At 48.2% G+C, this 270,000-nt stretch overlaps 15 protein-coding genes, 21 non-coding genes and 1 pseudogene across 50 annotated transcripts in view; 15 read left to right on the plus strand and 22 right to left on the minus strand.

Annotated features, from left to right (window-relative positions):
• The first annotated feature begins 27,918 nt into the window (after positions 1-27,918).
• On the plus strand, positions 27,919-36,192 carry Alox15b (arachidonate 15-lipoxygenase type B). Its single transcript, XM_051181510.1, has 14 exons — positions 27,919-28,103; positions 28,190-28,412; positions 28,671-28,752; positions 31,648-31,770; positions 31,984-32,087; positions 33,162-33,334; positions 33,540-33,686; positions 33,797-34,000; positions 34,427-34,513; positions 34,652-34,821; positions 35,001-35,122; positions 35,221-35,321; positions 35,400-35,570; positions 35,974-36,192. The coding sequence occupies exons 1-14, from the start codon at positions 27,957-27,959 to the stop codon at positions 36,151-36,153; spliced, it is 2,034 nt and encodes a 677-aa protein (XP_051037467.1). The 5' UTR covers positions 27,919-27,956; the 3' UTR covers positions 36,154-36,192.
• An 8,602-nt stretch (positions 36,193-44,794) lies between these two features.
• Alox12b (arachidonate 12-lipoxygenase, 12R type) lies at positions 44,795-56,794 on the minus strand. Its single transcript, XM_051180297.1, has 15 exons — positions 56,409-56,794; positions 55,329-55,533; positions 51,870-51,951; positions 51,652-51,744; positions 51,424-51,546; positions 51,055-51,158; positions 50,594-50,766; positions 49,879-50,022; positions 48,361-48,564; positions 48,022-48,108; positions 47,614-47,783; positions 47,105-47,226; positions 45,618-45,718; positions 45,165-45,335; positions 44,795-45,041 (listed from the first exon to the last, which is right to left on the minus strand). Exons 1-15 carry the CDS (start codon positions 56,553-56,555, stop codon positions 44,862-44,864), a joined length of 2,106 nt encoding a protein of 701 aa, XP_051036254.1. The 5' UTR covers positions 56,556-56,794; the 3' UTR covers positions 44,795-44,861.
• A 7,880-nt stretch (positions 56,795-64,674) lies between these two features.
• Aloxe3 (arachidonate lipoxygenase 3) lies at positions 64,675-87,798 on the minus strand. The gene is made up of 15 exons (XM_051180300.1): positions 87,593-87,798; positions 86,582-86,786; positions 84,897-84,978; positions 83,814-83,933; positions 83,361-83,486; positions 80,493-80,596; positions 79,837-80,009; positions 79,001-79,144; positions 78,720-78,923; positions 78,550-78,636; positions 77,891-78,060; positions 77,156-77,277; positions 71,547-71,647; positions 70,814-70,984; positions 64,675-64,854 (listed from the first exon to the last, which is right to left on the minus strand). Exons 1-15 carry the CDS (start codon positions 87,737-87,739, stop codon positions 64,675-64,677), a joined length of 2,136 nt encoding a protein of 711 aa, XP_051036257.1. The 5' UTR covers positions 87,740-87,798.
• Positions 87,799-88,842: 1,044 nt separating this feature from the next.
• On the plus strand, positions 88,843-88,915 carry Trnak-uuu (transfer RNA lysine (anticodon UUU)). Its single transcript has one exon. It is a non-coding gene; the product is annotated as a tRNA-Lys (tRNA).
• Positions 88,916-89,348: 433 nt separating this feature from the next.
• On the plus strand, positions 89,349-89,420 carry Trnaq-cug (transfer RNA glutamine (anticodon CUG)). Its single transcript has one exon. It is a non-coding gene; the product is annotated as a tRNA-Gln (tRNA).
• Positions 89,421-89,800: 380 nt separating this feature from the next.
• Trnal-uag (transfer RNA leucine (anticodon UAG)) lies at positions 89,801-89,882 on the minus strand. Its single transcript has one exon. It is a non-coding gene; the product is annotated as a tRNA-Leu (tRNA).
• A 518-nt stretch (positions 89,883-90,400) lies between these two features.
• On the plus strand, positions 90,401-90,487 carry Trnar-ucu (transfer RNA arginine (anticodon UCU)). Its single transcript is given in 2 exon segments — positions 90,401-90,437; positions 90,452-90,487. It is a non-coding gene; the product is annotated as a tRNA-Arg (tRNA).
• Positions 90,488-90,700: 213 nt separating this feature from the next.
• Hes7 (hes family bHLH transcription factor 7) lies at positions 90,701-94,394 on the minus strand. Of its 2 annotated transcripts, none has more exons than XM_051180299.1 (4): positions 94,331-94,394; positions 92,259-92,354; positions 91,708-91,795; positions 90,701-91,416 (listed from the first exon to the last, which is right to left on the minus strand). In XM_051180299.1, the coding sequence occupies exons 2-4, from the start codon at positions 92,352-92,354 to the stop codon at positions 90,983-90,985; spliced, it is 618 nt and encodes a 205-aa protein (XP_051036256.1). In that variant the 5' UTR covers positions 94,331-94,394; the 3' UTR covers positions 90,701-90,982. The 2 variants fall into 2 exon arrangements, with proteins under 2 accessions (XP_051036256.1, XP_051036255.1); XM_051180298.1 differs by lacking the exon at positions 94,331-94,394 and adding an exon at positions 93,336-93,453.
• Positions 94,395-94,978: 584 nt separating this feature from the next.
• Positions 94,979-95,049, plus strand: Trnag-gcc (transfer RNA glycine (anticodon GCC)). The gene has a single exon. It is a non-coding gene; the product is annotated as a tRNA-Gly (tRNA).
• A 7,435-nt stretch (positions 95,050-102,484) lies between these two features.
• Positions 102,485-102,566, minus strand: Trnas-cga (transfer RNA serine (anticodon CGA)). Its single transcript has one exon. It is a non-coding gene; the product is annotated as a tRNA-Ser (tRNA).
• A 364-nt stretch (positions 102,567-102,930) lies between these two features.
• Trnat-agu (transfer RNA threonine (anticodon AGU)) lies at positions 102,931-103,004 on the minus strand. The gene has a single exon. It is a non-coding gene; the product is annotated as a tRNA-Thr (tRNA).
• Positions 103,005-103,541: 537 nt separating this feature from the next.
• Per1 (period circadian regulator 1) lies at positions 103,542-118,271 on the minus strand. 3 transcript variants are annotated; one of them, XM_051180302.1, is made up of 23 exons: positions 118,002-118,271; positions 112,505-112,909; positions 112,297-112,395; positions 112,049-112,203; positions 111,844-111,965; positions 111,551-111,752; positions 111,351-111,402; positions 111,072-111,214; positions 110,624-110,702; positions 110,443-110,549; positions 110,118-110,271; positions 109,920-110,028; positions 109,705-109,836; positions 109,445-109,550; positions 109,174-109,345; positions 108,956-109,086; positions 108,541-108,720; positions 107,762-108,004; positions 106,327-106,934; positions 105,684-105,909; positions 105,352-105,541; positions 104,913-105,063; positions 103,542-104,376 (listed from the first exon to the last, which is right to left on the minus strand). In XM_051180302.1, the coding sequence occupies exons 2-23, from the start codon at positions 112,774-112,776 to the stop codon at positions 104,104-104,106; spliced, it is 3,906 nt and encodes a 1,301-aa protein (XP_051036259.1). In that variant the 5' UTR covers positions 112,777-112,909; positions 118,002-118,271; the 3' UTR covers positions 103,542-104,103. The 3 variants fall into 3 exon arrangements, with proteins under 3 accessions (XP_051036259.1, XP_051036258.1, XP_051036261.1); XM_051180301.1 differs by lacking the exon at positions 118,002-118,271 and adding an exon at positions 114,403-115,033; XM_051180304.1 differs by lacking the exon at positions 118,002-118,271 and adding an exon at positions 114,403-115,023 and having other exon boundaries at positions 105,723-105,909.
• A 2,008-nt stretch (positions 118,272-120,279) lies between these two features.
• Positions 120,280-124,126, minus strand: Vamp2 (vesicle associated membrane protein 2). Its single transcript, XM_051180305.1, has 5 exons — positions 123,965-124,126; positions 123,363-123,483; positions 122,735-122,893; positions 122,592-122,643; positions 120,280-121,986 (listed from the first exon to the last, which is right to left on the minus strand). Coding segments are annotated over exons 1-5 (351 nt in total). The 5' UTR covers positions 123,967-124,126; the 3' UTR covers positions 120,280-121,969.
• An 11,265-nt stretch (positions 124,127-135,391) lies between these two features.
• On the minus strand, positions 135,392-135,498 carry LOC127219907 (U6 spliceosomal RNA). Its single transcript, XR_007834333.1, has one exon. It is a non-coding gene; the product is annotated as a U6 spliceosomal RNA (small nuclear RNA).
• A 1,375-nt stretch (positions 135,499-136,873) lies between these two features.
• LOC127219931 (U8 small nucleolar RNA) lies at positions 136,874-137,008 on the minus strand. Its single transcript, XR_007834346.1, has one exon. It is a non-coding gene; the product is annotated as a U8 small nucleolar RNA (small nucleolar RNA).
• Positions 137,009-137,330: 322 nt separating this feature from the next.
• On the minus strand, positions 137,331-139,368 carry Tmem107 (transmembrane protein 107). Of its 4 annotated transcripts, none has more exons than XM_051181514.1 (5): positions 139,201-139,368; positions 138,982-139,049; positions 138,790-138,890; positions 137,879-137,954; positions 137,331-137,647 (listed from the first exon to the last, which is right to left on the minus strand). In XM_051181514.1, the coding sequence occupies exons 1-5, from the start codon at positions 139,285-139,287 to the stop codon at positions 137,578-137,580; spliced, it is 402 nt and encodes a 133-aa protein (XP_051037471.1). In that variant the 5' UTR covers positions 139,288-139,368; the 3' UTR covers positions 137,331-137,577. The 4 variants fall into 4 exon arrangements, with proteins under 4 accessions (XP_051037471.1, XP_051037470.1, XP_051037472.1 ...); XM_051181513.1 differs by having other exon boundaries at positions 137,858-137,954; XM_051181515.1 differs by lacking the exon at positions 137,879-137,954 and having other exon boundaries at positions 137,560-137,647; positions 138,695-138,890.
• A 5,748-nt stretch (positions 139,369-145,116) lies between these two features.
• Trnaw-cca (transfer RNA tryptophan (anticodon CCA)) lies at positions 145,117-145,188 on the plus strand. Its single transcript has one exon. It is a non-coding gene; the product is annotated as a tRNA-Trp (tRNA).
• Positions 145,189-145,734: 546 nt separating this feature from the next.
• On the plus strand, positions 145,735-145,816 carry Trnas-gcu (transfer RNA serine (anticodon GCU)). Its single transcript has one exon. It is a non-coding gene; the product is annotated as a tRNA-Ser (tRNA).
• Positions 145,817-146,014: 198 nt separating this feature from the next.
• Positions 146,015-146,088, plus strand: Trnat-agu (transfer RNA threonine (anticodon AGU)). The gene has a single exon. It is a non-coding gene; the product is annotated as a tRNA-Thr (tRNA).
• Positions 146,089-146,442: 354 nt separating this feature from the next.
• On the plus strand, positions 146,443-146,516 carry Trnai-aau (transfer RNA isoleucine (anticodon AAU)). The gene has a single exon. It is a non-coding gene; the product is annotated as a tRNA-Ile (tRNA).
• A 655-nt stretch (positions 146,517-147,171) lies between these two features.
• Positions 147,172-148,931, minus strand: Borcs6 (BLOC-1 related complex subunit 6). Its single transcript, XM_051180306.1, has one exon. It carries the CDS (start codon positions 148,903-148,905, stop codon positions 147,847-147,849), a length of 1,059 nt encoding a protein of 352 aa, XP_051036263.1. The 5' UTR covers positions 148,906-148,931; the 3' UTR covers positions 147,172-147,846.
• Positions 148,932-156,142: 7,211 nt separating this feature from the next.
• On the minus strand, positions 156,143-161,995 carry Aurkb (aurora kinase B). Its single transcript, XM_051180307.1, has 8 exons — positions 161,923-161,995; positions 160,471-160,573; positions 160,312-160,363; positions 159,975-160,166; positions 159,614-159,752; positions 159,381-159,529; positions 157,217-157,391; positions 156,143-156,832 (listed from the first exon to the last, which is right to left on the minus strand). Exons 1-8 carry the CDS (start codon positions 161,968-161,970, stop codon positions 156,671-156,673), a joined length of 1,020 nt encoding a protein of 339 aa, XP_051036264.1. The 5' UTR covers positions 161,971-161,995; the 3' UTR covers positions 156,143-156,670.
• A 1,156-nt stretch (positions 161,996-163,151) lies between these two features.
• On the minus strand, positions 163,152-163,223 carry Trnaw-cca (transfer RNA tryptophan (anticodon CCA)). The gene has a single exon. It is a non-coding gene; the product is annotated as a tRNA-Trp (tRNA).
• Positions 163,224-163,666: 443 nt separating this feature from the next.
• Positions 163,667-163,738, plus strand: Trnag-ucc (transfer RNA glycine (anticodon UCC)). The gene has a single exon. It is a non-coding gene; the product is annotated as a tRNA-Gly (tRNA).
• Positions 163,739-164,087: 349 nt separating this feature from the next.
• Positions 164,088-164,159, minus strand: Trnad-guc (transfer RNA aspartic acid (anticodon GUC)). The gene has a single exon. It is a non-coding gene; the product is annotated as a tRNA-Asp (tRNA).
• Positions 164,160-164,541: 382 nt separating this feature from the next.
• On the minus strand, positions 164,542-164,613 carry Trnap-cgg (transfer RNA proline (anticodon CGG)). Its single transcript has one exon. It is a non-coding gene; the product is annotated as a tRNA-Pro (tRNA).
• Positions 164,614-166,828: 2,215 nt separating this feature from the next.
• On the minus strand, positions 166,829-166,902 carry Trnat-agu (transfer RNA threonine (anticodon AGU)). Its single transcript has one exon. It is a non-coding gene; the product is annotated as a tRNA-Thr (tRNA).
• A 272-nt stretch (positions 166,903-167,174) lies between these two features.
• On the minus strand, positions 167,175-167,256 carry Trnas-aga (transfer RNA serine (anticodon AGA)). Its single transcript has one exon. It is a non-coding gene; the product is annotated as a tRNA-Ser (tRNA).
• Positions 167,257-167,669: 413 nt separating this feature from the next.
• Positions 167,670-167,743, minus strand: Trnai-aau (transfer RNA isoleucine (anticodon AAU)). Its single transcript has one exon. It is a non-coding gene; the product is annotated as a tRNA-Ile (tRNA).
• Positions 167,744-168,356: 613 nt separating this feature from the next.
• Positions 168,357-190,488, minus strand: Ctc1 (CST telomere replication complex component 1). Of its 2 annotated transcripts, none has more exons than XM_051180308.1 (23): positions 190,390-190,488; positions 186,365-186,528; positions 184,955-185,192; positions 184,659-184,870; positions 183,364-183,520; positions 178,234-178,512; positions 178,025-178,153; positions 176,793-177,025; positions 176,485-176,662; positions 176,190-176,390; positions 175,351-175,477; positions 174,534-174,648; positions 174,097-174,412; positions 173,921-174,010; positions 173,519-173,694; positions 171,274-171,362; positions 171,008-171,182; positions 170,549-170,626; positions 169,542-169,686; positions 169,382-169,446; positions 169,032-169,197; positions 168,815-168,941; positions 168,357-168,708 (listed from the first exon to the last, which is right to left on the minus strand). In XM_051180308.1, exons 1-23 carry the CDS (start codon positions 190,420-190,422, stop codon positions 168,569-168,571), a joined length of 3,633 nt encoding a protein of 1,210 aa, XP_051036265.1. In that variant the 5' UTR covers positions 190,423-190,488; the 3' UTR covers positions 168,357-168,568. The 2 variants fall into 2 exon arrangements, with proteins under 2 accessions (XP_051036265.1, XP_051036266.1); XM_051180309.1 differs by having other exon boundaries at positions 168,358-168,708; positions 173,519-173,691.
• A 9,565-nt stretch (positions 190,489-200,053) lies between these two features.
• Pfas (phosphoribosylformylglycinamidine synthase) lies at positions 200,054-219,016 on the plus strand. 3 transcript variants are annotated; one of them, XM_051180310.1, is made up of 27 exons: positions 200,054-200,213; positions 201,178-201,313; positions 202,526-202,631; positions 203,070-203,259; positions 203,379-203,484; positions 203,998-204,138; positions 204,261-204,385; positions 204,625-204,753; positions 206,529-206,660; positions 206,782-206,910; positions 212,086-212,159; positions 212,264-212,420; positions 212,723-212,784; positions 212,898-213,059; positions 213,328-213,453; positions 213,562-213,693; positions 213,878-214,108; positions 214,237-214,417; positions 214,504-214,587; positions 214,773-214,928; positions 215,122-215,241; positions 215,496-215,641; positions 215,730-215,937; positions 216,041-216,132; positions 216,221-216,335; positions 217,248-217,571; positions 217,657-219,016. In XM_051180310.1, the coding sequence occupies exons 1-27, from the start codon at positions 200,072-200,074 to the stop codon at positions 217,965-217,967; spliced, it is 4,017 nt and encodes a 1,338-aa protein (XP_051036267.1). In that variant the 5' UTR covers positions 200,054-200,071; the 3' UTR covers positions 217,968-219,016. The 3 variants fall into 3 exon arrangements, with proteins under 3 accessions (XP_051036267.1, XP_051036268.1, XP_051036269.1); XM_051180311.1 differs by lacking the exon at positions 200,054-200,213 and having other exon boundaries at positions 201,180-201,313; positions 202,575-202,636; XM_051180312.1 differs by lacking the exon at positions 200,054-200,213 and having other exon boundaries at positions 201,221-201,313; positions 202,575-202,631.
• On the minus strand, positions 209,608-209,713 carry LOC127219911 (U6 spliceosomal RNA). Its single transcript, XR_007834337.1, has one exon. It is a non-coding gene; the product is annotated as a U6 spliceosomal RNA (small nuclear RNA).
• Positions 219,017-230,614: 11,598 nt separating the features above from the next.
• On the plus strand, positions 230,615-232,012 carry Rangrf (RAN guanine nucleotide release factor). Of its 3 annotated transcripts, none has more exons than XM_051180316.1 (5): positions 230,617-230,847; positions 230,932-231,048; positions 231,231-231,387; positions 231,479-231,575; positions 231,763-232,012. In XM_051180316.1, exons 1-4 carry the CDS (start codon positions 230,771-230,773, stop codon positions 231,566-231,568), a joined length of 441 nt encoding a protein of 146 aa, XP_051036273.1. In that variant the 5' UTR covers positions 230,617-230,770; the 3' UTR covers positions 231,569-231,575; positions 231,763-232,012. The 3 variants fall into 3 exon arrangements, with proteins under 3 accessions (XP_051036274.1, XP_051036273.1, XP_051036271.1); XM_051180314.1 differs by having other exon boundaries at positions 231,479-231,564; XM_051180317.1 differs by lacking the exon at positions 231,479-231,575 and having other exon boundaries at positions 230,615-230,847.
• On the minus strand, positions 231,986-235,856 carry Slc25a35 (solute carrier family 25 member 35). Its single transcript, XM_051180313.1, has 5 exons — positions 235,195-235,856; positions 233,668-233,733; positions 233,131-233,283; positions 232,700-232,834; positions 231,986-232,551 (listed from the first exon to the last, which is right to left on the minus strand). Exons 1-5 carry the CDS (start codon positions 235,567-235,569, stop codon positions 232,378-232,380), a joined length of 903 nt encoding a protein of 300 aa, XP_051036270.1. The 5' UTR covers positions 235,570-235,856; the 3' UTR covers positions 231,986-232,377.
• Positions 235,857-245,174: 9,318 nt separating this feature from the next.
• On the plus strand, positions 245,175-259,093 carry Arhgef15 (Rho guanine nucleotide exchange factor 15). Of its 4 annotated transcripts, none has more exons than XM_051180323.1 (16): positions 245,175-245,293; positions 247,059-247,714; positions 247,962-248,294; positions 248,540-248,594; positions 249,937-249,995; positions 250,074-250,285; positions 250,408-250,568; positions 250,735-250,887; positions 251,514-251,643; positions 254,405-254,479; positions 254,583-254,675; positions 254,751-254,911; positions 255,012-255,164; positions 255,503-255,585; positions 255,695-255,799; positions 257,537-259,093. In XM_051180323.1, exons 2-16 carry the CDS (start codon positions 247,108-247,110, stop codon positions 257,686-257,688), a joined length of 2,532 nt encoding a protein of 843 aa, XP_051036280.1. In that variant the 5' UTR covers positions 245,175-245,293; positions 247,059-247,107; the 3' UTR covers positions 257,689-259,093. The 4 variants fall into 4 exon arrangements, 3 of the variants coding, with proteins under 3 accessions (XP_051036280.1, XP_051036281.1, XP_051036282.1); XM_051180324.1 differs by lacking the exon at positions 245,175-245,293 and adding an exon at positions 245,653-245,767; XM_051180325.1 differs by lacking the exon at positions 245,175-245,293 and adding an exon at positions 246,763-246,915.
• Positions 259,094-262,288: 3,195 nt separating this feature from the next.
• LOC127219099 (60S ribosomal protein L21-like) lies at positions 262,289-262,845 on the plus strand (annotated as a pseudogene).
• Positions 262,846-267,420: 4,575 nt separating this feature from the next.
• Positions 267,421-270,000, plus strand: part of Odf4 (outer dense fiber of sperm tails 4) — a 4,433-nt gene continuing 1,853 nt past the window's right edge. The window contains exons 1-2 of the mRNA XM_051180334.1: positions 267,421-267,611; positions 267,774-268,066. Of these exons, the coding sequence (XP_051036291.1) occupies positions 267,457-267,611; positions 267,774-268,066 (448 nt within the window). The 5' untranslated portion in view covers positions 267,421-267,456. The remainder of the gene's footprint in view (positions 267,612-267,773; positions 268,067-270,000) is intronic.

Consider the following 270,000-nt stretch of genomic DNA (forward strand, 5'->3'; position numbering starts at 1 on the left):
TGCAAAGCAGGTTTACAGAAGCAAAGCAATGAGATGTTAAGGAAGTACAGAAAAAAAAAAAAAAAAACAACACAAAAAACAGTCATGGAAAACAGCCATCATGTGGTCACTTCTTTGAGAGGGTCTGGTGTTCTAAAAAACAAGTCATTGTGGCTGTCTTAGGGTCTCCACTGCTGTGGAGAGACACCATGACCACAGCCAACTCTCACAGAGGAAGACGTTTCATTGGGGCTGGCTTACAGTTCCGAGTTTAGTCCATTATCATGGAGAGAAGAGGTGGCTGAGAGTTCCACATCTGGATTGGAGGTAACAGGAAGTGACAGAGCCACCCTGGACCTGGCTTGAGCATCTGAAACCTCAAAGCCCACCCCCAGTGGCACACTTCCTCCAACAAGGCCACACCTCCACGGGGGCCAATTTCATTGAGCAAGTCGGGTTTTCTTATAAACAAATCAGTCAGGTTCCAGGAAGCAGAAACTTAAAAACAGAAACTCATCTCTTACAATAAACGGAAACATTATTAAATGGTTTCTGTCCCCAAAATGGAGTCAGGCAGGTTCCTCATCCCCTCCTTAATTTTTATGTCCCTGTCAAATCCTTGATAGGGAACTGTTTTTAACAATATCATGATGGCAGTGATTCTAGCATTGGTTATCTGATGGGTAATCAAGTTGGCAACACTTGAAGAGCCCAGGGCTCAATTTGGTTATTTATAGTATGATAGAAATCAGAGACAGCCCATGCCAATAAAGTGCTGGCAATCAAGATTATGTTTAAGCAACAGGTAGAACCATTGTTCTCAGTCTTCACATTTCTTGACTGATTGCAGCTAATATATTGTTGCAATGTTAGTAGTATTGGCAATTAATCAGGCAAGTTTAGCGATTTCTTCTTGTAACCCGACAATGGGCCCTGGGATGGGTACTAGAAAAGCTGCAGTGTCAGCAACCGTGGTGGATCTAACAGGTGTGAGAATCGTCACAATTCGTGGGGAGAGCTCTTATGGCTCGCTTGATTATAAAGATTTGCTGAGTAAAATGGGGATAACATGCACTTTCTCACATAGAACTTTTATCCCTCAGAGGGAGCATAATAAGTAGGATTTCCACAGGGAAAGGTCCATCCTAAGGGCAATCGTTTAGCAAGGGGGAGGTTGGAGAAGTAGAATCGAAATGGGAGTGGAGGGGAGCATTAGCTCAATCAAAATGATGGCAGTGCAGGGAAAAGTCATCATTAGTAGCAATATCAGCTACAGCTCTAGAAATATTGGTGGGGGCATGTTCTATTTTTGTCCCCGATTATTCCTCTGTATTTTTCATCTTACCCCTATTCTATATAAATTTCCTTTCAAGAGTCTGGGAATAAAGGGATTGGCTCTGACACAAAGGAGTTTCCTTGTTGGCTGGGTAGGGTTAGCTGGAGCCATAGGTTATAACCTATACTTTTAGTAAGTTATGTTAAACAGTCAGACCTTGGAAAGTGTGATTTTTAATGGCCCTTTTTCAGTCACTGTTTACCTCTGGGGGTTGGGCTCATCTTCTGTGGGTTCTGAGGATGCCTTCTTGAGGTGTGGGTGAAGAATTCAGGCAGGAATACCAGCAACCTAACAGCGGTAGCCATCCAGAGACGCACTGTCTAGGGTCCTTTCCACCTAGGTTTTGAAGCAGTGGATGAATGCAGCATCTCTAGGCTTTAAAGGGCAGTCAAGTGGTCAGCACCCAACAGGTTGTGCAATGTGGACCTGAGGAATGATCTTATTCAAGGTTAATTGACATCCTTTGGAGTGGGGCAATCTGATCGCGGTCCATTATGTAACCAAAGAATCATGGGAGGTCCATAGACTATTTCACCTGGAGTGAACTTTTCTCAGTAGGGGGTAAAACAGACCTTGAGAAGGGATAAGGCAAGAGGTCAACACAGTTACCATCAGTCTCAAGAGTATATTTAGTTAAAATCTCCTTTAAAGTTTCATTCATCCTCTCTATCTTTCCTGAGGGATGATACATACAATGAAGATTCCAATTTATGTTACGAGCCTTGGAGAGCATTTGAGATAACTTTGCCATGAAGGCTGAGCCATTGTTAGACCCCAGAGATATGGGAAGGCCAAATCTAGGAATAATTTCTGTTTTTACTTAGCTACCACCTTGGCCATTTCTGTTCAGGATGGAAAGGCCTCTAGCCAGCCTGTGACAATATCAACAAAGACCAGCAGATATTTGTAGCCATATAGTCTTGGCTTGACCTCAGAAAAGTCCGACTGACAAAATTTACTGGGTGCAGTACCTTGACTCTGTTGTCCTGGGAGGCCTGTCATTCTTTGAATTTACTGGAGCATAAGTCTGCAATGCTCGCAAGTGTTTCTCAGTGTCAGGTAGCCAGATGTGAAGGGAAATGAGTTCCAAGATCTTAGGTGACAAGGGCATGGAGCAAAGCGGAGCAGGTAGGCAGTTCTGGCATGCCAATTCTTCCATCTGGCAAGATCCACCATCTGCTGCCACTTTCCTGATCCAAGTCAGAATATAATCTGATCTCTTCTGGATCGTACTCAAAATGGGGGCTTGGGGACAGTCTATAGTTCCAGGATGGTTTGGGGTTTGGGTTCCAACAAAGCAGCCTCTCTGGCAACTTTATCTGCATGATTGTTCCCTTGAATTTGTAGGCTTTTGCCTTTTTGGTGTCCTGGCCAATGTCTTCATGGCCAGTTCAGTTATCAGCTAAATGGCCTCCAGCAACTGGGCAATTCCATGTTTATTTTCAGTAGTGAGTAAGCCCCTCTGTTTATATATCTGTTCATGAATATGAGCCGTGACAAAAGTATATATAAATAATGGCATTGATTTTTCCTTCAGCCCATCTGAAAACCTGTATCAGAACAATAATTTCTGATGTCTGGGCAGATGAGCCCTTGAGCAAGGCTTGTGGCCAAATGGCCTCCTTCTGGCCCATGACTGCTGCCACTCCCCTGCCCCAACCCCCCACATACTTAGTCCCTTCTTGGATGAGATTCTCAGGGTTGTCATCTGGCAACAGGGTGACAATATTGATCTATCAAAGATCAATCTTCCCTATCCAAAAGAAGAGCTTGTTAATGAGTCAGATGGGCATTCAATGTCCACCAGTGGGTGGCACCCCCCAGCAGAGTCTCCACAAGGTGTGCAGCTGTCACAGTTAGAGTCTGTCCCAGCGTGAGCTTGTCACCATCTTTAAAAGAATGACAGTAGCTATGCTGGCCCTTAGACAAAGGGACCATCCAGAGACTACAGAATCCAGTCTCCTTGAGATGTAAGCTATCAATCTTTTCCAGGGACCCAGGGTCTGGGTCAGGACTCCCTTGGCAATGCCTTTTCTTTCATGGACATAAAGATGAAAAGCCTGTACAAGGGCCACTTTTAAGTTCTTAAAGGTCTGTTCATGTTCCTCAGTCTATTCCTCAGCCATAGCAGAGAACAAGGGTTTGGCGATTTCAGCAAACCTGGGTATCCAAAGATGGCAATACCCAAACGCTCCCAAGAACTCTGATTTGTTTCTTGGTGGTTGTCGCTGGGATTTGAATTATGGCTGCTATGCCGGTCTGGGACAACTGTCCTTTCCCTTTTAGTTCATATCCCAAGTCAGTAGCCTGGAGCAAGCAAATCTGGGTTTTCTTTTTAGAAATTTGGTAGCTCAGTTGGGCCAGGGTTTCTAAAAGGCCTTGGGTGGCTCTCAAATAGTCATTATTTTTAGTTGCTGATAGCAAATCATCCATATATTGGAGCAAGGTTACTTCAGGGTACTTACTGAAGAAAATACTTCAGTCTCGGTTCATTGCTTCATTGAAGATGGTGGGGGAGTTTTTGGACCTTGAGGCAGTCTGAACTAGGTTGGTTGTCCTGGTATTCCTAGTACAGGATCGGCCCATTCAAAAGCAAAGATAAAGTGACACAATTTTGACAGAGGGATGGAGAAGAATGAGTCTCTTCAGTCCAATACAAGGTAAACTTTATGTTCTAGGGGAAGTAGACTAAGGGAGCAAGGTGTAGGATTTGTAACAATCAGGCAAATGGTTTCTAATTTGTTCCCTTCTCTCAAGTCTTATACTGGTCAATAGTCTTGAGTTCGGGGCTTTGGACAGGCAGGCAACAAGTGGGTGTTCTAGACTGACCGACAAGGAGTCAGTGTGTCTGCTTCAAGGAGGTACCCGAAGTGAACCTTTATCTCTTCCCTGGCTTCCAAGCACATGGTATTGCTTGACTCAAATAGGCATAGCCCCTGATGCTAGCTAGTTCCACTATGACAGATGGCACATGTTTGACCAGGCCAAGAGGGTTACCCACTGCCTAAACTGTAGGAACTTCCTGCAACAATAACTTCTGGTTTGGATTTTGGAGGAAAAGATATTTCTCTCTTATTGGGCGGGTTATAGTTAAAGCCTTATCAGAACCTCCCAATGGCACCCCAGGAATGTCTCCTGAGAGTGATATTGTTGCCTGGAGCTTGTTTAAGAGGTCATGTCTCAGGGGCATGGGAAGATGGGAGGGACAGGGACCTGGGATCGGTATGTAAAATAAGAAAAATATATTAAATTAAAAAAAAAGAGGTCCTGTCCCGGTAAAGGGTAGGGACATTCAGAAATAACTATAAAAGAATGAGTCACCATTTGTCTTAGGTTAACAGTTCGGTAAGTGGTCTATTTATATTCTTTAATGTCCCCTATTGTCCCTTGTATTTCCATTGTTGGTAAGGGGCCTTAGGGACTTGTCTACCAGAAAATTTATAGTTTTGCCCTGGATGGTGAAGGTTATCTGAGTGTCCCGCCTGCTTGTATCCCTGCAGGCCAGAAAAGGACATCAGATCTCAGGATGGTTGTGAGCCACCGTGTGGGTGCTGGGAATTGGACTCAGGACCTCTGGATGAACAGCCAGTTTTCCTAACCGCTGCGCCTCAATGAGCCATTCTTTTGTAGTAGGTGTATTGATGTACTGGTCTTTAAAGCTATTCCCAGGAGTGCTTCAGCTGTTTCCATGGGAATTGTCCCTTTCTTTGGTAATGAAGAGAGTATGGAGACTCTGCTGACAGTTGTCCCACGTGGGGAAGTGATTGAAAAAGAGAATCAATTAGAGAAATTAAGGAATTAGGGTTGGTAATGAAAGGGAGGTTCTTCTAGGTGTAGAGATCTGTAATAGAGAAAGGGACATACAGGTGTCAGGAAGCTGCCACAGGGAGACAAAGATGGGAGGAGATGCTGTCCCAGAATCACCATCAGAGAAGGAGTCAGAAGGGCCACTGGGGAGCCCCTGGCATGTGCGGGGAGGGGAAAGACAGGGGAATGTAGGGAAAAGCTAGGGCGAGAGAAGACAGAGGGAAGAAGGAAAGGACTGGGAGAGAAGGCAAGAGGGGATAGGGAAGAACTAAGTGGCAGGGTAGGGGTTGAAGCAGATGGGGCAAAGTGAGGCCATGGTGTTGGAGACTGAGGTGGAGGCAGGGTGGAGGCAAGGTGAGGAGGGGAGCAGGAGTAAAGATGGATATATGGAGGGAGGTGCATTCTTCCTCCTGTGAGTCTGAGGAATGGGTTTCAGAGGATGCTCCTGGGTCTCTGCTGCAGGACTTCGAAGGATCCACTTAACGACAATCAAGATCTATCCACCTTGCCCATGGCAGACCATACAGACTTGCATCCAGAGGGGACAGGGTGGAGGCTGCTTCTTCCAAGGATAACATGTATCTGATCTGGGTGATGGGGCTTGTCAACTGAGACTGTGAGCCAGTAAACTGAGAATGTAGGCCATTCAGTTTCACAGAGTGTTTAGAGGTGACACTTGGTGATAAGACGATCATAATCCTCCTTGACTATGTGTGTTTGGGGGTGGTAAAGATTGTCAAAATTCTTTAGAACACAGGCTATAGGACTCTTAGGCTTGCTAAGCTTGTTATCCAAACTTTCCATCTGTTTGGTTGCCCCAAGTCCAAGATAAACCAATTAACACAGAATACAGAAAGTTCAAGAGATGATAAAGTAAAAATGAAATCAAAGACAAGACGTACAAAGACAAGACAAACAAGACTAAAAACTTCAGATGGGCGATGTGACATCTTGTTCTTGCTTTGACGGGAGAGTACTATATTTCATTAACCCCCTCCTTGTCCAAGACCTGGATCCAAACAGCACTAGATGTCACAAAAAATTGCTATGACTTACCAGGGGAAGCCTCTGTAGACCCTTGCTGCTTTTCTCAGGATTGCAGTTCATCCTGATAGTTTGTGAAACCAAAGGCATGCCTTGGAGCCTTGGGACATCTCATGGTGTAGTGAGATAGTCCTTCTGTAGCACTGACCACGCCCATTGGGGGGTGGAGCGATGGGCAGAGATGACCTGAGGAAGGAGGTCGGAGGGGGCCAGGAAGGTGCTCTCTTTTTCTGGCGTGACTCGGACAGGAGAGGATCGGGTTGAATTTCCTGGTGTTCATCTGTCTAGGTTGTAAGTTATTTCTCCCTGAATAAACATCTATTCGGCCTATTTGTTTATCCTGATCCTTATTTACCGCAATATCTGGTGTCAGGAGTGGGATACGAACCCACGCCTCCACCTTCCTGGCCCCCTCCGACCTCCTTCCTCAGGTCACCTCCGCTAATCGCTCCACCCCCCAATGGGCGTGGTCAGTGCTACAGAAGGACTATCTCACTACATCATGGTATGCATCTCATGAAATGGTCCTTCAGCCCCAGAGTCCTGCAGTAAAGGTTCAGCTTTAGAATTTGGGTGGGTGGTCTGATCTCACTGGGGTTTCCAAAAATGCTAATCCTACCAGTTGAGACTAAGACCACTACAATTTCATACCAAATTGAAGCAATATTTATTCTATTCGTGTGTATCAGAGAGCTGTCCAGTGACTGTTCTCTCTAGCCAAGGCAGTCAGGCAGGGTTTCAGATAAGAATGAACTCTAGAGGTGTCCTGGGAGCAGTAAGGTTTGGTTGTCTCCAGGAACACTTAGCCCAGGCACTCTGGTCTGAGGGAACCTGACAGAGAAGCATCACACTTCTCAGGCTTCTGGGCTCTGGATATGGGAGTCATGACTTCTTTTGATCATGGGCAAGAGCCAATGAAGAGAAAGGCAGAAAGGCCAAGACCCAAGAGTCGGAGACTGAAGGCACAGAGACCCAAGATAGAGAATGTGAAGTCTCAGGAACAGACCACACCAATCACCAAACTCTGTCTCCCACACTCAAGAACCAGCTCCTGGGCTTACAGCAGGGAAGACTATCCCAAAGCCACCAAGGGTCCATAAATGTCCCCAGCTCAGACCCAACATTCCCGACACAGCAACTGACTTGTCTTTCATCCACAGCATCCATCCTATCTACCATGAGCACCATTAGTACCCCATTCTCAACCACCATGTATATTAGTTACTTTTCTCATGGCTGAGACAAAATGCCTGGTGGAAACAGCTCATGGGAAGATGTCTTTTGGCTCATGATTTCACGGGAATTTCAGTTGACCAAGCCAGGCAAGTGGAATTCATGACAGCAGGAACATGTGAAGTCGACTCGCCATCATAGAAGACAGGATGCAGAGAACTCAGGTGGGAACTGGAAGAGTTCTAGAACCTTCTAGGCTCCTAATGACCCATTTCTGCCAGCCAGGTTCCAAAATACCTCCAAATATGTGCTGGTGGGGATAGTTCTGTTTAATCATGGGACTGAATAGAATTGATTCCAGTTCAGGCCTCAGGAAGCAGCTGTTTCTTTTCTCTGGGATTACTAAAAGAACAAGATAGTCAGTGGTCTGATACCATAAAGGTAAAGAGCAGACTGGGCACAGGGAGAAAAAGTCCTCACAGCCATTATTTGAGCTTCCACACTTTGTTGGACCTGAGGTGAGATGTAGCTGTATAAGTGTCATGGGCTGGAAAATTGTTGGTTTTATTTTGTTTTAGGGGATGGGGTTCCTACTCAGGTTGAATTGGGAGTCCTGTTCTTTGTAGTCCAAAGTATCTTAATACTCCCCCAGAAGATTATGGAAGGCAGTACAGGTTGTACAAACTTAACAACAAAGAAAGAAAAAAGAGGGCTGGAGAGATGGCTCAGTGGCTGAGTTTGATACCCAGCACTAATGTAGGGCAGTTCACAACCACCCGTAACTAACTATAGCTCCAGGGAATCTGATATCTCCGGCCTCCACAGGTGCTTGTACTTGTGAACAGACACACATGCAGAGATATACACATAGTTAAAAGTAAAAAATAAAAAATTAAAAAAAAGATGGGTGATGGTGGTGCATGCCTTTGATCTCAGCACTTGGGAGGCAGAAGAGGTGGATCTCTGTGAGTTCAAGGCCAGCCTGGCCTACAGAGTGATGGTGATGAGGAATGTCCTTCTGTATGATGTGAATATATGTTCCTCTTATTGGTTGATGAATAAAGCTGTTTTAGCCATGGACAGGCAGGACTTAGCCAGGCAGGAAATCCAAACAGGGATATATAAAGGTAGTAGGTGGAGTTAGGGCAATGGTATGTAGATTCCAAGGAAGCAAGAGACCCAGGCATTACCAGTAAACCAAGACCACATAGGGATTCATAGATTAATAGAAATCGGTTGATAATTAAGAGAGAACTAGACAATAAGAAGATTGAACCATCAACCAAATGGTTTATAATTAATATAAGCCTCTGTGTGTTTATTTGGGACTAAACAACTGTGGACCAGGCGGGGCAAAAACTTCCAACCGCATGTGGTACCCAATATGGGGCACAAACTCACAACCCTGAGATTATGAGTCTCATGCTCTATTGACTGAGCTAACTGGGCTTCTTACTGACTAGCTCTCTCTTGATCATTAACAAGTAGCTATTAATCTGTGTATTTCCACGTGGTTGCCATTGGACAAACAGTTTATAATTAATATAAGCCTCTGTGTGTTTATTTGGGACTAAACGGCTGCAGGACCGGGAGGACAGAAACTTCTGTCTGCAACAGAACGAGTTCCAAGACAGCCAGGGCTACACAGAGAAACCCTGCCTCAGAAAACCAACAAGCAAATAATAAAATAAATCCTTTTGTTAAAAAAGAAAGACACCAAGAAAACTGTGCCTTGTGAGGGAGGTGTAAGAGTGCGTAAGCAAGAGATGGCCACCGCATACTGACTCCACAGAGGGCTAGCTGGTCCCACCTCTGTGGCCAAACTGATTTGGTTGTTAGTGATCTAACAAGGAAATGTCAGGACCTGGAATGGGAAAATGCCTCATCATTTCTAAGCAAATAGGAGTGCAATGCAGTCTGCTAGATTTGTGGCAGCATTATGTTGACATCTTTGGGAGTTAAATGACTAATCTTTGACAAGGAAGTTGGGATAGGGACAGATTTCTCCTTTTGCTCGCAGGAAGGGAGTAGAAGACAATCATGATATTTGGGAATCCAGCATCCTGTGAGGTATGCTCATGTCTCACATCCCAGAGACACGCCCATTCCAGCTAAAGCCGTTTTGTCACCCCCAGGAATGTCCCACATCACCACCCACCCTCCAGCCTGGCAGTCTTGCCCTGTTGAAGGTTACATGCCTGGTGACTGCAAAAATCTAGGAACAAGTCTGAGCATTTAGACTCGGCCTTGGTGTGGCTGTGAAGGATGCTGGAGCTGTGTCATTTGCTGTCTTTCCTGCTTTGGGATCTCTTGGCTGTCCCTTGTCAAGAAGACAATCAAAACTGCAAGTCACTTGAGGAAGGTTGGAGTGGTGAGATGTGAGTGTGGACACACTTTGTATTTCTCAAGTTGCTGCCTTTAAACCATCCGCCTCCCTGTTCCTGGAAATGCCTGCTCTTAGCCATGCTAATCAGATATCTGAGGGAGGAATTTGTATCTGATAACTTCATTCCCCCCCCCCACTGTGGATACTTGGGCAGAATAGGAGACTCACAGAGTGGCCTTATTAGATCCTTGCTCTTCACCATAGCAAGGACCACAGTAGATGTTTAGACTGGCTACCAGCTGGGCACATTTTCTAGTCTGGTTTTGCTGATGTCTCTAAGAGTCTGACCTCACCCAGATGGGACATATACGTGACGTGAGTGCCCTGGGAAGCTAAAAAGTTGAAGTTTCATGGTCTCTTATCTGCTCAATTCTCTTCCTAGTCCCCCTACATGATTAGGCTGGGATTCCCAAGTGGTCCATCACACCCATCTTGACACGGGCCAGGTGTGCTGGTACCCGCCTTTAATCTTAACACTCAGGCAGAGGCAGGTGGATCTCTGTGAGTTCAAGACCAGGCTGGTCTACATATCAAGTTCCAGGCCAGCCAGAAATATAGAGTGAAATCCTGTCTCAAAATTAATAAGCAAACAAACAAATAAGCAACTAAAACATCTGGAAGACTGGACAGGCATCCAACATTCACACCTGAACTGTAATACTTTGTGTGGTTCCTTGGGGTTCATCACAGAGGGCCTGCCGACCATGGCATCTCCTTGCATGCATGGCTGTCTGGGAAGCCTGGACAGAGGTGCAGTCTCAAGTCATCTCTCATCTGTCCTTTATCATGAGCTGCTTCAGGAACTGTCCCTCTCCCCAACTTGTTAACTGACAGCCAGCCTACTGGGCTAGGATACCTTCTGTCCTCTTCTCAGCCCTCAACTACCCTGAAACTCCATGGAGCCAGAAATGACTTGCCCACATCCAGTGATTGAAGACTCCTCCACCCTAGATATCTCAGAGTTACCATTGCTGTGATGAAACACCATGACCAAAAGCAAGTTGTGGAGGAAAGGGTTTATTCAGCTTACACTTCCACATTGTAGTCCATCACTGAAGAAGGCAGGCCAGGAATTTAAACAGGGCAGGAACCTGGAGGCTGGAGCTGATTCAGAGGCCACAGAGAAGCGATGATTACAGATTTGCCCATCTTGACTTGCTCAGCCTGGCTATTAGCAAACAGGACCACCAGGCCAGGGACACGACCACTCTCAATGGGTTGGCCCTCCATCAATCCCTAATTAAGAAAATGCCTTACAGCTGGATATGCTCCTTTCAGATCACCCTAGCTTGTGTTGACATAAAACTAGTCATCACACTAGATAAGTGAGTTTTCCAAAGCAGCCACTTCCGGGATGTGGGGCATGCTGCCTCTCACCTACTCCCCTTTTCCTTCTCCTCTCCACCCATCCCTACTATGAAGACTGGAAAGCAGCATCGTGAATTATGACAGGGCCAGTTCCTAAAACTCCCAGAAGCCCTTGGGATGGCTGTAAGGAGTAAGGTTTTTCCTCCCGCCGCTGGTCTGGTCCCGCCCGCTGCGCCAGCCCCAATTAACAAACTGAGACCCTGTATTTGATAGTATGCTGTTGGCCAGTTACTTGTTTCTTATCAGCTAGCTCTGTCTTAAGTATTAACCCATTTCTATGTATTTCCACGTGGTCTTACCGAGAGCGGAGGAATGGCGGTTCTGTTCTCTCCAGACTCTCCTTCTTAACTCCTCCTTACTCCTTCCTCTTTCCCTCCATTCTTCCTTTCCTATTGGCCAACAGTGCTTTATTCATCAACCAGTATGAGAAACATATACAGAATGACATCTCCCATCAGATGGCAGCATGGGAGGGGCAGGTAGGTTGTCTCTAGAATGTGGGGTTCTCAGTACTTCATTGCTTTAGGTGTGGGTACTTTTTAATTCTGTCACCACAGGAAAAATTTAACTCAACACCTTATTATAGCTGAATTAATATATAGTCAGCCTTCTGTGCCTGTGGAATCAGCACCCTAAAACTTCAATCAAATACAGATTGAAATTTGGGGGATGATATATTGTTTTTTAAATTGTCGTGTGTGTGTGTGTGTGTGTGTGTGTGTGTGTGTGTGTGTGTGTGATGTATGAGGGTTTCATCATCATATATGTACTGGTGCCTGGAGGTACCCAATCCCTTGGAATTAGTACAGACAGTTGAGAGCTGGGGATCAAACTCAGGTCCTCTGCAAGAACACTGCTCTTAGTTGCTAAGCATCTCCCCAGCCCTGAAAGCGTTATATTCTTGCTGATCTGCTCTCTACTATGTAGTTAAGCCTGTGGAGGTTGTGTCTATACTAATAAATGTGAACAGACTTTTTGGTGTGTGATTGTTCCTTAACAATGCAATGCAACTACTATTTACACAGCCTTGACATTGAAGTAGGTATTGTGTATGAGTAATTAAGTGATGGCTTAAAAATATATGGGGAGAGGAGTATAAAATTCTATTCATAAAGTTTCTATGCAAATCCAACGCCTCTGCACACATTTGAGGTGAGCATCCTAGTGTTTAGGGGCAGTCTTGGAACACCTGCAGCTGCTGAGGAGGTGTGAACGGCTACCTTCTCATCGTGAGTTAACAAACACCATTTTTTAAAAAAAAAGTTAGGTGTGGGGCCTCCCAGTACTCAGGAGGCAGAGGCAGGCTGATCTCTGTGAATTCAAGGCCAGCCTGATCTAGTGATTTCCAGGCCAGGCCACGCCAGACAAAGCTACACAGTGGGATCCTGTTTCAAAAAAAAAAAAAAAAAAAAAAAAAAAAAAAAAAAAAAAACAATTTAGTGTGTTTATAGATTGACCGTGTGTGTGTGTGTGTGTGTGTGTGTGTGTGTGTGTGTGTGCATGCCACAGCAACTGTATGGAAGTCTGAGGAAAACTTATAGAATTTAGTCCCCCACTTCCATCTTGTGAGTCCTAGGGATGAAATTCAGGTGTCAGACTTGGTGGCTAACGCCTTTATCCTCTGAGCCAGCCCATTTTAAAATGTCCAATAAAATTAGCTTTGCACACTACAAAGGCCTCGTGATCCTTTCATCCTAACTGAGCATGGGTCTGTTGGATTAGAAAGTGCAGGCTCAGCAGGAGGCTCTCCCACACATCCTCCCTTAAACCACCAAGTGAAGCAAATAAATGTCCACCCACCTTCTGGCTCTACCTCTCGCCACTAATCCCTTCATAGGTGACCAGTGCTCTGTCTCTAGGTCTCTCCTTGGGTCCTGAACACCAGCTCCCAAGCCGTTTGTCTCCGTCAAACATCCCTGTCACTACCAACATCTAGTCGGAATCTCATGCCCATGGCTTGCAGGTCTCTCACTGTGGCCCCCAAGGTTACCTCCCTCTCAGGTTAGCCTTCCTTCCAGGTCAGGCTGACAGACAGAGGTTCCTTCACTCTCTGCCTGATTTTGGGATTGGGAAGGAGACAGTGACCCCAGCAGTCATAAGACCTGAGGACAGTGAGGCTCACAGAGAAGGGCTGCAGATAGGCTTCCCCCGCAAAGCTACTGCTGAGTACCTTATCCTCATACAGCTGCTAATAGATCCTGGCCCTCGGAGGACAGGTCTAGACCAGATCTCCACCTTGGGGCAGTCCCTATGCCCTGGTGGTATTAGAATATGGGATAACACCCATGTGCATTAAAGTGGTTGGACTGGATGGTCTTAGATTTGCCCCCAAAATGGAAGCTGGGCCCAGAAACTGGTCCTTCCAGAAAGAAGTCAGTGATGCCTAAGAAGGCCCAAGACACACCCTGGGATGGCACAGCTGTGCGATTGCTTTGCAAGTCAGATATTGGGGGAGGGTTTTCAGGTATATATTTGTGGGGGTTTGTTTGTTTTGTTAATGTTGTTGTTTTAAGATTAAAGAGATCTGAGCCCATCCATAGGATGTAGGTATGGAAGAAGTCAATGTTGAAGGGGAGATGCTGGATGGCTTTCTGGAGAAAGATGTTTTTTGTGTATCCAATAGGACAGACTGGGGTATAAGAAAGATTATGCCAGGTGGGAGGAGGGACAGACATCGTAAAATAATTATGGTAGAGTTTCTGGAGCCGAGGCTATGGCTTTGTCAGCTACTTCACTGCAGACTCTGTAACTTCACACGATGAAGCTTCCTATTTTGTGTGTGGTGAGCTTGTCCTTTGTGTGCATGTGTGTAGCGTGTTGGGGGTTGGGGGAGATGATACTCTGTTTTATTGAGTATTTGCTATATGCTAGTATCCATGCTAAGCATTTTTCCTGAGAAAACTCACTCTAAAGCCTCCAGAACCAATGAGTCAGGGACTGTTGTGACCCCATTTCACAGCTGAGAACACAGAGGCTCACAGAGAACACAGACCCACCTCCAGTTACAGGTTAGCTACTCAATGAGTTTCAGGACTATAATTTTTGTAGACTCTGTTAACAAAGGAGTAGAAATGGGCAGGATCAAGTCCCTGAGGAAACCCAAGTTGCTTGGGACCACAGTAGGCAAACTCTTCCTGGAGGCTGTGACAGGAAGAAAAGCTGTGTCTGCAAGTTGTCAGTGGGAAGTTTCCAAGAGCTTCTTCCGTGCTTCCGAGTCAGTGGGCTTGAGCAGGCCAGCTGTTGATCTGCAGGGAAGTCGGAGGAGAACATGTGAGGGCTGGGGTTGGGGAAGGGCACACAGAACAAAGCTAAGGGTTACAAAATACCATACCTCTAGGTCGCCAACTTCCTGGGCCCCCACACTCCTGAGTGTGGAAACCTTCTGGAAACAGCCAGTCCAGTGTTGGTGTTCACAGCAAAAAGTGTGTGTCATAAGAAATCACCAGCTTGCAGTCTCCAGGGGGTATGCAGGGGTGGGGCAGTGGGCACTCAGAGACAGCCATAATGGGGGAAAGGGTTGAGAAAAACAAGTGGGCTGGAATCTACTCGGTCACTGCTGGAGTCAAGAGCCGCTTCCTCCCCCACATTCCAAGGCAGACAGAGGTGTCTGGAAAACCGGCCTAGTTAGGGTTCACTATTTCTGTGATGAAACACCATGACCAAAGCAACTTGGGGAGGAAAGGGGTTGTTTGGCTTACACTTCCACATCACTAAAGGACGCAAGGACAGGAACTCAAGCAGTGCAGGAACCCTAGGCAGGAACTGATGCAGAGAACTTAGAGGAATGCTGCTTACTGGCTTGCTCCCCATGGTTTCCTCAACCTGCCTTCTTACAGAACCCAGGACCACTAGCCCAGGGGCGATCCCACCTACAAGGGCTGGGCCTTTCCCCATCAATTGCTAATTAAGAAATTGCCCTTATGGAGGCATTTTCTCAATCAAGGCTCCCTTCTCTTTGCTGACTCTGGCGTGTGTCAGCTAGCCAGTAAAAACATGCATAAGGAAATCATGAGACTTGGTGGGACAATTGCATGTCCAGAACTAGGCGTGCTTTCTTTTGCAGAGGCCCCTAGACATTTTGGTTCTTATTTTCTCTCACATAGCTGAACAACAATAGGGGTCAGGAAGTAGGTAGGGACTCAGCCAGAGGCATCTGGAAAAACGCAAGGGTGAGAAGATGCAGGGCAGGGCTCTCATCCTACAGATCACAACCCCTTTGGCGGTGAATGTCCTCTTCACAGGGGTCGCCTAAGACCACCAGAAAACACAGATGTAAGGAGTTAGTTTTTTCCTCCCTCTGCCGCTAGTCTGGTCCCGCCGCCATGCCTACCCCAATTAACACACAGAGACTCTGTATTTGATATAATGCTGTTGGCCAGTTACTTGTTTCTTATCGGCTAGGTCTGTCTTAAGTATTAACCCATTCTATGTATTTCCACGTGGTCTTATTTTACCGAGAGCTGGCGTCCTGCTCTCTCCAGACTCTCCATCTTGACTCCTCCTTACTACTTCCTCTTTCCTCCTTGTCTCCTAGTCCCTCCTATCTTCCTTTCCTATTGGCCAACAGTGTTTTATTCATTAACCAATATGAGAAACATATACAGAATGACATCTCCCATCACACAGATGTTTACATTACTATTCATAACAGTAGCAAAATTACAGTTATAAAGTAGCAAGGAAAATAATTTCAGGGCTGAGGGTCACTACAGCATGAAGAATTGTATTAAAGGGTCACAGCATTAGGAAGATTGAGACTCACTAGTGTACAGTGTTGGCGGTTAAGTGTGCACTAGTTTAGGAGCCACTCCTACCCACTTGTGGAAGCAAGGGCTCTACTGCTCAGATACACCCCACATCCATTCCTGCAAGAACCCGAATTGAACTGTGTAGAGGATTTTATGTTGTAGAGTTTCTACTGTCCGGAAACAGTCTCCCCACCCCTTCTGAGAGACCCACACTGACAGACCAAAATCAGGGCCATTTTAGAAAAGAGGGCCGGAAACAGAATATGGGAACCTCACCCCATGACCAGTGCAGCTGGCTCCAGGAAAAGCAGGCCCATCAGGAAACATAACCACAAACAGCCCTGACCCCAGGTTAACCACTTAACAGAGTTACAAAAACAACTTTTATGGGTCTTGTGGACTGGGCATAACCCACACCACCCCCACAACTCATGGCATCTCTAGCTTGGCTAAGGTAAGAAAAGTCTGTGGAGTGATTTCTGTGATCTCCTCCCACTCACCCAAAGGTAGTCTCCCACTTCACACAGGCTCAGGGAGAACCCTTTGCAAGGGAGCTTTGAATTGGGGTGAAGACGCTCCAAAACCTGTCTGTCTACCCTCTCAAACCTAGATCCCACACACAAAATGTAAAAACACAGGACATGTTGGCAGCCATTTTCTGCCAATGGAAAGAGCCGGAAGAGAAGCAGTGTGGGTAGAAGGGACCAACACAGAGGAGGCACACAGAGGACAGAACCCTCCAGACTGTCCCCCAGGCCATTACGCTGCCCTGTCCGACAGACCTTCCATTTCACTCAGGTTCTCTGCAGCGGACACCTGTTACTTAGAAAGGGAGAGTCCTAATTAACCCAATTGCCCTGGGTCCTGTCTCCCTTCACTGTGGGTCTGCCGTTGCCCTCCCTCCATCCATTCCCCCCTTTCCTTTTGTTCCTCTCTTTATTTCTGTCTTTGTTACAAAAGCAAAGGTCTTGTGTGTCTTCAGGTCTTTCCAATTTCACAGCTTGTAATCAGGCATATACTTCTAAATGACAGAGAGCGCACACACAGAAGAGATCTGTTTTTGCAGTACGATGGAGAGGTTTTTCCTTTTGCTGTCTTGTTTTAAAACCTTGACATTTGCTTTACAGTGTTCAAGTTCCAATGAGCCAGGCATGGTAGACACATCTATAATCCCATCCCTAGAGAGCGAACAGGAGAACCAGGAGTTCGTGTCCACTCGACCACAAGGCAAGCTCAAGGCCGACCTGGGCTACATGAGACCCTGGGGTTTTTCTGAGACAGGTTTCTCTGTGTAGGCCTGGCTGTCCTGGAACTCACTCTGTAGACCAGGTTGTCCTGGAACTTAGAGATCTGCCTGCCTCAGCTTCATGAGTGCTGGGATTAAAGGTGTGTGCCACCATGCTCAGGTGACCAATAGAATAGAGCATTTCCTGGGCTTAAGTGTCCATTGGTTAGGGTCCATGATGATGGAGCAAGGGCATGACAGCAGGAACAGCCGAGCGCTCACATCTTGGTCTATAAAAAGGCCCTAGTCTTTTGGAACCTCAAAGCTCAGCCTCAGTGCTACACCTCTTCATCCTTCCCAAACAGTTCCACCAACTGGAGACCAACTATTCAAACCTACAGAGGCCATCCTCATTCAAACTGCAGAGACACTGTCAGGAGGCCTTGTGAGTGAGAGTACTAAAGCCCTAATTATAGTCTGAGGCTTCCTTTCATGGGGCTCAAGAGGAGAAGCTGGCTATGAACGCATACGGTTTAGTAGGTTCTCTATTTTCTGTTTTAGTTTGTTTGTTTGGTTTTGGTCAATTTCTTTCTTTCTTTCTTTCTTTCTTTTTTTTTTTTTTTTTTTTTTTTTTTTTTTTGGACACAAGGTTTCTCTGTGTAGCCCTGACTGTCCTGGAACTTTCTTTGTAGACCAGGCTGGCCTTGGATTCACAGATACCTGCCTGCCTCTGCTTCCTGAGCTCTGGGATCAAAGGCATGCATGACCACACTCAGCTGTTTTCTCTATTTTCATTGGTAGTTAGGTCCTATATTTATTTTTCCTGCTGCTCAAGTTCTTTCCCATAATGCATCTGATTTTAATCACATGCATGTCCAATTAAGCATAGGCATAAAATGGTAAGTGGGGGAATTCTCCCTAAAAGTTTACTAGAAGACAGTTTTACTGGAACACCCAGTATCAGTTCAAGTCGGATCAGCCCTCCTAATCCAGGTACTTTAGGAATACATTTGAATAAGAACTTGTTTAAATTTAACTATTCCAGAGGTGGAGAAACTTATTGTTCAGAGATGGAAGTGGTTGCAACCTCAAGCAGGTAGGAGATTGAGAGGGCTCTGGAGTAGCTAGATGCAGATGTTGTTTGGAGAGGGGAACATGTACCTGCCCACGAAGAAACTACGCTGCCAAGCACCTTATTGGAAAAACAGGGCTATGAATTAGCCCGGAACCCAATGGGAATTCCGGGGCAATGAACTGTCTCGTATGCTTGCCTGCTATAAACACAAGTATTCAGTGTGGGGGGCCTGGGTTTTCTGCATCAGTTCATGAGACCCTGTCGAGTAAAGGCTATGTCCTCTTTGAGATTCTGTTGTTTGGTCCTCAGTGTAAAAAATTTGCTCAGGGTCAGGCGGTGGTGGAAAACACCTTTACTCCCAACTCGGGAGGCAGAGGCAGGTGGACCTCTGTGAGTTCGAGACCAGCCTGGTCTAAAAAACAAAAAAACAAAACAAAACAAAAAAACAAACAAACAAAAAAGATTTGCTCAGTTTGGATGTGATAACACAAGTCTGTCATCTCAGCTACTAGAGAAGATGAGGCAGAAGGATCACAAGTTCAAAGCCAACCTGAGCAATTTAGTGAGACCTTCCTCAAAGTAAAGGAAAAATGAAAAGGGATGGGGATGTGACCTTAGTGCCGACATGCATGCGATCTTTGGTTCAATATCCAGTACCTCAGGAAACGACAGAACCAAGAAGTCCTTGTTCATCTCAAAAGAAACTCCTTTGAACCTGCATCCCTCATCATGCTCTATCTCTCTGCTCCCCTGCACAGCAAAATCAACCACAAGAATATTTCACACTCAGGATGTGTGTGTGTGTGTGTGTGTGTGTGTGTGTGTGTGTGTGTACATGAGTGAGGGCTTCTGTGTGTGTGTGCATGTGTGTGTGTGCTTCTGTGTGTATGTGTGTGTACATATGTGAGTGCTTCTGTGTGAGTGTGTGTGTGCATGCGTGTGTGTGTACCCATGCATGCACACATGTTGGAGGACAATCTCTGGGAATCATTTTTCCTTCCACTTTTTTTGAGGCAGGGTCTCCCTTATTTCTGCTGCTGCATGTCCAGAGCATATCTCACCTGTGAGTTTCCAGCCCACTTGATCCTACCCCTCCAGGTGGGGCCTGGGATTACAGGTACACTCCACCACATCTGGCTTTCTTTTTAAATGTGTTTTTTTCCTGCATGTATGTATATCCATTGCATGCAGGTCTGGTTCCTGTGGAACAACGAAAGAGCTTTGGATCCCCTGGAACTGGAGTTACAGATGGTTGTGGGCCACCATGTTGATGCTGAGAACTGGACCCAGGTCCTCTGCAAGGGATGTTCTTAACTGCTAAGCCATCTTTCCAGGTCCCACATGGGTCCTGGGGATCAAACTCAGGTATTCAGTCTTGGATGCCAAATGTTTTTACCTGGTGATCCATCTCCCCCATCCTGTTCACTGACTTTTAATAGTTTTATAAGCTTAGAAAGAGTAAGATTGGCGCAAAAACCAAAACCAATAGAAAATATTTTACTGTGTTCTTTTTTTTTTTTTCTTTTTTTTTTTTTTGTTCAGTCCTAACCTCCTTATGAATTTAGCTAGGAGAACTTAATGTTCTTCTTCAGGGTACTCCCTGGATCAGCACCAGGACATTTGTCTCTTGATATTCATGAGGGGTTGGTTCTCTGAGAATATCCAATTCTGCAGATGCTCGATGCCCTTATGTAATCACAGCATTTGTGTAGCACCTACACATGGTGCCCATACACTTTAAATCAACTCCAGATGACTTGTAATGTCCTGGACAATGCAAATGCTATGCAAATAGTAGCTATGACATATAGTTTATGAAATAATGGCATGAAAATTAATCTGTACATGTTCAGTACTGATATAACCACTGCAGACCTAACAATGTGGTTCACATTTCTAGGTTAGTTGAATTCAGGAATGTACAACCCAACTTACAGGTCTGAAGCTGTATATAGAAAATAATAAAAGGTGATAGAGTATGGTTATTGGTAGAACTAGTCAGGAATTACAGACCAAGAAATGCAACAAGACAAAAACTAGAAGATGTCACATAAGTATGGACTTTTGGCCCATCCCTAAGACCCATTAAAACGGCAGTAAAAGGATACTTCCCTTTTCTTTGCATCAAGAGGGTAAGTCCAGTTCTCTCCTATTTGGACACTAGGCTGGACTGTAACTGACTTAACCAATAAAATGCTTAGGAAGCAATTCTGCCAGAAGAGAAAGGCCCTACCAGCCCCCAGAGCCATTGTAGGCACAGGAGTAAAGTCACTTCAGATATCCCTGTGACTGCCTATCCCTGGGTGGGAATCCAGCTGACACTTCACAGAGCCCTACCCAAATTGCAAAATCATGAGCAAATTAGTAAGTTCTTTTCTGTTTTAACCTATTATGTCTTGGGGCAATTTACATAGGTAACCAAAACAAGCATATACCACAAATCCCAGAAATAAGCCAAAAATGTTAAATGTCTAATAAAAAAATAAGAGAAAATATGACAAATTGAAACATGAGCAGGATATCATTTAAAATATACACAGAACAAAATATAGCTCCTGGAATTTAAAATGTGATAGAAAAAAATTAAGGTCAATGGAGGATTGGAAGAGATGATTAAGAGAACATACTAGAAAATAGCAATCATCGACATGATGGAAATGGGAGAGAAAATAAGATGGGAAATGAAAGCCAGCTCAGAAGAAGAAACACCCAGACCATTGGTTCACAAAGATGACAATATACAAAAGGAAGTGAGGGAAATGATGAATGAAATCACTGATGACTTCTTCAAACACTGGGGAAACAAGGGTTTCCAGACAGAAGACCCCAGCGAGAGCACTGTCCTGAGTAACATAGCCATGGCATGTCACACGGAAGCCTTGGGTAAAGACAGAACCCCCCAAGCTCGAGAAAGGGTGTCAGGCCAACTAATAAGAATAAGGAACCCAGATGGCCCAAAACTCATTTGAAGCAACCCTTCTGAAGCAGTCTGCTGTTTTCCAAATCCTGAGCAAAGATATTTCCAAACTATTGTCAAGCATATAGGTGGGCATAGGCATGTCCATGCACACAGCACCTTACCTTCTCTCGCCTCCCTTCGCTCTTGAAAGGCATGTTTACAGACAAGAAGAGCAAGGCAAGGGCCTTAGCACAGCAGAGAAGAAAAGGGGACATGAAAGGTGGGTGGTACAGCAAGGACCCGGCTAAGCAGCAAGTGAAGTTATAGGTGGTGGTCGTGCACTGCCCGGTGTGGGGCTGAGAACTAACCCTGGTCCTTTCAAAGAGCAGCCAGCACTCTTAACTGCTAAGCCACCTCTCCAGCCCCCGGAGAATGCTTTAAATCTGATGCTTTAGTGTTACAAGAGGGTAGAGGCAAAGGTGTGTGTGTGTGTGTGTGTGTGTGTGTGTGTGTGTGTGTGTCAACTTCTTCCAAGTTAAAATTTGGAGCTTCCTAGGAGGAAGCTCATTAAAACTCAGGAAATTTTTCTGGTTGTGGTTTAGGCACACACCCTTTATTCCCAGCACTAGGGAGGCAGAGGCAAATCTTTGTGACTTCAAGGACAGCCTGGTCTTCATAGTGAGTTCAATCCAGGATAGCCAGTACTATGCAGAGAGATCCTGCCTCATAAAACCAAAACAAACAAGCAAACAAATCTCAGGAAATTCTGAGGAATGCTTGAAAAAACTCAGGAGTAAACAGTTCGCCAGTCTCAGGAAATCCCTGAAGTTTACAGATGTACACAGCCACTCCTCTCCTAGGTTATATAAGCAGCGGTAACAGATGAGGAGAGGAGACTCTCCAACCTGTAACTTGTACAGAGAGTTCCAGGATCCCAGCTTTTATGAATCATTATCCATGCTAGGGTGGGCTTTGGGGAAGATTTTGAGTCATCCATAATCCTACGAGTAGCTCTTTTCCCATAGGCCTATAAGCATATATAGTCACACTCACCAAGCTGGAATTTGCTGATATCATTACTTCAGTCTGTAATCAGTTCCCTATCTGAGGTGAGCAGATATTTGTGTCGCATCTTCCCAGGAAAAGACTTACACAACACAGCTGGCATCCAAATGGTGACACAGCCGAACCAAAGATGAGTTTGGGAAGAGTGTTGCACAGTCCTAGTTTGAGGGACAAGGCACACAACTGAGGCTGAAGAGTCTGAGGGTGCAGCATCCACAGAGGGAGCTGGTTCAGTTGTCTTCCCCATGTGAGGTGTGTAGTGAGCCCTTCTGCTATGGTAGTTGCATGGGCCTTGCAAGAGAAATACAGCTGAGACGCAGCTACCTAAAGGAGTTTGTGGTGGGGGAATCCCTGGGTGGCGTCTTCTATGTAGTGTGTGTCAGGTCCCAAAAAACCCTGGACAAGTCTCAGTACCTGCGGCTCCTCTCAGCACTTCTTACGGTGCCCCCCTACCCTACACCTCCCCAGCCCAGGGACTGGGCTTCCCTCCCCCAGCTTCTGATTTCTAGATCCTCCAGCCATTTAACCTCACACTCTCTTTACTCTCTTGCCCTCTTGGCCCTCTGCTCCTTTCCTGATCTGCTTGTCCTCTCTCTCTCTTTCTCTCTCTCTCTCTCTCTCTCTCTCTCTCTCTCTCTCTCTCACACACACACACACACATACACTTAAAATTTAAAAATAAATTATTTTTAAGAAAAATGTCCAGAACAGAGAAGGAGAGCAAGGAGATACCTTAATAGAGGGAGCCGTTATGGGGTTAATGAGACTCCTGGCGCTAGGGAAATGTCCAGGGATCCACAAGGATGACCCCAACTAAGAATCCAAGCAATAGTGGAGAGGCTACCTTAAACACCCTTCCCCAGTAAAGAGACTGATGACTACCTTAAATGCCATCCTAGAGCCTTCATCTAGTAGCTGATGGAAGCAGAAGCAGACACCCACAGCTAAACACTGAGCAGAACTCCTGGAGTCCAGTTGTAGAGAGGGAGGAGTGATGAGCAAAGGGGTCAAGACCAGGCTGGGGAAACCCACAGAGTCAGCTGACCTGAGCAAGTGGGAGCTCACGGACCCCAGTCTGACAGCTGGGGAACCAGCATAGGACTGAACCAGGCCCCCTGAACATTGGTGTCAGTTGGAAGCCTTGGGCAGGCTATGGGGCCTCTAGCAATGGAACCAGTATTTATCCCTAGTACACAAATGGACTTTGGGAGCCCATTCCCTATGCAGGGATACTCTCTCAGCCAAGATACATGAGGAAGGGCCTAGGTCCTGCCCTGAAAGATCCCTCATGGGAGGCCTCACCCTCCCTGAGGAGAAGATGGGGGAGGGGAGGGGAGGGGTGGAATAGGAGGACGGGAGGGAGAGAAACTGGGATTGGTATGTAAAATAAGATTGTTCTTAATTTAAATAAAAAATAATTATAAAAAAAGAAAAACGTCCATTCAGTGGTGGCTTGTTGCGCCTTTTGTGTCACATGATCTTTATAAAGTAGGAGAGCCATTGGTGGATCCGAGTGACTTAGACCAGTATGTAAATCAGATCTCTATAAGGAGTGATACAATTAGAGGGGATGAAAGAAAAATAAAACAGAGAAATGGGTCAATCCGGGTTACTCAGAGGCAATACAGCAAGCTGAAATTTTTAAGGAATCCAAATGCTATGCGAGTAAACTTCTGGAAGGCTTTAAAGCCTGAGAATAGTGCATAGAAGGTAATGAATATGAAAAAGACCATGCTTGCCCAGGGGGTGGGCAGCCAAGTTCCCAGGGGGTGGGCAGCCATGTCCCCAGGGGGTGGCAGCCATGCTTGCCCAGGGAGTGGGCAGTCATGTCCCCAGGGGGTGGCAGCCATGTCCCCAGGGGGTGGGCAGCCATGTCCCCAGGGGGTGGGCAGCCATGCTCCCTGAGTAAATTTGTGTTTATTTCCCTCCAGCAGGAAATTTGCTGGAAGTGGATAGTGTTCACCTAGCCTGGGGCTATCACAGCAGACCAGTGTAGCTGAGAAAGGGACAATGGGAGTGGCCGAAGCTACCAAGTCTGCCGCCCACAGAGCTTGCTACTTAGGCAAGGACAGCAGCAGGCAGCAGCCTATAGTCTGGGGGGGGGGGGCACAAGCATGGCCCTGCTCCCCCTTGAACACAGGCCTGGCGAGCGCTTCAAACCATCCCCCTCAAACTGTCAAGAGTGGAGAGATGCAGAGTAGCCGCCCCCACATGCTAGGGTGAGGACTCAGGCTGGTTCAGGAAGAATGGCTGTTGAGTAGGGAGCGCTAATCAAAGCCAAGTCTCCCACCCATACCGCTCTACCCAGCATTGCTCTGCTAAAGAATTAATTGATTAATTGATACGAGCAATAGAATCCTTCAGTCTTACTGGGATTTACTCACCTTTAGCATCCCTTTAGCTGCTGACTTCTGAGATCACTGACACTCGGCTTGGAATGGACAAACGATCAGCCTGCAGAAATCTGTGTTAAGGTTTCGATAACGAATGTTTTAACGCTAATCTCTGGTGTCTTAGGGGGGGAGAAAGCAGTTTAATTTTTTTTTTTTTAATTTAAGGTATCCTGGATGGATGGCAACAGACCCACCTCAAAGCTATAAGATTTATCTCAATAACTGGGATAGGCTACTCTATAACTTGTTGGCCAGTAAGACCCCCGAGGCCCCACAACATATTGATTTAAATAAAAGTTGTTTTACCACTGTTGTTGGCTACATGCTGGAACTAGGGAGTAAGACCCCATTGCTGAAGACGTTAGTTCAGGACTGATGGAAATAAAAGGAAGGGTAGAGCAGCTTCTACAGGGACAGATTGTCCTCTGACAGAGCACCTGAAGGAGTCAGGTCTCCCCTGGGGATGGAGACTGTGTGCAGGGGCTTGGGCAGAAGAGAGAACTCTGGCAGGAAGGTTTGTCAGTGGATGTGTTCTTTATAGTTTCATAAATGATGCAGCGGATGTTCTCGTTACTGTGCTGGCTTTCCTGTCAGGCAGGCATGATCATTAGGCAGAATCAGGGGGTTCTCAACGCTCTGAGGTCCCTTGTTCTAGGACGTTACCCCTTCAAAAGACATTGTATGCTTTGGTTGCAGGAAGTAGAGAAATAAGGCTGGGATTCGGCTGGAATCTCCTACTACTGGCTACTGGCTGGCAGGTACTAGGTAGGCACCAACAGTCCTGACCAGCTATGGACCTTAGATGCTATCGTACCAAAATGCCAGGCAGGGTGGCCTGCTAGTACAATAATGAGTGGCATGACTACCGTGGATATAACCAACAGCTTTTTGATGGGAATTAAAGCCTGCTAAACAGGAGAGGATTCACACATGCTACACGTAGCTGGGAATAATGAGGAGACATCTGCTTTTGTTTGGTTAAATGGGTGTGATGAACCTGTCAATCTGCCATCCAAATATTCTTGCACCTGTAGATCACTGTCAGCCCCAATCTGTCAGGGGAATAAACTGCCTTTTGAGATGATGGGTTTTTCCCCTTCCTCCCTTTCTCCCTCCCTCTCTTTGTCCCTCCTTCCCTCCCTTCCTCCCTTTGGTTTTTTGTCTTTTGGGGTTTTTGTTTGTTTGTTTGTTGTTTTGTTTTGTTTTTGAGATAGGGTTTCTCTGTGTAGCTCTGGTTGTCCTGAAACTCACCATGTACACCAGACTGTCCTGGAATTCATAGAGATCTGCCTGCCTCTGCCTCCCAGTTTCTGGAATCAGAGTTGTGTGCTACCACTGCCTGGCCACAGTGCTGGTTTCTGAGAACTAGTGACTGTTGCTGTGGCACAGTGGTCTGATGCTCAACTATAGAAGGATGACTACATCAGTTCCCTCCACAGCTTCTGGAACATTGTGGAGGAGGGAGCAGAAAGAACGGAAGAGTCCCCAGGCCCCTCCCTAGGATATAAAAACAGAAAAGGATTGCTGAGGAAGGAGACTCTAGCATGTTGAGTTGCCTGCAAGTCATGCAGAGAGCTCCAGTCTTTGATGAGTTGTCACTCCAGCTGGGGTGGGCTTTGGCACTGCGGCTGCCTTTAGATCTGAGCTCCTGTGAATGACCCCTCACCCATACTCCTTCAAGTTATGACAGATTGGATATGATGGTACCATTGCTTTGATCTGTTGTTAGTTCCCTATCTAGGGTGATTAGGTATGTGTTTACATTTCCCCAGAACTCATGTCACACAACAACATGAGTGTGTGTGTGTGTGAGAGAGAGGGGGGGGGGAGAGAGATCTTCTAGCTGACAAATCCAGTGATCATTTCTCCACCTTCCTCCACCTTCCTCTTGCCCAATCTCCTAGCAACAAGCAGCATGACCTTCTTGGGTCTCACAAAACACCCTCATGTAGCTCCTCCTCTCCTGCCTCATTGTAATAGTTTGGATCTTAAACCCCCCAGATGCCCAAGAGTTGCAGATTTGGGTACTATTGGAAGGTGACTAAGCCCTTGAAAGGTGGATCCTAGTTGGGGGTCTGTAATTTGTTAAGGGTCTAGCCTTGAAGGGACTTATCGAATTCTAGAACCCTCCTTTTCATGACCAGAGTAATTTTATTTTCTAGCAGGTACACCTACCATAATGGCCCCAAAGCAGTAAGGACTCGGACCCCCAAAACCACGAGCCAACATAAACTGTTTCACTTGTTAAAATTATGAAAAAGTTGATGCAACACACACTGAACAATCCCTGTTGCTCCCACCTCTTTTGCAAAACTTTTGAATCTTAGGGCATCTTGGAGCCTACACCCCTGCCCTCTTCTAGCTCTCTCCTCTATTAGCCTGTCCATGTGCCAGTGGCTTCCAGATACATACCCTTCGATGATCACTAACTACCCTTGGATGTCTAATGGGCACCTCAACAGCATTTCCAGACCAGAACCCCCAAATCTGTGGTTTCTCTCAAAACAAAACTCTGTCTACATCTTCCTTTTGACACCTCTTACTCACCAAACCTCTGCCTTTCCCTTCTCTAGCAATCTCAAGGCCTGTGCACAGACGATCCCCCCAACAGGAAACCGTCCTCCCTAGACATACCCTTATAAAAATAAATATGATATTTTATTATTTGAGATTTTTGCATATGCATACAATGTAAACTCCTGTTTCCCCTCTCCAACTCTTCCTGAATTTCCCCTATGTCCCCATCCCAATTTCATGCTCTTTCTTTTTTAATAACCCACAGAGTCCAGTTAGTGCTGCCATGTACACATACCCTCAGCTCACCTGTCAGCTCCTTTGGATCTCTGAGGCCCCTTCTCTCCACTCCATGTCACAGGCTGTCACATCAGAAATGTCTGATGTCTTTCCCGGGGTTCATTATCATCTAAATTTCTATTACATGCTGCATTTGAATATCTTTGTCTCCTTTGTGCTTGGTTTTAAAAACCATGCAGGCAAAGGCAGAGTCTTGCCTGAATCTGTGTTGCCAGCATCTAACAGTTCTGGCACAATTATTTATTAAAAGAAATGAACGGATGCATGTAACCCGAAAAAAGTTGTAGGAAACGGGGAAGCAGACCTTGTACACACATTTAAAGCTAAGACAGCACATAAAATAAACTCAATAATTGTATCCCAAATCCCAATTCGGTCTCAAACTCTCCCTGGTGGAAACCCGAGTCACCTCCCTGTGCCAAGTGCCACTCATTGTCGCTCTAGGTTTCAGCCTCTCAACCCAGCCCCTCCCTGCCCTAATTTTGGCGCGCTGTTTCTGGTGGCAACGAAGCCAAGCGGGAATTTGGTTGGTAGCAAACACGTTTTTCCCCTAACCTGGCATGGTGGGCGGAGCGTCATCCCTGAGGTAGAGTCACCCAGCCTAGTAGTCCAGCTTGCAGTAGAGAGCCAGACTAGTTAGGAGTATGGCTAAATTCAGGGTGAGAGTAGCCACCGGGGAGGCCTGTGGGGCTGGCACCTGGGACAAAGTGTCTGTCAGCATCGTGGGGACCCAGGGAGAGAGCCCCTTAGTGCCTTTGGACCGTCTAGGCAAGGAGTTCACTGCCGGTGCTGTGAGTGTTTGGGGAGCGGGCAGTGGAGACGGTGGAGGAGGGGGTCGGGGGGGTCTACCCTCGGCATACTAAACAGCCCCTCCTAGGAAGAGGACTTCGAGGTCACGCTCCCCCAGGATGTTGGCGCTGTGCTGATGCTGCGCATACACAAGGCACCCCCGGAGCTGCCGGTCCCGCTCGGGTCCCTCCCGCCCGACGCCTGGTTCTGCCGCTGGTTCCAGCTGGAGTGGCTGCCCGGGGCTGCACTCCGCTTCCCATGCTATCAGTGGCTGGAAGGGGCAGGGGAGTTGGTGCTGCGACAGGGAGCAGGTGAGGGGGTCAAGGAAATGGTTGGGACTGCCAGAGGGGCACAGCAATGTGGAGAGGCTAGGGTGGGGGAGTGGCGAGGCGAACCAGGTGCGGCTATCAGGAAGGGTCAGAGCAAGGAGCTGACCTGTGATGCTACAGAAGCAGGTGGCAGCCAGCCTGCTGTGGAAGCAATGTACCGGAGGTGAGGGGACTAATGGGAGGATGTTTGGAGCCAGAGGTCAAGGAGAGTATCCTTTCCATCCACATCCCCACCCACAGCCAAGGTCTCCTGGGAAGACCACCACCCCAAGCTCCAGCACCAGCGTCAGGAAGAGCTGAAGGCCAGGAAGGACATGTACAGGTGAGGAGGGAGCTAGTCCTGCTTACAGGACTCACCTGTGAGATGGGAAGCCGCCAAAGCAAGGACTAACTTCCACCCTGGACCCCAGGCCCAGCAGCATGAGCCACAGTGGGTGCCCGGCGACTGGCAGGCCCTCTGGCTCTGACCTTGTGGTTAAGCTGGGAGACTCTACCCTAACAAGCCTTTCCGGTGACTTTGGCATCCACTGGAGTTAGAAAACCACTGCTGTAATAGCGGTGCCTCTGGCTTACTCCTTGTCCATCTTTCTTTGTGGTGGTTGGTTTTGTTTGTTTGTTTGTTTGTTTGTCTTTGTTTTGTTCTCTTTTCTTCTCATCTGTCGGCTTGTTGAAGCTTCTCACAAACAAGGTGGGACTGCCAGGCATCCGCTGCGGACCTTGGAACCCACCCCTGGAAATGAGATGCGCTCAGACAGGGGTGCTTTCTCTATTGTGTGCTCAGTGTGGAGAGTTAGAGGGGAGAGCTACCTAAGTGCTCGGCTCAGAGAAGGTGGGAATTACAAGGGAATGAGGGGCTCCGGAGAATTGAAGTCAGCAACTGTACCCAGGTGGACACTTTCAAAAGAGCTTGGTGCTCTTAATCTTGGTTGCTTTCCAAATCCTGGCCCTATGTCTCTGGAGACCCAGCAACCACCAGCTCATTTGTTTCCCGATGGTTTTACATTTGTCATGAAAGCCATGATACTAAATCTCACAATAGATATTGAAATCTACTCCATCCTTGAAGATGCAGGGTCAGTCTAGATCCTGACAAAAGGAGCTGGGGGCAGGGTGTCTTAGGGAAATCATTTAATTTATTTGATCTTTATTTTCTTCATATTTGGGTTAGGGAAAACCCATGAGAAGTGGTTACGAATGTAAACAGTAAGACCTGAGTGTGTAACTCTGTATTCAAGGCTCTGGGTTTTCTTTCTGCCCTGCACTATTATAAAGAGAAAAGGGGGGCACCAAGGGTATAGCTCAGTTAGACTGCCTGCCTAACAAGAAGCCTCGAATTTGATTACCAACACCACATAAACCAGACATGGTGGCATATACCTATAATCCCAGGATTTATGAGTTCAAGTCCTAGGTCACCTATAGCTACATAGTGAATGTGAGGTTTAGTATATATGAGACTCTGCCACCCTTTTGGGAAAAAACAAAAAACAAAAACCACTCCACAACAAAAACGCTAAACCCTGCATAAATGTGTGTGTTAGCACTATTCCTATGTCTGGTCTGTCTGTCTGGGTCCTTACTATTAATATTTCCTGGGAACCAGTTGGAGAAGGCAGGCTCTCAAGCTCACCTTGTTGCTGAGAATCTGTGTTTTAACAAGATTCCCCAGAGGAAGCAAGTACTGGGTTGTTTGACACAGAGTTTGGCCACCACCTAGTGGCAGTATCCTTTAATTGCAAACTGTCCTTTGCTGTCAAAAGTTCAACTCTTTTTGTTTTTGGAGACAGGGTTTCCCTGTGTAGCTTTGGAGCTTGCCCTGGAACTAGCTCTTAGAGACCAGGCTGGCCTCAAACTCACAGAGATCCACCTGCTTCTGCCTCCCAAGTGCTGGGATTAAAGCTGTGCGCCATCTCCCAGCAAAAGCTGAACTCATAAAAACTTTTACATTATTAAATTGTTTGTTTTTGATACTGGTGGGTTGAACCCACGTCCTTTGTATTCTAAGTAAACAAACATCCCCGATTTATATTCTTGGCCCTTTAATTTTTTTATTTTTATTTGTTTATTTTATTTTTTTAAATTTGTACCTCAAGGTGGTGGTGCACACCTTTAATCCCAGCTCTTAGGAGGTAGAGGCAGACAGATCTCTGAGCTCTAGGCCATCCTGGTCTATAGAGTGAGTTCCAGGACAGCTAGGGCTACACAGAGATACCCTAACTCGAACCCTGTCCCAAAAATTGTAATTACATTTTTCTTACATGTGGATGTCTGTATGTGCACAATATATGATATTCACATGGGTGTTAAAAGGTGACTTTCAGGGATTGGCTTTCTCCAGCCATGTGGGACCCAGAGACTGACCCCAAGCTGCTTAGACTTGACAGTAAGAAGCAATTTTTTATATCTTTATTTCATTTTTCATACCAGGGACTGAATGTAAGGCTTTGTGCATGCTGGTCAGTGCTCTACTGCGGAGCTGTATTCCCAGCCTTTTTTGAATGACCCCCAAAACTGAATATTTAGCTTGTTATGGGGGGAAAAGTATTATTTTGCTGAAAGATCTCTGGCTGTGGCTTGCATGGCTGTGGGACTTGCAGACAGCTAGCTGCCTTAGGCCAGGGCAGAGTAAACTGATAAGCTACCCGAGCTGTGGAAGGTGTGTGCCTCTGTATGGGACATCTGCCAAAAACAACTGACTCCCTGGGAATAACCGAGCTCTGAACCACATCCCTTCCCAAGATGCATCTGTGTTAGGCATCGGGTACTTCAAACAGATTACAAAGCAGGTGTGTCAGCAAAAAAGTTACTTACAGACCTGCAGGGAAAATAGCCACATAACAGGCCACAAACAAAGGTGATCCCCTCCCAGCTCTCCTCTCCCTCTTTCCCCCTGCTTTGCTGGTTTCCTACTCTTCCAACATTCACATTCTATAATCCAGACACTTAAGAGACCCCACCTGTTTGGCTCAGCTCCAACCTCAAATTCCTGGGCGGGAGTGGGGAGGGGGGGCTCCAACTGACTCAGATGTCTCCTAGGGACATACAGCTTCCTTAAAACCCAGTGAGCATAGGAAAAGGGTGGGTCTCAGGAAAGGTCCCTGTTGGCAGAAGGGGGCTGGCTGTGGCCAGGGCCCCCTGGGGCCAGGATCCTTCTGTCTCAATGGGAGGGCTCCTCCCTAAAGCCTTTTGCTGAGCATTTGCTTGTCACCTGTTCTAGCTGGAAGACTTACATTGAAGGTTGGCCTCGCTGTCTCGACCACGCATCTGTGAAAGACTTGGACCTCAATATCAAGTACTCTGCAGTCAAGAACGCCAGATTCTACTTTAAAGTCCAGTCTGCGTGAGGATGCCACACTGTCCCTTACCCCCACCTCTGTGCCCTCTCTTCTTCTCAATCCCCTATCTCAGTATATACCTCACTCAGCCCCGCTCAAGACATAGTTGCTGTCCTATAGGACAATGGCTACCCTGGGGGCACTGACTTTATCAGGCAGACAGGGGAGGGTCTCCTGGAGCCTTATGCCTTCTTCCCACACTTCACATGCTTCATCAGGGTTACAGAGCTGAAACTCAAAGGACTCCTGAACCGCACAGGACTCTGGAGGAGTCTGAGGGAGATGAGAAGGATGTTTAACTTCCACAAGACTCCTGCAGCAGGTGAGGCACTGCAGTCCTAACCTCTCCGGGATACCAATTCACCTTGTGGCTTTAGGCGGGCTCCTTGCCCTTCCTATTAGACCTTAAAGTTCCCACAGAGTCAAAAGAGCTGGTAGGCAGATGGGAGTCCTGACCTAATCCAACGGTTATCCGATAACTGGTTGGGGCTATGGACATGGGACTCACAGTGAAGTTAGGCTGTGCTTATTAATAGCTCAACATCACATCATTACCATTCCTTGGAAGATGTACCTATTGACTTCAGAAATGGGTAAAAGGGGGACCCATCCTAGCTTTCAGGGCTCCTTAGAAAGCTCTCATGGGGAGGGGTTAAGTGGGTATTAACACTGTGGATGAGGCATAGGGCAGAAGGTGCTCTGGGGCAGGGGACAGAAAGTCCTGAAGACGAAGCGTAGGATACCTACCTGCAAGAGAAAGAAGTTGTGGCCTGAATGGACTGAATAAGGGAAAGAAAGTCAGGGAGCAGAAGTCACATCCATGCTTGTGTGGACTGTGGCAGATTGGAGGCTTCCTTAAGCACAATGCAAGGCTAGCGACTGGTGGCTGTGGGGACCAATATGACTAGATGTGCAGCACAGGATGGGTTGGAAGCCCAGGGACAAGCAGGAAGATGAGCCGTGGGGTTCCAGCTGAGGTCAGCAGGGGGTGGGGGCTTCATCAAGGCTGTGGCTGTGTAGGAATGAAGAAATACCAAAGATGGAGAGTCTACCGTGGGAGGAAGAAAGCTGCTTCCTACAGGGTTATCTGGGCTCTGCCGTGGACAGCCAAAGAGACAAACTTGCCATTCCTTGGGATGCCAGGAAGCGTGTGGAGGCTGAGCTGGAAGAAAAGCCCACACTTGTGTTGCATTGAGGCTAGTGTGTCACCCAGGATGGTATCATGATGATGAGCAGAGACTAAGGTTTGGCAATAACCAAAGCCAAGGGGTCAGGAGGCCGCTGTAAGAAATGAAAAGGTGCTCAGAATGGACAAAAGAGAACTCCATCATGCAAGCAAGGAGGAAACCTGTAGGAACTGTGGTGACTGGTCCCCATGTCCCCCACCCTCCTACAGAGTATGTGTTCGAGCATTGGCAGGAAGATGCCTTCTTTGCCTCCCAGTTCCTCAATGGCCTCAACCCGGTCCTGATCCGTCGCTGTCACAGCCTCCCAAAGAACTTTCCAGTCACTGATGAGATGGTGGCCCCCGTGCTGGGCCCTGGGACGAGTCTGCAGGCTGAATTGGAGGTGGGGCACAGACTGCAAGCTCTGCAAACCCTATCCTAGTTTCTTCCGGCTCATCCCCCTACTGGAGACAGGGGACCAACTATGTGTTATATACCAAGAACAGCCTCTCAAAATATACTCCCCTAGTAATCCCGGGTCCTGTTCCTGCTATCTGTCCTCTGCCTTAGAAAGCAGAGTGCAGGCCCAGCTCCCTTTTCTCCTACAGAGGGGCTCCCTGTTCTTGGTGGACCATGGCATCCTCTCTGGAGTCCAAACCAATGACATCAATGGAAAGCCTCAGTTTTCTGCAGCCCCAATGACCCTGTTATACCAGAGCTCAGGGTCTGGGCCCCTGCTCCCCCTCGCCATCCAGGTCTGTAAAAGAAGACAGGAGGGGGTGGGGGTGGCAGAGGTACAGAGGGTCCCACTGAGAGCTTGACAGATGCTGACACTGCCTCCCTCCTCACTGGCCTTACCCACCAGCTCAAACAGACTCCGGGGCCCGACAACCCCATCTTCTTGCCCAGTGATGACAAGTGGGACTGGCTGCTAGCCAAGACCTGGGTGCGCAATGCAGAGTTTTCCGTCCACGAGGCCCTCACACATCTCCTGCACTCACATCTGCTGCCGGAAGTCTTCGCCCTGGCCACGCTGCGTCATCTGCCCCTCTGTCATCCTCTCTTCAAGGTCAGTGGCTCAACAACTTGGCCCATGCCAGGTGTGATGGTGCACCCCTTTAGTCCTAGCACTTAGAGATCTGAGGCAGGAGGATCTCTGTGAGTTTGGACCTGCCTGGTTGGCATAGCAGAGTCTCAGGACAGCCAGGACCACTACATGGAGAGATCCTATCTCAAAACAAGGCGCTCTGTCTGTATCCCAGCCTGTAACCAAGTCTGTAGACTCCTGAGCTTTATCCTGTACCCTGCACCACCCCTTCCTAGTGGCCTTTCCTCAGGTGGCCTTACCCTTCCAGGTTTGGATGCAGGGCTGCCGTTCTGACTGAAGAACACAGACTAGGGCCTACATCCCGGGTATCTAAGCAGAAATCAGAAAGTGTAGGCAGCAGGGACAGGTCTGGGCTTCCCTAACTTTGCCATCTCCTACCCCTTGCAGCTGTTGATTCCCCACATTCGGTACACACTGCACATCAACACGCTTGCCCGAGAGCTGCTCATCGCCCCTGGGCAGGTGGTGGACAGGGTAAGCACCACCTTTGGCGGGAGGACATTCTTCAGTCGGAAGACTATAGAGTTCTGAGTGGGAGTGGCTCTTTTCCCTAATACCGGTATTGGCCCCTGCTTTTGAAGCAAGAGTCTTGTACCCAGTTCTTTCCTTCAGTCCACAGGCCTGGGCATTGGAGGGTTCTCTGAGCTGATAAAGAGAAACATGGAGCAGCTGAGCTATTCTGTCCTATGTCTCCCTGAAGATATCCGAGCCCGAGAGGTTGAGAACATCCCAGGCTACTATTACCGGGATGATGGGATGCAGATCTGGGGGGCAATAAAGAGGTGAGGGAACAATTCCCAGGAATCCACAGTGGGCAGGGGAGGCAGGAGGACTGGGCAAGAGATGGGATATACTGGATAGATTTACAGTGGAGAGGGCTGTTGCACGACACTGGGCAAAGGATGTTTCTCAGAGAGGGTCCAGTTCGGAGTCAGGGCCTGAATCCAGATGCACCTTGCAGCTTCGTCTCTGAGATAGTCAGCATCTACTACCCAAGTGATGTGTCTGTTCAAGAGGACCAAGAGCTGCAGGCCTGGGTGAGGGAGATCTTCTCTGAAGGTTTCCTCAGCCGAGAAAGCTCAGGTACGGGAACCTCTGGCCCAGCCCCCCCCCCACCCTCTGGCCTCTCTGTGAGGTCCTCAGATCCCCAGCAGCCCCCACTCAGCTCAGCTTTCCTACAGGTATGCCCTCCTCGTTGGATACCCAAGAAGCCCTGGTCAAGTATGTCACCATGGTGATATTCACCTGCTCAGCTAAGCATGCATCTGTCAGTGCAGGCCAGGTAAGGAAAGGTCAGGGCTGCAGGGATTGTGATGGAAAGGCCAGTGTCTTGTTCTCATTTTATCCTCTCTGCCTTCAGTTTGACTCTTGTGTTTGGATGCCCAACCTGCCACCTACCATGCAGCTACCACCACCTACTTCCAAAGGCCAGGTTCGGCCTGAGGGTTTCATAGCCACTCTCCCACCAGTCAACGCCACATGTGATGTCATCATTGCCCTCTGGATGCTAAGCAGGGAGCCAGGGGACCGAGTAAGTATGGAACTAGGGGTCAGGCCAGGCTAGACTGGATAGGAAAATATGAGTTGTTTAGTCTCCCTGGACCAAACTCAACCCTGACATCAAGACCCCCACATCAACTCACTAACAGGTGAGACACATGACCCTTGGCCATCTCACAGTAAGGATCAAGTTTCCAAATAAGATGATGAGAACTCACTCTCAGCAGTGATGGCAACATGGGACTAAATATGCCTTTAAATCTTTAGATTAAATGGTCCAAGAATTTACAAATCACTGTCATTTGGGGAAATGTTTAGGATAGGGATAGGGTGAGGCTCCAGTGACTGGGTCGGGGGACAAACTGTGGATTGCAGCTGCTCAGAAGATGGGGACACTCTTAAACAAGCAAGTCAATCCTGTGATTGGTCCTCAGAGGCCTCTCGGCCACTATCCAGATGAACACTTCACAGAGGACGCCCCGAGGAGAAGTATGGCTGCCTTCCAGAGACAGCTGGTCCAGATCTCTAGCGACATCAGGGAGCGGAACCGAAGTCTGGCACTGCCCTACATCTACCTAGACCCTCCCCTCATAGAGAACAGTGTCTCCATCTAAAATCTCGGAGAAGAGGGCCCCATGTGACATACAGACCCCTTAACCGGACCATGCCAAGCTGAATATCTCCCAGAGAAAAAGGACCTTTCAAAATTTACTGGTCCTCATGTGCTTCTCCTAGACAGCCAAGACCCATCTAACTCACCTGTGAAACACACATACACAACTAATAAAATCAAAACAGACAAACCTAAACTCCCGTAGAAGACAGGACCTCATAGGACAGGGACACCAAAATATATGGAGACGCCAAGGGTTTCAGCCCATTACCTTGGTTTTGAGCCACATTAACTGCACAGAGAATCCTGTTTCACAGCTGATGAGACCTCACAGTCACCGACTTGGATGAGCTTCTCAGCGAAACAGAAAGTAGTCCAACCAAAACCTACAGGCTTACCTTGAAAATGACACTGCGGAGGGGTTATTGGGGGTCATGCACAAAGAGAAGGGCTGGCTGAGCACATACATGGCTCTGTGGCTAAGAGCGCTGGATGGTCCTGCAGAGGGCCAGGGTGGCTCACAGACCTGTGTAATGCCAGCTCCAGGGGACTGCATGCCCTTTTCCAGCCTCTGATGGCACCAGGCGTAAGGACAAGATATCCTTGTACATGAAAATTAGGCTTGGGGTTTTTGCTTGTTTTTGTTTTTAAGAGAGTGAGGCATTTCTAGCCCACTTCTTCTCAAAGCCTCCCCTTTCTAGAGAATTAGGAAACATTAACATACCTCACCCTCTAAATTTCATCTTCATTCTGGAATCCCAGTATTCCATGTACACTCTCTAGTTCTGATTTGTTTGTTTGCTTTTTTTTTTTTTTTCTGGTTCAGACTCTGAACACTCATTAAAGTAATAAATGGGGCCTTTTGAAGTCACCTAATGACTTTCATCTCTTGTATTAAGCATCAAAGTTTCAGGTCTTTGGTTTCATACTTTTTTTTTAATGAAACAATACTCAAAATGTAACACTTGGGCTGAATGGCCAATGGTTAATAGCACTTGCTGCTCTTCCAGAAGACCCAGGTTCAGTTGGTTCAATTCCCAGCACCCATGTCAGGAGGAACCACCTGTAACTCCTGCTCCAGAGGATCTGAGGCCCTCTTCTGGCCTTGACCGGCATGGTGCTCCTGTACACACACGCACTTACACATACGCACTTACGCACACAATTGTATATGTATGTATTATATATGATTGGGACAGACAGACAACCGCATGGCAGGAGCTATGAGGGGGGTTCAAGCCCCCCATACCATTGGCAGCATGGTGGGGACTTTGATGAGGGAACAGGCCTGTGAAGAGAGTGAGGGCCCCTTCTTATAGGCCTCGGGAGGAAATGAGAGGTTTTATGCAGCCAGGTTGTCTGTGATTCCTGGGGCCGTGGGGTGGGAGGAAGGCCAGACAGGAATGTGCGACACTGAGAGAGCACAGGAAGTGGGGAGGATGGACATATCCAGCTGGGGTGTACTCATTGATTGAGATGGGGGAGGGGGATGTGTCACCACTGCCACCAATTGCCCTCAGGTATCCCGGGGAGTCTGGCAAACCAAGTTCTGCAAGTTTCCTTGGGGAAGTGAGAAGGAATGGTAGTCGTCGTTCTCTGGAATCTGGACACCTGACTCCTTCCTGACTCACGGACTGGCTCTTAGTAGGGAATTACCTTTCCTCTGTGACAGCTGTCAGGAAAAGGCAGCAGGTGGGTGTGGCCACATCAGCCCAGACCCTCACACCTAACCTGGGCACATGGATGAGCTTGTGGACTGGAGTGCTATTGTGCTCCAATAATAAATAGTTTGTTTTGATGTATATCATATACATACATACATACACACACACACACACATATATGTATATGTTTTACAAGACATAGTTTCTCTGTGTTGCACTGGCTGTCCTGGAACTTTCTGTGTGGTCCACGCTGGCCTTAAACTCACAGAGATCCACCTGTGTCTGCGTCCTGAGTGCTGGGATTAAAGACATGTGCCACCACTCTCTTTAATTTATAATAAAATTATATATTTTAATATTGTGTAGATGGGTACCTAGTTTGTACACCTAAGCGCAGTGCCTAAAGAAACCAGAAGAGGGCATTGGGCCCTGGGAGCTGGAGTTACCACTGCTGGCTTATAGCCAGCACACCTGAGTGTGGGGCTGTACCTAGGTCCTATAGGAGAGCAGCAAGTGCCACCAATCCAGCCCAGAGCATATCATATGTCTTTTGAAATGGTCAATTGCCTTTGAGAGAAGGGAAGGTCCCGTGCATCTCAGCTGAAGGGGTTCACGAAGCCGGTCTCCATCAAGCTTGGAGAGGCTACAGCTGCCTTCAGTACAGGCCCTGTGTGACTGTGCACCCTGTGATTACAGGAGCGGTGGGATCCCAAAGAAACCCCCTGGCTTTGTCCCAGCCGGCTTTAAAAACCCACTAATTTTGGAAGTCACATAGCTTGTCTCCCACTAGTTTGTTGTAGAGAAGACCTTTGCCATGTGTGATAGGTAGACACAAGCCAGGGTCATCAGAGAAGAGGGGATCGTAACTGAGAAAATGCTTTCATCAAACTGGCCTATGGGCAAGTCTGTGCATTTTGTTGATTAGTGATTGATAGGGGATGGCCCAGCCCACTGTGAGGCATCATCCCTGGACAGGTGTCCTGGGTGGTGCAAATGCAGCTGAGGAGTTAGAGTTGGCTGAGTGGTTAAAGGCACTTACTGCTCTTGATTCCTAGCACCCACCTGGTGGCTCACAGCTGCGAGTGTGCTTGCTTACCAGACCAGAAGAGGGTGCCAGGTCCTCTGCAGTTGTGAACCACCTACCTGTGTGCTGGGAACTGAACTCAGGTCCTCTGGAAGAGTACTAGGTATTCTTAACCACTGAGCCATCTCTCTAGAATCTGTTTTAAAGAGAAAGTTTCCATTTCTACATTCTCTGGTCATTCCAAATGTCTTTCTTTTCTCATTTCTCTCTTAGACATTGATTTTTTTTTTCATGGTATGAATTTTTGGACCTGGGTTCAGTAACAGTAAATCTCTTACACACACACACACACACACACACACACACACTACACAGCTAGTTGTTGGGATCTTGATCGAGGGAAATGAGAAGGTTGATACAGGTAACATTTGCCCCAGGAAATGTTGAGTTACTTTTCAAATTAGTGGGCTCACAGGAATAAAGATATTCTAAAGAGACTTGTGCACTCTCTATGGCTGTCAGACTATTGAAATAATGATATGAAAGGAATTTCAGATTCCTCAGGGATCTCATGCTGTGAGAAGGGAAGGGCTGGAAGCTTGGAACAGCCAGAAGAGAAACTTGTCTCCCAGGAAGAGGTTTCACACAGTTCTGACAACTTGTTACAGCATCTTGTAAGGAAGATTGGAGCCAGACAACGAAGACTAGAAGGACCACAGCTGGGCCAGGTCTGCATAGTTAAACATGCTCCTTGCCCTCTATTTAAACCCAAACCTCTGCCAAGACACCAAAGATGGACTTGGACCGTGCTGGACACAGGAAACATACCCACCTCCTCCAGGGCTATTTAGTTCATTGTGCAAGACAAGCTCTCTCTATGTAGCCCTGGCTAAATGGCCCTTGCTATGCAGACCAGCATCTACCTCTAGACTGCTGGAACTACAGGCATGTGCTACCACACCCAGCTCAGTCTGGGGCTTTTAGACAGGACTAGGGAACAAACCAGGGCATACTAAGTGTAGGAAATGGATCTGTAATCTCTCTCTCTCTCTCTCTCTCTCTCTCTCTCTCTCTCTTACACACACACACACACACACACACACACACACACACACACACAATCTAAAGTATTTCCTCAATGTAAAAAGTTTTACCTCTGAAGAAAGGTACAATTGAGAAAACACTGACCTCTTATTTCTAAAGCCAAAGGGATTTCTGTGTCTGCTTAATATTAATTATGAGCTGTTTGGCCTGATAGCTCAGGCCTATTGTTAACTAGCTCTTACACCTAAATTAACCCATTTCTTTTTGTTTGTTTGTTTGTTTGTGTGTTTGGTTTGGTTTGGTTTTGATTTTTCGGGACAGGGTTTTCTCTGTGTAACTGTCCTGGCTGTAACTGTCCTGGAACTCCCCTTGTAGACCAGGCTGGCCTCAAACTCACTGAGATCTGCCTGCCTCTGCCTCCCAAGTGCCGGGATTAAAGGCATGGGCCACCATGCCTGGCAAATTAACCCATTTCTATTAGTTTATATTTTACCACGAGGCTCGTGGCTTGTTACCTCACATCTTATTTCCCCCGTGGCTGCTGGCATCTCCCTGACTCTCTGCTTGGATTTCCCACCTGGCTCCACTCTGCCTGGCTATTGACCAAATCGGCTTATTAACCAACGGTAACAAAACATATTCACAACATACAGAAAGACATCCCACATCACACATGCACATAAAATAAAATGAAAAAAAGGAGGTAGAGTCATTGGGAGGAGACTTACTTAGAGATGGGGCTGTGGAGGAGGAATTGCTAGTTCTAATTAGAGGTCAGGTGTGTGTTGGGAGGAACCACGCGTGCCTTAAAAGGATGAGTGAGTCAGGGTGAGGGTGGGTGGCTATGACTAAGGTCCTTTCCCTTCCCGCCCACTTTGCTTCTTCCCTGCTCCCCTCTACTCCCAGCTATGATTTGGAGTCAATGATTGACTTAAGCTTAAACTGCTTCGATAGAAGAGTGAACAGGGGCTTGCCAGTCCGCGGGGGAGGGGGAAGGGGGGGTAACAAAGCAGGAAGCCAGAGACCAGTGGAAATTCGGGGGAGGGGGGAGTCTGGGAAGGTAAGGAGTGGATACACGTCCTCTCACTCCCGTCTCCCCTGCGCCATCTGGCGGGGCAGCGCGCGACCCTGTGCCTAGCACGGCACAGGAGCTAACGCAGCCAGAATGGGCAAGGTGGCGAGAGTGCTGGTGAGCTGTTTGGGAGGTTTCTGGTCCCCAGAGCCCTCAGCCGGTTCTCCAGCCTCCCCAGCTTTCCAGAAACAAACCAACTCTCTTCTGGTTTTCCTGAGATCTGGCTAAGAACAGCACCCCAGACGTCGTGGCATACACCAGTTCAAGGACCAGGTCCTGAAGCCCTCCCTACCCGGCCAGGCACAGACTCTTCTCCATCTCTGCTCCTTACAGGTAGACTAAGTTCCTCCCTGCCCCCAAGCTGCTCCATGTCTGCATGTAGAAACCCTCAAGTAGAGAGACCCTGACCTGCACTATTCCAACACCTAAACTAAAGCTTGGCTTTAGTTTAGGTTTGTTCCCAACTAACTCTTATAACTTAAATTAACCCGTTTATATTAATCTATATTCTGGCTTGTTACTGTATGTCTGACCTCCTCTGTGTCTCGCTGACAACTCCTGGGCACCTCTGCTTCCTCCCAAAGTTCCTATCTCTCTCTGGAAGTCCCACCTATCTTCTCCTGCCCAGCTATTGGCCATTTGGCTCTTAATTAAACCAATTAGAAGGTGCCTTGGGCAGGTGAGGTAAAACAGAGAAATCTTCACATTGTACAAAAAGATTATTCCACAATGCAGCAGGAAGGTTAATTAACTTTCCTAAGGTTACAGAGCTAGTTGGGGAATAGATCATGTGGTTAGCTGAGTTGTACTTCAGTTTCTGTCTGATGCTTCCCTGTTCCATAATTCCAGCTCACTCTGATACCTAGCTTAGACAGCCCCATCTTCCCCCCGTCCAGGGACCCAGAAGACCTGGGTGCATCATTCAGAATTGCTGGTGCCTAAGATGGTCACTTACGTGTTGAACACAGTACTTGCAGAAGCTACCCACGTGCTACCCCACCTCCACAGGAAGGAGCCCTGTCTCATTGCCCAGAGCTGCAGAAGACTTGGGCTGCCTCCCTGACATCTGGCTCTGGCTCCTGGTGGCTTCTTCCTCCTTATTCTACTACACCTTCTACATCAGCATACAGGAAAGCTCTGAGACAAGCTGAGGGCTCTTTGGTCTTTACAGTCCATATCACTGGGATGGAAGGACTCCTTGAGGACAGTCACCATAAGGCTGGCGGTCTCTGCTGGTCCTACCAGCTGTCCGATCCAGAGGTCCACGATTTCTCCCACTACTACCACCAAAACTGTTTGCTGCATATCAGAGCCATCGCAGAAGGGTGAAGCTCCCCTGTGGCCTAAGGACTCTGAGTGGCTCACGCTGTGCCACACCAATTTGAATTATTTATCGCTTCCCCATGAACTCGCCTCTAGATTCTCACCTTTTATTTCCCAGCTGTGGGACCTTGGGAAAGTTTCTCTGTGTCTATTTCCTCCTGGGACAATGTAGGAAATCTCAGTGCCTGTCTCATAAATTGCTGTCAAGACTAACTACAGAGCTAATCAGGCACAGGTGAGGCCGACATGTTTGCTGAGCCATCTCTCTTGCCCCTCCAGTTTTTTGTTTATTTACGTTTTTGTTTTTATCACATGGACGAATGAGCCCTAAAATCTTCTTCACAGTCTTCCTCTGCTTCAATGTTGATAAGTCATTTGACAAAAAAAGTAAAATAAAATAAACCCTGCCGGCCGATCAAGCAGGTCATCAGGGCCCTGAGTGTGCACAGCCTCCAGATCTCACTCCACGGAAGTGGCTGCTTCCCCTCCTTGGCTTCCCTTCCTCCTTTTGGAGCAGCTACTTCCAGCCCTCTTCTCTGGGCAGCAGCAATGCCTTTTAACTGTCAGCATGTTCTCCTAAGCCCCAGGCTTTGTGGGAGAATAGTACTGTCTATGTCAGCAACAGCACAGTGGGGAGGGACTCAGAGCTCCAGCCCTGGCCAGGGTTTTTTTTTTGTTTGTTTGTTTGTTTGTTTTTTAGATTTATTGTATTTTATATGTATGTTTTGCTTATATATGTCTGTGCACCTCATGTGTGCCTAGTGCCTGTGGAGGTCAGAAAGTGGCATCAAATCTCCTGGTATTGGAGTTCGGGATAATTATGAATCACTGTGGGTGCTTAACTGTTGAGTCATCTCTCCATCCGGAGGAGGCTCTTCTATGAGGCCTTTCTGAGTCATGAACTTAAGTGAGGCATCCATGTCTGGCCAGCCCCCCTGTTGTGTGACAAATTTTCCTGGAGAGATGCAACACACAGACACAGACATCACACACACACACACACACACACACACACACACACACACACACACACAAAGCACACAGAAAGGAAGCCCACGACAGACCAAAGAACAGATACCATCGAAGTCCAAGTCCAACTTGGTAAACCAATGGATTTTATTGGGTTACTTACTGGAGTGTGGGTGAAGAATTACTGACAGGAGCAGAAATGACTCAAAGACCACTTCATCACTAAAGCCCACCCCAGCGCAGTGACAGGTCATAAAAGCTGGGAGCCTGGAACACACTGCACAGCCCTCAGGTAGCTCAAATGGTTGGAGAGTGCCTTTTCCACTAAGCTTTGTTGGTCTCTGCTTCTTCCACATGGCTGGGGCCAGGAAGACTTCCCAGGCTTGGCTTCTTGGAGAATGACTAGCAGGCGACTTTACTTTTTATGTGCTCTTGGGGCTGGGGGGAGAAGGGTCCAGATGATCTCTGGTCAGTTCCAGGAACTTCCTGAGGCATTTTGAGTTGTTGCTTTCTGTCCTAATGAGTTTCTCTGATGTGGAATGTTTCAGCAGTCTTGGAGGGCACTGCTATAACCCCATGGATTCTATTTCCCCAGGACAGCAGCCTCTCCTTAGGCCTCAGCTGGGTTCTCTCCCCCCCCCCCTACTGCTTTCTATGAACTCAGCTGTGCCGGCCACATCTGATCCTACTTGGTCATATTTACTTGTTCAGTGGCCACATGAATCAGTATCACACCTAGCGTGGCAAACAGCATCACAGGAGGAGGGGACTGAGCACAAGGACCAGTGGATCCGTGCTGACTACCGTTGGGGGGTCAGTTTGACTTCAGTTCCTGGATGCCCAATATCCCTACCCGTGCAGCTACGCCGACCCACCACCAAAAATCAGGCAGACTTGGAAGCTTTACTTCCTGAGGTCGATGCCGTGCACCATGAACTTGTACTCTAATGAGGCATCATCAGTGAAGGGGACGCGTAGCCCAAGGTGGAGATGGGAGGGAGTCTTGGGACAACAGAGAAGACACCATGGGGACTGTAGTTTATTGAAGAATGCCCATGGCAGGGTGGGACCTTTGGAGTGACTGAAGGGAGCTTGTGGGCGTGACTTAGGGTAATATGGATTCCTAGTAGGTGGAACTGAGTCTCGGATCTGAGTTTTGATAGGCGTGGCTTGAGGCAGTTCAGGTTTCTGGTTGGCTGGTGGTCTGTTGTCCATATTGGCTTATGTTTCAAGCTGAAGTTATCTTGGGGCCTGGCTCCCCTGGGCAGGGATTGGATAACTAAGTCTCTGTAACAGGCCGCTTCGGAGGGACCCGACTGTGAGCTAAAAGGTGGGGTTCAGGTCCCAGCGCTTTCCCTCCTCTCCACCTTGAGCAGTGCCCGGACCCCTACCCAGATAAGCACTTCACTGAGGACCCTCCATGGCAGAAGCGCCCTGGCTTGCATCTCTAGGGCTGCTTGGATGGCAAAGAACAATATGGCTGTGCATGTGTTCACCCCAGACCACAGCCAGCTGCCCAGGAAACCACCAGACACTTACACCAGGACAGTGTTTGAAGTGATTTTATTGGAAAACAGGAGGCGGTGTGTGGAAAGGTAGGGCAGAAGCGTGAACTAGATGGATATGCTGTTCTCAATCAGCACCGGGTCCAGGTAGTAGTACGGGATGGTGAGGCACTTATTGCGCTGGCGGATGTTGTGAGAGATCTGGGCGAGGTTCTGACGGAAAGCCTCAATACTCCTCCTTGGAGCCTCCTCCACAAAATGGATGTCTGGGAAGTGGCCAAGTGGCCGCTGCAGGACAAAGCCAAGCCATCCTACCCAATCCTTTCTGCAGCCTCCCACTTCCTACCCCCTGTCCCTGATAACCTCCAGCCGTCCTCACCAACCCCTGCCCAAGCTCCAGAGCCCCCGCACCCTGTCATCAGGCTCCCGGCAGAGAGTCCAGAGCACTAGGAGCACAATGCATGTGGTCTTCACGTCCGGCAAAGTGTCCATGTAGGTCTGCAGAGTAGTCAACCCCTTGGCCTGCATCGGTGGGTTCCGCATGGATGATGGGAAGTTGGGCATCCAAGAGGTGAACTCTAGCTGGAGTGGAGTAGAGGAGGTGTTCTGGGTGAGAAAACACCCAGTTCCCACCAACCAGGCCTGGGCACCCGATTGACTTCACCCCTGCCCCAGAAGACCCTGGTTTGAATCTGTGGAGCCAGTATCACTATTGGGCCTGCAAGTGGGTGGGGCAAAGAAATCAAGCAAGAGTTACGGTTGACACTGAGATGAAGAGGGACTCAGTTAAGACAAGCTGGGGCTGGGCCAGATTGGAACACACTGTTTAGGAGGACTGGGGCTGAGGCTGGTGAGCACAGGTACCTGGCCTGTGTTGACAGCAGCATGCCTGGCAGAGCAGGTGTACATGACCATGGTGACATATTCGATCAGCTCAGGTACAGTTCGCAAGCAGGTGGGAAAGCCTGAAACAGACCGTGCCATGTTAGTCCCCGACTAGGCCTGGCACCAGCAGAGGGCGCCTCTGCTCCCATCTCACCCTTTCTTGTCAGTGGCCAAGCGGCTGCCCAGGTTCCCCTCATTCAACCTGCTCTGCCCTCATGTGGCCAAAAACCTTCTTCCCCAATCCAGCCCTTATCCTAATTAACTCCGTCACCACCCTCCTGGATACCAAAGCATCACCCTAAACTGTGGGGCCCCTCTGCGAGGGCTGATGTTCTGACTCGTAAGTCTGATCTTTTTGCAGACCTCTGAGTGAGCCCTGACACTCAGGGTAGTCCCAAACTCCTCAACCAGGGTGTGTGGCTTGGTGTCTGCCGCCAGGAGTCTGCTGGCCTCTACCCTCAGCCCCAGCAGCAGGACACATTCTCTAGGCCACCTCTGGCATTTGGGCTCACACTCAGCGGCCCAGTCCCCACGTGCCCCTCCGTAGGCAAAGGACACATGCTGACCTCATCGCACAGAGCTCTTATTAAATGTCACCCAAGACTCCCAGTCTTAGCCAGACCATGACTTGCAGCCTCTCTGCCTGCACCATGAACCTGCTACTCCAAACTGGATGAACTGCCTCCTCGGGCAACTCCAGGTGCTTCATTTCTGCCTCAGGCTCCCCCAAACTTCTCTGGTTCTTCCATAGCCGAAATGCCTGTTCACCACTGTGTCCCCTCCAGCCAGTCCATGAACAACATGAAGGTGACGCTGGTGCCTATCTTGTTCCCCTTTGCACCACAATAGCCAGCAGCTGTGCATCATAGCTGAGTGTACCTTAGTGTTATGACCTCATGATGCTTTCCACCCATCTCCTGGAACCTGCCCCCCCCCACACACACACATCCTAGCCCTCAACTACCATACACTGTCCTTTCTCAGTGAATGTCACCACCCATCTCCAGGTCCACAAACACTTGTTTCTAGGAAGAAACTTGGACCCTTCCAGCTCTCAGCAGAGACAAGGTGCCCCCCAAACCCCAGCTGCTGCCCCATGGCCCAGGACAAGGACCTGTGAAGATCCTAAGACAGACAATGTTCAGGCCTTCTTCAGCCTATGGGGAGATGGGTACAAACCAGGAAGGTCCTGAGGGAAATGCCTGGAGATGTGCCCAGAGCCCCAGGGCCCTCTGGGGGACATGCCTGGAGATGTCCCCAGAGCCCCAGGGCCCTCTGGGGGATATGCCTGGAGATGTCCCCAGAGCCCCAGGGCCCTCTGGGGGACATGCCTGGAGATGTGCCCTGAGCCCCAGGGCCCTCTGGGGGACATGCCTGGAGATGACCCCAGAGCTCCAGGACCCTCTGAGGAACATACCTGGAGATGTGTCCTGAGCCCAGGCCCCTCTGGGCTCCCACATCCATACCTGAGCTCTCTCTCTCCAAGAGGCACTCCTTGAATATCTCCTGCACCCAGCACTGCAATTCCGGGTCACCCTCCACGGCTGCGTCATTCGGGTAATAGTAAGTGATGATCTCTGTCACATACCTACACAGGAGATGCAGCCTCAGTTTAGCGTTTCTCCCACATCCCCAGGTCGCGCTGGCTTTGGATGGCCTCAGAGCCACCCCAGGCCTGTAGTAGGCAAGGCCTGTGGGGATCATGGACAAGACCAGAAACTACTTAGACTTTTTGTAATGTGTAGACAAAGTTACTCTTTCTTTCCCAGAAAGAGCCAAGGGAGGACCTCAAGCAGCTCAGAGCCCAGAGCTAGGCTGGAGGCTGGAGCAAGGATGATCTGGTCCATCAAACAGGCATCAGATATATTATCAACCTCAAACCCCAAGTAACACCAAGCCCCAGTTCTTCCAACATCCCTCCAACACCCTCCAACATCCCAGGTGTCGGTGTCTGTCCACCTGAGTACCACCTCACCTCTCCATCGCATACCACACCGCCAAGCTGTCATCACGGAAATAATATCCAGGCAGGTCCTGGACCCCACGCTCCACAAAGTCATTGGGGATGCAGAGGCTTTTGTAGGTGAGCTCAGACAGAGCCCGAACCATTACCTGTGCAAAACCCTCTAGGCCCAGGGACATGGCCTTGAGGAGAAAAACAGCATGAGCCTCCCTCAGCCTGCTCACCCTGGGCCAAGCCTGCCCAAGTTCCAGGGACCTTTACATTCCAAGCCCTGTCTCCATATCCCACATAGCATCCTTTTAAACACCACCCCTTACCCCACCCCCAGAATCTTAAATAAGTGGAAGCTCTATTTTAAGACTAATTGCAAAGGTCAGAGGAAAGCAAGTGTCTTGTTGGAGTTAGGGGCAAGAGTCTTACCCTGGCAGAGAGGCCCCCCTTGTTGAGAAGGAGGGCCCGCCCAATGCTATTGATCTGGACGTTGTATCGGGTATGAGGAATGAGGAGCTGGGCAGGAAGACAAGGAGGACAATGAGGAGAGCTAAAGTTTCTCCCAGGAACCTCAACACCCCTACTGCTGCACCATCACACACACACACAAACACACACACACACACACACACACACACTTACACTTTGGGAAGTCCCCACTACCAGCCCTCTCTGGGGATCCCCAGATGCCTCCCAGGGCTCACTACTCCCTACTCACAAAGCAGACCCAGAAGTTTTTCAAAGCCCCCTTTATCCCAAAGCCTGTACCTTGTACAGGGGGTGGCACATGGGCAGGTTCCTCAGCAGGGCCAGGCAGAAAGCTTCCCCAATGAGGTGGCTCTCCAGCAAGTGTGCAATGGCCTCATGGCTGTAGAACTCAGCATAGCGTACCCATGTCTTAGCCAATAGCCAGTCCCATTCGGAATCATTGGGCAGGAAGATGGGACAGTCAGGCCCAGGAGTCTGGCTGAGCTAGAGTGGAGAAGGAGAAGGGTTAGTTAGGGCAGAAACCTCCGCTGGAAGAGGCAGAAGAGTTCTGTACTCTGGCCCCTCTGCCTTTTGACTGTCCCATTGCCTCTCTTTCCCCACGTTTGCTCTTGTGTACCCTGTGCCTGATACATCTTCCTGGACCTGTCTCTGACCAGCAACTCCCACTTTCTCTAAGAAAGCAGACAGATCTCTGAGTTAGAGTTGAGCACGGTCTACAGAGCAAGTGCCAGGACAGCCAGAGCTACACAGACAACCCCTGTCTCAAAAACCAAAAGAAGGAGCAGCAGCAGCAGCAGTTCCGGCCATCGAACCCTGATAGCACACACCCTGAGTTCCAGTACTCTGGAGGCAGAGGCAGATGCATCTCGGTGAGATCCAAGCCAGCCTAATGTGCACACTGAATTCGAGGCCAGACAGGACTAGACAGTAAACTCCTGGCTGGAGGAGGAGGGGAGGGAAAGAAGGGCAGGTGGGGGGGGAGAGGAGGAGGAAAGGAGAAAAGGAGGGGGTAGGGAGGCAGCAACAGCAGCAGGGGTGGAGTGGGACCTGGCTCAGAAACTCCCTCTTCTGATAATCCTACCACAATCTTCATAGCATGCATGTCAGGTACTGTAAGAGATCAAGGGTACCCACTCCCTGGGCTTGGGAGGCAGGGAGAGCTCTCGTTGAACTCTAGCCTGCATTGTTCCAGTTATGAGCCAGATCCAGGGCTTGGCTGATACCTCCAAGAAGAACCTTTCTTCTAATGTTTAATGACCCTTGTGAGGATCTATGAGGAAGGAACTCCTCAGCTTCTTCTCCTGCCAGACCAGAGGACTGGGAAGCTGCTGAGTGCAACTCTCCCAGTATTTCAGCAGAGGTTGTTCAAGTAAGTGACACCAACCACCTGGCCCACGGACATCTGTCATCCAAGGGCACATACTCACAGCATGCCCGTTTTGCACCCAGGACTCACAAGTGAGAGCACCACAGGGGCCCAGATTCATATACAGGCACAACATATAATGGCAACACCCATGTGTGCACATGTAAGGAGATGGCTTCTTCTCATCCCAGGCTCCACATGACCACATGTGGGTAGGCTGTGCTCACACATGGGAATATTCTCAGATGCATACACAGGGCTGTATGCAGGACTTTACACATGCATACACACTGATATGGACATATCCTTCCCCACACATGCACTAGTGCACAGACTTACACAATTGTCAACACAGAGAGGGACATTTATGCACATGCCATCAGCCCTGGCCACACACGCACAGTAGCCCCACTCTCACCTCCCCTTAGTACCTGAATGGCAATGGGCATCATGTTGCCATCAGGACCAAAGTGCAGCAAGCAGATAGGGGCACAGTGGTGCTGCTTATGACCATTCAGCTCCACAGTCGGGATGCCCTCCAGGATGCGGTAGTCTGCCAGGTAAATGTTCCCCTTCTGGATAGGAATCACAATGGGAAAGCAGTTACTTACCAAGATAGGGTACCTACAACCGAGGCCTTAGGTGCAGAATGTACTGACCCCAAGGCTCAGTGGATGGGGATAGGGAAGTGGAGGGTGTTAGTATTCAGACATTTGTCCTGGCCTGCCCTGGGGTTCTGACAGGATATGTCCTCAGCTGCAGCCACTAAGAGCACCACCTGTGCACGATCACTACTTTCCCTTTTAAAAGGGCCTGCCCACCTCCCATCTTTCTTTCTCTCTCTGCTTCTCTGCCTGTCTCTCTCTCCTTTTCCCCCTCCCTCTGCCCCCTCTTCTTTTCTCCCACCCCTGCCCCAAGGTCAGTCTCCTCTCTTCCCACCCCTCTTTTCCCACTCACTTTCCCCAATTAAAAAAACCCTCCACCCAAGCTCTGCCACATGGCATCTTTCTCTCGAATGCTGCTTTTTAAAATTACAGGGTGGGGGACGGGAGGGTGTACTGGCATGGGTGAGACTCAATGGAGAGGCATAGAGCTGCCACGAAGAAGCCAGGGACAACGCCCAGGGTAAGCCAGAGAGGGCCTCACCTCCAGCTCTGCTTGTAGGCATGTTCCCTCACCCAGGAATGGGGCCACCATTTCATCTGTAACTGGGAATTTTTCTGGGATCTGTGTACATCTTCGGATCAGGCCTGGGTTGAGGCCGTTGAGGTATTGGTATCCAAAGAAGCTGTCTTCCATCCAGTGCTCAGCCACGTACTCTGGGGGATAGCACAGGGATGTCACAGTGAAATCCAGTGCCCTCGTAGGGACAGAGACATAAGAAAGGTAACAGTGGACATCAAGATGGTCCTGGCTTTGCACTGAATGCCCAGAGGAACACGAGGTGCCGTCTTTAAAGAAACCTCCCAAAGGGCACGCCCACCTGATTCTCAAATGACCCTTCAGTTGCTCCCACTTGAACCCACTGACCCCATGAGATGAGGCTGCCTCTTGCCCCAGAGACCACCTGGCTGCCTCATATTCTATCAGGATGTTCCGTCCCATACCAGAGACAACAGTCTTGGTAGCAGGGAAGATATTCCTAATGTCCTTTAGTCTCCTCCAGGAACGTTTTCGATCCACCAGGCCACGCAGTTTGAAGGCCAGTGCCCTGGAGAGTGAAATGCAGGGAGTAGCATGTCAAAGGGGTGCTAGGCACATAAGAAAAATGATAGGACCACCTACTCACTGGAATCCCTGGTCCCAGAGTCTCTAGCTCCCATGTCTTGGGGCCTTTTTTCTCTAGGTCCGTGAGTGTCCGCTTTTCCACTGTTTTCCCGAATTCCCCAGTCTTTCTGACCTGAGGCCACTCTGAAGGTGGGTAGATGGGGAGGGCGGGGCGGTCTCTGCAGATGCCCTCACTCTTGCACACTCACATGGGGCCTAGGCGATAGAAGAAGGATGCTGTCTTCACGAAGGAGAAACGAAGATTTGAGTTTAAGAACCTGGTGGCCTTAATGTTGATAAGAATTGGGAATCCTGGAATGTAACCATTCCATCTGTGGAAAAAGAGCAGGGCTTGAGTATGGAACTGGCTGTCCAAGGGAAAGGGAGGGACAGAATGGTCTTGTGGAAGGCAGGCTAGGCCAGCTTCTGGTCCTTACTCGGGCCGGTTGGGGTTGCGGCACCGTCGGGCAGGAGGGTGATAACTGGGAATGTCCACATAGTTGGGAAGGCCAGGAACGAAGACCCTCCAGCTGCAAAGAGAAACCAAGCTCATAGGCCCTGACACCCAGGCATTACTCCAGACAGGGCACAGCTGTCCAGACCTACCACCAAGCACTGGACCTCCCATGGCACCCCTCCCCCCAACCCTGCTCACTGGTAGAAGTCCTTCTTGGCTCTGATCTCTTCTTGCCTGTGTTCCAAAAGGATGGGGAGTGTATCATCTCCTGTTGTCTTTCCTGTAGTGAGACCAGGGAGGAGGATCGAGGCAGTCCCTCTCCCCTGACCACCCCTGCTGGCTTTTAAGAGAAGGCATCCATCCCCAGATCAGCTCTCAGGAGGGGAGCTAAGGATAGGGAAGGCCCCCTTTTGGAGAAAGGCTTTGTCTCCCTGCTAAAATCTCCCCCAAACTCCTGCTCTACCCTTCAAGTTCTCTATGAAGTCCCTCTTTTAGACCCACAGAAGTCATGGTAACCAATAGTTCTGAAGAGTTCCATAGCAAGGCACTTTCTAGCACACTGTGTTTATATTAATAATTTAAGATACACAAGAACAGTCTAATGAAATAACCCCGTTCCACAAGTCCAAATTACAAAAAGTCTGTAGAAATCAAGTTTGTTTCACAAAAAGCTCATTGGTTGGGACCTAAATTTACCTGAAGCTACACATAGGATTTGTTTGTGACAGGATTTCCATATGTATTTTAGGCTGGTCTTGAACCCAAGATCCCCTTGCCTCAGCCTTTCAAGTGCTGGAGTTGGCGGCATGCACCACTATACTTGGCTATATATAGTCTTTATTTAACTCCCCTGGCATATTGCTTTGATTAGAAATATTAGTATGTGTGATTAGTGATAGACATTTCACATGCCATACATGTGTATGTATGTGTGTGCATGTGTTTGACACATTTCTAGTCTAAAAATGTTTCCAAATCTAAAGCTTCTTGTATGCCAATAGAATGCCACAAGTGGAAAATTCCATACCCTAGCCTCACGTCATAGTAAAAAATGCAGGTACACTAAAATATTGTATAAATACCTTCAGCCTGAGTGTAAAAGGTATAAGTAAAACACAAAGAAATTTGATGTTTAAACTTGTCTCATCCCTGAGATAGCTCATGTATATGCAAGTGTGTGTGTGTGTATGTGTGTGTGTGTGTGTGTGTGTGTGTGTGTGTGTGTGTATGCACCTGAGACTGAAGAGATAGCTCAGTAGTTAAGAGCACTTGCTATTCCTGTAGAGGACCCAGGTTTGGTTGCCAGCACCCATAGGATACTGGCCCTCTTAGGCACCAAGTATGCATGTGGTGCACACACTTTACATGCAAGAAAGGCATTCATGTACATAAAACAAAAATAAATATTTTAAAGAAAAATATGTATCTGTATACTGTATATATGTACATATACACACATATATGCATGTAACTTCTAAAGAAAATCTAAATTTCAAAATACTTCTGGTTCTAAAAATTTCAACTAGAAACTGTCTTGTCATGCCTATTTTCAGGGGGGAAACAGTATTACTGGGGAAAAGCAGCTAGCTGTGATTCGGTCCAAGGCCTCCTTTACCCCCCACCTAGTAACAACCTTGTAGGTTAAGCCTTTTTGTAGTTCCTTTTAGGTGTGATGTCACCAGATTCTCATGTCACTGCTATGAATTAGGTTCTGTTGTTCATTCATTTTACAGACGAAGGCACCAAAATTTAAGTCTATAGAAATGTACCTAGATGTCCAAAAAATACATGACTGAGATGGGGATGGCAATCCAGACACAACTCTCCCCAGCTTCCTGACTGGCTGCCCCAGGCTGGCATGGGCCTATCACTACAACCCCATCGTTTCTCTCAGGGCCCTCATCTTGCTATACTCTCTTCTTTCCATAAGCCTCAGCTCCTCCTGTGCACTCTGGGAATGGTCCCCTGCAGTTATGCAACCCAGATCCCCAACTTGGCTCCATCTCTGCAGGGCGGAAGCCTAACTCCTTCGAGGGCCCAGCAGATGACTCAAGTCTCCCTGCCCTGGTGTTGCATGGCAGCCACCCCACCCAACCCCATTCTTGCCCAGCCAGCTAGTGTGGCCTGCCTGTCCCCTGCCCATCCCCTTCCATGCCACAAAGACCTATCACCATGGGAAGGTACTCTGCGTCCCCAGTCTCTCATGACGACATCCTCACCATCCCCTAGAACCACCTCCCCAGCCTCAGCCTCTCCTTTCCCCTTGGCTTAGGTCCCATTGCCTCCTCCAACGAGAACATTCTAGCACAGGAAAATGAATGGGTAATCTTCTGCAGAAAGGATGGGGCTCTAGATACTATCATCCTCAGTTATGCCCCTTCCCAATTTGAGAGAAGCCTGCAGAAGCTCAAGGGGTACAGCCACAGGTATAAGAGAAAATGTATTTCATGTTGCCATGCTACAACCACACTTAGGAAGCTCACTCCAGTGACTAGATGAAGGCTCATGGCAAAGGTAGATGTGTGCCGCTAAGGCATCCAGGGCATTGGGGATAGCAACAAATCCTGTTAAAAAACTAAGGTGTGCCACTGGGGTAGCAGAGTCCCCTGGAGCAGCATAATGGCCTGTATGTATGTATGTATTATGTATGTGTATATATATATATATATGTGTGTGTGTGTGTGTGTATATATATATATATATATATATATATATATATATATATATACACACACACACACACACATATAGAGAGAGAGGGGGGTAAGAAATTAATAGCACTTTTAATCCAGCTAGAGCAATGGAGCATCATATATACATGCTAGGAAACCACTAAGATTATAGTATAGCAGGCCTGCCATACATAAGGCCCCAAGTTCAAATCTCTAGCACCACAAAAGGAAAGGAAATCAGGTCACTGAGATTGGTTGCATGGGTACGGGCCCTTTCTGCCAAGTCAGATAACTGAGTTTGATCATCAGGATTCACATGGTAGAGAAAGACAACCAGCTCACACAAACTGTCCTTTGACCTCCACTGTCACACACAAAATAAGAAGAAAAAAATCAAGACTATACACAAGGCTGGGCGCGGTGGGGCATGCCTTTAATCCCAGCACTCCGTAGGCAGAGGCAGAGGCAGGAGGGTCCCTGAGATCTTTGGTCCACATAGTGAACTCCAGGCAGGGCAGCCAAGACTACAGAGACCCTTTCTCAAACAATTAAACAATCAGACCATATACAACACCTCGGTGACCTGGAGAGCTAAGAAACTAGTAAGACTTTTTAAGTAGAGAGCACAGATCTGGCTGCCACGACGGAGCATCATCCCATTGTAAAAGCAGAACCCTGTTACAGAGGCCTTTGTAGCATGCCAGAGATCCACTAGGAGTCCAGGAGAGTGGAGCATGAAGGGGAAGAGTGATCTAGGGATGTTCTCTGCTGCATGATGCTAGAGTGGTCCCTGGACCCCTTGCGCTTGGTCCCTCCAGGGTGCAGCCCCAAGCTGGGCCCAGAGCAGTGACTGGGGATGACTATGACAGAGATCCCTGGAGTTCCCAGTGCCTGACTGGCTTGATAGGATCCTAGACAAGCTAGCATAGCTGGGCTAGAGTGAGGAAACACATTGCATAGGGTACCGGGGTTGGTGCTGGCTCACCTGTGGCCTCCCGGAGAGCCAGGGTCTCATAGCCATCCATCCACTGGTAAGCTGGGAAGTGGTAGACACGGCAGTTGGGAGCACAGATCTGCACATAGTTGCAGTACCAGGGGTCCTTGGGTAAGAAGGAATGGGGCTCCTTGTGCAGACGGATGATGATAAGTTCCCCCAGATCCTCCTGGCACTGCACTGTGTACTCATCCACCTGCACAAAACGTGGGGGTTGAGTGAGGCTTACCCTTTACCCTGGCCCTGCTCAAGTTAGTGACACTCACCTCCTAGACTGAAGAGTGCACAGAGCTAAGATGAAGAGAGGGCATAGCGGTGAACCCTCTAACTTGACTGCCCTCTGCTGGGCCTATCTACCCAAGGCAAGGAAGGAGCCCAACCTTATCCCTCCTTCCCAGTTCCTGAGGTCCTGACTTCTACCCCATCCCCAGCCACTTGAGATTGCAGGAGCCATTTAGCATCTCAGGAGCTGATAGACAAAGGAGTCAAAGGCCAGGCCTTCCTAGCATCCTTCAGTTTTGGAGTGGAAAAAAGGTTTCCCCCAGGCCCTTCTCCCACTTATCGAGGAAGAATTGGGAATTCAGAAGTGGCTACACAGATGGAGGAGACTTTTCAGGTCACATAGGAGCAGGTGCCTATCAAAATCAATAAAAGTGGCTTCCATCAGGGCAAAGCAGGTCCCCACTGGCCAGGCTGGTTGGATGCCACTTGAAGTCACTGAGAATCCAATGCAAATGCAAGCCAGTTGTGATGCAACTTGGCTGAGAAAGAGTAAGGATGAGAGAGAGGTGATCAAAAGGGGTGAGGATGAAAGGGTCCTCAGGAGTGGAAGAAAGCTGAGATGGCTATGCTCAGAGATCAGAGAGAGGAGGGAGAGCAAGAGCAAGGGAAAGGAGAGAGACAGGGAAGTCAAGGAAACAGGAGGGAAGGATAAGAGAAGAGGGAGCAGAGGAGAGCATGGATGTGTAGGGGGAAAGGTAGGGAGCCACTTGGGAGTCCACAGCCACTCTCCACTACCCTGGCCCTCCCTCCCGGATTCCTCCATCCATCCTGAGTGACACACACACTTACCGCCCCAGTGGCAAAGTCTCTCCCAAAGTGGTTCAACAGCTGCTTATGGCTCTCTCCTTGGGTTCCCACGATGGTCAGTGAGATGGAATCCAGTGTCCCCGAAAAGAAGTCAGTGCCCGTGGCCACCTTGACTTTGTAGGTGGCCATAGCCGCTCTTCAGGAGGCAAGAGAGGGCTCAATCCAGGACACTATGGCTAGGGACACACAGTTGGAAACAACGAAGTCAAGGGAAGCCAGGCAGAGAAGAGTTGACTGGGTCAAACCCCGCGATGGAACAGTCAGCGGGAACCACTGCCCGGAGGATGCCTCAGGAGCTGCGAGCAGCTGCTGCCCTTGGCGGGCGGGATGTGAGCCGAACAGGTGGGGCGGGGCCGGGCCAGTGGCTGGTGAGCAGGCGTCTGAGCTGGAACCCTATAGGAGCTGATGGGGAGGAACCGTAGGCAGGGCGCTGGGTCTGATCTGCCTCTGAGAGGGCGGATGGGAGATGCAGCCCCAGAAGCAGCCTTCAGGGTGTGGGAGCTGTCCAGGTTGAGCCAGGGCCCCAGGGAAGTTGGGGGAGGGGGCGGGGCAGGGACTTCAGATCTTTATCAAACTAATAAGCTCCTTTGTCCTGTTCGCCCCCATCGGCTGCAGCGCCAGGCACCCCTGCTGAGCCTGGCCAAAGTCAGAAGTGACCTGCTTTGGAAGGCATGAGGAGTGATACAGAGGTGCTGTCCAGTGTCCTCCCCGCGATGGGCTAGGGCTTGCGTTAGAATCCAGAACACATCAGGAAAACTGTTAAAGCCAGGGATTAAAGACCACAAGGGATTAGAGAGGCCCTGGAAAGGCTACAGGGTGAAAATTTTTGCAGCTGAAAGTGGGGTCTTTTTCTTCTTTCCCAGCAAGTGTTTACTTAGGAGAAACTGATATTGAATATATTGCATACACAATTAGAAGACAGGGTGAATAGTTGAAGCAGGAGAATTAAAGTGCTGGGGATGCAATTCAGTGGTAGAGAGCTTGAAGAGAATGCCAGAGACCCTGAGTTCAAGCCCTAAACCCCAAAGGAAAACTCAGACTAGAGTCATGACAAGGAGACCATCTCATCAGAAGGGGGGGGGGGCGAAGGCAAGAAGGAAAAGAAAAAATAGAGTTATGATTTTTAAAAATGTTTTTGTTTTAGATATACTGGTGTCTGTGCACCACTTGGGTGCCTGGTGCCTGCAGAGGCCAAAAGATGGCATTGGATGCCCTGGAGCTAAAGTCCTAGAAGGTTATAAGCCACCATGGGGGTGCTTGGAATTAAACCCCAGTCCTCTGGAAGAACAGCTGTGCTCTTAATTGCTGAACCATGCCAGCCAACAAATTAAGATATTTTGTAGGAGAGTGCCCTGGAGATTATATGGAATAAAAGATGCCATACATTTAGATATGGAATGCTTTCTTACTCCATTGATCCAAAGTTCCAGAACAGTCAAAACTCAGTGCCTCTTACACAATCCAGACCAGGGAGTACTTCTGGAATGGGGAAGGCATGTAGGCAGCCAGAATGTTCTCTCTGCTGATCTGGGCTGATATTCAGGACACTTGACATATTTTACTATGTCTATGCTGTTCTTCAGTTTTGTGAAGAATATACCCTTACCAAGGGAATCTTTAAAAAAAAAAAAAAAGAAAGAAAGAAAGAAAGAAAGAAAGAAAAGAAAAGAAAAGAAAAGAAAGAATATGTTGGTCATGATGGCTCATGCTTTTAATTCCAGTATTCTGGAGGCACAGTCAAGTGGATCTCTGTGAGTTCAAAGCCGTATAACAAATTCCAGGCCCATCAGGACTAGGTAGTGAGATACTATCTAAAAACAAGCAAAGAAACAAAGCCAGAAACAACAAAAACCAAATACCAGAATGGAAGGGAAAAGGGGCCGAGTTTAATGACCTGATCTGAGTTTGAGTCCCTGGACCCACATGGTCAAAGGAAAACAATGGCTTCTGAAAGTTGGCCTCAGACCCCAGATGTGTCCTGTGGCACACACGCTCCCATATGTGCATCCAAATAACTATCTTAAAGGAAAGAATGATGCTAGAAAGAGTTGGGTGAGGGTTAGGATCCTATGGGATCCAGTTGGTCAGGAACCTAGCCCTTCCTCACCTCCTTCTTTCTCTCACATCCTTCCCTCCACAGAGCAGGGCACACCCCTCCAATCACCAGAGACACAGACCTGGAACTTACTGAGTAACGAGAAGAGGGTAAGAACCTGCAAGCTTATGTATTCGCTTTAACTTTGGATAGTAAGTGGTCTGAAGGTAATAAATGTGAGATAGGAGGATATTGGGACCATGGGACTAACTTCAGCAGCTGGAGTGGGGAAGAGCTGGGGTAGGCAGGGCCTTGAGATCAAGAACCTAGGTCTGAGCTGAGAGGAGCAGCGAGTGACGGAGAAGATCCACGGACTTCTGCTCCCACCTGAGAGTGTGTGGGGCCCAGAGAGAGTGAGGAGAGAGTCACATCCCGTCTTCTGGGACTGCCCACTTCCCTTCCACCTGCCAGGGCAGCTCCTGCCAACCAGGAAGTACCGGCTCTGGTTTCCTCCCTCCTGTCACCATCAAGGGAAGGTTACACAGTGACCATGGCAAGTTAGGGCCAAGGGAACTGGGACTCTGAGACAGAGAGAAGGGTACCAGTAGTTCCAGGTTAGAAGTGACTGCAATTCAGGGTTAGTTTAGAAATAGGAATGTGGTTGGGGCTAGGAACTGAAATGACTTTTTCATGACTCAAATCTGCTTATGTCACCCGGTGCTCCCCACCATGCCTCATCGAGCCTGGCAGCATCTCTTGCTTGCCTTTGGGATGATACCTTGTGCATTTTCTTCATACATCAGCCCCTGCTGCGTGCCCAGCTCTGATTCCAGCTTGGAGAACATGGTGTAACCAAAACAAACTGTGCACTCATGGAACTAACATTCTAATGAGGGAAATAGGTAGCATTACATAACAGCCAAAGGAACTGAATAACATTAAGTGGTGATAAGTGTTGAAGTTAGGGAGAACAGGTCAGGGGAAAGAAGGCATGGTGAGGTACAGGGGTAGGAGGATGGAGTGGTACAGTGCTTGTCTACTAGGGTTCAAGCCCTGGATTTCATCCCAGCATATACACACACACGCACGCGCACACACACACACAAAGCAAGGCTTTTGTAAAGAAAGCTGCATTTAACTATAGATGGTTCTCATCTCTATAGTCAACATCTTTGCTTTGTGTCCATTTACCCTACTTGATTATGTAGTCTGTAATTTATTTGGTTTAGGCTTTTCCCCATTCCTGCCATGGTGCCTGAAATCAAGGAGACTCTTGAAACATGAGTCTTTGTATTTGTTTGGTTCAAGACAGGGTTTCTCTGTGTAGTCTGGGCTGTCCTGGCACTCTCTCTGTAGACCAGGATGGCCTCAAACTCACAGATAAGACCTGCCTCTGTCTCTGAAGGTTTGCGCCAACACCACCTGACTAACTCTTTGATTTTTTTTTTAAGATTTATTTCATTTTTTGATGGGTGTGGTGGTCCACACCTTTAATCCCAGCACTTGGGAGGTAGACGCAGGCAGATTTCTGAGAGTTGGAGGCCAACCTGGTCTACAAAGCAAGTTCCAGGACAGCCAAGGCTGTTTGTTACACAGAGAAACCATGCATGTCTCAATAAAACAAAACAAAACATTTTTTAAAATTTTTAATCATGAGGGGTGCCTGTGGAGCCTCGAGGGTTAGATGCACCAGGAACAGGTGGGTATGAGCCATCTGACATGATGCTGGGACTCAACCTCAGGTTGTCTGGGAAAACAGCCTGTGTTCTTAACCACTGAGCTATCTTTCCAGCCCTGAGACATAACGATTGGGTGGATTAGTAATAAGAAGAAGATGGCCAGGGTGGGGGTACGTGAAGCTTTAGAGAGGAAGCTGAGGTTAAACTAAATTCAGGAAGAGTGGTGGAGGCAAGGAAATGGGTTAAGACAAGGATGAAGATGATAGAATACAGAGAATGAAGGTCATGGGCCAATCTCTGGGTGACTGGCAGGCTGCCTCGTCCCCCTAGGCACAATGCCATCCTCGGCTAAGGACAGGAGCTGTCAGGCCGGTCAGGCCCGCCCTCCTGGGCCCTGCTCTGCCACCCTCATGACTCTGCGGATGCTGAGAACCTGAACATGCAAATTTGCATCTCAAGAGCAATCCTTGCAAACTTTCCTAGCCTACTACTTCCTAGCCACTCCCCTACCCTGGAGACTATGCCTCCAGGGGGCTGCTAAAGAAGATGCTGGAAGGAATAAATTGAAACTCAGGGACTTGGAAAACATCATCGCAGGCCCCTTGAGGATGCCAGATCCTAGAGGATTGTGGTAAGAGGCCCAACTGTAACTGTCTAATCCAGTAATAAATAAGATGCATGGGAATGAGGAGATAGGGGCTCATAGGCATCCTTGAGGCCTAGACAGGACAGGGCCTGGGCAACAGACAGAGCATGACTGAGATAAAGAAGAGGATGGGACGACCATGAATAAAGAGAATTAGTCCCCTGAAAAGCTGTCTCCCCAACAATGACTCAGTTCAACAAGTGTCCTCATAATATATCTACATATACACACACACACATACATACATACATACATACATACATACATACATCCTCTCTAATCCACGATCCCTTTGCCCTAAAAACTAGAGTGATCGCTCTGGGTTTCATCCATCTTCAAGCCTAGGGTGGGATTTATGTTCCTGGGGGGGGGCAGATAGAGACAGGTGCAATGAGGACATGAGTGGGACCAGGGCTGGAACTGGGGACTTGGATGGGATTAGGCCTACGGATATGATGGGCACTCCCCGGTTGTGACCCAAACTTGGATACATAACTCTGGGTAGGTGCTCACTGAAAAACTGGTTCTCCTGGACCAGGGGTGGGACCAGCAAACATGAGAGGCCCTGGAATAGATGCACATTTGCAGGGGAGGCTCCTGACACCCACCTACACTAGGACCTAGGTCCTCACTGTTGGGGCACCCCCCGACCTTGCCCCATCCCAAGCCTGAAAGGCTGGTTAACAATCCCTGGGGCCCCACTCCTCTGGGACAGAGAACAAAATTAAATCAAACTCATCTCTTTAAAAGCACAGCATCACCCTTCTCATCAAATCCAAAGACTAAACATGGATGGGGACATGTATGACCCAATATCTTGTTCTGGCCACCTTGGCTTCCTTCCGTCCCTGACAGATGTGCCATTGACTTGTAACTCTTCCCCCAAAACTGTTTGAAGAGTGTTTTGTGTTTGTTTTTGTTTTGTTTTGCTGTCTAGGTCTCATCTCCAGGTCATCACCTCCTTGGGAGACCTTCACTGACCACCACACCTGATGCCTCTGTTCCAGTCACACCAGTATGTGCCATTTGATTGTCACACATTTGCCACCATCTGAGGGAAGTCCACTACTGATGTGTTTTTGTCAGTCTCCATCGCCTGAAAGCAGGAGTCAGCCTGGGGAATTCACAGCTTCTTCCCTGAAGCTGAGAGAGCACAGGAGGGAGACAGAGGGATGAGTCAAGCAGATCCTAAAAAGGCAATTCAGGAAGGGACTTTCCAGGGCTTCTTCCGACACTCATTTCTCTGCCAGTTGGTGTCTGGGGTGGGGAAACTTGTCCAAGTCCATCAGGGAAGAGGCTGGCATGTGTCTTACTGTGACAATTAGCTTTCTGGACTGACGGGAAAGCATGGAGAAGTCCAGCCTGCATGCTGGAAGAACCCCATTAGACAGAGCTGCAAAATGAGGCTAACCCTCTTCTCAGCTTCTCAAATTCAGACGTGTCCAGCGTCAGGGCCCAAGTCCTCTATGACATCAGGTGTGTCTCCCCAATGAATCTCCTCCAAAGCTGACTTTCTGAGAAACCAGATTCCAGCTGATCCACCCTAGTCCTCCCTCTCCTGCTCGGGAGCATTTTTCAGGGTGGGTATGCCTTCTAATAGAGACTTCACACTGCACAAGGAATGCTCTTTGGGGAGATAGCTACTTGTGCAGTGACCTGATCAAGGCCACGGTTAAAGCTGTCTCCATTGTCCTCCCATCATAGCCCAGCTGGCCACAGGAGAGCACCCCCAGAATTTCTTAGTGCTAAAGCAAACCAAAACCTGCTGATTTCAGCTAAATCACTGGGCTCTTCAGACAGACTGTCCCCCAAGCACCTCTGCATGTGCAGTGGCCTGGGGGTTCCACTTTTCCAGAATCAGGAAGAGACAATCCAGTCTTTGGCACAGTTCACGTACATCAGTGCATTCACATACCAGAGCATGTGCACGCATACACACACACACACACACACACACACACACACACACACACACACACATTCCAGTGGGTCAAGGGGTTTGTTTGAATAAGGAGACTGTTCTGGGGTTGGAAGAGAATGGGGAAAGGAAACAGGAAGTACATTCCCCTGACTCAGTGAGACCGTCCTTATTTAAAAACCTCAGTGCAGCTGAAGAATCTTCACTGACTGAAGTTGATAATGGTCTGGGGTGGACCCTATACCATCTACCAAGCCCTTGGCCACAGCAGGCACTGGCAGAGGAGATGGAGTTGTCACAAATTATTCTAACTCTAAAGTTGATTCCACTGTCACCTGCAACACAGGAATAGAGACACAGTCCCTTCTGTCACTGCTCAAAGATGGTTGTCACATTGCAACTCCAGCCAGAGAGAAACCATGACCAGGGTTTGGTCAGACATGGAATCTGACTCAGGTGGCAGAGGAGAGTCAGATGTGATGGATGGGGCATACCTGTGAACCCACATTACAGGGGCACGGATCCCCCTAAGGTACTAGAAGCAAAGAGGACCACACACCAGAGCTTGGGAAGCAGATGCATCATGGTTGAAGGTTTGAGGCCAGCACTGGCTACACAGAAAGACTCTATTGGGGTGGGGAATGCAAATGGCAAGGTAGGCTGGATCTGGGAAGACAGGAAACAGAAGATTGCAGCGGCTGGGAGAGATGCGAACAGCTGATCAAGGGTCACACATCTTTCTATTTTTGTTTATTTATTCTGTTTTTCAAGTCAGGGTTTCTCTGTATAGCCCTGGCTGTGCTGACACTCACTCTATAGACCAGATGGGCCTAGAACCCACAAAGGTGTTGTCTCTCCTATAATGCAGAGGCAGAGAAGCTGGATCATCTCCATGAAGCCTGGAGATGAAAGCACCGCTTCTGCACGTAACTCAGCCCAAAGTTCAGCATGCAACTCCACCCACGAACAAGAGGGCCAGTGATGAGTTTTCCAGAACTGGATTTCAGTAGCACCCCTACTACTACCACACCCAGAACCTGGATTCTGGGGCTTTGCAAAATGCCTCATTCCTCCCTGTTAGTCCTCTGTCCAGCTATTCCTTCCGTTCCTGATGACTCACTCTAGGAGGTAAAGGTAGAAATATGGCCTGGCTGGCCAGCGAGTGAACTGGAAAGGTGCCTGTCTCCAGCCAAGGTGGCCCACAGATTCACTCTTGCTCTTTGCCTCAACACTTCTACACCCCCATCTCTCTCCACCCTATATCATCATCATCATCATCAAAACAAAAGAAATGGGAGCTGAATATGTTAGCTTTTATTGGAGTCTCTGGGCACAAAGACAGAGATGAACAATAGGACTCGAGTGGGCAGGAGGAGAGCTGGAAAAGAGAGCGGCATACACACCCAGGCTAGAGTTCCTGTCTGCAGAAACTCAATTAGACATCCAGGCGAGCTGAGCTGATTCTTTCCCTCCCCTTAAAAGTACTAGGAGCAAAGGGGAGTCCGTGGCAGACCCAGGCACACACCCCTTCCATTCCAGTTTCAGGGCTTGTTCAGAAAAGGAAGCTGGATTTAGGGGTCCTGAGCTTGGAGGAAGGGGAATGATGGATAGATGTAGCACAAGTGAAAGACTGTGGGCTTGAGGGAGATGTGGGAGGAGAACTCAGAAACTGAAGTGAGCATCCTAGTGTGGAAGGAAGATTCTCACATAAGAAGGGCAAGGAAGGGATTCCTTTCCAAGGGGTACATTGTGCATTGACTTTAGCCAGCGGCTCTCACCCTGAACACTGCTGTACGGCTCTCTCACAGCTCAGGGCCCATTTATATAATGTTAGGGTAATCTTGGACCCATAAGCAAAGGAGAAGGTTCAAGATAAGAATAGGGAGGGTGGAAGGGACTGGAAGGCCCTAGAAAGTCGGCCTTTCCCTCCATTGGAACTTCCTTTCTTCTAGAATGGCACGAAGTGGGGCTTAGATAGAGACACTGTTCTCGATGAGGGGAGGGTCCAAGTAGGCGTAGGGTAGTGCCAGGCTCTCGTTGCGTTCCCTGATGTCCCTTGAGATCTGTGCCAGGCAGTTCTGAAAGGCTGCGATGCTTTTCTGTGGGGCCTCCTCTGTGAAGTGTTCATCTGGGTAGGTGCCCAGAGGCCTCTGGGAGAAAATAGGTCATGAGGTTAGGAAGATGTTCACAATGAGATTAGACATTAATGAACATTCTCATGTCAACAAATAAAGTCAACATGTCATCTAAAGACCCAAGTCAGCTACCACCATGGAGAACAGGAGCACTTCAAATCACAGCCCTGACCACCTTCACTGCAGTGTCCCTCAGAATAGCCCCCTCAGGTACCTGAGGGGAAAAGGCTCCCATAGGCTCATATATCTGAGTGTTTGGCCCCAGCTGATGGACTGTTTGGGAAGGATTTGGAGGTGTGTCACTGGGGTGGGTCTTAAGGTTTCAAAAGCTCACAACATTCCCAATTTAAAACACCTTGAACTGCCAGGTGTGGTGGCACACACCTGCACTAGGGCAGAGGCAGACACATCTCTGTGAGTTTGAGGCCAGCCTGATCTACAGAGTGAGTTCAGGACAGCCAGAGCTACAGAATGAGACCCCGTCTCAAACAAACAAACAAACAAACAAACAAACAAACATCTTGTGTGTCAGATGGAAGACCTCAGCTACTTACAGCTCCAGAACCATGCCTGCCTGCCTCCCGGCATGACAATCATGAACTCTAACCCCCTGGACCATACCATCCCAATTCAATGTTTTCTTTTATAATTTGACATGGTCATGGTATTTTGTCACAGCAATATAAAAGTAAATAAGTTACCCACCCAGCCCCGGAAACCTGGAAAGTTCTGAGTGTAGACTGTGACTTGGACCCTGGCCTACCTAGTTGGAGTGCTCCCCCTGCTGGCAACCCTCTTCCTGTAACTTTGACTCTGAAAGTGGATTCCCCGGACTCAAAGGGGAAGATTGAAGAAGTTTGAAGCCCAGCCCCTCCCCACCTCCAGTGCCCGATCCACTCTTTAAACCCAAAGAACACAATCACATTCACCATTCAAGAGAAGTTAGCAAACATATTCCAGGTATAAGAATATATCTGTCACCACATAAGTTCACTGAATCCAACCCCTGGGGACAACCAGCATCCTGGTTCTGAGGTCTTTACAATTGCCTGACATTATGAAACCTTTGCCACATATGTGGTCACTATCACCATAATATGGTCACACTTTGCAATGTGACCCACCTCAATCAAGGAATCTCACAGAGAACTTCAATCATTGCCAACCTGTGTATAGGATTGTTCTCCCTCGACCAATGTGGTACCACAGGCCACAGTCAAAATGCACGGGTCCAGTTCCCTACCCTTCATACCACACCAGTGCTACTGATACCTCAACCTTTCTTGTTCTCATTTGATTGCATTGTTGAAGGCCTTCAGGCTACTGCTAAATAGCAGCAGTAATAGTGGGCATTATTTTCTTGTCCCTGATTTTCTTTTCTTCCCGCCCCCACCAGATAGGGTAGCCCTGGTTGTCCTGGAACTCAGTCTGTAGACCAGGCTGGCCTTGAACTCAGAGATGCACTTGCTTCTGGCCTCTGAGTACTGAGATTAGAGACATGCACCACCATTGCCCAGTTCTTGTCCCTGTTTTTAAAAAGACATCTATTTTTTTTTCATCATAAATACTGTGGGTTTTGTTTTGTTTTGTTTAGATAAGCTTCAGTGCTGGGCAGTGGTGGCTCACAACTTTAATCCCAGCACTTGGGAGGCAGAGACAGGCAGATCTCTGTGACTTTGAGGCCAGCCTGGTCTACAAAGCAAGTTCCAGGAGATCCAGGGCTGTTACATAGAAAAACTTTGCCTAGAAAAACAAAACAAAACAAACAATATGCTTCCTTCATAGGGGCTACATTTGAAACAGCTTTTATTAGTAATGGCTGTTTGCACTAATCAAACCCTTGTTCAACCTATGCCGAGCTAATTATATGCTATGCTTCGGTATTGATGGAACAAACGATATCATGAAATTTCATAAGGTGAGCCAACCTTTCATTCTTAGAATAAACTGGACCTTGCCATGGCACATTATTGTTTACTGCACAGTACTTGCCTTTATTGGCTGATATAGTTTTAAGATTGTTGGAGCTAAGTGGAGGAGTTTATAATTTCATTTTCTTAATTACAGCTGACATGTAAGTATTTTATGTGAGCCATCACAACCACACAACAACCCTTAAGACAGCCTCTTTTATCAGGCCTGCTTTATAGATAAGGAAATTGAGACTTAGTGTGGCCAAATTAGAGAGGTCACAGAGATGTTAAGTGTGAACTCGGGACTGGAGCCCTCTTTAATGAGATCCACTCCCCCACCCCCCACTCTTAAGGTCACTTGGCCTCTGTTAATTGGAGAATCAGACTCCCATAACTGAGGAAGAGTTTGCCTTTTCCTGCACTTTCCAGAAGTTTGAAAGACAAAGAAACTGGGCTTGGTTTTGTTTTGCTTGCTTTTGATCCCAGATTTGAGTGACTCTTCTGAGAGTACCAGCCTGAGCCGCCACATCTACCCCTTAAGTATGTTTTGCGCCTCCTCTAATATGTCAGTTGTTTGTGTTCTCTTAGAAAATCATTCCTTTCATCCAGGTTTCCAATTTTGTGTCCATGAAACTGTAAGCAGTATAGTCTTACAGTGTTAAAACTTTCTCTGTATGATTTCCCTTTCCTATTCCCAGTATCTGTATTCTTTCCTTTTTTCTATTTTCCCCCCTTTATTAGAATTCTTGGGCTGGAAAGATGGTGCAGCTGCTGAAAGCTAGGCTGGCAACCAAAATGTTAAGAATTGTTTATAATTTCTTTATAGTATTAGTCCTTTTTTTTCAGGGACACATCCTGTAGCTCAGGTTGGCCTAGGAGTCACTGTCTAGCCTAGGCTAGCTTTAAACTTGCAGCAATCCTCCTGCTTTAGCCTCTGGACTTACAGGTATGAGCCACCACACCTGATTTATTATTGGCTTTAAAACCAAACCAAACCAAACAAACAAACAAATAAGACAGGAATGGGCTCAAGGGTTAAGACTATAACTGCCGTTGCAAAGGACCTGGGTTTGGTTTCCACCACCCATATTCGGCAGCTTACAATCACCTGTCACTCCAATCCAGAGGATCTGGCACCTTCTTCTGGATTCTTTGGGCACCTACACTCACATGTACATGTACCCACACCCTTACACACATACTACAATGAAATACATTATATTTTTAAAAGTACAGCATGGTGGTGCGCTCCTTCAATCCTAGCACTGTGGAGGCAGAGGCAGAAGGATCTTTGTGAGTTCAAGGTCAGTCTGGTCTACAAAGTGAGTGACAGGACAGCCATAACTACATAGAGACCTGACTCAAGAAAAAGAAATACAACTTTATGTTTTATTTATTACACTGATTCCTAATTTCTAAAACTATATAGTATAATCAGGAAGAGAGCAGAACACAGCAAAATGACAGACTAAATTCAAAGCCATCCAGTACTTGCTTTGTGAGCTAAGCAAATTGCTTCATTTCTGAACCTCAATTTTCTCCCCTAACAATGTTCACCAGCACTATGCTAGTATCTTAAATATAGCAACTTAATTGCTTTATATTATTTTATTCATATATTTAGAGACAGGGTTTCTCTACATATCCCTGGCTGTCTGGAACTAGCTCTGTAGACCAGGCTGGCCTGAAACTCAGAGATCTGCCTGCTGGGATTAAAGGTGTGCACCCTCATGCCTTTTGTATTTTAAGATACTATACTTTATATCTGGTTCAGTGATTGAGATCTGGACCTAGGTGATTGACAGCTACTATTATTGTGTTATCAATTTCTCTGGCTTATGAGGATGGGGCCTCCTAATGGCAATCCTCTGGTTCACTCTTTCCTTGGGAACAGAAGGAGGTAGGGTCTAAGGATAAGTTCTTGTGGTCCTCAGAGTAGAAGATGTAAGTTAAAACTGACAAGGGAAGTGTCAAAGTAGATGGGCCAGTAGATAGAGGGGCTTGATGCTAAGCAGGATGACTTGACTTTGCTTTCCTGGACCCATGTGGTAGGAAATCTCTGACTCCCCAAAGTTGTCCTCTGACCTCTACACATGTGCACCCCATTTCACAATAAATAAATACATAAATGTAATTTTAAAAAACTTGCTAGGGTTTCTCTGTGTAGCCCCAGCTGTCCTGGAATTAGCTCTTGTAGACCAGACTGGCCTTGAACTCAGACATCTGCCTGCCTCTGCCTCCTAAGTGCTGGGATTAAAGGTGTGTGCCACCACTGTTCAGATGAAAATAACCATTTTGAAAAGATTAATTTGTGCTTATTTTATATGTATGAGTCTTTTACCTACATGTGTGTATGTATAGACCACAAGAATGTTTGGTGCCAGCCAGGCAGTGGTGACAGGCAGATCTCTGTGAGTTCAAGACCAGCCTGGTCTACAAGAGCTGGTTCCAGGACAGCCTCCAATGCCACAGAGAAACCCTGTCTCAAAAAAAAAAAATGTTTGGTGCCCACAGAGGTCAAGAAGGGCACTGGAGTCCCTGGAACTGGAGTTAGAGGCGGTTGTCAGCTTCTTCGTGGGTGCTGGAGACCAAACCTGAGTCCTCTGGGAGCAGAAAAGATTCTAACTACTGAGATATTTCTCCCACTCCTCAAAAAAGTAAATTAAAAAGACAGGAATTGTGGTATACAGCTTTAATCCCAGCACTTGGGATGCAGAGGCAGGAGGATCTCTGTAAATTAGAGGCCAGCCTGGATTACTTAGTGAGCTCCAGGACAGCCAGGACTATATAAAGAGACTCTGTCTCAAAAAGAAAGAGAGAGAGAGAGAGAGAGAGAGAGAGAGAGAGAGAGAGAGAGAGAGAGAAAGAAACAAACAAACAACAACAACAACAAAACCTGCCACATTTCTAATACCAAACAAAGCAAACAAAGCCAACCATGAGAAATGAGGGAATTCACAGGTGATGTGTGACCCTGGCTTGGAGGCAAGATCAAGAAGGCAGAGTGTCATGATGGGACAAGGTAACGTGTGAATAGTCATGATGGTAACCGATGATTCAATGGCTGCTCACTGTAGCCTAAAGTCCTTAGCTGCCTCATCTCTCTCCAGACCTGTCCCACTCAGCCACTGACACAGCCACAGGAACACCCTTGCTGAAACGAATTAAGTCTTGTCACTTCTAGTTTAAAAGGCTAGAGTGGCCTCATTGTCCTCTGAATAAATACTATGCAAAGTCCTACCTAACTCCTCACCCTGCCCTGTCATGTCACTTCCCTGAACCTCAGTGATCATAAGAACACATTAGACTCTCCCTTCCACTCCTGGGTGTCCCTCCCTTTGCCTAGAAACCAATGTTGGCCCTCCTCTGTCTGCTAAATTCCTACTTGCTCCACAGGTTTCAGCTTGTATGTCACCTACTCCATGAAGTCTGCTTGGGTTCTCCCATGTAGGTTTCACAAGGCTCTACCCTTGCCTCCATGCCAGTACTATACCAATATGCATTGTGTCCCACCAGTGCCTGGCAGACCTGGAGTGCTCAGAAGTGATTGAATGGAGGATTAATATACGAGCACTTCCAACAATACTCTGATGTCCCTCTTCATTCGCCTGTAGGCTACATGAAGACATAAAGAAGGTGGTTGTGGGGGGTGGAGTCTCATTCAACTTTATATACCTAGTATCAAGTACTATGCGGACTTGTGGGAGGAACCCCATGTTTAATGCTTGGGTGAATTAACCAGTGGTTGGTGGATGAATGTATGACTGAATAGATGGGTGGATGGATAGATGGATGGGTGGGTGGGTGGATGGATGGATGGATGGGTGGATAGATGACTTATAAATTACATAGAAGTCCTAACCCACATACTAAAGTGGCATTTGCTTCTATGTGTGTTTTTGGAAATTAAGTATCATTTCCTGTGAAGACAAAAAGACTCTCAAGGTATCTGAGCAGCAGACATAAATCCCAGTGGTCAGCCTTCAACCTTCCTCCTCCAGAGCATGGCACACCTAAGCCCTGCAATTCCCAACGTCCGCCCCACATCTCCATGCATGCACCTGGTCCTTGGGCTCCTGGCTGACCAACCAGAAGAGGAGAAGGTTGCTACAGGTGGTGTTCACTTCTGGGAGGGTGTCTAGGTAGCTCTTCATCGTTGTGTTCCCCTTGGTCTGAGGTGGGGGCTGCCTCATAGATGATGGGGCATTGGGCATCCAGGCCCCAAAGTCATGCTGTGGAGAGACCCCCGACATTCCAGTTAGATGAGTGTAAGCATCCTATCATTCCTGCTCCTAACTCCACCATCCCAGATCTCAAAGTTTAGAAGTGAGGAGACTATGGAAGGTTCCAGAAGTGGGCCCCAAGCTCAGCTCACCCCTTGTTGTTCTCCACCCAGTGTTCCAAGACTGAGTAGAATGAGTCACCATGAAGGGAGGAGAAGCCAGAGAGGAGGTAATCCTAGACAAAGGCCTTGGGCTGGCATGCCTGGAAGCAACTTGATGTTCTGTGTAGCCAGTTCTTGCCAAGGCCAAGTTCTGTTCCCGATGTAGGCTCTCCAGAGTGGCCATTGTAACTCTGGCTGCAGCTCCACCCAGCCACCACTCAGGATTAGCCCTTCACTCCACCCAGTCACCACTCCAACCCCAATGGCAACCATAATCCCACCCCAACCCTGACCCACCCATTAGCTCAACCGGAACTCTGACCTCAAGTCCATTGCCAAGCCTAATCCTCCTTTGGAACCTAACACCTTGGGTGGCCCAGGGCCCCTAGGCTTGCTCTCCCTAGCCTTACCTGCCCACTATTCACTGCAGCGTGCTGGGCGGAGCAGTTAAAGATGATTGCAGTGAGATACTTCACGAGCTCTCCTGGAGTGCACAGCCGGCTTGGGAAGCCTGGGTGTGGGGAGGGAAGCAGAGGGTGTGGATATGTAGGGGAGGAGCTGAATTCCTGAGGGTTCTCAAGGCAGGGGCTCTCCACTAGGGGAGAGTGAAGGACTACAACTGTCTTTAGACTAAAATTAGCAGAGGGATTTACCACCAAGGGCTTTGGTCTCTGAAGGGGATCAGGATAGGAGCTGGTTGATGGAGTAGAAAATGATGGAAAACTGAGCTCCGGACAGAGCCTAGCACCAAGCTGCCTCTCTCTGACCTGGAAGGCACTTCCTTCCATCTCTAGCCCGTACTAGACCTTAATGATTTAGTTCTACTCCTGTTACCAATATCCGCCCAAGACACCACCAGCGAACCATCCTCGGCCTGGCTTAGTGGAGACAATTGACCAAAGTGTGCTACTGAAAAGTACATGGTGAGAAGGGCACAAAGGAAGATTGAAGGAAAATCTGGATCCTAGGGAAGGTGCACAGAATAGAAATGGCAGCTGAGCAGCTGGAGCCGTATCATCCCAGGAAAAGAAGCAGCCCAGGAAAAAAAGGAAGTTGACAGAGGCTGAGTGCAGAGGTCTGTACCTGTAGTCCCAGATTTTTGGGAAGTTGAGGCAGGACTGCTTGAACCTCACATATATGCCATAGTGCTCATGCCTTTACTCACACGTATGTATCATACACATGTACATACAAAATAAATAAATGTAATAAAAATAAAACATAAATAGAACGATTTTTAAAAACCATTTAAAAAGATAAACAGAAGGGCTGGGGCCATGGCTTTATGGGGAAAATGTTTTTTTTTTTTTTTCTTTTAATGTCTGAGCCCCAGCACAGCATAAACCCAGTATTGGTAGCACAAGGCTGCAATCCCAGCATTCAAGAGTGGATGCAGGAAGACCAGTTCAAGCTTATCCTTGGCTACTTATCCAGCTTCAGGTCAACTTGAGAGATATGAGACCATGTCTCAAAATAAATAGGTCAATAAATAAGTGAATGACAGAGGAGAACATGGCCAGGCTGTGCTCAGTCCTCTGACAGACCTCATCCAAGACCATGGTTTCACTCGCTCACTCTGATGGATGACATCAAAGACAAGGTTGACAAAACAAGATAGGAGAGTTGAACCAGGAACCCAACTTGAGTCTTAAGTAGAAAACAAACACTCCAGATGGAAGAGCATGGATTTTGACAGTATCTCTGTGTCTGTTGTGTGTGTGTGTGTGTGTGTGTGTGTGTGTGTGCGCGCGCGCGTGTGTGAGTGAGTGAGTTTGTGTGTAACTGATCCCTCTCAGAGGCTTGACAACTGCACTTTTTGTTTTGTTTTGTTTTTGTTTTTATTTTTCAAGACAGAGTTTCCCTATGTAACAGCCCAGGCGTAACAGCCCAGGCTGGCCTGGAACTCCTGTAGGCCAGGCAGACCTTGAACTAGATCTGCCTGCCTCTGGAGTGCTGGGATTAAAGGCTCAAGCTACCACTACCCAGCTTTTGTTTTGTTTTGTTTTTAATACAAGGTCTCTATGTAGCCCTAGATGTCCTGGAACTCACTCTGTAGACCAGACTGGCCTCAAACTCAGAGATCCACCTGCCTCTGCCTCCCGAGTGCTGGGATATGTGATGTACACCAGCATGCCTAGCAATATTTTTTCAAATAATTCTTTATTTTGTGCACATTGGTGTGAAGATGTCAGACTCCCCTGGAAATGGAGTTACAGCCAGCCAGCTAGCCATGTGGGTGCTGGGAATTGAACCCAGGTCCTCTGGAAGAGCTGCCAGTGCTCTTTACCACTGAGCCACCTCTCCAGCCCCACATAGTCATTATCCAGTTGCTCAGATCAAAATCTGTGCTCTCACACCTCTTCCTATCTCACATTGCAGGCATCAGCAAAGACTCCCAGGAGCCCATCTGTCCTGACCACCATGCTTTCCAGTCGCCACCATCTCTCCTATCACTTCCAGCTTTTTCCTTTGTGGGGCTAAATCAGGCCCTAAATGAGATCCCCACCACAGACCCCCACACACACACACACACATCAGATGATGCCACCTATCACTAGAACTTTCTAAAGAGTTCCCCTGTCACTCACTTTACCTGTTCCTTCTTTCTTCCCTTTAGCTATTTTATTCTGGCTACATAGTCTTTGTGATATCCCTCAAACACTGCTATACCCAGACCCCAGGGCCTTTGCACTTACCATACTATTACCTGAGTGTTCTCATCCCAGTAATCTACACAACCAGTATCTCCACTCAAGGGTTGTGTATCCCCTTCAGATCTCCACTCAAGCTCTAGCTCCACAGACAGCCTTTCTTTGGCTGTCTATATGAAATGTTCTCCTTGATGAATTTCTGGTTCCTTCCTAACATTCATAGCCATCTGACATCTTTGTTGACCATCTCTATCTTCTCCCAAAGCATGGGAAGCTCCATTAAGAACATTTTGCCAGGCAGTGGTGGTGCACGCCTTTAACCCCAGCACTCAGACAGCAGAAGCAGGAGTATTTCTGTGAATTTGAGGCCAGCCTGCTCTACAAAGTGAGTTCCAAGGCAACCAGGGCTACACTGAGAAACCTTGTCTTGGGGACAAAAAAAAGAGTTTTGTCTGTTCACAGATAAACCCCAGCATCTAGAACGATACTTAATAAATATTAAGAGCCCTGTAATTATTGGTTGAGTAAAGTAAGTAGATGAGATAGTCAGAAATAGGAGTGGCAAGGCATGGGATAAGGTGGGTGAGGGGACTTGGAGGGAACCTGATTGAAATTAAGGTTGTGGTAGGGCAGGGGGCATGGATTTTTTCAGTGTTTTTGAGTACTGCCAGGGAAGTGACCCTGCAGGCTTAACAAGGGGAGACTGGTGGGGAAGCAGCTGGCACAATGCAGAATCATTGATATGCAACTAGGGTGCTGATGATGGGAAACCATGCAGGCAATAAGAGATTAACCATCAGGCTGGGTCCAGGAAGACAGAAGAATGGAACATGAGCCAAAGAGTGCTCAGAGGTCTAGAACCAGGCTTAGGGACAGAAGACCAGGACTGGTCTGGCATCAGCCCAGAGTGGGTAGGGATTCCCTGAACTTTCCATCATAGTTGATCATCTAAGCCTGGAAGTTGTGAGTAAAGAAGTAAGGTGTGAGTCAAACTGCCATAGTGTTTATTCCCCTGACCCTGGAATATGGAAGCCAAAGTCCCTGGCAGTTTTACTAATATGGTAACCTTTATATTAAAATACAGAGTAAGTTTGTACTGATTGGAAGAACTGTTGTCAATCAAAGGATGCTGTAGTATAGATAGACTCATAGACAAGTTTAATGCAGTGGGGAACTGACCCAACAATAATTAAATCTCAATTTGAGTCTTACATGGGAAACAAATATGCCAGGGACATGAAGCAGCCAGGATTCTGATTAACAGTGAATTTTCAAAACACAGGGAAAGGTCACCCTTTAAAATGCCCGAGAGAGATCTGGCTGTCATCACCTTAACCTAGAAATCATTCCGGCTTTGTTAATGTCGAGACAAGCTGATATCGGGTGTCTCTTGTATGTTGCAAAGCACGGGACACAGCATCACCTGAGAGACATTCTTGCCAAAAAATGTGCAACCTATACACATTCCTTCCCGTTTATAGAAACCACAAGACAGGAACAAGGTGGGTCACCTATGAGAGAGCAATTAGATAAATTCAAAGGTGACACATGGTTCAGCATGAGCCTGGCCTTTTCCATAACTCCATATTATGTAACTATAAAAAGCAGGAAACCATGTGTGGTGGTGCATGCCTTTAGTCCTAACACTAGGGTGGAAAGGCAGGCAGATCTCTGAGAGTTTGAGGCCAACCTGGTCTGCATACAGAGATCCAGGCCAGTATGGACTAGTGGGACCTTGTCATAAAAAAAAAAAAAAAAAAAAAAAAAAAAAAAAAATTGAAGCAAACCACAAAATGCTGCTTTAAATTAAAATAATCTTTAAAGTTTAAATAAAAGATGGTCCCTGGTTAGTTCCTATCTCAATTAGATCAATGTAGGAAAACAGGGCAAAGTAGGGAAATGAGGACATGCGGTAAATGTGAGGGTGACACTGATGAGCACCGACAATTTTCTTACGTGTAGGGCTAAGCATATATAACCCGGTGGCACAACACTTGTCTGCCATGTTGGAATCCCTGGGTTTGAACCCTAGAACTACAAAAAGTTATCAAAATGGGACTATTGGCCAGGTGTGGTGGCACACGCCTTTAATCTCAGTACTCATAGAGCACAGAGGCAGGCAGATCTTTGTAAATTGAAAGCCTGGGCTAGCCTGATCTATGTATGGAGTTCCAGGATGGTTAGAGCTACTCAGTGAGATGCTGTCTAAATCAAAGAAACTCCAGAAATAGAAGCAACAGATTAATGAAATATGGCAAAATATTGTAGAATCTGGTAGTCAGGTAAAGGAGTGTTCACCAAGGTGTACTCTACTGTCCTATGTTTGGAAAATGTCTAAAAAAACCAAAAAGTATAAAGTCCCTTCTGGATAGGACTACAATATCTGTTCTATTTGGAGGTGACTTGAAACTACCGTCTTCCTTGGATCTCCCCAGATAGAACAGAAGCCATCAGTTGGCTGAAAGCTACATCCTTACTAAGACAACTCAGGCCAGGGTAAAGGCAGTTGGTGCATGGACATTTGAGCCAATTTAATACAATACAGACAAAAGGCTCAGTGGGTAAAAGCATTCAGTGCCTAACCTGATGCCCTGAGTTCAATCCCTGGGACCCATGCAGTGGAAAGAGAAAATTAATTAAGTTATCCATACATGAACTGTTGTGTACCCTACACACAAAACAAACAAACAAAATGTAGTCAAAAGATAAAAAGTTTAAAAAAAACCCAGCTGGTCATGGTGGCACAGGCCTTTAATCCTAGCACTCAAGAGGTAGAGGCAGACCCGAGCTCTGTGAGTTTGAAGTCAGCCTAGTTCGATGCCAGTAAGAACTTATAGTGAGACCCTGTCTCAAAACAGAGAGAGAGAGAGAGAGAGAGAGAGAGAGAGAGAGAGAGAGAGAGAGAGAGAGAGAAAGAAGAGAGAGAGAGATCAAGCTTTGGAAAAGGTGAGGTTAGATTTCTGAACCTGGAAATCTACCATGGAGGAGCACCAAAGAAAGTTTCCTTCCATTGGGATGTGTAGAAAAGCATCTCAGCCAGGATGGATGTCCAAGAGTTAGGACCATGGGGGAGCAAGAGGTCTCATCTTCCCTGGGACTGAGAATACTCAGGGAGAAAGGGTGGTGTGGGACATGTGCTTTGCACTGCGTCTAAGGAAGGAAGCTGAGAGGAAGATGCCAGAAGATGGAGAAGTTCTGTGGCTTAGCATGAGTGAGGCCTCGGGGTTCAAATCCCAGCGCCGCATTAAATGCACTTTAATAGTATGGATTTCGGTATAAGAAAAGATTGATGGAGGAGAGGTAGGGGAGGATGAGAATTGGATCAGCGAGAGCTTGTGAGTGGTGTGGCTGAAGACAAAGAGGGATACCTGAATTCTCCCGGCTGAGGAACGCCTGAGCAAAAATCTCACCCACCCAGGCCTGCAGCTCAGAGTCCTGCTGCACCGATGCATCGTTGGGATAGTAGTAGCTCACGATCTCTGAGACAAACCTGCAAGAAAAAAAATAATATATATGCATATATAATGCATATATATATATATATATATATATATATATATATATTAATGCTGGTGCCCCTGGAGTGAGCATGGTCCTAGGCCAGACACTGAGGCCGCTGACGTTCAGGGAGGGCAGAAGCAGGTGGCCAGAGTCTACGGCTAGGAGTCTCCAAAGAGAGCTGAGTTCAGTGGGATCCCCAGATCCAGCTGGAACCACTGCCTAGGCTCTTCTTCAGTGTCCCCCTAAATCAAGGAAGTTTCGGGGTCTCCTCTCTGGGAGGTAATGAAGAGGAGAGTCTACATTGTTCGGTTCCCTCTGGGTTCAGCACCCACGAGGAAGCAGCCGTGCCTGCCTCGACAGGCCCTGATCCTCCGATGCCCACGGACAAGGTGCCCCTTCCCTTCCCCCAGTGTTGCTCACAGTCGCCTGCTATCGCACAGGGAACCTGTTTGCCAGTTCCTACTCTTGAGTTTCTTCTGCTGGGTGGGAGAACACCTAAAGACTCAGGCCTCAAGAGCTCCAGCTGACATGGGTACAGGAGCCCACGCTGACCCCTGGACCCGGAGACCTTGATGGCTGGAAGGACCTGAGGGTCCCCACACCTCTCAATAGCCGCCCAAATCCTCAGGCCATCGTCCCGGTAGTGATAGTTGGGGATGTTCAGGACACCGCGAGCCCGAAGGCTATCCGGAAGGCAAAAGTCCGTGTAGGTGAAGTGGGCCAGCCCCGTGCTCATGAGGTAGATGAGGCCGCGCCTACCGATGGATGTGACCTGGGGACACAGCACACAGCTGGACTTCCCAAGCTGGCTCGCACCCCACCCACAGTGCCTGGAGACCAGCTGGGACTAAAGGCTCAGCGCAGGGAGGGGCGTACGCGATTTATCAAGCAGTTAAGGACCATGGGCCTGCCTAAGGTAGGCTTCGCGGACTGAGTACTGAAGACCTTGAGGAATTGATAACTGCAAGAATGACAACACAGGAGAGATGAGATCTCAAGGATCAGCTGGGAGCCGTGCTGACCTAAGGTCGACTTGCCCATTGAACCTACTTTTGAGGGTGTGTAGCCCACGGATGGGATTGGCCAGCTGGGTCAAGGCCTAGGGGAGGGGCAAACAGAAGACTTGCAAAGAGGCGTAGTTTTTGGGAAGAGGCAGGAGAGGATTGATTACACAAGAGTCTTGGGAGCAAGAGCAAAACTTGTGGGCAGGGCAAAGCATACTTAGGGGCGGGGCCTTATGGTCGTGGCGGGGAGGCTGCACCTTGTCCACGAGGCCTTCTGGGTTGAGCAGCGTGGCCCTTGCGATGGTGTTCACCTGCAGCGTGTAGCGAGTGTGGGGAAGCAGGAGCTGCGAGAGGAACGAGGTCTAGTGAACCCAAGGTCAGGGAAGGCCTTCAGGCTCCACCCTCATAGTCCCTGGGTCCTGCCGACCTTGTAGACTGGATGACAGAGAGGCAGCTGTCGCAGTGTGGCCATGGAAAAGGCCTCGCACAGCAAATGCGTGCACAGAAAGTGCGTGTTGTTCTCGTGCACCAAGAACTCAGAGTTGCGCACCCACGTCTTGGCCAACAGCCAGTCCAGCTCGCAGTCAGTGGGCAGGAAGATGGGGCTCTCTGGCCCTGGTGTCTGGCTGAGCTGTGTGCAAGAGTAGTAAGAGGCTCAAGCCTAGTAGCCTGAGGCTCCACTCCCTAAAGTCTCGCCCCCAGGCTCACCTGGATGGCCAATGGCAGTAGCACCCCCTGTGGGTTGAGCCACAACAGGCAGAGTGGAGCTGCTACGTACTGTTGGCGACCGTTTAGGCAATGGACAGGGGCCTCCGCCAGGATCCAGTAGTCCGCTAGAAAAATATGCCCCCTCTACAGAAGGTACACAAAGATTTAACAAGCCCTCTGCCCTCCCGCCCCCACCCACGTGTCCCTCTTTTCTCTCTGTTCTCTGCAACAAGGAGGAGCGGAGGTCCCCAGCTCGAGATTCAGCAATTCTTGCTGCCTGCTCTAATGGGCAAAGCTCGGCACCGCACCCTTCCCTGAATGTCCGGAATGAGGTCTAGGTGAGTCTGTCATTGTGTCATCCCTCACCCGGCCTCTGGGCTTGGACAAGCCAGCTTCCTCTGCTCCTCCCCCAATTACTTGTCCATCCTACTCCCTCAGCTCAGAAGGCATCGCCTCCTGAAATCTGACCTCAGTGTATCTAACAACAGGAAAATCAATACACAATGAGTTTGTCAACCACGGCCCCAACTTCGGAGAATGTCTGAGGGCTTGGCTGTCACAGAGACTAGGTTGTCATCTATTCCAATCCTCAGAGTTCCTCGTTCTTTGTAATCGTTCCTGCTACACCTGCCAATCTTGTGGCTGACCAGTCCTAAAGCAGCCGTCTTTAGCTCCAACCCTTGGAATCTCTGAGACCCTAAAAGAGGCCTCAAACGATCCCAAGACCCGCCTGGCTCTCCTCCATTCTGCCTCTACCCACCACATACAACCCTGGTCCATAATGGCAACCCATCTGCCTCCCTCCTATCAGGTCCACTGCCAAGGCCCTCACCCACCTCTAGCTCTGTTTGTAGGCAGGTGTCTGGTCCCAGCAAAGATGCCACCATGTCATTGGTGACAGGCAGCTTGCTGGGCAAGCTGGAGAGGCAATGGAGCATGACAGGATTGACACCATTCAAGTACTGGTACCCAAAGAAGCTGTCCTCACACCAGTGCTCTGTGACGTACTCTGGGGGGGGGGGGGCAAGAGAGGGAACCAGTAGGTCTGGAAACTACTTTCCAAACTTTGGTCCTGCCCAGCCCTTGCTCCTCATTATGGCTTCAGTTTTCCTCCCAGCAACAGTACAAGGTGGAAATAACTACATTTTCAGTTGAATGCTGGACACTGAGAGCCAGTAAGGCAGTGTGGCTTGCCTGCTCAAGTGGAAGTTCTGGGATTAGACTCCAGTTCTCTCTGACCCCGAATCCCAGAACATCTGGTGATAGGAGTATGGAAAGGAGTCACATGGCCCTGATTAAAATCAGGACCTCTTAAATGACCATGAGTAGCTTCTGGGTAAGTAGAGTTTTTCTACATCCTCTGAGGAGGTTCCTGGGCTCCTGAGGGAAATCTGAAAGATGCTACTGGTGAAGCCAGGAGCCCATCCCATTGGAATCCAGCAGCTGGCATGAACACCTAAAAGGCAGGCACCCATTGCCTGGCCCTGCTCACCTGAAGTGAAGGTCTTGTGGCACCAGAAGATGTTCCGGATGTCATCCAGCTTCTTCCAGGAACCCTTGCGGTCTAGCAGACCTCGAATCTTCATGCCCAAGGATCTGAGGGACAGAAGAAGGTGAGAGGTGGGGGTAGAGACCAGCAGGAGTCACTGTGCCCCAGCCTGGAGAGAATCAGTAGGGCCATTTACCAATTATAAGTGCCTAACAACCCACACAAGAGACAAGCCTAGCATTCAAGTGAAGCCCTACACTGTACTCCAGGGTCTTGTTTCAAGCACATCCACCCGTCAGAGGAAGGAGTGCATGTGTGAACAAAAGCGGTACCACCCTCACTGGTGTTTTGACACGCTTCCTTTAAACTTCTAAAATTTTGTAGACCTTCCATGACTCCTTTCTCCTATAAGATGAAGTCCCACTTCCAAGCCTGGGTGGGTCACGATGTTTCCCTCCAGCAACTCCCTATAGCCTTAGCAGTGTTTTCTCCCAACCCTTCCATGCACTAGGTAAAAACCAAGCAAAGCCTGTTTTCCAAACATAATCAATATCGTGATTTGTTCACTCCTGGACTGGTGAAAGTGGAGTTGACAAGCTGGAGAGTGTGTGTCTTCATCTTGTAGATGTCTGTACCATCTGGTTTTTATGTTTCACCCATGAGCATCAGGGAGAGAAAATATCGAAACAAGGTTGACTTTTCATCCTTCTAGGGCTTCACTCAAGCTGGGTCTCTGCTGGAAAGCTATCTCCTAATACTATAGATCAGTCTGGTCTTCTAGGTGCGATGCAGCAGCCAGTTCCTGTATGAAGCCTTGCCTGACTTCCCCTAAAACCCATGCCTTGGAACATTCACAATTCCTTCCCATTCTACTGCACGCTCCTTAGGAAAAGGACTTGGCTCTATGTATCTCACCATGCCCATCTCCTCATAAGCACACACCAAATGGGCTCAACTAAAGGGAAGGGGATGGAGCTCAGAACAGGAGGTCTGTAGCAAGAGGTCACTAGGACAGTCAGCTGTGCAATGATGCTAAGGAAGGCAGGGTGTAAGGGTGGATTAATGACCTACAGACCCAAGGTCAAGGGCATCCGCATTTCCTTAAGTGCTTGCTCTCTTACTGCACAAACATTTGCTGAGAACTTTCCAGAAGACCAAACAAACGAGGCAGAATTGATACTACTGGCAAAGCCTATAGAGTCCCGGCTACTCATCTGGCTAAGGCAGGAGGATTACATGTTCAAGGCCTGCCTGAGCTACAGAGAAAAACTGGAAGAACACAGCCATGAAGGCAGAGGAGGCAAATAAACAAAACGACACTTTCCCTTTTCAAGGGCCTGCCACAAATGCCCTTCACAATATACCTTGAAACCACCCTTCGTGTAACTACCCCTAAATTTATTCCAGGCTGCTAAAAACAGCCCCCCCTTCCCTCTGACCTTACTCAGAACCCCCATCTGGTGACCCATTCCAGCTTAGACCTTCACATCTTTCTCAGACTCAACTTGGGGCTTCTCTCTCTTCCCAGATGCCCCATGCTTCTGCCTGGTAATGTATCTTCGTCCTGAAATCTGAGCTCCCCGAACCGTCCATCACAGGCAATCCTTTGCCTACCTACACCTTCTTTCACTTGTCTTTTTTTTTTTTTTTTTTTTTTTTTTTTTAATCATTCTAGACACACATGCACAGGAAATGAAGACCCAGTTCTTTCTTGTCCTCTTTTGGGTCCCCACATGCAACTCTAGATGGTTTCCTCATAGAACCCTTGGCTCACTGTCCCCACCCTGGACTCATCTGTCCCTTGCTGTTCTTCCCTCATCTCTTCCCTCCCAGGCTTGTTTCAACCGAGCCCTTCTAAGAGCCACATCTTAAAGCCAGCTGGCCTCTGCCTTCTTCATGTACCCAATGGGCTAGTGGGCTCCTCCCTCTAATCATACCACACTTAAAATCCTAGCTGTTGACTTAAACAGATAGTGATTGCCCCAACAACTCATTAACTCTACACATGCCTCCTTAGAGATCCCATGGATTCCTTCTACCAAGAGGCATCTCCTTGCAGGGAGTGTCTATCCAGAGATGTTGTGCTTCGCATTAGCTCACTTGCCTTTCCTTAAAACTTATGGTGGGGGTTGGAGAGATGGCTCAGTGATTACAATCCAGGCTCTGGGTTTGATACCAGTACACATATTGAGCAGCTCACAACCACCTATAACTGATCTGATGCCATCTTCTGGCCTCTGTGGGCACCTGCAAACTTATGGCATGCACTCACATAGATACACATAAATCTTTAAAAATAATCAAAATTTAGACTTATGATGTCAGAATGAGTGGGTCTTTTTACCCTTCAAGCAATTATCTAGAGACTATGTAAAAATTAATATTGCATTAGTCAGGACATGGTGGTAGAGGCCTTTACTCCCAGCACTTCTCTATGAATTCGAGGCCAGCCTGGTCTACAGAGTGAGTTCCAGGATAGCCAGGGCTATGTAGAGAGACCCTGCCTCAAAAACAAAACAAAACAGAACAAAATTAAAGTTACACATTCAGAAAGTATGGGCTTCAGAGTTGGACCTGAGATGACCTGGCTTTACCTCCTCAAAACTTAAGGACAGAGCTTCTCTATCCTACTTCATATGGTCCCTGAGACCCATGCTCTGCCCAGGGTAAGAGCCCTGAAGAACAGGCATAGAGGAGGAGACTGAAGGACAAGGCAAAGGGAACGCAGGAGAAAGGAAAAGAGGAGTGTGAAGATCTGTGGGAGGGGAATGTGGGGGCAGAGAGAAGGGCTGGGGACTCTTGAGAGATGCCCATGGCATGAGGAGAAAAGAAGGAACAGTGAGTAGAAGGCAGGAGAGACGACGTGCTCACGCAGGAATAGCATTGAAGATCAGAGAGGCCGTCTTGGTGGCTGAGTATCGAATATTGGGCTCCATGTGCAGCAGAGATGGGATGTCAACTTTCATGGGAAAGCCAGGCAGGTACCGGTTCCCCGAGCTGCGGAGAGGCAGGGACAGCGGATAGGAACCAGTCAGTGGACCTGTAGCCTGTCTTCCCCCTTAATTCCTTTTCTCAATCTTGTCCCCAGATTTTCTAGTTCTCCACTCATATTATTTCAACCCAGCTTTTCTGCTCCAAATCAGAAGTCACGTCTTATCTTTTCCACTAAACACTTTGGGACTATATCACTGCTCCCTCTCTGCTTCTGAGAGGTGAACAGAACTATACAACTTATGGACTCTAATACCTCCCTCCATTCTGCCGGCCCCATCTTAACAAACAATCTACATCCCATCCACCACCTTTCCAAGCGTTGGTTCTCACTTGTCAGCTGGGTCTGCACAAGGTACTGTCTTGGTCAAGGCAAATTTCTTATCTGACTCCATCTCCTCAAAGCTGCTGACATCCACCATTCGAGGGAAACCAGGGGCATAGATCTTCCAGCTGCCCGAGGAGGAGGCAGAAGAGCTAGGTTAATCTTGGGATGAAAAGAATCCTTGGCTGCCAAAAATATGACTTCAGGTGACCCCTGATGCTTTCTGCTTCTGGATATGGATCAAAGAACTGGATTTTCTCTGAAAAGGCACTGAACTTCAGATAGGGAGTGAAACTCAGGATCTGTGCACGCTAAGCACATTCTGTACTGCCTAACAGCAGCCCGAAGCCGAGAGTAGCACTTGAGGATGACATAAATTCCCACACCGATTTAGACATGGGCTTACACTATGATTAAGATAAACCGAGTGTGATGACACACAACTGAACCCCAACAATTTAAAGGCTGAGATAGGCCAGCCTGGGCTACATAGTAAGACATTCCCAACCCCAATCTCAAAACTTGAAAAAAAAATATGTTTGAGGGTACACTAAGATTAATAAATATTAGAGCAGTTTCTAATATGGGGATCCAGCTTACATGAATGGCAGTCCAAGGATGAGAATGGCTTGGGTAAATGCTGAATTTTGAGGTTGTTTGTTGTTGTTGTGCCTTGGGGATTTTTTTGCTTGTTTTTTTTTTTTTTTTTTTTTTTGTGGGGTGGGTTTTGGGTTTTTGTTTTTGTTTTTGTTTTTCAAGACAGGGTCATGCTGTGCCTTGTCTATCCTGAAACTCTGTAAACCATGGTGGCCTTGAACTTGTCTCTGCCTCCCGACTGAAGGCATGCGCCACCATCACCTGGCAGATATTTGTGAGGAATCAAACTACATTTCCAGCCCAAGATAACTGTTGATATAGGTAGTCTGGGTCTAGACTCAAAGATCACTGTTACAGTGGAATTAAGTCTCAGAGACTATCCTGATCAGAATTGAGTTCCCACAATTTTAACTGAAGTCAGAATTGGGAACAATCTGAGTAAAGCTGAAGTCAGAATAAAGATGGGTCAAAAAGTCAAATTAGGCCACCCTCACCGATAGCATTCTTGGCGGGCCTGGAGTTCCCGTTTCCTGTGATCCAGAAGGAGAGGGAGAGAATCCTGACAGATGGTTCTTGCTGTAAGGAATGAAAGGCACTCTTCATATAAATCTCTTTTCAAACAGTGCTTCCTCCTGCAAACATTGTCTGAGCCTCTAAGTCTCTAAGTCTTGGTCTACACTCTCTCCGTGTGTACTATTTTGGGACTGTCCACATGCTTTTTGATTTGAAGCCATTGCCACATTCCTCACTGCTCATGTTTGTCCCCTTTCTAGATAATGTTCTCCTTGAGACTAGAAGTCATGTCACATTCATTGTCCTTCCCGGTGTCTGGCTTGGTGCCTAGCATCATTTGATAACTGCTGAATAAACATATTTTAATAAAGCCATCGTGTTCTCTGATGGTGAGTGGGGATTGATAATAAAGTCTATGAAAGTGCACTGTAGGCTGTGGAATAATGTTCATTTGCTTCACTTTAGTGTAGAATACCCATCTCTCATCTCTGAGACATATCACAACACACACACATACACACACACAGCAACTCTATTGTCTCTGTGGAACAGATGGTTCTGGAAGCAGAACAGTATCCTTGAAATTCAAAATTCAACAAGAAAGCCTAACTTGCTTCCAAGACACCTCAGCCCCAGAGCTAGCAGGAATAGGGCACAGGGTCTTTGCAGCTAAATTTTCTAAAGACTCATGGCTTCCCACCTGCTGAAGTCTGGATGGTAAATTAATTATTTACCAGCTCTAGAAGAACATATTCTGGAGAAATGCAGTGAGATGCCATGGGATGTCAGCTGCCTGGTGTGAGAACATCTGCCTGCATCTGGAGTATCTGTCTGTGTGTGCCTGTCTGTGTGTGTCTGTCTGTGTGTGCCTGTTGTGTGTGTCTGTGTCTGTCTGTGTGTGCCTGTGTGTGCTTGTCTGTGTGTGCCTGTCTGTGTGTGTCTGTGTCTGTCTGTGTGTGCCTGTCTGTGTGTGCCTGTCTGTGTGTGCCTGTCTGTCTGTGTATGCCTGTCTGTCTGTGTGTGTGTGTCTGTCTGTCTGTCTGTGTGTGCCTATATGTGCTTGTCTGTGTGTATCTGTCTGTGTGTGCCTTTCTGTGTGTGCCTGTCTGTCTGTGAATGCCTGTCTGTGTGTGTGTGTGTCTGTCTGTCTGTGTGTGCCTATGTGTGCTTGTCTGTGTGTGCCTGTCTGTGTGTGCCTGTGTGTGCCTATGTGTGCCTGTCTGTGTGTGCCTGTTTGTGTGTGTGTGTCTGTGTGCCTGTCTGTCTGTGTGTGTGTGTGTGTGTCTGTCTGTCTGTGTGTGTCTGTCTGTGTGTGTCTGTGTGTGCTTGTCTGTGTGTGCCTGTCTGTCTGTGTATGCCTGTCTGTCTGTGTGTGTGTCTGTCTGTGTGTGTCTGTGTGTGCCTGTCTGTGTGTGCTTGTCTGTGTGTGCCTGTCTGTCTGTGTGTGCCTGTCTGTCTGTGTATGCCTGTCTGTGTGTGCCTCCAGAAGATGAAAGACTACTCAGAGAGTCCTTGCATGTCAGGACTTTATCAATGCTCTTTTTCAAAAGCTATCTACTTGAGACCCTAGCATTCCTAACCCAATCCTACTCCATACACCCTGAGTTCTCTGACACTCCTTTCCTAATCCCAAAAGAAGCTGCTGCAGTCCTTGTCCCTGGCCCACCTGTTCCTGGCCGCAGCTCCACGGTGCAGTAGCCCTCAATCCATTGATAGCTGGGAAAGTGAGTCACGGTGCCATCTGGGGCTGTGACACTTATGCGACTGCAGTACCAGGGATCCTTGCAGAAGAAAGCAAAGCGCTCCTTGTGTAAGCGCAACAGCAAGATCTCACCCAGCTCTGCTGCACAGCGCACCTTGTACTTCTGAACCTGGAGTGATGGAGGCAGCAAGCACGCTGGTGAGCGGCAAAGAACTGCTGAGGCATTTTTGCACTTGGAAGGTACATCAGCACCTCTGCTTACTCTGGCATACAAGCCCGAGCAGTAGCTGATCCACATGCTTCCTCTGTATGAATGAGAAGAGCCTGTCTTCATCAAGTAGAAGCAGGCACCTTACTTAGTGTCTGTGCAGAGTTTTGCTGACGATCCTAAAACCACTAGCAAACTGTCCTAAGGGCTGACAAAGGAAAGCAGACCCCTTCCAGAGAACAGAAAATACATGGTCAGAGTGAGGAAGCTACTTGGCTTGTGTCAGTAATGGGAGGAGCCAGACCAAGGGGTGGTGGTGCACGACTTTAATCACAGTACTCAAGGCAGAGGCAGGCGGTTCTCTGAGCCTGGTCTACAGAGGGAGTTTCAGGACAGCCAGGGTTGCACAGAGAAATACTGTCTGGAAAAACCACCACCAGCACCAATAATAATAATAACAACAACAACAACAACAACAATAATAGGAGAAGGAGGAGCCAGAAAGCCAGGGAAAGTCCCAGAGTTCCTTCCAAGTGCCCCTTCTTCTCCACAGCCCTGTCTCCGAACAGTTAGTTGGTATGACTTATCGTCACTCAAAGGCAGGGACCACAAAGGAAATGATGACAAGATTATAGTGAGCACCCCAAGCTCAACAGAACTTGAGGAATCCAACAAGAATCACTCCCTCCCACACACCGCTGGCGATCAAGCTCCCGGTGAAGTCCGTTCCCTAGAGCCCCCCTCCCCCTTCTCTCCTGTGTACTCACGGATCCAGAGGCGAAGTCCCTGCCCACACGATCCAGCCTCTGCTTAGGGCTCTCGCCGCAGGTGCCCACCAAAGTAGCGTAGATGTTGTCCAGCGTCCCAGCCTTCAGGTAGGAACCAGTGGTTACACAGAGACGGTAAACTGCCATAGTGGGATCCGATAACTCAAAAGCAGGAGCTGGGCCAGAGAAGGTGAGCTACAGGTAGAGCACGGTCGCCTGCTGGGCAGAAGGCTGGGGGCTGGGGAAGGGCGAGCCTGAGGAGGGCCCGGTTCTGGGATGCTCCCGGGCTCGCTCGCTCTCTCTCTCACCGGAGCTCCTCTGGTAGCTCAGGAGTCCTCTCCCCGCCCACAGTCTTGCACCCTAATACTTGTTTGCTTGCCTCTGACACAGCCGGTCCCTCTGGCTGGCTCATCCAGATGGATATCTGGAGACTGGGTCCATTCGGGAGGGAGGGAGGGAAGAAAGGAGGAGGAACCAAATGCCGAGAGGGAGCCGGGGAGGAGGTGACGCGTGTGTGACTAGGACACTACCCTCTTGCCTGATCAGAGGCTTGACTAACGTCCTGAGGCCCATGTTCACCCACTCCAGACCCTTTCCCTCCTATTTCCAAACCAGAAATGGGCACCAGAGCACTAGAATTCCTACGTGTGAATCAACCGCGTGAATCACGCCGTCGTACATGGATCGGAAGGCTGCACTGATCCATACATACATGGCACGTGACTTCAGCAACAATCTGGGGAATGGCACACTCATCTGGGCGCGCGGCAGGTGGTCACGCTCCCCATCCCGCCGCGGACACACCCATTTCTTCCTCAAGCCTGGTCCCCCCTCCGTCCCCAGTTTTCGGCATCCCCTTTGGAACAGGGCCTGCCAAGTGGATGGAGGGCTGCCCGACCGCATCTGCAGGCCCCCGTGCGACATTCCTTGCGCTCCGAGTCCTCCCGGAGCCTGCCTGCTGGCCCGTAGGAGGCAGCCCACGTGCCCGAGCTGTCCCAGATCTAGGTCACAAGATCTAGGCTGAACCGCAGAAACCTGCAGCTCGCAGCGGCCCCGCGTGGCCGGCCTGAGCGCCGCGCCCGCCCCGCCACCTCCACAGACAGACCTCTAAGGAAAGGACAGGCACGGGCACCGAGGCGTCATCATGTCAGAGTCTTGAACACATTCCTAGTCATTTAGAAGAACATGGAGGTGTGAGTGGACGTGTCGGAAAATACTCTTCTAGGTGCAAGTGAACGATTGCTGCAAGAGCCCGGATAGCTCAGTCGGTAGAGCATCAGACTTTTAATCTGAGGGTCCAGGGTTCAAGTCCCTGTTCGGGCGCTCAGCTTTTGTATAGTTCTCCCTACGCTGATTGCTGTTGTCTCTCTGTAACGTTTGATGATAGCAACAATGATTACCTTATTTTAAAAGGAGATGGAGAGAAAGAAGTGAATTGGGAAAAGAAGTTCCGACCAGTAATAATAAGAGGGAACGACAGTGTGCAGTATCTGTGTATACCAGGAATTCGTGGTTAATTTTTTTCTAAAACCCAAACAGTAAAATGAAGTTGGCGAAATTACTTTTAATAATATAATTCACTGAATACAATATTTGAAAAATCTTATTTTAACTTTAAATTGGTATGTTGAAATCAGCATTTAAATCAGTTGGTGTTCTTGCGATTGCTTTGTATATTTCGGTAAATGATAAAATCGGTATGTAAAATAGGATGCAAAATAATGTATAGAATTTCAGAACAGCTGACGGGACAGCAGGTTCCATGGTGTAATGGTTAGCACTCTGGACTCTGAATCCAGCGATCCGAGTTCAAATCTCGGTGGAACCTTAATTTTTCGCACATGTTTAGTACTATACTATCAAAATCGAATGATAACACACTTGCTCGAAGCTTTTTTATGTTACTTTCAGTCAGATAAAGCCTAGAAAATGTAATTTACACACACTGGGATCTTCGCTGAGTTTGAATATATAACAGTTTATTACAATATAATACATATTTCTAGACATGTTTACAATGGAAATAGGTTATAAACATGTCACTCTAGAGGCAGCTTAGAAAATCTTGTCTCTGAATATGGAATGAGTCGCGTTATGTCGGCAAGAACGAGGACACTAGCCAAGAAACGGATGTCATAAAACTGAACTGAATAAAGTGGCCTTTAGGCTTGAATTGAAGCACGATGCTGCCAGAGGAAAAAGTTGGCCTGGCAGCGGTGGGATTCGAACCCACGCCTCCGGAGAGACTGGAGCCTAAATCCAGCGCCTTAGACCGCTCGGCCACGCTACCCGGGTGCAGGGCGACATTTCTCGTGGTCTTCCTAAGAGAGTTGAAGGAAGTCCGTGCAAGGACCACAGGCTCTAGCTGACCTGGATCTCTTTTGCTATACATTCCAAACCTGGAATGAGGAGCCATAGACTCTGAACGACATAGCAAAGAAGCAAAGCAAATGAGCCAGAAGACACAGAGATTTACGACAAAACAACTTTATTTAGTGGGATCAGATCTGGGACCCCAGCAAGTGTGAGCTTGGTAGCCCAAGGAGCGGCCCGAGCTTTCCACCGAGCTTTGCACCGCTGGCTAGTTCAAATTCCGTGCCTGTCCCTCCCTGCTTCCATAGCCCGCCTGCACCCTCATCCCCACCCAGCTCACAAGTGCACTACAGCTCTTCTCTTCCCGCTAGCCTCTCGGATCTTCGCCTCCAGCCCCATGACATAGCTCCGCCCAGTTTTCGAGCGCACGCACGCCCTCTGCCCTTTCTCCTATGCTAGTCTCCGTAAGCTGGAAGAAGGCGCCGCCCTCCATGTGGCTCTGTGGCGCAATGGATAGCGCATTGGACTTCTAGGGACGAAAAAGCCATTCAAAGGTTGTGGGTTCGAATCCCACCAGAGTCGGTTTTGTTTTACTTATTTATTTTCCTTTTGGCTTTCGCTTAACCCGATTTGTTTTCAATCCAGTTTCAACCTCAGTCTGTTGCTCGGCTCTTTACTTACCTGTCTGCCCCAGGGCTTGGGCCGTGGAGAGCAGGCCTAAAGGTAGGAGAAGGGTATGGGCAAGTGGGCGTGACGCCGATATAGAGGCAGGCCCCTGGCTAGGGGACACACCGGGATTTAATAACCATTTTATTCCATGCACTAGGGACTCGGGAAGGGAGCGGGACTGGGCTGGGGTAGACAGGGTACAATCCTACTCACAGGGTAGTGGGGCAGGGAAAAGGAAGGGATAGGAAAATATATATTTATATAGATACTCTAATATAAACCACATCTCACCCGCGCGCTGAGCCCGCGCGCCCCGCTGCCCTCCTCGCCCCGACGCCCGGATCCCTCTCCTGCCCTCTGGCTGGAGTCTCTACCCCACCCCCAACCCCCGCCCCAGCCCCCCAAAGCTCAGGGCCAAGGTCTCCAAAACGCGGGCGGTGGGAGTGGCGGGGCCTTGGGCGCCCCGTCTCGTCTGTAAGGCGGCGGCGGCGGTGGCAGCAGTCCGGTGAGGGGCGCCGGCGCGCCGGGGTCCCCGGCGCGGGGGGAGCAGCGGGATGGGGACCAAGCGCAGCGGGGGCTGGGGGGGCGCTGGTGCAGCGCGGGGCCGAGGACGGGTGAAGCAGGGTCCAGCGGTGGGCGCGGCGCTGGGAGCCCTGGATCTACGGCCTCTGGCCGGGGCGGTTTGGGGCGCCGGTAGCCGTGCAGCGCGGAGAAAAGCTGGGAGCGGGCGGCGGGGCTGGCGTCGTGCGCGAAGGCCGCCAAGCGAAGCAGGCACTCGCGGAAGCCGGACAAGTAGCAGCTGGCGAGCGCCTCGGCGTCCTGGCCTGGGGACCGGGCCGCCCCTGGTGCAGCCGGCGGGAGGACAGGCGGGCAGGGCAGGGGCCCAACGGGGTGAGGGAAGGGAAGGGGCGCAGAGGCACCGAGGTCAGACGGGCGCACGGACGGAGACGGAGACCAGATGGACGAGTAGAGGAGGGGAGCGGGGGAGACACAGAGACACACACGCGCAGGCGTCATTAACCTCGCCTCGGAGCACAGCCGGCCGCCCCCAGCCCCCCACCCCCCGCAGAGCCCGCCCGGCCCCCGCCCGCCGCCCGCCGCCCGCCGCCGCTGCCCCAACCCCCGCGCTGTACCCGGGGGCTCCACCCGGCTTCGCTCCCGCAGGTAGCCCACGGCGAACTCCAGGATCTCTGCTTTCTCCAGCTTCGGGTTCCGGAGGTTCTACAGACGGAGGGAGGGAGGGGGCGCAGAGACAGAAGGGGTGGGGAGAGACGGGGAAAGTGGCTGGGGGAAGAAGGGAGGGGCGGATACGGGAGCTGCGGGTGCCCCCATGACTCGCGACCGCAAGTGGAGATAGATGACCAAGGAAGGTCCCCGTCCCACCCTGAGACCAGTCCCCGGCATGTGAGCAGTGCGTAGGAGACCACAACCCGGACTGATCCGGGGAAACTAAGGCACGCTGGAAGCTCAGTTTACAGAGCCAGACAGGAAACTTACAGCCCCGCAAGGTGGCGAAGACCGAATTCTGAGGTCGAGAGCGGGTCAGGGATGGGCTCTCAAAGGCTAGGCTCGGGTCAGGGCGCCGTGGGGCCAGGCCCCACTCCAGACTAGGTCCCCACCCCAGTGGAAAGCCCTGGGACACACGTGCACGATGCAAGAGCCTGGGGCCGGCGGCGGAACTGACCTGGTCCCTGGTCCTCTCCAGCAGTAGCAGCCGCAGCTCTTCCAGGCTGCGGTTGATGCGGTCCCGGCGCCGCTTCTCCACCAACGGCTTCAGCATCTGTGACCAGCGGGAAAGGGAGGGCGGGCCGACCGGACCGGGACTCAGCGCCGCCACGCGAGCGTCCGATCCTGCCGCTGGCGAAGCCCGGGGCGCCCCTCCCCGCAGCCCCCGGTTGCCCAGGGCCGGTCCGTTCGTTCCTTCGCGCTCCCTCCCTCCTTCCCAGCGCCCTGGGGTGGGTTTCAATGGCTCGCCCCCACGTCTCCCCGCTCCCTGCCCTCCCTCCCGCTTTTTCTGTGTTCTGCTTCCTCCTCTTGTCTCTCGTCTGTGACTCTCCTCTCTTCTCTCTACATCTCTGTCTTGTGTGGTCTCCCTCTCTGTGTATCAGTGAAGAACTCTGGGGACACTCTTTGCTCCCAACCCGCACGGCACGGGTGCAAGGGAGACACCTGGCACGACCACACCTCCTCTTCTCGATCAAGCCCTTCTAGGCAGCAGCCAGAAGTCGCCTCTGGTTCTAAAAGCTCTCGCCCGGCCGCGCACCTCTGGCTGGACCCAAGGACTCAAAAGTCTTCTTTTTGAGTCAGATGTGGTTCACAGCCGCTACTGACAGCTTCCCGTCCTCCTCCACCAGCTCTGTCCTCTAGCTTATTTTTATGTTGTTTTGGATCGTTTGCTTGCTTTGTGTTTGTAGGACGCACTCACTCCATGGCCTCGAACTTGTCGTAATCCACCTGCCTCAGCCTGCTGAGCTCTAGGATAGGCCAAGGTACCCAAATTCTGGCACTCTCCGGAGCTCTCCGGGCCAGAAGCCAGCCGCAGCCCGCAACAATTTAAACCCTTAGACCTCGGCTTCCGCCACCCACACAAGTTCGTCTCTGACCCTGCCCTCTTCACACTTTTCAGGTTCTTTGGGTAGCACGAGCACCTCTGTCCTTTCAGTCCTGCGTCTCCATCCTCACCCCTAACCCACAGAGTTAGGACCTTTAAGTCCTCTGGCCAGGACAGGGACTCCTTGCTTCCTCCCTTCCCGCATCTCACCTTGGGGCCGTCCCTATTCTCAGCCCGATCCCGGGTGACCATTGCGTCTCCGGACCCTGCGGTGGACACGCAGCGTCCACTAGGTTTATATATCCCGCCCGAGCAGGGTAGGAGGGATAGGACCCAGCCCCGCCCCCTCCAGCTCCTGGGTGCCCAGGGCCAAGACCCCCGGCACGCGGCTCCCGGAAAGGCGGGGACTGAGGGGGAGGGGAGGAGAGGAACTGGCCCCAAGTGTGGGCAGCGTGGGAAGGCAGGGGCCACAGGCTGGCTTAAGGACCATAAGGCTGTATAAGAAGGCGGGACCCAATTGAAGGGAGGGGAATATTAGGGGAAGGGAGTTTAAGTGAATTGGGAAACAGCTCGCTTAGACATGAAATTCGGGGATCTCCTAGAGGAGTAGATTTCTTGGAGGTTCGCTGTGGCCTCACCAACACCGAAATAAACGTTAGCGCGCTTCAGCCTCCAGACTGAAAGCTATGTATCTCCCCCAAAGTCCCCCCACCTCCCGGGTAGAGAGAAGGAACAGCCCCTCAAGTCAGGTCTGCGTGCGGGTTCCATTGGCTGGCTGTGGGGAAGCTCGCCGTGGTACTCGTCCCTTCTACTCAATCGCCACAATACCTCCTCTGCTTATGCCTGCAGACCTAGTGATGAGCAAAGTCTGCCATCAAGCGGCTATTACAGAAGCAAAGGAAGCGAGTGCCCAGAACAGATTTCCTTGAGGGTGGCGGGACGTGTGGGGGAGGGGGAGCAAAGGACACTTCTAGGGAAAAAAGGAGGGGTGAGTTCTTAAAGTATAACCGGAGTGAGGAAATCTTTCCATTTACAAGCATTTGGTTTAAAACTAAATCCAGGAGTATGGCTAACGGGAAAAGCTCACGCAAGTGCACCGGAGTTACTTGCCTCTGGAAGCGTCCAGTGGCTATAGGAAAGCAGGGAAAATGTGAGACGTGCTGGAGCGACAAAAAAGGGTTCCTACAAAAGGGACCCGCACCCACCTCAAACCAAGAGCATGGCACTCTACGGAAGGATGTGTCAACACTTGGAGACTTCAGGACGAAGTGCCTGGGAAGGAAAAGCCGATGTTTAACATGACTAGAAGACTCGGGGAAAGCACGTAATAAAGATAGGGCTACAAACCGGGTCAGAAGGAAGGTAGCTGTGGAGTCTGAGACAAGGAGGAGCCGTCTCCCAGAGGGCCCACTTCCTGAGCGGCTTTTCTGGCAGAGGTTGCCTTGCCAAAGGCAGGGCGGGAGGGGCCCAGATTTGAGAAGGGGCCCCCATTTGGGATTAGAGCCCTCAGTACATCCCACCTTCCCTACTTCAGCCAAATGGGAGCACAGATGTGTGGCCACAGCAGCCCCCGCCGCCCCCCTCCTTGGGAACCAGCATTGGGGTTGAGTTTTTCTCACCTGCACGTGAGGCTCGAGGGCCTGGGCAGTTTGCACCCGGGTGTGGGGCCGCCCCTGGCCATATGGAATGACTTTATGGCCCGGTGGCCGGATCCAAGGGAGAGAAAGAATGGCCTGGCGCTCCACCCACCTTAACCAGTCTTTACAAACCCTTTCCACATTTAAGAGTTTGAGCATGAATGACTCCGCCTTTGACAAGGTCAGATGCATTCATTACGATCGCTCTTCTTGTCTGCATTGGTGGTTCAGTGGTAGAATTCTCGCCTGCCACGCGGGAGGCCCGGGTTCGATTCCCGGCCAATGCATGAATGACTTTTTTCTTCACTCTGGAACAAGGAGGAAATAAAATTGATCAGGTTTCAACCAAACATCTTTTTACTTAAACATTTCAACCAAAAATGAAATGTAGTGTTTTGATTCTGTAGCCGCCTTGGAAGCTCCGGAACTAGTCCCTGACTCCGCAGACCTTCATACCTTCCCCCTTTTCCAGCCTGGAAGGTTCTGGCTGCCTCTACACACCTCCTGAGAAAGGACGTGGAACTGGGATCCCTGCCCAGGGGTCCTCTCCTCCCCCCCTCCGAGGGGGAAAGCCTGCTCTCTCTCTCTCTCTCCCCCTCTCTCCTTCCCTCCCTCGCTCTCTCTGTCTCTGTCTCTCTCCCTCTCCCTCCAGCCCCTGTCGCCTCCGGGGTCCCTGCGCTCCCACGCTCGCACCCCCGGTGCCCCGCAGCGCCGCGGCCCGCCCCTTGCCGGCAGCTTTGATCCCGCACGCGCCGCGCCCGGGGAGGGCGGGCCCGGCACGGCCACATGCCGGGGCCACTTGTGAGCGACCCGGGGGCCCTGACGCCCTGCGCCGGCTTTCCGCTCCCCTCCCGAGCGCTCCGCCGCGCTCCGCCTCCCGGCTCTCTCGGGTTCTCACAGTCTGAATTCCGGTTTAAGCCCTCCTCTCCTCTCTCAGCTGTCTCTTGTCTCTTTCAGCCTAATGTGTTAGTTAGTGACAACGTTCCCTTCTCAGTTCCAAGCAGGGGCTGTAAACAATCTTGGCATCGCTGCTAACCCAGCTGGCACATTTGCCTGCTCAATCCTAGTTAGATCTGTGTATGCACGCTACGTGCCCAGTGTCACTAGGCATTGGGGTTACATTGGCCCTGAAACGTGTATTACTGGTGGTGTGGGGACAGGAAACAACCAAGAAGGCAGAAAATAGAGCAGGATAATTTCACGTGCTTGTAAAGATAATGCAGAATTCGAGGCTATCTTTGGTAACAAGACCACTGTAGAGCTGACACCCTAGCTTGAGCAAATGCTCTTTTAAGAAAATGCAGCAATCAGAGAACCCCCACTTTCCTGTGCCATACCCTCCATTTCCCAGCCTCTCAAAGGGAAAGGGTCTTCCCTGCTACTGAAGCTCATTCTCCACCCGCCCACCCCCACTGGCATCAACCCACCCATCTCCAATCCCACCCCAGATCCCGTGTTATTCCCCTGGGCATCAGAAGTGCTGTAGACCATCTGATAAGAAACATGAGAAGTGCTCGTTTTGAAAAGAGGAAAAACAGACCTACAGGTTTAAGAAAATAGGTTTTCTCAGCCGGCTGAGAATTCAAGCGCATAAGCTGATTCACCATGATGCTAATGAAACTGAGAAATTAAAAAAACAAGATCTGGAGAAGGTTTCAGGAAGGTGTTCATAGGGCCAAAGCATGCAGTAAATTGCACATACACATGAAGAAAAAGAAATACACAAAGTAGGCAGGCAGTCTGTGGAGAATATTGTGGAGGTTTGCCAGGAGCTGGGGTGTCTTCCTGGTGTTTGTCAGCGTTTTCTTTATTAAGTATTAATTACGGTAATACTCATCATTGTAACTATTTCACCATAGCAATTCACTGACCATTTGTCAGATTTTTTTTCCCCTAGTATTGAGGACTGAACCAGGGGTTTCACCCTCTATCTGTCAGGCTTTTAAATATGGAAATTTATGCATTCCTGCATTGTTCTAAATATTACTTACTATGCCTAATTTTTTTCCCTTTTTAAAAATCAATCATGTATGCAGGTGGTGGTGTAACATGCCTTTAATCCCAGGCAGAGTCGGGCAGATCTCTACAATGCGAGTTCCAGTATAGACAGGGCTACAAAACAAACAAACAAACAAAAACAAAAACAAAAAAAACAAAAAAACCTGTCTCAACAGTAAATAAATAAACCATGTACTTTTTCAACACCACCAAACCTAAGGTTACCCTCCAGTGAGACTACTTGAATGAACTAAGTAATTTGACTCCAATTCTTTGCTCCTGTGCAGATGTGGTCTGTAAAGATGTGCCTAGTGTACTTTTGTTTGAGAGTGTGAGTGGAGGTTTCTCAAATGATCTTAAGCCTGTTTCAGAGAAAGCCTGTGGCGCCACAGTGGAGGCAGAAGCCTTTACTCACAGCCCTTGGGAGGCACTCAGGAGGCAGAGGCAGGTGGATGTCTGTGAGTTCAAGGCCAGCCTGGTCTAGAGAGTGCCAGGACAACCAAGACTGTTACACAGAGAAACCCTGTCTCAAAAACCAAAACACAAAAACAAACACACCAGAGAGAGCCTGTGTTCATGTATGTCATGGTTGTTGGCTGTAACCTAACAGTATATGTATAGGCATCTATGTCTCACTGCCCTGATGTGAACCACAGGGAAGGCCCAAGCATTGCCACATGTGAGGGATGCTGACATTTGAAGAAAGCTGGTACTGTGCTTAGCTTCCCCTCTCCCACTGTGACAGCTTCCCCTGAATAGGAGAGTTCGGTTCCTACAAGGCTGTTTCCCTAAGGCTTGAGGGTTGAAAGTAGGAAAACTCAGCCTCCAGCCAAAGGAAGCAGGAACACAGAGAATAGCTCTAGGCTCCTGAAGCAAACAAGAGCCCAGCTTCCTGGTCTCTTGTTCTGTGATTCAGAACTAAACAGGTGAATCACGGGCTCAGATAAAATAGGAAAGCGTACTTTTGTCCTTCCTCTTCTTTTTCTTTCTGTTTCTTTTCTCTTTCCTGTTGTCTCAAAGGAGGGTCTCAACAGAAAAAACACCATAAACTCTAATGACACAGGTATAAAAGGGGACATGCCTTCCATGTCTTCAGACCTCAGCACAGTCATCTTAGCTCTGTTCTAGGCCCCACATGAACAGGTAGACAGTGAGTTCTGTCTTAACTGGCTTCTGCTCTTGTCGGGAGAACAGTCCATGTAGGTTTCCCAAAAATGTTATTTGGCAGGCAGTAAGTACACTGGAGAAAAGTCAGAGAAAGGGAGGGAAGGATAGTGACTGTAACTCTGCCAACTCTCACCTTGGAAGAATGGGGTACTAGGACATGGTGGTGCCTGTGCTCCTAGCACTTGAGAGGCAGAAGCAGGAGGCCAGCCTGGATTGAGGTTTAATAAGGATCAGGAGAAATGATAGGCCCAATAGATGTTTATTCAGGGAGAAATAATTTATAATATGGATGAACACCAGCAGGTTCCTGGTCCCAAGGATGCCTCCAGATGTTATCCTGTCCCTGTGCTGCAAGCAAGAGAGCTCCTGGAGCTCCTCCTCAGACTTAGTTCCCCCAGATAACATCAGACCCCTGTCCCCACCCCCAATGAATGTGGTCTGTGCCACAAGGTGTGGACAAAGTGAATATCTCACATGAGACCATACCTCCAAAAGGAGAAAAAAAAAAGAGGAAGAAAACAGGTTTTGTTATATAAACGTATCTATTTATGGTAGCTAGAAACTTTGACTCTTGTTTTAGCCAATGAAATATTGAAATATATACTCTATTACAATCATTTATTCAGAGCTGATTGTGGTGGCACACACCTCAATCCCAGTACTCAGGAGGCAGGAGCAGGCAGATCTCTGTGACTTTTGGGCCAGCCTAGTTTACAAAAAGAATTTCAAGACAGTCAGAGCTACAATAGAAAGACACTGTGTCAGCCCAATATGATAGCCAACATCTTTAATCCCAGCACTGGAGAAGCAGAAGCAGGTGGATGTCTGTAAATTCAAAGCCAGCATGATCTACATATTAACTTCCAAAAAAAAAAAAAAAAAAAAAAAAAAAAAACAAGACCCAAAACTCAAAAAGAACACACAATATAAAAATAATAATAATTTTATTCATTTGTTTGAGTCAGGTCTCGTTTGGCCTCTAATAACTTTAAACTTGTGATCCTCTTGTCCACCTCCCACATCACTGGTGGGTTTAAAAAACATGCACTTTCACCCAGTTTTATGAAGTGCTTGGGATCTAAGCCCTTTGCCTTTGTGAGGCACGCATTCACGAATTCACGTGAGCTCCATCCACTCCCCCCACCTCTCCTGCAACCATTATGTCAACCTCAGTTATCCTAGACTTAGCCAATGGTTGTTTAGTTGAGTACAATGCCTCACTTGCTCTGTCTTATCAACTGGCTATTCTTTGAATGCTTTCTTCCTTTCTGGCATAACAAAGTGTTTCAGAACTATCTGATAACTCCTCAACCCCAGCTGTGAATAATCCTTTTATTCAAGAAGAACCTTGGTTCATGTTAGCAGAGGATGGCATCCATTGGCTGAGATCTAGGGTTTTGTTTTATGTGCTGGTGCCTCCTACCATGTCTTTGCTCCTAGGCAAAGGGAAATGATGCTTGGTAGGTAAGAACTGAGACAAGTAACTTAGGAAACTGGATCTTCCTTTTGATACCTGCATCTGCTGATGGTCACAGGCCCCTTTGTGGTTAGACATCTCTGAAATCACAGTTAAGTTCCTACTACATCAGAAACGGAGGCAGCAGATGCGGTGAAGAAGGGTTTGCACCCTCAAAAGGCTGGCATCCTTAGACTGCCATGTGCCTGGATTTGACACAATGGTTCATCATTATTTGGGGGGGGGAAAGGGTGGCTTTCCCCTATGAATATGCCACTCACCTTATAAATATTCATGTTTTCTCTAAAATCCACAACACAGAACCCATGGGGCTGCTCCCTGCCTTAGGGCAGCCACTTCCATCTTTCTCTGGAGTGCTTACTTTGCTTAACTTTACCAAATGAACTTTGCTCAGTGTCTATGTCTATTGACTGTTTCTTTCCTTCAAGAAGAACAGTGCTAAAAAATACCCATGAGAAAGAGTGAGAAAATTGTCTTTTGTCTTTGTGATAATTCATTTCTATTTGTACATACTTGTATAACCCTGAGTTTATATCGACAGTGCCCATTGGAACACTCTGAAAGGATGGAACAGTGGTGGAATCTGATTCATGATTTGAATTTTTTTTTTCTGGATCTGGGGGTCAGACCCCAGATCCTTTTCACATGAAGCAAGTGCTGCTCTACTGAGTTATAGCCTGTGTGTTTTTGGTTTGCTGATTGGTGTTTTGCTGCGTTTTGAAACAGACTCCCACTACATAACCAGAGCCTGTCTCAAACTGGAGAACATCTTGCCTCCACCTCCCAAGAGTGGAAGATCACAGCTGTGTTCCAACCGTCACCCCTTCCTCTTTGATTTATATATTAGAAGTGTCACCTTTTGCTGGGGAGGGGAAGAGCACATATTCCTGTAATCCCAACACTTTGGAGGCTGAGGTAGAAGGATCACTGTGAATTTCAAGCCCACTTGGGCTACATAGTAACAAGTATAGTGAATTTGAAGCCATATCCTGTGCTACCTTGTTTCAACTGTCCCTTTCTCCACCCCACCCCCACCTCCCACCAAAAGAGTAAATTAGAAGAAAATTGTAGTCACAAGAAAGGTAGTTAGTAGAAAGGGACATACCTTAGAGAGAGAGTGTGTCTCCCCAGCATTCAAGAAGTCCTGGGTTTAATCCCTGGCATCCCAAGAGACTAAACACTGGGAGGTAATTTAGGAGATACTGCAATAATCCAGGTGACAGGTGAGAGACAAGCCTGGATTAGGATGTAATAATGCAGGCAGTGGCACTTGGCTAAATCTTGCACATTAGAAAAAGAAATAGCTGACTGGTCAATATGGAGTGTTAAAAAAAAGAAGAGCTAAGGATGATCCTAAGGGTTTTAAGTGTAATCAACTAGAGGATTTTCCTTGACCAAAAGGAGAAGACTACAGATGAAGCAGCTTTGAGGGAAAAGTGTACTAGATGGCCAAGTGGAGATGGGAAGTAGACAATTGTGCATAAGCATTCAGGGAACAGTCCCAGATCTGGAGAGGAAAACGAGGTAACATGAGGTATTATCTGGCTTTTAAAGGTGCTAGACTAGGGATGCCTAGGCAGGAAGCACAGGTAGAGAAGAGAATCCCTTGGAAGTTTGAGCCTTGTGACTCTGCTAACCCTGAAGTCTGTGAATGGAATGCTAACGATGCAGAAGGGACATCAGAAGGGTGTTGAGGCTGGAAGGCAAGCAAAAAAGCCTCTCTTTAGGGGCAAGCATCAGATTACTGTTCATTTAGCAATGTGACGGTCATCTGTAACCTTAACAAAGACAGCAATGACGGTGAGGAGGGTATGTACATGGTTGGAGGGAGTTCCTATGCTCAAAGGAACATAGGAAGGTAGAGACAATGAGATCATGTATTACTGCATGGAGGAAGGAGGAATGGAATGATAACGGAAGGAGAGCACAGGGTCCAGACAGTGTCTTAACTTGTTTTTGGCCTTTTCTCCAGTTGACTTACAACAAAACTGTAGTCTGAGTAATCAGAAAGAATAGAGGCCTATTTAGCTCAGCAGTCTGGAAGCTGGGAAGCCTGAGAACATAGTGCCAGTGTAGCTGGTGAGAGCTTTCTTGCTGCATCAGAATCTGGTAGAGAGAATCATATTGTGTGATAAAGTAAGCTAGCTTGTCAGAGACTCTTCTTAGAAAGCTATCATCATGCATCGTGGGGGCTCTGTTCATATGATGTCCTCTAGTTCAAGGCCCTACCTCCCATCTAATTACACACCTGGGGACTAAGTCGCTAACACTAGACTCTTCAAGGACAAGTTATTTTAGTTGTTACGAATGAAGTCACGTCTGGAAGCTGATGGGAGCAATACAGTAGAAAGGAAGGAACGTGGGTCAGAGGGATGGACAATCTAGATGTGGAAGTTGGCAACAGTTGAGTGTCAGCACTCTTCTGCAGTAATCAGGGAAAGGAAAAGGGCTGGTGGTAAGGACACGCAGTTGTGGATGTCCATGGGAAACTATCTTCCCAATGAAACAGAAAGCAGAGCCGCCACCCTATACAACGAACCCGAGCCAACTGAGGGAAGCTGAGAGTGGGGCAGGTGGCCACACCAGTGAAGAGTATACCAACTGGTCGTCCAAAGCCAACCCGTCAGCCCTAAAAACATACAGGTAGCACTCACTACACAAACCGAACAGGTTATATTTGAGAATGTACATGTATATACATATACTTATATGCATGCAATAACAATTAGAATAATAAGGCCGTGGATTTGAAGGAGAGCAGGGAATGAGTATATCTGCGGTTTTAATGTAATCAAATTACAGTCTCAAAAAACATCTAGTAGAATTGAAGGCGAAGTGAAGGGGTAATTCGTGGTTTCGGGTGACACAGTCGGAAGGTAGAGGGAAAAGCTGAGTAGATTTTGAGAGGAGAGGGTAATCTTTGTGATTGGATGGAGTTTGGAATTGTAGTTGAAACGCTTTTTACGGTAGCCTCAGTTTCGCACGGGGGTGCTAGCGAGCTGGTCCCAGGCGGCTGAATCCCAGCGAGAGCTTCTCGAAAGGAAGAAATAGAAAACGAACTAACATACCAAAACTACTAACGCTGTGAGCAGGATTCGAACCTGCGCGGGGAAACCCCATTGGATTTCGAGTCCAACGCCTTAACCACTCGGCCATCACAGCCGCGTGCGGCCTCGGGCCTGCGGGGCTATAGCTGACTATCAAGTCACTTGACCCCTTGTAGATCGCGGGTTTGGCTCTGCGCGTGCGCAAGCGGTTTGCCTGCCAGGTCCAGACTTCTGGAACAACCCCCTTTCCAGGCCTCCAGGCCTACCTCTCGCAGAGCCACAGTGGAACCCTAATAATATTAAACCAGTGCCCACCCGAGGTCTCGAGGGTCTCACGGACTAGCGGCTTCTGATCTGTCTCCAAATACACAACAACACGCTTAGGCCGAAGAAGTACACTAGGTAAGAGTCTAGATAATTACTTGGGGAGGAGACATCAAATTCAGCAATAATATACCACTTCCCATGTAAAGCAAACCAGGCACCGCTGGGATTCGAACCCAGGATCTCCTGTTTACTAGACAGGCGCTTTAACCAACTAAGCCACGGCGCCAACGAGTATCACTGTTCCTTCAAAGTAGGTCAGCTGTTACTGATGGTGGGGGGAGGGGTGGGAAAAGGAAGACCAGCATCCTGAGACTTAACCACCAATCTCAACTGGACCTCTGATGCTTCCACCTACCCAGGCTCCCCTGACCTTTCAAGCCTGAGTTAATAAAGGACTGGTGTCTTAGCTAACTGAACTGACCAGCTGAAGAGCTATTTCTGATGGTGTGAAGCTGAAGAACTTAGCTAAACTACCACGGGTTCCCAGCTCCCCACGCTTCTGCCACAGTACCTATGACTGGAGCTTGCCAAGACCATAACCACGTGTTGCCTTTCTGCTTCTCACGGTAACCAGGCTAAGGCAGTGGGAGAGAGTGTAGTTCTATTAGGTGTGAGAGTTTACCAGACCTAGCAAAGTCCTTTGCTGCCAGGAATGGGAGGGAAAAGGAGTAGATTCATCAAACCACTACAATACAATCTTGCTGGTGGCAAGGCCGCTCCTTCCCCACCCAAACTCCCAACTTCATTTCACAAAGTCTTGGACTTTTGGTTTTTCATTTTGTATTAAAAAAATAACAGACACAATATCAAAAACACAAATGCCATTGGTTGAGGGTAGAGCTGAGAACACCTGGGTCCCACCTGAGGGGCAGCACCAGGGACTCCACGGTCCACCAACCTCCCCCACCCTGGAGCAGCTAGGGGTTCAAAACCCCTGTGTCCTACACTGACCCCAGGCTCCCCTCCTCCCACCTGGGATGAGATAGGAGAGTGAACTGTCTCCCCCAATAAATAAGTGCAGCCCCAACCCTCCCACTGGGACTCAGGCTCATGCCAGCATCTTGTCAGCTGAGTGAGGAAGGGTCTCCTCAGCAGGGTGGGAATGAACAATCCTCCAAGCTAGGCGGGAAATTTCCACTCTCTGCTAAGAGGCTAGAGGCAGCTCCTGGGTCCTGGGCTGGTAGTGGGGGTCCTGCCCCCTATGTTGGGAGAAGCTGGGGCAGTTTCCTATTGGTTGGTCCAGCCATATCTTGAGGTTTAAGAACCCCAACATGGATGAAAAGGAAGCCTCTCATAGACAGCTGCAAGTGGCCTCAAAATGGAGTCTAGCCGGTGCCGTTTCCTTCCGCAGGTAAAGCTGGACTGGATGAACTCCCACCTTGTTCTTCTTCTTCCATGGCAGAGTCCTGAGAACTTGAGCCCTTAGCCCCAATTTGGGTCTGGGCCTCCTCACCGCCGTCACACTCACCACCACCACCACCGCCGCCCTCGCCTCCACCCTCTTCCATGGGCTCCAGCCCCAGCCCATCCAGTTCTGAGAAGAGTGGGTCATCAGAGTGGCCAGGGTCTTGAATGCTGCTACCACAGTCCACACAAGCCTTGGAGGGAAAAGCAGGATGAGTTAGGCAGGGTCCTCCCCGGGAATCTGCAAGCTCAGCTCCCACCCTTAACCTAACAGTGAGTCCCAACATATCTCCCAAGAAACCAGTCCACACATGTGGCTACAGTCTAACAAGGCTGTAAAATCCTCTACTGAGGGGACTGGAGAGCCCAGCTCTGCATATGGTTCCAGATCACCCTTTTCTGACCTTCATGGGCACCAGGCACACATGTGGTATATAGACATATATGCAGACAAAAGCACTCACACACATAAATCTTTAAAAGACAATTAAGACAGTGCTTGACTGAGACCCCATTTCAATGGGGTGGTATGATGGGCCACAGAAGTTCTGTGAAAACGTGTGAGGTAATGTGGTTTAATATTACATAATCCAGCAGCAGGGTTATGGGACCAGCATCCTCCAGAATTAATGATGCAAAGACACTGAGATCAGACTGTACTCCACTCTCCCTTGAACTTGGCATCTTCCACCCTAGTCTCTCCCTGGCTTGGCTCCCAGACTTCTCTCACCATCACGTCAAGGGCCCGAGGCAGCTGGCCCTTCCGGACCCAGGAGTGCACAGCACCCAGCTCCCGCCGCTGGTCCTCTGAGAACCGTGGCTGTTGCTTCTGCATGGCTCGGAGCCTCTCCCGGTCTTGCTTCAGCACAGAGGCTGTGTCCCTGTGTGAGGATGGCAGAGGCTAGGATCCAGGGCCAAGAACCATGGGGTCAGCATTCATCTTCAACCACAATTCCTTAACCCATTGTCTTCTGTGCCTTTCTTGGAGGTAAGTAACATTTCAACACTAGGAAACCTACTCTCAGCTTGAGAACTACCGACAGTTCCAAGGGACAGGGGCTTATGCCACAGTGAGCACCTCCAGGTTAGACCTGACCCAGAAAGAAGAGCCTCAGATTACTAGTCTGTACTGCTCGGAAAGGGAAGAAGATGAGGCCTCTAAAACTCACCTGGAGGGCACCTGGTAAGTCATCATGACGTGCTGGTCAGCATTGGCCATGAGCAACCAGATGGGATCCTGGAGCACATACTTAATAACCTGGTCCCCAGGCTCAGTCCTGACCTGAGCAGCGCCAGCTTCAGCCTCTGAAGAGTCGATGCTACCAAAGTACTTGCTTGTGTGGCTGCTTTGGCTGCTGCCTGTGGAGAGGTGGGGAAGGCCAATGGAGCCAGGCTGGCTAACACATCCACCCTGAGAGGCTTCACCAGGCCACCCTCTAAGACCACGTGTCCAGCCCACCGGCCTTAACAGGTTAGGTCAAACTGGGGCTTAGCTTCCCACCTCTGTCCCACTCTGGGAAGTACTGGAGGGAGCACTCACGAGTAATGCTGGCTGAGGTACTCCCCCCTTCATGGGATCCTGAACCAGATCCAGAGCCCAAGCCAGAGCCCAGAGAGCCTGAAGCTGCAGAGCCTGTGCCAGAGCGAGAATCTTCCTGTAGTAGTAGCTCCAGCAGATCACTGGAGCCTGAAAGTGCGTCCTGATTGGAGGACTCAGTTACCTCTGCCTACAAGTGGAGTGGAGGGGACAGGTTATCACCACAGTGCTTCTCCTCAACTGCTTCTGTTGAGGGGCACCAAGGAAGTCACTCCCGACCCCACAGAACTTTGCTCCTTGCTCCACGACACAGGGCCAAGTTAAGAGGAGAGTTGACAAGTACGGAACGTAATGCCAGACCCTTTCCAAGTGGCAGCGACACTCTTAGAATGTACTTTGGTGTACACTGGGTTGTCCTCGCCACCTGTCAGATAGACAGAACCGTCCCTTCCCAGAGGAGGCAGCTCATTTCTGCTTCATTCACAAAGTGCGCTTGAACCCTCCCACCCATACCAACTCGAGGAAGGTGAGAACTGGCCCAGAGAGCACACGGGCAGAAGAGGGGCAAGGGCTGAGGGCACTGCGAGAGGGGGGAGTTGTTGCTCACCAGTCTGGCCTCTGGCTCAGCAGCCTCCTCACTGGGAGGCAGGGGCCCAGCGCTGCTTCCGGGGCCCCCTGCAGCACCCCCCTCAGTGCGGGGGGACTCCTCAAGCTGCAGCAGATTGAGCTGCAGTGGGGAACTGCATCTTGAGTTGAACAGGGGGGAGTCTGGGCGGTGTGGGGGGCTGGGGGCCGGTGGGGGCAGGGACGGAGAAGGTGAGTGGGAAGCAGGAGTAGGTGGCCCCTCGGCAGGGGCCTGGGATACCCCATATGGATAGCTAGGTGGGGTAGGGAATAGATAGTTAGGGAGCACCAAGGCCACCATTGGGGTCACCAAGGGAGAAGGGAAAGTAGCAGGGGGCACAGACGTGGGGGCAGGGGGCAGAGGCTGTGGACCTCCTCGAGGGGCGAAGACTGGGAGTGGGTAGGGCTGGACCATTGCTGGGAAGGGGGCAGTGGCTGGGGGGGGTGGCCAGGGTCCAGAGGAGGGCACAGGTGAAGGGTGGGAGACATAGCAGGGAGTTTCAGGCTGGGGGTTCTGGTGGTGGCGAGAACGTTTTGCTTTAGATCTGCAGTGGTGTCGGCGACCAGGGGGCATGGGGCCATGGTGGCAGCCTGTGGGGAAAGACCAGGGTTAGCAAGGAGCCTGCCACCTCCACTTCCCTACACACTGAGGACAGGCAAAGGGTCGAGAAAGCTGCTCAGCCTGCACGCAAAACAGCAAGATAGAAAGCAGGGGGCATTTCAGGGAAGAATCACAGGAGACAGGGGACAGGGGGTTTATTGTGAAAGGAGCCAGGAGGGCAAGGTTACATGAGGGTCAAGCTGGGAGTGTGCCAAACAGAGACACACTGGCAGAAAGAGCAGGCAGAGTGGGTCCATGGATGAACAGGCAGGTGACTTCAGTCCGTCTGCCAAAATCCCTCAGGCTGGGCTGCCTGGATACTTGTCCCGCCAGTTGAAACTGTGCTCTGCCTAACTCACAATGGAACGATGTGGTGGGCAGAATAGGCCAGGCCTCAGTCCTAAGTCCTGCAGCTGGCTGCGAAAGTCGCCTGCAGGTACCTAAGGGGCTACTTTCTATATCTGCCCTGGAAGTCCAACCCCATCCAAGATCGGCACAGTCTCTGCGGCTCGACATCGGTGATGCTAAGCCCCACGTGGGCACAGTTTTTGCCCTTGCTCTCAGGCTAGGACTCGAGCTTACCTGGAACCAAGCACTTCCACACGCCTGTCTCAGTGCCACCCCGCCCCAAGCTTCCCTCCTCAGCTTGCAGCCTGGAACCCTGGCCTAGTAGGGGAAAGGTATGTAGGAGTCTAACTAATGAGGGTCCTGATGGTAAAGACAGCATTAGCCTGGGTCCCCCACCACAACACCACCCCAGCATCTGGTCCTAGGCTGGCTGTGAAAAAGGCAGCTTAAGGAAGCCCCAGGTGGCTACCTCGCTCGCCAGGGGCTGAGGGGGCCACGGAAGAGTTGTCAAGTCCACGAAGCCTGCCGATGTCTCTGAAGCGGCTGAGGAAGGCTTGTTCTTCCTTTTGTGTGTGCAGGGATAGCACAGCCTTGGTCAGACCCACTGGGCGATAAGCATCTGGGGCTGGGTCAGGGGCTACTGTGGGGCTGGGGGCCGGACTAGGGGTTGGGCCAGGGGCTAGGCCAGGCAGGTCCTCCATCATGATGATGTCTAAGGAAGGTGAGATGGGAAAAAGGTGATGAGAAACATCTCAGAGGTAAACGTGTCCACACTACAACCATCCTACCCAAGGCTTGGGAACCCAGGTCCTCAAGGCCACCTCTCTGTCAAAAGCTAGACCTGGGCTCTTCTTCCCATGCAAAACTGTCCAGAGAAAAAGACCCATGGCTAAGACCCTGCCAGGAACCCCTGGGGTGATACCTCCTCCTCCTCCTAAGGGAAGCCCACATCTTGCTTTCCACACATTTTTAAGGTCTACCCAGAGACCCTGAAGTCTTGCTTTAGTGGTCAACATTTCAGTGTTGGACCCCCTCCCCTTACATCCAACTGACAGTCAGAATTCAGGAGGGAGAGTTGGGGAAGGGCAAGCAGCAGAGGTTAGTAGGGTGGGCAGTCGGGAGCAGTAGAGCCCCAAGCTAAGGTGGCCTCCTCTCCACTGGGGGAAGGGGAAGAAAGGCAGGCAGGAAAGAGCTCTGGTGAGGGACAAAGTGGGGTCCAATCATACCCCCCTCACTCCACGCCCATACCCGACTCCGGGGGCTTCTTGTCTCCCACATGGACGATGGTGGAGCTGAAGCTACACTGACTGGTGACAGACACCACGCTCTCTGCCTTATTGGCCAGGGCGAGCGGGCTCAGGGTGCCTCCCACCACTGGCTCCTTCCGAGGAGTGGCCCCCTCCCCAGACAGCACTGCTGACGTCGGATCTGTGCGGAGAGATGGCACTGGTTACCACCCCCACCCCTCGGAAGGAGAGGGGATCCCAGGGTGCAGTAGGGAAGGATTGGCTAGAGGGAGGAACCTGGAGATCAGGAGGCAGGAAAGGAGGGCTGGAATAGCAGGTGGGAGCCCCCAAGGCAGAAGTGTATAAGCCCAGCACTACCCGGACGGACGGGAAGGGCAACGGGGGGTGGGGGGGGGGCCAGGAACACACATCTTTACCTTTCTTGGCCCCGACAGGAACTGGGCCTGCCCTCTGCTTGTCGTCATCGGAGGCTGAGGAAGCAGTACAGGAAGAGGAGGAGGCACATTTGCGCTTTGTTGTGCTGGGAATGTTGCAGCTCTCTAAGTACCTGGGGATGGATGAAGCAAAGGATTTTAGGGCAGGGCCTAGGGCAGGCAAGGAAGGACCAAGGAAGAAGGTGACTGGCAGGCCTTACCTGAGGATGCTGTCCAGGCAGTTGATCTGCTGGTAGGAACAGCTGGAGGCTTCTTTCCTCTCTGGCTCCTCAGGGACCAATGCGAGTGGGGCTTGGTCGGGAGCAGGAGCCACCTCCAGTTCAGGGTTTGGGGATTGGCAGGAAAGGACTTTGGCCTTGAGTGTACCTGTAGCTAGGCCAAGGAAAAGAAACAGTAAATGGGCTAGGAATGAGGGTAAGGGGAGCCTCAGGCCTTAACTCTCATCCCTCCTCTATGCTGTTACCAACTCACCGAGGAGGCGGGGCCGGGGTGGAGGCTTGGCCCGGGACTCAATGAAGAGCTGCTGTCCCTGGTGCTTCACCAGATGCACGTCCTTACAGATCTGCTGGAAAGTCACCTGTGGGACAGCAGAGCACTGGGCAGCATTGGGGTGGCCAGTGCCAGTGCCTAAGTATCAGTAACAGCACCTGCGAGCCTACATGAGCAACGGACTGGCAATGATTCCCAAGAGAATGGGCGATGAGGAGGGTGACATGGCGAAGGTTACTCACTGGAGCAGGAGGCCCAGGCCCCTCAGCATCACCCCCATTGCTATCACTGGAGGAGCCAGGGCTATGAAGAGGACCAGGAGACATCAGAGGGCCAACTCCACAGAGCCCTGTGGGGCTGGAGCTGTGCACAGGCTGCAGCAAGAAGGATGGGTTGGTTAGATGTCTAGATCCTACTTCCTGACCACTTCACTCGTGAGGCCTTCCTCAGCTCTCACCTGCAACAGCAGTCGATGGATCTGCTCTGAGAGTTCCTGTATATCAGAGTCCAGGGACAGAGCTGGGCTGGGGGCCGGGGGAGTGAAGACGTCCTCATTCAGGGGTGCCCTGCAGCATGGAAGGGTGAATCCTGTCCTTGTCTAGTCCTGTAACACTGTCCCATCCCCAACACCAGCTCAGAGATGTGACACACTTACGTGCGTACTTTATGGCGGCCCAACACGAAAGCCACCTTGCGACTCCAGGGATGCACAAAGCCGGCCCAGCTGGTGTCCATGGTGACATATTCACCATTCCGAGCACAGAAGCGAATAGGAGAGTGGTCAAAGGGCTGGCCTGCCAGCTGCAGAACTATGGGAACAGGAACAAAAATGGTGTTAGTGACTGGGAGAACTGAATAAAGTGGAGACAGAGACACACAGAGACATCCAAGACACCGAGGCATCGAGGCCCAACACCACACGGGCAGCTAAGAAACCCTGGAGACAAGCAGGGAGTGAGAGCAAGATGGGGCGGACTCACTCTTCTTATGAATGGCCAGCATGAGGGGTCTGTCCTCAGGGTGCAGAAAGAGGAGTACGGGGGCCCCCACAAGATCCTGGGGCAGGTAGCCCAGCAGTGGTGCAGCCCTGCATGAGAGGAGGCGTCAGGCCACGGCTTGCTCCTGGTTACCCACCTTCCTCCAAGTCTGTCTTTACCTTACCTTTCATCTACATCCTGGAAGAGGCAGCTGGGTGTGTGCCGCGTGGTGAAAATCCTCTTGTCAGGCGGGATGCGGGGAGCTGCAGCATAGAACATGTAGGTTTCATCCACAGAGGTCTAGCCCCTCAGCCCTCCTCTCTGCCTAGGGTTTGGCTGTCCAGCGGTTCTCCTCTCTGCTCAGACCTGGCTTTATGGCCCACAGAGAGTCTGAGTCATTTGGTGACTCACACCAGAGATGACACTGAGAATCACTGACAGATTCTTTTCCACCTGTCACAGCTCAAGGATCTCACCCTACCCTACCTACAAGCAGGGTCTGAACCTCTTATATTACCTAAACCCTAAGGACCCACTCAGCTCATGCCTCCCAGACTCTCATCCTAAACTTCACCCCATCCTAGAGGGAAAACCTTCCATCATCCCCCAGGCCAGGGCCCTAGCCCGCCCACCTTCATAGCCAGAGTGGATGCGCTCTGCAATGAGTAGGCAGCATGGCTGGGCAGGGGCCCCATCTGAGACCCGAATCTTGGTCACATATGGGGTTAGGCGGAATGGCTGGTACCGAGGCCCTGGATCCCGGTCAGGACCTCCTCTGGCAAGGGAAAGATGGATATTAGAAGTTTCCAGTGGAAAGCTGCCACCCCCTTGTCAAAGTCACAGCCCATATAACAGCAATCAATCACAGGGATGAATAAAAGACAGAGGCCTTCTCCTCTTCCCCTCCCTACCTGATTCGGCAGAAGACAGACTTTTCCTGGGTGAAGTCCTTGAGGCCTGAACCTAGAACAGATGAGAACGGCGGTAAGCACAGTGCCATTCCTTTCCTGGGCTGAGAAGAACCCAGGGAATGAAAGCTTAGGCCCAGGCTGCTCCTGGCAGCAGCTTCTTGGAGCTGTTCCGCCCTCTGCAAAGCACAAGGGCACTTTACCTGCAGAGGTCCCAGTGCCCCAGGTCGGCAGTCGAGATGGTGTAGTAGAGCCATAGAAGACACCCACATCCTGGGGAGCTAGGAGCTCTGAGAAGCGGGCACCCCGAAATACATCCCGTTTACAACGCAGCAGGACACCTGCCTGCTCCGAAATATAGACAATCCGGCCTGTCAGGAAGGACACAGCCACAGAGAAGGTATCCTAGGATGAGAACAAGATCAACAGAAGGTTTAGGAGCTGCAGGAATGAGGATGAGGGTGTGTTAGAACACAGGACCCACGCTGCAACTGACCTGGTTTCGCAGAGTGTATTCAGATGTGATATGCTCCAGTTCCTCCAGGGTGTAAGTAGACATGTCCATGGCACAAGGCTCACCCTCCTCCAGACTCCACTGCTGATAATATTCCTGGTTAGCTGTAGGACAAGCCATACTCAGTAAGAATGGAACCTACAACAGTCCACTCCCTGGCCACACCCTGCCAGGAAGTTCCACTCACCCTGCACCTGCTTGACACAAGCCAAGGCATACTGCAGTGTGGCCAGGGTCCCAGATCGGCCCTTGCCTCGACGTTCTGGTGGCAATCGAAGTTTGAGCTCCCGAAGTGCAGTCATGAGTTCCTTCTGGGTCCTGGCTCGAGCTGACTGTTCACTACTGCAAGGCCCACAGGAACGGAGGAGTAAAGACATTAGCCCCAGAGTCCGGCCCCAATCCCCAGGCACCTCCCACAGCCCTCATGCCACAGACCTGCAGCCGCTGGTAGATGGGTTGTCCTGCTCTGAGCTTGCACTCAGGAGGCTATAGGCAATGGAACTGCTTGGTGGAGATGGGCTCTGAGAGTTTGTACTAGAAAAGAAGCAACAGCCCAAGGTGAGGGCCATGTGATCAACAGCCCCGTGCTCTCACCTAGCTCCCCAGAGCACTTCTGGACCATGCAGTATGCTCGTGCACACACCTCTTGCTGCTCTCGGTGGTCTCCAGCAGGGCTGAGTCCTTGCCATTGCCAGAAGAAGAGCTATGAGAGCTCCGCTGAGATGCGCCCCTGGACTCGTGTCCATTGGACTCATTGCCGCTTGAGCCATTGCTGTTTGCATCAGTATCATCAGCCAGGCTGCGGCCTGTACAAGGCCGGTGCTGTGCCCCAGGAGATGGGGCTCCTCCAGGGCAAAAAGGTTCTCCGGGCCTGGGGTCTCCTCCCCCCTCAGCCCCTTCTAGGGGGCCACTCATGTCTGGGCCATGCAGTGGAGAACAAAACAGGGAAGGTGAGGAGGCCACCACGGGTGCACCACGGGACTTTTGAGGCCTGGATAAGGGAGGTAGGACGTCTGTCTCTGAGGGCTGAGTAATTTAATCACAGCACCTAGAAAAAGAAACCAAAAAGGAAGGTTTAGCAAAGCTGAGCCGTGACTGAACGTTGGCTACATCCAGTCCTTCCTCTGCCTGTCCCTCACTGATGGGACTCAGGCCTGAGTCCTTGTAATAGGAAGCCAAGTTCTGTTTCCAGTTCCTCCTAAGGGTACACTACAGGTAGGAAGGCAACTCTGTTGAGCCTTCTCTTAGGCCCCCTGCCAGTGTGGAGTGAATACAGCCTGATTAACTAGAACTATGGCTTTGGGACGAAGCTTGCAATTTTCTTATCCCCAAATTCTCATCAGGTCCCCACTTGGTCTAGGACTCTGAGGCCTCTCAGAGCAGGGGGTGAGCTGATCGCCTCCTATATTTAGGCTTCCGGGCTAATTTTATCCGGGGGCGGTACCACCCCCGCTGCACATGCGCATCGATGTGCCTGGCCCCACCACGCGCTTCCGCCACAGCCACGGTCGCCAGGGAAACCGACGTCAGCCGCTGAGCTCAGCGGTTGCTGGAGGGACCACAGGAGGGCAGGAGAGACCCCTCCCCCCACCCCTAATGCTGTGGAAGTGGAAAACCGACCCACTCCCATACTGGCCAACCACCACCCCCACCCCACCCCCGCTAATACTGGCTAGCAAGGCCCGGGAATCATCCACCTTAACAAATTCCCAAGGCCCAGAGGGACCAGGAGCCATGTGAAGAGAGATGAACTATAGGGACTCCAGGAGCAAGTCCTAGCCTGCCCAGGGAGAAATACGTGGCCTCTGCTCTATGTGGAAACGTCCCCATCCTAGCTCTTGCCTTGATCCACCATTCTGATCAAGACACTGCCTTTCTTTCTCGGGACCCTGCCCACTCCCAAACGTCAGGACTGGAGTTAACACTCGCCATAGGCAAGGACCCAAGCATCTTCCCTGGTCTCCTACTTTTCTAGTTAACCCTACTACCACATCAATGCCTTAGGTAGGGAACATACAACAACCAACATAGAGTTCCTCCTCTATTCCCTGTCTAACCACACCCCCATCCCAAGTATTTTCCGAGCACCACGAGAAAAGGGAAGGCTGTGGCCAACAGCAAGAACTAGCACTGGGAACAGGATGTTCCAGCATGAAGCGGCTGACATCACGACAGGCATGGGGCCAGGAATTGGAGGGAGGAAGGCAGCGAGTGCAAAAACCTGAAGGGGTCTTTGTGCCAGAGCAAACCCGAGGACCCCCAAGTGACAGGAAAGGGGTAAGGAGCCATGCTCGCTAATAGTCTGTTGTTGGGCGTAGGACGGTTGCGATGGAGAGCGAATAAGAATTAAGGCAACCCGTGCAGGGTTGAGTTGAACACCTAAGGGCCCCAGGGGCGGGGAAGGATGGACAGTGACAAGAAGGGCAGGTTTCTGTTTTGCTATCCGAGCGCCAGAGCTGAAAGTGACCCATCACATTGGAGGTAGTGGTAGCCAAGCTCCGGGACAAAGACTAGCCCTAGGATTGCAGCAGAGATCCCTACCTGGCCGTTCGAGCGCCCTCCAGCAGCCTGCCGTTTCAGCCCGCAACCGAGAAGCTCCGAGAGGCTGGGAGGCGGGTTGCATAATGCCAGGCCCTGCCCCTCATTGGCCTTCTGCCCAAAGAGCCGCAGGCCCCGCCCCCAGTTGGCTAAGGATCTCTCCCTGGCACCCGATTGGCTACTGGCTCCCACTGAGGTCAGGGCTGTGTCACACACATCCTTGCACGTGGACTAGGGTGCTGGTGCTGGGCTGAAGGGCCTCAGACTGCTCAGTCAGCCAATGGGCTCAGGATGCATCGCACAGTGAATAATGAACGGGAAGTGAAGGGAGGGGAGATATCCTTTTCAGAGAAAACGTTTGGGCCACAGTGGGCGCTCAAGAGAAACCTACTTCCTGAACTGACCAGCCTTGCAGAACAAGACACCTGTCCTGGAGCCAGTTGAATGAAATGTCTGATACCCATGAGTAGTGGGAGAGAGAAAATCTAGCTTCTCCCCAACCTTGTCATAAAGAATCTAATCCCTTCCTCTGACACTTCAGATCCTGAGAGAAGGGCAATTGAGGGTCCACGTGTCATTAAGGGGTGAGTGGGTGATGGGCGGATACAGATAATGGAAAGGGCAGCGAGAGCCAATGGCTACTGTGAAAGGAAACAAAAGCAGGTGCTTCGATGGCCAATCAGAGAAAAGGTCTCCAGGCAGCCTACTTGATGACTAGCGCTGCCTCTGCAGAGGATGCAGCCACCCACATTTAGGGCTGCCCCACAAGTTGGGAGGACAGGAAACCAGGACTACAAAGGGACAGCAGAGAGGACAGTTTAGGCCCTATAGGCAGAAAAAGATGAGGTGGCAAGGGCTTTATATTCCTGCTGCTTAGGAAAAGCTAAGGTTCGCGTAGCAAGCTCATCCATCTCATTTGCCGTACTCAGCAGTAATGCAAGTCATTCAGTCTGGGTCAGGACTCGACACACAGCAGACTATCGGTAAACAGGATGACTTTGTGTCTATCCAGGATAGGTAAGGGAGAGGGAGTCTTAGGAGAACAGGAGGCAATAAGTTATAATTTAAAAAAAGAAAAGTGGAGCACTGATTCATAAAAAGGAATAGGGACTTGGACTTGATGGGGGTGAGGAGTAGCGTTCCAGCCTGGGTCTAGGAGAACAGCAGTGACATATCCAGACCCGTGCTGAGCAGTTTTTCCAGCGTTCCCTGGAAACGTAGGTGAAGAGGCCACCAAGCAGCTGCTGACATAATCAGCTGTAAGTGCACGCCCCTCTCTGTCACGTGGCTAAAGCTTTCCTTAACAATAGTGTTTCCCTTGGAGGAGGCGGAGTGGCAGGGATGTGTAGAAAAGCTGGGACACAGAAGTGTTATAAAATCACCCAGAAAAACAGAAGCAGGAAAACGGAAAACAAAAGACACGGGCGCCTGAATCCTCAGCTTCCTCTTCCTGAAAATGATGCTGCTTTTCTGCCCTGGCATATTGCGTGTGACCCTGTTCTCTCCTTTTTTATTTTCAGACCCCATTCTCCCTCCATAGCTCTCAAGGATTAGGTGTGATTCCTCTGACCCAAACAGCCATTGCTCACCCACCTCCGTATCTGCCATTTACACAGACAAAAGGTTCAGCACTCCAACAGCCCCCACCTGGTCCCAAGGCCCAGGTTGTCAGATCTGACCGTCCCCACAGTAACCAAGCTCTGCTGCCGTCAATGGGGAAGAGGGGGCGGGAGACAGTGGTGACGTCAAAGCGGAGGAAGGAGGCGGGGCGAAGCAGCCGGGGAATGTGGGGCAGGGAGGCTGGAGAGGCAGCGGTTTGGGAGGCAGCCAGCCCCAGAGGGCGGCGGCCGGCCAGCGCACTAGGGAACATCGTGTTCTCTTGGCTGCTGGCCCAGGACATGCACTCAGACTTGGCGCCTCCCCCAACCCAACGACAACCGTCCTGTACAAAAGCCAGGGATTCCTGGAGAGACGGTTAGAAGGAAGGGGTCCTCCTTCCCTACCCCCACGCCTGGCTCTCTTCGGGACTTGCTTGCGTCTGTGGACTCCCAGCTGATTCTTACAGCTCCTGGCATTGGCTTTTCCCTTTCACCAAACTGTACACAGCTGCTGGCCAGGTACCAAAGAGCCACCGCGGGTAAATTGGAGGCCCAGGTTCAGAGAGGGAAGGCGCACCTTTGCTCCTTCCCAGAGGCCCCCTCAGAGGCGGATTTTCTAGTTACTATTACAGCACAGAACAGGTGGGAGGGGGGTCAGGGAGAATGCATTTAGAATGAGGAAGTCAAACTGGGCAGAGCAAGTAGACTCAGTCTGGAGCCCAGATCTTGGGAGAGGAATACAAGGGAGGAATGATGGAATTTGGGTTGGTGCCTGCAGACCAGAAAAATCAGGAAGAGGGAAAAGAGGAGTCATCAAAACTTGCAGAAAAACAGAAGATGAGGGTTGTTCCAAACACAGCATTCACATAAATCCCTAGCTATCACTACTGTTTTGTTACCTTATAGTTGTGTTTTAAATGATCCAAGCCTGAGCTTAATATTTTAAGTATACTGTTCTTTTTTAAGCCCCAAAACAACTGAAGGTAGATATCACCCTCATTTCATGAGGGATAACTAAGACATAGTAGTCACTAAACTTGCCTTAATTATCTGCTTCATAAACATGTTCTCAGCTTCCTAGGTTCAGGCTCTGATGATGGCTTGTCCTGGCTTCTCACCCTCAGGGACCCTGTGAAGTGTTACCAAACCTCTACTTCTTAAATATTTCCCTGAGTCTAAGTTTGGTGCCTAGAATACAAGCTGCATCCAATTCCTTCTTCCCTTTCCGCCTGATCTCAAGGCACTGTTTGTACTCCACTCACACCACCACGGTTCATTTTTTACTATGCTCAAAGACCTTGAGATCGTTCGAGAAGTCTCCAGCCACAATGCTTTCCTAGCAACCTCACTTCCTCCCTCTCCAACCTCAACCAGGCCTGACTGTCTAGACACCAGAGCAGCCTTTTGGTGCCTCCTCACCTCTAGCAAGTTGAGAAGAAGAGTGAGCAAGCCGGTATATAGAGACCCTCTATCCTATCCTCCCTTTCAGAATCCAATAAATCGCTAGCCCGTTTCTGTTTGCAAGCATGTCCCTGAGACCCCAATGCTCCTTTCCACGTGATGAGATAGTCTCCAAGTCACACAAACCACCAGCACACCAACTTTTCTCAGATTACATCCCACATTCCCACCTGCCCTCCCAGGGTCTTTCTCCAGGCTGACTCTGCCTCTTCCAAGTGTTTGGGGAGCCTACCCAAACCTTAACCAACTCTCAAGCGTCCTATTGCAGGCCCTTCAGCTCTCTCGGGTGGCTGAGGGCTTTTGAGCACTCTGCGCTAGGCAATAGGGTCCAGGGACCCTAGAGAGCTAAGAGATCTGATGCTAGTAACTCCTATCCAAGTTCCCCTGGAGCTGTGTTTGCAGTCCACAACCATCAAACACTCCTACTGCAGCCATCGTGCATGGCGTGATACACACACACACACACACACACCACTCCTTTTGGCCAAGCACTCCTTCCGGGAAAAACCCATTTCGACCGCCCCAGAGTAGGGGGCTACTCACAGTTCCGATCGCACGCAGAAAGAATCCAAATTTCTTCACTACTGGGGAGGTTTGGTAGCTACTCCACCGGCTCCTCCAGGCCCTCCCACTGCCCGATCTGTCACGCCTCCCAAGCTTATTGGCTCAGAGGCGACAACCCATGCCCCGCGCCTCGTGCAGCCGACAAGCCCCTGCAAAGCCACCATTGGCACTTCAGGGCGCAGTCATCTCCCCATTGGGCAACATGACAACCGGTAGTGATAGAGCCACGTGAGGGAGGGGGCGCCCCAGCGCGTTGATTGGACATCTGACCGGAAGCCACACCTCTCGCCCACTCCCAAAGCTTTTATTGGCTGTGGAAACAGCCCCGCCCTGCCCAAATCGGTGACGCAAATGCCGGCCCTGCCCTAAAAACTTTCTCATAGGCTGAGAGGCCTTGGAGATGTAGGGAACACGTGCGGGCAGGCTCACGCGGCAACTTGTTTACCGAGAAGCTGGGGATTTTCCTTGACGACACTTACCCAAGACTGTGTGGAGTCTGCGCAGGCGTACCGAGCGACTTGTACGCAGGCGTAGATGTAACAGGCTATGGCGTAGTGGGGATACTTAGTAAAGAGACCCTGCCATGACAAGAGGCTTCTGATGCCTGAGTTTTGTGTCTCCGATTGTTCTCAAAGCTTAAGTCTGAGCATTAGAAAGAAGAAGTCTTTAGATTGTATGACGATGATAATGAAAATGACAGTCGACGATCTTGTTTTCTGTATCAGACGCTTCTTGCAGACTCCAGCTCACTACCCATAACCTCACAAAGAGACTGAGATGCAGGGGTTACATAATCTGTCATAATTCCCATGCTAACATGTTGATTAAAAAGCTCTGACACCATGAAGGTATGTCCTTGTTTTAGGGCCTATGGAAACCTTAAGCCTAATTTCAGGGATTAAATGCAAAAAGCCTAACGTATTTAAACTCCCCCATAAAGGTAGAAGTTAGGATAGAATATTGCTAAATACAAGACACCTGAGCACCTTAGAACCTCTAAAATAATGTCTAATGCAAGAGCCTGAAAAATCTATTTTTAAAAGTATGTCTAAACCGGACAGTGGTGCACACTTTTAATCCCAGCACTTGGGAGACAGAGGCAAGTGAATCTCTGAGTTCAAGGCCTGGTCTACAGAGCTAGTTCCAGGACAGCTTGGGGCTACACAGAGAAACCCTGTCTTGAAAAACCAATTTAAAAACAAAACAAAAAACAAAAACAAACCTCTAATGGTTTTTATTTCTTGGCCAGGTATATTAAAGCACATGCCTTTAATTGCAGCAGAAGGGGAGCAAAGAGGCACTTGGATCTCTGTGAGTTCCAGGGCAGCCTGGTCTACATAGTGAGTTCCAGGATAGTCAGAGCTACATAGTGAGACCCTGTCCCCCCCCCCCAAAAAAGTTATTTTTATTTAGACAGGGTCTCATTATGTAGACCAGGCTAGCCTCAAACTCAGAAACCAGCCTGCCTCTGCTTCCTGCATAGTTGATTAAAGGTCTGCATCACACCTGGCCTTCTAGTGGTTCTTAGCCACTGAATTCTCTTTCTCTAGGTTCAACTGTCCTGGAGAGGCAAGGGTCACCATCATCCAGCAAGTACCACACAAACAAGCAGTGACTAGTCAGTCCCCCATAGTCCCCCATACGCTGAATACAGAGGGCAACCAGAAACCCTGCTACAATTTAGTGAAGCCCCTGAAGTATATCCATGGAGACAGTGTTTTGGGAGTTGAAGAGAGTGGCTAAAGTAACAATCCCACAACAGAGTGCAAGAGTGATACTCCGTCTATAGCCAGCTTTATGCTACAGCTGGTTTTGTCTCATCAGGATGAGCCTTTCACACGTTCATCAGCCCATCTCAACGTCTGGCTGGCACCGTGCCGGAAAGGGGAAGAGATGCCCCACAGAGGCAGCCCAGGAGTGGACAGCTATGAAAGAGCCTAAAGGATAGCTAGTGAATTTTAAGAGACAAAGGAATTAATGGTAGCAGCATACTCCAGGCCAGAGAAGTGGGGACCTGGGAACCCCTGGCTGTAGAGTTCACCTGGCTCAGACAGCAGGTTCTTTAGTGGTACTTTCAATTCTTGTCTCCTGGTGCCCCACATGGCCACTTTGGGAATCACACTTTACAAGGGCCCAATTGGGGTCAGGGCTTACAGCAACAGGCCAGCTCCTGGAAGTGAATCTTTTCAACCACCCCACTATAACTGAAGATCCAATACTCTTACTACTGGTTAAGAAAAAGATTGTAGACACCACGTGGTTACTCATTACACGTTTATTGTACATTTTCACAATCTGGATGCGCCACAGAATTGGGGGCATGGGGTAGGGGAAGCAGGAAGGCAGGGGACACTGGGATAATATTGGGGGTCTAGAACACAAGCACCCCCACCCCCAGCATCTCTCCTACCCTTTCACACCACAGTTTAGTTCTCCTTGGGTCCCCGCCACACAGAAAACCTGGTGTGGGGGGAAAGAGTTTGGGGACACCCCCCACCCCAGTGGCAGGTTAAGGGGCTGTACCCTCAGACCCTTAAAACTGTGCCATTTAAAAAGATTAGATCCTTCCTCTATCATTTCACCCAAAAAGGGAACAGCTTGCACTCTCTCTCTCTTTCTCTCTCCCCCTCTCTCTCTGGGCTCAACAGCCCTGGAGAAAGTCGAGGATCCCCATCATCCAGCAAGTCCCATACACATATTGGCAGTGACTAATATTCCCCACCCTGAATACAGGGGGGCAGTCAAAGGAGCTGGGCAGTGATGGGGGCAACCCCCCCCCACAGAGTGGGGAGGAAAGTTTTCAGTCCAACCTCTAGCAAGATGAGGCCAGAGGTTTCAGGCAGGAATTGGGGGGGATTCTATTTTGTCTTACTCCTCCCCAAGGCAGTGATGACACACACATCGGAGTCACCCTCCTCAAAGAATCAGACTGTGGTCAACCCCCAATTCTCCTGGTGGAAGGAGGAGGCAAATCAGGCAGGTGGGAGGGAGGGAGGGAGACCCCCTGGGAATGTCAGTTGAGTGCCCCACATGAAAACTGGGGAGCAGGAATGTAGGGAGAGACTCCGAGTGGCAGAATTATTGGTCCATCATGACACACTGAACTCCAAGACACTTACACACCAGCTGGGGGTTGGGAGAGGAGGGTACAAGAGGCTTGGAAAATGGGGTAAGGGAGGTAAACTAGACTAGAGGGGCTGGGGGGGCAATTCTGGGGTCCAGAGCAGCCTGGTTCCCCAAAAGCCCAGGCTCCCCACCACCTGCAGGTAATGTCGTGCAAATGAAGTGTGATAAGAGGACCAATGGAGACTAACTCTTCAGAAAAGAAAGGAAAAACAAGAGAGCAGTGGGATAGAAAGGAAAGAAACTAAAAGGACATTATGCAAATGATAAGCTAATTAGTATACTGGAAGCTCCCAGAAAACCTTGGGATTCTTAGGACCAAGTGGGACCAGTCTCAGAGCTTTCCAAGGGATACAAAGATGCAACCTAGGGAAGCCTGGACAGGTAGGAGTTTTTGTTTGTTTCTGTGGAGTTTGCTTTTTGTCTTGGGAGGGTCGGGAATTGTACAGGGAAGCCAGGGGAAGGGTCAGTTAGATCCAAGGGAAGAAAAGGGGCTATTGCATAGCAGATGCAAATGAAGGGACTGGGGGCTATCAGGAAAAGAGGAAAAGGGACAGAGGATGAGAGAGAGGTGAGGGGAACCTCAGGAAGGGGTATTAAGGACAACCGGAAAAAATCTTCTAGTAATAAAACTACAAACAGACCAAATATATATAATATTATATATGTATAAATAACAGCTGGCTATTTACAGGGGGCACACACACGGACACACACACACACGGATCCAAGGGAGGGGGGCTGAAAGATATGGCTGAGAGGTGGAGGAACGGCTGGGGGGTGGGAGAGAGGCCCTTCTTAGGCAGGGCAGACTCCTCAGGGATTTAAGTGCTGAAGTAAACTGTGGAGAGAGGATGAGAGGACGAGGGAGAGGGGCAGAAAGAGAAAGAAAGCAGTGTGTCAGGCCTGGCCCTGTTCCAAGCATCCCCGCTCCCCACTGGCTGACACCCTTCCCTCTCTGAGTCTCATTTCTTCATCTACATAACGAAAGGACTTATAAGTGGGTATTAAGACCCTGTAAACTCCATGATAGGACAAAGGGGCACAAAACCTTTAATCCACTGGGCACGTGACTATAATTGCTCAAATAGTGGAGTAGTTGGTTTCCTGGTCTTGTCCGAGCCCCTTGACCCTTCATGTCTCCTACTTCCCAGTTCTAGGAGCCCAGCTGGGCTCTTAGACCCAAAGGGTTCTTAATGGAGTGCCAGGGGCCCACCCAGTAATCCTATTTTCAAAATCTTAACAGAAATTACCCAGAACCTGGCAAAGTAAGGCTATACAGGAGCCAAGTTTTTGGCTCTCAATGAATCAGAATTGCCAATAGCAGTAAAGTGTGTTTTTGTTGAAGAGTGAAAACTAGGTTAATGACCTTCAAAACCTAGAATCCACAGGAAAAGCCTCTAGCTCTCCAGGGAAAGGGCCCTGGCCACCTCCTGCCCCACTCACCGATGATGATGATGAGGATGATGGCGCAAATCACTCCCAAGATTATCATCATCTAGAAGTGAGAGGGAGGGTCAATGAGACCAGTGATGATGCCCCAGTCACCCACCGGCCCTCCTACCTGTCCCCATCTCCTTCCCCCTTACCTTGAGGTTTTTCCACCAGTATTTGCGCTTGAGCTTGGCTGCACTTGTTTCAAACTGGGAGGCCCCTGCCTGGAGGGCATCTGCGCGATCATCCAGCTCAGAGAGCTTCTGGTCCCGCTCCAGGACCTTGTCCACATTCACCCTCATGATGTCCACCACCTGGGGGAGGGGTCCACGAGGCAGGGGGTGTGCCAAGGAACGCCTCAAGGAAGGCACTTCTTGAACATGTGCCCATGGGCCACACATGGAACATGCACCCCGATGTTTCCAGGCTAACATGCCAAGGACATACACAGAACATGCCTAGCACACCTGGGGACATGCAAGGAGCACACATCAGGGGCATGCTGCAGCCACACACCTCAGATACCACAGCCTCATCTACAGGAGTTGGATCAGCCTATGACCAGAGCACACCTGCCCCAGCTGGCACACCCCAAGCTAGCACAAGTGATTATCAATCACCCCATAGTCCTTCCAAGTGCATGCTGACAGGGAAACAGGGACCGGACACGGCAGGTCTCTGACCCAAAACCCACAAGCTAAATTGTCATCACCTTCAAGCCAAGATGGGCCCCACACTTATTTGCCAGCCCCATCATCTTGCACCTTTGACACACACACTCACCTCATCCACCTGGGCCTGGGTCTGCTGCAGTCTCCTATTACTGGTAAGGTTTGGAGGGGGTGCAGGGGGGCCACCCTCGCCGGCCGGGGCGGCAGGCGGGACGGTGGCAGCGGTAGCCGACCTAAGGAGGAGAAACGGATTAAGATTCAGGGCCTGAAGCTTCGGGCCCTGTGGCCGGGGCTCCACCCATCCACCTGTCCATCCATAGCCCCTCCAGTCACCCGATGGGAAACCCAGCCACTCTACGGCCCCGCTGCAGTTAAGCTGCGTGACCTTGAGAGACCCTCCTTATGCCTCAGTTTCCCCGCCTGTTAAACGAAAGCGACCTCGGAGATGCTCCCCGGGGTCGACCCGAAATGACTGACAGCCATGGTGGCTGGGGCGGGGCGGGTAGACGCTGGGTCGGCTCCCTCCTGCGGCCATCGCCCGTGCCAGACCGCCCGGGACCGGCTCGGGGCGTCCAGGCGCAGTCACGGACACCAGCCTGGTCCGCGGCACGAGAGGCGCGGGCGGGACCCCCGTGTTTCCCAGCCCACTCCTGGGGGGGGCGGCCCGCGCGGGGCAAAACGTCGCGGGTGGCGAGTGGCGGGCGGACGACTTACATGGCGGGGGCAGCGGGCAGAGGACTTGGCAGAGGCAGTGATGGCGGCGGCGGCGGCGGCGGCGGCGGCTCGCACTGGCTCCGACTGGCGCTGGCTGCCCCGGACTGGAAGATGGCGGCCGCACGTCACCCGCATCCGGGCACTGCGGCGGGGGCGGGGCGCGGCAGGCGACACGTCGCTTGCGGGCCGCGGGGGCGGGGCGCTGCAGGGCCTGGGGTCGTGGGGTTGGGTTGGGTCTGTGGACCCTACGTTGTGGGCCTGGCTCGCGAGTCACCGCCGTCCCCAAGGCATCAGCCACCTGCCCCTCTTTTGGTACCCACAACCGAGACCCACACCTCACCCCTAAACTACATCCTCCCTCATCCTTGAAGCTGATCACACTGGTCCTCGCCTCATACAGCCTAAGGTCCCACCCTACAAACTGGTCCCCTCACATGGTGACCCGCCCTTAGCTCCTGGGAAGGTGGGTGTCCCTCAAGGTGGAAAATGAGAAGCGACCAAGGCAGGAGAGCGGCAATACTGATAACTGGAATCCTGACGCTGGGGTCGGGGAATTGTGAGAACGGACCTCACCCATCACCCTGCAACTGAATGTCTCAAGGGAGGTCTGGGGCCTCTGATTTCCTAGCAGGGTATGAGCAAAAGGAGTAACAGAAGATTCCCACCCCACCCCACCCCCGCCAGACAGACACACACACACACAGCTGTGAAAGCTGCCCCTCATCGCACATAAAGTTCAGACCAGGTGTGCTTGGAATGGGCCCCACAAAGATTAGACGAACTAAAAACTTCAGGAAGGGCAAAGGCTGCCTGGAGGTGCTGTGTCACATAGTAACAGCAGGCTGGTCCCCAACTGGGGTCAACTGCACAGCCTCAGCTTTAATTCTAGTGTAGGCCCTGGGTCGTAAAAGGGCAATGGGCAAGGGTTGCACCTGTAGGCAGGTGCTTTACATGTAGATTAGACTCACAGACATGACCTTGACAGAACCAACTGGGCCCTAAATACATCACATATGTAGACACTCAATAAATATTTGCTCAATGGCTTGATCTAGATAATACAATAGGAGATTATCTTAGACCTGGTCCATCCCTGACTGCTCCATTTTAAGTACACTAAACAGCCACAGCAGCTGTACACACTCCCCTCCTGCATCTAGACATTGGCCCAGGGAGCCAATGGTCTATTTAGCAAGCCTCCAGGGTGAAGGAGGCATTTTAGGGAAGGAGGTAGGAGTACTTATTATGTCCCCAAAAGAGCCTTAATCTCAAAGACAGGCAGGGTCTGCCTTCCTTCCTCCCACTCCAGGGCCTCCAGGGTGTGAGATCCTCCTGTGCGGCAGTGCCCCACCCCCTCCCAGCAGACGCCCCAGGACCCGTTCTGTCGTGAGAGGTGTTATTTCCCAGCTGTCTGGGGGAGGTGGAAGGGTGCAGGATTCGCTCTTGGCTGCCTCCCTCTCCCAGGAGAAGCTGCCAGCCTGGTCTTCGTGAGAAGAGTGGCTTCGGTGGAAATCTAAGATCAGCCGTGAGGCTCTAGTTTTCTGTCCCTGAGACCCCTTTACTTTATAATCAGAGAAAAAAGATACCAAATTCCATTATTTCAAGTTCAAATTCTTTAGTGTCTAGATAGGAAGCATCCTGGAGAATGGGAAAAGAGGAACTGTAAGCCGAGCCCCACACACAGCCCAGCTCTGCCCGGACTGGAAAGGAAACAGTCTAAGATCTTAGACCCTGTTTTAAGGACGATACCCATGTTGCCTAGCCAACCACAAAGGGCAGAGGATATGGAAGAGACAAGAGTCACAGACAAATATGGGGAGGTTTAGGTCTCGGCATATCCCTGGGAAAGACAACTTTCCCAGGGGACTCTGGGGACAGCAACAGCAGAGTAACAGTAAAAAGGACCCAGTAGGACTCATCTTAGAGAGAACTGTCACTGCACAGCCCAGCAGTGTTAAGAAATTCTAAGTTTAGATCAATGCTGGGGGTGGGAGGAGGCTGCAGTGGGATAACCCCGTTCACCTGGAAATGTGTAGAGAATGTTTTCTGCAAACAGTATGACTGAGACTCAGATAGACTTGAGCTGAAGAAAAGCACAGGCAGCATTTGGATAACAGAGATGCCGTCCATGTCCACATTTGCCTGCTTCAGGGGATTGATGGTTGAATTGCAGCTCTTTTTAGGCTTAGTGCTGCACGATCATAATCCCTGCACTTGAAAGGTAAAGGCAGAGAATCTGGAGTTTAGGATGAGTCTGCCAAATGAGATACCGTCTCAAAACAAGCCAAAGACTAGGGCTTGGAAAGATGATAGTTCAGTGGTTAAGAATATTCACTGTTGCCAGGTGGTGGTGGCACACTTAATCCCAGCACTTGAGAAGCAGAAGCAGGTGGATCTCTGTGAGTTTGAGACCAGCCTGATCTACAAGAAGGAGTTCCAGGACAGGCTCCCAAAGCTACACAAGGAAACTCTGTCTCGAAAAACAAAAGAATATTTACTGCTGTTCCAGAAAACCCTGGTCTAGCTTCCAGCACCCATACCGCAGCTCGAAGCCATCTGTAACTCCAGTCCTAGGGGATCCCACCACCTTTGAGCCCTCTGGCTTCCAAGGGTCCTGAATTCCACTGTACACAGACATACTGTAGGCAAAACTCCTATACACATAAAAGTAGATAATTTTTAAAAGACTATTTATTTATTTATCCTTTATTATCTACTTTGTATACAGTCTTCTGCCTGCATGCCAGCAAAGGCACCAGATTCAAAGTGGCTGTGAACCACCATGTGGTTGCTGGAAATTGAAGTCAGGGTCTCTGGAAGAGCAGTCAGTGCTCTTAACCGCTGAGCCATCTCTCTTTTTAAGAGAGTTTGCAACAAAATCATCAAAGATAAGAACAAAAATTTAAAAATATGTAGGAGGGAACCCAAGGTTTTTTCTGTTGTTTTGTTTTGGGGTTTTGTTGTTATTGTTGTTGGGTCTTTTGAGACAGGGTTTCTCTGTGTAACAGCTCTGGTTGTCCTGGAATTCACTCTGTAGACCAGGCTGACCTCCAGTTCACAGAGATCCACCTACCTCTGCCTCCTGAGTGCTAAGACTAAAGGCGTGCACCACCACGGACTGGCCCAAGGTTTATCCCTAAGAAGCTCCTTCAGGGTTCTGACATAGGTGATGCAGAGGTCACACTTTAATAAAAGTTTGCTTCTATTGTTGTTCTCTTCACAGGACTCCTGGTTTAAGTTGGAGTGGAAGGGGGGCTGGGTCATTCCCACACTGACTCATGAACTCCTTCCATCCTCATGAGTCAAACCTTGAGAAAGCAGTAATTAATTTCTGGGACCTCAACTGTCCCCTCGATACAGCTCTCATCAGCTTTTAGACTGTCTCTAGTTTCTTATTGTTACATGCTACACCCTTATGAATGTTGACAACATTTGACACAGTGACATATTATTGACATATTTGGACTGAGGTAAGCCTAGAGCAATGCTTTGATGTCATCTTTTTTTTATTTGGTTTCATGTTAACTTTTTTCATAGACAGGAAGGTTTGCTTTGATTTCATGCTTGTGTTTGCAATGTTGGGAGTTGAGCATTTTAAGCAAAAGCTCTACTATATAGAATGTTGCCTCTTAGCCCTAATGGTATCCCTTTGGCAAGTCTTTTTGTAGTAAAGGATAACATATACACCTAAAAGTCACACCTTGTGGCTGGAGAAGTGGTGCTTGCTGTTCCTCCAAAGTTCCCAGCAACCACAGTAGGGAGATCACAACCACCTACAACTCCAGCTCCAGGGGATCTGAAGCCCCCTTCTAGAAAATATACCCACACAAATAATAAAACTATTATCTTGGGGTTTTTTTTGTTTGTTTGTTTTTGTCTTTGTTGTTGTTGTTTGTTTGTTTTTTGAGACAGGGTTTCTCTGTATGGCTTTGGAGCCTGTCCTGGAACTAGCTCTGTAGACCAGGCTGGCCTCAAACTCACAGAGATCCACATGCCTCTGACTCCTGAGTGTGGGATTAAAGGCAAGCACCACCTACATACTGTTTTTGTTTTTTGAAACAGGGTTTCTCTATATAACAGCTCTGGCTGTCTTGGAACTTGCTTATATGGACCAGGCTGGCCTTAAACTCACAGAGATCTGCTTGCCTCTGATTCCTGAGTGCTGGGATTAAAGGTGTACACAACCACTCCCCAGCTGTCTTGTTTGTTTTTAAAAATTGCATCATTTATTGGGGAATCATGTGGCCATCAAAGGACAACATGTAGTCTTTTCTTTCCTTCCACCATGTTCTGTGACTGAATGCAGGTCATCAAGCTTGGCATCAAGTCCTGGTGAATCATGTCACTGCCCATCTCTTTGTTGAGACATGGTCTCACTGTATAGTTCAGGCTGTTCTACTGAATTTTGGAATTACAAGCCATTGTCAAGGTACCTAGTAGTTCTAAATGGTATATGTTTCATCTGTGTAGTTTTCCTACCCATATACAACACACCATGTCAGGAATGAGGCAAACAATCGAATGAAGAGTGATCAGAATAGTGGTCCTCAAAATAAATAAATATGGGAAGAGGCGGTGCCAACCTTTAACCCCAGCACTCAAGGGAAAGGCAGGCAAATCTCACTTGAGTGCAAGGCCATCCAGGGATATATAATGAGACCCTGTCTTTAAGGGAAAAAAAGTTGTCAGGAGGCAGAGGCTGGTGGATCCCTTTGAGTTCGAGGCCAGCATGGTCTACAGAGTTAGAATTCCGGGACAGTTGTTACACAGAGAAACCCAGTCTCAAAAAAAAAAAAAAAAGGAAAGAAAGAAAAGAAAAAAAAAAAAAAAAAAAAAGAAAGAAAGAAAAGAAAAAAAAAAGAAAGAAAAAAGCAAGAAAGCAAAAAGTTATTTTGTTTTGAGTGGTAGAAATAGGGTTTAATTAAGAAAAAAAAACACACACACACACACACACACACACACACAGGTACTCCGTGGAAGTGAGTTAGTGACCTGGACAGACAGACACTCAAATGTCATTTTATTTATTTATTTATTTATTTATTTATTTGACAGGGTTTCTCTGTGTAACACATTGGCTGTCCTGGAACTATGTAGACCAGGCTGTCCTTAAACTCACAGAAATCTGCCAGCCTCTGCCTCCCAAGTGCTGGGATTAAAGGCCTATATCACCACCACTACCAGGCTCATTTTATTTATTACAATTTATGTATTGTATTTGTGGGGGGTCAGAAGACAGCTTGTTGGAAATTGGTTTTCTCTGTCCACTGTGTTGGCACCAGCAATTAAATAAAAGCTGTCAGGTTTGGCAGCATGTAGTTTACAAACTGAACCAGATGACCAGTCCTGTGCTTTTATTTTTTAAAAGTTACTTAGGACCTAGTGTGATGGCACATGCCTTTTATTCCAGGACTAGGGAGGCAGACACAATTGGATCTCTGTGAGTTTTATTCCAGGACAGTCCGTGTTACATAGTGAGACCCTGTCTCAAAATAAAATAAAATAAGATAAAATGTTATTTAGGGCTGGAATGTATGTAGCTCAGTGGTAGTATGCTTGACTAGTATGTTCAAAGCTTTGAGCTCCTATCACCTCAAAAAATTTTTGTTGGTCATAGTGGCACATACCTATAATCCTAGCACTTAAGAGTATCAGAAAGAAAGATTGCATGAGTTTGATGCCAGCTAGGCTACACAGGTAGACTCGCCCCCAAAACAAGTTAATTAATACATCAATTTGTACTTTAGAGTTTCAGAACTTCAGAAGAGCATATAGGTCAAAAGAATACTCATGTTCTTAAGTTCCAGGTGCCCCATCCCAACAACTGACACCTTTTCATCCTAATGCAAGCAATAGAGATAGACTGCTCTGTTCTGCTTTGCTTTTCCATTTAACATAATTTGGAGATTGTTCCATTATATATAGGGTACAAAATTCACATTTTTATGATTCTGTAGTACTCTGATGTATGGCTATACCATGATTTAATCAATGCACAACAGACAGTCATTTTAGGTCATTGTTACCCTTTGGCCAACCTAAGCAAAGCTACAAAGAATACTCTACACATTCTGATTTTACCTATATACAAATACGTAGGGAAATTTCTAAATATGAAAACCCTAGCTCAAAGCCAGGCACAGGAGAACACACCTTTAATCACAGCACTCCAGAGGCAGAGGCAGGCGGACCTCTGAGTTTGAGGCCAGCCCAGTCTACAGTGTAGCTCCAGGCAAGCCAGGCCTACACAGTGAAACCCTGTCTGGAAAAACCAAAAAGAAAAGAAAGGAAAAAAAAAATCAAAGCACAGATGGAGCAGGGCCTGTGGGAGCCCTAATGCAGGTACTCGGAGGGTGAGGTAGGGGAATCACACGTGTAAGTCCTGCCTAGACTACAGGGTAAACCAAAGTCATCCTGGGAAACCCAACGTATCAAACTGAAAAAAGTAGACAAATCAAAGGCCGTTCATATAATTCATTAGTAGAGTGCTGCCTAGCATCAATGGGTCCTAGATTTAACCCCAGTGCGGGGGGGGGGGGGGGAATAAATCCTAAGCCCAAAGGTGCTTGGGATTTTAATGGATTCTGCCAAGTTGCTATCCAGGGGTGTGCTACCAAGTTTTCTTCTTACCCAGCAAACAGGTAAGGCCTGTTTACCCACACCTGCTAGATGCTATGAAACCTTTTAGGCATTATTGGATATTGAGGCCGGAGAGCTGGCTCAGTGGTTGAGAGTGCCTGCTGCTCTCCTAGAGGACCCAAGCTTGGTTCCCCGTTCCTATCCAGCAGTTCCCAACTTCTAACTCCAGCTACAGAAGAGTCAACACTCTCTCCTGGCCTCCTCAGGCATCTGCACACACATCACACACACACAGACATAGACATACACATTAAGTAAAAATAAACTCTTTTCTCTTTTGGTTTTTTGAGACAGGGTTTCTTCATGTAGTTCTAGGGTCTGTCTTGGAACTTGCTCTGTAGACCAGGCTGGCCTTGAACTCACAGAGATCCACATGCCTCTACCTCCTGAGTGCTGGGATTAAAGGTGTGCACCACCACTACCCAGCCTCAACCATAAATAAACATATTAACCAAACAAATTTTTCATTTCTTGTATGGTGGATGATATGAGGATTCTTCAAATGTTTGTTGTGGATTAGAATATTTGTTTAACTATGTAAAGATGTGTTGTGTCTGTTTAATTATGTAAGGTGTATTGCTTTTGTTTATGCTACATTTGTTCAACTATGTAAGGATAGTGTTGCAGTTTCACCTTGCCTGCCTAAGGCAACTGATTGACTAATAAAAAGCAGAATGGGGGGGGGGGAGGGCAAAATGGCCAATAGCTAGGCAGAGGAGGGATAGGAGGGGCTGGTGAGCAGAGAGAAAAGGGAGCCAAGCCATGAGAACAGAAGCTGGAGTTAATAAAGCTTAGGGCTTAAAGTGGCAGCATTAGGAGCACTGAGGATGATGGATAAAAGAATTTGCAGCTGGCTGGGCAAGGACAAGGCTCTGACCAATGACCAAGGCAGCTGTCCCTCCCCACAAAGAGTACTTGAGGAACCTATGTAAGACACTGTGCCCTTCCATATACCCTTGCAGGTAATGTAGCTACTTGGTTTTGTTTGTTTGTTTGGAGACAGGGTTTCTTTGTGTAGTCCTGGCTGCCCTGGAACTCACTTTGTAGACCAGGCTGGCCTCAAACTCACAGAGATCTGCCTGCCTCTGACTCCCAAGTGCTGGGACTAAAGGTGTGTGCCAGCAATGCCCGGCCTGATGCGGCTAATTGTAACAGATTAAACCATAAAGATGGTTTCTGACAAGAAGATTCCACCTAGGATACCACCTCCTGTGCCTTACAAACAAGGAGCTAAGTATGAGGTAACCAAGAAAGATTGCAGTCACGCCCTGGTGACTGGGATAGGGCTAACTCTCTGCTGTGATAAAGCTACACGGAAGAACAAAGACAGCATAGTATGATGAACAGCATTTTCGACACCTGCACGGTCATTGGGTAATGTTGGCCAATCAATTATCAGTTAGGAAAGAGTTCAGGTCAAAGTTGGAGAGCTGGTTCTCTCCTTCCCCTATGTGGTCCCAGGCCGTCGGGAAAGTGCATCTACCCACACTGAGATTAGAGGTTTGAGCCACCACAGCAGCCTCATAAGATAGAGCTATTTCAGATGTTCCAGAGGCCATGTACTAAAATAGAGGTTTTTCTTCCTTCCTTCCTTCTTTCCCTTTTCTGAGGCAGGGTTTCTCTGTGTAGTCCTGGCTGTCCGGGAACTTACTGTAGATCAGGCTGTCCTGGAGCTAACTAAGTAGACCAGGCTGGCCTCAAACTCAGAGATCCACCTAATGCAGGGATTCTTAAAGTTTCTCCAGATAAAAATTTAAAGAGACATGGCCCTGGTGTATATGCATATAAAATAGATAATACTAATCAAACATTTTCTGATAATGAATCACAAAAAAAAATCTTAAAATAATTCCAAGAGTTAGAATTATTGGAAAGACGGTCTATATACCAACTTCTAGTCTGGCTTAGGATTGTATAGTAAGACCCTGACTCAAAAGTTAACACATGAAGCCAGGCAGTGGTGGCACATGTCTTTAATCCAGCACTTGGGAGGCAGCAGCAGACAGATCTCTGTGAGTTTGAGTCCAGCCTGGTCTACAGAGCGATTTCCAGGACAGCCTCCAAAGCAATACAGAAAAACAAAACAAAACAAACAACAAAAACAAAACAAAACAAAACAAAAAATGTCACAGTGAAATTCATTACTTTGTATAAATAAGCTAAATAAAAGTAAAACAGCAGAGTGTGGTGCTGAGCTCCTTTAATGACAGCACAAAGGGGCAGAGGTAACTGGACCTCTGTGAGTATGAGGCCAGCCAGGCCTAAATGACAACTTCCAGGCCATCCAGAGTTACATAGTGAGATCCCCATTTCAAATTAATTAATAGTTCAAAAAATTTAGAACTGGGCAATGGTAGTGCACACCTTTAATCCCAGCACTCAGGAGGCAGAGGCAGGCGGATCTCTGAGTTTGAGGACAACCTGGTCTAGAGTGAGTTTTAGAACAAACCAGGGCTACAGAGAAATCCTGTCTTGAAAAACCACAAGTATGAGAGTTTTATCTGCATGCATGGATGTATGTACCCAATGTGTCTTTCTGCTAGGAGAGGGCAATAGGTCCCTTAGAACTGGAGTTATGGATTGTTGTGAACTACACCATATGGGTGCTAGAAACCTAACACAGGTCCTCGGTAAAAGCAGTAAGTGCTCTTAACCACTGAGCCATCTCTGCAGCATCAACTTAGAATAATAAAAAACAAACCAAACCAAACAAACAAAAAACATAACCACCATAGCTCTTCTCCTGTGTTCTGGAACACTGAAGTTCTTGTCCTACTATCCCTGTATTCACTGTTCATTCTCCATCTCTGTCATAGACATCCCTTTGTAAGTGGAATAATAACCCACTGTACATATGTACCATATTCTGTTGACCCATCATCTGTGACTGAACACTTGGGATGTTTCTCCTTTGGTTTTCATAAGTGATGCTGCTGTGATTGTGAGTGCATACATATCTGTTTTCAATTCTTTTGGAAACACACACACATAGGTATAGCTCAGAGGTACAGTTCTTGGCTGTACACATAAATAAAAATAAATTAAAACATGTATATGTATGTTCCCAAACTTGGTGTATTTTTCTTTGTTTTGTTTCTCAACACAGGGTTTCTCTGTATAACTGTCCTAGCTGTCCTGGAATTCAATTTGTAGACCAGGCTGGACTTGAACTCACTGCTTACCAAGTGTTGAATTACTCACTGGACCACGGAATATGAGATGCTGTTCTTGGCCAGGTTTATGCCACCTGGTCACCCCTGAAGCAAAAAGAGGATTAGGAGGGAGTGACTGTCAGCCTCTTAGTGAGCAGAAAGACTAAGAATGGGCATTCCAAAAGGCAGATGGGGTGCTGTTATTAGGAAAAGGATAGAAGCTGAACACGTGAAAACAACAGATGTCCCCCATGATCCCAGTAAACTCACGAAAAGGTCAGAGATCTGTCACACTACTAGTCTACCCTATCCTCACTGGGGTTACCTGAGGCTTCCATACAGCCCCACCAGATAGTCTGTGAACTGACAGAAACCAATTTTGTCCTTTTTACCCCATAACAGTATTTATTACTGAGAAATTTCAAGAAAGTTCAACAAAAGCCAGACAGCTGTTCCTCAAGCTGCATGATGCCCACCCCCAGTCTTGCATGAAACACACCCCATAGCAGACTTCCCACGCTCACAGAAAGTGTCCAGTAACTACAGATCTAGGATGAAGTGGCCAGAGAGAGAGAGAAGCTCAGGACTCAAGCCTCAGGGTCGTTCGAGTATTCAGGTGCAGGCTTCATTCCTCCAGTTATGGAGAGGGCCTCTAAAATGGTCCTGAGATCCCAGCATGTTGGCATACATCTTCAATCCCAGCAATCAGGAGGTAGAGGCAGGTAGATCTGTGAGTTCAAGGCCAGCCCAATCTACATAGCAAGTTCCAGGATAGCCTGAGCTACATACTAGAGAGACCCTGTTTCAGAAGAACCAAAAATAAACAGTCCTCTGATCTAGAAAGTTACTAACATCACAACAAAACGAAAATCTGTTTCTGATGCTCCAGTTACAGAAAAACCAGAAGCATCTAGAGAGGAGACTACAGATGGGGGCTAAGGTTAGTCCTCAGTCAGAGAATGCTTGCTTAGCATGCACATGACCTGAAGTTTCATCTCCAAGGTCACAAAAAGGGAGCATGTTTGAGCAATCCTTCCTGTAATCCCAGCACTTGGGAGATAAGAGATAGGAGGATCAGACAGACATTCAAGGCCTCTCTCAGCTACACAGCAAGTTCCAGGCAGCATGGAACACTTGAGACTCTGTCTTAAAAATAAACAAATAAACAAACAAACAAATAAATGGGAGGGGTGGAGTTATGAACAGAGGATAAAGACACCTGCTCCCAAACCTGACACCTGGTGGATGTGTGGCCACACACATGCACAAACACACCAAATAAGTCAATAAAATGTACAAGTACCAAGCAGTGCTGCCAGGTGCTGGGCATAGCTGGGCATGCTATGAGCTCAGCTTGGCACAAAGGGGGGAGGGGAGAGGAGGAGGAAGTGGTAGCAGAGAGGCTCACCAACATTTATTTAATGGACTGGTGACTACAATGCCAACACTCAGGACTAATCTGCACTAATGTTACCTCTGACTTTGCCTTTTTTTTTTTTCTTGTACCTCTTTTTAATTTTTATTTAAATTTGGGGGAACCAGCTCATGTTTAATTGTGATATTTTTTAATTTGGACAAGTTTTTGACACCTCCCCACCCCTATGTAGTCTCTTAAAATTACAGGAAAACATCACTAAAAAATGTGGACTGCTTCAGGAATGTGTGTGTCATCCTTGCACGGGGGCCATGTTAATCTTCTTTGTAGCCTTCCAGTTTTAGCACAGAAGCTACTGAAGTAAGCACTTATAAAACACTACAGCCAGCGTATGTAAAACAGTTATCAGCTTGTGAAGCAAATCCATCAAAACTCAGAGAGGTAGGTGTGATGGTCTGAAAAGCAGGGATGTTTCATAGCACACGTGTTACAGGAAGCTATGCACAGGCTCACATTTAGTTTTCTTAAACCTACTGCCTCATAAAAGTGCTTTGAGAAACCTTTGAAAGATTTTACAAAAAGAGGCAGAGGATAATGCTGAGCACTTGGCAGACAGCTGTTTCAAGTCTGCAGCTGCATGGGGAACCTTCTCGGGTTGAGCTCAGCCTCCATCCTGAGCTGCAAAACCACAACCCTCTTCATTGCTGGAGAAACCCAGCATGGAACCTCCAGAGCTGGGCCAATTTGTCCATCCCTACAAGGGGCACCAAGTTCCCTGGTTTTGTTTGAGACTAGTCTCACTATGTAGCCTTAGACCACAATGACCTTTAACTTGTTGCACCCCTAACTCTGCATACCGAGTCCTTGCTAAGACTGGGTATACATCGCCATTCCGGGCTACTTTAAGTTTTTGATGCTGAGGATTTCACCCAGGGCTTCAAGCATAGCAAGTATGCACTTACCGGTGAGCTGTACCTCCAGTGTAAATATAACCTACTTAATTGCAAGTTCACACTGTTTAAATTTAAATAAGTTATATTTGGCAACCTGTCAGTAAGGCTCCTGAAAAAGCATTTTTTCCCACGTTCAGTAAGACACATGTAAGGGTATAGATTTCTCAGAGAGTTGTACTCAAATTCCTCAGCAACACCTGAGGAATATAGTATTTTGGTAGCTCTCTAGCTATAACTTTAAGTGTTGCTAACAAACAAGTTTCCTTCCTTCCTTCCTTCCTTCCTTCCTTCCTTCCTTCCTTCCTTCCTTCCTTTGTAGCTTGTACCACAATTTACAAGATTAAATAATTCTGGGAGTACTACAAGAGTGTTTCTTTCCTGCCTCTGTATTTCCAAATCTGAGCATGGGTCCTTTATCGTCTCTTTTAATAGTACTTAGTACTAAAAACAGAGTTTTGCCTAGGTCATTGAATAAATGTTGGTCACAGGCTATGTCCACAGGATCATGAGAAAGCATGTCCTTGGTAAGTAAGTGAGAATGAGAGCCCTCACCAGACAACGGAATAAAACGGAGCCGCTTTTTTCCGGTACATATCTTGGGCTTAAACACCTACCAACCAAACCACCAGCTTGAAGAAATCAACACTAGTTACCATAGACTTAAAACCTAAGAACTATGTACGACTACTAAGAAATATCCTAACCAAGATCTGTCTGGTACTGGAATCTTAAGCTTTCATAAAGTTCTCTCATTTAAAACAAACTAAAAAAGGGGTATGATCGTCAGAGAATCAGAAAGGAGCAACCAGGATGTTGTTAGGTCCTGGCCACACGGAAATGCTAATCAGCAGATCATGTTAGCTCCAATCATCATTTTCTTTCTGCCCTCCAGAGGAGGAACAGGTAAGGATTAACCTTCTGACGATAAGAAATTTGTGGAGCCCATTCCTTATTTTGCAAAGACATTTCCTGTTTAAGCAAGGGTGAGACTGAGACAGTTTTAGCACAAATCCAGCAATCCAGGGTTCTTGAAACCTTAGAGTAATATCTATTTTCGAGTCACTTAGTATAAATTATTTTCCACTGAGCGCCAAAAAGGGAGAAATAAAATCCTCCCAGAATGCTCCGCTCACACACGGCAAACTAGAAAGCCTAAGTGCGGTCCTTATTTACATATCTCCGCCCACTTACTTCCGTCTATCTTGTACCGTAAAAATCCGAATAAAAGGATCACCTACTAGCTCACGTACAGTAAGACTAGAAAAAAAGGGCTTTATTTACACCAGCTTATTGGCCCACCCAGATGTCTTCTGAAAAATAGCATCAGCCTGGCTTTTATTATAAAATGCATTTATCTCAGCACTGCCACCCTCTGCTTAAAAGCAGCTGGGAGGGGCACAAGGGTAGGGAGAGAAAACTGAAGCCTTTCTTCTTCCACCAGCCGGAGGAAGCTTCATCACTTTTCCAGCCTTGGTCCCTACGTCCAGGTCGTGATCAGAAAGGTTTCTTTTTCAGACCAAAGACAGCGATGAATAATGCCGTTTCAGTGACAGCTGGGAAGGCGCTGTGAAAAGTAGGGGGTGAGTTCAGGGCCCCTTCCAACACAAACACCCAAACCTCCAAACCCTATATAGGACTGGGTTTAGGAATGGGTATGAGATTTCAAAACACTACTGATTTCACCGGTGCAGGAAAGGTCTAGGTGGGGGAAATCTTCTGATTTGGGATAGACTTTCCACCCCCACCCATTCTAAAACATTGGGTGCTACGGCACCTGCAGAAAGCAAAAATGTACCAGTATGTGGTACATTCCCATCGCTCGAATATGAAGAAAGATAGGGCCACAGATGCGCTACAGTGGGCTGCAATGGCTTAAAAACATCAGAGTCAAGGAAAGTGACAGGGAGTGATATGGGTTCAGCTCTTGTTCCCTTCCCATAAGGCAAGTGCCAGAGTGGGCAGTCATGCCTTCCTTCTGAATTGGTGGGCAGCTATCCTTCAGAGGCCAGAGCTCAGCCGGGAGGTGGCAGGGCACGACTTTAATCCCCACTACTCCACCAGGCAGGAGTTCAGGGCCAGCGGGGCCTACATAACCAATTCTATAACAATCAACTTTATACAAAGAACCCTGTCTCAAAAAACAAACAAAAAAGGGGCCCCTTCTACATATCCAGGGCAACCCCCACACACACACACATCTGGGGAGGCTGATATCACTTATGCCCTAGGCCACACAAGAATACCTCCAGTGCCTGCTTCTCTTTGTCCACAGTTCAAGAGTCAGAGCCACCTCCTCTTGTTTCTGTTTGGTTTTTGAGACAAAGTGTCTCTGTGTAGCCCTGGCTGTCCTGGGTTAAAGGCCTGTGGCACCACATCCGGCTATCTAAAACCTTCTTTTGTGCTTCATTTAATTTTCTTGGCTCCTTCTGACTTCTCATATCGCTTTGTATTTTGTACACCCTACCGCATCACACCGATTTACGGACGGGATGTGCATCTCCCTCCCCCTCAATCGGGGGTGAATGGCTTACTCCCATCTGGGGATCGCCGGAACCTAGTTCATAACAGGGTTTAACAAATGCTTGAAGACTGTGAATTCCCCACCTCTCACCTATGGAGGTTCGGTTTGCCACCTGGGCAGAGACTTGTGCCCAAACGGTCTGAAGAGGCGGGAAGAGTGGAACACTGGGCAGGCAGAAAGGATACAGAGAAGGCTCTGGGTGCTGTTGAACATGGAAACTCCTGAGAGGAAGCCGGCCAGCTCCACAGCAAAGAGGCCCAGGGTGAGACAGAGAGCTACCACCAGTCTGCAGAACGCAAAGGGGTCGATCAGGCTTCGGAAGTCCCTGAAGACCCCTGCACTCTCTCTCTCTCTCTCACCCCTCCCCAGGAACTCACTGGATGTCCTGCTTCTCATATTGCTCGGGGGTGAACTTGAGAGGAAGGCAAGCCTGGATGTTGCTTTCCTGGTAAGCAGGGCAGAAAACAAAGGAAAGTCAAAAGGGGCACAGGCTTGCGGGGACCGGCGGGGGAGGGGGCCGGGCCGAGCCGGGTCCACTCCAGCTTGAGAACGCGACGGGCAGGAAGGAGGGCACGCGCGTCCTGGCCGTGTCTTACCCGGGACCAGAATAAAGTGATGACAACCACCAGATGAGCCAAGAGCGTCAGGAACCGAGAGGGCACGAGCCCGGGGACCCGACCCATGGCCTCGGGGACCCAGAGCGGAGGCCGTGGCTTTTAACGCTGAAAGTCTGAGGCGGGTTACTCCCCGAGTCTCCGGGACCAAGCAGGCCAGACCTCTCTATCTAAGCCTCCTTCCCGCGCGTCCGGCGCCGCCCGGTTGCCATGGTGACTGCGTCCGGAAGTCTCGCGAGAGCGCCTCGCCCTCGGCAGCGGTCTGTAAAATGATGCTCGAGCCCCCGGAGTCGGTTAGGCGCCTTGTGGACGGAGTGCCCCCCCCCCCCCGGGGCGCACGCGGAACCGGCAAACCCCCTTCTCCTCTGCTCCGGGAGAGGAGGAGGTGAGGAGCGTGTCCCCCTCCCCAGAACAAACTTCCCGCAGAATGACTCTCATTTCTGCCCCCAGAAAACGCGAGGAGAGGTTTGTCGAGTGCAGAAACGCGCAGCCTTGGGACGGTTAGGATAAGACGTGGTGAGGCGAGTGCTTCGGGAGCCGAGGGCATCAGAAAGGGCTAGAGATGAATGCAGCGCCGGACTGGGACAGCTTTGAGTCCCTGGGAGGCTTAGCCCAGGCTGGAAACCCCTGCTGGTGGGAAGTGTTCACCGCCTTCTCCGGTCACACTCGAGCCCCATTATCAGCAGACCTCCCAGCCAGCAAACTTGCAGTTCTCTCCATTCCTTGTATTATGCCTTTAAACCAGTCTAAAAGACAAGGCTTAGAGCCATTTCTGATATAATTCATTCAACAAATCGTCATTGACAACTCCCAAATGCCAGGCACTGTGCTTGGCTCTCAGAGTACGTTGATATATAAACTAAAGTCTGTCCCTCCAATTTATATTCTAGGGAGGGAGATGGATAGCAAACATTAAAAAAAAAAAAAAAAAAAAAAAAAAAGGGCACTGCCAGGTAATGAGTGTTATAAATAAAAGTGATAACATGAATAATATCAAAGGAGAAGAGCTTTGAAAACAGATAATTCCTAATTTTTTGTTTTAAGGAACTTGCCGTCCTAAAAATAATAAATGGGTTTCCTTTTTCCTAAGCCAATGAGTAAAAATATTCAGAACTCAAAATATTTTAGTTAAAGGTCATGAAAAATAGACTGAAGAGTTCTTCTAAATGAAGGGGATAAATCTGACATGACGTGAGATCCCAAACCAGGTAAAAGGATCCCACCATGAGATTCCAAACCGGGTAAAAGAGACCCCATCCCACACACGCACTTTTACAGTAAAAGACCATTGTGGGACACTGGGAAAATTTTGTATAGGGTTTGTATCGTTGTAAAAGTGTAATATTCTGATTTTTTTTTCCAGCACTGTAGTGGAGATAAATTCCAGACCTCTTGTATATAGGTAAGCACTCTCCACTGAGGTATACTCCCACCCTCCATTCTGTCTTATTGTATCATCTATCATTAATGTATGGAACAGCATTCTAAAGTATAAGGAGTAACTTATGGCATTGAAGGTCCCTATTTATTTAACACCTTACATATTTAGACTTGTGTGTGTTCTGCATTGAGAATCAAAATCAGGATCTGGACCTTGCAAAGCAAGTAAGTGTTTTACTACTGAGCTCCACTCAAGCTCCCATATAGTGGAACTATATAATAACTTTTTTCACATAAAACTGAATCTTGGTGGGCCACTGCCATTAATCCCAGCACTCGGGAGGCAGAGGCAGAGGCAGATCTCTGTAAGTTCAAGGCCAGTCTGGTCTACAAAGCTACACAGAGAAACCTTGTCTCAAAAAAAAAAAAGAAAAGAAAAAAAACTGAATCTTAAACTGGGTAGGGGGGCAAACATCTATAATCCCAGAAAGTGGGTCAGAAATTCAGTTATGTAATGAGTTCTAGTCCAGGCTGGACTATGTAAAATCCTGCCTCAATAAAACAAACAAAACCCAAAAGATCCTAAATAACAAAGACCCTCCAACAAAAGATGGCTCAGAAGTTAAGAGCATATGACACACACATTTATTCCCAGCTCTCAGCCTGGTCTACAAAATGAAAGCCAGGACAGTCAGGACTGTTAGACAGAGAAACTCTGTCTCAAAAAAACCTAAGTAAATGAATAAATAAATAAATTGCCAGGAATACCAGTACACAACTTTAATCCCATCATTCCTAGAGAGCTGGGGTCAAAGGTGTTTGTTTGCTACCTACATTTATTTATTTATTTATTTATTTATTTATTTATTTATAATAATGAGAGACTGCCAGGAGCAGGAGACTTGCCTTGGCCTAAGAAATGACCATGCTGGCCTAGCCACAGCCCAGCCATAGAAATGTCCGCAGCATGAACAAGCAGTAGCACAACCTCCTCAGAATCCTTAGGGACTTGAGGAGCACCTGCAGGCAATGATGCACCACCCAGAACGTTCTGCTCTGCAGTTTGGTAACCAGGCAATGGCCTCTCCTTGCTGAATCTCCCCCACCCCCGCCCCACCAAGCTTCCTGCTTTAGCCACTATATAAGGTCTATGAGAAAAATAAAATTTTGCAGCTTGATCAGAAACCCTGCCTTGCTGTCTGTTTCTTGTGTTTCTTGTCCTTTGATTCCAGGCAGGTCCTTTGAGGTTCCGGCCCTTGTTGCTGCCTTGCTGGCTGGGGCAAGAAGTGAGGTTTATTTTGTTTTGTTTCTTTGTTTTTTTGTTTTGTATTCTCCTTCACAGAAGTTAAGAGTGCAATAAAACATGCAAGCATGCTTAGGGAACAGAAGACAAGATGCAGGAATGGAGGACTTCCTTGCCTGTGACTTAGGAGGTTGAGCTTGGTGATGGTGTAGCAAGTTTGACTATTCCCAGGCCAAAGAAACTGTTATAGGGCATGACAAAAGCTAGGACCTGCTTTTGAATATTTCCAGGCTCCAAAGGCAGGCAGGAGTCAGCCCAGTGGAGATGCAGGGAAACAACACTCCGGAAGAGGGAGGAGGGAGCAGCAATGGCTGTTTGCCAGACAGAGAGGAAGCCAGAGGTTCTAAATTATCTCTGCTTGAGCCACACTCAGATTTGTAATTTAGACTGTGGATACAACATGGAAAATAGGTTTTAAGTAGATGAGTGGGGAAGATATGAAAGAAACATCTAGAAGGGATAGGTTTGGGCTCAAACAAGTGGAGGGAGAGAATCAAGAGATCAAGAGATACTCTTTTTTTTTCTTTAAGACAGGGTCTTGGCTAGCCTGAAATTCACTGAGTATTCCAGGTTGGCCTTGTATTCATGGCAGTTTTCCTGTCTCAGCCTCCCAAGTTCTGGGGTCACTGGCATGCCACTCTAGGAGAGATATTTAGAGGTAAAAGATCTAGGTCTGGCAGTCTGGCTGTGGGATCTAGAGTTCTAGCATCTGGAAATTTGGCGTTTTCTGCCAATAGTACTTCCAGCCCAAGGGGCCAAGGAGCCTACTAGATAGTAGATACTAGGTAATCACACTTGGTGTTACTAAGTGCCTTTTAAGTCTATCTTGTCATTTTCCATGGCCTTGATTCTCAGAAGCCTGCCCTAAAAAAGCTGTTTTAGTGCGACACTGTGGCCATAAGAGGTTACTATGTATGGGTGACACGTGTTCTTCAAAAGGCTTCCCATTTCAGGACACAAACACACACGTGGGGAGCGGTAATGACAGCACTCAGGAAAAGTGACCCCAAACTTTGATAGTTCAAATCACTCTTGTTGGGAAGGAACAAAAGAGTATATATATATATATATATATATATATCTGAACTTGGGGCACTGCCAGGGCCTGGGGGACTATGCTTCTCAGACAGCTGCACTGGAGTTTGGGCACACGAAAACCATTCAACACATGCTAGTAGCCTATTGGCAACGCACGCTAAGCATCAGCTTCACACTAGATTTACTGGGATGGACTCACTCTGGCAGCCTGATCATCAAAAAAGAATGCATTTCTCTTGATTTGAGAGACTGCCTTCCAGGAACAGCCAGCTCTATCAAGACCAATGATGGAGCCTACCTGGGTCAAGGATAAAGGCCATCCTGCACACAGTTTGTGGATGTTCTAACCTAGGTTGCCTTCATGCTTTGGCCAGCCTGTCCACTACTGCTCTGATATCAATGACCCACAGTAGGGGCTGCTGAAACTCTTCCATTTGCTCCAGACCCAATGGACCCAAGATGCCGAGGACCACCCATGTGGTGGGACAGAGGACAGTTCAAGAGGGAGTGCCCACGTGGTGAGGTCAGGCATGAGCTGCTAGCTTCATGGAACTTAAACGGCACGAGATCTGTGCCCAGAGTATGTGCCCAGGCCACCATCTTAACTTTTCAATTTCATTTTTATAATTATATTAAACACAAGATTCCAAAGCAAATATCTACAAAATAGAGTCACCTCGAGATTACACATAAAGCATTGTATTCGTTTTTGGCTTACACTTCCTTTAGAAACAGACAAGCTGTCCTGAAGCTTGAAATATAGCATAGGGTGGCCTTGAACCAGTCCTGACAGTGTTGCTGCCCCAGCGACACCAGGAGTTTGCTCTTCTTCTCTAGACAGGGTCTAAGCAACCCAGGTTGTTCTTGAACTTGAGATTCTTCTGCCTCACCTTTCTCTAATGCTCCTATTGCACCCAGGGCTTTATTCTTCATTCACTATTATTTAATAGAAAATAAAAATAAAAGTTTATTTCTTTTTGTTGTTTTGGGAAAGTTTTCCATAATATGGTACTTGGCTTGCCTGGAACTCATTATATAGACCAGGCTGGGTTCCAACACATAAAAATCCCTGCTGGGATTAAAAGCACGGGTCGCTCTTCTATAACAAAACAATGTATCAGCAAAGACTAAATGATATGCCAATTAACAGTAGTATCGAATGCCTTTAACCCCAGTACTCAGGAGGCAGAGGCAGGGGGATCTCTGTAAGTTCCAGGCCAGCCTGCTCTACAGAGCAAGTTCCAGGACAGCTAGAGCTATTGGCGGGGGGGGGGGGGGGGGGAGGGGCAGTGAGGGAGGAAGAGAGAGAGAGAGGTGAATTAAGGAGCTTTATATGAATTGTATATGACGAGCCCACAAGCTTTAACAACTCAGCTTCCTTATTCTGTAAACCCAAGAAGGTAAGCCTTGATCCCGACGTCAAAGGGCCTTTGATTGATTTTAAGCCAGTGAGTGACGGAGGACCTTCTGGAGCCCAGGAGATCAGAGAGGCTGAGAGGAGGGACTCCTGCCAGGTGTGAGGGAAGAGTCAAGGGTCTCCCATTTCCACCTGGCCTGTCACGGCACGAGCAGAAGACCTGGAAAGAAGAAATGAGAAGTCAAGGGGAGGTGTCCACAGGCCCCAACACCAGGCGCCGTGAGCAGGATTCAGGAGCCTTGGTGTGGGCAGTTGAGAGCTGTAACGAGGGAACCTTGCACGCTGCAGCCTAAGAAGAGAAGATAGACCTCTGGTGAAAGAATTAAAACCAAGACAGATAATGGAGGAGGAAGGCCAACAAACCGCTGTCCGTCTGCATCCAGTTAAGACCAGGCCTTAGCAGCACGATAGTGGAAAATCAGACAAGGGAAGTAACCATTGATCTCCTTTCACAGGACTCCAGGGACCGGTGGGGAGGCCATGCTGCTTGCTCTCAGTTCGAGTGCGGAGCGGCTCCATTCATTCGAGTTTCCAGAAACTTAAAAAAAAAAAAAAGGTCATTGGAGGGGAGCGCGGAGCGCAGGGAGTCCGAGGAGCTTGGAGCGCCGGGAGCACGAAGAGCACCTGGGAGCACGAAGAGCACCTGGGAGACGAAGAGTACCTGGGAGCACGGAGAGCACCTGGGAGCACGGGAAGCATGGAGGAGAGGAACCCTTCCTATAGTAGCCATGAGGTGACCTGTGCAGGACCGTGGCCGGCCGGCCTCGTGGCGCAACGGTAGCGCGTCTGACTCCAGATCAGAAGGTTGCGTGTTCAAATCACGTCGGGGTCATCTCTCCATTTTTCTATTAACTTTATTTAGTTTCCTCAACGATCAAAGAAGAAACATCAAAGAACAAGAACGTGAAGCTCGGGAGCCAAATCTTGACGCCGCCCTGTCCAGTGAGTACTTTTGCGGAGCCGCAACTGGAACAAACATTCAGTGTTCCGCGCGCCGGAGAGGCAGCGCCGTTATCGCTTTGCAGTCGCCGACAGAAGTTCACAGACAGATGCAGAAAGGACCCGTGTGAGGACAGAAGTGCACGGACAGACGTACAGACAGATGCAGAAAGGACCCGTGTCAGGACAGAAGTGCACGGACAGACGTACAGACAGATGCAGAAAGGACCCGTGTCAGGACAGAAGTGCACGGACAGACGTACAGACAGATGCAGAAAGGACCCGTGTGAGGACAGAAGTGCACGGACAGACGCACAGACAGACGCACAAAGGTCCCGCGTGAGGACAAAAGTGCACGGACAGACGCACAGACAGGCACTCAAAGGTCCTGCGTGAGCACTCAGGGCTCAGAAACGCCAACCGCAGTCCCACCAATGGGGACGAGGTGGCCGAGTGGTTAAGGCGATGGACTGCTAATCCATTGTGCTCTGCACGCGTGGGTTCGAATCCCATCCTCGTCGTGTGTAGCTTGCGGAGGTCTACATTCAGTTTTGTAATTTAGAGACAATGATTTCTGCCGTCATGATGTCGACGTCCTCACAACACCATGTTGTCACCCAGTTTTCTGCTTCCTTTTTCAGCACTGCCAAGATTTGTTTCCTGTCCATCTGGCCCGGAATTGACCTCGCCAAGTAGTGAAGGTGTCGCGTTGTTGCGTGGGCGCCGTGGCTTAGTTGGTTAAAGCGCCTGTCTAGTAAACAGGAGATCCTGGGTTCGAATCCCAGCGGTGCCTCAGTGTTTTAGTTTTAGGGAACCTAGGAAAGTTCCAGCATATCGTGAGACCTAAACGTAATGTCGATTCCATAGTCCCTTTGTCCCGTCGGTGATTTTGTATTTGGGAGTGGGTGCTACAATATCTTGACCCTTCTTAAGTATCATATTTACGCCCTGACCTGCAATCAGGCGCCAAAATCGCATCACTCGGGTTTGTCAGAATTGGACTTTGATTGCCAACATAACTTAAGTACTCACCTGGCTAGTTTGGATATTGTTTTCCCATTTTCCAAAATGGCCTTAGACTAAAAGGTTTTTTAGTGGGAATATCTTTTCATTTACATGACTTTAAAAGAAACCTGTCCTCGTAATTGGCCGGTTAGCTCAGTTGGTTAGAGCGTGGTGCTAATAACGCCAAGGTCGCGGGTTCGATCCCCGTACGGGCCAAGGCATATTTTTAATCGCTGCAATTATTAGATGAAAAGTATGGAATTCCCACTGTTTTATTCCTTACTTTAGTTTTATTCCTTTTTAACAAGGTGATCTTAGTAGTTTTATTTTTCTTAAAATGTGACATCTAAGAACACTCCATAAAGCAGTAGTTCTAATCTTTGAACTACACAAATATTCTGGAAAATGTCCAAAATGTGGGAGTGTCTTGGGGTGTGGGAAACGTTACTTTTGTGATCTTGGAGAGTCTATGATCATAACTTGTAGTTCCTGAATGTACTGTGTAAATTTTAAGGAGAAGATAGCTTCTGTGATTGGGACACAATTGTCTCAAATCATTATACATGACTGATTTGTACAGAGGTCAGGGACAGTGCTGTAAGTTTATATTTCCTCCATAACCAAGACAACCAATCTACCCAGCATCTGCCTGTCTGTTGGGAGCAGAAAAACCTTTCCCCTCCTCTACTGGTTTGTTTCTGCTTTGGGTGTCTCTTTGGGCCCTTTGTGTAATTATCTCCTTCAGATCTTATGTAGGACCCTTATCCTTCACCCCCGGGGAGCTCCATGAATCACCCCAGCCTTCATCCCCATTCCTTTGGCTTGCCAACCCCTCTGACCCCTCCGACCCCAGACAAAAACAGGCTCAGCCTTAGCAGCAGCGGCACTTTAATTCCACAAAACTCAGAAAGCCAAAACTGATTAGAATACTCCACAACAGGTGGGCTTCCAAACCAGCAACAGTTCTACCTGAACAGAGAGCAGGGAGAGCCCTCCCACCTCACCCCGTCCACCATGAAATGTGCTCCTGTTAGCTCCACTCCGTGGCATTTTAGGGGACCAGAGGGAAGAAGCAGGAGGTTATGCGTCTGCACATGTACGCCCTTGCCTACATGGTGCGTGGCCATGGCCCACTCAAGCTCCTAAAGGCCCCGGCACTTGAGGTCTGATCATTGGAATCAGGACAGCCACAGCGGGCAGTGGCCGCTTCTGTTCTCATCACAAGTGAGGGTCTGCCCCACTCCCCAGAAGAGACCTAAGGGTTTGTGTTTCCAAGGACAGCGTTCTAGCTAGCGAGGAGAGTCAGGAAAAACAGGGTAGCCACAGAGCTACATCCCTTCCCACAGGAAACCTTCACAACTTCCCCAATCACACTCCTTATGATCAGAGTGGGCACAGGCCACCTAAACGCTTGTGGAAGAACCTCGACACACAGTCCTCTCCTCTGCAGGCAGTTTCCACCAGGCAGGGCTCCTCGAAAAATCGTTAGGGTCTTACTGGACCCTGGCAGGGCCAGGTTGGCATGGCCTCTCATCTATGCTCCTAATCACTTGCATAGAGCCTCCAACACCTCCAGAGTGCGTCGGATATCTCGGACTTGGCGTGCCAGCCCCTGAACCGGCTGCAGAGCCCGTTCCAGCTCCTCGCAGCGCGCAAGCAAGGTGTACATGCCCTTGATGCTCATGTCCACGGCTTCGCCTAAGGAATCCACCGCGTCGCGGTAGGTCTGGATGCAGCCCACGCTCAGTGCTGTCAGCTCCTGTACTGCACCGCCCAGCCCGCGCAGCAGACGGTCCACCCGGCCGCCCAGCTCGCGACTCAGCCGCTCCAGATCCCTCAGCACGTCCGGGTCGATGGGAGGGATCGTGGGAGTGGGTGCGGGCGTCAGGCCGGGCCGCACGGAGGAAGGGGGAAGGGGCGGAGGGGCGCCACTCAGCCGGATCTTGAGTTGCAGGTTGTTGGCGACGAAGTGAGTGAGGTCGCCGTGGCGGCTCACCGTGCCCTCGAGCTCTAGGGGGCTGGAGATGGTGGCGCGACGTCCCCCGCCCGCGCCAGCCTCGCCGCTCGCTGAGGATGCCCCTCCGCCGCACGCCCCGCTCAGCCCGTCCAGGCTGCGGCTGTCCTGCAGGCGGCTGGGGAGCGAGCGGCCAGCCCTGGCCGCCGCCTCCTCCTCTTCCTCGTGGTCTTGGCTCTCTTGCAGCGGCGGCTCCGCATTCATCTCGACGCCTCCGGGGCTCCCTCGACGGCAGACCCTCGGGGCGGAAGGCCGCTTCTCGCCGGGCTCGGGCTCCTGGTGCCGGGAGGACGGGGACGGGGCGTGCTCGGCGCCCGCGGGCCCTGACCGCGCCGCCCGGATGCCCGGCCGCTCCTCCCGGGCGTCCAGCTCCGGCCGGTGGACGAGGCTGCCGCTCGGCGCCCTCGGGGACGCTCGTGGGTGACGGCTCTCGACCCCGGCGTTCTTAGACTCTTCCTCCCCGGACGCCCACACGGCTGAGGGCGGCTGAGGGGGCGTCGGGACCGGCTTGCCGCTGAAAATCGCGGCCTGATGGTCGGCTGCGGCCGGAAGGTCCGGTCCCGGCCCGAGCCGCCCCGGGGCGGCCTCCATGCTGCGCCTGGGGGCCGGAGCCTCGAGTCGCCCGCCCGCCCGGCTCCGCGGCAGCAGCGGCGCCTTTAAGGGGCGTTGGCGGCGGCGCGCCTATTGGCGGCCGGCTGATGACAGGACGGACAGGAAGGAGTCTGTGATTGGTCGGCGCCCCAGGAAGTCCCGGACGAAGAGCTGTTGTGGAACTGCAGAGCACACGTGAAAGCCAGTCGGGTGGCGGCTCGGAGGTGACAGCTGTGCTTGTCGCCCCGCCCTCTCCGGAAGTTGAAGGGGGCAGATCTGGGGAAAAAAAAAAGGCCCGGAGCCCCGCGGGGGTGGGGGGCGGGACCAGACGCTGCGTCTACAGTGAGTGGTCCAGAATCACTGCCTAGCAATCACACCCAGCTGGGGTCGTCGTTGGGATTTCTGGAGGTTCTTGGGATGAGAATACTTTAAAGCCACAATTCTCAGCGGATCATGAGTGATTGATTAATTAGTTCCATCCTGGAGAGGTTGACCGACCGGGTCTTTGGACCACCCAGAGCGTCTCGCTGTGGGCTTCCCCGTGCATTTTCCACTCTCTGGCCTCCCGTCCCCTCTGCGTAGACCTTTCTCTCTATTGGAGGATAATATATGATGCTGTCACAAGAGAAAAGATCAAACATTTCGATAAGCACTCTGCGAGGGGGAGGGCGGGGAATAAAGGGCTGTGATTGAGAGTTAAGTAGTTGGAGTTAGATGAGGCCTCGGTCAGGAAAGGTCTCTGATGGGAAGAGCATGTAAGCCGTCGCGCAGGCGGAGAGGACAGCGGCTTTCCGGAACCTCAGAAGCAAAGAGGTTTGATATAAACAGGCGTTGGGGCACGGGATTGAGGAAGAGACAGAGGGAGGACACTGGGACTAAAATAAACGAGAAGGAAGAGGATTTCTAACATCGAGACCAAGATTCAGACGGGGGCTACATCTCACAGGGTACTGTAGTTTCTGTAGCGGGTGGAGATTTTTTTCCCCTGGGCAAACTGTTGGTTGAAAAATTGTCAGCTGCAAAATACAACTGAAGCTCTGGGTCCCTTGTCTTTAACAAAACAAATGAACATTTTTCCTCGGCTTATAATAGGTGTGACGTTTTTGAAGTGGAATCCTATGTGCAGATTTTGTACAATCACCGCTGATAGCCATTGCAGAGTCTTTACTTTCCCTTTTGGCAGCACCAACATTGACTTTTGCAGTTCCCTGCACCCTGACAGTCCTTATTCTGTTCTTGTCTTTGCTTGCTATTGTTGATTTTCCCTTTTCTGACTCCTTGGTGTTGGGATTACAGGCGTGCATCACCACTGCCCGGTTTTTGCAAATCTTTTGAGTTCTTTTTTTAAACCATAATCCAAGGAATTGTAAAAACATGCCAAAGGAATGTCTCGCCACCACCAAAATGGGTTTTAAATTCAAATAATAAGATGACATTTGTCGGGAGGCAGAAGCAGGTGGATTTCTGTGAGTTCGAGGCCAGCTTGGTCTAAGGAGCTAGTTCCAGGACAGGTACGAATACAGAGAATCCCTGTCTCGAAACAAAACAAAACAAAACAACAAAAACAAACAAACAAACAAAAAAACAAACCAAAAACAAAAAACTTTTGGTGTGGTAGTGTACATTTTTGCTTTTTTTCTATGTGCCTCTCTCACTAATAGATTTTCTTTTATTATTTTTTATTGAAAATTTTTTCTTATATTTTTAATCGTGTTTTTCCTCTCCCACCCCTCCCAGACTCTTCCCATCTCCCTACCCATCCAACTTGTATACTCTCTCTCCTTTAAAAATAAAAAGAAGCCAGGTGATTTGATGGTGGTTCACACTTTTAATCCCAGCACTGGGGAGGCAGAAGCAGGAGGATCTCTGTGAGTTCGAGGCCAGTCTGGTCTACAGAGTGAATTTCTGGACAGCCAGGGCTACACAGAGAAACCCTGTCTCAAAAAAACAAAAAACCCAAAACAAACAAAAAAACAAAAAACAAATAAACAGATACATATAAAAGCAAAGGGGTAAGAGAGACAGCTCAGTGGTTAAGAGCACTGACTGCTGGACCTGGGTTAAATTCCCAGCCACAAGGCAGCTCACAATTGTCTGTAACTCCAAGATCTGACACCCTCACCCAGACATGCATGGAGGCAAAACACCGATACACATAAAATAAGAAAAGAAAAGCAAGAAACTAAAAATCTACAGAAGTTAACATCAAAACCAAGCAAAAGACTAAGACCCCCCCCAAAAAAAAAAGAATGTCTAAAGCAAAACAAAAACGAAAAGTCCATGAAAATACCACTGAGTTGGTCCTGTATTAGCCGCCTCTTCCTGGGCATAGTGCCTGCATTTGAATGCGATTTTCCCTTTGCCAGCAGGTGTCATTTGCAGATACCTTGACTAGGGCTGGGACCTTCTTTTCACTCTTCCCTCAGGGCTGGGACCCTGTCTGTCTAGCACAAACCTGTGCAGGTCTTGTATGTGCTGCCAGTCTCTGGAGTTCATATGTGCATCAGTCCCATTGTATGTTGTACTTGCTGTACTTGGAAGACAGTTTCCGTAGAGACACCCACCACCGATGGCCCTTTCAATCTTTCTGCCTCATCTTCCACATCGTCCTCATGTTTGAGGGGAGGGTTTCATGAGGACATCCCATTTAGGACTCAGTACTCTCTGACATTGTCTAGCTGTGGGTCTTTGTGCTAATAATCACCAACTGAAAGACACTTCCCTTAGGAAGGTTGAGTGATGCACTGTTCCGTGGGCATAGCAATATGTCATTAGGAGTCATTTTATGCCTGTGTAGAGTCGCAGCAGCAGCAGTGTTAGGGACCTAACCTGGGCCCATGACCTATCTAGTCAGGTTCTTGGCCACTTTAGCAGCGTCAGGCATGGGTTCCATCTCATGCAGTGAGCCTTAAATCCAAAAGTGCTTGGTTACATTTGTGCCTCTATTGCACTTGTAGGTAACTCTGTTTGTCGATGGGGGATAATGATTACCTTTCTCCTCCAATAGCATGCACAGTGCCTTTCAGTACCATAAATATTAGTCAGTAGGAGTGAAGCCTCTAGTTAAGACATCAGTTCGACTTCTCTGTGTTGCTACACAAGTGTTGTCTTCAGCAATGCGGACTTACCATTAGGTTGTGGAGAGTAACCAATAGCCTTAGCAACAGCCTTTGATCTTTAGAGAGCTCCATGGGATCCCTTTGGCACTGGAGGTTTTACCTGGTGGCATGTCTAATTGGGACATTGTCTTCCTGACTATTTGGGGACTCCATTTAGATTCCTTTCATATATGTACATATTTTAGGAAGCTTCTACAGTAGATTTTCATATAGTTGTCTATTTATTTGGTGTTTCGAGACAGGGTGTCCTGGAACTCATTCTGTAGACTAGGCTGGCCTCAAATTCAGAGAGATCTGCTTGCCTCTGTCTCTGAAGTGTTGGGATTAAAGGTGTGTGCCACCACTGCCTGTCCTTGGTACAGTTTTCTAAATGGCATTTAGTGTTAGTTGCCCCCCCCCCATTTCCTTCTTTACCTCACACCAATTTAATCTTCCTATTCTAGTTTCCTTTTTGTTTCTCCATACCAATATATTCTATTTCCTGTTCCTTAGAGGGCCTCTCCTACCCCCTGGTTCTTTACTGGGTATCTAACCTCTGTGCTTATTCAGACTGTAGCACACACATCAAAAGCTTAAAAGCTAACATTCACAAATAAGAGAAAACAATCTTTGCCTTTTTGGACCTGGGTTACCTCGCTCAGAATAATTTTTTTCTCTATTCATTGAGCTGTAATGTCATAATCTCTTTCTTAATAGCTGAATACTATTCCATTGTGTAAAAAGATCACATTTCCATTATGCACTCATTAGTTGATGGACATTTAGGCTGTTTTTAATTCTATTATGAATGGATATGGATGAGCAATTATCCCTGTAGTAGGATGTAGAATCCTTTGGGTATATGCCCAAGAGTGGTACAGCAGGATCTTGAGGTACATCGATTTCCAGTTTCCGGAGGAACTGTCATACTGATTTCCATAGTGGCTGTACAAGTTTGCACTCCCACCAGCAATGAATAAGTGTTTTTTCCTTTACCTTGATCCTCAATAGCATATGCTGCCATTTGTTTTATTGATTTTATTGGCTAGTTTTTCACTAATTTGTTTTAAGTACTGCTGCCTTTCCAGATTGGCAGAATGTAGTGCCCTCAAGTGAGACTGGGCCACTATCATCTTAGTCTTCTACTTACTCTGTCTCCTTTAGCAAACATTTCCACAACAGCCAGTGGTTCCTGTTACACTTCCTGTGCTCGCCTTCCCATTGTCAGCTCTCCTAAGCAACATGCCTAGGCCTTGTGGCCCTCACTCCTGCAGTCCAGGTTGGCCTTGAACTCAAGATCTTTCTGCCTGAGCCTCCCTAGTACTAGGATTCAAGCATGAGGCACCATAATCTCCTTATTCTCCCCACCCCCAACCACCCAGCTTTATTTTGTGTGTGTTTAGAACAGAGGAACAAATAGTTTTTTTTTTTTTTTTAAATCACCAAGATATAGCTGATTATGAGATGTAGGAAACTAGTAGTAGCCCAGCAGCCAGTTAAATTCCCAGGGCCCACATGGTGGAAGGAGGGAACTTGTCCTTTGACCTCCACATGAGCCATGGTGTGAGCGAACATAGGCACACACTCAAAATAAATGAACTTTTTTGAGTTGGCTCTCTGCTCCACCAGATGTTCTACAGTTTCACCTTGACGCTTTAGCCCTGAGACGCACAGGAAAGGTCACAGTGAATGCATCTGGCTATATTGGCTCACCAGGGTTGTCTTCCACTTTGGTAGAGCAGGTACCACTGACCTCAACTACCTAGTCTATATGTTCTAGTATGATTCCACCCATGACAAGTCCTACAAGGTCAAGTTCAGAATGAGAAATTTGTGCTAAACAGGAATCCATCATCAATCTCAGAGATCTGTCTGCCTCTGCCTCTCAAGCACTGGGATTAAAGGTGGGCACCACCACAAACTGGTTAAGAGCTTTATGTTTTGTTTTTTAAAAAAGAACTACATAATACTTCATAGATTGGATGGTGCTATGGTTTGAACATCTGATGTCCCCAGAGTCATGTTTTGGGGTTTGATTGCTAGCTGATGGGTTTGGGACTGGCTCCCGAGGACTTTGATCAAATTGTGAATTTCCTTAAAATTATAATTTTTATTAGAAAATGATTGTGGCATTTTCAAACATGTATATCATTACGTTTACCATTTGATTTTTTTTTTTTTTTTTTTGGTTGTTTTTTGAGACAGGGTTTCTCTGTATTGCTTTGGAGCCTGTCTGGAACTAGCTCTGTATATCAGGCTGGACTCACAGAGATCCACCTGCTTCTGCTTCCCGGGTGCTGAGATTAAAGGCCTGTGCCACCAACACTCAACAAATTAATGTATTTTTATTTTATGTGCTTTGGTATTTTGCCTGCATGAGGATTCTGGATCCCCTGGAACTGAAGTTACAGACAGTTGTGAGCTGCCATGTGGTTGCTGATAATTGAACCTGGGTCTTCTGGAAGAGCAGTCAGAGCTCTTAATCACTGATCATTATGCTTTTAAAAAAAATTTATGTGCCTGTGGAAGCCACAAAAAGGCCAGATCCCATGGAGGAGTTATATTTGGTTGTGAATTGCCTAACCTGAGTTCTTTGGAACCAAATCTGAGTTCTTAATTGCTGAACCACTATCCAGCCACACAATGCTCTGTTCTTATGCACCCCACTCCTCCCTACCCTCCTCTGTCCCTTTCCTTCGCCCAAATTGCTCCCCCTTCTGCTTTCATGTAAATTCTACTCCCTTTCCTTCCCCTTTAGACCCTTTCTTCCCCCATTCTATTTCTACTTTCACATCACACACACACACACACACACACACACACACGCACGCACGCACGTCCCATGTGGAGATCAGGGGATAACTTGAAGGAGTCAATTCCCTCCTCCCACCATGGACTCCAGCAACGTTACTCGGGTGGAAGCACCTTCACCTGCAAAGCCACCTCACGGCTCTCAAAGCACTTATCATTTGCCATTTCCCTGAGGGCTAAGGGTAGCGAACACTTTCAAACATTTATTGGCTATTTGTATATCTTCCTTTGAGAGTCCTTTATTCTGTTAACTAGCCTATTTATCAATTATATAATGGTTTGTTTGGTATTTAATTTTTGGAAACTTATTAATTCTAGATATTAATTATGAGAGGCGCAGTTGGGAAAGATTTCTCCTCACTCTGTTGACTGTGCATGGTTTCCTTTACTGTGCAGCTTTTTATAATTTTGATCTCACCCTGTAGCTAAGGCTGGCTTTGAACTCATAACAATTCTGTTGCTTCCATTTCCCATGTACTAAGATTAAAGGTATGGGCCACTGCTCTGGGCTTGATCTATCATTGACTTTTTAATTTTTGAATGTGTAGGAGTGTTTTGACTGCAAGTATGTCTATGCCACCTGCCCTCAGAGCCCAGAAGGTGTCAAAACCATTTTGGGACAGTCTCTATGTAGTCTTGGCTATAAAGACCAGGCTGGCTTCAAACTCAGACCTGCCTGCCTCTGCCTCCTAAGAACTGAGATTAAAGACCTGTATGTACTAATCTGACTGGCCATGTTTTGTTTTGTCTTGTTTTTTGAGATAGTTTCTCCTCCCAAGTGCTAGGATTAAAAAGCCAAGTGCCAGAGTTGTTATACAGAGAAATCCTGTCTTGAAAAGCCAAAAAAAGTAAAAAAAAAAAAAAAAAAAAACTTTCTCATATATCCTGATATATATATATATCTGCTGAGCTGTGGTGGCCCAAGTCTTAAATCCCAGCATTCAGAATGCAGAGGCAGGTGGATCTTTATAAATTCAAGGCCAGACAGGTATAGAGTTCCAGAGTTAAACAAACAAAACCAACCAACCAAGGCTCCTAAGATATAACAACTAAACCTAACAAAATAAAATATAGTAAGACGAAGCAAAAACTTTCATATTTAAGTTGAACACAGCAGCCCAACAGGAGGAAGAGTCCCAAGAGCAGAAAGTTTTACTTCAATCACTGTGTGTCCGGGAATGCACACCAAGCTGTCCTCAAACTTGCGGTGATTTTCCTGCCTCAGCCCTGAGTGCATGTACGACATGCCAAGCTAACTTGGGTTTCTGCTTCACAACATTGCCAACGTGTAACAACTACTTTTACTTTCAAATCAGCATTCAAAAACATGAAATATTTAAGGCTTTATTATAAAATATACTTTGTGCTACATAATTTTTCTGAATTTAAGATAGGCTAGGCTAAGCATATTTCACAGATAAGCTGGATTAATGCATTTTTGACTTACGGTATTTTAAAATAACATTTGGCAAATTGACAGAAATCAGACTGTATAAGTCCTTAAAATTCTGTGTATGGGTGTTTTGCCTACGTATATATGTGTGTACCACACCCATGCCTAGTGCCTGCAGATGGTTGTGGGCACCATGTGGTGCAGTGAATTCAACTCCTGGCTCTCTGGAGGAACAGCCATCTCTCCAGTACTGTTTCTGTTGTTGTTTTTAACAACATTTTATGTTTCGTCTGCATGTATGTGCACCACATGTGGGCCTGGTTTTGCCTGTGCAGGTCAGAGGAGGGATCAGATTCCCTAGAATGGGAGTTGGGGATAGTTGTGAACAACCCTCCCCTTCCCCAACACATAAACAAATTTACAAACAAAACCGAGCAAACAACAGGGACAAAAATGAAGCAAGCTAAAGGGCAGAGGGAGACAGTACCCTCCGAGAGTGGGCCCGGACCCACGGGTGAGCTGCGACCTGGGCCAGGGGCAGCCGTTCTGAGGGCTTATGCTTGAGCAGCTTGGAGATGAGGTCCTGGGCCCCCTCAGGCACAGAAGGGGGGAACTTCAGGTCCACCTGCAGGTGAAAAAGGGTGTTACCCTGACTACGTTCTCCGTGAGGACTCAAAGAGATGTTTGCATCCCCCCCAAGGAGGCAGTAACAATGGGTGGCTGTGGGGGGGTCATTTTCCTTTGGGAGTGTGGGTACAGGTAGGCTGCTGGTGTTCATGCAGGCAGCACTAGCTGGTCTCAGGGGGCTATAAAAGGGAAGAGGACATGACAGTGGGTGGGGCATGTGTTGGGAAAGGAGTGTGTGTGGGGTGTGTGTATATATATAAAGTTGTCAGAGAATAAATAAGAAGTACTCATGAAATAGGGAGACTATGAAGAGACCTATGAATCCACCTTGCCCATCCCAGAGCCTGGCTTCCACAGTGCAGAGCCCAGGCAGACATCCTACCTTGACAATCCGACGGTATGTCTCACTGTGGCTAGGGCTCTCAAAGGGTGGGTTCCCCACCATCAGTTCATAGCAAAGCACCCCGATGCACCACAGATCTACCATTTCGTTATGCATGCGCCCCTCAATCATCTCTGGGGGCAGATAGTCCAGCGTGCCACACATGGTTTTCCTCCTGATGGGATGAGGAAGTGGGCAGGATCTCAAAAATCAGCCTCTCTTTTACCTTGACAGTAGGCAGCCCAGAGACCCCAGGATGCCCTGGGGCAGGGGAGAGACCCCCGGGATGCCCTGGGGCAGGGGAGAGACCCCGGGATGCCCTGGGGTAGGGGAGAGACCCCGGGATGCCCTGGGGTAGGGGAGAGACCCCGGGATGCCCTGGGGTAGGGGAGAGACCCCGGGATGCCCTGGGGCAGTGCATCTAAGCCAAAGTGTCAGGAAAGGGCATACATGGTCCCAGCGTGTCCACACTAATTGATTATCTGAATATTTTGTTTGTTTTTTCCGAGACAGGGTTTCTCTGTATTGTTTTGGAGGCTGTCCTGGAACTCTGTAGACCACACTGGCCTCAAACTCATAGAGATCCACCTGCCTCTGCCTCCTAAGTGCTGGAATTAAAGGCATGTGCCAGCAATGCCTGGCTTTTTTTTTTTTTTTTTTTTTTTTTTTTTTTTAATTAATACAATGTCTCTACATATCCCTGGCTGTCCTGAAACTCACTCTGTAGACCAGGCTGGCCTCAAACTCCTCAAACTGCCTGCCTCTGCCTCCCAACTGCTGGGACTAAAGGTGTGCATCACCACTGCCCGGCTATGTTAATCTCAATAAATAAATAAAACAATCAGAGTGAGGGCAATGCTCATTTCAAAGAAAAAACAGAAAAGATCTCTAACATCCACCACACAAATACTTCTTAAGTCAGATTATATTTTTACTGTGCAATAACATGAAGCATTAAACAACGATGGGGTCACTAGATACTGTGATGTACACCTCTAATCCCAATCCTTGTTTCTCTTGACTGGCCTAGAGCTCACTAAGTAGTGCAGACTGACTGTAACCTCAGAGAGACCATCTTCCATTGCCTCAGTAGGGCAGGATTGGAAGGCGTAAATCACTACATCTGGCTTAATTGGGCAGCCGAGGTAATCTGAGGCCAGCTTGGGCTACCGGGTAAAATCTTGTCTAAAAACTGGGAAGAGGGGTCTAGAGAGATGGTTCAGCAGTTAAGAACACGAGTTGCAGGACCAGGGTTCAATTCCCAGCACCCACATGGCAGCTCACAGCTGTTTGTAACTGTAAGATCTGACACCTTCACACAGACATACATGCAGACAAAACATCAATGCACGTAAATTATTAAAAAATGCTTATTTAAAAAAATAAAAACAAAAAACTGTTAGAGGCCAGGCACTGGTGATTCACACCTTTAATCCTAGCACTCAGGAGGCAGAGAGGCAGGTAGATCTCTGAGAGTTTGAGACCAGCCTGATCTACAAATTGAGCTCCAGTATAGCCAGGGCTACACAGAGAGAAACCTTGTCTCAAAAAAAAAAACCAAACAGTTAAAGAACTGGGAAGCAGTTTTGAGAGGTGTGGCTCAGTGAGGGAGCATTTGCCTAGCATAGGCAAGGCCCTGGGTTCCATCCTCAACACTATAAAACCAAACCAAACCAAAATAAAATGTGACATGGGTAACCCGGCATGTCAACCTAAGCTTGTGATACCAGATACTCATGTATGCTGGCCTTCAGTCTGGGCAACACAGTGAGGCCATATCTCCTTTCAATGAACAGGGGTAAACCTGACCCGGTGATAAATGCCTGTAATCCTACTATGTTTGGAGGTAAAGGCAAGGAGGTTCAGAAATTTAATTTGGCTATATGATGAGTTTATAGTCATTCTGTGCTACATAGGACCCTGTCTCAATCAATCAATCAATCGTGTGGGAGTTTCCACAATGATGTGGTGAGAGAGAGCCCACTTTATTATATAGAAAGAGCAGAAAATTTAGAGCATGAATTATTGTCACCTATTTCTGTAAAGATATGGCCACATCTACATTACGTGGAGACAAACCCCACCCCGAAGAACAAGATGCAGAAGAGCTGTACACAGACTATCACAGCCTCATACCAGGGGACAGCCCCCAGTCCCACCATACCTCAGGGAGGGAGCATGCACAGACCAGCCGAAGTCCGCGATCTTCAGCTCGCCCTGGAGACCTAACAGCAGGTTCTCAGGTTTTATGTCCCTGTGAATCACCTTCTTCTTGTGGCAGTACATCAGCGCATCTGACAGTTCCTCCATGATCTACAAGGGTTCACAGCAGAAGGTCAAACAGGCCTCCACTTCCAAGTGACAGCCCCAGCCTCACGTCCCACACCGGGTCCTGACCGTGGCTGTTCGCTGCTCATCGAAAGTTCGGTTCTTCTGTAGTTCCTTGTAGAGTTCTCCCCTCGGGGCGTATTCCAGTATCAAGTAGATCCTACGCCGGTCATAGAAGTAATTGTACAGCCGAAGAATGTTGGGATGTCTGGGACAAAGAGAAAGGAAGCTTCGGCTTGCATCTAGGAGACAGGACAGATAGCAAAGGCCTAGATCAGGGCGGGAGTGTAAGGAGGAGCTGACAGGTGGTCCAGATAGAGTAAGGCACTGCTGGGATTACAGAAACAGGGATGTGGGGTGATCAGGCTGGCAGGGGCCGGGGCCGGGGCCGGGGCCGGGGCCGGGGCCGGGGCCGGGGTGAGCAGCATACTGCAGGTGTGCCTGGATTTCGATCTCTCGGCGTAGCTGGTGCTCCACTCCCTCCTTTTCAATCTGAGACTTGAAGAGGATCTTGAGCGCAACGATGAAATGGCTTTTTTTCTCCCGAGCCAAGTACACATTTCCAAATTTGCCTTTGCCCAGAGGACGCCCAATCTCAAAGTCGTCGATAGTGAGGGACCGCCTGATTAGACAAGTGCGGGGAAGGCAGCTCAATGCTGGCTGGATCACCTTCTAAGGTGTTTGATTTCTCTCTATCCCTGTTCCCTTTAACTCCCCCATTTCCCCTCACCGCTATTTAAGTCCCCTTCCCGCTTTGGGGTACTTACAAGGCATTGGGACCCCGACTGACACTTTCAGCCAACTTCTGGCCAGGGGCAGCTAAGGAGAGAGCAGGCACCTTGAGTTCCTCCTTTGACATTCTCACCTTATACCCTCCTTTGGGCTCTGGTCCCTTGGGCCAATCCTCTCCCCGTTGCTCCCGGTACCTGTGGACTGGCCATTGGACCGGTTCATGAGGGTGAGCGCAGATGTCAGAGCAGGCTCCTTCTGCAGGACTCTCTGGGGCAGGGTGTTCAGACCTGAATGAGACTGAGGAGCAAAGGGTAGCTCTGAGGGTGTCCTTGTCCCTGTGGCCTAGCTGGAATATGCTACAAGCAGCAGTCCAGCTGCCTGCTAAAGAATCCATCCATCCCCTCATAGTTCATAGAGCAATAGTGATACACCATAGTTTGACTACCTAGCCGCTAGCTCTTGCTCCAGAAGAAACGGGTTATTAAGACACAACCTGAGATGAAGGGTGCAAGCTTTTAGTCCCAGCACTCGGGAGGCAGAGGCAGGCAGGTCTACAAGAACTAGTTCCAGGACAGGCTCCAAAGCCACAGAGAAACCCTGTCTCAAAAAAACCAAAAACCAAACAAACAGACAAGCAAAAAAACCACCCAAGACAAGGGGTGTTTGACACCTAACAATTCACCTGGCCTTGACCCACACCACCTGCTCAAGCGCGGCAATGTCCAATCTGGATAGCTCTACACATCACACATTCATCCAGGTTCACATAGCAGCCTGAGCTCACGAAGACGCACCAGCGGAGGGGAGGGATGCTGAAGGCCTTGGGCTACAGCTTCACTTTCAGATTTCACTAAGCAATAGATTGTTTCGTTTGATAGTGCCCAAGGTAAAGGTAACAGTGGTGTCTCACTCAGACTCCACTCTTCCTCGGGAAGAAGCTGGGACAAGGAAACAGATGGACTGTCCAGGATGCCCAGGCCCGACCAACCGGGAACAAACTGAAGGACTCTTCATTTTGGGGGAGGGCTTAGGGTCCCATTGTCTTGCCAAGCTCATTACAAGTGTGCTGTATTACAGATGTGCACTATCGTGCTTACTAGCTCATTTCTTCAGCCAAGAGGAGACCCTAGTGTGCGCCTACAAACCTCCCACGGGGATGTCAGTATAGATGGGTTCATGCATTTACACACGCGCGCACACACACAATTTCAAATTTATTTGGATCCTTAGCTCCAACCACTCATTAAGATAAATTCTAGGGCTGGACTGTAGCTCAACAGTACATCAAAACCGCAGGTCCTGGGTTTCAAACACTAACTTTCTATTCTACAGCTAATTTCTGTGTAGTCACTTTTTTTTTTCAGACCGGTGGGTGGGATTCACGGCCCGATAGCACAATGCTGCCTCTTGCTCAGTCCCAGTTATTGTTTGTGTATGTGACGAGCAGGCTCAGCTCCACAGAAGCCCTCAGATTCGGCTTGGCTACATCTGATACGATAAGGCTGCAAGTGATCAGACTGAGCTCTGCCAGCAGACTCCCGGGGAACCCGTCGGGAGCGCTCTGAGCACAGCCATCGGCAGGGCCCCCATCTACCTCCAAGGCCTCCCTTCCGAGGGAGGGGCGAGGAATGCGGCCGGGACCTTACCGTCTGCGAGCCGTAGGGCCACGGGTAGGCGTTCTCCTTCTGAGCCATTCGCGGGGAAAGCCGGAGGAGAGCTGGGCAGAGAGGGAAACGGCGTGAGGGGCAGAGCAGAGGCCTGCAGCGAGGGCAAGCCAGGGCGGGGAGCGAATGAGCGCGCAGGCCGAGGTCGGGGCGCCCCTCTCTGCACCCCTCCCTCGGGGGCCCGGCGGGCGCGTGGCCCGGCCAACCGAGCCGGACGCCGTGGGCTACCTGCGCCCTCCGGAGCCCAAGGCGCAGCCGCTCCCCTCTCGGCTCGGCACCGGCACGTTGGACTAGCTGGACGGCCGCTCCGTGACCCGGACACTTTCAAATCTCCCGCTCTGAGCCCATTGGCTCAGCCGCCACCCAACACCGCTCTCATTGGCTACATTTCTTGTGACGCAACCCGTCGAGACGCAAACTAGGAGCGGATTAAGATTCTCGTTTCTCTACTTTTCTGGTTCCTAAAAAATTAAGTCCCCTGGAGCCTGGGGCAGGAGGATTGCCAGGAGTTCCATTAACTCCGCTTACAAATTCTATAGATTAGCAATTCCCGCCCGGTTAACTCTACATTCTCATGCCATCTCTTGAGTGATGGTAAATGTGGACTCTCGTCAAGTTAACATTGACTGTGGCCAGAAGGGAGTATTTGCCCCTGCTTTCCTGCCAAGCGCTGATTTTCACGTGCCTGGGAAGGACCAGAACTATTGTGGGGACTCCAAAGTTGGGCAAACACAACTTCTGCAACAAAGACTATCTACGGCGTGCCACCGTCTTGGTCCGTGTGACAAGGTGTCCTGACAGGACACGGCCCAGGAGGAGTGAGGTCAAGAAGGCAAGACAAGAAACTTGGACGTAAATTTCATTTTATTTCTGACTTTTGAAGATTGTGTGTGTGTGTGTGTGTGTGTGTGTGTGTGTGTGTGTACCCCACTAGTAAACATAAATTAAGAAATCCAAAGCGAAAACAGTGGTTTTTAAAGGGATTAACTATGGCTACAGTTTTTTTAATTGCCTTAAATACATTTTCTGTGCAAGAGTTGGGGGACTGTTCATTAATAATTGCTGTTAGCATATCTAAATATTTTGACAGAAACCGCAAAAAGATGTAAAACTTAAGACATGATTTAGCAACTCTGAGAAAACAATGTTGTCTTTTCTTTCCTTTAAGGTTAATATTTATAACACGTATTAAGTAGAAAAGAAACTACAGATGACCCCGACGTGATTTGAACACGCAACCTTCTGATCTGGAGTCAGACGCGCTACCGTTGCGCCACGAGGCCTCCGTGCGCCATGCGGGCCGTGTTTGGCGTGAACAGAAGTCGTCTCCGCCATGATCTTGCGAGTTTCTCAGGCCGGGTGTCCGCCCGCCGGGCTCGCAGTTTCAGGCCGCGGAAATCAAGCATGAATGACTCGTGATTACTTAGGAACGTTTGCAGAAAGGCAAGCTCTTTAGCCTTGGACCACCCTAAGCTCACTCAGAAACGACTTCAATATGCGAATTTTGTTTGATTTTCTAGAGATGATGTCATTATGGTGTCACTGACTCCTAACCAGAATTTCACATTTAGTCCCAGCTGTACTAATGACAAAAAAAATCTCGTTTAGTTTCTGTGGATTTTGTTTTTCATATTCGTACTTTTTTTAAAATCATACAGATGTAATAATACCGAAGATACAGAGTATATGAGTATAAGTAAGAACGCAGCTTCTAGTTCTCTCACATGCGTTGGTGGTATAGTGGTGAGCATAGCTGCCTTCCAAGCAGTTGACCCGGGTTCGATTCCCGGCCAACGCAACGATTAGTTTTTCTTAACCCTCTGGGCCAACTCGAGTGGAGGCAAGTGTCCGAAGACTCATTTTGCCGCCCGGCCTTGGAGTCCCGGAGGCCGGTCCTGCACGCTGCCGCAACCCCGGCCCTTTGCCGGTCTCCCTCCTCATGCGTCCTGTATGCCTTCCCCGTGCGTGTACCCTGCTTGAGTTGCGGGGCAAATCCAGGCCTGTATGCCCGGGGCCCAAAGCAAAGCTTCAGTCTGGCGTCTACAATCGGCAGTAGCAGTTCTCCTAAACTTTAAACTACGTTCCTGCAATGCCCAGTGTTTCCTGGAATTGCATAAAGTCCACTGTGTAAAGCAAAAGCTGAAGCCCTCCCCGTCGGGGAATCGAACCCCGGTCTCCCGCGTGACAGGCGGGGATACTCACCACTATACTAACGAGGAGTAAGCTGACAACAAGTGTCTTCGGATCGCTGATCTGGGCTCTGGGCCGAGGCTGTTTCTCACCACTCAGCGTGGCGATGGGAATCTGCGCCCGTCACAGGCGGCACCGGAAACTGGGTCCACCAACCGGGAGGCGCAGGTGACCCGAGGCGTGACCGGAAGGCACAGGCGGCCTGGTCTCCGGGGCTGCGAAGCCGGAGCGCTGACATCTCCCGCCCTCACCCTCTGCCACTTACCGGTAATCCAAGACGGACATGGGTCACACTGGTGCCAGCCTGCAGCGGCCAAGGCGACGTCTGGACTTGCCCAAAACAGGCCTTGTCATGTCGGCCCCAACTCCAGAAGTGACGTTTCCGTCACCCAAAGAAAAAGTGCAAAGACGGGGCTCGTCCGGGATTTGAACCCGGGACCTCTCGCACCCGAAGCGAGAATCATACCCCTAGACCAACGAGCCGACATCCGACCCTGTCCACAGACGCCCATAGAGGTCGCACGGCATTTGCTGCTGCGTGGGCGGGGCCCGGCCCTAGAGCGTGGCTGCTCGGAGCGCGCCCCGAGCAAAACCCTGGCTTGCTCGCAGCGGTGTTCGGACCCGTGGCCGCCGGGTGCGGCGTCTCCGCACCCCTGTGCTGTGTCAGAGACGGGTGGCAAACGCTGAGGTCTCTGGCCCTCCGCTCCGAGCCCTGCCCGCAGTCCCCCGGCCCACGCTGGAGCTTGGACGTCAACCCATGCACGAGCGTCTTGGTTTGGAAACTGGCCGGGGATCGCGTCCTGAACTCCTGCGGTGAAAGGCAGCTTTGCTCGCCACCTCTACCTTGGTATTACTGCAGTGACCTGGGACAGACTCTTCAGGAGCCCACCATCTTCCCACACGACCTGCCAGCCCCGGGCCCGGGGTCCCCAGCTCGTAAGATCAGAGTTCTCATACCCTCCCGTTTAGCTTTCTCGTTATCTCCCAGAGTAACTGGGTGTGTGCCGCCTGAAACACCGACAAAGGCCAGAAATTGAATCTTTATTCAGAGTCAGCAATCCCAGAAGACGATGGATTACAACCCTAAAAGCTGTGTTTCACGCCTCTTCGTTAGTCAGCGGGTTACACAAGGCGGAGAAACAAAGACAGGCACTTCAAAGGTTAGCTTTGCCCCTGCGGCCAGCCTCGCCTCTGAGATTCACACACAGCAAGGACGTTGAACGATGCATGCCTTTAAAAAGCTTCCTACAAAACGAGTACAAATGTGCTTTTACACACTGTGAAGTGCTCTCGTCTCTAGACTTTGATGAAAATATCTCATCTTGTAATAGGAGTCAAAGCTTTACACTGAAATACACAGTTCTGGGATTTAACTTTGAGCTGCCACTATATTGGGATAGGGCTTTAGAAGTCTTGATGCATTTGCACTGCAGTCATTGGCAGATGCTACCCTGCAGAATTTCCTCATCCATATCCTGTCAGTTACTAAGACATTGCTTTTCAAAAGCATGTCTAGAATTTTCTTCCTGCAACTGTCCACCCCTCGTGGTGTGTGTGTGTGTGTGTACGTGCACGCGCATTTTCTACATAACATCTCACTAAACACAGGCTGGTCTTCCTCTCACTTACGTAAATGGCTAAGGATGACCTTGTACTGAGGGCTGGAATTGAAGGTCTGAGCCACCATGTCCAGGTAGGAATGGGTGTCTTGCACATATAACCTAGTGATTGCAGACCAGAAGAGGGTGTCGGATCCCCTGGGACTGAGTTACAGATAGATGGCTGGGGATTGAATCGGGCTCCTCTGGAAGAGCAACCAGTGCTGTTAACCATTGAGCCGTCTCTCCGTTCCTTTTGTTTTTATTGTGTCGCCCACTGCCCCATGCTGGCCATCGCACCGCAGTTTCCCCATAGATTGTCCAGCAAGTTCCTACCTAGTCTTGCTGGGTCTGCCCACCACCCGGCATTCTGAGGCAGGATGAGGCATGACGAGACGCCACCTCTTCCAACGCTCTTGTGGCGCCCTGTCCCTGCCCTTCTGACTTGTGTTGAAAGAGCCTGAGAAAAAGGTCTACCTTACTGCCTTGCTCAAAATGTGCTCTGGGTTCCGTATCTCACCATCTTGTCTCAGAGAGAGCAATTCCTTCAAGCCCACACTTTCACTCAGCCATTGCCTACCGGGAATGAATGGAGTCTATACTGTCTGTCTCCCAAGGAGGTTCAGCCATGCCAATACCCCGCTGTCAGCATCACTGTCGACTGTGATCATCTAGCCTAGTGTGCCAGAGCCGCCCCAGTAGAGCCCGTGGGGCTCCCCACGACTCCTCGTCCTGGTGGCAGGCCTGTCAAGCCCTGCTGACTCCGACCCTAACTGGCTCCTTGTGGGACAGATGGAGGTGGGTGGAGTAGTAGCTTCCCATGAAAGGCCTGCCACCATAGGACTGCATCTAGATTCCACACCAGATTTTAACGTATAATGATTTATATAAAATATCCAAAGTATAAAACTACAAAGCCCCAAGCCAAACGAAATGCACAGTGGTTCAAACAGAAAGAGTAATGGGATCAGGGAGGTGTGGTACTAATGGGCCACTACGGATACAAGGCAGAATTTCCAGTAAGGTAATAGACGTGATGTTGCTCTTATATAAAATTGGTAAAGGTTAAAAACGAAAACTTTTCACTTGGGTCATCCACAAGGCACCGCTGGGATTCGAACCCAGGATCTCCTGTTTACTAGACAGGCGCTTTAACCAACTAAGCCACGGCGCCAAGGGCATAATTAAGTCCTTCTGGAAAGTACTACAGGGATTTATGGTTCAGAGTTCAAACCACACTGGCTGTAATCTAAAACATACTTAATTGTCTTGCATCTCCCCAACTGTCCGTGAGGCCCTTCAACTCTGAGGTACCTTACAACTAAGAAGAGGGCTGAGTGTGACTAAGCTAGGATTCTAGAATCCTGAGGGGACTTTGCATAGTTCTCACCTGAGACAGAAACCATTAATACAGCCAAAACTTTCAAGAGTTAAAAAGTTATAAGCCGTAGTCGGCAGGATTCGAACCTGCGCGGGGAGACCCCAATGGATTTCTAGTCCATCGCCTTAACCACTCGGCCACGACTACAGAACATGTGAGGCTGTTTTTATCCTATGCCTTTGTTACTTCCTGAGCGCTTTCCCGCCCCACCCCGTCCATTTTCCGGTTCTCGGTGGTGCGAGACAGGAAGATGGTGCCAAAAGCCAGAGCGGGACGGGATCGGGTTGGACGTTCGGCGCCGCGCTTCCCGCGAACCTTCCTTCCGGATGCTCCCCGGTCTTTGGTGTCCAGCAAAGATCGTGTGGGAAAGGAAGCGGCAGCAGCGGAGACCCAGATTGTTCGTTCCCTGCTTTCTAGACGCCGGAGAGTGTTGCTTCGCAGTTGTAGACCGCTGGCAATTCAGGTTTTAAGAGATTACAAACGACTCGTTCTGCAATTACAAGTCCCAGGAACTAATCTTTTACACAAAAAGCATCCCCTAAACAAAAACGTCAAGCTTCTGGCCCGTACGGGGATCGAACCCGCGACCTTGGCGTTATTAGCACCACGCTCTAACCAACTGAGCTAACCGGCCAGCTACAGGAATGCCATTGGAAAAGCACCTCCAAATTTGTTATGTAACGGTCTATGGCACCCCCCCCCTTAAATTAAAAAAAAAAAAAAAAAAGCAAATATGTTGAAAGCAATTTTGGAAGGTTCATCCTCCCCAACTTGCAGGCAGTTCAAGAAGACCCAGGGGACTCTGCTGATCTGTTGACCAAGGGTCTACTTTAGGTCTGGCCCTAGGAACCCACCCACAGGCATTCCAGAGTCCTCATCCGTTTGTTTTTTTTTCCCCCCCTACTGCTCCTGTCCTCTATTTTCAAACACTTCCAGGCCCTCCTACTTGACATGAACCCCACTCCTACTCCTGCCAAGCTAGCTGAAACCATCATAGTCACGTTCTCACCGCCGGCCCCATCACTGACTGATGCTCCCGGTGAGATCTGACTGGTTGCTATCGTCCTCTGCTGGACCGGCGGTTCTCCAAATCGCTTTCCTCCTTCCACACCTCCACACCGCTAGTGAACAAGTGACTGACATTGTAATGAGTGAAAGACAGGCCCGCCACTAGGGGGTGCGTCTAAATGTGGCACCTCAGAGATGAACCTAGGCCAGGAGTCCTGAGGTTTATTGTGGCCCAAAGGGCTCATACAGCATGGACATAGGAACAAGTTTTCTGTTGTGCTTTCCACACAAGGCAGACCCCAAGTCCTCAGGGCCACCTAGGGGTGCAGGCCTCCAAGCCGGACGTGAAGAAAAGTCTACATCATGCGGCGATTGCTGTCCTCATAGTGCTCCCAAGGCAGGCCCATACTAGAAAGGGCAGTGGGGCCCTAGTCCGTGACCGCAGCTCCAGTCAGGAGGAAGCAGCAGAAGCTTCTGGAAGGCCGGGGAGCTCGGGCTCCTGCAGGGAAAGGCAGACCAGCCGGAGCCTGGGATTCACCTTGGTCAGCAGAGGGAGCTCTCCACACTGGAAGTGCTGCAGCCGGGCCGGTTCTAAGAGCAAGAGCAAACGCCCTGTGTGTGGGTTTCCTCCCCAGTCTGGAAATCCCCTACCAGCCCCATCCATTGTGCTTTCTAGAACCTGTCCTCACGCCCTCACCTGCTGGGGTGACATCAGAAGGTCTCTTCTCAAGTGCGAAGGAAAGCTTAACAGGTCGGAGGACAGAGGGGCTGGCACAAAGTGTCCGCAGGAACAGGGCCAAAGGTTCCTGGGTTTTGCTCGAAGACTAGAAAGAGAAACTTGGATTTAGTTGGAACCCAAGTTCCCAACCATCGCCAAAACCCAAGAACGTGGACATCTATCGGAACCTTCTTACCTCTGTCTGGGCTCCCAAACCTTTAAATTGCAAAGCCACTCTCCCTGGGCCCCGTGCATACTCTAGGACTGAGGTCCACTGGCTAGGACTCAACCCTAGCGCTGTTGCTACGTGATGATTCCTACAGGACACTGTGGCTTCCGCGGTACCATCTTCTACCAAAAGCCTAGAGAAGGGGGAAGCAAAACTCCTACAGCAACCCCCTGTGGACAATCCTCAGATTCAACATCTCTTAACATAAGGCTTACGATACTTAGCCCACTGTACCTTCATTCATTCGTTCATTCATTCCTTCCTTCATTCATTACACACACACATAGGGTAGGAGGATGGGACACAGTCTTTCCTACCTGACACTGGCCTGGCTTACAGCCGTCTGAGCTGGACAATTATGGTCCTGACGACTACATCTCCCCTGGGATAAACAAAACAAAACCGTTGGGAAAGCCCTCTTGATCCGGTGATACCACTGACACTTCACACCCAGCTCAGGCTGTCCTCTCCCAATACCTGGGGAGAGATGCTGGTGCAGTGAGCACACACCCACAGTATCTGAAGGCTCAAGACAAGAACGATATGGCAAGAGGTGGTGGCCTGGAACGGCACGCTTCCTCCTTGGAGAAGTTCAGCCAGGTAGATGTGGGGCAGGGGAGCCCTAAGGACAGAGAGAAGGAAGCAGGGCAGATACTCGAACCTGCACACCCAGCACAGGAACCAGGCAGAGTAGCACACACCTATAAGCCCATAGGGATGCGGCCTCAGCAAAATTTCAAAGTTACACAGGCATGGAAACACACACCTTTAATCCCAACACTTGGGGCACACAGTCAAGTTCCAGGCCAGTCAGGGCTACACAGTAAAAGCCTGTCTCCAAAAAAATAAATAAATTTTTTTTTTTTTTTTTTAAATTGAGGCTAGATGGGCAACATAGTGAAACCATCTCAAATAGCCTAAATCAAGAAAGAGAGTTTTCAAAGTAAAGTGAGCCTAATTGGCCTTAATCAGCATAAACAGGGACAGCAGTGAGTTTTATGCACGCCTGGAAGCCCTTGTCACACACTGGTTCCTGATTTCAAAGAGCCATTAACCAAGAAAGATACACCTGCATGTCAGATGGAAAAGCCTTGGAGAGCTTAGAGCCTCAGAGTTTTCCTGGGTAAATCGATTGGCATTGGACATTTTTTTTTTCTTTTTTCTATTTGGAGCATATGAAATCCTTCCAACTCAAAAAAAAAAAAAAAAGTTTCTATTAAACTGGGCAGCAGAGGTGCCTGCTTTTAATCCCAGCACTGGGGAGGCAAAAGCAGGAGGCTCTGAGTTCAAGGCCAGCCTAGTCTACAGAGTCAGTTTCAGGACAGCCAGGGCTACACTGAGAAACCGTCTTGAAAACTAACAATCAGCAAACAAACAAACAAACAAAAACTGTCTTCTGTGATCAGAGAGGACTAGAAGACTAAAACTGTGGGGAACGCTCTAGGACAGACACAGGAGTGGGGTGTCAGGGTGTGAGCACTGACCTGGCTTTGGTCTCTGGGGCAAAGCTCAGGACCTGCACGGAAGTGGTTGGCCGGAAACAACAGTAAACAATGTTGGACCTGCAGGTAAAAGAACATGAACAGGAGAGAGCAGGCAGGCTGGGTAGGAGCTGAGCTAACTCTCTTACTCCCAGGAACAAACCCTCAGCTCTGCCAAACAGAGGACAGAAGACAGCAGACCCACAACCAAAGTCACAACAAATCCGAGCACAATATTCCCAGGATTTGGGAGACAGAGGCAGTGGCAGGAGGGTGGGGTGGCGTTAAGTTTAAGCCTGGGCTTCACAGGAAGTTACAGAAGAGTCAGGACTACATAGGGAGACCCTGTCTTAAAACAAAACAAAATAGAAATAGCAAAGGAAAGGTGTCCTTGTGGCACAACTAGGTGGGGGTGGGGGGCTGTAAGCAAAGAAGGTACGGCCATACAACACAGGTCTTCACCTGGAAATCTTTTTCTCCAGCTGGCTAAAGTGGACTCGAGCTCCTGGGAGGAGTCCTATTTGGGGAGGCAAGTGTGGATCTTCGATATATATGTCCAGGTGAGGGGGATAGTCACAGGCATCCATTTCTAGAGCTACTGTTAGCTTCACCCCCGTTTTAACAGCCCCAGCATTGTCTACAGAGAGAGGGAAGGGTGGCTAGTACATCAGCCAGGACTACAAGGTCCCATAGCTCTAATCTGAGCCTTCCCCCAGTGACAACATTACCAGGCTTTATTCGGCGAAGGGCCAGAGGTGGTTCACATAGGATCCGTGACAAAATTTCAGCAGAGAAAGACACCAAGGAATTGGAGAAGCTGAAAAGAGAAAGAAATAAATTAGGAAACATACAAGAAACATACGAGAGCTGGGCATTGGTGGCCCACGACTTTAATCCCAGCACTTAGGAGGCAGAGGCAGGTGGATCTCTGTGAGTTTGAGGCCAACCTGTTCTACAGAGTGAGTGCCAGGACAGGCTCGAAAACAATTCAGAGAAACCCTGTCTTGAAATCCCCCCCCAAAACAAACAAACAAACAAATAAATAAATAAGGAACATACGAGAAACATACAGGAAACATATGAGATCGGCTCATAAGAGAGAAAGGGAGCCGTCTGATCTGCGAGAACACCACATACAAGGTCCTAGAAAGCCTTGGGTTAAAAGTAAGAAGGCATTTGAGAAAAACGAGTATGTAACACAGATCCAAAGTCTACCCAACTTTAAAATAAAGAAACCTGCCAGGCAATGGTGGCACAGGCCTTTAATCCCAGTACTAGAGGCAGAGTTCCACGACAGCCCAGGCCGCACAGGGAGATGAAGAGAAGAAGAAGACGAAGAAGAAGATGAAGAAGAAGAAGAAGAAGAAGAAGAAGAAGAAGAAGAAGAAGAAGAAGAAATCCACCACCCTGGAGACAGTGGCTTTCCTAGAGGCCCTCCAACCCCACCTGCATTTACACCTAGAGTCCCAGCTAGTCCATCATTTAGTCTTATGCTTCCTGAAGACACAGATTTCTAGGAAACATTCATTTTTACTCTTACTCTTCTGCTTTAATCCTTTGAGACATGGTCTTGCTGTACTTGCTGTATGACCTAGGCTGGCTTCAAATCTTCAGCAGTTCCCCTGTATCGGGTCCCAGAGCACAATGGCTACAAGTGTAATACTGCCTAGCTTCCCACTTGCCTTCCTTCCTGTCCCCTCCTCCTCTTAGACAGGGTTTCTCTGCATAGCCCTGGCTGTCCTGAACTTGCTCTGTTTACCTGGTTGGCCTTGAACTCTGGGATCTAAAGATGTGTGTTACTATGGAAACAAACTCCAGTGTACATTCACTTGTAACAATAAAGAGTAATCTCATAAAGGTTACAGACAATCTTCAATCCTCCTTTTCCTTTTTTTTTTTTTTTTAAAGACAAGATCCCTCTTAAAACTAATAACGGTAGCACAGCCTAAGGACTGGGTGCTAGGATCACAGACATGAACCACCTCCCAACTCCCTGTCTACATTCACTTTTTCTTTAATTTCTGTTTTATGTGCAAGGGTATGTTTCCTGCTCATCTGTCTGCACACCAAGATCCTCAGAAGCCAGAAGAAGGTGCCAGATCCCCTGGAACAGGAGGTACAGACAGTTGTGAGCTGCTACGTCCACTGGAAAAACAGCCAGTTCCTTAGCCACTGAGCCATCTCTCCAATCATCTATATTAACCCCCTCCTTTTTTCTGGGACAAGTCTCACCACTTAGCCATGGAAGGTCCAAAGTCTACTTATGTAGACCAGGCTGGCCTCAAACTCAGAGATCTGCCTGCCTCTGCCTCCCGAGTGCTGGGATTAAACATGTACACCACCACGCCTGGCTCATATTACTTTCAGTAATAAAGACCAGTCTCATAAAAATTATACACAACCTAGTAGGATTTTTCATCACACAGGAAACAGCTTTTTCATTTGCATCTGGAGTTGCCTACAAAGGCTTCTATGAAATACCACGTTCCTGCATTCATCGACCAACTATATGTCACACTAAACACAGGTCCTTCTCTACATTTCTATCTTCTTCCTCGTATTTGCTTATGTCTCTGTTCCCTTTTATTGCTAAAGTTTTTCCTTAACTGTAAGAATATTTGCATGACCAGGTGGAATGGTACATAACATTCAGAAGGCAGAGGAAGGAAGCCAAGGTCATCTTCAGCTACACAGCAACCTCAAGACCAGCCTGGCTTTACGAGACCCTGTCTCAAACACCAAGAAACAAAATATGGGGGTGGAGTGGGATTGAGACAGGGGACAGGATTGCAGTGCACGGGAAAGTGAAATCCCACAAGAGGCAGCCTGAAATAGAACCTCCTTCATAGTGACATCATTCCTCTACAGGCTAACCCACGTTGAAGAAATTCATAGAGCACAGAACAGACTGTTTGCTCGGCCAGCACAGAAGGGAGAATGGCCCAAAGAACCAGAGGCAATGAGAACATTTACTTGTCACTAAGCAGATGTGTCAGCGGGGACTCGGGCAGTGCTCTGGAGATATCTAGTACATTAGGTATGTCCTGAGAGCTCCCAAGTTCCAGGGTCCACTCCTTTGGGACAGTGAGGCAGGACTGTGTGCCAGCCAGTTCCAGAGGATGCTGAGATGTCTCAAACATTGATGTCTGCTAGGAAACATAGAGACATTTGCCTTTGCACGCACGTAGGCCAAAACAAAGGGGTCTAAGTCCTCCAATGCTGATCTCTTCCTGGAGTCTGGTGAAGGAAGGGACCTCAACAATGACTCCTCCCCTCTAAATTCAGCCTCTTCCAGGAGACTGAGAAGACCCACACTGGCAAGCCTGCTCCAGACTCCAGCCCAACCAGCTTGACAGGACAGAAGAAAGCACTCACTGAGGGGCCAGGAGCCACAAGGCGGTAGACTCGGTTTGGGTACAAGAATGGAAACCATCGAACTGAAGGGCCAAGGAAGATGAGGGAGACCTGTGAGGAAGGACAGCATGGCACTGAGTCCCAGGGTGGACCCAGGGTGGCAAGGCTGGGCCAGGGTACCTGGAGCCCCAGTTTACCTTCTGATACTTGTTGCCAACACCTAGAGACTCGGGTGGGCCCCATCCAGACCCTTCCTTCCTCTGCGTACCACAAAGCCAAGTTCCTGACACGCAAAAACTCAGGGTGGGCTTAGGAGGCTGTGAGCTGGCTCCCGGAAGGACACAAAAATTACGTTTCATGAGGGCTTCCTTGTGGGACACCAAAAATAGCCGGCTCTGTCCAACATGGGGTCCCTCTGGGCAGGAGGAGTCTGTCTGAGGTGACTCTGAACCAAAGGTGGCTCTGGGCACAGGCAGGATCAGTGCGTCAGCCAGGAAGAACTGGATGTAGACTCTGTTGGAAGAGACAAACCTTCTGCAATGCAGGGACTGAGTGATTTGGACCCCAAGTCCCCACACACCACGCTCTCCCTTCCCCTCAGACCCAGGAGAACATGGAGCACTCCAGGGCTGACCTGGCCTGCTTCTTCTGGATGAGGTCTTTCATGCCCAGCTCCTTCCAGGAAGGGAAGCTGCTCCTGACTTCTCTCTCTACCACCAGCTGGAATTTCTCTACCCGTACCAGGCAGCCTAGAGGAGGAAAGTTTTCTATCTCAGCAAGAAAATAACTGTGGGAAAAGCAGTGAAGCAGGGCAGCCAGCCCGTCTATGTCCATCCCAGCCCCGAGCCAACACCCTCTTCTGAAGTGAAGTCTGCGCCTCATCGGCTCAGCCCCTACCTCAGCCCCTACGCAACCACGGCAAGCAGAACCCCTCCCACATGCTTGCATGGTCCATGGGCTAAAAGACCTTTGCTATTATTTCCCCAAATCTCAAACGTGCCCTTTTCTAAATTTGACAAGTTTTCCCCTCTAAGGTTTCCCATTTTTGTTTGTTTGTTTTTGGAGTCAGTTTCTATTTGATAGCTCTAGCCGTCCTGGAACTTGCTATGTAGGTCAGGCTGACTTTGAACTCACAGAGACCCATCTGCCTCTGCTGGGATTAAAGGCAAGAGCCACCATGCCAAGCTCCTCTTTATGAATCCCAACAAGTCAAATAAGACCAGTGTTCTTCCAAATTATGAATGTATGAAACAGGAAGGTGCAAGTTTAAGAGCTATGTAGGTGAGATGGATGCTGGGAATTGTGGCTCTGGCTCCTGCTCTCTCCACGAATCCCAGCCTCTCAAACTTCTCCACACCATTAACAAACCTCAACAGATGCCTCCTCTTGGCTGCCTGCACCCCAAGAACTCCACCCTACCACCACCACCTTTCCATCTCTTGACTTCACACCTATGAGCTTTGGGTCAGTGAGGGGCTGTGAAGTATCAGACAAGGGCATGCAGGGCACTGAACCACTCAGGTCCCGCAGCTGCAGGGAGCCTTTATGAGACGAAGCCACCAGCACCCCAAGGAGAACCTGCATGAAAAGAAGGACAAGCTATTAAACAGTTATTAAAGAAATGAAGGGCTGGGGTTAGCCCAGTGCTTGGGAAGCAGAGGGGCTGCTCCAAGTTATGAGTTCCAGGACAGCCAGGGCCCACAGTGAGACCCTGTCTCAAAATAAAAATAAAATATAATTTCATTGAGCATCCACGTGTCATGCGCTGTTTTAAACATTAGCAGTAACAAAGACAAGCACTCATATATATAGCAATAAGAACTAAATTGCACAGTTGAGCATGGTGGTACATGCTTATAGTCCTGGTAGTCAGAAAAGCTGAGGTAGGAAGATCGCCAGGAATTTGAGTCCAGCCTGGGCTATATAGCAAGACTCCCTCAGGAGGAAAAAAAAAGCAGTAACAGAAAGCAAGCAAAGCAAAACCCACCAGAATTCTATATTCCAAGCTACAGCTTTAGGGAGTTTGTTTTATTACATGTATTTGGGGTCTTACTGTGCAGTCAAGCTGGCCTAACTCATCCACTCATCTCTCCCTCCTACGCAGCAGAACTAAGGGTGTGCAGTACCACACCTAACCCAAGGGGCAAGAACAGACACTGCAGTTTAATCAGAAAGCCAGCATAGTCAAATGACAAAACAAAAGAAATAAGAGCAACAAACACAAGTGAGCTCAACAAGAAAGTGGCGATGAAGACACAAGAAGTAGTCTCCAGCCTTCTAAATTCCCTACCTGCGCTGGCTGGAACACACAGGATGGCAGGCAGAGCCAGGACCAGGCTAGGTGGCGATTCAGCTGGCTGCTGGTCATGTGTGCAGCTTCTGGGAGAGGCAGAAGGGCCTTTGGGTCAAAGGCAGCCCAAGCCCTATGCTGTCCTTCCTTTGCCAGGTCTAATAAAGTAGGGAAAGAGTAGGGAGTCTGCAGCTGAGTATACTGTTGGGGAGAAAGTAATAATCAGATTGTGTCCCCTGTGCCAGAAATCTGCAAGCAATAGTGCTGCTACCAACCTCTCCCCACATTCTCTTACTTTCTGATGGGGACAGTTATGTGGCTCTTCCAGGATCTCACTGTGTGCATGCCGAACGGGGCTGACAGGTGAAACGAGCTCGTCCCAGGAGGGAGCCAGGAGCTGCAGTGCCAAGCTGGGGTTCCCAGGAGAGGAGTGCTTCAGGAACTGGTGGTAACCCAACACATAGGGACACAGCCTTGGCCAGGGAGAGAAGGACAGTCATTTCCCCAAGACCCGTCCCTTCCAGGATCCTGCTTTCCCTGCGGAGACACATCACCCTTCCACTCCCCTCTCCACCCCAGACCCTCAATCTCCATCCTCCTCACTTGTGGGCCAGCTCCTTCAGCGTCTTGACAGCCCATAAGTATAAGGGAAGTCCTAACTGACATTCCCACACGAGTTGCTTATACAGGGAGGCACCATGAACTTTGTAGGATGGCAAAGCCTCAGGCTTAAGGCGAGAAAAGCTTTGAAGAAGAATGGTACCATGGAGACAGAGTGCTAGTACGGGTTTTGCTGCTCCTCCACCCACGGCCTGGAGGAGATGAACATCTCGGAGCTGTAGGCAAACAGAAAAGCAGAGATAAACAGCATGTGGCATACGTCTGTGAACTCCAGCACTTGGAGGCTGAGGCTACACAGAAAGCTTGAGGCCAGCTCGAGCTACTGAAACCTAAATAAAGGACTTGATATGCCTGGTGCTGGTGGTGGTGGCCCACACCTTCAGTCCCAGCACTTGGGAGGCAGAGGCAGGTGGACCTCTGAGTTCAAGGCCAGCCTGGTTTCTATAGTGAGTTCCAGGAAAACCAGGGCTACACATACCTCTAATTCCAGAACTCCAGAGCAGAGGCAAGAGGATCTTTGTGAGGTTCAGCCTAGTTTGTTTTTACACAGTAAGTTTCAGACCAGTCAGGGCAACATAGTAAGACCCTGATTCAAAACAAACAAGACATAAAACTACCCAAGAGCTAGGGCGGTGGCTCAGCAGTCAAAAGTACTACTCTCACAAAGAACCCAAGTTCAGTTCCTAATGCCCACTATGGGTGGCTCAAAGCCACCTAAACTTGAGTGGGGATTTGATGGCCTCTCCTGGCCTCTGCAGGAAACTGTATTCATGTACAAGTACTACCCCCACCCCCACACATACATACACACAATTAAAAACTAAAAGTAAATCTTAAATAAACAAGCAAGCAAAAAACTAAAACAAGAACAGAGAGGTAAGACCCCCCAACTTAACCTAGTGCAGAGGTGACTATTGTTTCCACACCCTATATTCCAAGAGAAGCTAATGTCTCCCAATGTTGCCCATCCCACCTTCTATCAAAACTGGGGCACGTGGTGGTAGCAGATGCTTTAAACCCCAGCACTCAGGAGGCAGAGACAGGCAGATCTCTGTGAGTTTGAGGCCAGCCTGGTCTACAGAGCTAGTTCCAGGACAGGCTCCAAAGCTACAGAATAACCCTCTCTTGAAAACCAAACCAAAACAACAACAAGAAAACCCTCATTCTCTCTGAGGTTCATCTCCTATGAACTGTAGGTCTGATACCTGACATACCTCCAGATGAACCCCTGGTCGAATCACCCGCCTGAGGCCATGGATCTGCTGATATGCGAGGCAGAGAATCAGCTGCTCATCTAGCATGTAGAGGCCGGCAGACTCGTTCAACACATCAGTGACTGTTCCCTGCACAGAGCACAGAGGTCCTTCTGTAGAGGCTCACATTTCCAATGCCTCGATCCCCAGGACTAGTTCCTTTCACTCACCAAATAATGTAAGACTTTGGAATCCCGGACAAGACCTTCTTGCCCACTACTGTCTTTGGAGTTTGTGGGTTGGGGAAGTGGTGTAAGGTCAGCTTCCAAGAACAATGTATCAAGTTCCAGGTCCCGCACATACTCTGGTCTCAGTGGTATCAGATCTGAAGATGGAGTGGTTGTCCAAATATAGCAATGGTGACCTTGGGTCTTGGTTACCCGCAATTTTGTCAGCACATAGGCCCTACCAGGCCGAAGGACTCGGTGCCACACCATCTGATGAGGAATCTGGCTTACGAGGAGTGAAGTTGAAGTAAATTATTCATGAGACAGCCCCCCCCACCCCCAATGCTGCTCTTCTGCCAAAGCCCTTCCCATCACAGTTTGATTGATTCCAACCTTGATTCTCCTTTCTTTTTTTTTTTAAGATTTTTTTTTTTCTTTACTATGTATACAGTGTTCTACCTGCCAGAAGAAGACCCCACCATAGATGGTTGTGAACCACTTGCTGGGAATTGAACTCAGGACCTCTGGAAGAGCAGCCAGTGCTCTTACCCACTGATCCATCTCTCCAGCCCCCACCCCCCCCCCTTGATTCTTCTCTTACCTCTTCATCATCTGCTTATTTATTTGGTTGGGGTTTTGTTGTTGTTTTGTTTCAGACAAGGTCTCATACAGTCCAAGCTGGCCTCAAACTTACTATGTAGCCAAGATTAGCATTGAACTCTTACTATTTTAAGCCACTGAACTTTAAGGATTTCTCCAATTAACAGGAAATGCCACACATTTCTTAACCCTTTCGTAAAGATACAAATCATCCCTAAAATTTCCTCTAAAACTGATAAATATTCCATCAAGAAAATTGTACTTTTCAATATATCTTCTCTCATCACAGAGCATACAAACCACACACTTATTTCATTAATATGAACTGAGTACATACGACTCCAGATTTGAGATGCTAAAGAACAAATTAGTAATTCCTCTTTAATATGTTTCAAACCATCGAGAAGACATAAACCTAATAACACAGAGCTACATATGACCACGTACCAAAAATATACACATTTAATAAAATCTTCCATTTATTCTTTTTTTTTTTTTTTTTTTTTTTTTTTATCATACCAGGGAATCAAACCCAGGAATTTGTGCATGCTAGACAGGCATTCTACCTCTGAGCTACAAGTCCAGCCCTCATATAGTCAGAAAGAAAGTGGGGACAAGAAGGAGTGACCAAGGAGGCCCAACGAGTCGAGGTAAAATTCAAGAAGGCCCTGACGGGTATCCAGGCTGACCTTTAAAAAAATCATTATTAAATTGTGCCCATAGAGGACAGGGGCATCAGCTCCTCCAGGGGCTGGAGTTACAGGTAAGTGTGGTACACCCAATGCAGGTGCTATGAACAGAACCCAGATCTTCTTCAAGAGGAATATGGGTTCTTAACCCTGAACCATTTCTCCAGCCCTGAAGCTGATATCTCTTATAGGAAATACAACCAGAAGTATCCCAGATTTTTTGAGATTCTAGAGTATCTGCATATATAAGATGCATTGCAGATGAAACCAATTCTAAACATGAAATTCATTTGTTTCATATACACTTTACACACAGAGCATGGAGGCAGTGATCTTGCACAGTATGTTTAGTCTTGTGTTTTAACTTCAGTCTATTATACGTGGCCAGGTAGTGCCATGTCTTCATTCAGTTTCAGATATTTGAGCATGTCAGATTTCAGATAGGGATACTCAGTCTTGAACCTAAACTTGTGGCCCACCTAGGCCACAAGATGAGCTCAAGACCATACTGTGCAACTTGGACTCTGCCTCAAAAATTTAAAAATAGTAAATAAATAAAAAGAGCAAAGCTGGGGATACAGCTCAGTGGTAGAGTACCTGTCTCCTAAGCACAAAGCCCTAGATTCAAACCTCAGTAGAACACATTAATTAACTTAGATCCACAACTTGTCCATACTTTAAAAGACCCAGCTCAAGTTTAACTACCTCATGGTGTTATGCCCCACAAAGCAAACTCGAATGAGTCTTTTACAGCACCTGCAGCCCACACCATGCACATGCAACTTCACTACGTGCAACATTACATTGCCGTGTTGCCTGGCATTTTGTGCTTGTGATACTGCAATATTTAAAACACCTAGACAATTAGAAAAACTTTTAATGACAGGCAAAGATGGTTCATTCATATGCTACTGTGTGCCCAGAGAGAAATGTCTGAATTGTACTTAAATTTCTTCAAACTGCAAAGCAGGGTGCTTCAGGTAGATTATAGTCTTACTGTAGGTCCTAGATGGTTTTTATTTGTTGGTTGGTTGATTTTAATAAGTTGTTGTTTTGGTTTTGAGACAGGGCCACACTCTGTAGCCCAGGCTGGCTTCAAATTCCTGACAATATTCCTGCATCAGTTTCCCAAGCGTTGGGATTACAGATATCAGCAACCACACCTGGCTTCCAAGCATTATTTTGTTGCTGTTTACAAATGTCTCAAGCTTGCTGTGTAGCTGAGGCTGGCCTTGAACCCTCTATCTAGTCGTCCTACTTCTACTTCCTGAGGCTTAGACACCATGCCTGACTTTTACTTTTTTGTTGTTGTTTTTTTTCTGTGTAGCCCTGGCTGTCTTGGAACTCACTCTGTAGGCCAGGCTGGCCTCGAACTCACAAAGATCTGCCTGCTTCTGCCTCCCGAGTGCTGGGATTCAAGGTGTGCGCCACCACATCACACTTACATTTTTATGTATGTGTGCACTCAAGTACCCATATAGAGGTCAGAGAACAACTCCCAGGAATTGGTTTTTCCCTTCTACCACTGGGATCAAACTTAAGTTTTCAGGCTTGGCAACATGCATCTTCTCCCAATGAGTCATGTCACCCATGCCGCTAAGCATCCTCAGGAACCAGTCCTCTGTGATACTGAGAGGTAGGTGGCCTTCTTTATATTTACGTAGTATTTTTAGTAAGCATATAAAATACTACTGTGCCATTTTCACAGGTGCATCAGTACATAGCTCACACTTGGCTCTCATGAGCCTCCTCCCCCAGTGTCCTTCCTCTCCCCAGATGGTTTCCTCTTACTGTCATGTCCTATATATCCATTACCCGGCAGGGTGACAGGGCTGTCAGAACCCTAGCACTCGGGAGATGAAACCAGTAAGACCAAGAGCTCAAGGCTACATGAGAGCCAGTCTTAACAAACAAATCTAAAGTTCCAGGTATGAGAGACAATATGGAATACTTGTCTTTGTGTGTATGCATGTGTACAGGTGACAGATGTACTCATCTGTGTAAGTACATGTGGAGGCCAGAGGTTGATGTCAGAATGTCTTCTTCAGTCACTTCTCGATATGTATTTATTTACTTATTTACATTTATGAATCTAAAGCTTACATGTATATTCACCACATGCCTGTGGAGTTCAGAAGAGGGCCCTGGATTTCCTGGAACTGAGCCACCAAGTGGGTGCTGGGAACTGAACCCAAGTCCTCTGCAGGAACTATTGAGCCTTCTTTGTAGCCCTTCAATCTTATTTTTTGAGACAGAATCTCTCTGAACCTCAGAGCTCAGTGACTGGCTGAGCTTCTGTCTTCTGTCCATCTTTACTCCATAGCCCTGGGGCTCAAGAGCATGCTGCCACACTTAGTTCACCATGCAAGGGTGCTGGGACCTGAACTAAGGAGTTCATGCTTATAAGTTCATGCTTATACTAAAAGCACTCTGCCTACTAGGCTGTCTCTCTAGCTTCTTCTTTTAGTTTTTCAAGACAGGGTTTCTCTATGTAGCCTTAGCTGTCCTGGAATTCACTCTGTAGATCAGGCCGGCCTCGAACTCAAGAGATCCACCTGCCTCTGCCTCTTGAGTGCTGGGAATAAAGGTGTGTGCAATCACCACCTGGTACCTCTGTCATCCTTTTTAAAAATTTATTTATTTCAATTTTGTGTGTATGAGTGTTTTACATGCATGCACATCCGTGTACCACTTGCATGCAGGGTTAAAGTTGGATCCTTTGGAACTGGAATTATAAACTGTTGTGAGGTGTCATGTGGGTTCTGGGAACCAAACTTGGGTCCTCTGGAAGACAAGCCATGCCACTGAGCCATCTCTTTAGCCCCTCTCCTTTCTTTCTGAAACAAGATCTTACTATGTAGCCTTGGATAGCCTAGAACTTGCTATGTAGATCAGACTGTCCTCAAACTCACAGTGATCTGTGGTGGTATCTTGTTTGTACTCTGACAAATAAAGCTTGCCTGAAGATCAGAGGGTGGAGCTAGCTACTAGTTAACCATAGAGGTCTGGAGGTCTGTACAGACAGACAGGAAGTGATAATGGCTGAGCAGAGAGAGAGATATATAAGGCAGGATGAGGCAGGAGTTCAGTCCTTTTTCGGTCTGAGGATTTATAGAGGTAAGAGCTCTAGTGGCTGGCTGCTCAGCTTCTCTGATCCTTCAGCTTTCACCCCCTCATATCTGACTCTGGGTTTTTATCATTAAGACCAATTAGAACTCTTTCTACAGTGATGTACCTACCTCTGCCTCCCAAATATAAGGACTAAAGGCATGAGCCCTCATATCCACCATCAATCTCTCAATCTCTCTCGAGTGCATGCGGGTGCACACGTGGGCAGAGGTACTTGGGCCCGGTCATGTGGACATCAAAAATAATCTCAGGCGGTCATTTCTCAGAAAGAAAGCCTGCTACCTTTTGAGGCAGGTCTCTCGCTAGCCTGCAACTTCCTGCAACTTCACAAAAAGGCTAGGCTAGCTGGCTAGCATGTTCTAGGGTTCTGCCCACCTCTACTTCCCACTCCACCATCAATGGGATTACAGGACATGCACCTGTGGCCAGCTTCTTACACTAGGATCAGACTCATGCTAGCAGGGGAAGTGCTTCACTGAACCATCACCTCAGCTGTTTCTGTCGTTTTTCTTTCCCATCGTCCTTTCTTTGCCTGCCTGTAGACCCTACTTTCACAGTTCCTACTTTAGTATCACATGTATGAATCCAGGTACTACACACAAGAAACATGAGGTTTGTCCTGCGGCTGGCTTACTCCCTGTGCTGTGTGGCTCTCCCTATGTATCTCTCTTGCTCTGATAACCCTTCTACTCCCAGACTTCACGCTGGTCCTCACCTGCACAATGATGGACACCTGGCTGCCAGCTTGGCCGTGGGCTTCGGTTAATTCACCAAGTGTGGCAATGAAGTACCTTTTGTTCTGAGTTGTCACCAGGGCGCTCAAACGGACCAGCTTCCCAGCCAGATTTGGCTCCTTTACTTTGTTCTTCTTTCTAAGGAAAGCAGAAGAAAAAAAAGACATTTTCATTTCTTTCCTTTTCCTCCACACAAGTCTTCCCTTCCATTGTAAAACAATTTCCTAGAAAAGTAAAATGTCCATAATTCAAAGCTTTTATCTAAAAACTTTCCAACCCTTCTTGCCCTTAGACAAGGCATATTTCCTTGAGAACCAGAGGTGGCTCTGCTGGAGAAAGGTGCTTTCTGCCAAGGATGAGGTCTGGATTTGATCCCTGGGAACCACATGGTGGAAGAACCATCTCCCACAAATTGTTCTCTGACCTCTGTGTAATTGTATGCTATAATGGGAGGTATACACACACACACAGAATTCTCTTGGAGACCAAGGAGATAGCATTTGTCTAAATCCTAACCACAAGATCTAGTCCTAGAACCAACTTAAAAACAAAAAAAAAAAAAAAAAAAAAAAAAAACTCCAAAACAATACAGAGAAAGCCTATCTCAAAAACAAAACAAAACAAAACAAAAACTTAACAGTGTTTTGGCATAATCCTTGTGGTGGGAGATGGGGCTAAGTGGTCAGCCAGCCTAATCTACTTACCGGCCAATTGGAGACACTATCTCAAAAACTAAAAAGGCTGACGGTGTCTGAGGTTTGACACTTGAGGCTGTCCTCTGACCAACACAAGCATGTGTGTACACACATACACAGAAAGAATTTTTTTTCTTTTAAAAAAATTGTTTCATGTGCACGAATGTTTTCCCTACATGTAAGCCTGTGCACCACATGGCTGTGAACCATGACGGTGCCAGGGATCAAACTCAGGTCACCTGACAGAGCAGTCAATGTTCTTAACCACGGAGCCATCTCCCCATCCTATTTTTTTTTTTTTCCATCTTTTGAGGAAGGGAGTCACAATGTAGCCCAGACTGACCTGGAACTCACTTCATAGGCTACATAGCCTTCCTGCTTCAGTGTCTGAATGCTGGGATTATAGAGGCAAGCCTCAACCAGTTCAGAGCCTTCTTCACAACTTTCTTGATATTCAAAATCCCACCGTTCCCTTGTTCCATCTATCATCTATATTACTGTCAAAATGTCTTTTTCTCCCCGAAAGTGCCATCACCCTCCCAGCCTGACAGCTCCTTTCCTCCTTAAGAGTGGGAAATCACCTGTATCTGAGCAAGCGGGATGCCTTTTCTGGGTAGAGGACGGGGATAGGTGTGGGAGGGCCAGGACTGACAGCCAAAGGAAGTACTGGCACTGGTGTCCCCCACAGCTCCAGGTGCCCTTCCCCCAAGGAACTCTTCTTGGCAGGAGGGAGGTAACTCCAACTGGGGAACAGGAAGAGATGGCCCAACCAGGAAAGGTCTAGCTCTATAAGCTAGAAAAGATCAAAGCCACAGGTTAGCCAGGACCTTAGCAAGTACTCTACCATAGTGGAGGCAGCTGGTCCCCCTCCACTCACCTCACAGCCCAGGGTTCCAGTGTTATCTCTCACGTACAGGCTTCCACTCATGCACTCTGGCTCCAAATCCCCAGGCAGGTCTATTAGTGTCCCTAAAAGTAACAGCTGCTGTCGGGGCAGGACACTGGCCCCTGGCCCGGCTCCTTGGGACCAAGCCTGGAAAGCATTACTGCTCCAGGACAAGTGGCTGCAGCATGGGAGATGCTGGTGGCTCTTGAGATTCTGGACCGAGACAAAGCTGGAAAATAAAGAAAGAAGTTCTGCAAATCAGTTACGCCTAACATACTCTCAACCTTGACAAACACCTAAGAGCCTAAAGAGGGGATGAACGCGGACTAGGGGATGTTGGCCAAACAAGAACCTATGAAATTAAGGATGGTGTCTGGATCTAAAGGTTGAGCAATGACTCTAAGGGAAATGGGGAGAAAGTCTGTGATGTAACAGCTTTATAACAAGGGATCAAGAGACATGAAGTAGGCTGCGAGCAGTCTGAGGAATAAGTGTGCATGGAAAACACTGAAGATTCCACAAATGGGCTGAAGCAATGGCTCAGCAGTTGAGAGCAGTTGTCTACAGCCAGGCAGTGGTGGTGCACACCTTTAATCCCAGCACTCAGGAGGCAGAGGCAGGTGGATCTTTGAATTCCAGGCTAAACTGCTCTAAACAGCAAGTCTCTGGACAGGTGGGGCTACACAAAGAAACCTAAACCCTGTCTCAAAAAGCAAAACAAAACAAACAAAAAAATCACTGTTCTTTCTTCCAGAGGACCTAGGTTCGATTCCCAGCATCCACATAGTAGCTCACAACTGTGTGTAACTCCAGTCCCAGGGCATCTGATGCCCTCTTCTGGTCTCCATGGTTACCAAGCACACATGTGGTGCACAGACATACATGCAGGCAAAATACTCATACACATAAAATAAATCTAATTTAAAAAGACACAGAGATATGCTGTTGTACAAATAAATGAGTACTTTTCTACTGAGAACAATATGCAAATAGATACTGAGATTGTACGAGCAGTGTCTCCCTTCAGGTTGGGGATGACTTTTGAAGGGAGAATCAGATGAGAATAGACATATAAGGAGACTTCATTAATCTTCTTTACATCTTACCAAAAAGACAAACAGGGCAAAACGCTGTGAGTTTTTCAGGGTAGGCAGTAAGCACATGGCTATATGGGATACTGTTACATATTCACATCAGCCGAATCACTTTCTTCGTCCTCTCTCCTCCTCTACACACACACACAGCTTAAGCCAAGTTAGGAGGACTTTTAGGGGAAAAGCTGAATGAAGAACAGGAAAACTCTGCAGATGAGGGTATGTTTAGGCAACCTCCTTTTCCACACATTCTTCCTTCCTTCTCAACACTAAATCCAACCACCCACCAAGACCCACCCCACCCTACCTGTAGCCGAGGGGCAGTGTAAAATCCTGGTTCTCCCTCTGGGACAGCCATGTTTTCTTCACACAATCAATCACTGACTGAATCAACTGTTTATCAGGCTCCTCACCAGCAGGAAAAAGGGTCTCTTGGATGAAGGTCCGGGCAGCCTCCAGCCAGGCTCGCTCCTGAGGAAAGTGAATCTAGTTAAAACATCTTCATGACCATCCTGCCCATCAAAGGATTTTTGAAGAATAAAGAGAGGTGGCTCAGAGGTTAAGTGCATTGACTGATAGTTCTTCCAAAGGTCCTGAGTTCAATTCCCAGCCACCACACAGTGGGTCACAACCATGATCTGGTGCGAGATCTGGTGCCCTCTTCTGTCATGCAGCCACACATGAAGGCAGAATTTCAACAGAATGTTAGTTCCAGGACACAGAGAAACCCTGTCTTGAAAAACCTAAATAAATAAATAAAAATATGATCTCACAGAGACTGTGATAGCACAATTTCAAACCAACCGAAACTTCAGGAAGAAGTGGGGGGGGGGGATGCCACACCCAACCAAGAAGCTATTTGCAAGTGGTAACTGTTGGGAGAAGGAAAATGTTTTCTCCAGTGGAGTGACACCAGGTATATTAAACACACTCTATGGAGGCCCCACACTCTGAATTGGTTGCCCATCACAAAACAGACTGTGGTTTTGTTTGTCTATTTTATTTTTTAGGTTTGACTTTTTCATTTGGATTTGTGTCTTTATATTTTTCCAGGAGAGAGAATATGAAGTTGAGTAGGTAGAATCTAGGAGGGGTTGACAGAGGGAAAAGAATAAGGTAAAAAGAAAATTGCATGAAAAAATTTTAAATCTATAAAAAAAATCACATTACTGCTCTTAATATGTAAATGTCTAATAGGACATATGCAAAGGGTTATTTACTTACATTAAAAATATGTATTTATTTTACATGTATGACGTTTTGCCTGTATGTATGGCTGGTGATGACTTTTGAAGGGAGAATCAGATCAGAATAGACATTCCATCTCCTGGAACTGGAGTTAAGGATGGGTGTGAACCAGGTGCCAGAAACTGAAGCTGTGTTCTCTGGAAGAACACCAAGTACTCTTAGCTGCTGAGCCATCTCTCCAGCCCGTTTTTTTGAGGCAAGGTCTTGCTACATAACTTTGATTGGCCTATAACCCAATATATAGACCAAACTGGTCTTGAACACACAAAGATCCCCTGCCTCTGCCTCCTAAGTGTTGGGACTACAGGCACATGTACCCACCATTATCCTGTATTTGGAGTATGTGTATTTGTTATTTGTTTCGTTTTTTCGAGACAGGGTTTCTCTGTGTAGCCTTGGATGTCTTCAAACTCCTTCTGTAGACCAGGCTGACCTCAATCCGAGATCTGCTGCCTCTGCCTCCCAAATGCTGAGATTAAAGGTGTGTACCACAGCCCAGCAGGAGCATAATTTTTAATTATCTTATTTTTTAGTGAAATTGTCAGATTCCCCTGGAACTGTTATGTGGGTTCTGGGAATTGAACTCAGGTCCTCTGGAAGAGTATCTAGTGCTCTCAACCACTGAGCCATCTCTCCAGTCCCCAATTATTCTATTTTTGTTTTCTATCAAGCATAAGCACTTGAGTCCCTAAGAACTAAATATATACAACCCTACTCAATTTAATCCCTATTCTGTCTGTCCAGCTAGTTCTAACCATCACAGCTCCATCTCTGGTTAGCATTCCACATTCGGCACTTCTTTAGTGCCTTGGAAAACCATTTCCGATGTTCTAAATTATTTCAGCTTCCCCCCACCCCCAAGACAGGATTTCTCAGTGTAGCCTTTCTGTTGTGGAACTCACTTTGTAGACCAGGCTGGCCTCACACTCACTGAGATCTTCCTGCTTCTACCTCCCAAATGCTGGGCTTAAAGTGTGCACTCCCCTTTCCCAGGTTTATGTCATCATTCTTATGGACAGTCCTACTGTAATGATTCAGACATTACGCTGGCCTGCCCCTGTCATCCGGCAGAATGCACTCAGGCAGTACCCCGGTCAGCCCAGGGTTCCATGGTTTTGTAGTCTGCACTCAGGGGCAAAGGACCCCTTTAAAAGACAGACCCTGCTCACTTACGATCTCTTTGCTTCCTTTGCTCCTTGCTGTATTTCCGGCTCTTCTCCTCATCCCTCTCTCTCCTCTCCTGTTTCTGGTGCCTCTCTGTCTCTTCCCCCCCCCCCCCCACTTCCCTTTCTAAATAAACTCACTTAAGCTCTGTTTGCCAGGCCTGTTGTTCCCTCACCTCGGTCACCCTCTCCTGCTATGGTACCCACTATGCTCTCCCTTTGGTCCCTTACTTTGGAACCCCAGGAGGGAAACCACCCCGACCCCCTTTTCGCCTTTCTCCTATACCCTATAACATTAACAAAAACACCTACTGCCTTTGCATTCTGTTCAGAGCTTTTGACAGTGCACCAATCCATTATTCAGATATTCTTAATCAACGTAATCAAATACCAGAAGTACACTGTTTTCTCAAGAGTTTTGAGAGTTGTTTTTTTGTTGTTGTTGTTGTTACTAATTCTCTAATATTCTGTCCATTACTTGATACACTGAAAACCTTTGTTTCTCAAAGTAGTAACACTGTTTCAAAATGAAATCAAGTTTGGTTTTATTTATTTATACACTTATTTAGTATTTTTTTGAGACAGGATTTCTCTGTGTAACAGCCTCGACTGTCTTGGAACTCAAACTGACAGAGATCCACCTGCCTCTGCTTCTGCTGGGATTAAAGGCATGTGCCACCACTGCCTGGCTACATTTGCATTTAAAAAACAACAAACAAAAAAAAGTAGGGCGGTATGGTGTCACTCCCCTTTAATCCCAGCAGATGGATCTCTGGGAGTTCAAGGCCAGCCCAGTCTACTGAGTGAGTTACAGGACAGGGCAAAGTAGAGAGACTGTCCCTCATACACCACACTACTTTTACAAAGGCCAAGAGTATGAGTTTCTTGACTTGGATCTCCAAGGACAGGACTCTGCTGGTAATGAGGAGCAGAGCTAACCAAAAGGCTGAAACAGACCTTTTGAAAAAATTCACTTGAGCAATGGTATCAACTTCAAGGCCAGCCTGGGCTACATAGTGAATTTTGAGGTAGTCCTTTGCCTTGCCCCCTTCTCCTTCATCTGTCCTCTATCTCCTTTCCCACCGCATCCCAGCCCATTCTAACACAGACCTCCCCTTCTTCTCCACTTAAAAAAATGACACCTGCTGGGTTGGAGATGACTCAGTGGTTAAGAGCACTGGCTGCCCTTCCTAGGTTCAATTCCCAACACCCCCGTGGCAGCTTACAACTGTAACTCCAGTTCCAAGGAATTTGACACCCTCATATAGATACAATGCACAGAAAAAGAAAAAGAAAAAAAAAGATTTAAAAAATTAAACCTGTAAGTTCATTTGCTGATGTTTTTCTGCCTGAGTCAGAACGCAGTCGCTTTAACTTTTCTTTCTCACTTTGTAAAGGCTCTCTCTAGTGTTGTGGTCTGTGCCTAATCCGGTCCGGGAGGTCTCCAACAACAACTACCAAGAAAGTGCCTGCTCAACAAGACAAGACAGTTCGCTATTCCTTCTGACCCCTCCACCTCCACTCAATGGGATTTAGTTTTTCAAAAGACATTTGCTCTGACTCTTGCTTGTCAACATGGCTCTACTGTCTAGTAACCGTGCCCTTCCGACGCTTTCCCGCCTAGCTAACCCCTGCACGAACCCCAAGAGTGGAATGTTTCTCCGTCACCATCCAGATACGTCAGGGGGCTCCTGTAGCCACACACAGCCCCACAACCTGCTGCTAGTCTCCCAGAGCTTAAACCTTCGAGAGTGGGTGGGCGAAGAAGTGTTCCGGGCTCAGAGGTGGAACAAACGGCCTGAAAAGTCCCTGCTTCTCGGGCCGCGACCACAGACAGTAGGTGGAAGGAAAAAAAAGAAATCAGGAACAAGTTGGGAAAACAAAACAAAAAACCCACGAGAATCACACAGACAGCACTCACGGGGGAATATGCCTGTGCTCCACAAGCATCCATGATGAGCCAAACCCCTACCCTGAAGAGCGCGGGAAGGCTGGGCGTAAGGGATCACGGGAGGGAACTTGTGACGTCACGGAGCAGCTTTGGTTCCTCCCAGCATCCATCTACTGTGGGCCCCGCCCCGCCCCGCCCCGCCCCGCCCCGCCCCTTTGCCTGGAATTCATCCCAAAGAGCATACTGACCTTAAATTTGTAGCGACCCTTCTGTTTCTGCATCCTAACAGCGGGCATTATAGATGTGCGTCACCAGGCCTGGCCTGCTGCTTCCTTGCTATAGTGACGGCGCGTCCGGCTTCTAGTGTTTCATGAGAAGTGGGGCAGGAGAGCACTGGAACGCACAATCCACTTTGCTCATAACATCCTGCAGTCTCCCTAATTTTACCAAGCAGAGAAGTGTGCATCTTAAAAGTAGCTCCCCAGCACTTAAAGGGCAGAAGCAGAAAGTCGTATCTTTGTGATTTCGAGGCCAGTCTGGTCTTCAGAGCGAGTTCCAGGACAGCTAACGCTGTTACACAGAGAAACCTTGTCTCGAAAACAAAACAAACAAACAAACAAACAAAAAATAGCCACAGACTGGACCGAGTGTCACCCACTTTTAATCTCAGCAGTCCTGGTGCATAGGCAGGGAAATCTGAGTTTCAGCCTGCCCTACATAGTGAGTTCCAAGCCAGTCAGAACTACGAAGTAATGTAGAAAAATAAAATAAAAAAATAAAGCAGACACGGGATAACATTGATATGTGTGCTGTGCATGTAACTCGCTGATATATTCAGTTCTTTCCCTTACCTGTCTGCTCCAACTCCAGTCTTATTGTATTTATTTTTTTTCTTATGCTTAGAACTGTGCTTGTTGCTAAATAAAGAATTTGGTGGAAAATGTCTGGCTCAATTAATGAGAGCTTTTGCTTTTCCTAATTCAATCAGTCAGTCAAGCTTCTGGTGGAGGCAGTAAACAGAATTCGTTTATGCCCCAGGCACTGTTTTAAGCTCTGGATGTATGCACTGAAGAATAAAAAAAAAAAATCCCTCCTTGTTCTAAGACAAGGAGATAGACAGGGGAAGACGGATAAATATACATAGGATGGTAGTAATACGGAAAGGAAAAAAAAAAAAATCAAAGCCAGGGGATTGTTTGACTCAAAGCCTTTATCTGGCCTCCAAGGGCATCTACATAGTTGTGGGACATGTATGCAGGCAAAAAATTCATACACATAAAAAGAAAGGAAGAAACTGAAAAGCCAGGTGTGGTTTTGCCTGTAAACACAGCATCCAGAAGGCAGAGGTAGGAGGATCTTCATATCATGAGATTAAAGCCAGCCTGGGCAACATTAAAAAACAAACAAAACCCAAAGTAGTAAACCATCAAATTATTATATCCCTTCATTCAACTGCATTTTTGATACAATTCCTTATTTCAGGAAAATGCACTGTAGTGATGAAAGGGGAGTTAGGGCAAAATCCCCAACCACAAATGGCCATAAATTCCAACTAAAAAGATTTTGTAGCCAAGAGAGTCTCTATTGTTTAAGGAGTGCTTTTGTTACTTCTTTTAAAGGTATTCCTCAAGGAGGCCTGTTATTCCTGAAGTTCAAAGTAAATAAGGGGAAGAAAGACCTAGGAGATTCATAAGGAAGAAAAAAAGGAAACAGTAAATAAAAATCCAGTATCTAGTAAAAAACCAAAATGGAGCTACCTAGGTCAAAGATTAGCACTGCCTTCAATAACAAGGTTTTAAGGTTTTTGTTACTTTTTGAGACAGGTATGACTTTGGTCATATAGCCCCTTATCTGTCCTTGAATTTTGCCTTGTGGCCAGAGGTGACCTGAAACTCCTGATCCCCTGATCCTCCTGTCTCTGCTCCCCAAGGGCTGAGATTACAGGTGTGTATCACAGCACAAGTACTTTTCCTTTCTTTCTTTCTTTCTTTCTTTCTTTCTTTCTCTCTCTCTCTCTCTCTCTCTCTCTCTCTCTCTCTCTCTCTCTCTTTTTTTTTTTTTTTTTTTTTTGAGACAGGGGTTTTTCTCTGTGTAGTCCTGGAACTCTCTGTAAACCAGGTTGGCCTCTCACAGATCTCATAGAGGGCCACCTGTCTCTGCTCCCCAAGGGCTGAGATTACAGGTGTGCACCACCACTCTCTTGCTGTTCCTGCCTTATAAAATGCGGTACCTACCTGTAGATTCACTTGATTCACTTACTTAGGGGGTTGGTGCAGAAGGATCAGCCGAGTAGTTCAAGGACAGCTTGGACAACACAGTGAAACCTCAGGCTCAGAATAACACCCAGGTGTGCTGGTAATCAACACTTGAGAGGTGGAGGCAGGAGGGTCAGGAATTCAAGGTCAGCCTGGGTTACAAGACTCCCTGTGTCAAACAAAAACCACAGAAACATTGAACGAAAACTGAATGTTTCTTCCCAGTTATTTCCCACATTATGGCGCAGATGCATATTTTTTCAAAATACCCCCCCCCCAAGCCTCTCTTATTTCACTGCAACTACTCTGGCCTCCATATTAGAACACTTATAAAACAGTCATTCTTTTTGCTTCCAGCATTTCCCCAGGCCCTGGCAGAACCACCTCAGTTTATTCTGTCTGTGACAATGTGCCCTATAACCTGGATTCAGCTTTGATGGTTCTCAGACAAAAAGGTTGGATTTAGGCTACAATGATTACTGAAAGTAATACTGGATCTTCTCCCACCACCCCGTTAGTGTGACTTAACTTTTTGGTTGCTTTAATCTGGTGGGACAGATCAGAGCAGCAAGGGTAAAGACAACTCTCCTGTCCCCTGCATCGCAGCATGAGGGTTTACCCTTTAGGGGCAATCCTTCACTTTATCCCAGAAAAGAATCTCAGGGTAAGTCAGTAATGAAGCAGAGTTTGTCTTTGTGTTTGTTCATTTTGCTATTATTGTTTTTGGTTTTCCAAGACAGGGTTTTGATGTCATTCTGTAAATATGTTTCTCTTATTGGTTGATAAATAAGACACTGTGGCCAATAGGGCAGCAAGACAGGAGGGTCTAGTAGATGTGGAGGATTCTGGGAAATGAAGGCAGAGAGCAGTCATCATGTGATTTCCAGGAAGAGAGGAAGTGAGTAAGGCGTTCTCCTGTAAGAGAAGACCAGGTAGAAATATACATAGACTAGTAGTTATGGGTTAATAATTAAGACAGAACTAGCCAATAAGAAGCCGTAGCCATTGGCCAACAGCGTTATAACTAATATAGCATCTGTGTTCATTTGGGGCTGGGCAGCTGCGGGACCAGGCTGGCAGGAAAGAATGCTCTTTAGGATTTCTCTGTGTAACCTTGGCTGTACTGGAACTCACTCCATAGACCAGGCTGGCCTTAAACTCACAGAGATCCACCTGCCTCTGCCTCTCAAGTGCTGGGATTAAAGGTGTGTGCTACCATCCTCCCATCCACCCCCGGTCCTTTTCGTTTCTTAAGATTTTATTTTGGTACTGGAGAGAAGTCTGAACAGTTCAGAACATTTACTGCTCTTAAAGAGCACCCAGGTCAGTTCTCAGCACTCTCATCCAGTGGCTCACAACTGCCTGTAACTTGCTCCAGGGGATCTGGCCTCTGCAGATGTGTACAAGCTCACAAACAAGAAGCCCTGAGGTAGGGCAGCAAACCCTTTTAACCACTGAGCCAGCTCTGTGAGTGCAGCCACAGGAATTTTAACAACCTTTCACCATTACACATACTAGTCCTAAATTTTATCATCCACAAAATTTCATGACTTATTCTGGCCCTTTGCAACACGCTTGCTTGAGCTTTTTGCTTTTTGTCCTTATTGTTCCCGTTCCATGTTGGCAAAAAACTACTTATTTTACCTTAGGACCAAATCTTTTTGCCTGTTTTTTTTTTTTTTTTTGTCTGTTTGTTTCCTGATTTTGAGATAGTGTTTCTTGTAGACTTTGCTTACTCCAACTCTATATAGCCAAGAATGACCTTGAATTTCTGAGTCTTTTGTCTCCACCTTCCAAGTGTTAGGACTATAGGTGTGAGTCACCATGCCTGGCCAACATTTTATTGCACAAAAATTCTTCCATATTCAAAAATATATTCTCATATCCATATATGTTATATATAATATATTCTCATATCCTTTATATGCATATAGAGACAAAGTCTCTATAATCAGAAGGCAGAGCAAGCATACAAATTTACCAGCTTAATTAAAGAAAGGAACCTAATTATATTTACAAAATATTTTAAAAAGTTAAATTATCTGTTTATACATAGCCTAACAATAGTTTTTGTCTGTTGCAGGTCTTAGGCAAGATTTACTGTTAATAGGATTTTTTTAAAGGGCCCTTTTGTGTACTTCTCCTGGATTTCACATGAGTCTGAGACTCTCAGAATGTTGTATTCCAGCATGATCAAGGTAACGGAAAACCTACTTATATCGACAAGAAGGCAGAAGGGAGAGAAAATACGAAGAGATTCAAAGAGTTTTACATTTTAACTTTTTAAATATAGTTTTGGCTACAAACAGCCAAAGTTCTCAGAAGGACTGGGCAAGGGTGCCAGGGAATAATACATGGTTGCTTTCTCCCAGACAGCTGAAGAAGAGGAGGACGGGGACAAGAGCAAATGGGAGGCCAATTTTCAGGCTGAACAGGGAGAAACTGACTGGAGTTAGTGATATTGGACTTGTAACCCTCCTGGCAAAAGCTATCACTTTGTAGACCAGACCGGCCTCAAACTCTTAGAGATCTGCCTCTGCCTCTGCATCTCTGGAATTAAAGGCATGCACCACCACTGGCTGGATTCAGTAAGAATTCTTAATGGCTGAGCCATCTCTCCCTCTAAAAGTCTGAATCATCCATCTCTCCAGCCAGGGCCAGTTCTTCTAATGAAGCAAAATGAATTATTTGTGTTTGAGGATCTGAGAATCAGACCTAGGAGACAGTCCCCTTTCGTTTCATTTATTATTTGAGATAAGTTTTTCTGTTACTAGGTTGCCCAGGTGCCAATACATCCAGCTAGACCAATCTTTGAGAATTTTTCCAGTGGTGAAACTGAAGGAATTGAATTCCCAAGACTATTTTTGGTCCTACTGAAGTACATTAACCCTGGATGGATGAACAGCTTGTTTGTTTGCAAAAGAACCAGAGACAACACTAACACTCAAAGCTGGGTTGTCCCCTGTGGCTTGTCAACATGGGTGTTACTCTGGCGCCACCTACAGACCAGAGTTTCCAGCTGGTCAGGTATACTGACCTCAAAGCAAGCCGCTCTCCCAAATTGAAATTTGGTCACAGATTGGATTTGAGGGTACAGGTGGGAGGATGAGGCCGATGATGGATGACGCACTTCATGGAGAAGTGAAACCTAGTCACCTGTAAGCCCCTGGGATCAGAAACTCTGACCAGGAGGAGAGCAGCAGGCACAAATGCCAAAGGAGAAAGAGGGAGGACAGGCAGAAGGGGTAGAGATGCACAGTGCATGTTGGTTTACTTTGGAAGGACTGCTGCAGTTAATTGTAACATACATTGAGAGTGAGGGGAGTCCTGGGAGGAAGAAAAGCAACTCCTTTAGGGACTCCTTTAACTGTTGCCACTTAAAAAGTTCCCACTAAGAAGTTGCTTCAAAAACGGAGGCAAAGTTTGGCTCAAATACGGAGGCAAAGTTTGGCAGATTCATCTTTGATTCCTGTTGGGATACTGAACATCGCATGACTCCCTGGAGTGTCTCTATAAGTCTATCTGTCATCATCACAGACAAAGAAGGCAATGACTATCCAAAGAAACATCCATCTAGCTCCAGCTAATGAGCAAATGAGCTTATTAGAACAATTGCAGAAGCAATTACTATTACCAAAAATACAGTGGGCATGGATGACAATGTATCATTACTGAATGCATTATTTAAGTTCCCTGTGCAAGGATCCTCTCCCCCAGCAACTGTTTACCACTTATATATTCTCGTAGAGAGGCCTTGTGAATCTAATGAACTTCCTGCTAGTTTCATGAACCTCCCTCCAGTTTATACTGGAGGAAAGAAATAGCTACACAATAGTGAACTTATCATAAATGCTAAAAATATTAAACATCAAAGAGCCCCACCTACTGTGTTGTTTAATAACTGTTTCCAAACAAGTTATTTTTTCATTTCTTTAAAGCAGGTTCTCATATAGCCCAGGCTTTTTTGTTTGTTTGTTTTTATGTACTTGAGTATTTAAGTGTTTTGCCTGCATGTATGTCTGTGCGCCATGTCTGGTGTCCAGGGAAGCCAGAAGAGGGTGTGGAATTCCCAGGAACTGGAGTTGCAGAAAGTTGTGAGCCACTATGTGTATGCTGGAAATCAACCTTGGATCCTCTGGAAGAGCAGCCACTGCTCTTCACTACTGAGCAGCTCTCCAGCTCTTACCCCCACTCCCCACTTTTTTTTTTTTAAAGAGGGTTGGTGTAATGATTAATCTTGATTATCAACCGAAGGTCTTAGAATCAGTTTGGAGACAAACTTCTGGTCTTCTAGGATGTTTACTGGTCTGTATAAGGGTGGGAAAACCCATCATGAGCCAGGGTCCTAGACTTAATGTACAGTGGAGATAGGTGGACCAGCATATATTTTTCTCTGCTTCTTGGCCGTGGTTGCAAGGTGACCAGATGCTTTATGCTGTTGTCACATCTGCTGTCACGCTTGATCTCTCTGTCCATGATAAACTGTACCCTCAACGTTAAACCAAAATAAACTTCTGTAACTGGTTTGGCAGCTATTTTGTCATAGTAACAGGAAAACTGATATAGCTGATAGTAGAATTCAGGGTACAGCACTTGACTAGCATGTGCTAAGCTTTAGGTGAGTGTTTCTCAACCTGTAGGTCACAACCCTTTTAGGTTGAACGACTCTTTCACAGAGGTTGCCCAAGACCATCAGAGAACACAGATATTTACATTACGATTCATAACAGTAGCAAAATAAGCAGTTGTGAAGTAGCAATGAAATAATTGTATGGTGGGGGGTGTCAGCACAACATGAGGAACTGTATTAAAGTTTTAGGAAGATTGAGAACCAATTCCCAGTACTGCAAAAATGTAAGAAAAAAAAAAATCCTTTTGCTGTGTCTCCCTGAATCCATTCATTAACGAAGAAAGTAAAGGGAGATGGCAAACAGAATCTTAGACATTTAAAAAGCTTCTCGCTCAGATTCCTGAGTTCAAGATATTCGTCATAATTGAAGGGGACAGGAGAGTCGGAGACGAGAAATTAAAAGAATGTGCTTTCGTAAATGTTATTTCAAGTTCGAGGTGTTTTCTTTTTTAGAGGCAGGGTCTCACTATACAGCTTTGGTTGGGCTAGTCTCGAACACAGAGAGACCCTTCTATCTCTGTCTCTGCCTCCCCGGTGCTGGATTAAAATAATTTGAGTTATGAAGAACCGGGGACTGACCCAACCCACAGGCGGAGTTGGCGGCACCGCCCACAACGGGGGCGTGGCTGAAGGGCACTGCGCGGGGCAAGTTTTTTGCTGTGTCGCTTGTGGATGACGTAGCCGCGCGCCAAAGATTCCCGGAGTTCTGCATGTACGGCATTACGTGAGTAGAATTGGCGCGTGCTTCCCTGCGTTCACTCCCTGGTGTAGCTCCACTGGTCACACACTCAAGCCTGATCCAGGCTACATCGGTTTCCCAATCGGGCCTGTCTGGTCCTCCTGGGCCCGCGGCCTTGAGGTCGATCATGCGACCGCCGGAGCGCGTGCTCTGCAGACACGCGGTCTCGGTGGACGGGACTGAAATTGCCTCCCTTCAGGGTCCCATTCATTCATCGCAAAATGCGTCGATCAGGGATGGGGATATAGCCCTGAAATAAAGCCCTGTCCCGTTATTCCTGGAGTTTATGTTTCTCTGGGAATGATAGATAGGCGGGAATCTTAATAAATGTAACTTCAGAGGTCTGGAGATGTAACTCATGGGAATGTTTATGTAGCATGAGGCCCTGGGTTCGATGCTCACGACCTCGTAAACCGGGTGTTGTGAAGAGTATCTGAAATTATAGCAATCGAGAGGTCTTTGGGAGTAGAAGGATTAGAAATTCAAGGTTGCCTCTTTCCACCATCTTTCCGCGCCATTACCATGGTGCGCATGAATGTCCTGGCTGATGCTCTGAAGAGCATCAGTAGTCCTGAGAGGCAGACTCCAGGTCCTCATCAGGCCCTGTTCCAAAGTCACTGTTTGGTTCCTAACTGATGATGAAGCATGGTTACATTGGTGAGTTTGATTCTCGTGAACCTCACAGGCAGGTTGAATAAGCGGGGAGTGATTAGCCCTAGATTTGATGTGCAGCTCAAAGACCTAAATGGCAGAAGAATCTGCTCCCATCATTGTATTGACAACCTTAGCTGGCATCATGGACCATGAAGAAGCAAGATGAAAACACACAGGAGGGAAAATCCTGGGATTCTTTTTCTTTTCTTCCTTCCTTCCTTTTTTTTTTTTTTTTTTTTTTAAAGATTCATTTATTATGTATATGGTTTTCTGCCTGCATGTATGCCTGCAGGCCAGAGGGAGGCACTAGCTCTCATTATAAAATCTAGTGCCACTGGGTTTGGTGATAGATACTTGTGACCCCAACATCTGAAAACAGTGGCAAGAGGAGTTCCAGGCCAGCCTTGGGCTGTATAAATAACCTGACTTTCTCTTAAAACAAACAACAGCAACAAAGAAACCAATACCTTGATTAGTCCAGACAGTGATGATGATGACTTGGACTGGTGAGGTCATGGAAAAGGCCAGACTGTGAAGATATTTTTGGCAGTTGCTTTGTTGGAGAATTGAGTATAAGGAGGCTGAGGGAAAGAGTAATTGATGTTGGCTTCTTTTTTTCTTTTCATAGTTCTGAGGATTGAACCTCAGGCCTTGCACATGCTAGGCAAGCGCTTTATCACTGAGTCCTGTGCCTGTGCATTCAGTTGAGCAACTGTTTGGATGGTAGTCATGTTCCCTATGATGGGGAACACTAGGGGAACAGCAGATCTTCCTGATTGGGGTTGCCAGGGACACTCATTTACTGCCTAGCTTCCCGTTCCCCTCCCATGAGCTCAATAAACTTTCCTCTTGGAAAAAAAAGAAAGGGGGGAGAAGAAAGATAAGTGTTATAGTCTAGGCTGGCCTCAAACTCGCTGTGTAGCTGAGGATAACCTTGAGCTCAGGATCTTCTTGCCTAGTTTGTATGGTCCTGGGAATCAAACCACCCAGGGCTTCATGCATGCTAGAAAAACATTTTTTTTTTTTTTTTTTTTGCTGTACCCAGTTGGCTATACTTATGTATGGTTGTGATGGTATTTAAATGTACCAATCTGGAGTTTTAGAGTCACTGTTGGGAAAAATTACAGAATATTTTGGCAAATATTAGTTTGGATGCCCAGTTATGTGTGTGTTGGGAGATTGAGCACAGGGCTAAGAACATGCTGTACTGCCGAGCCAACTCTTCCCAGCCTTCAAAGCCTGCATTTTTGCAGGATTAGTTAAAAAGTTCCCAGGCCTACACTTTTCTGGTTACTTGGTTTCCTGAATTCCCCTGTAATGTCCGCCTTCTCTATCTCTAGTGTCTGGGCTGCTCATGAAACTTGAAATCAACTAATATTATTTATTTATTTTTTTATAGGAACCTAATTCATCGGCCATCTGCCGTCTGCCGCAATGGCCTCTGTCCTTCACTTTTATGTCCGTCCCTCTGGCCACGAGGCAGCAGCATCTGGATGTGCTCTTCGGAAACTACAAGAGAAACTGCCAAAGCTTCAGAGTGTGGAGACTGAGCTGTGTTACAACGTGCACTGGACAGGTTAAGCCCAGATGTTGGGTTTAAATTTTGTTTTGTCATTTGTTGGGTTGTTTGAGTCAGAGTATTATGTAACCCAGACTGGTCTTGAAAGCTCTCTTTGGCACAGAGTAGGGCTTACTAGCATGGCTCATCATATCTAGTGTCGGGTGTTTGATTTTTTTTTGTTGTTGTTCTAATTTTTTTATTACATTTTGTTTTCATTTTATTTTTATTATATGTATATGTGTGTGTATGTTTGTGTGAATGTGTACATGAGTGTAAGAGTTCAGATCCCCTGGAGCTGGAGAGAGTAGTGGCCTTCTGACATGAGTGCTGGCAATTAAACCTGGGTCTTCTGTAAGAGCAAAATGTGGTACTAACTCCTGAGCCATTTCTCTAGCCTCCTGTTTGATTTACGATTGTGTGTGTGTGTGTGTGTGTGTGTGTGTGTGTGTGTGTGCATGTATGCATGTATGTGTACTCAAATATGTGGAGGTGCGAGGGCTCTTCCTTCCCACCATCGTGAGACTCATCTGCAGGTATGTTGCTGCATTTGCATTTTACCTGCATGCATGTCCGGGCACCACGTGTGCCTGCTGCTGCAGAGGTCAGAAGGAGGCATGGATCCCTTGGAACTGGAAGTAAAGAGGATCATAAGCCATCATGTGGGTGCTGATAATCCAACCCAGGTCCTCTGGAAGAGCAGCCCATCCTTTTAACTGCTGAGTCCATCTCAGTCCCTAGGGGTTGGATCCTGGGTTATTTACTTTTAATTAATTAATCTCTCTGTGTGGCCCTGGCTGTCTTGGAACTTGAAATGTAGACCAGGCTGGCCTAGAACTCACAAAGATCATCCTGTCTCTTTCTCCCTAGTGCTGGGACTAAAGGCTTGGGCCACCGTGCTTAGCCTAGGTGCTGGTTTCTTAAAGGGGTGATCTGGTACATGAGGCAGTTGTCTTGAGGTGCCCTTGGCCTGTCTCTGCAGCGGAGACCCTTCCAGGAGCTGACGAGATGAAGAAGCTGAAGTGGCTATTTGGCTGCCCATTGCTGCTGGATGATGTTGCTCAGGAGTCCTGGCTTGTTCCTGGCTGCAATGACTTGTTGCTGGAGGTGGGGCCCAGGTGAGAGTTGGGTTACTTCCTGGGGCAGCTTGGTCCCACATTCCAAGTCATGTCTCCCTTTCTTTCTTTTTTTGGGGGGTGGGGGATTCGAGACAGGGTTTCTCTGTATTGCTTTGTGTGTCCTGGCATTCACTCTGTATCCCAGGCTGGCCTCAGACTCACAGAGATCCACTTGCCTCTCTGCCTTCTGAGTGCTGGGGTTAAAGGCGTGCGCCGCCACCGTCCAGCGTTAATCTCCCTTTCACACTCATCGTCCGCCCTTCACGTCCATCACTCCTTTTCCTTGTAGTCTCTGGAGATTTCCCTTTGCTCCATCCTTCTCTCTGCCTAGGGAGCCATGGATGTATTTTCCCTGTGTGGACGATGTCTTAAAAACTGAATTAGCTCCCAAATCTACTTTAGAATTAACAGTGGTTTCTCTCCATTCCCATTTGTTAGGGATTGACCGTGGGTTAATACTTGCTGAGTAAGCACTGTACCATTCAACAATTTGTTATTTTACTTTTACTTTTCTTTCTTTTTTTTTTTCTCTGTGGCTTTGGAGCCTGTCCTGGAACTTGCTCTTGTAGACCAGGCTGGCTGGTCTGGAACTCACAGAGATCCTCCTTCCTCTGCCTCCAAGTGCTGGGACTAAAGGTGTGCGCCACCACCGCTCGGCTCTACTTTTTCTTTTGAAAGATGATTTTGCTAAGTTTCCCATACTGGCCTTGTGTGTGAGTATGTGTACCTGAGTGAAGGTGCCATGGGGGTTAGAGGCATCGGATTCCCCTAGAGCCGGAGTTACAGACAGTCGTGAACCTCCTGACATGGGTGAAAGAACCAAGCTGGGAGACTTTTGAAGAGCAGGGTACTCACTCCCTTAATGACGAAACCGTCTCTCCGGCTCTGACTAACGTTTTTCTTTTCTTTCTTTCTTTCTTTTTTCTTTTCTTTTCTTTTTTTTTTTTTTTTTGCAAGTGTTGGGGGTTGTTTTTTGTTTTTCAACATAGGATTTTTCTGTGTAACAGCCCTGGCTTTCCTAGAACTAGCTCTGTAGACCAGGCTGCTTAACTTTTGGAAGCAGGTTTTCTTGGCATCTAGTCTGAGGCAGGAGGCCAATGATAAAGGGGTAGTAGGTGTGTTGAGTAGGCAACTGTGGACAAATCCACCTTCCCAAAGGGTGCTTGTGCTTGTTAGGGCCCTCAAACTATAACCACCTGACTCTTTCCCCAGGCTGAATTTCTCTACTCCAGCATCCAGCAATATCGTTTCTGTGTGCCAGGCTGCTGGACTGAGAGCTGTGGATCGGGTAGAGACCACCCGGCGCTACCGGCTTTCGGTGAGGTGTGGGCATTGTGGTGGTAAATCCAGAGAAGTGGATGCACCAGAGAATAGATCCTAAACTCTAGCAGCATCTTAGGAGAAGCAGAGTAGAACTCTTGGCCTTAGGTCTGCCCTGCATGCTTGGGAGGTTGTTTGCTGCTCAAAGGGTAAATGGGCCAGCTTGACTTCCCAGACTGACCCATGCATCCTGGCACAGATTCATGCCCAGAGGGGGATTTTTGTGTTTTATTCTTTTTATTTTTCTCTTAGTCTAAATAAACATGCTCTGTGGGCTTAGTGGTAGGACATTTACCTAGCAGATACAAACCCTGGTCTTAATATGTACAGTAGAATGGGAAAATGGTACTGTATGGTAGTAATGGGGTGAATAACTTGAAGGTCCAGAAATGCATCCTTTCTCTCAGTTTAACTCCGGCTGTTGTCTTCCCACTAGTTTGGCCACAACCCTACGCCTGAGATGAAGGTCATTTCTCTAGCTGCCTTGCATGACCGGATGACAGAACAGTACTACCCTGACCCCATTCAGAGCTTCTCCCCTCAAAGCATCCCAGCCCCACCCAGTGGCTCCATCGACATATTAGCTGAGGGTCGGCTTGCCCTGGAGAAAGCCAACCAGGAGCTAGGTGAGTAGGTGTTCACGGGAGATGAAGGGAAGGGCCTGGTATAGTTCAGCAGGACTACTGAGATACAGAATATGGTGGTCTGAGGCATGCTGTCAGCTCCTCTAGGGTTTGTCCCTTAGGTCTGGCCTTTGACTCCTGGGACCTGGATTTCTATACTAAGCGCTTTCAAGAACTGAAGCGGAACCCCAGTACAGTGGAGGCCTTTGACTTGGCTCAGTCCAATAGGTGAGGAGGAATGCCATTCTCTGCTGCCTTAGCCCTTGGAGGCTGGAAGGGAATACCACAAGAATGCATCTTCTGGGCCCTAGAGATCAGATGGCTCAGTAGTTAAGAGCACTGGCTGCTCTTGCAGAGGTTCTGAGTTCAATTCTCAGCAACCACATGGTGGCTCACAGCCATCTATAATGAGATCTGGTGCCTTCTTCTGGCATGCAGGTATACATGCAGACAGAACACACACTAAATAAATAAATAATCTTAAAGAAAAAGATGTATCTTCTGTGCTCTCATTGCATCTCTTGAGGGTCTGGCCTCCTTAACCTTCTAGGAGTCTACTTTTAAGATTTGGTTTTATCTTACTGTGGTTTTTAGTAAGCTACAGTGGTAGAATACATAATGGTTTTCTGGGATGAACTTTGACATCTCCTAAGTATGGCTTGTCTGTGAATGCTGTTGAGAAGGTGAAGCACTGAAGAATGGCCCATGTTTTTGTGCCTTGCCCTCCTGTCACTTCTGCAGTGAGCACAGCCGACATTGGTTCTTCAAGGGCCAGCTCCATGTGGACGGGAAGAAGCTAGTACATTCCCTGTTTGAATCCATCATGAGCACTCAGGCATGCTCAAACCCCAACAATGTCCTCAAGTTCTGTGACAACAGCAGGTGGGATATGCTTTGGGCTGAAGGGGTCTTGGGTTGGAGACAAGGGAAGCCTTGGACCCTGGTTGGATTGGCATGACTTTTGGGGGGAAAAAAAAACCAGTATAGGGTGGCTGTGTTCATAGTGCAATCCAGGGGAAGGAAGTCCGATTCTTACAGCCTGAGGACCCTACACAACCAAGCTGCTTCCGGCAACAACAGGGGCTTAGACATGTTGTCTTCACAGCAGAGACACATAACTTCCCCACAGGTGAGTTGAGTCCCTGTGCGCCGGTGTGGTTTTTTTTTTATTGTTTTTTCGAGACTGGGTTTCTCTGTGTAGCCTTGGCTGTCCTGGAACTCATTCTGTATACCAGGCTGACCTTGAACTCGCAGAGATCCACTTGCCACTTCCAGAGTGCTGGGATTAAAGGTGTGTACCATCACCACCCAGCTAGGGATGGGTTTTACCTCTGTGTCACCCATATCTCCTTTGCTTTCTCTTTGCAGGAGTGGCCCCCTTCAGTGGTGCAACTACAGGAACAGGTGGCCGCATCAGAGATGTCCAGTGCACAGGTCGTGGGGCCCATGTGGTAGCTGGCACTGCTGGCTATTGCTTTGGAAACCTGCACATCCCAGGTTCTTCTTCTTCTCTAACCACCTTCCTTTTATCCTGGTGGGCACCAACACTTAAATCTCTTAGGTCTAAAGGTCATCTGGGAGTGAGGGGGAAGCTCCACAATAGTCAGTTTTTGCTCACCGTGAACATGAGCAGTGTAAATTCAGAGATTTGGAGATTGCCAGATTGCCTTTGGAAATGTACAATTCTCTTTCAAAACCAGCATTCACATAGGTAGAAAACAGGAGGCCGATTATTTTATGATCAATACTTGCCCACTAAATCCAGTTTCTTAGAGAATCTTCAGAGACTGAGGAGCTGTTGTGTTAAAAAAAAAAAAAAAAAAAAAAAAAAACTCCTCCTGGGAAGAAGCAACAAACACATGTATTCACCCCACAACAGACCAAAGTACAGATTCCACTGTAGCCCAATGTGGTGAACCAATGAACTTTATTGCTATTATTTATAAGAGTTTGGGTCAGGAGTTATAGGAACAGACTCAAAGACAGCTGCATTACCAAGGCCCATCCCAGCATAGGTGGCATGGGTGACAGAAGCTGGGACATATGGAGCATGCCGCTCAGCAGGTTGGAGTGTAAGCCATTACAAGTGGCTCTGACCTAAACCTCTTCCAGGAAGCGCTTCTGGTTTCTGATTCTCCCAGGCAGCTGGTCTGGCCTCAGTCTTTGCAGCTTAGTTCAGTCAGAGAGGAACTCTTAGCTTCTATTGCTTGCTGTAGCAGGGAGGGATCTAGTGGGGCTTCAAGTCGTTTTTTGTTTTGTTGTTGTTTTTTGAACCTTCTTAGTTAAAGAGCTGCTCTGAGGATGGAATGTTTCAATATCCAAAGAAACTTCTACAACAGGGACTGGAGAGATGGTTTAGTAATTAAGTGTGTTACTGGGCTTGAGTTTGGTCCCAGGTTGGTGGTTGGGTTCACAAGTCCCTGTGTAACTCAAGCTCAAGATGGGGGTGTAATACCTCTGTCCTCTACAGATACCCACACATATATACAACTGTTGCAGGAGAAGCTCTAATAATAAAAACATGGAGTCATATATTAGGGAGAGGAAGGTAAAAAATCAGAGAAGCAAAGTAGCCAGCCACTAGCTCTTACCTCTACCTCAGACCAATTGAGCCATCCTTTCTCCACAAATTCTCAGACTGAATGCGCTCGCTCTCTCTTTCTCTGTCTTCTCCTGCCTTTTAGTCCCCTCTATGTCCAGCCATATCATTCCTCTCTCCACCTCCCAAGTGCTGGGATTAAAGACATTCGATCCCAATGCTGGGATCACCTTTGTGTGAGCTATGTTTTTCTTTTAGGCAGATTCAATCTCATGTAGCCCAGGGTGGCCTTGAATTCACAAGAGATCCATCTGCCTCTCCCTGGTGTCTAGATTAAAGGTGTGTGCCACCACTGCCTGGCCTCTGGCTAACTAGTGACTTTTCTCTGCACTCTGATCTTCAGGAAAGCTTTATTTGTTAGGTCACAGACAAAATATCACTACACACGTCATTTTATAAAATGATAAAAATCTTGTTTAAAAAGCGGGGGGAGGGTTGCTGGGCAGTGTTGGTGCACACCGTTAGTCCCGGTACTTGGGGGAGGAGTAGAGGCAGGTGAAACTTGAGTTTGAGGCCAGTCTGGTCTGCCCAGTAAGTTCTAGGACTGCTGGGGCTGCCAGAAAAACTGTTTTGGAAAGCAAGAAGTGGCTGTAGGGATGGCTTAGTAGTTAAAGTATCTACGCTTGTGCGAAGCGCCCATGGTGATGGCCAGCACCTTATCTTTCCATCTCAGGTTATAATCTGCCGTGGGAGGATCCAAGCTTCCAGTATCCTGGGAACTTTGCCAGACCTTTAGAAGTTGCTATTGAAGCCAGCAATGGAGCATCTGACTATGGCAACAAGTTTGGAGAACCTGTGCTGGCTGGTGAGCCTTGGGGCGTATAAGAAAGAATAACACACTCCAAAGGGGCTTGTGGGTGTGGTGAGGCCCAGGGGCTGTGGTGTTGCAAATGCCGTGGGACTTAACCTCTTCACTTCCACACTAGGGTTTGCCCGATCTTTGGGTCTGCAGCTTCCAGGTGGTAAGCGGCGGGAGTGGATCAAGCCCATCATGTTTAGTGGGGGCATTGGGTCCATAGAAGCCAAGCATGTGGGCAAAGAACCCCCGGAGCCAGGTAAGAGCCAGCACCCTTCTCTGCATTTAACCAGCTTCCTCCCAGCATGGGCGCCCACAGGGAGGGAACTGTGAAGATATACAGGGGCTAGTTTCTGTTAGGTGGGCATTCTCAGTCTTTGTGGTCTTTATCTCTTCCAAGTGTACTTGTGTATTGCAGGGGCCCTCACCACTAACCCTGTGTTAAGTCTTTGAAGCCAGTGTTTATATTTAGACCTGCTTTCTGCTCAGTACTTTTATCTTATTGAGTACCCACCAATTGTGTGCTGGATGATTATATTTAGAATTGTGATTAAAGTCAAAGACCCAGACTAGTTGGATGGCTCAGTGGGTAGACATTTGCCAAGCAAGCCTGATGACTTGAGTTCAGCCTCTGAAACTCATGAAGGGAGAAAACTGACAATTGAAAGTTGTCCTCTGACCTCCACATAGATATCATAGTACTCTGGTATCTGCCTGCTTAAGACACACACACACACACACACACACACACACACACACACACACACACACGGGAATTAAGAAAAGGAAAGGGTTGGAGAGATGGCTCAAAGTTTAAGAATATTGGTTGCTCTCACAGAGGACCTGTGCTCAATTCCCAACATCCCATGGTGGTTCATAACCATCTATGATTCCTGTTCCAACTAGTGATTCCTGTTCCATCTAGGGGATCTGACCTCTGTGGGCACCAGGCACATACATGATGCACATTCATGCTTGCAGGCAAATACATGGATGGATAGATAGATAGATAGATAGATAGATAGATAGATAGATAGATAGGGATTGAAGGGGACTCCAGGCATTCCCTCCCAGGCCCAGATTAGGCACAAACTACACCCAAACACTTGTTTTCATAGAGATCCTTTATTAAGCAGAGAAGAAAAGTTAAAGTGGCTGCTTTCTGACTTAGGCAGAAAAACAGCAGCAAATGACCTTGCCAGTGTCATTTTTAAGCAGAGAAGAAGAGGAGGTCTGTGTTAAAATGGGCTAGGATGCAGTGGTAAAAGATAAAGGATGAGGAATAAGGGGAAGGGGACAAGCAAAAATGGGCAGAGATCTTTGTCCCAGTGGGACTGCCTCTGAGTAGAGAGGAAACAGATGTGGCCCATAGGCAAATGATGGTTTATAAAGGTAAATTGGGAAACCCTGTGTTAGGATGAGGTATTAATTTAATTTGATATATTAATTAGGTGAGCCAAAGGGGTTTCCGATTGCTGGACTTCTTTCTATACTGCAATAGCTGGAGTTTGGCAGTCAGCCTCAGGAGGAGGAAGTGGCCAAATAAGGGACTAGACCTTGGTGGCAGCTTTAGGAATGTAATCCAATGGGTTTTGGCAAGGTGGGGGGAATGCGAGAGGAGAATAAGGCCTGCTGGAGCCATGCTCGCCATGCTCGAGCTGGCTGGAGTCCCTTCAGTGATAAAACAAAAAGTCTAGATCCTGTCGACCAACTAGGTGATTTAATGATGTGGCTCGAACCTTAGAAGGATGGACTGGAGATAAAGCCTAAAATTCTGTATGGAGCATGACTCACATGCATATAAGCCTTGGATTTGATTCCTAGAACCATATTAACCAGAGGTTGTGGTACATGACTATAATGCTAGCACTCTGGAGTTAGAGGATTAGACATTCAAGGTCATTCTTTGCTATGTATTGGGTTTGAGCCCAGCACTCTGGAACCCTGTCAGATATGCACACATACTTCCAAAGGTGAGGTTAGGGAGGTGAAACTACTTCCTCTGGCTCCAGATCCTATCCCCCATACACCGTTACTCAGTTACTTTGGGTCCTGCCTGTGGTGTTTCCTGTATATGTAGCCATATCCAGGTGTCTACTTACTTTAAAAAGTAAATAAAGCCATTCACATATTTTTTTTTTTTTTCTTTCTTTTCCTTTTTTGGTTTTTTGAGACAGGGTTTCTCTGTGACTTTGAAGGCTGTCCTGGAACTAGCTCTTGTAGACCAGGCTGATCTCAAACACACAGAGATCTGCCTGCTTCTGCTTTCCGAGTGCTGGGACTAAAGATGTGTGCCACTACTACCCTGGTTCTTTTTTTTGTTTTTTGAGACCAGGTTTTTCTGTGTGGTCCTGGTTGTCCTGGAACTCGCTCTGTAGACCAGGCTGGCCTCAAACAGAGATCCATTGCCTCTGCCTCCAGAGTGCTGAGATTGAAGGAGTGTGCCCCTACTGCCTGGTCCACACCTTTCTTTCTAAAACATACACATACCTTTTTTTCTTCTTTTAAAAGAGTTTATTTATTTATTATGTATGCATTGTTCTGCCTGCGTGTATGCCTTCGTGCCAGGAGAGGACACCAAATTTCACTATAGATGTTTGTGAGCCACCATGTAATTTCTGGAAATTGAACTCAGGACCTCTGGGAAAGCAGTCAGTGGTTTTAACTGTTAGCCATCTCTCCAGCCCCGCACATCTTTTCTCTTAATATTTTTATTTTTAGCTGGGTGGAGGTGATGTACGCCTTTAATCCCAGCACCTGGGAGGAAGAGGCAGGCATATCTCAGAGTTTGAGGCCAGCCAGGTCTACAGATCAAGTTCTAGAGAGCCAGGGTTACACAGAGAAACCCTGTCTTGAAAAACAAAACAAAACAAATTTTATGACTTGATTTTTTGAGAGTATAATAAAATTATGTCATTCCTCCCTTCCCATCATTAATTGTTGTTACTGGCATATATGATATATATCATATTCCCCTAATTTGAATGTCATCTTTGTGTAGGGACCATGCTCATCTTTTTGTATTTTTCCAATTTTACTATGTATGCTACGAAAATGAGCACTTTCTTTAGGTTTTTTGAGGCAGGGTGTCACTATGTTGTTTTGGCTGTAACTCCTTCAATTCCCCATGCAGACCAGGATGGCCTAGAACTCACAGAGATCCACCTGCCTCTGTCTCCCAACTGTTGGGATTAAAGGCATGTGCCACCACACCTGGCTTCTTCCCCCACCCCCCAATATCTTAGTTTTTAAAAGGTAGGGGTGTGTGTGTGTGTGTGTGTATGCTTCATGCATGTGAGTATTCATGGAAGCTAGAGTTACAGGTGGTTGTGAGCTGCCTAACATGATGCTAAGCACCAAATTCAGGTCTGTTGGAAGAATGCTAAGTGATAAGCTATTGTGATAGCCCTTCAGGTGCATTTCTTTTTTTACCTGTGTTATCCAGTGTGCTTTAGATAATTCTTCCTGGTTGAATTGTCTTTATATTCTATTTAGAAGTCAGTTGGCAGAGACTAGGGATATTGCTCAAAGGCATCTTGATATCAGAGGGTAGGGAAACCAATGGCAACTGACTGTGGTTATGGGCATCTATAATTCTAGGACTTAGGGAGATTGAAGTAGGAAGGATCTTCATTTTGAGGTTAGTCTTCTACAAGGCAAGACCCTTGTTTCAAAAAAGCAAAATTCAGAGGAAGGAAGGTAGGAAGGTCATTTGGCAGTAGTTGGGATGTATCTCAGTAGTAAAGCACATTCCTGGGATATGCAAGGCCTTGGGTTCAGTATCCAGCTACACACACTAAGTCAATTGACTATAGACATGTAAGTTCATTTCTGGATGGATGGTTCTATTGATTTATATCTGCCCTTAATGCTAGTACTACTTTTTTTTTTTTTATTACTGAAGCATTATAGTAAGTTCTAGAAACAAAGAGAGCTGAAAATGTGGCTCGGTTGTGAGTAGTTGGCTAATGAAACATAAAGCTCTGGGTTTAGCCCTGGTAGCATAAATAAATACAGAAAATAGACTTTGGGTTTTGACCTTATTTAAGATTGTTGAGTAGGCTGGAGCAATGGCTCTGCTGTTAAGAGTGTGTATTGTAACGGATAATAGTGGTGCATACCTTTAATCCCGGTACTCAGGAGGCAGAGGCAGGCAGAACTCTGAATTCGAAGCTGTCCTGGTCTACAGAGTGAGTTCTAGGACAGGCTTCAAAGCTACAGAGAAACCCTGTCTTGAGAAAAGAGTGTGTGTGAGTATTGCTTTTGCAGAGGACCCAAGTTTGATTCCTTGCACCCATGTCAGGAGATCATGACTGCCTCAGCTCTAGCTCTAGCTCCAGCTCCAGCTCCAGGCATCTGACACCCTCTTCTGGCTTCTATGGGCACCTATACATACACACATCTAGATAACTAAAGAGAAAGCTCTTGCCCCCATCCCCGCTTTTCTTTTCTTTTTTAGACAGGGTTTCTCTGTGTGGCTTTGGAGCCTATCCTGGCACATACTCTGTAGACCAGGCTGGCCTCAGACTCACAGAGATTCACCTGCCTCTGCCTCCCGGGTGCTGAGATTAAAGCCGTGAGCCACCATCATCCGATTCCCTCTGCTTTTCAAGACAGGGTTTCTCTGTGCATCCCTTGCTGTCCTGGAAGTAGTTTTGTAGACCGGGCTGGCGTCAAACTCAGAGATTTACATGCCTCTACCTACTGAGTGCTGGGATTAAAGGTGTGTGTCATTACCACCTACTGATAAACCTATTTTTTTTTTTAATGATAACAATAAAAGATTGTCTAGATTGGTTTAGGCCTCATATTTCCTATACATTTTAAAATCAAATTATCAATTTGTGAGAAAGCAAAGACTGTGATAGGCACTATGTTGAATCTACAAATAAGTTGTGGGGAGTATTGATTGCCATTGTAACAGTATTGCCTTCCAGTCTATGTGTGAAGCCTTGTATTGATTCCTGTAGATGATTTTGTGCCTGAATGAAACTATAGGCTAAATTTCCTGATGTGTGTTTTCCTATTAGAGAATAGGTGTGTTGGTAACTTTAAAAGAACTATTTATTTGTACTTTATGCATATGACTGTTTTGCCTGTTTGTTTGTAAATGCACTGAGTGTACAGTGCGCACCAAGGCCAGAAGAGGGTGTCAGATCGTCTGAAACTGAAGTGAGAGCAGTTGTGAGCTGCCCTGTCTGTGCTGAGAACTGAATCCAGGTCCTCTTCGAGAGTGCTGGTGCTCTTAAGCACGGAGCCATCTCTAACTCTGCATCTCTCTAACTTTCGCTATTGTCACATTGTCCTCCATAGGTTATATGGTTCTCTCCCTTCTGCCCAGTGGATTGTGTGGTCCTGTTCCCCCACATCAGTCTCTTCTGTACTCTTTTTGCCTGACTTTGATGGCTTCCGGTTCAAACTTACTTCCTTGCAGGCATGGAGGTTGTAAAGGTTGGGGGCCCCGTCTACAGGATCGGAGTTGGAGGCGGAGCGGCTTCATCTGTGCAGGTGAGTGAGAACAGTTAAGGAGGCCAACTTTGTCACCGGGCCCCCTGTGGGGTGCATGGTGAGCTTGTGAGCCTCTGAGTGAGCTATGCCCTGGGCTTCCTCAGGTTCAGGGAGACAACACCAGTGACCTGGACTTTGGAGCTGTGCAACGGGGAGATCCAGAAATGGAGCAGAAGATGAATCGTGTAATCCGGGCTTGTGTGGAAGCCCCAAGAGGAAACCCCATCTGCAGCCTCCATGACCAGGGTGCTGGTGGCAATGGTGAGGAAAGTGGTCAGAACAAGAGACTGGGTCTTCTGTCGGCTTTGGTTTAGGGAGCTTTGAGGATTTGCAGCCAGCCACGGAGTTCTAGAGCTCCTTTTTCATGCCCACTACATGCTGGCCAGGCTCAGGGGTGGAGGGGTAGAAGCTTCTGCTGCCATGGGAGGTAGATGGTAAGTGTATAGCGACAGCTCTTCAGGGACATACAGAATTAGGCCCTGCTCTGGAGACCAGAAACTCCCTTTGTTCTCCTGGGGCTGACCGTGACCAGTTGCTACCTCTTCCTGCCATTTTCTCCCCAGGCAATGTCCTAAAGGAGCTGAGTGACCCAGCAGGAGCCATCATTTATACCAGCCGCTTCCAGGTGCATAGGTCTCATCCCTGAAGCCTGACTATCTCTAACCCATTCCTAGCCATACTGTGAGGTAAGGCAATGCCCACTAACCCTTCTTTTTCTTCCCTGCCGTGTCTGCGCAGCTGGGTGACCCAACCTTGAATGCACTGGAAATCTGGGGAGCTGAGTACCAGGAGTCAAATGCACTGCTGCTGAGGCCCTCTGACAAGGACTTCCTGAATCGTGTCAGTGCTCGGGAACGCTGCCCAGTTTGTTTTGTGGGCACAATCACTGGAGACAAGAGAGTGAGTTGGCCCCAGTGGTCAGGAGCAGGTGCTGTAGGCAGGTCCGAGCTGCCTGGGTACATGGGCTTGGGGGAGAAATGTTGAGGGAACAAAATGAAATTGAATAGAAACTGGGCATAGAAGGAGTTGGGAACAGAGTAGGGGTTGGGAGAGAGGAGGAACTGAGGAAGCCAGACAGGGTGGGAACATCTTTCCCTGCTCTCTAGGCACATTCCCAGCTGGTGTTCAGGGTCTCATTTTCTGTGGGGGCTGTCCCTGGCATCTACAGATCACACTTGTGGATGATCGAGAGTGTCCTGTGGGGAAAAGTGGCCAGGGAGATGCCTCCCTGACACCTTCTCCAACCCCTGTGGACCTGGAGCTTGACTGGGTTCTGGGAAAGATGCCTCAAAAGGTATGTGGCCAGGACTGGGAGAGTGTTTTCCTGTGGCCTTCCTTTCTGTTTGTCACCGGTGGACTCAGCCCTTCCCAGGTGCTGTATTGGACCACTCTTCAATTACAGGAGTTCTTCCTCCAGAGGGAACCCCCTGTGCTGCAGCCTCTAGTCTTGCCCCCGGAGCTGAGTGTGCGCCAGGCTCTGGCTCGAGTTCTAAGGCTGCCTGCTGTGGCCAGCAAGCGCTACCTCACCAACAAGGTCCTCCGTGCACTACACTGGCCTTCTGCACTGTTCCCTGCCTACCCACCCCTGGGGTTCCCTAGGCTCTGGGAAAGAAGGGGTTGGGAAGCGTAGCATCCTCTGTATTCTCTTGCTTGTAGTTCCGGCCATAGCCAGCCCTCTTTGACCCTTGCTTTCTTTCCAATTACTTCTGGTTCCATAGGTGGATCGCTCTGTGAGTGGCCTTGTGGCCCAACAGCAATGTGTCGGGCCCCTGCAAACTCCTCTGGCTGATGTGGCTGTTGTGGCGCTGAGCCACCAGGACCTCATAGGGGCCGCCACAGCCTTGGGAGAGCAGCCAGTCAAGAGCCTGCTGGATCCCAAGGTTGCTGCCAGGCTAGCTGTGTCTGAAGCCCTCACCAACCTGGTGTTTGCTCTGGTGACTGATCTCCGAGTAAGTCCTCCCTAGCTTCTGCCCTGCAGTTGTAGGCCTTTGTGTCTGTAAGTCACTCTCCCTCTTTCCCGGGCCCTCTGCATCTCTCTTTCTCTCCAATGCCATGTCCGTGTTCCTACCGTTCCCAGGATGTTAAGTGCAGTGGGAACTGGATGTGGGCAGCCAAGCTCCCGGGTGAGGGTGCAGCTCTGGCTGACGCCTGTGAGGCTATGGTGACAGTGATGGCAGCACTGGGCGTGGCAGTAGATGGTGGCAAGGATTCCCTCAGCATGGCTGCCCGGGTTGGCACTGAGACGGTGCGGGCTCCTGGTAAGGATGAGACCCTTGGGAGAGGGACGGAGGTTCTAGGGGCTGGGCCGGCACCTTACTTAGTTTTATTCCTCCTTGCCTGGTAGGGTCCCTGGTCATTTCAGCATATGCTGTCTGTCCAGACATCACAGCCACTGTGACCCCAGACCTCAAGCATCCTGGAGGGAAAGGTATGGCTTCATCTTCCTTAATCTCGGATATATTCTAGGCTTGGTCCTTAGTTTGGGGTCTACTTCATGAGTCCTGGCCCCCCTCATTTCAGCCTTGAGCTGTGTTGTCATTCTAGGACTGGCAGTTGGTGGTGTCTCTGTGTGCTGTGAATACTAAGGCAGGGGATTTACCCTTGTCTCCTTAGGTCATCTGCTCTATGTACCTCTGAGCCCTGGGCAGCACCGGCTGGGAGGCACAGCTCTGGCCCAGTGTTTCTCTCAGCTTGGGGAACACCCTCCTGACCTGGACCTTCCTGAGAACCTCGTGCGTGCCTTCTGTATCACCCAGGGGCTGCTGAAAGGTGAGTGGGTCTCGTATGTGGTAGCAGACCTGTGGCAGGTGCTCGCCTCTGAACAAGTGAACGTGGTGTGCCTAGGGTTCAGGCTCTTCACGCTTTTGAGTGCCTGCCTTCCTTTTCACACTCATTGGCTCTCCAGATGCTATGGAGCTATAAGGCTCGGCCTGAGATGGCTAACCTTTCCTTCTTCCTCCAGACCGCCATCTTTGCTCAGGCCATGATGTCAGCGATGGAGGACTTGTCACCTGCCTGCTAGAGATGGCCTTTGCTGGGAATTGTGGGATAGAGGTGGATGTGCCTGCCCCTGGGATTGATGGTGAGGAGCTTGGGGTCTAGCAGGAGGCCTGGGCTGCCTTCTTTACTTATAGACCTTCTGGTGTAAAGAATGTGGGTAGCCTTGTGGCCCAACAGCACTGACCCTTTCTCTGACCCTTGCTGTCTCCTCCATGCTTTCTTCATGTTCCGAACTGTGTCTTTCTAAGACTTCTCATAGTTCCACCCCCAGATCCTGTCCCATCTGAGTCCTGGCAGCATCCTAGTCATCCTGACTCTCCCCTATTTCCCTTCCAGCGCTGCCTGTGCTGTTTGCGGAGGAGCCAGGTCTGGTGTTGGAGGTACAGGAGGCAGATGTAGCCGGAGTATTGCTGCGGTACCAGGGTGCTGGCCTACAATGTCTGGAACTGGGCCACACAGGCGAGGCTGGACCCCAGGCCATGGTGAGGGGGCCAATGAAGAGTGTAGTGTTAATGTGAGCCTGTAAGAAAATAACCCTCTGAAACTACCATGAGGCCACACTCTCTCCAGGTCCGAGTGTCAGTGAATGGGGCTGTAGTTGTAGAGGAGCCTGTTGGGCAGTTGAGAGCCCTCTGGGAAGAAACAAGTTTCCAGCTGGACCTGCTGCAGGCGGAGCCACGCTGTGTGGCAGAAGAAAAGCAGGGCCTACAGGAGCGTACAGGACCCCGCTACCACCTACCACCTACCTTCCCCATTGCCTCTGTGCCCTGTAAACCAGGTAAGGGAATGTGCACAGGTTTGGCTGCTGGGAGCTGCTATGGGAAAGGTATCTGGGAGTTTGGATGGGTAAATAACCATCTACTCAGAAATACATCTTCCAGGTGGTCCCATCCCCCGAGTTGCCATCTTGCGAGAAGAGGGCAGTAATGGAGACCGAGAGATGGCTGATGCCTTTCACTTGGCTGGATTTGAGGTAAGCACAGTGGCTCGCAGAGTTGGAGCTCCTGATCTAGTCTTGGCTGTATGTATGTCCTCTGACAGTTTCCTCCCTGTCCTATTAGGTGTGGGATGTGACCATGCAGGATCTATGCTCTGGGGCCATCGGGCTGGACACATTCCGAGGTGTGGCCTTTGTGGGTGGCTTCAGCTACGCAGATGTTCTGGGCTCTGCCAAAGGTCAGTGTTGTAGTGAGATATCCACCCCGCCCGCACCTGCTGCACTGACCATGCCCATTGGGGCATGGGGACAGGTGCAGGTGTGACCAGGGGAGACTAGGTCTGGGGTCCTGGACCACAGTTCGCGTTCTTGCATCCTGGCTGGACAGAGAGCATCTGGAGGCATCCTTGGGATGGGAACCTGTGATGGTCATCTGTTTCTAGTGTAAGTGATTTCTCCCCGAATAAACATCCATCAGCTTATTGTTTCCCAGACTCTTCCACATTCCTTGAAAAGATGTCTTTGGCTCCATCTGTGTAGGCTGGAGCTAGCTTGTCAGGCCCTCAAAGCCAATCAGAGTGCTGTGGTTCAGGACAAGGGCCAGCAGAAGGACTAAGGATACTTGAAATGAGGCTGTACAAGCCTGGTGGGCATATGTCTCATCTGAAGGGTCAGCTTGCTGATCAGCTTTATCAGACTGTCCTGTCCTGTGGGACGGTAGTTCACCACAACCACAAGAGAGGCCAGAAGTTCAGCCTTTTTGTGTGTGGACTCTTTTTCTTTTCCAGTGAGATAGAGTTTCATGAAGCCTAAGCTACTCAAACTCACAGAGTAGTCCTAGAAGCTGTTTACCCACTTTAGCTTTCCAAGTATTGGGACTACAGGTGTAAATCCAACTGAAATCTCACTATTGAGTCTTAGACAACAACATAAAATAAAAAAAATAAAATAGAATAAAAATAAAATTGGCATAGCATAAAAAAGACCATGGATCCCTTGTCAGGCTATCTGATTGAAGCATTGAGGCTATTTCTTCCCTCAAGAATCAAGAAAGGACCTGATTGCTAGAAGTCTGTTGTTGCCCTTCGTTCCCTGCTTCTGCTTTTCTCAAGTTGTTTACATCTTGCTTTGATTTAACTGTTTTTTACTAGGTTGGGCAGCTGCAGTGACCTTTAATCCACGGGCCAGGGAAGAGCTGGGACGCTTCCGCAGGCGGCCAGACACCTTCAGCCTTGGAGTGTGTAATGGCTGTCAGCTGCTGGCTCTTCTGGGCTGGGTGGGAGGTAACCCCCGTGAAGAGGAAGAGGAGCCAAGCCAGGTCTCCCAACCAGCACGGCCTGGCCTCCTGCTCCGCCACAATCTATCTGGGCGGTATGAGTCCCGATGGGCCACTGTGCGTGTGGAGCCCGGGCCGGCCCTGATGCTTCGAGGGATGGAAGGCTCTGTGCTGCCTGTGTGGAGTGCTCATGGGGAAGGTCAGGCTGAGGAAAGCAGGGGTGGGCTGTGAGGGCTGGGCCCGAAGAAGCTTGGCTTTCATTTTCCTTTTTCCCTTACTTCCAGGTTACATGGCATTTTCTTCTCCTAAACTTCAAGCCGAGGTTGAGGCCAGGGGCTTGGTTCCTCTGCACTGGGCAGATGATGATGGGAACCCCACAGAGAAGTACCCCTTGAACCCCAATGGATCTCCAGGGGGCATAGCTGGCGTCTGCTCCCAAGATGGTCGTCATCTGGCACTCATGCCACACCCTGAGCGGGCTGTGAGACCTTGGCAGTGGGCTTGGCGGCCCTCTCCCTTTGATGCTCTTGCTACCTCCCCGTGGCTGCAGCTCTTCGTCAACGCTTGGAACTGGACCCAGGAAGACAAGTGCTGAGGAGGCTTCATGATCACCCCGTACACAGCTCATCCTTGGAGTCTGCTGCCCCTTTCCCCATTGCTTTCCGGAGTATCCCCACCTGACTTCCAGAAGTGTCTGGGACAGACAAGAACCAAATGCTGGAGACATCTCTTTGGCTGCATTGCCCGCTTTAGCTTTGCCCTTGCAGAAGCTGCTCTGAGTTCTTGAAATTCACACGAGTCTCTAGCAAGCAGCCTCTGGCTCCAGGGACAGCTGACAGTACAGGGGTGGGCAAACTTCTGACATTCCTTCCCAGTGAGCATCGCCATGCTGTCCCTCATTCTCTCATTCTGAGCTCTGAACAGGACTTTATATCCCCTTTTCCTTCATTCTTTGGCTTTGTGTGACAGGCTTTCATTCTATAGCACAGGCTGGCCCTGAACTCAAGATTCTCTAGCTTCAGCCTCCCAAATGAGTGCCACTGTGCTTGGCACCGGTTTGGGGGAATGATGTACCAGCCCCTCCCAAACTCGTTGCTCTTGCCTGAAAAGAGCAGATTTCTGGATTCCTTTTCGTACATGCTCTGCTAGCTGTGAGGAATTGTTGTTTCTGGCTATGCCTGCCTCAGATCACATTCCTGAACATTACCTCTAACTCAGCAGCCACCTTAGCGTGGTCGGCACATTCCATCCATTTGGAGTACTGCCAGTTGTCATTCATTCTATTCTTGTTACTTGATCAGCGATGGTACCAAGAACTGGTACTGCCCCAATGGAGTTTATAGTTGTGATAGCATTTAAATAATAGCCAAGTTAAGTAAACACTGGGTAATTTATGTATCTGAATCCTCATAAAAATTAAGAAAGATGCCTGAGAGGTGTTTTCCAGTTAACAAAGGAAAGTTTAGCGGTAAAGCATACCTGCTTCTGATCATGGTGTGCTCATGAGTCACATTTCCTGGAAGTAACTGTTCCTGCTGACAGCTATCTCCCATCATTCCTTGCTTCCTTCCCACAACAACTGTATTCATAAGTCACCTATGAAGTTCTACATAATGATTAAAGGACTTTTCCTATAAAAACAGACATCTTGAATTTTTTTTTTTTTTTTAAATGTGCATTGATGTTTTGCCTACATGTATGTCTGTGTGAGAATGTTAGGTCCCCTGAAATAGGAGTTGGAAACAGTCATGAGCTACCATGTGAATGCTGGGTCCTCTGGAAGAACAGGTGACACTCTTAACCTTGAACCATCTCTCCAGTCCTGTACTTGGGGTTTCTAAACACCCAGCCAGAGTAACTTTCAAATCCTGGTCTACCAAATGCTGGGATATGACCTTCTAAGTATCATTTTGGACATGTGAACATTTATGAGAATAAATGTTTTGTCAGCCATGGTGGAGCATTCCTTTAATCCCAGCACTCCGGAGACAGAGGCAGGCAGATCTCTGAGTTCAAGGCCAGCTTGGTCGACAGAGTGAGTTCCAGGACAGTTCCTGAGCTGGCAAGATGGCTTAATGCAGTGGTTTCTAACCTTAATAACACAGCCCTTTAATACAGTTCTTTGTATTGTAGCAATCCCCAACCATACAATTATTTTCACTGTTGCTTCATAACTAATTTTGCTACTGTTTCAAATCATGATATACATAACTTTTTTGATGATCTTAGGCAACCCCTATGAAAAAGTCATTTGACCCCCATTGGTTGAGAACCATTGTCTTAAAAGTATTTGTCATCTAGCCTAGTCGTTTGAATTTAATCCCTGAAACCCACATGATAGAAAGGAAGAACCAACTCTCCAAAGCTATCTGATGAGTTACATGTAAGTGCCATTGCACATGTGTAGCTGGGCATGGTGGTACATGCCTTTAATCCAACAATTGGCCAATGGTGCTTTCAGGAACTTTGTTAATGGAAATTTTCAAATAGACAAAAGTGGAGACATGCATTCTAGAACACCCATCACCTGTCTCTAAAGATGAGAGTTCAAAACAAAAACAAAACCTATTTAAAAGCCAGGGGCATTAAGTGTGGGGCATTCCTTGAACCCTAGCACTCAAGAGGTACAGGCAGGCAGTTCTCTGAGTTCGAGGCCATCTTAGTCTACAGAGTGAGTTCCAGGTCAGCTGTACTAAATGCTTGATGGCTCAGTGAGTAGTCAGCTTGGCTTTATGTCAACGTGCACTTTGAGATGTGGCTTTGTTACAGGTTTGCATCATCATTCCTAAACTTCCCCACATTGTTTCCACCTAAGCATTTTCCATAATCCTGGACTGTGTCAATGACCTTCTTTCCACCTCATCTTGGGTTTTTTCATCACCAAAATCTGTTGAACCTCCATACATTCAAGAGCCTGCACCCGACCATATCCTTCCCTCGCATCTTGCTATTGGCTGGCAGACATCAGGATCAATAAGTACTTTCCCCAACCATCTCATTTTCTCTTGTCCAACTTTCTCACCCAATACCCTTAACTTGACCCAATATCTTTTTATCATACCCGTCTCAAAACTGAACCTATCAGTTGTCTGAAGCCAGAAAAACAGGTTCTCACAAACTCATTACTTAGCCAGCCATAGTGAGCCACACTTTCAATCCCAGCATTCGGGATGTAGAAACAGGCAGGCTAGGCTCTCTTGAGTTCAAGGGCAGCCTGGTTTACACAGTGAGCTCCAGACCAGCCAAGGCTACATAGTGAGACACTCTCAAAAAAAATGAAACTAAAATAAAACAAAATGGATGTGGAATGTCCTGTATGCTGCAAATATGTGTTGTTTTTTATTGGTTGATGAATAAATCTGCTTTGGCCAATGGTAGGGCAGAATATAGCTAAGCAGGAAATCCAAGCAAAGATACAGATGAAAGGTAGGGAGAAAAGCCAGCAAGCCACTAGCGCAGTAAGATGTACTAGAGAACATACTACAAAGCCACTTGTCGATACACAAATTATTAGAAATTGGTTGATTTATATTTTAGAGCTAGCCAGTAATAAGCCTGAGTCATTGGCCAAGCAATTATAATTAATGTCAAGCCTCTGAATGATTGTTTTATCATCATTTATGGTACAAAGTAAAATTAATTGCCCACCTGTAAAGAAAATGGGATAAGAGTAAGAAAAGAAATGCTGAGCGTTGGTGGAAGCAGGCCTTCAACTCCGCACTCGGGAGGCAGAGGCAGGGGGATCACTGTGAGTTTGAGGCCAGCATGGTCTACAGAGCAAGTTCCAGGACAGAAACCCTGTCTCAAAAAAACCAGGTTTCATCTTGTTAACAGATTTCTAATCAAATCCTTGGTTATACCCAAGCCTGTCACAGCAGCATAGACACCCATCACCATTGCAATCTTACCTTAAACAATGATTCTTTAATCAGAGAGAGATCTGTCTCCCTAGCACAATGTAGATCTCCCATGATCCCAAGAAATCTGATTTTGCTCTCTATTTATTCTAATAGGACCTGGCACCTACTATGGGGCCAGTAAGTCTATCTTGAACAAATGAGTGAATATGAAAACTGAAAACAGGCATCAATTTAAAAATGTTTTAAGTTACATTTATTTATGGCAGGAGGGGGGGCACAAATGCCACAGCACGTGAGGGAACGTCAGGAGACAAATTGCAGGAGTTGGCTTAAAGGAAATGCAGATTTATTTTTAAAGATGCACGTGTGTGGATGTTTTGCCCCCATGAATGCATGTGTGCCACATGTGAGAAGTGACCTTGGAGGCCAGAAGGGGGCGTTGGGTTCCCTGGAATGGAAGTTGCCAGTTAGTTGTGAGGCGCCATGTGTCCCGGGAGCTGAACACACACACACACACACACACACACACACACACACACACACACACACACACGTCCTTTGCAGCCCAGTGAGTGATCTTAACCACTGAGCTATCTTCCCAGCCCCCAGCTGGAAATAGAAAGTGGTTTCAGGGACTAAGTTTGTAGGTGGACTGGCTCTGCTGCTCCCTGAGTGCAATTCTCCCTTTTATCTCCTCGGTTCATTTGTTCAGTCATCCAGAGTTACAAAGTTCTTGTCATCAGGCCAATGAAGGATGCTAATGGCATCATTGGTTTCTTCTTCTCGCCCCTCTGTACCTCCCCTTTCATCTTTCCCGCTTACCTCTCTCTCTCCAGTCTTGCAGGAGAGTATATTCCAGAGCTAGGCACACTACTGTCACTTTCAGTCTGTGCCCAGGTTCTGGAAGGGGGAACCCTTGCAGGGATGGCAGGCAGGCAGCAGGGGGTTTGTGGGCAAGAGGGCAGTGGGGACCACCAGACAAGGGCTGCCTTCTCTAGAAAGGCATCGAATCAGGGCACTCTGCTCTCTCCTGTACTAGCCCCACTCTATGCTTCCCTACAAATTGCTACTGTGATCTCACACATACACTACAGCACAGACAAGGGACTGAGACAGAAAAAAAAAGCGGTGGGTACCTGGCATCAGTGAGCCTGTGGACAGAATAAGATGTTGCCTCTGGGGACTGTACTACCAGACTCCCCTGGGGTCTGTCTAACTTGTCTCAATGCCAAGGGGCTAAACAACAAAGAACTCTCTGGTCTGCTGTTGGACACTTGGGGGCAGCAAACAGACAGAGGTGGAGATCTAGGGGACTGCTGGCATCTCTGGGGCTTCAAGAAATTAGTGCAAGTAAACTGACCATTAGGATCGCCTTTGGCACAAAGTCATCCAGCACAAAAGAACACAGGCAACATCATCTGTCTGGTCTGGGTTAGGAGTACAAAGGGTGGGGCAGAGAGCTGAGAAACTGGAGCCTGTCCGCCAGGTAAATTGTGAAGAACCTTGGCATTGTGATACATTGGAGGGAAGCTGACTTGAAATAAGCGATTTCTTTCTTTTACCTTGAGAGTTCTCAACAGCTCAGGTTTCTGGAGGCATGCACAGCACACACAGTTGTTGTTTACTTGCAGTAACACTCTAGGAAAACAATGTTTGCAGAGCCTCAGAGGCTAGATGGGTATGCACACTAAGGAACTGAATAAATAAAATGGGCCTGCCTGGAACGTGAAGAGCAAACTAGAAACACACCAGGAAAAGACCTGGCAGAACATGTTAAGCATCCAGGACACTTGAAGCTGGGAAGTGGTGGTGTACACCTTTAATCCCAGCACTGGGGAGGCAGAGGCAGGCAGATCTCTGTGAGTTCAAGGCCAGCCTGGTCTACAGAGTAAATTCAAGGACAACCAGGGATGTTACATAGAGAAACCTTGTCTCTGGAAAACAAAAAAAGTCATCAAACAAACAAACAAACAAAAGCACTTGAAGAGGTGGATGCAGGGAGGGAGGAGTCAGGTATGAACAGCCTGGTGACCTGGCTGTTTTGAGGCAGGAGCTTATGGAATCTACACTGGCCTCAAAGTCACTGGTGCTGAGAATGGCCTTGAAATGGGAGTACACTACTACGGCTGGGTTTATGTGGTGTTCAGAATCGCATGCAGGACTTCACGTGTGCTAGACAAGCTACTGAATTGAGTTGGACCCTCAGCCCCAGACTTGGGACCTAGAGATTGTGGTGGCTGCAGAGAGGGAAAGAGAATGGGAGGCGGGGAGAGTCCAGTGTGGAAACTGTAAGTGACCACGTGACAATAGTGTTGACTGGAACAGTAGCTGGTGGTATCAGAGATGGAGAGAAATGGGAGGATTTGAGAACCAGTGGAAAGTTAAACAACTAGAAAGTGGATGTGTGTGGGGGATAAGTGTGAAGAGGAGACAAGCTAGGAGATGGTGGGAAAGAAGAGAGCAAGCCAATGATGAAGGGCAAAGCCCTGGCCTGCCCTCTGGACCACTGGGTATACAAACATTTCGCTAATGGCAAGAGGAACACACTTGGGAGGCAATCATATGCTTTGCTTTGGAATTACTGAGTTTGAGGTATCATTGGGACATGCTGAAGGAGTGACGTTAGAGGGGCTATCCAGGAGGCAGTTAGAAGGGATTCAGGCACTGGGGTGTGCTGTGGATGGGTGAGGAAGTTTATCTTGGAGTGGGCAGGTCTGAGAAATGAATGACTACAATGGTCAGGTCTAACCGGTACAGTGACTTTCCACTGCAGAGTGCTGGGATGCCCTGGAACACGTCCAGGGCAATAGAAGAAAGTTCTCTTCTGTTTCCTATCCCCCACTGAGTCCTAGCTCAGCTGGCCCAATCTTTGCCTAGAGGCAAATCCTCTCTTTGCCACTACAGTGTGTTAGGCCCTCCCCACTCTCCCAGCACCTCACCTGTAGGGACCTGGAAGGAATTGACCTTGGCCAAATAAAACAGATGAGAAGGTTCAGCTATGTGGTGCTTCATAGACTGGATCCTGTGGGTCTCCCAAATGGATGGCCTCTCAGGAGTTCTCAGGAAAGGGATAGGCGAAGTGGTCCTGGGCTGTAGGCCAAGGAGCCCCTGCTCACCCTGTCACATGGTTGGTCTCTTCCCCAGTGAGGTCCATGGGACTCTGAAGAGTTGTGGAGGGAACCACCTCCAAACCCTTCCTCAGACTCCGGCAGGCCACCAGGTTGGTACCTGATACCATACACCCTGTCTGTCATTCATTAACTTGTCCAGCTCTTGTCCTCTCTCCACCTCTGGAATATGTGTGCAGACTGGTTAGAGATGTAGGCGACTGGCCATGGGCCTAATGAGTCTCAGAAGGATTTCCAGAACTGAGTTGTGGGGATATGTAACTTGCTTGGGTGGCTGGGATATGAGCTGTTAGCTGGCTCCAGGGCCCGGCTCCTCATGACAGAAGTTACAGGGCCCTGGCGAGGGAACAGTTAGCTGTCCCTGTCTCAGCGCTACTCAATGAAGCTTGGGCTCCAATGCAGCAACATTAGGGGGTGGGGCTAGAAGCAGGCATTTGGGTTATGGAAACAAAGCCCCCAAGAATAAGTGAAATGTTTTCATCAGTTCTCCCCGGTAGTGTGACAGAACAGATGAAAATAAGAACTTTTGGAGGGAGGGGTTCACAATGTAATCCCAGCCAGCTTGAAACTTACTGTGTAGCCCAGGATGGCCTCAAACTTGAGATCCTACTTCTGCCTCCAGAGTACTGCAAACATGGGCCTAAAGTAACCACACCTGCATGAAAAATATGAACTATGCTGTTTACCTAGTGCTTAGAGGAAATGAAAATAAAATTATCTGAATAAGAGTCCGCCAGGAAAAATGGCCTTGCTTCCTTTCTGACTGGCTTTGAAGGCAAAGTAAACAGAATGGGAAAGGGTCTGTTCCATCTGCCTTCCTTCTTTCTCCTAATCTTTTTCCCCAGTAGAAAGGACTCAACATAAAGCACTCAAATGAAAAGAAGAAACAAGAGGAAGGACGAAGGATGCAAGTGCTCCTAGCTAAGGTGGAGGAGAAGGTTTATTGTAGATCATAGCACAGCCAGAAGCAGGGGCATCTGGGAAAGTTCATAGTAGGCAGCCACCAAAGCCATGTGGTGGAGGAGGGGACAGCATCTGCAGACCAAGAGAAGCAGCCTGAGCCCCAAGAGACTGGCTAAAAGAGTAGAGGGGGGAGGGGGAGGGCAATGGATGGGGACATGAACACACCAGGTCCCCAAGTGGCTGGATTATATACGGAAGGGCACCTGGGGGAAGGGCAGCCCAGCAGAAGTTTAGGACAGAGGGCAGGGTATGCCAGCCATACCCAGGGGCAGGTAGGGACTGATACAGGGAGGACCCGGAGGCCATGTACACTTTGATACGGTGAATAGGCCCCTCAGATAGCCTTTGGCCCAGGTTGGAGACCTAACAGCCTCTTCCTCATCCCTGCCAGAGTTCCATGGCTTTGCCCTTACTATGCAGCCAAAGAGGAACTTTAAGGTTTTTATTTTCTTGGGGCTTGAGAGATGGCTTGGACATTAAGAGCTCTTATAGAGGGACCATGATCTGGTTCCCAGCTCCCAAGCCTGGATAAGCTCTGGATCTTGATAAATGTATTTAAGTACTTTATTCTACTTCAGCCTAGCAGAGTTGCTTACACTTGGTTTGTAATTCCTGCACTCTCAGGAGCCCCAGGGAAGGCCATTCTGGGCTAGCCTGAGTAAGACCTTGTCTCAGAAAACTAAATGAGCTGGAGGGATGGCTCAGTGGTTAAAGAGCACTGGCTAATCTTCCAGAGGACCTGGGTTCAAATCCCAGTGGCTCACAACTGTTTGCACTTTATATATATATATATATATACACACACACACACAAAGGCTGGGAGTAGGAGGGCTCACTTAAAAAAAAAAGAAAGGCAGGGTGTTGGTGGCACACGCCTTTAATCCCAGCACTCAAGAGGCAGAGGCAGGTGGATCTCTGTGAGTTCAAGACCAGCTCTAGTCTACAAAGCTCCAAAACTAACAGAGAAACCCTGTCTTGAAAAACAAAAACAAACAGGAAGGAAGAAAGAATGAGCCAGGCATGGGGGCAGATCTCTGTGAGTTTGAGCTCAGCCTGGTCTACATACTGAGTTCCAGGACAGCTAGGACTGTTATACAGAGAAACCCTGCCTCAAAACAAAACAAAAACAAACAACACCTAATTAGTAAATGAATAACGCATAATCTATAATCTACTTTGGTGGAGGGGAGAATGGCTTAGCACTTACCAGCACTGATGGTGCACACATACATGTATATGGGCAACATACTCATGCACATAAATTAAATAGTTCTCTTTTTTTTTTTTCTTTTTGAGACAGATATTCTCTGTATACTCCTGGCTGTCCTGAAACTTGTAGACCAAACTGGTCTTGACCTCACAGAGATCCACCTGCCTCTGCCTCCGGGGTGCTGGGATTAAAGATGTGCTCTACCACCACCTGGTAGTTTTTAGTGAGTCATGGTGGCACACCTGACATTCTGGCACTTAGGAGGCTGAGGCAGGAGGACTACCTCAAATTCAAGGCCATATTGGATTACATAGTAAAACCCTGTCTCACACGCCTTTAGTCCCAGCACTTGGGAGGCAAAGGCAGGTGGATCTCTGTGAGTTTAAAACCATCCTGGTCTACAATAGTTAGTTCCAGGACAGCCTCCAAAGCCACAGAGAAACCCTGTCTCAAAAAAACAAAAAAAAAAAAAAAAAAAAAAAAAAAAAAGATGTGAATGGTTTTGTTTACTTTTTAAAGCAAATAGACATCTGGATATGTCTACATATACAGGAAACACCACAGGTAGGACCCAAAGTAACTGAGTAACGGTGTATGGGGGGGGGGGCATGGGATCTGGAGCCAGAGGAAGTAGCCCAGCCTGGTCTACAAGAGCTAGTTTCAGGACAGGCTCCAAAGCCAAAGAGAAACCCTGTCTCAAAACACCAAAACCAAGACCAAACCAAACAAAACAACCCTGTTTCAAACAAAACTCGGGTAGGGGCTGGAGAGATGCTTAGAGATCTCAAAGACAGCTGATCTTAGGACCCAGCTGAGCAGCATCCACATGGTAACTCCCATTTCAGGGACTCTGACACCCTCTGAGGGTGGCAGGCACACAGGTGGTGCACAAACATACATACATGCAAATAAAAGACTCATATTAAGGAAAATCTAGAATAATAAAAACTCCACCACTGTAATGAGGCTGGAGAAATGACTCACTGATTATGTATCCTAGCACCCATCTCGGGTAGCTAACAAAACTCCAGGTCCTGGGGGAATCTGACACCTTTTTCCAGCCTCCAAGGACAACAAACTAGTTTCTCTTGTTTTTATACATTTTATTTTATAATTTACAAACATTTTTCTGAGTAAGTATTCATGAGTTTCACCAAAAATTTGAAAGGGACCCATGGTAGGACTGAAGGCTTAAAATTGCTGCATACAAATGTGTAGCCTTAACTCTTCTAAAAAAGGGATGCTTGTCACCAGGTGCTGTATCTCTAGGGGGTCAAAGTCTTTTTTCTCTTTTTCCTTTGGATTTATTTTATTCTATGAATCTGCAACTGTGGGCATCCGAATGTGTATCTGATGCCCGTGGAGGTCAGAAGAGGGCAGAGGTCCCCCTGGAAATGGGGTTGCAGATGGTTGTGCGCCACCATTTGGGCACTGGGAACCAATCCCAGGGCCTCTCTCTAAGGGCAACAAGTGCTCTTAACTGCTGACCCATCTCTCTAATCCTTCAAAGTCTGCCTTTTGGTTCCTTCAAAGGAAAGGGACCATCCCAGAGCACAGAATCACCTGTCCCAGTTGTAGGTTCGCTGTCATCAGCAGGCTGCCTGCTGGAGACACAGGCTGTGTGCCATCTCAGAGATTTGTCCCAGGACTCCTCCTCCCAGCTGCAGCTGGGCCAAGGGTCCTATTGCACTCAGATGCTTTCCAGACCCAACGGCAACAAACCAACCTGTTTCTTAGAGAGTTTGAACACACCTGGGATGTCAGCCTTGAGAAGACTGGAAGAGATGGCAGATACCGAGGGATGGCAAGCCAACAGCAGAGACCCAGAGTCCTTCCAAGACAAGGGGCCTTCCACCACAGAAGAGATCTGACCTTGAGCCTCGGTACAGCTCTGCTCCCTACTGGGAATGGCAGGGATCTCCAGCTACCTGTAGCCCACAGATGAACACGAGGAGTGCCAGGAACTCCAATTCTCTGTGTGTGTGTGGGGGATGGGGGGGCTGAAGTAGCTTTCTCTTCCTTCTTCTGCCCGGGACGAGCAGCATCTATGTCGCTGGAGGTCTCTAGCCATGGATTTTTGATCTGCTTGATTGTGTACAAAGCAATTAGAGCTTTTGTTGCTCTGGCGGGGAAGAGGAACAGAAAGGTCTACACAGAGAGACCTCTATGACCAGGTTCCTTTTATCCCACGGGGGCGTGCAGTACCCTGTCTCTTATGGAGCAAACCTAGTCACAGACCCACCCAAAAATAGATTGGCCAGCTACATCCACATCTCAATTCTATTTATGTATTTGTTTATTTACTGGGGAAGAGTCTCACATTATAATGCTGGCTGGCCTGGAACTCACTAAGGAGAACAGGCTGGTCCTGAACTACAGAGATCTGATTGTTTTTGCCTCCCCAGTGCTGAGAGTAAAGGCATGTGCCACCATACCTGAACACATTTCAGTCCTAACAGTGCTTTAGAGATGAGGAAAAGCCTACAGTAAGAAATAAGGAATCCAAATGTAAGTGTGGTAGCACATACATATCTATGGTAGCAAGCATATACTCAGTGGACTTAGGAAGTTAAGATGGGACAACCATAGTTACAGGGAGGAGCAGGGAGCCAGGGAAGGAAGGAGAGGGCATTCAATGGTAATGGACCGCCATCTACTTGTGCCCACCACCCTCCCCTTCCCATATATTTGTATTTCCTAGAGTATACACTCTCACCTCTAAGTTTGTACACCTATGTCCCGGCTGGATACCTCTAGGATGCCCTCAGGAGCTCTGTAAAACCAACTTTAATACTCAAAGCAAGCAGAACACTGGAGAGACAGCTCAGTGGTTAGGAACACTTGACTGCTCTTTCAGAGGTCCTGAGTTTAATTCCCAGCAACCATATGGTGGCTCACAACCATCTGTAGTGGGATCAGATTCCTTCTTCTGGTGTGCATGAAGACAGAGGGCTCATATACATAAAATACACGAATAAATAAGGCTTTAAAAAAAAAAGACTCAAAGCAAGCTCCACTGATACTTTTACACCTTAGTAAGGTATGCTTTTATATTGCCAAGCCCAAGAAGGAAATTACTACAATGTAAGACATCAACAAACTTGTAAACCTCAGATCCATTTCAGTACATTAGCAGGGTTCATGTGGCCAGGATGAGACTCCCTTTACTCAGTTCTCAGCTGGGAAGTAGATGTTACATAGAACCCATGAGGGGCATTGGTAGCTTCCTGGCTCCCAAGTGTTGGCACTAGTAGATTTATTCAGCGGTGCAACAATATACCTCTAGGCCTATAATGTTCTAAACAGGTGCTGGAGATTAAGGATGAATGGAGAAATTAACTGGAAGGATAAAGTTGAACAAATACTTAAAAGAACACTCTAAAAATCTGTAAAGGAAAAACAACAGTTTAATCTGTGCTTTGGTCCAGGTGTTCTGGGGGGAGAGTTTCCCCTCGCCCTCCCAAGGGGAAGATTTAAGGGTATTATACCAGTAATCCTCAGGTTAGGTGTCAAGGCTTGAGGTCCGAATCCTAACCTAGAGCCACATCTGAACCTATTGTTTCCCTTAATTCTCAGCACGAGATCCGGGAATTAATGGTCTGGTTGCCAGCCCATTCGGGGTCAAGTTCCCCAAGAACGCCCTCTAATGATTCTCCCCTTACTCAGGGACCTCACCTAGATAGGTACTTTAATTGGACAATTTTTCTTAGCTTTTTTTTTTTTTTTTTTTTTTTTTTTTTTAAGATAGGGTTTTTCTGTGTAGCCCTGGCTGTCCTGGAACTCACTCTGCAGACCAGGCTGGCCTCGAACTCATAGAGATTCGCCTGCTTCTACCTCCCAAGTACTGGAATTAAAGGCGTGCGCGCTAACATCACCCGGCGAAAACTGTTAAAGGACGGTCTCAAGTGACCTTTTTAGAAGGCACGACTCTTTTTAAATGAAGGAGCAAGCGGGTACGGGTATCACAAATCCTAAACCCAAACAGGACAGCAAAACAGACCCACTCTTCCTAAGAGCAGGGCTTTAGAGAACAGCCCCAAGAAAGCCCCGCCCCCAAAGCGCGAGCGCCAATTGGTCAGCGTGACCGCAGGGCGTGGCCAGATCTTAAAGGTCCAAGAGCTTAGTAGGCCGGGAGGAGGTTGTACGCGCTCCGGGGACCCCAGAGGAAGTGATGCCTCAAAGGCACATGTAAGTTTCTTTACAAACTTGCTAATGTCCAGGCTCAAGTCTTAGATCTATGGAGCCCACCAGAAACTTTCCACTATTCGGAGGCGCCTTCTCCGCCATCCTCCCCCCTGGGGCCATTGATGTGAGGTGAGAAAGCCCAGATGCCCCGAGCCCGGTCGGGTGGGTTGCGGGAAGATACCAGAGACTAGATTGCCCCTGCCCCTCTTCCAGCGACCTCCGACCGGTCCCGGACAACCAAGAAGTTTTCTGCCATCCCGTGACCGACCAGAGTCTGATCGTGGAACTTCTGGAGCTGCAGGCCCACGTGCGGGGCGAGGCGGCTGCGCGGTGAGAAAGCTAGCCAATGGGAGACCAGGAGCTGAGGGAGTGGGCGGGGCCTGTGGCTGGACGGTTATTCAGGACGAAAACTCCAAGGGCGATATAGCAGATTGGCCAGAAGAGAGTGAGGCTCGAGGGTGGGGATGAGTTATTCAGAGATGCCTCTCGGTACCCCTGCCCTCCCATTCCAGGTACCATTTTGAGGACGTTGGCGGAGTGCAGGGGGCTAGGTCCGTGCACGTGTTAACTGTGCAACCTCTCTGTTTGGAGAACATATCCCTCAGGGGCTGCTGTCAAGAAGCCTGGTTCCTTTCTGGCAAGCAGCAGGTAGCTAAAGAAAACCAGCAGGTGAGAGCCATGGCGAATGGGATGTCATGAACTGGGGGAGGGGTAATTCCAGTTACCATCCTGATAAGCATCCTGCTTCTGATCCCTTTAGGTAGCAAAGGATGTCACACTACATCAGGCTTTGCTCCGGCTGCCCCAGTATCAGACTGATCTCTTGCTCACCTTCAATCAGCCCCCGTAAGGACGAAGTAAAGGGTGGGAAGCTCGCTATTGTGTCCCCCCCATTAGGCTGGGTGGGTCAAACAGGAAGATTGGCTGCTGGACTCCTTCGAGGAAGAAGAAATGGGCCAGGGGCTTGTGGGATCAGGGATTCCTGGACTTCTGGGGAATAGGAAATGTAATCATTTTCTTTCTGTCTCTGTTCCCTCACCCAAGCTCTACCAGCAGGTCTTTTGGCCCTGAAAATCTATCATGCCCACCTTGGAGCCTGGATAACTTTGAACAACTGGTGACTAGTTTGACTCTTCATGACCCCAACATCTTTGGTCCCCAGTAAAGATGGTGGGACACAACATACTGCTGCTGGGGACTCAGGGACCCAGTTTTGAGAGGGGGAGTGTCTACCTCTTCCCTGGACATAAACGTAACACACCTCCTCTGCAGAAATAAACTTGCTTTATAAACATCATAGTTTCCGTGGCCTGGGTCTCCCAATTCCCTTTGGTCTTGGAAGGGGGACTTTAAAGCTGTGCACAGGAACAGGAAAAAACCCAAGCATGGCAGAAGAAATATACTTTGGGGTATCTGATTCAACCCTGAGATGGGTGTGAAGTATACAGGGGAACTTATGGGGAATTTTAAAGCAATATTCAAGGGAAGGACATAAATTACTGTTCAGAGTGATTCAACCCTAAGAGGACAGAGAGGAATTGGGAGTGTTTGTCCTCCTAGGGGAATGAGAGTCCATCAGTCAGTAAATAGTTACTGAGATAGTAAGTAAGTAGAGGCAGAGGTGCCCAAAGAGTGTTGATTTGGGTACAGTAGAGAGACTCATTTAGTGTATGTGTTGTAGAAGAAACGAAGCTGATCCCAGAAGAAGAGGGAGAGGACAGTGTGGGGGCCAAGGCGAAAATAGGAGGCACCTATACCCTTGTACATGCCAAAGAAGCCCTCTGTCCGAGCTGTCTGCAGCAGAGCGTCCAAGATCCCCCGGTACATGAGGCCCTGGAGTATGTCAGAGAGGGGAGGGAGAGCACAGGAGGAGCATGTCAGAGCCCGCCAGGGTCAGACACCTTTGCAGGTAGCATTAGAGGGTCCACTTCTCCACCCCCCCCCTTTTTCCAGTCAGCTGAACCCTACAGCTCTCCCCTACCTTGCCATGAGAGTCAGTGGGCTGGTTATAGAGCCTTGTGCTGGCCACATCAAAGGGTGTCATGGCTATGACTACTGCGATGCCGCTCACCATGGCAGCTGCCAGAGCCACCTTCCAGCTCTGTGGAGGAAAGATCTATAAGAAAGAGAAAGAATTTTATCAGCCTTAAGGTGGGACAGGCCCTCCCCTGGGAACATAATTTCTGGAAACTTCCATACCACCAGAGATAACTGTGAAAAGTGAAGGAGGACTGTGCAGAGGGCTTAAGTTACCCCCTTCCGGTAGGAAATGATGACAGGAGTCAATGGCCCCAAGCCTTCCTGCTGCTCCCTCACTTTTGAACCTTGTCATCATCCCATCCAGGGCCCACCTCCCTTCTCCCACCCTTGTTTCCCATTCCAGGGATGGCCCCACCCCTGCCCTGGCAGTACCTCCCACTGGCTCAAGAAGTCCTTGGTGGATGAGAAGGTGCACAGCTGGGTAGAGGAACCGACGACAACTCTGGGCAGGCCGCCCACGGCCCCACGCCACAACCCCACTAGACCATGTTTCTGGCCAATCTCGGTTAGTGCCTGAAACATGCCCTGGTGGGGGGAAGACCATGGGGTTGGGGCTCAGTCACCCCACCATCAGGGACTGCCTCCTGATGACACTTTGAAGGATCATGCACCTATTGCCCAGACATCCAGTTCACTGTAAGCTTAGAGCCAGATTACGGGCCCTCAAGTGTCTACTAACACTTGCCAATCCAGGCCAGAGGTATGGGATTGACACTAGCAGGTCAAGAGAATGGGGCAGGAGAAACAGGTGTGGGAGTCGGGAGGAACAAAGGCACATGAGGGTCAGAATGGGCTCCAGGGCAGGATGAGTGGGACTCGATGGGGTTGGGCAGAGCTGTGGCTGGAGTTGAGCTAATGGCAGGAAGCTGGGAGATGGTTGGGTACTCCAGTGGTTTGGGGAACTCTCACCTGATGCTTATACTGGTGCCCTACAGCGATTTCAGAGGTTGCCTGTGCCTGGAGGTGTGTCTTCACCTGGGGACAAGAAAGTATCTCAGCCTGTGCCCAAGTGGTCATCTTCCCACCATAAAGATCAATACACCCAATCCCTTCACACTTCCTCCAGGATATTGAGTGTTGACAATATCCTTTTAATCTGATAATTACTGTTGTTCCCCCTTAACAAATTGGTCATGAGACTCTGTCCCTTGGCTACAGTCCCAGGGGACAGACCTCCTAGCACTGCATGATACCCTGCCCCCTCCACATTCTACTTCCCTTGGGGCTGGGGGTGGGGAGTGCAGGTTGGAGAATGGCAATATTTCCTAAGACTTCATATTAGGCAAGATCTGGGTGTCTAGCCTCTTATGCCAGCACCCATTCCAGATCAGATTTCCACTAGCCTCCCAAATGGGTTCTTTGGTTCCCAGGACCCAAAGAGGTGTGAATCTAGCTGACTTTGAGGATGCCTTTGTACTCAAATCTCATACACTAGGGGAGAGACCAAGTTGGCTCTCCTATAGATCATTTCAATATCTTAGCTGCACTAAGCCTGGCCTAGTCCCAACAATAAACAGCTGTGTAACCTTGAGCAGGGCACCTACCATCTCTGGGTCTCAGGCTCCCAACCCTTCACCTATATTTGATAACTCAAAGGAGAAAACGGAGACTGCGATTCTGTGATACCCAGGACCCTCCTGATCCTACACTCACTGATGCATGTTACTCAGATTCTCATCCTGCCTACACACAAAGTCAGCCTCAGTGTTGGGCAATAATAAGACAATAAAAGCTATATGGGATCACCGGGCAGGGTGGCACATGTTTGTATTCAAAGCCCTCTGGTGGCAAAGGCAAGGAGGATCAAGATGCCAGCTTGGGTCCATAGCCACTTTCAGACCAGCCTAGGCCATGTAGCCAGACCCTGTATCCAAAAATAGACAAATAAGGAATATTGTCAGGACCTATACTGTGCTTCACATGTTCATCTCATTTGTCTACTTTAATCCTCCCAAACAACCACACAAAAGTCTATAATTATTCCTGTTTTATAGATGTGGCACCAACAAATAGTTTTCAAAGCCAGGACCTGAGTTTCAGAAGGTCTGATTCCAAAGCTCAGCTGCAGACAGATATGATGCACATCTGTTAACTGAAGCACTGAGAAGCTAGGCTGGACAGTGGGTTTGAAGCCTGGCTGTGCTACAGAAGTTTTGACACTACTGTAGAGGGAGGCCCTGCCTCAACAAACAAACAAACAAACAAACACGCCTGCTCAAAGAAGTATCCAGAAGCAAAATCTGTAATCTTCATGAACACATTGCAGTCTGTTGGGTGGGTGTGTATAAGGCAGATGGAAGGCCTTGAAGCTTTCCAGCACTTTCCTATGATTTCTCAGGGAGGCAGCGCCCTGTCACCAATGCCCTTGTGAAGGGTAGGCTCCCACCTAACACCAAGGGTCTTTTTTGAAGGTCCCAGACAAGACTCCCTTCTTACCATGTAGATTGGGCTTCCCAGATAGGCTCCCATGACCCCAGCTAGGGCCCCAGCTGCAGCACTTCGGACAGGACTGTGGGCACCTTCATCAGTGCGCAGGTATCCCCTAGACTCTGCCAGCCCGTAGGTGCCCAGTCGGATGCCATTCATTAGGAACTGGTACAAGAGCGCAGGGCCCAGGCCCTTCTGCAAGGCGGCCAGGCCATCCACCTTGCCAATGGTGAAGAAGGCATGGAAGACGTTTCGGTAGTGGCGCTGGTAGGTTCCAGGGGCCTTCAGTTCTCCCTGCAATTGCATTCTGGTCTTCACAACCTCCAGGGGATTGGTGAACACACAGGCCCCGCAGGCTGCTATACCACTCATCAAGAAGTCCATGGTTGGGGTAGCAAAGGCCTCCAAAAGCAGGGATGAATATCAGGGCAACACCTGGCTTTTTGCAGTCCAGGCTACAACAGGTAGAAATTTAGAGAGCTAAAATGTCAGGGTCAAATGTCAAGAAGTGAAATAAGGTTAGAAGGAACTTGGGAGTCAAAGGGTGGGAAAAGAGGGGGAGAAAGAGTGTAGAAGAGTCTGGCGAGAAGGCCAGACCAAGGGATCTGAGGTCAAGGAGGAGCAGAAGTTAGAAGGTGGCAAGTGGGGGAATGCCTGGGATTACAGGCTAGGGAGACCAGGGAATGTTTTGGGGAAACGCGGAGTTGAGGAATGGTAGCTGGAGAGAAGGAAAAAGAAAAGCAACAAGAAGAAAAGAATCAGAGAGAAGACCCGGAGGTGGTTTGGCGACAAGCAAGAGGAGGGTCACGAAGGAAGTTAAAATTGCGGCTAAGGATGAGCTTGGCAAGGTAGCTACGGAGCTGGAGCACCTTTACCCGGGGTAGCTTGTAGAGGCCGGGCCGCCACTCTCCAGACGGTGGAACGCAGCGCCAATGGGGACTCTCTTCAAGAGCCGCAGCCGAGCGCCTCCGCCAATGAGCGCAGAGCCGGCTCAGCGACCAATGGGAGGCGCTCGCAGCGGCCCGGCCCTCGGCCTCGGCCGGAGCAGGTTGGGTTAACTCTCCTAGCTCCGGCTCCAAGGCCCGCGGCGGCTCTCGGCCGGGTGTGTGACCCGGCGCGGAGGTTTTATCTCTGTCCCGGAGTTGGGACGGGCCGTGGATTCCTGAGTGGATGGAGAGGCCGAGAGCAGAGCGTTGGGCAGCTCCTGCGGATGGCGGGCTCCCTGCGGTCGTCCTTTAACACGGGTCATCTCGGTTTGGGGTTGCCGGACCGCAGCCACGCCCAGCTCTGTTCGGTTGCCAGAACAGCCCGGAAACAGCGGTCCCGCCCGCCGGGGTGACGGGACACCTGCTGGACAGCACCCATCCCCTCAGGCCAAATAAAATGTTTGTAGAATCTACCAATAGGGTGTGGCCAGCTGCGGGGAGCCGAGGGAGACCGACTTGAAGACCAGCCAGGGAACAAAGCTTGAGCGTATTAAGCTCTTGATCCTCGCAATGACCTAGAGGAGGCCGGGCAGGTCAAGACAAGGATTTCCATCTCCTCTCCAGCGAGGCTTTCATTACAGAGAGCAAACTTGTCTCTTGTCCTTGTGGTTCATCGTGAGAGAACCCACGGAAAGAAACTGGAAAAGAGGGGAGCGAGAAGGCTTGCTGAAAGAAGGCAGGGGCTTAGGGCCGTCATCTGGGTGGCAGGAAGAGGCAGACCCGAGTAACACTCAACTACCTACCCTACTCACCGCTGAGTTCCGATTTGCATCTTCCGTCCTACTATCTGATTGACGGTAGACAAGTTACCTTTCTTCTCAGAAACCCCTTGTAAAATGGCAGCGATATCTGTGGGGCATATTCCAAAGGAAAGGTTGAGATCGTGTTCAGTTAAATTTACTGGAAAGTCGGAGTTGATAGAATTCTTCCCATTTCCTGGAGGTTCCTGCCCTTTCTTTCGTGGTGTCCAGGTCAGGATGCCCTTGAGCATCTTCTGATGGCTTTTCCAAATTGTCCATATTCAGCCTCATCCTACTTTGCTCCTCAAACATACACCTATTGTTCTTATTTAGCGGTTGTTAATTTCCCTACTGCACTAGTCTGTGAGTTCCTAGGATCCCTGGGGGGCAGATCTGAGTCATATAATTTGCTGTTTGTGAGACAGCCTTGCTGTGTGTAGCCTACAGGGGCCTTGAATTCAACATCTCCTCGCCTCAGCCTGTGGAGTGCTGGAGATTTCAGGCCTGCTGCCATACTGAGTGACAGTGTGACACCACACTTAGTTTCACATCCTGTGTTTGAAGCCTCCGGTTCTCAAAATGGTGGTCCTATAGCAGCAGCAGTACCTGGGAACTTAAAAATACATCTAGCCTCGCTGGAAACCTTCTGAACTAAAAGGTCTGCAGGTAGAACCCTGTCCATCTGTCTTTCATCCAGTCCTCTGGGTGCTAAAGATTCCGAATTATTGGTTTGCACCTCCTGTCTTTAATGCTGAATGCCCTGGAGATTGACGTATTTTAAGGTGTTATTTTTTTTCAGAGTTAATCTTAACTTTTAGAAGTTTTCTGAACATTTTAATTTCCTGAACATTGCACAGAAATTGTAAAGATACTGTTACAATAATGCTCATGGAGAACCTTGGTGGATTCCATGGCTGACCAGAGACAAACATGCCAGGCAGACAGAGCTTAAGTGGGAAGTTTTGTTAGAAAGGGAAGGGAGGGGGGGAAGGAAAAGAAGTAAAGAGACAAAGAGAGGAACAGCGAGAAAAGAGAGCAGAAGTGTGCAGGGTTTTTATTTTTAAAGAGTCCTTTGCACCTGTGTAGTGATGGAGCAGCCGTGGAACCCTGGGCTGACCAGGGTGCTTACTGCCTGAGTGCATTCTGCCAGGTGACAGGGCAGGCCAGCATAATGCCTGAATCCTTACATTGAGTGTCCTCATGTACTCTGTATGCAGTTTTCCCACTATACTACCTTCCATTATTATCCTATACTACTAATGTAAGGGTTTAGGCATTATGTGCCCCCTCTCACCTGCCAGGGTCCTGTCACCACATAGTCTGTAAGCAGGCTCTTAACTCCTGAGCCATCTCTCCAGCCCCGAAATAATTCATTGTTAGTTGTTCGTTTATTTATAGATAGTGTCTCACTATGTAGCCCTGGATGGCTACATAGACTAGAGTGGCCTCAAACTCAGAGTTCTGGTTGCTTCTGCCTCAAAGTTCTGGTTGCTTCTGCCTCCCAAGTTGTTGGACACTTCCAGAGAGCCCAGTTTCGATTTGTTTGGTTTGGGTTTTTTCTTTGTTTAGCTTTGTTTTTGTTTTTCGAGACAGGATTCCTCTGTGTAGCTCTGGCTATCCTGGAACTGTAGACTGGGTTGGTCTCAAACTCAGAAATCTGCCTGCCTCTGCCTCCTGAGAGCCTCTATCCACTCCAGCACTCACAGGATAGCTCACAGGCCATCCATAACTCCAATTCTAAAGTTTGATGTTCCCTCCTGGCGTCTGCTGGCATTGCATATACATGTATACATACATAGACATTAGTAAATAATAACTTAAATCTTTAAAAAACAAAATAAGTTGTGGGGAACCCCAGAGCAGAGTTAGCATCTTAACAGCCATCTTTCCTACTACTGTCTTAGATACTAACATACTGGTAATTTTCCATTCCCCTATGACTGTTTTCCTGTTCACCATATGATGAAGCCTGACCCTGAAAGAGTCCCAGCTGCAGGCTTACTGTGCAGAACACCTGCATTCTGCTTGGAAAGACAGTCTGCCTCCCTCACATCTTCTCTTTGGCCCATTCCCTCATTTCTCCACTACTTAAACCTTGTGGTTATATTCAATAAGCGAGACTTGATCAGAATACTGTCTTGTCTCCATCTCTTGAGTCTCTTGTCTCCTCATTCTCCCTCCCTCCCTCAGGGTTCCCGTTGATTGATCCTGAGGGCTGGCACAATAAGTAGAATAAAATACAAATAAGACAAAAAGGGGAAGAACTATTTTTCCCCTCCATGAAAATAGAATACCTACATCAAATTCTTCTGTGTGGGATATTTGTCCCAAATAATACATTTATTTATTTATTTACTGATATCCTTATGGGCTCATGGGTATTTGTTTTATATTTTGAGTTAAAGACCAACATGTTTGATTTTATTGTTCAACTTATTATGGAGCTCGTGTGTGTGTGTGTGAATCTTTCATTTATTACTTATTATTTTTATTGTTTATTGTTTTGAGACAGAATCTCATATAGCCCAGCCTGACATGTCTTGAAAAACAACAAGCTGGGTGTTGGTGGCACACGCCTTTAATCCCAGTACTCAGGAAGCAGAGGCAGGCAGATCTCCATGAGTTCAAGGCCAGCCTGGTCTACAGAGCTAGTTCCAGGACAGGTCTCAAAGCAATACAGAGAAAGCCTGTCTTGTAAATCACAGACACACACACATACACACACAAAGAGGAAAAGAAAAAAGAAAAACAGCAACAACAAAACAAAACAAAACAAAAAAAGGAGAGAAAACCAAGTGAAGTTTAAGAAACTGCTATAATTAAGAAGGGTTTCTCTGTGTAGCTCTGGCTGTCCTGGAACTCACTTTCTAGACCAGGCTGGCCTCGAACTCACACAGATATGCCATCACTGTCCAGCTTTGAGAGATACCTTCATTGCTTTTAATTTTACCTGAATATGAATAAAACTGCTACGACATTAAGGTATGTTTTTGGTGCTGGGGTGAAACCTAGGGCCTCACACATGCTACCACTGAGGTACATTTCCAGCTTCTAGATATTACTTTTCATATTGACTGAATTGATTGGTCTGGTGCTCACCATGTAGACCAGGCTGGTTTCAAACTAACAGAGATCCACCTGAGTACTGGATTGAAAGGCATGCTCCACATACCCAGTATGAAATATATATACATGTTTGTATATACACACATATATGTATATATAGTCATATTATTATATATTATATCTATCTATATAAATAAATACATTCTGGAAACTGTTTGTTTTGTTTAAGTGCTGGAGATGGAATTCATGAGCTTGCACATACTAGGCAAGCACTAATCTACTGAGCTGTATACTCAACCTGTAATTCTAGAATTTCTATTAAGGCAGTATAATGGTCACAGATGAGCGGCCTAACCTTGTAGTCTCAGAGAGAATACAGATCCCTTTGGAAAGGGACTCCATGATCAGCAGGGGGCATCCCTGCTTCCTCCTTCTTCCTGGAAGATAAAGTAGAGAACCACAGGAAGTGGAAGGCAAGGCCCCACTGTAGTAGCTCTGGGATGACAGGCCTTCCAGCCCATAGCAGGAGGGAGGAAAAGCAGCTATCGGCATTACCACTCCTTGTGGGGTAGGTAGGCCAGCCATGTCACACTGGGCTTGGCTTTGTAGGAAGCTGCTAGCTGTCATGCTTGTAATAACAACACTTAAGAAAACTGTCACAGGAGAATCTGCAGTTTACGGACAGCCAGAGCTACGTAGTGAGCTTTTGTCTTAAGAAGAGTTGCTGTGCAGATCCATGGTAGAGCACCTGTCTAGAGTGTGCAAGAACACTGAGTTCCACCAGTGGTACCAGAGAAACTTAAAAGCCGTCCCCAGATGCAGGCTTCCAACCTTGGACCATGCACTGGTTACTTTTCTTCTTGCTGTGGCCACATGCCTCACAAAAAATAAAATAAAATTAAGGGAGGAACAGTACATTCAGGATCATGACTCAAAGATTAGAGTCCGTCTTGACAGGCAAGGCTGTTCCCTGTATCCAGTTAGGGAGCAGGGAAAAATGAATGCTAGTGCTCCACTGGCTTTTCTTCATTTTCAAAAATGAATTCAGTCAGGAATCCTAGCCTCCAAAAAATCTAATCTTCCTGGAGACGGTTCTCACAAATACAACCAGAGCGTGTTTCCTGGGTGATTTTAAATCTACTCAAGCTGACACTGAAGATTAACTATCACAGCTTCCCCTTTTAACCTGACATCCAAGCACTTCTTGCCTTTTTTTTCCCTCAGGTTCTCTCTACATAGCTCTAGCTACCCTGGAACTCACAGTTGACCAGACTGGCCTAGAACTCACAGAGATACACCTGCCTCTTGCCTCTTCGGTGCTGGGATCAAAAGCATGCACCACCGTGTCTGACCAAATACATCACCTTTTTGTTGTTTATTTTTGTTTTGTTCAGTTTTTTGTTTGTTTGTTTGTTTCTGCTTTTTTGGGACAGGATCTCTCTGGGGCTTTGGAGGCTGTCCTGGAACTAGCTCTTGTAGACAAGGCTGGTCTTGAACTCACAGAGATCCACCTGCCTCTGCCTCTTGAGTGCTGGGACTAAAGTTGTGTGCTACTACTGCCCAGGCCAAATACAACACCTTTAAAGCATAACATTCCATTCTTGGTCCCTGAAGTCTTACATTGATTTTTTTAATTATTTATTTTTGAGCTGGATAGTGGTGGCACGTCTTTAATCCCAGCACTTGGTAAGCAGGGGCAGGTGGATCTCAGTTTCAGGCCAGCCTGGTCTACAAAGTGAGTTCCAGGACAGCCAGGACTGTTACACAGAGAAACCCTGTCTCCAATAAAGATTATTTTTATTTCATGTATTTTTGCCTGCACATATGTCCGTATGAGGGTGTTGGATACATGGAACTGGAGTTACAGACAGTTGTGAGCTGCTGTGTGAGTGCTGGGAACCGAACCTGGGTCCTCTGGAAGAGAAGCCACTTTTAACCACTGAGCCACCTTCCCAGGCTTCATGTTGGTCTTTTAAACACTTTTAATAATATTGTCATTAATATTTTGTGTGTGTGTGTGCCTGTGTTCCTGTGTGTGCCAGTGTACAAAGACAAATGTCATAGCATGCAAGTGGAGGTCAGAAGACAACTTTGTGGAGTTGTTTCTTTATGTAAATTCCAGGGATTTAACCCAGGTCACCAGGCCCACAAACCAAATGCCTTTACCTATTGGGAAAACAACAACTACATAAGGGAGGGAAAGGTTATTTTGTCCCATGGCTCAGGGATGGAGTCCATCATGGTAGGGAAGATATGATAGCAAATGCATGGCTCCCTAATTTGCCCCAACCTAACATGTGAACATTTCATTCCCTCACATATATGTAACTGCATATGTTGATTCTTTTCTCTTTCTTTTTTTCTGGAGACAGGGTTTCTCTATGTAGCTTTGGAGCCTGTCCTGGAATTCACTTTGTAGAACTGTCTGGCGTCGAACTCAGAGAAATCAGCTTGCCTCTGCCACCCGAGTGCTGGGATTAAAGGCATGTGCCACTGCCACCAGGCTTGTTTTGTTCTTTTTAAGACAGGGTCTTACAGTGTGGCCCTGGTTGGCCTGGTATTTGCTATGCTATGCTATGCTATGGTCTCAAATTCACAGAAATTAAACTGCCTCCTAGGTGCTGCAATTAAAGGCATGCACCACTATGCCCAGATTAATTTTGTTGTTATTTATTTTTAGTTTTTATGTATTACCTTCATTTATGTGTTTGCACCACTTGCTTGGCTGGTGGCTTTGAGGGTCCAAAGAAGCATTGGATTTCCCAGAACTGGAGTTACAGGGAGTTTGTGAGCCACCATGTGGGAGCTGGGAACCGAATCTTGGTCCTCTGCAAGAGCAGCCAGTGCTCTTAACCTCTGAGCATCTTTCCAGTCCTGTCATGCTATCTTGTTTTTTGTAAAAGCTGTACTTTCTTCCCAAAGTCCCTCAACAGATTTGAGAAGAGCTGAAGAGGGAGCATAAAGGTCCCAGATGCCAGTTAGAAAGCCATGGCCCCACAGAGGAAGCTGCAATGTCTCCTAGGCGTGGTGCTGTCTTCTACAGCTCTGCCTGGATGGGTTCATTTTGGCTGTCAGCGTGACACGGGAATGCTCAGACTCCACCTGGTGGAAGTTCAACATCATCTTCCTGCCTCAGTTCTCTGGTGCAAGGACAGTTAGTGACCTTTAAAATGTTACTTTTATAAGCAGCAAAACTAAAACTAAAACAAAATATACCCACCTCCAAATAAACGCCCACAAACAAAAAACCAAAACAAAAGCCCCTAATATTTCAGTCAAAATAAATGAACACGTGCCTTATTTGGCTATATAAGTGTCTTCCTTCCTTTCTCTCCTTTCTTTTTTCTTCCATTTTTGGTTTTTTTTGAGAAAGTGTTTCTCTTTGAAACAGTCCTGGCTATCTTGAAACTCACTCTGTAGATCAGGCTGGCCTCGAACTCACAGAGATCTGCCTGCTTCTGCCTCCCAAATGCTGGGATTAAAAGGCATGCGCCACTACCGCCCGACTCCTTTCCATTGATATTTTTATTTTACTTACTATTGTGTTTATGGAGGATCATATGCCACAGTGCACACATGGCAAAGTCAGAGGACCATATCTTTTGTTTGTTTGTTTATATGTTTGTTTTAAGACAAGGGTCTTGCTTAGGAAGGATGTCCTTGAATTCACAATCTTCCTGTCTCCTTCCTGCACTTCTCAAGTGCTGGGATTGTAGGCATGTCTTACCACCCCTATCCATCTTTCTTTTTTCTCCTTTATTTCCTTTTTACTTTTTAATTTAATTTTATTTTTTGAGACAGAGTCTCTGGCTGTCCTGGAACTCACTATATAGACCAGGCTGGCCCTGAACTCATAGATATCCACCTGCCTCCACCTCTCAAGTGCTGGGATTAAAGGCATGTGCCACTATGCCTGGCTCTTTCTTTCTTTTTGAAAAATATTTTATTTTTAATTGTGTATATGTGCTTTTATATGAATATGTGCTTATGAGTACAGGTGCCCGTGGTGTTAGATCCCCCAGAAACTGGAGATGCAGGCAGTTGTAAGATGCTCAGTGTGGGTGCTGAGAACTGAACCTGCATCCTCTGGAACAGCAGTGTATGCTTTAGCTGCTGGGCCATCTCACAGCCCTTGTTATTTTTATGTGTATTGGTATTTTGCCTGCATGTATGTCTGTGTGAGGGTGTTGGATTCTAGGGTTATGGACAGTTGTAAACTGCCACCTGGGTGTGGCTGGAGTTATAGGTGAGCCACGAATTGTTGGGAACTGAACTCAAGTCCTTAGGAAGAGCTCTTAAGCACTGAGCCATCTCTCTAGTCCCCTTAGTCGATTTCCTTTCTTTTCCTTTGTTACACTCAGATGGAACTCAGAGCCTCACAAAATGCTTGACAGGAGGTCTAAGGCTAATCCACACCTCCAACCTAGATTTCCTTTCCTTTCCTTTTCTTTTCTTCTCTCTCCCCCCCACCCCCAGGCAAGGCCTCATCAGGTAGCCCAGTGGATTGAAATTTTAGAGTGGCCAGGCAGACCTTTGAGAGAGATTTTTCCAACTGCCAGAAGGAGGTGAAGGAATGCTTCCTGGAGATTCCTTGAGAAGATTTCCAGGCATCAGGCACAACTCTGAAGATCCTTGTTTAGGACCCTGAAGGGAGAAGCTGGGGGACAGGGTAGATTGCAGACATTTAGCAGAAAAAAGAGTTTAAAACGACTTTCAGTACTAGCTTACTGGACCCCCTTCTCAGAGTCTAGCTTGGTATTTGTTTATGGATGTGTGTCCATGCCTATGACATTTGATGGGGACCTCTCTTGACCAGCCCTTCCACCAGTCTCCTTCCCAGGCTGGGGTGTGGTTCACTCCACCCCTTTCACCAGTTTTATCACACACTCCCAGCCCTGGGAACTCAGTTTCCCAATCAGAGAGCAAATTAAAGGAAGGCGTGTGGTGAGGGGCACTCCACAACCTGACCTCCTTCTCGCCAGACATGACTTCTAGTCACTGTGGGATCCTCCCACTGGAACCGGGAGTCAGAGCCAGGACCCAGAGGAGAAACTGGGAATGCAGAACCGTGAGCAACAGGTCACCCTTCCATCTGAAAGATCCCCTTCCCCACCTCCCTCCACACCCCCACCCCTAGCCTGACACAATGGCTGGGTGGGGCTGAGGAACTGGCTTCCTCTGTGGAGATGGAAATCTGGGCCTTCAGTTCCCGCCCCAGAGACGAAGGGACACTTATTTGGAGACGTTGGGCAATATTTGGTGCTCCAAGGAGGCAGGAAGATACGCTGAAAACAGAAATTACCCCAAATCATAAAGGTAAATTCCTGAGGGGGGAGCTCTTCAGATGGGAGGGGAGAGAAGAGAGGTTCCCTGTGTACAAAGTGTGGTTGGCTCACACCAAGGCAATAGGTTGAAGGCTGGGAAGACAGACAGTTGTGCAAGCGGTAGAATGATAGCCAGACACCCCTTAGCTGAGAGGGAGGTATGCAGATGGGCTTGCGGTACTGCCTGCCAAGCTGGCCAGGGCCACCCCATTCTCGCCCAAACCACACAGCAGCACAGGTGAGGATGTGCACACAGTGCTCTCTCTCCCTACCCGAGTTCCAGCCTTTTCTAACCTCCAACACCTTGGATGCCGGATTCCTCACATCCTCTAGGCCCGGTGTGCGCATGTGGAGCGTAGTATGGTTGGGGGGGGGCGGTGTCCGGTTGGGAGGAGGATCGGATTCCTGTTTCCTGCCCCAACTCACTCAGCCCTAGGAGGTGACTGAGAGTGGAGGGAACTGGAGGGTAAGTGCTTGGGGCCCCCCAACTATCTCAGCCCTGTAAAAGGCTTGAGCTGGGAGTGGGGAATGAAGCAGAAGCAGGTCCCTGGGATGGGGCGGGGGGGGGGGGCGTGTGAGTTCCCTGAAGGGGCAAAAGCAAAGACCACTGCTTGGGTTCCCTCCATGAGGGGCTTCGAGGCAGCATGCAGGGGCCAGTGTATGAGCTGCAAGCTAAGAGGTCCTTGATGCTCATCTCTTCTCAAGAACCTGACTCAGGACCTGGAAGGCTATGACTTCTGATCACACAGGGAATTTAGGGGCTCTCTTGTGTCCCAGCTCTGATGTCCCACATCCTCCTTGTCAAGAGGAAGACAAGCGCAGGTCCCAGGTCCCAGTACTGTTGGTTCTATGCTTTGGCCCCAGCTTGTGGCCACCTTCCTAGGCATCCCGGCAGGACCCAGCCTTCCACTGGAGCTTCTCCCTGTGTCCAGACCCAAGTGTGGCAAGGATAAGATGATGGGGGCAGACGAGATCAGGCTGGGACCCCTGGGCTCCTGTTGTCAGAGGCGCCAGGAATCTTCATAGCAGGAAAAGGAGACTAAAAATAATCCGGAAAGGGAGAGTCCGGAGAGAGGAACTGGGAAATGGGAGGGGGGAGGGGCAGTTAGAGCAAGGAAACAGTGATACATCCCTGGGCTCAGGCACTGGCTTGCACGTGTGCGTGCCTGCGTGTGCGTATGTGTATACCCACACACTTTACCCAGATAGCAGAGACGCATACTCTATCCTAACACCACACACTCCTTGACATTTCCCTGACAAGCCACCGTCATCGACGCCACTCTTGCCCAGCATACATCCCAGAGCACACTCAACTCTCACTCATTCAGCACTAGATAACAGTGCACACTAACTCCTGCACATAGTGACTGTACCAGCAGGCTGACTTCCTTTCACTGCATCTTACTGATTCTCTGCTACGCCTGCCTTCCCATCCTCCCCAACAGCTTGTTCTTAGCCCCACTGTGCCCTCTGACCTGGTTGGCAGCAAAAGTCAAACGACAGAGAAGCTGGCCATGGCAGTAAAAGCCTGTAATGCCAGCACTCCAGAGGTTGAGGCCAGAGGATCTTGAAAAAGAAAAGCTACCCAGGAGGGTCCAGGGATGAGCAGGGGTGAGAAGTGAAGCAAGATGACAAGCAGGAAGGGAGGGAAGATGTTCTTCACCTGACTCAAAAACATAGTTTCAGACCTCCTCTGTCTATCCACCAAGGGTGTTAGGTTACTGAGGGGCATTTTCTCCCTCCACCCTCCTCAGGGGATGACTTCCACAGAACACCTTTCTCCTTGCAAACACTCAGAAGACGATGTCAGCTCAGTCCCTGCCTGCAGCAACGCCCCCTACCCTGAAGCCCCCTCGGATCATCCGCCCCCGCCCCCCTTCTCGCCATCGGGCTCCACACTCCCCGGGGCCTCCTCACAATGGTTCTCCTTCGAAAGCACTTCCCCAAATTCCCAATGATGCATCAATCTCAATGTGCACCTCCATCTTCTGGGAGCCGCCCACGTCTTCCCTGAAGCCCCCAGCCCTTCTGCCCCCCTCAGTTTCTAGAACCAGCCTGGACTCTCAGACTTCCCCAGACTCTCCTTCCAGCACACCCAGTCCCAGCCCAGTGTCCCGGCGTTCCATCTCCCCAGAGCCAGCACCCTGCTCTCCAGTGCCCCCACCCAAGCCCTCTGGGTCTCCCCGAACACTTCTGCCCTCGCTCCCTATGCCTCTCCAGGATGGCCCTGCCTCAGCCCCTGGCACGGTTCGTAGACTGGCTGGCAAATTTGAATGGGGGCCTGAAGGCAAAGCCCAGTCCTCAGACTCCCTGGAGCGATGCTCCCAAGGGGGCACGGATGTGAATGGAGAGAGAGAGACGCCCCAAGCCGCCCTTCCCGGGAACGGGTCCCAGGAGAATGGCACTCCAGGTAAGCCTGAGTAGCCCCATAAGTTAGCTCATCTTTTGTTCTCAGTTCTCGAAAATTGGACACTTTAAAGGGCTACCGTTTCTAACGTAGATTTTTTTTTTGTTTGTTTGTTTGAAAAGTCTAATTTCTGTGTTTCTTAGCGTTTGCAGATAGGGTGGATGAGAGCTACACATAGCTGGGGTTGGTCCTTTATGTGGGAGATGGTCCAGGCCCCCAAGAACTCCTTAGACAATCCCTTCTGTGACAGATGCTGCCCTGGCCTGCCCTCCATGCTGCCCCTGCGTTTGCCATGTAGCAAAGCCTGGCCTGGAGCTCCGATGGGTGCCTGTGGGGAGTTCTGATGATGTCCTCAGGGCTCCCTGCCGAGCATCCCCACTGCGAGCCTCCCGCTCCCGCATCAACCCACCAGTGATCAGTCATCCTCCAGTTGTCCTTACGTCTTATCGCTCCACTGCTGAGCGCAAACTCCTACCTCCCCTCAAGCCCCCCAAACCAACGCGAGTTAGACAGGATGCCACCACCTCTGGGGAGCTTCCACAGCCAGAACTGGAACTGCCTTCAGAAGATGGGATCCACACAGGTACAAGGCCTGGGAGTTAGCGGGGCCTGGAGTGGTAGGAGCTCCGGGCTTTGAGGGCACAGGGTGGGGGCTGAGGGGCCAGCTATAACCCCACCAAGCCCTGGACTTTTACTTTTTCTCCCAGCCGCTGCTTGGGAGTTGAGGGAATGGTAGTCTTGGTGTTGGTCTTCCTTGAGGCTGGGGCTCTGCATCTTGGGCTGGGGGTCTTGGAGGTTAGGTCTGGTCACTCTGGATTCTCTCTCCAGGGGACAGGCCTGAAGAAGTGCCTCAGAATGTTCCTCTTGCAGCCTTGGAGGGAAGGTACTCATCTCCCCACCTATGTTCCCCTCTTCTCTCCTCTCCTCGGCATGCTCTCACGCAAAGGCAGACAAACTTCAAGTTGCAATGATTGCTACCTTACCCGCAGAGCTGGGAAGGGGCAGGATTCCAGACACGAGGAGCCCAGGTTTCTAATGTGATCTCTATTCCTTAATAGTTATGTAACCATAAATAAATTCTCCTTTTCTGGGTCTCAGAGTCTTTCTCTAAGAAGTAGAAATAAGCTTGACCCTGTTCCATGGGGTTATTGAGGAATAATATTAAAAAAAAATCTGGGTTCCAGCTAGGCTTAGTGGAACATGCTATAATTCCTGCAAACTGAGGCAAGAAAATAATCAGGAGACAAGGCCAGCCTGGGATACATATCCCTGCTTTATTATTTTTTTTTTTATCATTATCTTGGAAGTCTGAATTAAAATTCTTTCTTTTCTTTTTTTTTTTAGGGTAGATTTTTTTGTTGTTGTTGTTGGTTTTGTTTTTCTGGACAGGATTTCTCTGTGGCTTTGGAGCCTGTCCTGGGACTTGCTCTGTAGATCAGGCTGGCCTGGAACTGACAGAAATCTGCCTGCCTCTGCCTCCCAAGTTCTGGGATTAAAGGCGGGCGCCACCAACTCCCAGCTTCTAAAATTATTTCTTAAGATTTATTTTTAATTATGTGTGTGTGTGTGCTTGTGTGTGTCTGCAGGTACTTATGAAGGCCCAAACAGTAGGATCGCCCCTGTAGGTTAAGTTACAGATAGTTGTGAGTCACCTGATGTAGGGACTGGGAATCAAACTCGGGTCCTCTGAAAGAGTAATACAGTCTCTTAATCACTGAGCCATTCATTTCTCAAGCCCTCTATTAAAATGATTGTTGGGTAAAACCATTTGGCAACCAGGCCATCTCTTATGCTTTCCAGGACAGCTGATCATCTTAGATTGTTTTCTTATTAGAAGTAATAATAATCCAGGCATATTCATTTGTTTAGAAAGTATTGACTACAGCAGCTTGAGAGAATGGCTGGTAACTAGGAGAGGGGAAAGACAGGGAGCCCCAGGTGTGAGAAATTGACCAAGTCACAAAGAAGGCCTTTTAGACAGTGCTCCTATGTGAGAGGGCTGGAGGGAGGGGCTTGAAAGTATCTACTGCACAGAAGCTGAGAGAGCAGGAATGTTTGGGGCCTGATTTGCCAAAGGCCTCCCCTCCAACGGGCACATAGGAGTGTTTGGGTTTGATCTGGGGAGCTGTCGGGATCCCTCCATACAATGTGCACACAAGTTCTGCACCTCTCTCTTCTGTTATCATGCAAACTACACCCACAGATCTTCTTTGCTTGCTCCACAGGGATGAGGAAGGGCTGGAGGTGTTGAAGGAGCAGCAGTGGGAGCTGCCCCTGCAGGACGGTAGGTCTCTCCTGTGATGGGCAGGAGGGAAGAGTTCTAGCCCCTGGACCTCCCTGATGTTCTCTGTCTACCTTCCAGAACCTTTATACCAGACTTACAGAGCAGCTGTGCTGTCAGAGGAGCTGTGGGGTGTGGGTGAGGATGGGGGCCCCTCTCCAGCTAATCCCGGAGAAGCTCCCACCTTCTCCAGGCTCCCTGGACCTCGAAACACTCTGTGGCAGGAGCTTCCGGCTGTGCGAGCCAGTGGTCTCTTAGAGAGTCTAAGCCCCCAGGAAAGGCGCATGCAGGAGGTAGGTACCCCAGGGTGGGACTGAGAAGGCTGGAAAAGGGGATAGAGGAAGCATGTGACCTGAGTCCTGGGCTGGTTGTGAGGTGGCTGGCCTTTCTACTGTGACCCTGCTCTCCTGTCTAGAGCCTGTTTGAGGTGGTGACCTCAGAGGCCTCCTACCTACGCTCCCTGAGGCTACTGACCGACACCTTCGTGCTGAGCCGGGCTCTCCGGGACACACTCACTCCTCGGGATCACCATACACTTTTCTCCAATGTGCAGAGAGTCCAGGGTGTCAGTGAGCGGTCAGTGGGGTCCTAAGAATGTGGGCCATGGGCTACCTAGCATGCTCTTTAGCTTTCTCCCTCTTCTAGATCTTTCCTTCCATGGACTTAGTTTTCAGCACTGCCCTGAAAACCCTGGAAAACCAGACTTTCTGCCCTCCATTAATTGCTTCCTGTATGTTTTCAGGTTTCTAGGAACATTACTGTCCCGTGTCCGTTCTTCCCCACACATCAGTGACCTGTGTGATGTGGTGCATGCCCATGCAGTTGGTCCTTTCTCAGTGTATGTGGATTACGTACGGAACCAGCAGTATCAGGAAGAGACCTACAGCCGCCTTATGTGAGTACAGAGGTTTCCCCCTTTCTCCCTGGAAATGTGTTCCAAGACCATCGGAGGATAGTACTAAACCTTATACGTCCATATCTAAGAAAATGACTTATGAACTATGCCCAGTAACTGATCAACAATAGCTAATAATGAAATGGGAAAATCAGAGCAATCTCATGTAATCAGACTGTCAGCATCACTGTTCTTTGTTCTTGCACCTGGTGGACATAAGTAAATGAAGGGTTACGCAGACACAGCTCCGTGACACCACCACAATCAACTTGATAGACAGGACAGCTACTAAGTGATTGGTGGGTGGGTAGTATATATACATGAGTACACTGGACAAAGGGTTATATTAGTGTTCCGGGCAAGATGGGATAGGACATCTTGAAAGTTTAGCATTACTAGTCAGAAAGGCACTCACTTGAAAATGTATGAATTGTTAGTTTCTGGAATATTCTGTTTAATGGTATTGGGTAATTGAAATTACGAAAGCAAAACTACAGAGAAGGGGGACTTCTGTATCCCAGATTTGGAGGAACCTGAGGAGTCATGTTAAGGCTGAGGCCAGGGTTCCCTGGAGGGTTCAGGACCCTACTTGAGGGCACCCCTAGGCATCTGGGCTTTCTTCACAGGGACACTAATATGCGCTTCTCCGCGGAGCTGCGACGGCTGCAGAGCCTCCCCAAATGTGAGCGGCTTCCACTACCATCTTTCCTGCTCCTGCCGTTCCAGCGTATCACCCGGCTCCGGATGCTGCTGCAGGTACTGTCCTGCTTTAGTGCCCATCTCATCCCACCAACCCTGCCATGGGAACTCTCTCCAAGGCCTCTGGTCTAGTTATCACCGTTTCCTATCCCACCATGACCACACACATCCTCTCAGGGCAATGCCTTCCAACCTCAGCTCCCTAAATACCTCAGGGGGAAGAAATAAACCATAGCTATTCCAGCGATCGTGGACTTCAAAGGGCCATCGTAAATACATAGATGTATAGTATAACATTCAATTTTTATGGTGGCTGTAGGGCAGGGCTGGGCACTGTATTTTAGTGGTAGACATTTTGCCTACAGTGTCCTGAATTAGGTCTTGGATATAATCTCCAGTGCAACTAACTAAATAAAACTTAAATAAATGAAAAGTTCCTTAGTTGGGTAATGCTGAGGAAAAAGATGGGGGTTTTATGAAACACTTCTTTTACATCTATTTGTGCTGTGTGGTGTGCATGGATGAGTTGGTGTGTAATATGGGAGTCAGAGGAGAACTTGCAGAAGTCAATTTTCATTTTCATCATCTGGGGTTTGAGGATCAGATTCAGGTCTTTAGGCTTGGCTGCAAAGTGCCATCCCAGGACACATTGCAGGAGTGCATTTTTGATTTTTTTCTGTGTAAGTCCCACAGAAGCTGTTACCCTCCAAGCCAGAGAAACACTTTTCAACCCAAAGTGTAGCCTCCCCAATGACTAAGTCAACTCTTTTTAGAATTTTTAAAAGATTTGTGTGTTTTGATTTTACGTTTGCGTTTTGCCTGTGGAGGATAGAAAAGTGAATTGAACTCTCTGGAACTGGAGTTAAAGACAGTTGTGAGCTACCATGTAGATGCTGGGTCCTCTGGAAGAGAATTGCGTGCTTTTAACTGTGGAGCTACTCTTCAGCTCCCAATATTGGAATTTTCTCTTTCTCTTTTATACAAAATCTTACTGTGTAGTTATGGCTGTCTTGCTATGTATTCCAGGCTAGCCTGGCTGCCAGAGTTCTGCTTGCCTGCACCTCTGGAGCACTGGTAATAAAGGTGTGCACCCCCATGCCTGGCAGTATTGGAACCCTTCTTATTTATTTACTGAAGATTTGTTTCTTTATTTTTTTGTATGTATATGAGTACTCCAGACGGAGACTGTATGACAGAGGAGGGCACCAGAGATCGTGTGAGCCACACGCATGTGGGTGCTGGGAATTGAACTCAGGACCTCTGGAAGAGCAGCCAGTGCGCTTAACCTCGGAGTCATCTCTTTTTTTTTCCTTTTTAAAATTTGTGTGCACTGGTATTTTGCCTGCATCTATGTATGTGTGAGGGTGTCAGAATCCCTGGAACTGAGTTACAGACAGTTGTGAGCTACCCTGTGGGTGCTAGGAATTGAACCTGGGTCCTCTGGAAGAACAGCTGGGGCTTTTAACCGCCAAGCCATCTCTCTAGCCCCCCCTCCCCCAGTACTGGAATCTTAGTGGGAAGAGTGTTCAACTAGATGCTGCTACTATTGTTTTCTTTTTCTTTGTTTTTTTTTTTTTTGATGTTGTTGTTTGTTTGCAGACAGTTAGCTTTTTTGTTTGTTTGTTTTTCGAAACAGAGTTTTTCTGTGGCTTTGGAGGCTGTCCTAGAACTAGCTCTTGTAGACCAGACTGGTCTCAAACTTACAGAGATTCACCTGCCTTTGCCTCCCAAGTGCTGGGATCAAAGATATATGCCACCACCCACTGGCTTAGACAGTTGGCAGCCAGTTGGCGTTGTTTTTTGTTGGGTTCTTTAGCTTTGTTTGTTTTTGCTGGTTTTTTTTTTTTTTTTAACTCACTATGCAGCCAGGCCAGCCTCAAACTTGCAGTCTTCTGCCTCAGCTTCTTGAGCGTTGGGATAGTAGGTGTGTACAGACTATCTTTTTTTTTTAAAATTTTGTGTGTGTGTGTGTGTGTGTGTGTGTGTGTGTGTGTAGGAGGATCAAACTGATACCTCACTCATGCTAAACAAGCACCTTACCATTGACTTCTAACCCAACTTCCTTAAGTTTTATTTAGCTTTATCTGGCCTCCATGTAGAGAACATTATAACAGTGACACCATACTAACTCAATGGTTGCCGAGAATGCTGTTCAAGGCCCAGTTCTAAGTGTTCTACACCTGTATAAACCCAGGGACAAGTGTGTGAGAGCAGGAACCATTATTTAGATGACGTTATAAAGGAGGATACTGGGTACAGTTGCATAACTTGGCCTAGGCCATGCAAAAATAATGGATGGAGCCAGATGTGGTGGTGCATGACTGTAATCCCAGCATTCCAGAGGGTGGGCAGAAGGATTCAGAGTTCAAGGCCAGCCAGGGCTGATTAGCAAAAATGTAATCTCAGTAAAACATACACGCTAAAAATAAAGTAAATGGAAATCCAGGCATTTCTAACTGCCCTGCTGTATTGTTAGGCTAGTAGTTATTAGAAAAAAATAGGACCCCCCCCCAGCGTTTATATGTGCTGAGGACTATGCTAAATCCTCTTTACATATCACCTCAAATCCTCACAATATTATTAGCATGTTAAGTAGATATCAGCTCCATCTTATAAATGGGGAAAGTGAGCCTCTGAACAGTAAATAGTATGACTTGCTCAGCCTCTGGCAGCTGGCTGGTCTCATGACCTTGCCGAGGGTTTTCTTGGGTGCTCTGTGAACCCTAAACGGACATTTGGCAAAGCTGGGCAGGGCCCACAGCACCTCAGACTCTCAGGGGAACGGAGGATCTCAGTCACCCTTCCTCTTTGTTTCCAGAATATCCTAGGCCAGACAGAAGAGGGGTCCAGTCGCCAGGAGAATGCCCAGAAGGCCCTGGGTGCTGTGAGCAAGGTGGGCAGGATGGAAGCTGAGAAGGAAAGAGGTGCCAAGGGTAAAGGGGAAGTGGAAGGGGACAGGTGGCTACTGGGATGGGTGACTCGATCCCCCTCACCAGATCATTGAGCGCTGCAGTGCTGAGGTGGGACGCATGAAGCAGACGGAAGAGCTGATCCGACTCACTCAGAGGTTGCGCTTTCACAAGGTCAAGGTTAGTCCTGCCCGGACTCTCCATCGCGCCTTTCCTCATCATGGTGTGAGGCTCAACCCTTCTCTTTCCTCCCAGGCTCTACCCCTGGTCTCCTGGTCACGGCGCCTAGAATTGCAGGGAGAACTGACAGAGTTGGGATGTCGGAGAGGGGGTGTGCTCTTCAACTCCCGTCCCCGCTTCACTCCCCTCTGTCTGCTGCTCTTCAGTGATCTGCTGCTTATCACCCAGCCCAAGAGGTGGGTCTTGCGTGGGAGGGGAAGAACCCAAGCTGGAGTGGGGAAGAGACATCTAGCAGGACATGCCTGCTCTCCTCTGAACGCCCTCTTCCCTGGGTAGTGGGCAGCGGTTGCAGGTTCTGGACTATGCCCATCGCTCCCTGGTGCAGGCCCAGCAGGTTCCTGACCCATCAGGACCCCCTACATTCCGTCTCTCTCTTCTAAGCAACCACCAGGGCCGCCCCACCCACAGGCTACTCCAAGCAGCCTCACTGTGAGTCATGTTTCTAGAAAATACTGTTGGGGGCTGGGGATGTGACTCATTTTGCCTAGTGTGCATGAGACCGGGGATTCAACCCCCAGCACTGCAGAAGAGAACAAACCAGCATGGTGGCATACCTTTATAATCTGAGCACTGGGGAGACTGAGGTAGGTAGAGGGGCCAGCCTGGGCTGCCGTGTCAAAACATGCAAACAGGCAAGCCACCCTTAGGACTGTCACCAGACCTCTCAGACTCTGTGTTCTATTGTTCTTTTTCCTCTATGGCCCCTATTGCAATCCTCAGGAATGTCTCTCGGGCCGCTGTGAACCTCTTCCTATGTTCACCACTAGGTCAGACATGCAGCGCTGGCTGGGAGCCTTTCCCACCCCAGGTCCTCTTCCTTGTTCCCCAGACACCATCTATGAGGACTGTGGTAAGTATCTCCCAAAGGGAGGAGGGAAAGAAATTCAAGTCTTGGGGGATATGGGATGGCAACTAAAAAGAATGATGTTACCATTGTGATGTTACCCATACTCCACCAGAGTGTTCCCAGGAGCTGTGTTCAGAGCCATCAACACCTTCCAAGACTGAGGGGCAAAGTCTGGATTCCAAGGTCCCCCGCAAGCATCCACACAAGAATCCTGAAGGTGAGAGAGCCTTTCACGTACTCGTTCAGCAAATATTCATTGAACAATATGCGCCAGACACATGATGTCTCATGACCTAGTTCTGGGATGAGTCTAGGGTCACACATGATAGGCAAGTGCTATAGTAATGAGCCCCACCCCCAGCCCTGGAGTACACTTTCTAACAGAGGAAGCAGACAGTGGAGGCTGAGTGAGCCAGGCCTGGTGACTCTGATGTTGGTCTCTGCTGTCACTTGAGAGGCACAGGCAATCAGATCTCTGAGAGTTCAAGGCCAGCCTGGTCTAAACAGTAAGTTTCAGGCCAGCCAGGATTATGTAATGAGACCCTTCCTTCCTTCCTTCCTTCCTTCCTTCCTTTCTTTCTTTCTTTCTTTCTTTCTTTCTTTTCTTCCTTCCTTCCTTTTCTCTCTTTTTTGTTTGTTTTTAAAAGCAGGGTTTCTCTGTGTAGCTCTGGCTGTCCTGTGAGTCATAAGGGGGATATGGGATGGCAACTAAAAAGAATGATGTTACCATTGTAACGTTACCCATACTTCACCAGAATGTTCCCAGGAACTGTGTTCAGAGCCGTCGACACCTTCCAAGACAGCCTGTCCTGGTACTTGCTCTGTAGACCAGCCTGGTCTTGAACTCACAGAGATCTGCCTGCCTCTGCCTCCTGAGTGCTAGAATTAAAGATGTGGGCCACCACTGACTGCTCTCAAAACAAAACAAACAAAACAAAACACAAAAACAAAAGAAAAGAAAGAAAGAAAGAAAGAAAGAAAGAAAAAAGCCCCAAAAACAGAATTTCCAGTGTTGGAAATTCTTTTTTTTTTTTCTTACAGCCTATATGTGTAGTCCCAATACTAGGGCAGTCAAAGCAGGAGGAATTGCTGTTTGATTGGGTTACATAGTGAATTCTTAACCAGCCACAACTCATTTGTCTCAAACAAAACGAATCTAAATGGGATAAATATGTATAAATTTTATGTAGTAGAAGGGGGTGAATGCAATGGAAAAAAGAATAGAATAAGGAAGGAGGGAGTTGTAGAGTTTGGTAAGATTTCCAATAGGTGAGATAGAACTCACTAGGAGGCAATGTGTGAGCCTGACAGAGGTGCTCAATCTAGGTTTTTGGTGTCTGTAGAAAGAGCGGACCAGCTGGAAGGCACAAGCAGGGCAAAGGCCTAGGACCTGTTGTGCAATAAAGGAACTGTAAGGAGGCCATTGTACCTAACTGATCCAGAAAAGGGGCTGGGAGCAAATGAGGTTACAGTGGTAACAGATCAGGCCTTGCAGCTTCTTGCAAGAATTCTTTTTTTAGATTTGTTTTTCTAGATTTATCTGGTTTTATGTGTATGAGTATTTTGCCTGCATGTATATCTGTGCACACGTGTATGCCTGGCACCTGCCAAGGTCAGAAAAAGGCACTGGATCCCTTGAGAGCAGAATTACAGATGATTGTGGGTTACCATGTGTGTGCTGGGAATCAAACCTGGGTCCTCTGGAAGAGCACCGATTTCTCTTAACTGCTAAGCCAGCTCTCAAGCCCAGAAGTTCTTCTGATTGAGTAACAGAAACAGTCATTGCGGGTCCCAACATGGAACAGCCACAGACTCAGATGCTGGTGTCACTTCCAAGAGTAGTAGTAACTGAAGTTGATCCCCAACCCACATGACCTGAGACCCCAGAGGTCCTCCTTCCCCAGTCACCTGACCTCTGTCCCTGCTCCCCACAAGCCTGTTTTTCTTTCCCTAGGCTGGCTTAAAGGGCTTCCTGGAGCCTTCCCTGCCCAGTTGGTGTGTGAAGTCACTGGAGAACATGAAAGGAGAAAGCATCTTCGGCAGCATCAGAGGCTTCTTGAGGCTGTGGGACCCTCTTCAGGCACCTCTGACACCCCTCAACCCTAATGCAGGTTAGGGAAGGGGCACAGATTGGGACACTGGCAGCAGCATGGAGAAGACAAAGTCTGCCCATCAATCCATATCCATCCATCATGTATTTGCTGTCAGTGGAAACACTACCTCTAGTGGCAACCAATAGACCACAGAGCTTCAGGGCAGAACAGTTAATGAAACAGGCCATCTGAGTCTACAACAAGAAAGAATGAGGATGGCTTGAATGTGTTGCCAGTGGAGACAGTGGCCATGGCCAAGACCTTAGCTATCGAGTATCACCAAAGGAAGATGAAGCCGGGGCAATGCATTGAAAAATGGCATCATCGGAGTAGTCCAGTAGACAATAGAGATGGGCAAGAACCCATTCGGCCAAAAAGATGGTGATCTGGGCTCAAGAGACCAGCGGTCACACTGCTTGGTTCCACAGAAGCCACTGATCCTAAGGTCCTTTGAGTATAGGAAGTATAAATTAATCTAACACTTCTATTTCTGGTCTACTTCCTATGCCCATTCAAACCACTTCCTTTCTTGTAGAAGAACCTGGAGTGTGTCTCAGAGAACATGTGTGCATGTGTGTCCATGCATATATGTATCTAGGAAGGCAATTCTGCTGAATGAGGCTGGTGTGTGTGTAAGAGAGAAAGAGAGAGAGCCATTCTTGTCAGTGACTGAAAGCTTCATTTTTTTTTTCCTGTTATTTTTCTCCAAAGAAGATGTTTGGCCTGAGTTCTAAAGAGATACTGAATATAGCCTGGCCAGAGGCTAGGACTGTGGATGAGAGTCATGGATTCTGGGTCTCTTGGGTCCCTCTGGATTCCATGATAGCTGAAGGATGGTGTTATGAAATAGTCAAATGTGCTGCAAGACACTGAGGGACTAAGTAACTGGGATGCAAGACCCTCTGCAGTCTGTGGATATTTTCCCATCCCAAACATTGACCTCCATATTCTATATCTGCTGTGCATATCTCCCAACGTGAATTGTCATCATGCCAGCCTCAGGCTGCAGAACAGGCCAGCCGGTGACCATTCTGGGATTCACTTCATCTAAATTGATCCTTTCAGAAACAGAGGGCCAAACTTAGTGGAGGCAGGAGAAGTTAGTGCTGTTGTCCAGCCTCAACTACAGTTTCTGCTGATGAGAACCTGCCTTGCATGATGCTGGAGAGGTGAGGGCAAAGATAGTAGAACAGACCATTGCTGGGGCTGGAGCTCAAGCCTGTGCAAAGGCTCTCTTCACAACCGTGCAATGCTTTTCCTTCATATATGACAACCTGCCCAGACAGAAACTGCCACGATGATTATGGGAGGTGAAATGACTCTGGGGACTTGAAGGTGGAAGGGCACTTGGCATGTCCACTGCTTTCACCCCTCCCACATGGGAAACCCTCAATAAAGGTTGATGGCATTGTCCTGAGGCTCTTAAGGCTTGAAGGAACAGTGATCTATAAATATGGTTTTGTATGGGATTAGTGCTGCCAAAGACAGGTGCCAAGAGACCCGGAGCAAGGCCTGCCTGGAGTGTGTTGGCCCCTGCACAGCTTCTTAGAGATCTGTACTTGCAGTGGACCAGAGGGCAGGGTCAGAATGGCTGGAGCTGTGTAGAGGGTACAGTAAGAGGTCAAAGGGCAGAGTCAACAACAAAGGCATTTCACTGACCAGCCAAGTATCTCTGTATTTGATTCCATTCTATGCCTGCTTATTGACTGTCTCTTAAATGCCATGCACAGTTCTGGGGGATAAAAAAGACAATGTAAGCTGAGCATTTGTGGCACAAGCCTTTAATCCTAGTACTCTGGAGGCAGAGGCAGGCGAATCTCTTTAAATTCGAGGCAAGCATGGTCTACAGAGCAAGTTCCAGGACAGGCTCCAAAACAATACAGAGAAACCCTGTGTCAAAAAACAAAAACAAAACAACAACAACAAAAAAACACAGACAAACAAAAAAGACAATGTAAGAAGTATCCTTCACCTTAGGAGGCCTATGTTGACTTGTTGATTCCAAAATCAGCAAATAGGTAAGCAAAGGCTGTGACACAAAATGGTGTTGGGGTGAGGGAGAGTAGCTTTAGGGAAGATCCTGGAGGAAATGACATCTGAGCTGAGACCCTGATGACAAGAGAAGCAGCTGTGGAATGGTCCAGGGAGTATGACAAAGGGACCAGGAGTTGTGGATAGAGTGGTGGAGAGGGACCTGACACATCTACACCTATTTCTTTCCTTTTTTGGGGGAGGGAGGGAGTTCAAACAGGGTTCTCTATGTAGATCTGGTTGCCTTGGGACTCTTCGTAGACCAGGCTGGCCTCAAACTCACAGAGATCCACCTGCCTCTGCCTCCTGAGTGCTGGGATTTAAGGCATGCGCCACCACTGCCTGACACATTTTCTTTTAACCCTTTCAATAATCCTGTAAGTCAGATACAAATATTGTCATCGCTATTGTTATGTGGATGAAGACACTGAGGCACTGAGCCGAAAGGGCAAGCCACACAGCTAACAGACTGGAGAATGGGTACCGGGACACAGGCCAGCCAGCTCCAGAATGCAGATGGGCTAGCACTGCCCTAGAGGTCAGGTCTGCCAAGGCCCTTAACTACTTCTGTTCCTAATGTCTGCTGTATGGCTGTATATCCAGGGAACCCTGATCAGAGAGTCATCCCTTGCTACTCACAAAATGGTTCAGAATATCCCTGAATCCTCAACAGAAGTAGATGGCAATTTAATAGACTAACATATGAGTTTGGTTCAGTGCATCATGGGACCAGGATGAAGAAGGATATTGGGATTTCATTTGTTTTGTTTGAGGACTCAATTTCACAGTGCATAATTGAGGCTGTTCACAAAAGAGCCACAAGGAAAAAAGGACAGCTTGAAGACTGTACAAAGTGAAACTTATTGGGAGGAGGGTAAGATTTGCTGACAGAATGGGGTCCTGAGAAGTAGCAGGAGCAAGCAGACTCCTGGGAGGACAAAGTGATTTCTGCCCCCATCAAATGCATTGGGTTTGCATTAAACCAACGTGAAGAGTTAAGCACATTCCTGGTGCCAGAGTCTGGTCATAAACTGTTCTTACCTGCTTATGGTTCACCAGGAAAGCAGACAGGGTAATCTGGAGCAATGCTGTTGTTACAACTTGCCTTGCTTAACTTTGCAAGGTGTGTCCAAAGCACCCAACAAACCAACTTGTAAGGCAAACTTCACTTTAACTCAGGGTTTCAAGTTTTATAGCTTTGCTTGCTCGCCCTGGTGCTCCAGGGCTGTGGCTGAGCAGAGGGTGCATGGCAGAGGGGGTCTGCTCTCCTCATGGTGAGTGAAGAGGAAACAAAAGAGGAAGTGGTGGAGTTTAGTGTCCCCTGCAGAGGCATGCTCTTTGGGGGCCCTGATTCTATCGGCCCCACGTTCTAAAGGTTCTTCCCACCAACTAATCTTGGTTAAGCCTTCAATGTATGCCCTCCAGGGGACATTTAAGATCTATATCAGTGGGATATGATGGCACCGGTAAGAAATCCCTGTATTTATAAGGCCAAAGCATGAGGGTCTTTGACTCAGTGCCATCCTGAGCTCTGAGCAAGATTCAAATAAACAGAATATAAGACCTGATCATAATACAGCTTAAAAACACCCATACTCAAGTCAAGAGAGTTAAGCAGATAGCCTAGGATCTGAGTTTTCATGTGATGATTCAACAAGGGAAGAATCTACTTCCAAATCCACTCACTTGTTGGTGGCATTTGGTTTCCCCACTAACTTAGCAACGGACAAGCTGCCCATCACTTTAGCCATTCATTAGAACCTAATCACTAAGTAAGGTGTGGTGCACATCTGAACCCCAGCATCTATGAAATGGAGGCAAGAAGATCCAGAGTTCAAGGCCAACTTCACAGAAAGTGAAGGCTGCTCATACTCACACACACACACACACACACACACACACACACACACACACACGCACATGCACTCACCTCAATCACTAAATGCTTACTCAAAAGGCATTACTGCTATATAAAGATACAAATAGCAAGAGCAGGGAATCACTAAATCTACTTACTGTAGTCAGTTAAAGAGGAAATAAAATAAAACCTTCCTCAACTCATCTTCCTTTAATTGTATCTCAATAAACAATTTCATTTTGTTTGTTTTGTTTTTCTTTTTTCTTTTTAGAGAGGGTCTCACTATGTACCTGGCTGGCCCGGTATTCTCTACACATACCATGGTGGCCTCAAACTCACAGAGATCCTCCTGTCTCTGTCTCCTAGGCACTGGGATTAAAGGCACACACAACCATGCCTACCTTTGGGGGGGGGCGTTGTTTTGTTAGTTTATTTGGTTAGGTTTTTGTTTGTTTTTGAGACAAGGTCTCCCCCTGTGTCTGACCTCAAACTCACAGCCATCCTCCTGCCTCAGGCCCCCAAGTCCTGAGATTACAGACATGAACTATCAAACGTGGCCTGATTTTTATAAATCTTGCAGAAATATATGCCCATGCAAATCAACTTTTAGGGTCCTCTGGGACCTAAAAAAGACAGTGCAAGTTAGGAGACCTGAAGCTTAAGACATAACAAACCAATATTTATTGACTTACGTAAAAGGTATTTAAAAGGCCACTCCAAGCCTTTTGTCCGCGGCAGCCATCTTCCAGTAACTCGCCAAAATGACAAACACCAAGGGAAAGAGGAGAGGCACTCGCTACATGTTCTCTAGGCCTTTTAGGAGGCATGGAGTTGTTCCTTCGGCCACGTACATGCGAATCTACAAGAAGGGTGACATTGTAGACATCAAGGGAATGGGCACTGTTCAAAAAGGAATGCCCCACAAGTGTTACCATGGCAAGACAGGAAGTGTCTACAATGTCACTCAGCATGCTGTGGGCATCATTGTAAACAAGCAAGTTAAGGGCAAGATTCTGGCCAAGAGGATTAATGTGCGGATTGAGCACATCAACACTCTAAGAGCAGAGACAGCTTCCTGAAGCGGGTGAAGGAGAACGACCAGAAGAAAAAGGAAGCCAAGGAGAAGGGCACCTGGGTTCAGCTCAAGCGCCAGCCTGCTCCACCCAGAGAAGCACACTTTGTGAGGACAAACGGGAAGGAGCCTGAGCTGCTGGAGCCCATCCCATATGAATTCATGGCCTAATGTACAAAAAGAAATAAAGACCTGGACTGTAAAGGGTTTTTCTTAAAATAAATAAATAAAAGGCCACTCCAAGGTACAAACTGGGGGAAGAAGTCTAAGTTTACCTGACACAGAAGTTCATCTTGCTCAGTGGTTTTAAAGAAATTGAGTTGTTCCACTGTGTGTGAGTGAGCACACATGTCTGCACGTCTTCTAACTTGCAGATGGAATGTATTTTAGAATAAAGCTTTAAAATAAATAAATTGCATTCCTGTGCCCATATAGAGCCATGCCTCTTATGTATTAGCTACTACAGTATTTCAAAAAGTGGCCTGTCATTATTTGGGTTTCTTCAGCGGTAGACCATTAGACAAAGATCAGGTCACGGGGGAGGTGAACCCATGACACACTTAAGAAAGACATAAGGAAGTGAGACAGGAAAGGGTTGAAGATCAACAAGGGCTATCAAACTGGAAACAACCATGACAGTTGAAGCCTCATTCCATGGGTAGCTGTAGTTGACACACAAAGTAAAGTCACAGGCTATAAAACAAAGCTTTATATATTGGAATTGCTGTCTGTGATGACTTCCAGTGTATAATAGCCAAGTTGAGTAGTTTTAGAGACTTACTTAAAAAGCTAAGGAATATTTGTGTGTGTGTGTGTGTGTGTGTGTGTGTGTGTGTGTGTGTGTGTGTGTGTACCTGAGTGTGTGTGTCTGGGTATCATCTGCATATAGTAGCCTATGGATGTCAAAAGAAGCATTCGATTCCCTAGAATTAGAATTACAACTGTGAGTCATTATGCAAGTGCTGGGAACTGAACCTGGATCCTCTGCAAGAGCAGGAAGTACTGTTCACTGCGGAGCCATTTCTTGAGCCCCATAAAAGCCCCTATGTATTTATTATCTGGATTTTAACAGAAACATTTCCAGCTCTTGTTATAGGATGTCACTTATTCCAGTCGGGGATGAGAAATTTAGGAAATTTGTTTGCCGAGCCTGAATCTGCCACCCTTCCCTTCACTCTCAGACTTTTACTTGGGTCATATAGAGGTTGCTGTGTTTACTTGTGTCCATCTTTATTGCATTTTCCAAGCTTTGTCTGTCTGTTGATGCTAAGAATGGAAATCCATTGAACAGTGTTTACTTTATGTATTGTTACTACATAAACATTCTGCTGCTGAACTGGAAGCCACTGAGATTACATTTCCTTTCTTAAACAACTGTCCTCTTTCTTTTTTTTTTCTTTTATCTTTCTTTCTTTCTTTCTTTTTTTTTTTTTTTAGGTAGGGTTCATGCCATGTAACCCTGGCTGGCCTGAAACTTGCTATGTAGACCAGGCTGGCCTCCAGTTCCTAGAGATCCACCTACCTCTTCCTCCTGAGTGCTGGAATTAAAAATATGTGAAAACCCACCTGGATTCTTCTTAGTTTCCGAGACAGGATGTCCTGTAGGCTCAGAAAGTCATTACATAGTCAGGGATCATCTTGGATTCCTGACGCCTCGCCTTCATCTCCCTTGCATTGGGATGATAGTTGTGTTCGTGGCTTAAGCTGTTTTCAGTCATCTTTGGAAAAGTAATTCTTAAAATTTTTAAATTATGGCTGGGCAGTGGTAGCATACACCTTTAATCCCAGCACTTTAGAGGAAGAGGCAGGTAGATCTCTGTGAGTTCTAGGCCAGCCTAGTCTACAAAACTAGTTCCAGGACAGGCTTCAAAGCTACAGAGAAACCCTGTCTTGAAAAACAAACAAAAAAGAACCCAAAAAACAACCCCTCCCCCCAAAATTACATTTGTTTATTATTTATTTTTATTTTATGTGCATTGGTGTTTTGCCTACATATATGTTTGAGTGAAGGTGTCAGCTCTTGGCGTTATAGACAGCCTTGAGCTACTATGTGGATGCTGGGAATTGAACCCAGGTTCTCTGGAAGAATAGCCAGTGCTCTTAACCACTGAGCCATCTCTCCAGGCCCCATGTGTATTAATTTTTAAGTTACATTTTTATCTCTCCCTGTCTCACTCTGTGTGTGTGAATGTTCATGAATTCAGTGAGGAAAATGGTTCTCTCCTTCTACTATGTGGGCCATAGGGATGAACACGAGGCCTCTAGGCTTGGCAGCAGGTGTCTTTATACTGGTCCACTGAGCAACAGCTGTTTTTTTTTTTTTTTAAGTTTTTATTTTTTTACTATGGGCTAGAGAGATGGCTCAGCAGTTAACAATGGCTGCACTTCAAGACGATCTGGGTTCGATTCTCAGCACACACATGGTGGTTTACAACCATCTGCAAGTCCAGTTCCAGGGGATCTGATGCCCTTTTCTGGCCTCTGAGAACAACAGGTGTGCACGTGTGCATGGACATACATGCAGGCAAAACATCCATACACAGAAAATAAAAATAAATAAATCTCCAAGAGTAGCATATGTGAATGAGTGCCTGCCACTTCACACAGGAACTGGCCTATTAGCAGTAGCACGTGTATGCCGGTGTGGTCCCCTCCAGCCCACTCTTCTGCCTCTTCTGAGAAGTCACCATCAAAGGCCCTTTTGCTTATTTTCCACTGCTTTTTAAAAAAGTACTATGCATGGTGTGTGTGTGTGTGTGTGTGTGTGTGTGTGTGTGTGTATCATGCTTTGCCTAGTGGTGTTTGTTTGTAAGCTCTATAAAAAGTGATATTGTATTTACAGCATAATCTTCCAGGAGTTATATTCTTCAGAAACAGATTTCCAAGAGCCTTCCATGCGCTGCTGTGAGACCTGCTCATTTTTATGACACAGGCTTGGAAACCCCAAAAAGCATCTGAGAAAGGAAACATGACACTGACATCTCTGGCTCTGCAGTTCCACTTTCTAAATCTGGGCAGTCACTGCCCTTGAGGGCTGTCCCACCTGGCAGCTTCAGGGTTCAGCCTCCGATTGGCTGGCTCTTCTGAGGATAGCACTTATTCCCACAGGGCGACAGAGAGCAATCCACTGTAAGGGCTATGGGTGGTAGAGGCATAGCTTGGGTGCCTCTCTGTGTGCACGAGAGCCCTGGTCTTCCTAGAGGCAGCGGGCTACTCTGGGGAGGCCACAGTGGGAGGATTGGAGTCCCCATTTGGAACTGTTCTTGGTATCTGACTGCTCGTTTAAACTTGAGGTTCAGAATTAACACTTCTTTTGCATAAACTCACTTGAACTTTGTTGTGGTAACTAATATGCAAGGATGTCAGCCTGGAATTATCCTCTATGCTTTTGCCTTTTCCCTATTTGCTGGTGAGACTTCAAAACAACTATAAATAGAATTCAACAGAAACAATACCATATACTGGGAGCCAACAAGGACTCGGTTCTTTATCTCATTCAGTAGTCCTTGAGACAAGTCTTAGTGTCTGCCTTCCAGATGAATAGACTGGAACCCAGGCTCAAGCAAACAAATGAACATACACACAAACAGGGGCCAAGAAATGGCTCTGTTGACTCTATCAACCTGAATTTATCACCAAAACCATGTTTAAAAAAAAAAAAAAAAAAAAGAGGCTAGAAAAACCATCAGTTTGTGTGACACCCCAGCTATCTTCATTCCGTGTCTTCTGATATTAAGAAGATGAGAAGAAGCCAGGGATGGGGCTGGAGAGACAGCTCAGTCATCAGTTAAAAGCACTGGCTGCTCTTCCAGAGGATCAGGGTTTGATCCCCAGCACCTACATGACAGCTCACAACTGTCGTAACTCCAGTTCCACAGGATCTGGAACCCTTCTTACATGGGCATACATGCAGCCAAACACCAATGCTTATTAAAATAAATAAATCCTAAAAAGAAGGCAAAGGATGGTATCTCACACCTGTAAAATCCTAGCACTTGGGAGGCAGAGGCTGTGGTGCCTATTTAATATCAAATCAGACAGGTTCTCCCAACAGCATCCCTCAGTCCCTATATCCAGCCCGCAGCCCTGAACTTCTCCAGCCCTCTGGGCTGCTCTTCCTCCCAATGTCCTTCCCTGTATAGCCAGCCCAACCATTTTGATCACCCCTTGTCTTTTGGGCTTCCTGGCTGCTGCACCTGATTCTCCCCTTTCCTTTTCCCTGTCTCTTCACATGGCTCAAGGAACATGTCCACTGAGGACTCTCCCAGATGTCCCTGTCTCTGCCTATACTCTCCCTTTCATCTACAAGAAACTTTCTCCTCCACCATGCCTAGGAGCAGTCATGTCCTTCCCTTTTTCTTTCTTTTTTCATTTTGTCAGCTGCTCTATAGTGAGTTCCAAGCCAGCTGAGCTACAGAGAAAGTACCTGTCTAGAGGAAGGGGGATATTGAAAGGGGAGGGGGCTGACCATTGTTGATTGGAACTGAGTGGAGAGGTGAGACAGGGGAAGGGAGGAAAATGGGGAAGTGGGAAGGTTAATTCATGTTTGGAATAAGTGTCCTAAGATAAAGGAAGGTATTCAGGTCTTTTCCTAGAGGCCTGTCTTTCTCCCTCTCCTTCCCGTCAGTGAGCTTTTGAGATTAGAGAAGAGAAACAGGCTGGCTCAGAGATCATCACCTTGGGTAAAGGGAGACAGCAGCTAGGAGAGAAGTGTCTGATCCACAGTTAGGGGGCTGGAGCCAGAGAAATAGAATTTTGAGAAAGGGTTGGAGCTGAATCCACAGCCCATCCCCCATCTCACTGCTCCCCAGCAATATTCCATGGCAGTTAGGGCCTGCTCAGCAGAATGGGGTGAGGCCTTCTCGGATCTGGAGCTCAAGTGCCTGAAAAGAAGGTTCCCCCATTCTTCCTCAGACACTAGGCCTGTGATGGAAACCGATCTGAATGAGGAAGAAATTGAGAAGATAAGAACCAGGTGAGTGTGGAGAGGGGAGCAGGTGAGGGTGGAAAACAAACACACAAGATGGGAGAGAGTGGGCATCAGAGGCCTGGAAGAAAAAGGGGGTCTTGATGGAAGAGGGGTAGGCCGGGCAGAGCAGAGAGAACTTGTACAGGACTCTTTCCCTTTTCCTGGAAGGAACAGGCGGTCACTCACGGAGCATCGCCGCAACTCCCAATTGCCCTTTCAGTGGAGAATTACACACAGCTCCCGCTGGATGGCCCAGGTGGTGGCCTCAGAATTCAGCCTGGTGGGCTTCTTCCTCCTTCTGGTCATGGTCTTCTCCGAGAAATGGCTGTACCCCTCTAAGAGTCGTTTCCATCAGCGCTACCCCAAAAATGTCACCAATAAAGTCTACACCTCGATACATAAAATGTCCACAGGACTACTGTACACCTGCATATCTAGAAGCTGCTCCAGCTCAGAGAAAGGTGAGCCCCTGCATCCCATGCCAGGCCTCCAGCCTGCCCCGACCTCCGTGGTGGCCCCCACAGTCCTATTCTCTCCTGTCAGCCATCTTCATTTGGCTCGAAGGAGGGTTCTGCTGGCATGGCACCCTCTGAGGATCATTTTCTTCCTTTGGTTTGACCAAATGAATTCACCTGACCCAGTAGATGTCACCTATTTCGGTAAAGCCTGAAGGATTTTGCTTTAAGAATGTCAAGATGAGCCAGGTGGTGATGGTGCATAGCTTTAATCCCAGCAGTTGGGGGACGGAGGCAGGTGGATATCTGTGAGTTTGAGGCCTGCCAGGTCTACAGATGGAGTTCCAGGACAGCTAGGGTTATATATGGATCATTCCCGCATAACATCCCCTTCACCTTGAGGGGCTCTGTCCCCTAGGTTTGCATACCCAGAGCCCTGAGATGACCCCGGAATGTTCTCTTGCAATCATTCCCCAGCTCCTGCCCCTTTCCTTTCCTTGTGCGTGCATCTTTGAACCAGCTATGCACTTGCCCTTTATTGTTTGGCTTTCTTGAATTTTCACAGCCACTTAATTTCTGACTCAAGTCTCATTCCGTGCTGTCCCCTCACCACTTCAGAAATGTCTGGCTCTGGATGTCTGTTTCCAATTGCTCGTTCTCCTTCACATAAGCAAAAGGTATACAGCAATTCTATCTTTTTAAGGACAAATATGGGAAAACAAAAAATATCATTAATGGCATGCTATTTGTCCAGCCAATTGTCCACCTGTCACAAGAGATGGGGATAATTGGGCTTATTTTGTAGATGGGAAGATTGGAGCTTAGGGTTAGTACATTGCCCAAGGTCATACCACATGAAATGGCAATATTTGAGTGATTCCCACCTACAAAAGAAGGCATAAACTTCGTAAAGACAGATGTAGAATTGTGTGTACCTTGCTCTGTGATCCATTTTCTTTCTGTGGTGCTATGAGTGAAACCCAGTTCCCCACACATGCTAAGTGTGAACATCACCAGGACCTTATTCTGTAGCCCAGGCTATTGTAGGATTCATTATGTAGCCCAGGCTAACTTTGACCTGGCATCCATCTTCAGCTTCCTGAGAGCTGGTATTATAGGCATGAGCCACCACACTTGACTTATGCACTCATTGTTTCTTTGTTGGTTTGCTTTTTGGTTTTTAGAGACAGGATTTCTCTGTGTAGCTCTGGCTATACTAGAACTTGCTTTGTACACCAAGCTGACCTTCAACTCAAAGAGATCCACCTGCCTCTGTCTCCCTAGTGCTGGGACTAAGGGTATGGGCCACCACCATGCCTGTCACTTTCTGTCTTCTAAGAAGTGAAGAATATGCTTTGCACAGTGTATGCCACATGCTCCTGCCACTATGACCTGGAGCCCAGTGGCCATGGACTAAATCCTGAAGCCAAGAGCCAAGATAAATCTTTCTCACTTTAAATTGTTTCTGCCAGGTGTTTAGTCACAGAATTGAACAGGCAACTAATACAGAAAGTTGGTAACAGAAGAGAGGGGGCCCTTCCTGATCCTGTGGAATGAAGCCTTTGGAAATAGTTTGTGGGAAGAAGCTGGCCCCTTTTAGCCAGATTGTAGTGAGACTTGGGAGTCAAACAAAACAAGAGTAAAGCCAGGTGTTGGTGCCGCATGCCTTTAATCCCAGCACTCAGGAGGCAGAGGCAGGAGGATCTCTGTGAGTTTGAGTCTAGCCTGGTCTACAGAGCTAGTTCCAGAACAGCCTCCAAAGCAACACAGAGAAACCCTGTCTCAGGAAAAACACACAAAAAACAGAGTAAAGGGTTTGAAACCCATGCAGTCAAGCCAGGAAAGAAGCAACATGAAAGGTGTGGCCCATGATGTCATGGTCATTAATGAAATTAGACTCATTCAAAAGGAGCCAACCACTATGCATTGGAACAATAGGG

This window comes from Phodopus roborovskii, unplaced genomic scaffold (genome assembly GCF_943737965.1).
Source record: "Phodopus roborovskii unplaced genomic scaffold, PHOROB, whole genome shotgun sequence".
Lineage (NCBI taxonomy): Eukaryota > Metazoa > Chordata > Mammalia > Rodentia > Cricetidae > Phodopus > Phodopus roborovskii.

Excerpts from the sequence above, each read along its gene's own strand:
- Alox15b (XM_051181510.1), top strand. The coding sequence starts at position 27,957 with ATGGCTAAATTCAGGGTGAGAGTAGCCACCGGGGAGGCCTGTGGGGCT. Across the intron at positions 28,413-28,670 it reads GGTGCTGCGACAGGGAGCAG|CCAAGGTCTCCTGGGAAGAC; the intron begins GTGAGGGGGTCA and ends CCCCACCCACAG. Across the intron at positions 33,687-33,796 it reads TGCTCCCCCTCGCCATCCAG|CTCAAACAGACTCCGGGGCC; the intron begins GTCTGTAAAAGA and ends CTTACCCACCAG.
- Alox12b (XM_051180297.1), bottom strand. The coding sequence starts at position 56,555 with ATGGCCACCTACAAAGTCAAGGTGGCCACGGGCACTGACTTCTTTTCG. Across the intron at positions 55,534-56,408 it reads GAGACTTTGCCACTGGGGCG|GTGGATGAGTACACAGTGCA; the intron begins GTAAGTGTGTGT and ends CGTTTTGTGCAG. Across the intron at positions 50,023-50,593 it reads GCCTACAAGCAGAGCTGGAG|AAGGGGAACATTTACCTGGC; the intron begins GTGAGGCCCTCT and ends ATTCCTATCCAG.
- Aloxe3 (XM_051180300.1), bottom strand. The coding sequence starts at position 87,739 with ATGGCAGTTTACCGTCTCTGTGTAACCACTGGTTCCTACCTGAAGGCT. Across the intron at positions 86,787-87,592 it reads GGGACTTCGCCTCTGGATCC|GTTCAGAAGTACAAGGTGCG; the intron begins GTGAGTACACAG and ends CCATCACTCCAG. Across the intron at positions 80,597-83,360 it reads ATCTTCAATGCTATTCCTGC|ATCCTTGGGCATGAAGATTC; the intron begins GTGAGCACGTCG and ends TCTGTCCCTCAG.
- Hes7 (XM_051180298.1), bottom strand. The coding sequence starts at position 93,377 with ATGGTCACCCGGGATCGGGCTGAGAATAGGGACGGCCCCAAG. Across the intron at positions 92,355-93,335 it reads AGAATAGGGACGGCCCCAAG|ATGCTGAAGCCGTTGGTGGA; the intron begins GTGAGATGCGGG and ends CGCTGGTCACAG. Across the intron at positions 91,417-91,707 it reads AAGCCGGGTGGAGCCCCCGG|GGGCGGCCCGGTCCCCAGGC; the intron begins GTACAGCGCGGG and ends CGGCTGCACCAG.
- Per1 (XM_051180302.1), bottom strand. The coding sequence starts at position 112,776 with ATGAGTGGCCCCCTAGAAGGGGCTGAGGGGGGAGGAGACCCCAGGCCC. Across the intron at positions 112,204-112,296 it reads CCATCTACCAGCGGCTGCAG|TAGTGAACAGTCAGCTCGAG; the intron begins GTCTGTGGCATG and ends TGGGCCTTGCAG. Across the intron at positions 111,215-111,350 it reads TCTGTCTTCTGCCGAATCAG|AGGAGGTCCTGACCGGGATC; the intron begins GTAGGGAGGGGA and ends TTCCCTTGCCAG.
- Vamp2 (XM_051180305.1), bottom strand. Across the intron at positions 122,894-123,362 it reads CCCAGGCCCAGGTGGATGAG|GTGGTGGACATCATGAGGGT; the intron begins GTGAGTGTGTGT and ends CCCCTCCCCCAG. Across the intron at positions 122,644-122,734 it reads ACTGGTGGAAAAACCTCAAG|ATGATGATAATCTTGGGAGT; the intron begins GTAAGGGGGAAG and ends TCTCACTTCTAG.
- Tmem107 (XM_051181511.1), bottom strand. The coding sequence starts at position 139,287 with ATGGGTCGGGTCCCCGGGCTCGTGCCCTCTCGGTTCCTGACGCTCTTG. Across the intron at positions 138,891-138,981 it reads TATGAGAAGCAGGACATCCA|ACTGGTGGTAGCTCTCTGTC; the intron begins GTGAGTTCCTGG and ends TGCGTTCTGCAG. Across the intron at positions 137,955-138,789 it reads CAGCACCCAGAGCCTTCTCT|CCATTGCAGCCCACTGTAGC; the intron begins GTATCCTTTCTG and ends GATGTTTTTAAG.
- Borcs6 (XM_051180306.1), bottom strand. The coding sequence starts at position 148,905 with ATGGAGGCCGCCCCGGGGCGGCTCGGGCCGGGACCGGACCTTCCGGCC.
- Aurkb (XM_051180307.1), bottom strand. The coding sequence starts at position 161,970 with ATGGCTCAGAAGGAGAACGCCTACCCGTGGCCCTACGGCTCGCAGACG. Across the intron at positions 160,364-160,470 it reads GTCCAATGGCCAGTCCACAG|CTGCCCCTGGCCAGAAGTTG; the intron begins GTACCGGGAGCA and ends CTCTCTCCTTAG. Across the intron at positions 159,530-159,613 it reads ATGAGCAGCGAACAGCCACG|ATCATGGAGGAACTGTCAGA; the intron begins GTCAGGACCCGG and ends GAACCCTTGTAG.
- Ctc1 (XM_051180308.1), bottom strand. The coding sequence starts at position 190,422 with ATGGATGCTTGTGGAGCACAGGCATATTCCCCC. Across the intron at positions 171,183-171,273 it reads CCTTCGCCGAATAAAGCCTG|ACAATGCTGGGGCTGTTAAA; the intron begins GTAATGTTGTCA and ends CTCTCTCTGTAG. Across the intron at positions 168,942-169,031 it reads GTTTGGGAGCCCAGACAGAG|TCTTCGAGCAAAACCCAGGA; the intron begins GTAAGAAGGTTC and ends TTCTCTTTCTAG.
- Pfas (XM_051180310.1), top strand. The coding sequence starts at position 200,072 with ATGGCCTCTGTCCTTCACTTTTATGTCCGTCCCTCTGGCCACGAGGCA. Across the intron at positions 213,060-213,327 it reads CAATCACTGGAGACAAGAGA|ATCACACTTGTGGATGATCG; the intron begins GTGAGTTGGCCC and ends TGGCATCTACAG. Across the intron at positions 213,454-213,561 it reads TGGGAAAGATGCCTCAAAAG|GAGTTCTTCCTCCAGAGGGA; the intron begins GTATGTGGCCAG and ends CTTCAATTACAG.
- Rangrf (XM_051180314.1), top strand. The coding sequence starts at position 230,771 with ATGGAGCCCACCAGAAACTTTCCACTATTCGGAGGCGCCTTCTCCGCC. Across the intron at positions 231,388-231,478 it reads TAGCTAAAGAAAACCAGCAG|GTAGCAAAGGATGTCACACT; the intron begins GTGAGAGCCATG and ends TGATCCCTTTAG. Across the intron at positions 231,565-231,762 it reads CTCACCTTCAATCAGCCCCC|CTCTACCAGCAGGTCTTTTG; the intron begins GTAAGGACGAAG and ends CCCTCACCCAAG.
- Slc25a35 (XM_051180313.1), bottom strand. The coding sequence starts at position 235,569 with ATGGACTTCTTGATGAGTGGTATAGCAGCCTGCGGGGCCTGTGTGTTC. Across the intron at positions 233,284-233,667 it reads GGCACCAGTATAAGCATCAG|GGCATGTTTCAGGCACTAAC; the intron begins GTGAGAGTTCCC and ends TCCCCCCACCAG. Across the intron at positions 232,835-233,130 it reads ACTTCTTGAGCCAGTGGGAG|ATCTTTCCTCCACAGAGCTG; the intron begins GTACTGCCAGGG and ends TCTTTCTTATAG.
- Arhgef15 (XM_051180323.1), top strand. The coding sequence starts at position 247,108 with ATGTCAGCTCAGTCCCTGCCTGCAGCAACGCCCCCTACCCTGAAGCCC. Across the intron at positions 248,595-249,936 it reads CTTGCAGCCTTGGAGGGAAG|GGATGAGGAAGGGCTGGAGG; the intron begins GTACTCATCTCC and ends CTTGCTCCACAG. Across the intron at positions 250,888-251,513 it reads GAGACCTACAGCCGCCTTAT|GGACACTAATATGCGCTTCT; the intron begins GTGAGTACAGAG and ends CTTTCTTCACAG.